Source organism: Cimex lectularius, unplaced genomic scaffold, assembly GCF_000648675.2.
Source record: "Cimex lectularius strain Harlan isolate CLEC.00 unplaced genomic scaffold, Clec_2.1 scaffold3, whole genome shotgun sequence".
In the NCBI taxonomy this organism is placed as follows: domain Eukaryota; kingdom Metazoa; phylum Arthropoda; class Insecta; order Hemiptera; family Cimicidae; genus Cimex; species Cimex lectularius.
In genome coordinates this window covers 1,645,091-1,858,269 of record NW_019392688.1, presented here as the reverse complement: position 1 = coordinate 1,858,269, position 213,179 = coordinate 1,645,091, and the positions used below count along the sequence as shown (strand labels likewise).

General features: G+C 35.8%; 2 protein-coding genes and 1 long non-coding RNA gene across 10 annotated transcripts; 1 reads left to right on the top strand and 2 right to left on the bottom strand.

The window, feature by feature from the left end:
* The first annotated feature begins 1,557 nt into the window (after positions 1 to 1,557).
* On the top strand, positions 1,558 to 5,873 carry LOC106662147 (retinol dehydrogenase 14-like). The gene is made up of 5 exons (XM_014385979.2): positions 1,558 to 1,798; positions 4,806 to 5,168; positions 5,227 to 5,349; positions 5,447 to 5,651; positions 5,712 to 5,873. Exons 1-5 carry the CDS (start codon positions 1,681 to 1,683, stop codon positions 5,827 to 5,829), a joined length of 927 nt encoding a protein of 308 aa, XP_014241465.1. The 5' UTR covers positions 1,558 to 1,680; the 3' UTR covers positions 5,830 to 5,873.
* LOC112126545 lies at positions 4,347 to 9,088 on the bottom strand. The gene is made up of 3 exons (XR_002910035.1): positions 8,641 to 9,088; positions 8,188 to 8,462; positions 4,347 to 4,605 (listed from the first exon to the last, which is right to left on the bottom strand). It is a non-coding gene; the product is annotated as an uncharacterized LOC112126545 (long non-coding RNA).
* A 4,424-nt stretch (positions 9,089 to 13,512) lies between these two features.
* On the bottom strand, positions 13,513 to 203,185 carry LOC106662146 (protein alan shepard). 8 transcript variants are annotated; one of them, XM_014385969.1, is made up of 13 exons: positions 202,811 to 203,185; positions 194,933 to 195,008; positions 183,277 to 183,391; positions 82,502 to 82,714; positions 44,236 to 44,265; positions 33,378 to 33,598; positions 26,944 to 27,002; positions 26,515 to 26,639; positions 23,239 to 23,396; positions 19,808 to 19,967; positions 19,548 to 19,751; positions 18,816 to 18,929; positions 13,513 to 14,590 (listed from the first exon to the last, which is right to left on the bottom strand). In XM_014385969.1, exons 3-13 carry the CDS (start codon positions 183,376 to 183,378, stop codon positions 14,453 to 14,455), a joined length of 1,524 nt encoding a protein of 507 aa, XP_014241455.1. In that variant the 5' UTR covers positions 183,379 to 183,391; positions 194,933 to 195,008; positions 202,811 to 203,185; the 3' UTR covers positions 13,513 to 14,452. The 8 variants fall into 8 exon arrangements, with proteins under 8 accessions (XP_014241455.1, XP_014241458.1, XP_014241460.1 ...); XM_014385972.1 differs by having other exon boundaries at positions 18,816 to 18,914; XM_014385974.1 differs by having other exon boundaries at positions 26,548 to 26,639.
* Positions 203,186 to 213,179: the final 9,994 nt, after the last annotated feature.

Here is a 213,179-nt window from a genome sequence, read left to right as displayed (position 1 = left end):
AAAAAAAAAAGTAAAGTGATTATAATAGTCAACAAGACAAAATAGAAGTTTTAATTATGAAAATGATCATAATAATATAATAGTTTCGGGAATTTACACCCATCATCAGAATCTACATTTTAAAAGACATTAATATAACACTGGATGTTAGTATTCTATAACAAATTAAAAAAAAAAAAAAAAGGGAGTTTTTTATATAAAAAATCACAAATTATAAATATAAACAAAATAATGTCCAAAAAATCCATGTAACATGATAAGACTTATTAAATTTCTTCTCATTTCTTCCCACTTCTTTTATATTTTTATATACAATTACGCATTGTGACATACTACTCGTAATTGTATATAAAAATATAAAAGAAGTGGGAAGAAATGAGAAGAAATTTAATAAGTCTTATCATGTTACATGGATTTTTTGGACATTATTTTTTTTATGATTTGTGATTTTTTATATAAAAAACTTTCCTTTTTTTTAAAATTTGTTATAGAATACTAACATCCGTGTTATATTAATGTCTTTTAAAATGTAGATTCTGATGATGGGTGTAAATTCCCGAAACGTTCAAAAAATTTAATGTAAAAATAAAACAGAAAATAAAAAAATAAAAAACGTGGAGGTTTNTTAACTAAAAACTTCCATGTAGTTTTTTAATTTTCTGTTTAATTTTTTCATTAAATTTTTGTTCGTTTTGGGAATTTGCACACATCACTGGGCATCTACATTTTAAAAGACTTTAATGTAACAATTAAAAAAATCATATGGGAAAGTTTTTTTATTAAAAAAATCACAAATTATAAATATAAAAAAGACAATGATTTTTAAAATATCCATGTAACATAAAAATTATTAACTTAATTGTTTTTTATTTTTATACATAATTATGTGTATTATGATATCCTTCTTACTTCTTTTATATTTTTATGCATAATTATGTGTATTATGACAATTTGAATATGTCAATATTTTTAATTATTGTTGTATATATTATTAATTATAATTTTTATTATAACATGGATTTTTTTTAGACATAATCTTTTTATATTTTATAATTTGTGTTGTTTTTTATAAAAAACTTTGCATGTGATTTTTCTGTTTACTTTTTATACATTAAATTTTTTGAACATTCGAGAATTACACCCATTATCAGCATGAATATAAAAGACATTAATATAGCAAAGGGTATATTATTCTACAAAAAATGTAAAAAAAAAAACAAAAAAAAAAAAAAAACAGGTGGAATATTTTTTATAAAAGAAACCCACAAATTATTATATTTTAATTATTCATTATTACTTATGTACAGCTTAATAGCTCTTTTAGAACTGGGTATATTCATCCGTACAAATAAATGGAATTCCCCGTTTTATTTAAATATTTATTTGGAGGACCATTTGTCGTCCTTATACTATAAATAAAAGCTCGATTTATTTCGACATTTGTCGAAAAACGGTTAATTGATTATTCCCTTAAAGCGGTAAAAGGGAAGGCGCTTTTGGTGGATAATTGCTCATGGGGAACTATCTGGACTTTCACATCCGTCTGGGGGTTTTGTGTTCAAAGACCGTGGATGAGAAGGAGCGGAGTTGTCGGCCGGTTGTCGACCCGAAGAGGTCAACGTCCGACAAGGAGCTCAACACGACACCGATTTTCGCAAAAGTGAAGGAATTCTTTAGAAAATGGGTGCCAGGGGGACGAAATTGGCCAGCAGTGCACGTCTCGATGGGAAGACGGCCGTCGTCACCGGAAGCAGTGCCGGCATCGGCAAAGTCACCGCCAAAGAGCTTTTTCGTCTGGGTAAATTAAACTAAATTTAACTTATTTTTTTATCAATTCGGCCAAAAAGAGCGAAATAAAAATCAACACAAAAATATTAATTAGTTATCTTGTATTTGGGTTATTTTTTCCCCTTCTTGGATTCCCACATAACAGAAGAACCGTTTTTATTATACATTGCTTTACAAAAAAATAATTTAAAAAAAATTAAAAATTTTATTTTACTATTTTAAAAATTACTTAATTTTTAAAATTACGGCCGATTATGAGCCAAAACCGCTTAATTCCCAATTAGATTTAAAATCTCCACAATGTAAATCACTAACAAGTGTATTTAATCCTTTAAAAATTCCTTTATTCACTATTGTGCTGGTGCTGAAAACAAATTAAGGAAATGCCCAAAATCAGCAAGCACGAGGATGGATAAAATCAAATGTACACTGCGAGAGTTTTAGATTTGTCTGAAATGACAGTTGTCGGGCATTCAGTGGTACCAAGAGATTGCAAGGTGTACTCACAGACCAGAATTGGGACCCAATTATGATTTTTTAGATTTCACATTCTGAGCTTTTCCACTGCTTCTGAAACGCTTGCAGAAATGAGCCTACAACTCAGAAGAGACCATCATCAGGATTGCTTATTGTTTGCAAACGTCATCGACATTTGACAGAAACTGTAATTTCAGAAGAGTCCCAATTTTCTCTGCATTCACCAGATAGACATCTTCAAGTTTATTAAAAAATAGAGCCTCTACAGCTAATGCAACATTGCTGGAAGGGGTGGTTCAGTTATGGTGTGGAGTGAAATTTCTTGGGAGACAAAAATGGAATTACACATTTTTAATAGGCTGTCGCTTAATGCAGAAATCTACATGACAACATTTCTTGAGGAATATATGGTGGCATTTGCTCCTGTTGTTAGTGAGCAATTTTTTTAATGCAAGATAAAAGAAGTGTTATGCATTACTTTTGAGATGTCAATATTTACTCTCTAATATTTTCTTTGGTGATTGATCAGCCTTCTCAGTTTAAATATATTTTTTTCTTTCCAAAAAGTAGATTGGGGATGAGGACAGGAAGACAGAAGATAGATAGATATAATATTTCAGGGTATGGTGTTTATTCTTATATTTGTTTCAGCTACTCTAGTTCTTAGCAGTTCTCCAATCCATCTAGATGTGGTTTGGTCTACGTATTTTTTCCCCAGGGAGACTTACATTGATACATGAGATGCATTGTCGAAAGCTCCCTCAATATCGAGGAACGCGCAGATTGCTATTTCCTTTGTTCCCAGTGTTTCTTTTAGGTCACTGGTTAGTTGGTACAGTGCAGTTTCTGTTGATCTTCCTGCTCTGTATGCATGCTGACAGTAATGGAGAGGCTTGTTTACCAGTGCTGTCGTTCTTATATAGTTGTCTATCAGCTTTTCAAGGGTCTTTAATAAAAAGGATGTTAGGCTGATTGGTCTGTAGGATTTGGGGGATGTGGGGTCTCTTTTCCCCGCTTTTGGTATAAACACCAACCTTGCCCTAGGCCATGTCTGTGGTATATAACCTAGTGCTAAACTGCTTCTATATATATATGTAGCAGTGTTGGAGTAATTATATCCATTCCTTTTTGTAACAGGATGAGAAAGATTCCATCCGTTCCTGGTGCTTTGTACGGGCTGAAAGTGTTAATCGCCCAGAGGATTTTCTTCTCTGTGATTATTTCAGCTGCTTTCTTCCAATTCTCTTTCTTGGGATTGTCTGCTCTCACATTTTCTGGGGAGATGTTGTAGGTACTGCCTGGAAAATGTGTACTTAGAAGGAGCATTGCTTTTTGTTGCATGTCTTCTGCAACAATAAAAATAAATCTTCGTTTATCGAAGGTGGGTACTACCAGCTATCTGTTATCCACACATGTACCTGTTCATATACTATAACGATTTCTTTTGAAGTCCTGATGAAGGCGATATATTCTGCCGAAAGCTCGACAAGAAAATAAATGTTGTTTCTGTTTCCTGGCCTCATCCCCAATCTACCTTTTGGAAAGAAAAAAATATATTTACTCTCTAAGAAAGCCAGTCCAAATCCCTGATTTGAACCCTATTGAGTACTTTTGGAATGAGCTCGTACGATGGGTAAAACAAAGAAATAACTCTCTTACAACATTAGCTAAGCTGAGTGTTATTTTATTTGAGATATGGGGTGAAATTTTTCAAGAAGTGGTTAAAGGCTTAATTACGAGTATGCTGAGAAGATTAGAGTGTGTAACAAGAGCTAAAAGATATATGTATAATGTAATAACATATTATGTCGGAAGCCCCAATAAAAAAAACATATTAAAGGTTTTTAAGTTTGTTTTATATGTTCATACGCAAAAGTGATTTTTTATAAAAATTTCTGTCCTTGAAGTATTTTTATTTTCACACTAACCAAATTTTTAATAAATACCTCAATTATAAAAAAATACCAAAATTTCAAAGTGTGCTTCTTTTTGTTGGCAGTGGGTCTCCACAAAACTAATAAATAGTTATTAATCATACAAAACTGATAAATAGTGAGAATCATCAACCAATAATAAATAATAAAATAATTTGAAAAACTGTTTTAAAGTACAAAATAAATATATTTATAAAGGAGTAGATTTAAGTGAATGAACTGTTTGTTTCTGTAACCCAAATATGGTCTTTTCCTCTGAGAGATTCTATCAAATGTAGAAAATCTCTATAATTAATTAAACTTTTTCATTGAAAATTCTAGGAGCTCTGTTATTCTTGCAGTCAATTCTCGGCTAGATGGATTAGCGTTTTACCAGCAGCCACCCAAAAAAAGTGTTTTAGTCATGCTGTAAATAAAAATAATGTTAAATGTCTATTTTAACACTATTACAAAAGAACAAATATCTGAATTTTTTTGTAATTAATTGTAATTTTGGTCGGACGAATCATATTATCTAATATAATTAGTGAAAGGTTTAAATAATTAGGGGATGAGGCAAATAAAATACACTAAATAATTTATACAATAATATGAAACAAATTTTAGGTGCAAGAGTGATTATGGCATGCAGAGATGTGAAGAAAGCCGAAGAGGTTGCAGAAAGCATCAAGACTGAACTGTCGGACGAAAGCAACCTTGGCGAACTGGTCGTCAAGCAGCTGAATCTGGGATCCCTTGCTTCTGTGAAAAACTGCGCCGATGACTTGAAGAATACAGAAACTAGTATAAACCTGCTCATCAACAACGCAGGAGTCATGGCGTGCCCGCTAAGCAAGACCGAAGACAACTTTGAAATGCAATTTGGAGTCAATCATCTCGGCCATTTTGTATTTACAAATATTTTACTTCCCAAGATCATCGCCTCTGCACCGTCGAGGATTATTAACTTATCTTCTTCAGCACATGAATGTAAAGAACAAACATTAACGGAAAAAAAATATCGTGTGTGATCAACTTTTTGTTTTAGATGGCGAATTGGTTTGGGATGATATAAACTTTGAAAGAAGGACTTATCGCCCAATTAAAGCATATGCACAAAGCAAATTGGCAAACGTCCTATTTTCCATTGAACTTGCAAGGCAGTTAAAAGGTTAAACTTTGTTTCATTTTACCTCTATTAAATAAACTATATGAAGCTTTTTCCTACTGTCCTACTTTTACTTGAAGTAATGTTGCTCCTGTTATAGATAAAGGTGTCACTGTATATTCTGTTCATCCGGGGGTTGTAAAAACAGAATTAGGACGCCATTTTGACGATACCTATTTTTGGGGTGCTAGGAAGATCATCAATACGTTGTTTTACCCATTCTACAAGACAGCAGAGGAAGGCGCCATGACGACGTTGTATTGCGCTTTGAAAGAGGATGTCGACAACTCTGGGGCTTATTTCTCGTAATGTCTACAAACTGGAAAACTCAATTTATAGTTTTTAATATAAAATTAATTTTACAGGAACTGCAAGATGACAAAAACTTTTGATGACGAAAAATATGCGAACGATGCGAAAACATTATGGGACAAAAGCGTTGACATGACTAAAAAATTCTTGGATATTTCATATACTAACTAAAATATTATTTATATGTATTATTAAAAATCTCATCTTATTTTTAATGTGTTTTGAACGTTTATTGCACCTCTAGCTCATAAAACTATTACTTTTAACATTTATTAATAACAAATATCAATTTTATTAGTTCTTGCTCACATTTTTCATCGGCTTCTGTAAATGTAATGTAATCGTAAAAAAAATTGAATTTGTCAATCAACTTTGATCTTCATTCTAACAATTATAATATATGTATGAAATTCTCATTACATTAAACTATAACTAAAAAGAAAAGTTTAATTCTACTTAAGCCACATGTTTGATGGGCCAATGTGAAGGAGAGGAAACTTTGAATGGTCAAATTGTGTGCAGGATGTTCAACAGATTTGAAAATGATGAAATGAGTACATGACCGTTAAAAATGGTGCAGTTTTATGTTGGCGTACACTGGTAGTGGGATTATTTTATCCTCCATTATATCTCTTTACATTATTCTTTGAAAAACTAGTTTTTAAAAGGTAGGTAGGCAGGTAGTATGGAGAGGTTTAATTTTGAACGCCCTAAAGGACTCATGTATATACAAATGAAGAAATTTTCGAGTAAAATGACTCAGCATCCCAAGATAGGGTATCACTATAGTTTGTATTAAGTGCCATGGCGTAAATTAAAATTTTATTTTACATCCCCAATCCCTATTCACATTACGCTTTACTAACTTGTCATTTTTACGAAACATAAAAACACAACTGTGAGTACCTCGAATGATTTTTAGAAAAAAGTAAAGTAATTCCAGGAGGGTTAACGTCAACTATCTATTGAGTTGATGATGGGTGTTAGTCAACTCATGCTGAACCAGCGCAGGGTCAATAAGTGACAGCGACGGTACCCATTGAGTCTCATGCATAATCAGACAAACCACATTGCAATATTTTTTCCATAGTATTTTCAATTAAAAGGCTGTGGGGGCTAGGCCAGGTTTAGAATTCAGAATCGTTAGTGTGGCACATAAGAGTTGGACCCATCCCAACTTGCATTTATAGTGGGTGTTGGACGGCAAGTTGGTAAAGTTGGAGTTGACAGAGGGTGTGGGCCTAAACTTGGGGTTGATAATGGGTGTTGGTCTACAAGCCATTAAACTTGAAGTTGATGGTGGTGTTGGTCAGTGAGTATGTAAATTTGGAGTTAATAGTGGGTTGGCCTGCAAGTCGGTAAACTTGGAGATGATGGAGTTGGTCTGTATAAACTTGGGGGGTGATGGTGGGTGCTAGTCTGCGAGTCGGGAAACTCGGAGTTGATGGTGAGTGTTGGTTTGCGCGTCTGTGAATTTGGAGTTGATAGTGGATGTTAGCCTGCAAGTCGGTAAACTTGGAGTTGATAGTCTGCATAAACTTGGGGTTGATAATGGGTCTTGGTCTGCAAGCCATTAAACTTGAAGTTGATAGTGGTGTTGGTCAGTCAGTCTGTAAATTTGGAGATGATAGTCGGTGTTGGACTGCAAGTTGCTAAAGTTGGAGTTGGTAGTGGGACTTGGTCTGCATAAACTTGGGGGTGATGGTGGGTGTTAGTCTGCGAGTCGGGAAACTCAGAGTTGATGGTGAGTGTTGGTTTGCGCGTCAGTGAATTTGGAGTTGATAGTGGTGTTGGTCAGTGAGTTTATAAATTGGAGTTGATAGTGGATATTGGTCTGCATAAACTTGGGGTTGATAGTGGGTGGTGGTTCGCGTGTCAGTAAATTAGGAGTTAATAGTGGGTGTTGGACTGCAAGTTAGTAAAGTTGAAGTTGATGGTGTGTGTTGGTCGGTGAGTCAGTAAATTTGGAGTTTTTTTAATATATATATGAGGGTTAGCAACGATAGAGGTCATATCAACCCTCGGGGTGCTGGTGTTTTTTAAAAAAAAAGCACATTTGTAAGTATGTCGAGTTCAAATGCTGGGCTACTAGATTCAAACCTGGGACTTTTACCTTACAGTGTGATGAGCGCCGTGTCAACGCCGCAAAAAGCAGGGTTTACAAACTTAATTGTGATGATTGCAACATTAAATATATGACAAAATGGCAGAAAATGAAAACAAATTTCTGAATTTAAGTACCATCTTAAAAGAAACAAAACCTAATTTAAATTTAAATTACACAATTTCAACAAAGAGAGGGAACTAGATTGGTTTGAACAATTTGAAATACAAAATGTGAACTTAAACATTAATTAAAATTACAAAATATTATATAAAAATCCTAGTTTTAACATTGCATAAATAATATTTGACATATAAATTAATCACTAATTTAGAAATATTTTTTCTTATTTATTAGGATAATATTATATATAGTTGTTTTGTAATTCATGTTTTTCACTGGTTAAAAATTAAATTAAAACCAACTTCTCATTGGAGCGTCGCATTGGAGGTGGATCACAACACAGGGCAGGTTCACCATTGCAATCCATGTTGAGAGTTGTGTTTGTAACTTTGTAACTCGTTCACCCTGATGCAAAAGCAATCACAGACTTGAAGGATGTGTATGCTCACAGCCCATGCTCATCCCTAACTCAGCCTGCAAGAGAAAATAAAGAATGGAGCACAATTTGCATCCATCAACTCCCGGTGCCCTGGCCCATTCGGTGCTTCCCTTATGGTTCCCTTCCAGCTTTTGTAGACTTTGAAAAAAAACCCTAAATAAATAGTCAATAAAAATAAATACCCTCAGTTGATAATAATTTAAAATGATCATTTGAAAGAAAAAAAAAATTAAATGCTCAAAATCCAGATCGTAAACAACAAATCTGAGAGTAGAACCATATCATTTACCAAAAGTGAATCTACATATTCACCCACCTTCATCATTTCTGTTTGAAGTGTCCCGTCAGCAGTCCTACTGTCATTCTAGTCCTAACATGTACTACATGTAATTAATTGTTCTGCCATTATTTTCTGAGATGGTCTTTTGATGAACCAAGGACTTATTTGTAAACCTTTGCCTGATGGACCTACGTTTCGGCAATTTGGCGTGCTATAAAATGATTCGGAGGCCTTTTCTTTTACAAAAAGCACAGCTTTTATTCTTGACGTTGAGATGTTAAAACCATTTGAAGAAAACTAGGTGGATAATCGATGCTGCAGGTTATCAAATAAAAGAGGTGTGCTTTATCTTTGCTGAAAATGAGAAGATAGTCCGTGTAAAATATGATGTGAAATTTTTTAAAACTTTATTTAGGGTCATGTTTAACAAACATCCTTGCCGATGCCGAAAAACCCTGTCTTTTTGGTCGAGTTTTTAAAATCTTATAAAAAGTGTGTGGTGATTAGTAATCGTTAATCAATGATTATTTGGAAATCGTGAGAAGCGGTTTGGTTTGATGTAAGTTTCAGAAAAACGTTTTCTTTATTGAACCAACATTTCCATCTTTATTGAGATCATCTTCAGGGCCTGGGACTGACAAACATTGTTTAAGTTTAACAAATACATGTAGGATGTGGTAAAAGTGAATTTATACAATGCAAAAAATTCACAATTTTTCCACATCCTACTTGTATTTGTTAAATCTGAAGATGATCTCAATAAAGATTGAAACGGCACGATAAAGAAAATGATTTTCTGAAACCTACATCACACCAGACCGCATCTCACAATTTCCAAATAATCTTATAAAATGTCTTTATTTCATTTGAAAGTTCCTACACTCCAGAAATATTTTAGAAACATTACCCCTGCCTTGTTCAGGTTGGCAAGAATTAACCCTTGACCTACCAGACCTTTACAGAATAAGGTAAAAGTGGTTAATGTAAGGAGAAAAAAACTTTTTTCAAAATTCATTTATTTCATAAAACAATTTAGTCAACACACAAATAGTGCACAGCGCTATTTAAAATAGCACAAACTGCACTTATAAAATTAATACCATTAAAAATAACATTGGAAGGCTTAAAATGATTTTAACCCTAATATAACAAACGAATGAGAATATTTATTTTATTTTTTACAACAGTAGACTTATAACATGATAACAGCATACTTCTTTTCCAGGTGAGAAATACTAACCCCTATGTAATTTTGTTCTGGTACCTTAATTTTCTCATTTTGCTTGAATTCCATGTTTGTTTGAGCTTTAAAAATCACACCAAAGGATTTAAAAAGGAGAGAAAGGTTTGAAAAAATAAACAACTACAAAATAATCATTTTTTTATAATTATAATTAATTATCCAACATTACAGATCACAATAGATCAGTTGTTATTGAACAATAATTACAATGCAAAAATTTTGTAAATTTTGAAACTTTTTTTAAATACATTTCGTCCTTTTTTTTTTTTTGTAAGAAAAAAAAGAAAAGAAAATTAAACAATGAAGGATAATGCCAAAATGTGCAAAAAATCCATTCTGGCATAATGGAAAACGATTCAAATTAATTTAAAAGTTGAAATTTTATTCATACAAAGTAACAACTTAACTTTTTGTTTTCATATATTTTTTGGGAACTTTTTTTGTTTCTTTTTCTTTTTTTCTTTTGGAGGATGTATAAAATTTCTCAGGACCATTCTTTTTTTTTTTCTTTTTTTACACTACAACTAACTTATCTAATCGATTTATAAATTATTTTTCTTTGTTTACAATGCTCCTTTTATTCTTTAAAGTCTAAAGGAGACTTTGAAGAAAAGAAAACTTTCAAAACATGAGAATGTAGAAATTAACAAAACCTCACCCCAGCCCCCCAGTTTTTCTTTAAAAAGTCTCTTAAAAACTATAAGCCGCACAAAATGACGCGAACTTCGGAATTCTTAAAAATTATCACTTTTGTTTTATTTAAACATCTTTTCTCTTCTTTTTTTCTTATTTTAATATTTGCTTTCATATTCTTTTCTTTCTTTCATTTTTATAGTCCACTAGCACACTCTTTAGCTCCGCACAAATCATAGAAACAAAAAAAACAGTCAGCCCTTCAAATGCACTATCCCTTCCTAATCCTCCGATCCTCTGAACGACTTTCTCAATAGAAAGAAATCAACATATATTTTTTTAAAAAATTTATAATATATAAAAAATCAAATCTTTGGGACTCTCTGCCTACATTAAAAAAACTTAAGAGCTAAAATAATAACTAAAGTGAGAAAAATAAATTATTTCCCATTTAAATATACATAGCTCCATTTTATTTCTTAAATACACAAAAAGCTTTCTTTTCTTACCTTCCAAACTTCTTGACCTTTTTTTCAACAATATAATCTCTTATAAATTATACACGAACTTTCGCGTCGAAGGCAATTCTTGTTTTAAACATTTATTGTTACTTTTTACATCTTTATCAAGCTTTTTTTTTTTTTTTGAAGAAAACGCACGATCTGTATAAAAATATCTCAATGTACGACACACAACGTTTAAATTACGAGACAAAAAAATAAATACAAATTAAATTTATTACAGTAATAAACAAATTTTTTTTCTCTCGGGAATTTCTACAAAAGTGTAAAAACTACTTTTTTACGGACAGATTTTGAAAACTAAATTTTTTTTATATTCAAAGCGAATAATAAAAATATCCATTAAAAATGAGGTTTCTCCTTTTTTTCTCTTTTTTTAAAATTTTCAATATTAAGTTATTATTTATTACTCCTAAAAACAAACTTGCCCTCGGTATAAAAATAATCTGATTTCTAACATGTATTTTATATAAATTTAATTTTTTTAAACATCGATTGGTGAACTATTTTTAATTCAGACATTTTCACACGTTTATTTTTATTTTCAATATAAGACTTTTGAAAAGTACAAAAATGTTCAAATTTTAACTTATTATTTTAAATTCTTTTAAGGCGTTTTTATTTTTTAATCTACCTTTATGTATGGTGTTACACTAAGCACGCTTTGGAGGTAGTTTATTTTGTTTTAAAACTGAAAAGATATATATTTTTTTATTAAGTTATTACAAAAACGGCTATAAATTCACGAAAATTTTGGAAATCTCAAAAACCTTCAAAATCACAATGAAACATTATTTAATGTATTACAATAATATTGCACCTGATTCCTATTATATAAAATTACAAAAACAACAGTGAGTAAACAAAAAAAGAATAAATAAATAGATAACAAAAAATTTAAAAAAAAATATCTATAAACTGTGATAAATGGAGACACTGCGCGAATTTTCTGCTAAGGAATGATATTTATCACTTTTAGATATATATATACTCATTTTCTCATAATAAATACAATAAATTATTTTAAAATATAGTACTAAAAAGAAAGGTAACAAAACCGTTTTAAAGAAAATTACGAAATAGATACCATAGTTGGTATAATGCACTATTTAATTTAATGAATGAATTTTTATTTAATTTAAATCAATTTTGGAAAAATATATGTAAAAAAATATATATGTTTATATATAATATAACAGAAGATTTAGATGAAATTCAATGCAATAAATTAATTAAAAAATATAGACAGGTGATGGGTAAGCTTAATGACGTTTTGAGAAAAATGTGTAAATTATTTTGTATATTGTGTACTTTGTTTTCTTCTTATTATCACTTCCAAGCTTGACTTATGTATCTAGGAGAGTAAACTGATGATTCTCAATTTGCAGGGGGGAAAATATCAGCAGTCAATTCAAAAAATAAAATTAAAAATAAAAACGAATTTAAGAAACTAACAAAAGAAAAGAAACCATTTTATATATAGTCGCCTTACTTATATTACACTCCCTTAAATTACATTTGTTGCCAGTTTTCAAAGAGGTGAAAAATAAAAACTTCTAAATGGCTAACTACAGGCAAAAACATCTTCCCAAACATTTTGGCAAAGAGGAAATTTCATTTAAAATTATTTTCCCTTACAATTTAAATTTAATTACTTATACTTTAAACCTTAAATTCATTTCTTAACCTAACTTTTCTTAATTTTTTTTAAAAATTTTATTTTCAATTTTTTTTTTAAATGATTTTTATGTATTAACTTCTAATCTTATAACCTAAACAAAACAAAAAATATACCAAAACAAAGAAAATATAAAATCAAATTAAAGAGAGAGAGAGAGAGAAATAGAGAGAGAGAGAGAGAGATAGAGAAAGAGAGAGATAGAGAAATCAATAAGATGCTTCCACATTTTTTCATTCTTTCAGAATTTGTAAAAGGTTTACAGGAAAAAATGAGGAAGAGACACTTTTCAATTATATATTTTTTTTGTTTTCAAATTTTCATCAATTTATTAAACCCTTCGATTATTTACTTTTTAAGAAAAAGCGAAAGTGGAGATAGAGCGAGAGAGAGAGGGAGAGAGAGAAAATTATTCTTGTTTACATGAAGTTAATTATATGTATATATATAATTATTTATTTTTTATAGTCGTTTTTATTACTTTTTCTCTTTTTTTTTTACAAAATTTAAATAGAACACCTGTCAAAACGACCCCTTTTTGAGCAAACAATAATAAAAATTAACATACAAAAAAACAATGTTTTCGTGTTTTAACTAAGATTTTTTTTATATTTATGGGGGAAACAACAAAAACATTGTTTTTTATCTTCACAAAAACAACTAGATAAAAATAAAATTGCTGATCAATTTTAACGGATAAATTCTCCTTTTTTGTAGGGTTATTCTACTCTACTTCTTTTTTTGGCTTTTTCTTCTATATTTTAAATTTTATTTAAATACTTTTGTCTCGGCACTCAAATCTCCCCATTATATTGAAAAACTATTGATCATAAAAAAATAGTAGAGTCCCCTCCTTATATTTCATGACAAGGACTTTATTTCAGACCTTTAGGAGGTTGTAGAAAGTATCCAAAATAAAGATTTTTTTCTTTTTATCTTAGTTACTATGCATTATTTCTACAATGTTAGTCAATTGTTTTTATATCTTATTCACCTAAGGTCTGCAAGAGAACAAAAGCTACGAATGTACGGAAACAAATGCGGTTTGTTCTTTGTAATAATTTTCAGGAAGCAACAGTTAACTGCACCTATTTTTTTTTCTCAAAACAATAATGAATAACTTTTCCCTTTTGGCACTTAGATTTTCTATTATAATTAAATTTATGAATGTGACAGGGAGAGCTGTTTAGCATGAGGAAAAATTGTAAACAACAAGAAGAAAACACAAGGACGGGAACAAGATAAAGAACACCCAAAATGACAATATTTTAATTATTTATCAAGTAAATTACTAAAAGATTCGTTGGAAGACTTTTTAGCACTAATATTCTGCGATGATTTTTAAAGTCTAAAAAGACTTAAAATAAATTAATAAAATAATTTTTTTAACACTATTTTACTTCCGAATATTTACACATTTTAAGTACTAATGGTTATTATTTAAAATAAAATTATTTTAAAAAAATGTGAAATATTGTCTTTAGAGGTACAGTTTAATTGTTGCTATCTAAAAATATTTTTTGAACAGAGAATAAAACAAAAGTGAAGAAAATTACAAACCGATTATATATATCTTCTATGAATTTTTTTTGAAACTGTCTTTTTCATTTGTCATCTCCGTGATTTGTCAAAATAAATTTCTATGGTTGAGGAGGAATCGGTGAATTAGTAGGTGTCCCCTTCGGTCTCTCTCGCTCAAGTTCATTTAATTTTCGATTTTATCCCTTGGTTTATACGTAGAACGTCCGCTTCAAGCTTCCTTCTGTCGTCTCATTACTTCTGCTGCTGTTGGTAAGCATAAGTGTTGTCCGGAGAAGCGGTGTTCGAGTGTTGCTCTGCCTCCTGGATCGGCAGAGTGTGGATTATAGGAGTTGTAGGTCCATATCCGTAATACGGTGCTGGTGTTATATACTGCAATTGAACAACAGTATAATTTTATAGCTGAATTTAGAAATACTGTATTATATTATTTATTTTTACCGTTATTAATATTGTTACAAATGAAATTAAATTTTAGTGCATGATTTACGTGTGCGTATTTTCTATATGGGCTAAATATAAAAAATACTAAAATAAACTATCCCTCTCAATATATTACACATAGTCAGCATTGATTAAATTTATGTTGGATGTCAATAGATAACCTCAATAGAGCATATTTCATGTCAATAGTAAAATTATTACATTCCACTATATACAACACCAATTACACATGCATGGAATAACTATGCACAATTATGTTAAATTATTTAATTTCTATTAGCATCATAACTACTTAATTTGAATATTAAAAATAATTTTTCATTCAAGAATCAATAATAAATAAGGCAATAATTATCTATTTAAGATGAGATTGTTAATTTTATTTGGACATAATGGAGATTTAACTTGGGATATTTGAGAATGTTATGTTTAACAAATACCACAAAACTAATAAGTAATAATTTTACGTTTTATATCATGTTATGTTACGAAAAAAGGTAGCGCGAGTGTAAGACTATGCTTCAGCCACTGTTGCTCGGTTTCTCAGCTCTCATATTTTTTTTTTTAAAGTCTAAGACGTCTTTCAGACAAGGCAGTTGATTCAACTAGTTAAGCAGATGGGTATCAGGGAGTGTAACCCTTTAATAAATTATTACGAATCACTCAAACCTCACAAGCAGTCAACTCAACTGCCTGCAAGTGCCTCTCACACAGTCACCCCGGCTGGTCGACTCAACATAAAACAAATAACTAGGCATTTGTCTTTCACACCAGCCGTTTATTTGAGTCAACTGTGTTCACCAAAGAAAGCATGGTTTCACTGTGGGACATGAAGTGTAAGGAGTATAGTTACAAAATTAAAATGAATGAATCTTGAAGGGAAGTACGACAGTAGTTGTGAGAAGGCACCTGTTAGCAATAGATCAATGTAAACACTTGCTGCCTTTGACGTTGGTACAGAAATGTTTTGGGGGATATAACGGCTTGAGGGTGAGAATGGTTGAATGTAAACAAGTCTTTTGAGGCAGTTTTTTGCAAACACTAAGAAATCTTTTCAAGATAAAATAAATTCATTAATTCCATTAAATTTTGTGGTCCGATTGGCCAAATAACCCCTTTCAATTAATTAATCATTATGCAAGGTTGAGATAAAAAAAGTCAGTGTCATGAGCTGGATTTGAACCCACGATCTTCGGCTAAATACGCTGCTGCTTTCGAAAAATGGCAAAAAGGAGGGAAAATTCGAAAGGTTGGGTTGAGATGGGAAGTTGGTGTCCAAATGGATTGAAGTCGCGATAGCTCAAGTGGTAGAGCAGCGATGTATTTAGCCGAAGGTCATGGGGTTCGAATCCCGCTCGTGGCACTAACTTTTTCATTTCAACCAAAACTTTACATAAAAAGGTTAATTAATTGAAAGAAGTAATTTGGTCAATAGACTACTAAATATAATGGATATTAACATGGTTCGAATCCTGCTCGTGACACTGACTTTTTTATCTCAACCAATACCTTATGTAAAGATTAATTAATTGAAAAATTCTTTAATGTTCAAAGTGATTAACATTAAACCAAAGATTTGAATTTGGAATTATATAGGCTCAATTCTGCACATGTGCAAAGTTGAACCTATTCTCTTCTCGTACTCCACCAGCTTTTGCTATTTACAGTAAATTTGCTGGCAGATTCGAGAATCACACACCCTGGGTGTTGGCAGTCCGGGGCAGACCTCAGTCTCATCTGTCCAGCCATGGAGGTTGGGTTCTGGGGCGGGGTTGCTAGGTCAATTAAGCAGCCAATTCAGTTCCAAACCCATTCCTACTCATGTTCATTTAAATACAGTCCCTTCTATTTATATGCCGTTCAATTAATTAGCGTGGTGGAGTTCCATCACTCTTTGCACGTATTATACATCTAACCTAATTGAGGGTCGATGGGGTACTCGATATTCTGCCATCGACCCTCTCAAAGGACACATTCATTCTAATAAATACATTCACTCTCAACATAACCTTTACACATATTATACAAATATCCTAATTGAGGTTTGTTGGATTACTCGAAATTCCAACATTGCTCTTCACATTGTGCATTCATGCTAATAAATACATTCACTCTCAACACAAACTAGGTAATTATTAGTATATACAACAACCCCATTTCCTCCAAGAATTGGAACATGTGACCCAAATACTTGCTGCCGTGCTCAAGCACAATTGTCAAATTGGGTGGTATTCCTGCGCACTCTCTGTATGGAGCCAAGGAATTGCACCCTTCAATTAGGTGGACACATCGAGCAAACTTTCCCTGCATGCCAGACACATATTCAGGTTTTGGCCCAAAATCATGGCCTATCCTCAGTACCTAAGTGACTGGGTACCCAGACAACCACCGTTTTGCCGGGACGTTCCAGTTTGTGGTATCTCTCCAACAAAGGTACTGCAAGAGGATAGAAGGAAAAAATGCCATGCTGAGGAGTCAGTGCAGAACCACCATTGTCTCGAATCACCCCAAGCACGTGACAATTGCATACAGTTCTGCCATGTAAATGCTACAAGTGTGGCAGGAGCGACGACGAAGTAGACGCACCCTCACGATACGCAGCCCATGCCATACCTTCATCAGTCTTAGACCAGGCTGTAAAGACAAGCCAGAAACCAGATTACCTAGACCTAAGTTTCAACAACTTGGCTCAGTAAAGGTACGGCGAAGTATACGGTTATACACCTCTCCCTCACCAACGTCAAAGTCAATCTGGATTCAATCTTTCTCAGTTTTCATTCTGCAAAAGCTGTTTGAGTATGCCTCGGAACTTGACACAACTGCAAAGTGCTGTTCCAATTTGTCAGCACCTGATGCCTCGGTAACATTCCCATGATTTGTACTTAGTATCGGGGCCATCGGAATTCTAGGTCAACTAGAGAGAGCCCTGATTCTTCGCCAGACCTCCTCAATCAAAGTACGAAAGTTGATATACTTCGTTAGCAATTCCCTTTTGGCTTGGGAGAGTATGCGCACGTCTCTTGCTGGCTCTTTTAACTTTGTATGTAATCAAATTATCTTCGTCAGGTGCCTTCTGTAGCACCGAAAATCCCATTTTTTCTCTGTGTGTGTTCTGACGCAGTCCAGGTAGACCCATGTATCTGGGGGACCAATAAGCTTGCAGCCTGGTTTATCTCCTTCTCAAAGAGTCAGAGATTTCTGTTGTTGTCTCCTATGAGGGTAGGAAACATGAACGACACGGAGAAAAGTGGCAATTTGCTCACTTCAAGACCCACCTAGCCAGAGGAATACAACAGTACGTCTGCGTCGCAACGGAACTCTTCAGTCTCTTTTATTTGGGTTCTCTTTCTGCAGGTTTGGTCAAGGCCTTTCCTTACTCTGATCTCTTTTATGTTTTTCTGTGACAGCAGTTAAGGGAGGCCTCTAATTCTGTGGGGGAGCTAAAGTCTGTAACCTAGGTGTACCTGCAACAACTCCACCGATGTTGCTGCCACCCTTAAAGGGCCCTACCCGGCAATGGTGGTGGGTGCTTAAACACAGATGTTTGAGAGGATGACTTTATCCCTCTGCTTTAGGGGTGGCTTTTAGTGCCACAAAAACTGCAGCAGGTTTTTCTCCAGTGCTTTATGCACTGGAGTAGGGAAACGGCATGAGCAAAGCTCCCCTACACCAATGATTGCCCTGACCACCCGGAAGGAGAGCCTTTCTACAGTTTTCAAGTGTTGAATCTCTTTTCCTCCACGAGGGCAGGACAAACGCTAGAGCGAACAGTGTGCACTATGGTTGCTACATGCTGATTCTTTTGGGTGAGCTTCCCTCCCACACTTTCAAAACTCCTGCAGTGACTTAAAATGCAGGAAAATATGCCCAAGCCTCTGTCACTTATAGCACTGTAAAGCCTCTGGTATATAAAGGCGGACCTTTAATTTAAAAAAAAAAAACAAAAAAAAACCTAATTTGAAAGAACCAAAAATACTTGAATTTTTGCAAACTACGATGAAATACTTAAATGCATACATTTATAAATAAACGACAAAATAATTAACATTGACAAAAATTAAAAAAAAAAAAAACATTTAAAAATGCATGGATGTGAATGAAATTTTGTCGTTTTTACGGCATATTCCGGTCGAAAGAAAAACAAAAAATCTACCTGAGTTGCTGCTGGGCTGATCTGCAAAGCGTTGACATGGGCTGATAATTGTCGTATGACTGGAGAGTACTGAACACTGGGATCGGCTCCTTGCATCATCTGTACAGTACACATCTGTCGTATACAAACAGCGTCAATCAGTCAAGGCAGTCAACACAAAACACAAACTCAGGCTTTCCCCTCGACTAGTGTCACTCTTGTTTTTGTCTTAGTCATAGTTTACAAACAAAAAAATAATAAAAAGTCACGTGTTCTGTCGTGCAGAATGTTCATGTGAACATGCACAATGGGTCTGTATAATGCGATGAGAAAGAAAGATACCAAAATAAACGGAAAATGACACGGTAACATTAAAATTTAATGAAAAGTGTGATCAATAAACAGGCGGTAATATAAAACTTTTTTCATATTACTGAAAAAGTTAGTTATAATTTTATCATATTTTGATACTTTTGGGAGTGCTAAACACATCGTTAGTAAGAAGGGCTAATAATTTAAAGCATTATTAATAACACAAGTAATTAATTAAATACTTAAAACCTATGATATTAACGTTGTCGTAAAAAAAACCCAAAAACAAATAAGGATAAGTGGAAAAGAAATATTTTACTGATCACACTTAAGCAAATGTGAATTGTAAAAACATTAAGATGTCATAACTTGCAAGAAGAAAGAGTGCTTAGCCTACAATAACAATAAAAATAAGTAAATAAATTAAAAAATGATAATTACCTCTACCTGCGACATATGTGGAGGAGGCTGTGCCTGCATTACTGTGTACTGAGGCAGTACGCTGTGCCAGGGAGCGGCTTGGAGTTGGAAACTCGGGACCTGGGCTTGATAAGCGTTTCCATATTGTGCAGTGAGTGGGAGCATGTGCCCAGCCCCGACGCCGTTCTGTCCAGAAGTGTCATATCCCATCTGGCTTCCTTGGAGCTGCAATTTAAACGGATTAATAATCAATTGACTTTAGGTTTAATTGTATTCTTTACCTCATTGCCGTCTCTCCAGATCCTTCCGTCGGTCCTATACATATTTCGCTTTTTCTGGCCCCCATCAGCAAATTTAACTAGAAGGGGCTCTTTACTACCAGAAAGGGGTTTGCCGTTAAATACTTGAATTATCTGCTCGCATTTCTCTCTTGTCTCCATCCTTAAAGTATAAAATTATTTTGTTAACATTATAAATTTTGAACAAAGGAGAGACTATTGTATCAGGTCATAAAATAAATCCATAGCTTTTTTTAAATTGGTAAATTCAATGAAAATTTCACGTGCATGTACACAATTTTAATAAAAAATACAAGAACAATTTTATTCCACTACTAATCATCATCCATGAAATTTTGGTTATTCCCTACTCTCAGAACTTATCAGGTTTTTGAGCAATGAATTTCTCTGTGCGTTTTCTGCGTCCTCAAGTTAGGTAAATTTTTCCATTAAAAGTTTTACAGAGTCAATAATAATTAACGCATAAAAAGGGCAATGTCAGTCAAATATGTACGGGTAGAACATCCCGGCCCAGTTTCCACAATTTTTGGCACATGTGCAAAGACTCATACGGACAGTGTTATCCTGGTAGATAACAATATACTGATGACTAGATGTTTAGAATTATCTGTTTTATTATTATCTGTTATTAATTTATGTAGTTTTTGGTCAATTACTGAAAATAATTGTTCCAACCGTAAGAGAAACACTAGAATTAACGGTTTGGTTGGGCAGAAAAAGCTCATAATTAGAACCCAGATTTATAAAATAAAAATAAAAAATCCTCAAATATGCCATACACTAAAAAAACCCTTAAATATGCCATATAATTTACATTAAAAAACCCCTTAAATATTTCATATAATTTGAACTAAAAATATTTCATTATTTAAGTCAGACATCACCCAAATAATAATGAACTTTTTTTAAAAAAATGTATATATATATTTGGTGTAGAGCATACCCTATTTGAAAGGAAATAGAAAAGAAAAAGATCGTGAGATGAGGTCTGGTGGGATGTAGGGTTCAGAAAAACATTTTCTTTATCGTGCCAACGTTTCGATCTTTACAATTAATTAAGGTTTTTAGTTGAAATGAAAAAAAGTTAATGGCACGAGCAGGATTCAAACCCACGATCTTCGGCTAGATACGCTGCTGCTCTACCACTTGAGCTATCGTGACCTCGATCCACTCGGACACCAACTTCCTATCTCAACCCCACCTGATGAGCTTCCCTCCTTTTTGCCATTTTTCAAGTTTCGATCTTTATTGAGATCATCTTCAGGGCTCAAAGTGTTTGTTTTGTGCAGAATTGTGTCATTCTTGTGTGTCATGTTGGGGGCCTACAGGGCACAATTACAGAGAAAACAAACACTTTGAGCCCTGAAGATGATCTCAATAAAGATCGAAACTTGAAAAATGGCAAAAAGGTGGGAAAACTCATCAGGTGGGGTTGAGATAGGAAGTTGGTGTCCGAGTGGATCGAGGTCACGATAGCTCAAGTGGTAGAGCAGCGGCGTATCTAGCCGAAGATCATGGGTTTGAATCCCGAATCACTCTCGACACGACACGCAAGAATGGCACAATTACACATAAGACAAACACTTTGAGCCCTGAAGATAATCTCAATAAAGATCGAAACGTTGGCACGATAAAGAAAATGTTTTTCTGAAACCTACATCACACCAGACCGCATCTCACGATTTCTAAATAAATTAAAGTATTATACAACAGAACTAATTAAGCTTAATTAAGTCCATGATCTGAATTAACATTTACAACAAACATTACAACAATCAAAGTTAGTTTCTGTAAAACTACAGCCTATTATAAATATTAATGTTATAAATTCCTACACCACCTCGGATTTCAGTTTTGCGTTGAATAGAAAAATCCAGCCTGCTATTTTAGAAGTTGAAGTTCACACTTTTGGCATTTTTTAGGTTTTCTAGGTTGGGACTATGAATGAGGATTTACACTATTTTTCTGTTTCCAATTTTAATGCAAAGACGGTAGAACAGAAAAATTAGTGCCACGAGCGCGGCTTGAACCCATGACCTTCAGTTTCATGGGTTTGAGTCACACTCGTGACACTAATTTTTCTTCCCAATCGTCTTTGCAATAAAATTGGAAATAATAATTTGATAATAATAAACAGATAACTAATTAAATAACTATTTTCATGTTTCAAATGAGGCCCCTATTTTTCCGCAATCCAACTACTTCAGAAAAGTTAGTTTTTCAGAAAAGGCAAGAACTGCACTCAGAAGAGCTTTCTATATTTGTTCCCTGAAAGTTAGATAAAAATGTCTTTTTACTGTCATGTTCTTAGATACCTAATTTTTTATTATTTCAGTACTCAAATTTTTTTTTAAATTTGCGTTTTTCTTGAAATATGCAAAATACAATTTGAACTATTTTACCATGGAGGTATGATTCGAATAAATATCTGATCCCATGCCCATAAGTGTTAGCAAAATGATATGACAAACACTCTGCATCAAGGTATGTCTTGAAGATAAAAGCCACTTCAGTTGTTACTGCCAATCTTATACAGGAGTCCTTGGCAATTTTAGGACTGAATCAATCTTCAAGGAAATTTGAGATCACCTGTAAAAAATCTACAGACATATTTAAGATTGTTTTTGCCCTGATGATGTCCTTAAAATAGGGCTTGGCAGTAACAACCGAATTGCTTTTTTCTTCAAGACATTGATCCAGAGTGTTCATGAGTGAACAAGTGGTCGATCCTTCTAACACTGAAAAAAGGATATGCAATTGCATACAAATCCACTCATAATAAAGCACTCCCTTCCGATCCCACCAAATGTACAACATTTTTGGGATGAAATCAGGGGAGTTGTTAAATGGGTCAGGGGTTTTCCTATCTGAGCATTATTATAAAAAGCTCACTTTTCATCCCGTTATAAATATTTTTAAAAATGGGTCATTTACATTGCACTTTATGAAGGAATCGCAGATGGAGGTGCAATTCATTAAATTCTTTTCTCAAACACGATGTCTTATATCGTTAATTGTGGGTTATTTGTGTTAAAAGCTTGAATTTGATCGGTTAAGGATGACTAGAGAACTTTGTCTTCCAAATAAAAATTTTTGCTTCTGAACTGAGACAACCACTTACGAATGGTGTTTCCTTTTTAAAAATCATCACTATGCACATTACAAATTTTCCTAGCAGTCTTAGTTGCGATTTTTCTTTTGTTAATGGAAAAAACTAAATAAAAAAATTGCACTATTTTTTCCTCCATTTTAAATTAGCAAAATGACTTGTAAAAATAGAAGATCTCAAACAAAAACTGCTTCAAATGACGAGTTAGAATTGAGTTAGTTAAAAAATGCTAAGGACTTATTTTGCGGTTGTGACTTTGTGAGTGGTAAAGGTAGAATAAAACATCTGAAGAATGTATCCTCACCTGGCAAATCCCACACCTTTACTCATCCCTGATGTGTCTTTGAGTATCCTGGTGGATACCACTTGACCGTACTGCTTCAACAAATTTTCTAAATCTGTCTCTTTGTAATTTGGGGGAAGATTTGCTATATACAGATTTGTCGGGTCCTGCTCTTGTTGCTGAAAAGAAAAAAAGGATTGCTATGAATTAATACTGTCGATAATGATTTATCTAAATCCTTAATGTCTACTTGTACATATATCTAGATTTTGGCCAATTTTCTCTTTAAATATACTTTCTTAAAAAGCGGTTACTTCAAGATGAAATCGTATTTTAAATATTTGCTTAGGTTTAGGGTGTTTTATTTGGTTGAATTTTTAGGCTCATTATGCTTACAGACTGTTCGTAGGATGAAATTAATAAAAGTTCCCAAAATAAAAAATCTCGCAGGTGCACAAAATTATCACAATTTATTTTCATAATCGTCAAATATTTGAAATATAGACACATAACACATATACACAATGAGATGTAGAGAAAAGAAACAAAAATACAGAAAGAAACACAATCTAGAGAAAAAGAGTTGCTGAAACATAACAATTCTGCATTTGTGCACCACGGAGAATGATTTTTCAGTTTAATATACAAATTGTCAATGAAAATTAACTCTTTAAAGAGATTTTTCTATAAATCACACCATTGAGAAACCAAATTAAGCACCCAAGTAGATGATAATTTCATAGAATGTTTTTTTGTTTCAAGTAAATACATCAGAAATAAATTTATTTTGTCAAGGAGGGGGACTATGAAGCACTACAGAACTAACGAAATTTCAAAAATATGTTTAAACTTTCAGATATAAAACATCTCCACAATAATAGAAATCTACTTGATAGATAACAGAGATATTCAACAAAAAAGTATTGTCTACTTCTGGAAAATTGGGGTAACTATAACAGCGAACTCTACTGCGTCTAAACATTTAAAATATAATATAGCTACACAAGTTAGTTCAATTTTTCATTATTTGAATTCTTATTAAAACAGTATCTCATTATGTTAATATTTTAGATTTAATAAAACTGCAATTGACAGTATTAATAATAATATTAATGAAGGTTAGTAATAATAGAAGTGTTAGTGGTTTTTAGATCTCAAAAATTATTCTGTTATTATTCCACCACCAGACACATGCTTCAATGCGTAGAAAGCTAAGATTCTTCCAGGGCTAAGGTTTATCAACATATTACAGCGCAAAAAAAAGCACGGACAGACAACCGAATATAACATTGATTTAAATAAATAAAATGAAAATCAACACAAAATAAAAATATCACCAAGCTATAATTTATTATTATACATATTGATATATAAACACTATTTACAAGAATGACAAAATAAATTGAAAATAAAATTTCTTGTACAAAATTTCTACCAGTTCAACTAAAAATAGAATACAATTAAGACACATTGAACTATGATAAAAAAATTGTCTTTTTTTTTGTACGTAACTGTTAAATACCTTGATTTAATTTGCTTGAAAAAACAATTTAAATGATATAAATTCTGGGCCCTATTTTTAGAAAAATTTCTTTGAAAATTTATAAAATGGTTCATATGAGAATGAAAATAGTAAGAAAAACAAAAATCTCATGAATTCTGTCCAATTAAATATAGAAAAGGAAAAAAATGGTAAAAACCTTTGCCTTCTGGGTGTTCATCAAAACTCTGCTAAATAGACAAAAAAATTTACTTCTATTTATCAACTAAAACCGTGTTTGATTAATTATTAGTGACACATTGATTTTCAATAGTGATATTTCCTCCTGTGGTCTGCGGGGTGACGAAACTGTACTTTGGTTGTTGATCTTTCTCACCTGCCTATCCTCACTGTCTTGGTCTGTCAGATTTCAGCACAATTAAGAGGTGGTTTTTGTTTGATGCCTCATCCTGCTTATATCACATCTGATAAACCAACACGACTATAGGCAAATGAAACTGATCAATGACGATCCAATTATAGATCTGAACTTTGCAGGTTTAAAAATAGTTAAACAGACTTTTTTAAGGCTGTATTAAAACAAAATTTTAAATAAAATTAAAATCTGCTAGTGAGACAACTAGCAAGGATAGGCAGGCCAAAATGATCGTTAATGAACAAATTAAATTAATTTTATAATCTTAAGTTAAAACATAATACAGCATATTCAAATTGAATTTTATTAAAGCACAAAATCAACTTAAAAAAAAAAATTGAAAATTTTTAAAAGGCTGTTTATCTGTTGTAAACCAAAATCAATTATATAAAAAAATGTACAACACTAATTGGGGGGGGGGGGGTTATCAGGGAGGTGAATCATGAACCATTTCATAAAATCCTAAATTAGTGACTGTATTTTTATTTTGTTTGCCTGCGGTCTGTTTTGTTTTCAAAGCCCCAATAGGACACAAACGATTAAAGCGATAACAGGGGAAGGACATAAATGTAAAATGTATAATCGAACTTTTACTCCATCATTAAATATTATAGAACAAAGACAAGTTATGAGACAGAAAGAACATCGGTTTTCCTTTTTTGTTTTTTCATTTTAATTATTTCTACATTATTATTATATTATCTACAACTACTGTTTGTTATGAGAAATTGATTATGTTTAGTGTTAGGCAAATGGCTCACGTGTTGTCTGACTTTTGTGTGCGAGTGCAAGTATGTGTGTGCGTGTGTGTGTTTGCAAGTATATTTACATTAAAGTTTTTTTAAATGATTTACACAAAAAAACAGTATAATTTTGAAATTACTGTTTATAATACAGGTTAGTATGGCAGAAGAGACATTAACAAAAAGCGAATGTCGTTATATTACAGAATGTATTGTAAGAGAATGCATCGTGTGAATATATATTGAGATTTTATTTCAAAAATCAATGAAACACCCCTTCTTCTTGGCCCTCAATACTTTCAGATTTGATTTTTTTTATCGAATTGAAAAAAAATATGACTGATTTTTGAGATTGTTACTACGATTTTGAAATGAATCAAGCAAACGACAAAAATTAGTGTTTTTTAAATTTAGTTTTGGGAAAAAATATGACTGATTTTTAAGATTGCTACTAGGTTTTTGAAATAAATCAACCAATAGGCAAAAATTCAATCAGGTTTTTTTTTTTAATCAGCCATTTGCCTTTCCCCTGTCGCGTTTTTTATGTGCGGTCTGTGTAGAGATGTTCAGTGGGTTATCAGTTTTAATGTGAAGTGTGAAATTTTTGAGAAGAAATTACTGTCATGCAACAAACGTACAGTTGTCGGGCAACGGAGAAGGGTGATACCCACTTTGGCCATCTGCGCTTGTATGCCCTTGGCCTGTAGGGCTTTGACTGCAGCTTCTGCACACTCACCGGATTCAAAATCCACGAATCCGTAACCTAGAACATTACCCTTAGTCGTAACAGAAAAAAAAAGAAAAAAAAGAAGAAAGAACAACTAAATAAAATTAAAATAAAACCACCATAACAAATGGAACATAAGAAAATTGTTTTCAATTGAAACGTTTGCAACAAAAAAAGTACTTAGAAAAATTAAAGAAAATTTAAACTGATATCAGAACAAAAATAAAGGTTTAAGAACATTTTAAGGTATTAATTTCATACACATTATTAATATTTTTATAGATCTACATTACCTATTGACCGATGTTTTTTATTTTTTTTAAATAAATATTTTGTTTACCTTTACATTTGCTCGTATTTTTATCTAAGATGGCTTTGGTGGAAATTATATTTCCAAACCTGAAACAGAAAAAAATACGCCTTATAACTCATAAAATGCATTAAATTTATACACATATCCTTCCTCAAATTTGCTATTTTTGTATTGTAAGAATGGAGCACATAGATATTTCAATAAATATATTTTCTTAAGAAAATTCTCCTATTCAGACAATGTATGGGATTCGATGTATGTTTTTTGTCACTACATAATCTCAGATAGGGCACAATAGTGCAGGTTGGAATGAGATTTTTATTGAAATGAGGAATTTCAGAGGATAAAGATGGGTGGATTTAGTTTCATTACTTTTATCCTCCTTTAACAAGACCAACATTGGATTAGGAACACCTGGATGATAGGATGGTGGGTAAAAAAGAGCATGCAATATTATTATGGAGAACAGGAATGTTGGTTGTTCACATCATGAATAGGAAGGGTCCTAGGATGATGCCCTGGAGAATACCCACTTTAATGGGAAAAGATAAGAAAAGGGACCTACTGGATAAGGACAACATAGATATAAGGATTGGATGATAGGATGGTGTGTCAAAAACGAGCACAAAATATTGTTATGGAGAACAGGAATGTTGGTTGTGTATATCATGAATAGGAAGGGTCCTAGGATGATGCCCTAGAAAATACCCGCTTTAATGGGAAAAGATAAGAAAAGGGACCTACTGGATATAAGGACAACATAGATATAAGGATTGGATGATAGGATGGTGTGCCAAAAAAGAGCATGTAATATTGTTATGGACAACAGGAAAGTTAGTAGTGTATATCATGAATAGGAAGGGCCCTAGGATGATGCCCTGGAGAATACCCGTTTTAATGGAATTTATGAAAAGAATTTAAGTAATAACAAGTATGTGAAAAAAAGGAAGCCCATGAGCTCCACATTACTATGAGGGGGTCATATCTGCTTAAATGCTCGAGCTATATTGAGAATGACACCCAAGCAATACTGTACTTTGCTCAAGAGAGGATGATGTGTTTACATTGCTGGAGTGAAATGAGCGGAAACCAAACTGATGATGAGGTAGGATATTAGCAGCTTCAAGCTATTTATATCAATGCTTACAGGAAGAACTTAGAAAGATATTGACTAGGGCAGGAAGTAGACTGATAGGGCAGTTGTAGGAGTTTGGATGTTAGTAGACTTGTTTGATTGTTTAGGAATCGTTTTGATTATGAAGTATGTATTTCCACTGCATTAGAAGTAAAAAGTTGCAGATGTATGTCAGAAAAATAAAACCTTTTTTACTGTTTCTGCTAAAGAGAGGATGATATAGTGTCCACAATGCTGGAGTGAAATAAGCGGAAACCAAACTTATGGTGAGGTAAGAAATTAGCTGTTTCAGCTATTGATCATCTTATGAGGAAGACGTTTGCAAGGATTTTGCCTATGCGAGAAGGAGACTGACAAATGTTCCCTCGGGTCGTATTGCCCGAGAGTGATGCTGAGGTTCTTTTTTGACCACACCTGCACATGGCCTTATCATTTGTTCTCAAGCTGGGAGGTGATGCACTTCAGCTTGAATGTCGAGTAGGTTTGTTGGGTATTGAAATCATTTTAATTATTAAGTATTTCAACTGTATTAGGAGCACAGCATTGTAGATGTATGTCCAAAAAATAAGACATTTTTTATTGTTTCTGCTATAGATGATATATTGTCCGCTGGAGTGAAATGAGCAGAAACCAAACTTATGGTGAGGTAAGATATTAGCAGTTTCAGCTATTGATCATCTTATGAGGAAGAGGTTTGCAAGGATTTTACCAAATGCAGGAAGGACACAAGACAGTCATAGAAACTTAGAGGTTGGGAAGGTTTACTTCAATACAGATAGATAGATGTATGTCTGTTTGTAGATGTATGTCAGAAAAAGAAGATTTTTTTTGGCCAATTTCTACAATACGTTCTTTGACACTGGGTCATATCCTGAGGCTTTTCAGGAAGGTAAATTTTTAATGATGTTTAAATTCGGAAGGTAATGTAAGCTGAAGGTAATTTTCGTTCTTCAAAAGGGCGGAGTAAATGGCTTGTTCAATGTATAAATTTACCGACTGAAATGAGTTTTGGTTTTATATTTTACAAAACGTTAAGTTTTTACAAGAAAAAAGTTTAATAAATAATTTTTTCAAATTAATTTCATACTCGTACACTTTTTGAGGCAGAAGGAATTTGGCAGTTTATCTCTTTTACATTGTTCCCAAATTCCACGCTCCAGAATCCCAAGCCGATCCAGCCGTTTCGGAGGAAAACACCAACAAAGTTGGAATAGTTGAACACGCCAGGGGTACAGCATTCCAAAATAATCCGAAACACAAATCAAGTGTGAATAAAACAACTTTTTATTCTTATTCGGACGATCAAAATGAAATAAATACACTTTTTTTTTTAATTTAGCCAAACCCATGATAAATTTATTGGGCTTTCTCCCGGCCAAAGTGAAAGACTGATCGTAAAAAGTTTCCGCGTTTAAAATTTGACCAAGGATGGAAAGCAAGCCCAATTAGAAGAAGGTTTATTAACGTTTCTAATATATTAATAAATTTTCTTTATTTTTTACACTTCATTCCTTAACTTTTCTACATCTTTTAGTTTCTTCAGGGTGAAGAGGGCATTAAATGGCAAAAAGGAGGGAAAATTCAAAAGGTGTGGTTGAGCAGCGGCGTATCTAGCCGAAGATCGTGGGTTCGAATCCCGCTCGTGCCATTGACTTTTTTATCTCAACTGAAAACGTTAATTAATTGTAATAAATTCAAAAGGTTTTGCAAAGGCCGCGTGACAAAAATCGGCAACATTTATAAATTCGACTTAAATTTCAAATAGAAAATCATCAACAGAAGCAAAGATGCCCGTGTGAAAGTGTTGACCTTTGACCGAATCTCTCGATTTGAGAGAATCATCCTTAAAACGAAACGTGAATTTCTTGACCTAAGACAACGCTGTGCTGTATCCAGGAAAGGACAAGACAAAATCTCACGTTTCACAACGGAATTCCTTCCAGAAGTGGAAAACCTGGAATTGGACGTTAATAGATTGACACAAGATTGAATCGGATCGGAAATAAATAGTAATGTGAACATGGGATCTTTTAACAAAGGGAAAACAGGCCCGCTGTCAAATTTTCGTCTATACAACAAAGTATGAATTGCAATTTTATCAACAAATGGCTAAAAACTATTTTCAAGGCGCACCGTTTTTCTACAAAGTAATCAAATTTAATGTCTTTATTGCTCACGGCTTTTAGAAAACCAAGAAACGGGTTCTGCGGGACAAATAACGTTTAATATCGATTCAGGGTTCAGGGTTAATTAAATTGGAAATTATTTACATCTTTTTAACGTTCAGCAAGGTTTTAAGTTCATTTAACACACAACAAAGAATAAACGCCATCAACTAAAAACAACAATTTTCTTTAAAGAGGTTTTATGTATATATTCTTTTTTTAACAAGGGTGTTTCAACTACGAGGCTATATGAACCCTCGGGTGCCGATGTTTTTGAGAAAAAAAAAGCCCATTTGTAAGTATGTCGGGTTCGAATGCAGGGCCGCTGGATTCGAACCAGGGACCTTTACCTTACAGTGTTGACACAACGCCTAAACCGTTGCGGCCACCGACGCCCCTATTCGAGCAAATCTTTAGAAATAAATAATTCGAATATTTACTACATCCACGAGGGTTTTAAGGGAAAATTACATTAGAAATATTTGGCAAAACATATTCTAATGTGTTGTTTTTTAGTGACTAGTTGTTCAATGATTTGCTGTAATAAGTGGTCAGGAATGAAGTATTTTTGAAAAATATATTTTTCATTTTTTTTTGCCAACGTTTCGACCTTTATTCGGGTCATCTTCAGGGCGTGGGTGAATTACAAAACATATATTGACTGAGAAAAAAATACAATAAAAATGTAAACATGTACATATCATATGTACATAAACATATTCTAATGCGAAGAAATATCAAGTCTATTCAGTGCAAAAAGTGAAAAAATGACTAAAATACACATCCGAGACGTAAGTTTTCTATAAAATAATCGAAAATTTACAATCTACGGGACAAAATCAACAAGCGATCTCTGGTGCAGTGATCTCTGGAATACAATGTGAACAAGCGGAGCCATTCCTACTTTAGCGTTAAAGGTAAGTTCTCGGATCGTCACAAGGCGTTCTAGAGCGAAAGCCCCTTTTGATCAAGAACGAAAGTTAGAGGTACGAAGGTGATCAGATACTCCGCCCTAGTTCTAACCAGAAACAATGCTAGCCAGCAATGCAGCAATGTTCCTTTGATGACTCGGCGGGGAATTTTCTCCTGGAAAGTTTTTGGGTTTCGGGGGAAGTATGGTTGCAACGTTGAAACATAAAGGAATTTACGGAAAAGCACAGCCAGAAGTGTAGCCTGTGGCTTAGTTTGACTCAACACTGGAAACCTCGCCAGGTCAGGATATTGGAATGATTGACAGATTGACTCTTTGATTCAATAATTAATGTGTTAATAAACGAGCGGATACCAGTTTCGAACTCGTCCCGAGACGACCCTGGCCAAATCCACTACACCACCATATTTATACCTAGTACAGTATGCCGGTTTCCCATCTTCTTCGCGGACGGTTCTAAGACAGGGGAATGTATAGCCTACAGGTACAGTAGAGGGAGTTCCACTTCATGGTCCCAACCTCTGTATTGCAGTGTGTACTCGGCCGAGTTGTTTTATATACATTATATAGATTGTTTTATAACCAAGTTTGGTGATAGATTCTGTTTTAACTGTTTCGTGAGAATGTATTTATAAGCGAGAAAGGGTATGGAGTAGAAGAACGTCGATGGCGGAATATGAAGTACCTCATCGACTATTAATTCATCTAGTTAGTGTACGTTTAGTTGTTTATAAGAGTAAAGAGTGGTGTAGGAATATCGAGTACTCCAACATCCTACTGGACTGAGTATGCAAATAAAAAAGAATTTCCCCTCGAAAAATCTTTGGCACAGTTTTCATGGATAGCCACTAGTGAATACAAACGGAGAGTTAAAAGACCTATACGAGAAACCGAATATTGTGCCTGAAATAAAAGCGAACGTCTGAGGTGAACTGGCCACGCGGAAAGGACGCCACAGGACATGGCTTTAAAGAGAGTTTACTGGGGTAAGCTAGGTGGTAAACGGCTGCGAAGAAGGCCTAGAAAGAGATGGTTGGACGACGACGAGGACGGCCTCAGAAAGATGAAGATTATATGATTAGAGACTGGGCTGAAAAGACCTTGTAGTCGATAGCCGCTGGAGCCTGCTGACTTCGGCCGAGATACGGGTAAGACCAAGGTCTAACCCCCATCAAATCATTGTGCACATTGTTGTGCACTATCGTCCAAGCGGTCCAAAGTAATTTCTGTTTTAAGCCCCCAATGTGATCCCATGTTGTACCAACTGATTTGTCCCTGTGGTGAGCTAGGATTGGACTCCAAATGACCGGCATGAAAAAAAAAACTATCGTGAACAGTCGTTACAATGCTACAGTTTGCTTCCTATCGACTCGCTATTCGCAATCTGTTTCCCACGTTCATAAATCGTATCTTTATCGTTCCATGACTCAGGGCTATATCCCTAACGTCCAAGTTTGACAATTTGGTTAGTTTTAGTCTTTTTTGTCTTTACCTCGTATTTAAAGCTCAACAGAGTTTTAGAGAGAATAGAGACAGTGATAAAAGAGGCGGCGCCAAGGCCTACTGCACCTCGACCTCGAATAGATCTATTGTGCTCCCCTGCTTTTTATAACTCACTGGCCAACTTTCAGGTTGTTAATCAGCCTCTATAACTTTGCCAACAGCTAGGATCTTGCTGCTGTTTTTCTTGCCTCTATAAGAACCTGCACGAACATAGACCTTCACAGAAACATAGAATATGTTCTGCTGTCTCCTCCTCTTCCTGGCACAGCGTTTTTTTGGTCTGTATCCTAACCGGTGCATGTGCGTTATTAAGTAGCAATGTCCTGTCAGGAGTCCAACCAGAATCCTGGTTAGATTGCGGTTGCCTTCCAGTAATTGGTTTGTAAGTCTTGTGGATGGTTCTTCTATGAATCTCTTCGCGTACCTCATACCTGTGGTATGAGGTCCACCAGGTTTTGAACTCATTAAGGATCCATTTTAAGTTGTATCCTATCTTCTGCCAAGATGCTAAGCCATAGAGTCCATGCCCCCTCTTTGACATTTGCCACCGCCAACATGACAACCTTTTCGTTGCCTCTTGAGGGAACAGTTTGCGTTAATTACACTTTACTCCATTTGGTGAATTCGTTTCCGTGCTGAGGGCGTCCCGTCTGACTGACCAAACACAAAGCTTCGGGAGAAGAATGCTGACAAAGATCTTTTAAAAATGAATTCTCGGACAACTTACTGTGAACACATGTTGTACAGTTCCTTGTCCGTGGTCCCGGGCGTGAGACCGTGAATGTAGAGATTAGTCTTTGAGAGCTGCGGCTCACCCGGCTGGCCGCCCATGTTGTTGCTCAGGCTAGTCGACAGCGTTCCGCTCTGCGAACCCGTGTTGGAACTCGAAGAACTGCTCGTGTTCGCTGGCGATGAGGCTGTCGGCACCCGCGGGCTGTTCGAGAATTGCTGCAACAAAAGAAACCAGAAGGAAAACTCAGTGATCGGTTCAAATTCAGTGGGCGAGGGGGACTTGGTTCTTCAGTTAAGCTAAGTTAAAATTAAGCAAAATTATTAGCAATTAACAAGTTAAAACGTGGCACGTGTAAAAACCGAGCCATTTTGGTAGTTTATAACTAATGTAAAAACTGATCCTCCTGAAGATTCAGAATTGGCATTCTTTCACAAAAATTATACGCTTGACCTAGGTAAACGGCAAAAACCACGCATTCATGCTATAATATTACGTTCATCACTGCATACGTTCCAAAGTAACAAAAACCGGGAAAAAAGGCCTATTAAATAATCTTCCCGATCGTTATACACAGCCAAAGGTATGACAACATTCGTGGCCCATCAACCCTCAGCGTTTAGGTCTACAAAACGCCTTTTGGCATATCAGGGGTCGAAAGTAAGGCACAAGAATAACTGTCAAATCGGGTAGCCTAAGCACTCTATACAGAGTCAAAGGTATGACACCATTCTTGGTCTCTCAATCCTCAGTGTTTAGGTCTGCCAAACGCGTTTGGCGAATTAGGGGACAAAAAAGGCTCAATACTAGTTTTAACATCGGGTAGCTTACGAACTCTCTATACTGACGTCATTGTTGGCCCGTCAATCCTCAGAGTTTAGGTCTGTCAAACGCCTTCTGGCATATCAGGGGTCGAAAGTAAGGCACAAGAATAATTGTCACATCGGGTAGCCTAAGCACTCTCTATACAGAGTCAAAGGTATGACTGGTCTCTCAATCCTCAGTGTTTAGGTCTGCCAAACGCGTATTGGCGAATTAGGGGACAAAAAAGGCTCAATATAGTTTTCACATCGGGTAGCTTACGAACTCTCTATACAGAGCCAAACGTATGACGTCATTGTTGGCCCGTCAATCCTCAGAGGTTAGGTCTGTCAAACGCGTTCTGGCATATCAGGGGCCGAAAGTAAGGCACAAGAATAATTGTCACATCGCGTAGCCTAAGCACTCTCTATACAGAGTCAAAGGTATGACACCATTCCTGGTCTGTCAATCCTCAGCCTACGCGCTTTCTGTATGGAACCACGGTATGAACCCGTTAGAGTACGTATTTACTAAAAACAGGTTATTGTTAGCTTCAACTCGGATCGTCCTGGGGTCTGTCTTTTCTCGATGGTTTGTCTGTTAGATATTTTTCGGCAGTTTTCCATCTTTAGTTTATTTAAGTCCAATATGTACAATTTAAATACAGAATTAAGTGTCTTCATGTCAAGGGTCGTTTCTGTTTATCCCGGTCGCCTACCCTCGCGGTTTTTTGGTCTGTCAAACGCGGTTTGCAGATCAGGGCGGCATAGAAGGACTCAAGAATAATCGACACATCTGGTAGCCTACTTGCTCCCAGTACATAACCTAGGTATGACCCGTTAGAGTAAGTTTTTACTAAAAACAAAGATAATTGTGGCTTCAACTCAGATTATCCTTGGGTCCCATCCTCAGTGATTTGTCTATTTCTCTATCGATGGTTAATTTAACTACTGTATTTCAAATTTAGGTGGGAAAGTAGAATGAAATGAGTTTTCTTGTCAAACCTGACGGGTAGATGGAATTTGGACGTTTTTGTACATCTTGGTCCGCCTACTCTCGCTTTTATTTTGCTCTGCCAAATATGTACTGGCATTTCGCGTTCTTCAGTTGTTGGTTTGTCCAATAAAAGATTATTTATTTAATCTGTTAATATTTTTAAATAATTACTTTTCCTTTCCATCTGATAATTGAACAAATTGACCGACGCCTTATCGCTGAAGGGTTTTAACATATTATAAAACCTAAGGAAAAAAGCTTACGTAAAAAAGACGAAAAATGTCTTTTTACCGTTATTAGATTAGAGAAAAAAAGTTTAATTGAGATCACAGTTGTTAACGGGCAGAGTGGCCGGGATGAGTCAAGCCTGTCGGTGGAGTGTCACTTGTCCGATATGCGGGCCCACGCGTTGCATATTCAACGAGTCCTTTTTCGAAAATATACCAACCCGCCTGGGGCCGTTTCGAAGAAAAATAATGTGAAAATTATTCCCTTTTCGAGAGGCTGGCATTTTAAAGCGTGGGAGAATAAAATCCGCCTGTTTTGGGTGGCCTGGACGAAAGATGTACCATGACGTTCATACAGAGGAGTCGGGCGGAATTTCAAATGGTTCCTTCCAAATCATACTTAACCAATCTAAAATATATAGCTAAAATTCGGGGTCGATTTGGCAAAAAACTCAACTGGAAAACCACTATCTTCTTTAAGCCTAGTCCTAACTGTAAATGATTCCGAACGATCTACCCAAGTTGCACGACAGTTCAACTTTGTTTTTAGCTTGTTTTCAAAGTCTGGTCGTGTTCAGTAAAACAGAGACCTCGGATTAGTTTGAGATAAGTGGTTATTATGTGGGGGAGAAGTGAAAAGGTATTTAAGGCCCTAGGAGCCCAACTGAAGTTAAAATGAAGACGTCACAGGAAAGGATCAGTGGAACCCTATCAAATCAGTTTCAAGTGACTTTGACTCAGACAAGGAGACCAATCAATAAATTTCATACTAGAAAAGAATGATAAGAGCAATCTAAACTAGCCCTGCAGAGAATATTTATAATAGGATGACGTACAATGTAGCCATCACAACGCGCGCTTTACGATTCTTTCAGAAGACCTGGAAGAGTTAAAACCAATAAATACCTAATATCTGATGACGGCAGAGAAGTTATAGAAGAAGTGCAAATTAATCGGTTCAAATGATATCAGAGCTAAGAACTCTGGTGGTCATTGGGGTCAAGGCAGCCTTTCTGTTTTGAATAAAGTGCTTAAATAACAAGCATTCCCTTAAGATGAAAAACCAGTTGGTGATGTGCGGGAGCGAACCCTGAAGCTAGGGGATCCGCAATAACAAGTCACCATCACATAAGTCGATGACTGACACAACCGTAGTTGCATAGAATGCAGGATAAGAGCGAATAATATGATTGGGCAGGGAGATCGAAGGGAAACATAAGCAGGCGTTTTTGTAACTTAGGCTAAAGCTTAGCGCCACATAATGCAACTTTAACTACATTACAAAAGGAGTGATGGTAAAAATAAATATTAAAAGATGAATGGTTTGGGAAAATATAACAAAATAATGTGGTGCATCAGGACCTAATAATAACACAAGTATAAATCTTGAAAACACAATAATTGTATTAATTTAGTATTTTACCTCCAAGCATAAGCACCAGAGCTTCAAAATCACTTGGCTAATTACTAATAAAATTCTACAACCTATATGCCACAATTAGTGCCTTCCATTACTACATTTCCGATCCATGACCTTCTCATTTTATTTCTTTCTTTGGCTGTTATTTGAAATAAATTGACAACAAAAACTATTGCAAAAGTGGACAAGGAACAAACAACAAATTTCAATACTGTTCAGTTGGGATTGTCATCAAAAAAATTATAGTAGAAACACATAAAAATGATGCTGAGAAAAGTGGTACTTCCCTACAACTAACACTAGAGGACCACTGACCTCTGGGCTTCCAAGCTCCAAAACTGTTCGGGTATTTACAACCTGTACTAGGCTTGATAATGATGTTCAAAAATTTAAAATGGTGCCGAGAAAATGGTAATTTGCTGCTACAAACACTAGAGAACCAATGACTGGGCTTCGAAGCAATGTCCAATAATGTTCTGGTATTTACCACCTGTACTAGGCTTGGTAATGATGTTCAAAAATTTAAAATTGAGCTGAGAAAATGTAGTTTGCTACTACAAACACTAGAGAACCAATGACCTCTGGGCTTCCAAGCAATGTCCAATAATGTTCTGGTTGATGTTCAAAAGTTTAAAATGGTGCTGAGAAAATGGTAGTTTGCTACTACAAACACTAGAGAACCACTGACCTCTGGGCTTACAAGCAATGTCCAATACAGTTCGGGTATTTACAACCTGTACTAGACTTAATAATGATGTTCAAAAGTTTAAAATAATGCTGAGAAAAGCGGTAGTTTGCTACTACAAACACTAGAGAACCAATGACCTCTGGGCTTCCAAGCAATGTCCAATAATGCTCTGGCTGATGTTCAAAAGTTTAAAATGGTGTCGAGAAAACGGTAGTTTGCTACTACAAACTCTAGAGAACCAATGACCTCTGGGCTTCCAAGCAATGTCCAATACTGTTCGGGTATTTACAACCTGTACTAGACTTAATAATGATGTTCAAAAGTTTAAAACAATGCTGAGAAAAGCGGTATTTTGCTACTACAAACGCTAGAGAACCACTGACCTCTGGCTTCCAAGTAATGTCCAATACTGTTCGGGTATTTACATAGCTGTACCAGGCTTGATAATGATGCTCAAAAGTTTAAAATGGTGCTGAGAAAAGTGGTATTTCGCTACTACCATCAGCAGAGAAACCCTGACCCAGTGACCTCTGGATGCTAAACAAGATCATCAAACATAAAGCGTTGTTTACTGGCTTGTTTAATCTGTAGACGTCACAAGAATTTGCTTTTAAGCTATCACACGTATTTAATGGAAAATACGTTAAATTAGGAATTAAATTATGATTAATGATTAGGTCTTAAGTTGGAAAAGCAGTAAAAAAACTAATTTTTTGATTAACAAATGTCGAATTTAACCTTATTTACAGATTTTAAATTGGATATTAAAACAGAGGGTAGAAATTGGAGTTCAATGAAGTTAAAAAAGGGCGAAGGGCGAGGCGATGAGTGCAACCAGGACTCAGAAAGGGGCGTGGGGGAGATAAGGAAGACGTACCAACCTAGAACGAGGAGTGATGCCGGGTCCGAGGCCGATCGAAGACTGGAGAATTTTTTTCTATGGCAATGCACTTATCAGTGCGTGGGTCGGCGGAATTTTATCAACAGAACGGCATATAGGAAGGGAACTGTCTACCCCTTTTCTTCCTTTAAAGGGGCGTCAATCAGTAAAGAAACGAAAGCCTTCTCAGTCGGAAATTCGTTTATTTACACCCCCGTCGACGACCGTATAACATCTTTTCCGAATTTACGGCCCAGAGTGAAATTTCTGACGAAAAAAAATCTTTGCTGCTACCATTTTTGATAAAATGAGTACATATGCGATATTTCTGTAAATTTTCTAAAAAATAGTCTTCTTAAAAACATTATTAGAGAAATTTGCAGATACAGGCCCAATGATCCTCGTTTAAGCCGTTTTATTTTTAAGCTCCATGTCATGTGAAACTAAAACTTATTACTTAAAACTTTATAGCTTGCCATAGAGCTAGCATAAATTGCCACAAGTTTTAAGAATCTGGATTTACTCGGGTCCACTGGAGAAAAAGTAAGTATTCTTTAACCACGCCATCGAGGATGTAAAATTTGCCAACTTATGCACTTAACTTAAAACTTTACTTTTTTAATAGATAATGTAAAATAAACTACATTTAATGATCTAAGGTTTGGATTTTTCTCTATTGGAATCTTATACATTTGATTACTTAAAACTTTAAACTTTACAGTTAACTACTTTTAAGCTACCAGTTTTAAAATTTACCAAAATTTACCATGATTAAGTTCAAATTATGTCAATAAATCACAAGATTATCATAGAATAACCTTGACATGACTAGTTGGATTGTTTGAAATGAAATTTCGTTTTTATTTTTTTAGACAAGTTTGGCTTTTTTTTGTGCGAGTGATTTTTAATTCTATTCTAATAAATTCAAAACTTGAGACGGTAAATTCAAACCTCTTAAATTTTCATTGACCACCGTAAGGTTCAGAAATTGTTTTCTGCTGCGGTTTCACTTCCTTGCGACAAAATATTAGAAAAAAAGAGCCTCCAGATGAAAAAAATATAAGGGAATCGAACTATTTTAAAAGGTCGAACCCAAAAACCATTCAGGGGAAAAAGGAGCCGCAACAGCTTATGAAGCATCTGGGCGAACGCTGATAAAAATGAGAGGGCGTGAGCCCCTCCGATAAATCGATCACGGATTTCTGTTGACGTCCACAACTGTGGGCAGGCCTGGTTTTAAAATTGCCAGTTTTTCTTTTATTTTTTTATTTTTCAGTCGAAGTTTATGCAAGTAGGCGAAACACTGTACGGAGAAGAAAGGCGCTAGCTTCAATAAATGAGTTCCTTAAAGAAAACCCGTCATCAGCAGTTTAAAGGTTATTTCACCAATTCTAGTCTGTTTTGTTATGGGATGCTGTTTGAAACTAATAATAATAATAATAACATGCCATCAACACTATCAGTTTTGTAGTTGACCTCGTATCCGATCATTTTGGTCTGCTTACCAAATTTTCTATTCTGCTGTATGAAAACAACGAATACGTTTAAATTATAAGCAATTCTGTATTCAAACTCCAGTCGCATTTTTTTCTGGATAAATACGCATAGATACACTTAGGAGATTTCCACGATTTATCCTACCAGAGCCCATGGCACATAGAAGCAACGATAAGACGTGTCTCAACCTCTATTTTCACAAGGGATTCATGATGTAATGAGAAAAAATATTTATGTTGTTAGCCAAAATTGCTCTTATTTTGAGCTTTTTTAAACATAGGCCCTTTCTCAGAAATGTATGGCGTGAAGCGAAGCACGTCCCACCAAGGACAAACGGGTAGAATGGGCTATCACGATAGATTAACAGTCCAGAACAAACTGATGATAATTCATTAAATTATGTAATTGCCAAATAAAGTATTATACTAAGTGATATAGTATTGTGTAATTATTACTACAAAACGAGAGATTAGTTTTTTTTTTATAGCAACAGGTACAAAAAAGAACGTAAGCTGTTTATCATCATCAGAATTATACAAACTATAATACACTAAATTTATGAATCAACAGAACGATTTCATAAAATGGTTTCTACCAATAACCAGCCTAACAGTGTTGCACCAACATACAAACCAATATACAACAGATATCCCAAGTCAATTAGTTACCTAAAAGCCAGTATCTAGTAAAAATACAAAAATAGCACAAGTAAATTATTTACCTATAAACTAACGTCTTGTAAGAGATCATAGATATCAAAAATCAATCAACTATCTTAAGACCAGATATGTACCTTAAGCCTTATTACCTAGTATGATTGAAATCGATACCCGAAAGTCCAATATCTATGAATTTAACAATGCAAAAATATCACGAGTCAATTAACTACCGAAGAGATTAACTAGTGACTGTGCAAAGATATCACAAGTCAATTAACCAATGTATGCCTAAATATCTTGTAACAACACAGAGATATCATCAATCAGGGGTTGCCTGAAAGCCAATAACTTGTGATAGTACAAAGATCTCATAGGTCAACCTACTCGGGGACCAATAAGTTCTGGCAGAAATAATGAGTCAATAATTGATCTTGGTACTTTTATAAGAAATAATTATTATTTACTTGAACACCAATTTCTTATAACAATACCAAGATTAATTACCAAGATACAAGTCAATTAACTACCTTAAGACTTTTTTTTACGAGGGTTTGCAACAGCAGAAGTCATATAAACCCTCAGAGTGCCGGTGTTTTTGAAAAAAAAAGCCCATTTGTAAGTATGTCGGGTACTAATGCAGGACCGCTGGATTCGAACCCGGGACCTTTAACTTATAGTGATGAGCGCCGTGTCAACGTCTAAACCGTTGTGGCCAACGACGCCCCCTATCCTTAAGACCATTATGATTACCAATCTAAAAGTACAAGATATAATATCTTTACGAGCAAAAAGATGTCACAAGTCGATGAGTTCCAGTGTCTTGTGATACTACAAAGGTATCATAAGTCAATTAACGACTCGAAGGCCAATAGCACGTGACAGTGATATCACGATATATACCTGAAAACAAATTTCTTCTAACAATACAAAATGACGTAAGTCAAATAACTGCCTTAAGAACAATATGATTAATTCCTTAAAGACCAAGATCCGACATATCTAACTGTGCAAAGGTGTCAGGATTAAATATGTGCCAATATCTTGTGATAGTAAAATGAAATGACAAGCCAATGATCTACTAGACGGCCAATAACACGTGACATTACTAAAACAAGTCAATTATTTACCTGAATACAAATTTCTTCTAATAGAACAAAGATATCACAATTCAATTAACTAACTGAAAGACAAAGATCTTTAACAGTGCAAATATGTCAGGAGTATATATGTGTCAGTACATGTGATAGTAAAATGAAATCCACAATGCCACAATGATCTACTGGTAGGATAATATCACGTGACATTCTAAATATAAAACAGGTCAATTATATACCTGAACACGAATTTGTTCTAATAGTACAAAGACATTAAAGTCAATTAACTGCCTGAAAGACCAAGATCCACCATCTTTAACAGTTCAAAGATATCACGAGTCAATTAGTTCCAGTATCTTGTGATAGTAAAATAAACTATTGGAAGGCCAATATCACGTGACATTACTAAAATATAACAAGTCAATTATTTACCTGAACACAAATTTGTTCTAATAGTACAAAGACATTAAAGTCAATTAAATGCCTGAAAGACCAAGATCCACCATCTTTAACAGTTCAAAGATATCACGAGTCAATTAGTTCCAGTATCTTGTGATAGTAAAATAAACTATTGGAAGGCTAATATCGTGTGACATTACTAAAATATAACAAGTCAATTATTTACCTGAATACAAATTTCTTCTAATAATATAAAGATATCACAAGTCAATTAACTACCTGAAAGACCAAGGTCTTTAATATGACAAATATGTCAGGAGTAACTGTGCCAGTATTTTCTTATAGTAAAATGAAATCACAATTCAATGAACTACTTGATGGCCAATATCACGTTGCATTCCAAAAATATAACACGTCAATTATTTGCCTGAACACAAATTTGTTCTAATAGTACAAAGATATTACAAGTCAATTAACTGCCTGAAGAACAAAGATCTTTAACAGGACAAATATGTCAGGAGTAAATATGTACCACTATTTTGTGATAGTAAAATGCAATAATAATTCAATGAACTACCAGACGGCCAATATCACATGGCATTTCAAAAATATAACAAGTCAATTATTTACCTGAATACAAATTTCTTCTACTAATGTAAAGATATCACAAGTCAATTAACTACCTGAAAGACCAAGATCTTTAATAGGACAAATATGTCAGGAGTAAATATGTGCGAGTATTTTGTAATAGTAAAATGAGATCACAATTCACTGAACTACTAGACGGCCAATATCACGTGGCATTTCAAAAATATAACACGTCAATTATTTGCCTGAATATAAATTTCTTCTACTAATGTAAAGATATCACAAGTCAATTAACTGCCTGAATGAGCAAGATCCACCATCTTTAACAGTTCAACGATATCACGAGTCAATTAGTTCCAGTATCTTGTGATAGTAAAATTAAATAACAATTCAATAAACTATTGGAAGGCCAATATCACGTGACATTATTAAAATATAACAAGTCAATTATTTACCTGAACACAAATTTCTTTTAATAGAACAAAGATAAAACGAGTCAATTAACTGCCTGAAAGACCCAGAACTAACATCTTTAACAGTGCAAAGATATCACTAGTCAATTAGTCCCAGTATCTTGTGATAGTAAAATGAAATCACAATTCAATAAACTACTGGAAGGCCAATATACCTAAAAAAGGCCAATTATAATATAGGACATTACTAAAATATAAGACAATTATTTACCTGAATACCAATTTCTTCTAACTGCACAAAGATATCACAAGTGAACAATCAAAAGGCCAGTGGTTAGCATGAGAGACTCTCACGCCGCGGTCGTGGGTTCGATTCCCACCGTCGCCTCTGGTCCTTTTTTCCCGATAACCCCCAATTTGAACACACAAGAATTCGTACCATGGCTAATATGCAAGATCATAAGGCAAAAAAAAAAAGAAAAAAAAAGGCCAATAAGCATGTGGCAGTGCAAAGACATTACAAAACAATTAACTGACTTAAGACCAAATATGATTAACTATTCGAAAGCCCAATATATAACCAATCGGTAGTTACCTAACGTCCAATATCTTGTGACAGTACAATGATGTCACAATTCAATTAGCAATGATGCAATGATAGACTTTTTTAAAATAAGAAAATATTTAAAAAAACAGGCAGAAACCGTGAAATTTATCTCATGGTGAAAAAATAAAACGTCTTGCTGGAGTGAGCAATCTTCAAACTTGTTAATTCTTTAGTATTCATGGTATATAATAATATGAATTAAAAAAAGATTTATTTGATCAATTTTTGCACTAAACTATTTAAATTAATAATAAATAACAAAATGTAAATTTATAAGGAAATATAACAATACCAAATGCATTTTTGTCAGTCAAATCATCTCCAAAATAAACTGAGTATTGTAACGCCGAGAGCAGTTCGTCAACTTTGAATTGGTCAAAAAGCCCCAATTTGATAATGGAAGGATTGAGAAAAAACATATTTTAAAAAATTGATTACACTCGTGCCCTTGTGTGTAAACGCTGTCAATAATGACGTCTATTAATAGCCCCTACAGAGAAGGATGTGATAAGCAAATTGTCACTTTTTGTTTCTATCAGCGTGTAGTACAATACAATAATAAATTTAAGTACTTTAAATATCGAACCTTTCCGTTAGCATCCTTCAAGGAATTTACCTGAAACAATAGAAAAAATGAAGATAAGTACAAAGGCACACGAATCAAATATAAGCTGGAAAAATCAAAACGAAATTTCAATTATAACATGTATACACAGTATGTAAATAAATTATAAGTTTAATAAAAAATATCCTATTCCTATCTTAACTATCCATTTTTTAGCTTTTTTTCGGCTTATCCGAGTATTCGACTCTACCATACACCAAATTTTCGTCGACATCATCATTGCCGCACTGCGTCACTAGGGATATCTTTTTTTTTCTTTTTCAAAAAAGGTGTGGCGATTGGGCTCAGTTTGGAATGTGAGACGCGATAATACTTCGGAACGCTTGGAACGTTTTGTTATAAGGAATGTGATTCATTCTAGAGAAAGAGAATGAGAAAACCGTTCCGGTTCGATTCGGATTCGGTTATTTTTAACGGAGTACACATACAAAAAGATAAATTCCTTCCATTTTCCATATTAAAACAAAGCGTTATTTCACCTGTTTATACAATTACATCGATAAGGAGGATTCAAAAGGTATAGATTTTGAGCAAGTCTGTGCAACCAGAACTTCATGCAAGAAGTTGTAATGCGTTAAAATGCTTCAACTCCGTGACTTGCGAGAGAAAACCCATCGCAAAAGGCTTTTAAACGTTTTGGTCTGACGAGTGGCTTTCAGACGTTTTCTCGGATGAAAAACAATTCAATCTGGAGGGACCAGATGGTTGGGCTTAATGCTAGATTAAGGAAAGAAAAACTGATTTACAGCGCTAACAGGAAGGCTCATTTACGAATAGAAGAGCTTTCTTTGAATGGGTTAATAGTCCTCTAAGACTTTTCTTAGCTGAATTTTTGGCAGAACAGGGTTTTCCGGCAAGACAATACCACCAACTAAAAATAAAACGGTCAAATAAGCTTGCGGTGAGACGTAAGGGAGAGTCTTGAATGATGCCAAGAGCTATGATCTCTGTTACATAATAAAATGACATAAATGCATAGATCAAAACTGAGCATCGGCGAGTCGTTTTGCGCTGAATAACGTGCTTAGATTTAGGGATGAGCATCGATAAAAAAACCATCGATGGTCACCATCGATTAAACATCGGAACCTCACCATCGATGGTGGTACGACCACCATGGTCTACACATCGATGGTTTTTTGAGTGTTCATTACTCAAAACACAAATTATTTTCATACGCATACATTATTTTTATGTGCCATTTTAGAAATATAAGCTAATTTTTCAAATTTCGCCATTTTCAAACCTTTATTAGGAACTTAATTAATAAATTATTTTATCTTTTTAATAACATTTATTAGGAATTATTTTTGCCTTTGGTTTCATTTAAATCTGCATATAGATATCTCGGTCCCTTTTAAATAAAAGACGTCTATTGTTAAAGTATTTTGTGCCTGTGAATTTTATTCAAAATACCTCGCTGTTTTTCTTCGATACTTTGGAAAACTTTCAATTAATTAATTTGTATTTGAAGTATTGGTTGAGATAAACAAGTCAGTGTCACAAGTGGGATTCGAACCCACGACCTTCGGCTAAATACGCCGCTGCTCTACCACTTGAGCTATCGTGACTTCGATCCACTCGGACACTAACTTTCCATCTCAACCTCACCTTTTGAATTTTCCCTCCTTTTTGCCAATTCATTTGTCGCCGAGAATCAAATAGATTACACGAAATTTGAAAAATGGCAAAAAGAGGGAAAATTCAAAAGGTGATGAGAAGTTAGTGTCCGAGTGGATCGAAGTCACGATAGCTCAAGTGGTAGAGCAGCGGCGTATTTAGCCGAAGGTCGAGGGTTCGAATCCCGCTTGTGACACTGACTTTTTTTTTATCTCAACCAATACTGCAAATACAGATTAATGAATTGAAAGACATTATTTGGTCAAGCGGACCACGAAAACTAGTGAACTTTGGAAAATTCCAATAAACCACCCAAGCCAATTCCTGTCCTTTGCTCAAACAAAGGTAAAGGTTTAACATGTACTTAACTAAAATCAACCATATTCTTAATTTATTAGAATTAATGTATCCAAATTTTACAAAGAAACACTACCACATCTTGTCCGGAACGCAATTAAAAAACGTAGATTTAAAGCCAATTTATACTCTAAGCGATTTCTGGTTTTCCAAATAATCTGTCGATCTTTGGAAAATAATCGTTCATAGGGAACAGATGTGCCACTAAGGCAACAAATTGAACAACTGAAGGTTCTGATAAGACACTTGCATATCAGAAGAATATTTTCTATTCACAAAAATGAAAATTTGAAAAAACTGAAACATTTTATAAAACATCGACAGCCCACCATCGATGGTCAAAAAACATCGCCACAGTAACATCGATGTTGAACATCGGTCGCCTACCATCGATGCTCATCCCTACTTAGATTCCAAGCATTGCCTCGTGTTTCAAACACAGTGGCGAAGCACAAAATGAAAGTTGGGTGAGATAAGGTCATCACAAAGATCTCCGATACCGGACGATCAACAAGAACATACAGTTCCAATAGCTCGTTGGACGAGACCTATATTGGCCACCATAAAACGAAAGCAACTACCACTCAGCCTCGTGCAGAGAATACAGGCTACAGAAGAAGGTAATGAATGCGAGGGAGATTTAAATGAAGATCGAGACTGAAACGGTTGGATGGCTTGGACCTGAGGCGGATGTGAGAGATACGATGGGGAAAAGGAAGGCGGAAGATAGGAATGACTATCTATTATTAGTCAGGCCTAGGATGAACTAGGGTAGCGCCAGTTGGCAAGATAACGGTCCCCTTTTGTTTAACAAGGCCATGGTTATCTGAATACATGATTTTCGAGTCGATATTAGCAGTTATGTTCTGTTAAAAGTGGCCCTTTTTCTCGCCTGTTTCAGTCCTGACTATCTCAACCAAAATCGAAGGCAGAAGCTGAAACTAGCGAAGTTAGCAAGACCAAAACGTTGGGAAGGAGTAACTACAGGTTCCGGTAGACTGCAGGCATACGTTAGGAATAAGACCTTGGTTCAGATTGCACTCCAGGACAGAGGCATGCGACTAGAAACTTTGGCCGTCCTGACTAATGGCTGGAGGCTTATGTATAATTCTCACGAAAAACAACGATGCTATTGTGTATCTAAATTAGGGAAAAAGCAAGTTAGGACTATGATCGAGAAAGGAACTGGGTTAACAGCATAGTACTTGAAAAATAACAGAAGGTATGGGCCAAGTGAATTTGGCCTAAATCTTAACTTATACCTTTTAGAGCACTGGGACTTTCTTAGTTATGACGGCGACCCGAATCGAAAGTTACCCTGTTAAATATTGACGTATTTTTTATTATACTTTGATATTTTCATTGCACGGATCGGTCGAAAGGGGGCCGAAAAAGCAGCCGACGTCGCCCCTCGGGTTTTCATAAGTGCCCGTCGTTATCTCAATCTAACGCCCTGTCACATGCTTTCCTATTTAGAGAAAGGGGTTGTTTGTCTGTTTATCAAATGAGTTAAACAAGGGCGTCTCCGGGTCCCAGGGCTTGCTTTTACTTCCCAGAACAAGGATAAACCCAAGGGAGAAGATTAAAATAAATGCCTCGACGTTTCTCAAGGTGCGTTTCCCTCCTTGGTGTCAATTGTTTACACGATAACCCACGCTTGTTAAGTCTTAACAACCAATACAAATGGGAAAATTAAAATCCGAGCGACCAAATTTTTAAATCACCGATCGAATATGAAGAGACAGGAATGTCTGACAGAGTAGAACATCGAGGACAAGAGGACCACAATGATAGGATCCATCAACTTACATTAAAGTACGTTTCATAAATGTCCTGTATTGTAAGAAAAAATGAAATCTTAGGCGAAATTGACCTCCTCGTGGGCAAAATTTAATAAATAACGTAGCAACAATCCAATTCCATTGAACAACTTTGTCAAATAATTATTGAAGTGAGCACTATAGACTGATCTAAATTAACTCAAATCTTTTGAGTTGTTCTTGTAAAAAAAGTGGTTATGTTATTTTATTCATATTTGTTTTTACAATTCGCTACTGAAATTAAGAGTTTTTCAATACAAGGTTTGTGCTTACCTTCTCGCAGATGGTTAGTCATGTCAGTTTGTCTTTTCTAATACAATATTTACCATTTTATTTCTAAATAAAGCTTATTTATTTTTTTATTTTTTTACTTTTTTTACGAGGGTTCGCAACAGCAGAGGTCATATAAACCCTCAAGGTGCCGGTGTTTTTGAAAAAAAGCACATTTGTAAGTATGTCGGGTTCGAATGCAGGGCCGCTGGATTCGAACCCAGGACCTTCACCTTACAGTGATGAACGCCGTGTCAACGACTAAACCGTTGCGGCCACCGACGCCCCCCCACTAATAAAGCTTATTATTATTAAAAATAATACAGGGAGTAATTAAAACTTTATAAACCGTACTAAACTTCTAAAATATAGAAGGGCTTTGTGCGGACTCCTTCGAGTAGTCGAAAGACATATTTTTCAACTATTTCGGATTTTTTTGGACAAGGTACACTTATAATCGATTAACGTTCCAGGCCGGATTGATTTAGAGATTAATGACTATCCCCGCCTCGCGGATATGTGGATCGGGGCCGAGGACGTCCGGGGCGGAAGTGCACCTGCAGTCTTTCCAAGGAGGAGGCGACATTCCACTCGAGTTCGGTCACTCACCTTGTTCAACCGCTCCCTCCGAACGTAGAGGGGGCTTTCTCGATAAAAAAACAACTAAAATCCGGGTCAAGGGTGGTTTTAAAATCGCCGTGGAAAAGCACAACGGCAGGCCTACATTCCACACTCTCACACACTAATAATTGTATTTTCATTTAAGAAAATCATCCTTCTCAGGATCGTTAAGACCTCCAGTGACTACTGTAACAAGCCTAGTTTCTCTCTGAAGCTTTCCAGCGGATGAGTATTGCCATTTCAACCTACGCCGTTCACGTTGGGAATTTAAAAAGCTGTTTTGCACCTCCATTACACTAGTTTCTATTAATTTTGAACATTTCACTTTTTTTTCTTCTGTAGAATTTCAAGTTAGTCCGAAATTATACTTGTCTTCATATCTCAACAACCAGTCTGTAGTAAAGCAAAAAGAGTTGCGTGCAATTAAAGAAATTCAAAGCCTGCATCAGTCCTCTTCGATGGATTTATCATTTTTAACGAAATCCTATACGCAATACAATATTTCAACGGTTCGTTAATATAAACGAAAACCGAATTTTATGAGAATGGTCCGAATACCAAATCAAATTTTATGACGATTTTAACCACAATTTTTGATTTTTCATCTCTCAACCTAGCTTGTTTCTTTCTTTTTAATAATTTTTTTTAACCCTTCCATTAGAAATAATTAACGTGTGTAATTAAGCCAAAAACCTACTATTAAAAGTAGTTGGCACACACCGGTCAATAAACCCCGCGCCGAGTTATTGTCTATTTAGCAACAGTTCGATAAAATTGAATTTTTTAGGGAATTCACGATAAGAATATACGTAACGACGCTTGGGTAGAAGCGAAAAAATATCGCTCCGTGAAGAGGACGTGTAGGAATGCCACTCTATACGAGAATTGTGTTTAAGCGAGTTTTTGCCTCTTTTTATTCCATTTACTTTTTGAAGAAATATAGTTTTGGGTTTATTTTGTGTATATTGTGATTAATGTATTTATTAGCGTGAATGTTTCGCACGAGAAAGCTGGTCGAATATAGACAGATAGGAAAGGTGTTCCTATGTTTTTCTCTAAATGCAAAACGTTGCATAAAGATTTATGGGTGTGAGAAGTTAAAAGAGTAGGTGGTTCTCAGGAGATTATTGAATCGTAGAAGAGGGATGATTCACACCCATCTTGATTATGAAGATGACAAAGACAGAAGTAAGCGGGCGTATTTATTTAAGTGTTGTAGCTTTTTTGCTTATTTTGCTTTTCCTAATTTCAGTTCAATTGACTCTATCCTTCTTTTAAGAAGCATTAGGTCATTGGCTGACACTAGTACTATTCTTTCTAACGGGACTTCTCGGTACCCTAGGTGTCCTCATTGAGCATGGTGTTTGTTCTTCTTAATGAATGTGGTCACTAAATATACTCATGTTGTGTAGGTGTCTTTTCAGTTGCCAGTTGTCAGTAAGGGTTCTTTAACTCGTCCTACCATATGCCATACGCGGATGAAACACGGCTAAAGCCAAGGCATGAAGAGAAAAAATGAACCACTTAATTGAAGGTTGTTATTACATGGCTTAAATCAAGGGTAATTAGTAATCTATGAGCAGCGAATCTTATCCTTTTATGTTTTTTGGAAGGAACGCTTCGTCCTCATAGCATAACCTACAAATACATTGTATATACCCATATTGTGTTTCAGATGCTAGTGACAAGCGTGGTTTGTGTTTAACTGAAACTGTGTTTGCCAGTTTTGGTGAGGGTTCTTTAACCCCTCTGATGATATGCCCTACGGGGGTTGACACTCGGACGTTTCAGGGTCAAAGACAAGAAAGGCGTATCACCTAATTAGTAGGAGGTAGAAAGTAGGCGAATCTTACAATCTTTGATTTTTGGGGGAACGCTTCGTCCTCGGTTACGGAAAGAAGCCGTATTTCGGGGAGACGGGAGTTTGTTGAACCCCCGGGAGACCTTCCTTGACCGTGTCGGCGGCCGGACGAAAACCCTCCCGCGACCGTGCAAAAGCCCGCCTATTGGCCCAGGTCGGTCCTCAACACGAACGTCCGCCGAGAACCAATGTCGGTTTAAATGGCTTTACAATTAGAATTTAGACAAAACGAAACATCCACATACTTTTTATTCAAAATAAAACTATACGGAGATAAAAATCTAAAAATCCCGCCGAGTGTTATGTTCTTTATCAAAACTTGGAACATGTCGGCTTTAAAAGCCTTCAGACCATATGATCTTTTCCGCAATTATTGTCTTATTGTAGTTACTAGAAAAACTCAACTGTGAAGGTTCGGGAATGAAAAAATTATAACTTTTATTTTATAATATAGTCAGAGTACTAAAAGATCAAAAATTATTGCTTGCAATTGTATTGGTTACTCCACCCGCCCGTAATGGCCCTTTTGCACTATGGACCAACTATAGGTGGGATGACCTGTAGTGGGCCCATATTGGCAAAGGCTGGAAATGGTGTTAGGGAATATGTCTTTGGGAGAGATCTCTAAACACATCAAAGGGGGCCAACAATCGCGAACAAAATGCGCAGTACATAGGTGTCGTGCCCCCACACTGAGCCAACATTGGTCGGCCGTTGTTTCCAGTCAGGTTTCTGTCAATAACATGTAAATAGCAATTATACACCCTAGCCAAACACAAAACAGCGATTTTCTTGACCATCAGGACACAATAAAAGTAAGCAAGTTACAGACCAGTGAAGCCACGCTGGCCTTATCTTGGGCGCCAAGGGTTGGCACCAACTATTGGCCCAGTGTGGCATGGTGACTAATGCATTAGCCTGTCATAACCCATAGTGTAGAGGGGCTGTAAGATCTTATTGATACGGGATATTTCTTTAAAAGTTAATGTTAAACTGATTTTTACAACAAAATAGCTATTTCAACGCAAATTCCAGGCTCTCAGGCGCAGAGGGATATGTAAACCGGCAACGCGCCGGAGTTCTACACGACTTAAATTCGTAGGCCGAGCCGGATGAACCGTACCGCTGATCGACTTTCAATTTTACTCAATTCAGCAAAATACAATCTTTATCGACAGACCCAGTGCATATAAAAATAAAAAACTTGACAAATTATCCAGGGTATATTGAGAAATACACACATTAGCCTACTTTTTCTGTTTACCGGTTTATTTCTATCCGGAACAGAACTGCAGTAGGCATAATTCTTGTGAAATTGTTTGGAAATATTTTTTTATGTTTTCCCCATACACTGGAATTGCTACTACCAATTTTTTTTTTTTTTGAGTGATAAATTTAAATTTCATGGTCGTTTCCGATTGTTTTTGGCACTTAGCTATCTTTATAGGTTATTTTATGCATACGTAAACGTGTTACAGTAAGTACCAAACTTTTGAAAAATCACACCGCTTTGTACGACGATAAATCTAAACGCGCCTATAAATCTAGCGAGACTGAGCGGACCGGGATGATCAGAAGGGACCAACACGTTTATCATACCCCAGAACCCAAGAAAACCTCACAATAAATCACCCTGGATTATCCAATATTTAAACTTTCTTCCTACTTACGGTTTTGATCTGTTGTCCAATGGCTGAGTACAGATAATCTCATAATTACTGATTTTCAAATTGTTTCTTCGATTCGATCTGACAGCTAAAGAATGGTAGTTCAAAACTGTATAAGACACTCGGTGTCATGTATATTTCAGTATATAAAACACCCAATCACATTTTAAAAGAAAAACAAAACTTATTTTTAACCGCCAAATTTGTTGCAAAAATGTTAGGCAGCTGAATCGGAAATTTAATGTTTTTTGTTACCGTTTTTACGATTTTCTCATTTGTCATTTGTCACAATTGATCAAGCTTATGGTCCAATCCAGATGACAGCACAACAGCTTTTCCTTATAAGTTAGAAATGAACAGAACGTAGTGTTTGAACCTCTGGAATGAGCTTGGGGCTTTTCCCCCCTAATAATCTATTCTTCCACGACGTTCACCTCATCAGCATACCGCTTTGGTGGGGGCCCGTTTCAGGTGACAGTGACCGTCATTTTCGATTCCCCACCACATCATGAGGAACACAGTCAAGTTCAAAAACTTTCTTATGCGTACGAAATTCCTTTACCGGAGAGACGCCTGTTCGAAGCAACATTATTTTACAAACGTTGTGAAATTGTGATAAACAACCGTTATTCAAAGAAATGAAACAAAAAAACAACTTAATGTGCATAGGGTGAACAGGGCAAGATCGAATTAAAAAAACACTCATTGCGAATGTTTTATCCTTGAAATAAGCCGTGAAAGTTGATAAAAATTAATAGCCTACTATAAAAAACAACCTTCAACTATCATCATAAACTGCATTTTTGTCTACGCACTTCCACCGTAGCCCTTCTACATCCATATTCTGGAAATAAGATGTCATCGTTATAAAGACTTCTTCTGTAAAGGGGGATCGACCTAATTTTCGTATGTTTTTGTATACAATTTAGAAAAAAATGAACGTCGGTTAGGCCACATCCGGTGAATATGGAGATTGTGTAAGAACCAGACTTATTAAGTTTTCGACAATCAGCCTTGAAGCAAGTCGTTGAGCGAGGGTCATGAAGATCATCGGCTGTTTTCTGTTTACCAAAGCAAGTCGTTTTTATATGTTTATGCAAAACTATCAACGTTTTACCGGCAGAGAATAATAATAGTATTTTGCAAGCCATAATTCACCAAACTGAAGTCATCACTTGTTTTTTGGGCGTACATGGGTATACACTGACGTTTCTTCCTTAAGTCTCCCTGACCATATCTCTATCGTACAATACTCAATTTTCATCACAACAATGCAAAAAATCTAATTTCTGTTAAGAAGAAAATGGAAAAAGGTTTTAAACCGAGTTAGCAACGAGGCATCGGTTCATTCACACGGCGCCCACGATAGATGCAAAACGCCCTTCACGTGGTAGAAACATTTTGTGGCAAAGTGGATCTAATCATCAACTTTAAGCAAACATCTACCATACCTTTCACAAGATACACTAATGAAACCATCACCTTCTCCAAATAAACGAAGTACCTAGTATCCCATGATGTAAGGCACAGTCGTGCTTACACTGGTTATACACTACAACGATCAGTCATGATGGCCAAAAACACGGCATAAAGAGACAAAACAAACTTCAAAGTTTATGAAGACGCGTGTTTCAACAAAACACTTTTGTACTACAACAACTGTGGAAGCGGCACTTCAACACTGTAAAAAGGTTCGCTTTCGAAAGTGACAACTCCTGAGATACAAAGAAACAAAATGATCTCTAAGGAGAAGGCATCACAAAATTCCAAATAGGAATAAAATGGCCCATCCGTTCCATGGACTCCATTATAACCTGAGACAATGAGAGGACAGTTCAACTTTGACAGACCCTCCCAGGTTGTCATAGTTAAGAAAGACCTTTGGAACAGAGGCAAGTATGGTGAAAGATGAAACAGGGGTAGGTGTAAGTTTAGCTGTTACCTCCAAAGAACTCTGAAAATGCCTTAATTACGTCACCCCTAGGAAAAACGCATCAATGTTAAATTAAGGTTGATTCGGGGACTGTTCCCCAGCAAAAATAAAGCGTTTTCCAACTGCAATCATAACTTGTTTTGAGATGTAAGCTGCTAGGGCTTGGGCATATGCTGAGATTTCTTGTCTTTGGCCAACCCCTGTCCATCCCTCTGGTTGTCGTATAATGCTCAATTTCCATCGCAGTTATCAAAGGCTAATTTCTATTTCTCAACAGAGATAAGAGCATATTTTGCACTTATTGTTGGATAGTAACGTGGTTTATTTATCAGGCACTCACGCTTTTATGTTTACCAAGTTCTTCAAGATGCCTGGGCACAGTAATAGCACATGTTCCATCTTGTGCGACGGATTCGCAAGTATTTTGAAAACGGCAAGAGTAAACCAAATCTTTTAACTTTTCGCTGTACAACAACTTGGAACAAGCTAACACGTATGAACACAGTTGTATGTACAAACCATCTCTCTCTATCTTTGCCTGTCTGTCCGTCTATCCGTCTCTCTGTCTGTCTGTCTGTCTATCTGTCTCTCTCTCTCTCTCTCTCTCTGTCTCTCTCTCTCTCTCTCTCACACACACACACACACACACACACACACACACACACACACACACACAAGCGTACGCGCACGCACACACACACACACACAGGTCTATCCTGATATTTGCTAAATTATGATAGAGTTGTGCGAAGTAATGACTAGACCCGTTAACAGACCTTCTGTTTCCTGCTGATGTTGGCGAAAAGCCGAAAACAGTCTGATAAACCAAAACAACGAGTGTACGTCGAAAAGGTCGGAAATACCGAACTATGCGTTGTTAGCTAAGGTTCAAATCCCGTGGCTGAAATTGTTCAAACCGAAGCTTGACTTTATTTAGCGTATACTCAGAGCAACAAACAAGTTCTTAAAGAAAATGATGCGACATAATTGTTCGAGAAGTGTCACCAATAGATTGTTAAGGTGTAAAAAGCTAATTTCTGGAGGGGAATAAAGATTGATTCGACCTAATATGCTATGCTAGAGTCATCGATTTCTCATTAGTCCAATGTACCAACCGTTTAAAAACTCGTTAATAAGGTGGATATCATCAGCATATTTAGATCTATCGACAGACATAATGCGATAAAAAGTAAAGTCTAGATTTAAGGGGAAAGAGCTTGTCAATGATTTCAGGCTCGGGAGACTGTAAACCTTGCCTCGTTTCCTCTTTCTACCTTCACGTATGCACAAATATAATATTAAGTCCCTATCCGGCCGCTGAGTCGTGAATATTTGAAGTTCGCCCGACCCAAAACGGATCCGTTTCGCTTTCAACAACGAGGATCACAAGCGTCTCTCAAACAAGCGACGTCACGTCGATCCGCCGGCATGAAAATTGCAACGAAAGTCGACGTCTTTTCAGAGGATCAGATGAATTATTTTCGACCACGGCTTTAGCTCACAAACGGTTCGCGTCTCGTCCATGGAAAGGCAAACACCAGACGTTTTCATGTCATACCTTTTAGAAAGCATACCGTATTAATTTTACAACTAGGAAAGCTATTTCGAAACTCCGGAAGATTTTCCTTTCAAAATGGCATATTTTCCAACAATCTGAGTAATGAAAATGTATCAAGCAATTTGCCTGACTTTCCCTTGCTTCCGATTCATTGATCCACTAGATCCGTTCTTTATTCTAGATTAACTACGGCTAACTTCCGCGAATATGAGATGTTTCAGCGGTTTAGACAATAAATCCAAACCAAAGATCTGGTTTGGACCAAAGATGGTTTTAAAAGTCGGGCAAAGATTTAAATTTAAGAATCGTGTGGTCAAGCAGCTTGATAGCGGGTGGTGGGCCTCGAAGAGGAAATGACGTCGGTCGGAAGCAGAACTTCTTTTTCTGCTGGCCATCACCCTTCCGTCTTGAAGGACGTGACGTTTACCAGTCCAGCCCTTTTCTTTCTCCAGTACAAGTGGTCGATCCAAAAACCACATTCGTTCCCGCCCTAAAATGCCACTGTCCGTTTTCTGCCACTCCACTTTACAAGTCATGTGTTTTTTATTTATTTTCTTTACCCTTATCTATATTATATTGGGATTAACCCAGTTATCTGTATTTTCTGGTATATTTTATACTTGAGAACAGTTATAAGTAAAAAAACGAAGCAAAATATGAAATATGTGTTTTCTGCAGAGCACATCTCTAGAATGACTACGTAGGTTTTACGAAAACAGTATTTTTGCGTTTAGTCCAACGTCAACATGCAGTATTTTCCATAGACATGGTGGAAGAAGACCAAACCAATTTCCACGTAGCGCCCCCTGGGAAACGCCTCGATGTTGTCATTCGCTCACGTCCCTCAAGGAACGGGCGGCCGGTAAGCATCGCATAGAGGTAAGCTAAAAAGGCCCATGGCGATCCTAATCCTAGTTTTAAACAGAACTGTCGCGGCATAGGATGAATGGCACTGGTGTTTCGAAAAATGGTGTCTCAAACGGAGCCTTCAAGGAACCTGCCGTCACACTGTTTTACGTTTTCCCCAGTATGCGGGGATCTGTTGGGACGAACATCTCATATCCCTAGCTACTCGAGGGAACTAAACTGCTCAAAAATGAATAGGGTATTGCCAATTTCGTAGTATTTATATTGACCGTCAAGGTCAGGTAGGTGTAGATTCTTGCAACTAGGAAAGGAAAAGCTGCAAGAAATACTCACAGTAAAGAGCCACTGGCAAGGCTACGGAGGCTGATTAACAACCCGAAGCTGGCCAGTGAGTTATAAAAATGGAGGAGCACAATCTGCTTAGGTTGAAGTGCAAGAAGGCCCTGTGGCTGCTTCTTTTACCCCTATCTGTATCCGTACCATCCGGACTTCGGATAATGGAAACAAGACGGGCCCTTATTTATTTGCAATTCCGAGCAGCCTCGTCTGTAGATTGGGAAAACCTTATAAAACCACCTTGTGAGACAGGGTTTGTTGGTAATGTTAGACGGGAAAAGAAATTCTCTCGTATTAACGCATGCACACACAGAATTTCCGAGGCGCGGCGGGACGGGAGTGGTCGCGGAATTCGAGGAACGGTACCGTGCTACGTGATGACTTCGGGCACCGTTAAAAGGCTACCGTTTCCAAAATTTTCGATACGAAACACACACGCACGCACGCGCGAGCGCATACACACACACACACACACACACACACACACACACACACACACACACACACACACACTCTTTCTTTTCTATCTCTCACACTCAGTTTCACTAAAATTCTCACCTCTCGTTCCTATCTCAGTCGCATACTGTTTTTAGTTCCCTCTTTTCTGCGTGGGTAAATAAAACGGTATCAATCAATTTCTCTATCTATCTATATATCACTCAAATTCACACACTCCTTTTTATGGTTATATGTCGCTTTCCTCTCTCATTCGCATATTCCTTTTAGCTCTATTTCTTCTTAACACATTATTATCATATTAACACTGTTTAACAACATGAGGTTGACGAATAAACAATCCTACCTGGTATGAATAATACAACCAATGAATTTTAAAGCTACACGTTTTTAATATAATGTACAGAAATCCATTAAACTCTGTAAATCCCATCGTATAACAAAGCCCTAAAAGAATATCTCTCACGTATGTACTCCATGTACTCCTAATACAATTAATAAGACATGTTGCACTTTATAAAACATATTACATTTCAAGCTTGAAACAAAAACAATTTTCATGCTTTATGATGAATAAAAAGTTAATAAAAAATAATTAATACTAATTACTATCACTATTTTTGTTGTAAGAGTTATTATGGATACTTGCAATTTCAGTTTTATTAATTTTATTTTATTTTTAATTTAATTTTCCTCTTTATAATATGTATATAAGTTTACATGTTTTCCTTTAATTGTAAGTAGTTTATGTTTCTCTGTTTCAATATGTAAAGAATTTTATGTTTGTAATATCGAGTTTAATTTAAATTAATTGGTAACTAAGAAGACATAATTATGTATAGAATTTTTCTTTTGATTTGTACAAATTACTTGCGAAGACGAAGTACACCATAATATAATATTACTTCAATGTATCTCGTTAAATGTAAGAAAGGTCCTTGAGACCTAATTTTGCGAGTATAAATAAAATGATAAGATCAAAATCATAATAACAATTATTTTTTATTTGCATACTCCTTTAATTCTATTTCTTTTTATCACCCCTTTTTTAGTTCTCTCTCTTGCTCTTTTTCTTCTTTATCACCCTTTCTCATTCTCCCACACCCTTTTATAGTTATCTCTCTCTTTCCTTTATCATTCATATACGCCTTTAGTCCTATTTCTTCATAACTCGCTTTTTTCAGTTTTCTGTTTCTTTTTTCCTTCTTTATCACTGTCTCTCTCTCTCATACATACACTCCCTTTTATAGTTATCTCTCCCTTTCTTTTATCATTCACATACTCCTTTAGTTCTATGTCTTGTTAAACCACTTCTTTTAATTCACTCTCTCTCTCTCTCTCTCGCACTCTCATTTCACTCCCCTTTTTTTATCTCTCCCCCTCTCTCAATTTTCTGGCTGTCTGTCTGCCTCTGTCTTTTCCTCTCTTCTCTCTCTCATTCTCATACTCCTTTTAGTTCTTTCTTACACACACTCCTTTTAGTTGTCTTTCTTTCTTTTTTTCCTTTTTTATCACTCTCTCATTCGCACACTCCATTTTATAGTTATCTCTCTCTTTCCTTTATGATTCCCATAATCCTTTTAGTTCTCTCTTTCTTTCACACACTCCTTTTAGTTCTATCCTTTTCTCTTTTTCTTTTTTTATCACTCTCTCATTCGCACACTCCATTTTATAGTTATCTCTCTCTTTCCTTTATAATTCACATACTCCTTTAGTACTACTTCTTCTTAACCCAATTCTTTTAATTCTTTCGCTTTCTTTCTTTCTCTCTCTCTCTCTCTCTCTCTCTCACTCTCTCTCTCATTCTCTCTCTCCCGCACTTTCATTCATATACCCCTTTTTTATCTCTCCCCCTCTCTATTCTCTCTCTCTCTCTCTCTCTCTCTCTCTCTCTCTCTCTCTCTCAATTCCCTACTCCTTTTAGTTCTTTCTTTCACACACACCTCTTAGTTCTCTCTCTTTTTCTCTCATTCACACACTCCTTTTATTTTTCCCTCTCATTCACACACTCCCATTAGTTCACATCCCCTCTCCCTGTTTCTCATTCTCCTTTAATGCGTAAGTTATATAACTGGGAAAGCCCCTTGCAATCAATCCAGGCAAATTCCATGGCCGCCATAAACCTTAATGGTTTTTTTCCGGAGGGTTCGCAACAACAGAGTTCATATCAGCGAAAAAAACTTGAATACAAATTTTTGTTAAAATTAAAAAAATAATTTTTTCCCCCTCTCCCGAATTTGTTCTGGAAAACCACAAAACTGATATCTTTTAAAACTAGTCCACACTGAAACATTTACACATTTTCCCGAGGGTATTTCAACTACGGTGTTATATGAACCCTAGGGGTGCCGGCGATTTTGAAAAAAAATCGTATGTTGGGTTCGAATGCAGGGCCGGTGGATTCGAACCCGAGACCATTACCTTAGAGATAAGCGCCATGTCAACGCCTACCGTGGCGGCCACCGAACCCCAAACATCAATAGTTACGTGTTAATTCGTCAAAAATGAAAAGTTCAATGTCAATATCTACATTTAAATCTTTACAAAAAAAAAAAATTATACAATATCGAGTACTATTTATGAAATGTATAGTCAATTTCTCGGAAAAATAAATTATAAATGAGCGCAAATTTATTGTTTTTAACATTGTTTCTTTCCTAGTACAGATAAAAGCTCCATGCCGGACATTACATCACTTTTATCACAAATGATCCTTCAAAGATCTCTGACAGACTATCGTTATACGCTGATTGTATATCGCAGCTACACATTTTTGTATTATTTACTTAGTTTCTTTTTAAAAATCGGGCTGGTTTTCTTCTCTACCATTAACTTATACCAAATTTACCATAGTGAGATCTAGGACATGTTCCTTTGTCAACCTGGTAGAGTATAAGTCTGAACATACATTTCCAATAAGATTTAATCAATACTAAACTTGTAAACGTTGGTGAAATAAGCGTTTTAGTAGCTAGAACTTCGAAAAAAATTTTTTTTTTTCAAAGTTGAAAAACTTACCATGGTGATTCTAAACTACTATTTCCAAACCTAGAGACCATCAAATTCAGAAAATGTACTCCATTTAATATCCTTTTTAGTGGTTTAATTTCTTTGTTAATTACTTTTTTAAAAGATGAAGAAATTGATGGAGGAAAGTAAAAACCCGTGGCTGACGGATTGATAAGGTGGAAAAAAACTAAGCAATTTTGAACGTATTTATTCAATTTTTTTTTTTTAATTTGCGGAGGGGAGGGCATTTCGAATCAAAATTAAAAAACCGTGGCTGACGGATTGATAAGGTGGAAAATAAAAAAAATAAAAAACTAGGAAATTTTGAACGTATTTATTCAATTTTTTTTTAATTTGCGGAGGGGAGGGCATTTCGAATCAAAATTAAAAAACGGTTAGTAAATTCATTGAAAATTTCTTAAGTTTTTTTTATTTTTTATTATTATTAATCTTTCCACCTTACCAATTTCTTCAACCACTGTTTTTTCCCTTCCTTCATCAATTTCATCGCCTTTGAAATAAATAATTAAAAAAGCAGTTAGACCTTAAAGGATATTAAATGGAGTAGGTTTTCTGAAATTTATTGGTCTCTAGGTTTGGAAATTAGTATGAAATCAACATAATAAGTTTTTCAACTTTGAAAAAAAATGTTTTTTTCAACGTTCTGACTACTAAAACGATTATTTCCCGAACGTTTACAAGTTTAGTATTGACCACATCCTACTGGAAATTTAACGTAGTTTTTAATGGTATGAAAGTTTTACACAAACCTTTTTATCTTTGGGGTCATCATTGTTCATTTGACGCAAGGTCGTGATATCTTAAAAAATCAGAAAAAGTGGAATAACTCCGAAACTGTTGAGATTCGGACTATAGTCAATTAGGAATTTTTGGTTCCATTTTGAAGTTTGTAATACGAGAAGCCGAACACCCTGTATAGTACCAGCTCACGGGGCTCAGAATATTTGACAGATTGAGGAATTCGGTTTATTCGTCTTTTTACCCGCTGTTGTACAAAAGGGAAGAAAAATCCCCCAAAGGGTGGAGAAAGACAAAGGGGGAATTTATGCCGCTGTTTGAGAGTTTGCCAATGGTTAAAACCCCTCGGAGAAACAGCAAGAGCAGAGACAATAAAACTCTTCCAGATTCCTGCACGTCGTCAGGCCAAGGTTTTTCCTTCGTGGGTTTTTCCAACGAGTGAAAAACAAGGAACCTCGTTTCTTTTTTTATATAAAAAAAGTCGAGATATAAAATTTAAATCAAGCCACGAAAGCATTTGAAGTATCATTTCATATTTGGAACGAATTTGAGTATTTAATACTATGTAATTTATACTATTGGGCTATTTATAGTTTTATTATATTAAAAATCGGAATATTGCTCTTATTGACCTCATTGCCTGGACCCTAGACCTAGAATAGGTGATATTGATTCCACAAATGGACTGTAATAGGTTTTAAGTTGTTTTATAAACATATTTTATGTATTGATACTTATATATATATTACGCAGGGCGGGCGACCAGGACCCGAGGGGTTAAAAGCTTGAGTAGGCCCGTACCCCATCCCTAAAAAGTCGGGGACCTGGTCGGCTCACGAGTCCTGCATAAACCTTTTGGACCTATTCACAAACCCCAGGATTGTGGACCATTTTATCCTGGGGAGTGTTTTGGTTATGTCCTCTCCTTCGAAAGTATCAAATCTTTCCCTAGCATACCTATCGCATTCTGCAAGGTAGTGTCGAGCCGTTTCTTCTTTTGTTTCGCAGAAGCGGCAGAAGGGGTCTGGTAGAGTACCCATTATGAAGAGGTGTCTTCTCAAGGGCAATGGCCCGTTAGGATATCTATCAGCCTCCTTATTCCCCTCCTAGAGTTAGAGAGTAATCATTTCGCTTCTTTAGGTTTGATTTCCTTCAGAAACTCCTTCGATTGCCTGCATCCGGGGGATATATTCCATTCCTTAAGGAATTGTTTCATGCCCCAGCAACTTATACTCTCTTTCGCTGTGCTTAAAGAGTGGGGTAATACCGGTTGTGGCCCGACAAACGCAGTATTTGATCCTTCCTTGGCCAGACTGTCCGCCTCCTCGTTGCCATAGTGCCCCTTATGAGCAGGTATCCATATGAGGATTACCCTATTCTCATACCTGGTGATAGTCCTATTAATGAGTTCAACGGTTTCCTCTACCAATCTAGATGTTGATAGTTCTTTTTGTAATGTTTTCAGACTGGCCTGACTGTCGGAAAAAATTTTAATATCTTTTCCCTTAATCTTGTTATCCATAATTGTTCTGCAGCAAACATTGATGGCCCAGACCTCTGCCTGAAAGACCGAGGTGTTATTACCAAGAGAGGAGGAGATGCTGATCCCTAATTTAGGTATGTGTATTCCAGCACCGCTTCCCTTATCCTTAATGAGTGAGCCATCGGTGAAGCAGTCTAGGCTACGATGGTCATCATCAGACCTATAGTTATAGTCACAGGGAGTAACTACCTGAAAGTGCTTTTTCCCTAAAGGTGTTTTCACCTTTTTATCGCTTACACCCAGTAGTTGGTTGTTGACCTTACTCAATAAACGTAGAATTTTCGAGTGTCCTATATTATTTCCCTTATGGTTAGTGCTCCACTAATTAATCTATAGCAGCTGGTTAGTGCTTTAACCTTGACCTCAATGTGAAGAGGTGTAGTGTTTGTTATCACTTCCAAAGCTAGGGTTGGTGTAGTGGGAAATGCTCCCGTCATCATCATACAACCTAGTCTTTGGAATGACCTTAGCTTGTTAATAGCCCCTTTGTTTTCTAGCCCTTTCCACCAAACTAGGGCTGCAAATAGAAATCTTGGTAGTATGATCGCGGTATATATCCATTTGGCCATCCATGGTTTAATACCCCTTGTTCTACCAACGATTCTCCTACACTGCACCATGGATATAGTGCCTTTCCTATGTATATTTTTAATCTGGCCTTTCCAATCAAGTTTCCTATCTAGCGTTATCCCAATGAATTTGATTGAATCCTTTAATTTTAATTCAATACCCTGACATTTTGGGTTTTTAAAATTGCCTATTGATCCTCTCCTGCTGAACATTATCAGTTCCAGTTTAGTATTGATACTTAGTAAATAGACAAGTAATGAAACATAGAAATTAAGAAGGAATAAATCTGCAGAAATGGCAAATACTTTAAATAATACCGGAAAGGCTAAAATTAAGTCTGATTTAAAACATAAGAGAGTATTATGTTAATATTACATATTTCGTTTTAAAATGAAACGTGCAGGAAAATGTTTGACCTTAATAAACAAAAAGTTTAAAAGCAAGTCGAATGGAGCGTGAAGAACGCAAATAAATAGTTTCGAATGTCATGTCTCACATGGCTTATTCATAACCGACTCGGTCAAGACGCACCCGTTCAATTATGAACTAGATTTGTAGGGCACGTTCACTGTCGGAGGAAAAGTAGCTTTACAACCTGCACTGTTGACAGTTTTTACCGGTTCGACAACGAAGACTCGGTTCAACTCGAATAAAAATTATTTATTAAAAGGAACGATTTCGGCTCATTCTATCAACACTATAGACTAGAAGGGAATAAGTGAAATTTTTATTTGCAGTAAAATTTAATGATCCCTGAGGGACGACAGGCTACGTTGCCGACAAGGCCAAAACGTACTAGAAAATAAACGACTATTTGTTCTGGCTTCTTCTTGTTCATTACTTCTCTTAAACTCTTTTTTCTTAAACTTTACTCTCGCTTGGTAGCTCTTTTCTTTTTTACACAAATCTTCCCACCACAGCGTAATGTGAAACTATTGTAGTTAATGATGTATAGTGAACTGGCAAGGTTTTATATATATATATAGGTGGGCAAGGTGGGCGACCAAGATCCGAGGGGTAAATGCATGGGTAGACTCGTACCCCAGCCGTAAAGGTCCGAGACTTGGTCGGCTCACGTGTCCTGCATAAAACTCTTGGAGCTGTTCACAAACCCCACGATTTTGGACCATTTAATCTCGGGGAATGATTGGGTGATGTCCTCTGCTTCAAAAGTTTCAAATCTAGACCTAGCATATCTATCACACTCTGCGAAGTAGTGCCTTCCCGTTTCTTCTTTTATTTCGCAAAAACGGCAAAAGGGATCTGGTAGAATACCCATTACGAAGAGGTGTCTTTACAGTGGGCAGTGGCCCGTCAGAATACCTATCAGCCTCCTAATTCCCTTCCTTGAGTTTAAGAATAACCATTCCGATTCTGCTGGTTTGATTTCCTTAACAAACTCTTTCGATTGCCTGAGTCCGGGGGATAGATTCCAATCCTTCCGTTTCATACCCAGTTTTTATACTGTCTTTCGCTGTGCTCATAGAGTAAGGTAATACCAGAAAACTGGCAAGGTTTCTTAAGCGTTTCTTTTTTGTGTCATCTTAAGTGAAGTTAGGAATTGTTTCGAACCTGTAAGACGGACTCTGTAAGTGACCAGACCAGGCCAACATGAAACTATTGTAGCTAATGCCTGCAACATACTGCGAATCCTCCTTGGAATCGTTTGCCAAACGCAACAATGCTAAACATACCAAAGACCTACTGCCAAAGTAGCAATGGCTGTCTATAGACTTTAGGCCTCTTTCAGATGAGGCAACTAGTTGATTCGACTATTTGAACGGACCGGTGTCAAGGGGTGTAACGTGGTAGCAAAATGTTGGGAATCGCCCCAATCCTTTCACACGCAGTCAACTCGTTCGCGCCCAGGCAGGTGGCCAGCAGGCACAAGTGCCGCGCTCACCGCTTCTAATCCTCCTTGGTTGTCTGAACTGAAAAGACACTGCTCGGCATTCGTCCTTCGCATCAGTCACCTAGTGAGTCAACTGAGTTCACTATGGAAAGCGTTGCAATTGCAAGTTTCAATGTTGAGAAGTTCATTGAAGATATTCGTATTAGTCCCGTGATGTGGGACATGAGGTGTGAGGAGTAGAGCGAGCTTGGATGGATGTAGCACATCAGTATGTGAAATAAAGAGCTCGTTCCCCAATTTTACAACAACGGATGAACCCACACTTTTCTTTAGGTGTCCTCCTTTTTTGCTTCTTTTTTTTGCAGAAGAGCAAACACAAGAAGTGCTCCTGCTTCCTTGGGAAGAGAGGTTGATTCCACAAGTTGCCAGGTGTGAAACCAGCAAAGAAACGTCTTCACACAACAGTAAACTAGTTGAAAGTCAACCGGGCATCTTAGTTGAATCAACCAAACCGCCTCGTCTGAAAGAGGCCTGCAGTGATTGACCTAGGTGGTTAATCAACCCGCCACTGAGCACAGAAATCAAGAAAAAATTGGAAACGTGTGCTAAACAAAATGAAAGGGCAAACCCTAGAATCATTCCCGAAGGAAAGAGTATCATAAAGTCATCACTGCCTAACTAGGAATAGCAAATTGAGATATAACACTATCGTAGTAAACCAGTAACATAAGAAGCACCAGCAAGAAAAACTACCACCCAGATTGTAAAGCTTTTTACTGTAAACCAATTAAAGCTAGTAAAGAGTGTACTATTTTAGTGCAGCTTAATCCTGACTGCTTTTGGTTCACGGGCAGAATATTAAAGAAAAGCTGACTACCTAACTAGAGGCAAGAAAAACAGCCAGACAGTAAAGCATTACAAACCTTTACACAATAACTGCCAACAAGACGGTTAAGCTTTACGAAACTTTGCAGAGTAAACAAATTATTACTTAGCGAACGAATGCATTAATTTATTCCAACCCTGTCTGATTGGGTTACAAGGGCGGAAAAGAATCGATGGAAGTAAAACGCTGATAACCTCACAAAAGATGCACGGGCAAGGAAAACTGTCAACGAGAAAGCGAAGCTTTACAAAGCTTTGCAGAAAAAACCAATTAGTACTTAGTGAAAGAATGCAACAATTTATTCCCACCCTGCCTGACTCGGGTACGAGAAGAGAAAATATCGATTGTAATAAAAAGCAGATAACCTCACAAAGGATGCACGGGCAAGGAAAACTGCCAACTAGACGGTTAAGCTTTACGAAACTTTGCAGAGTAAACCAATTATTACTTAGCGAACGAATGCATTAATTTATTCCAACCTTGCCTGATTCGGGTACAAGAGCAGAAAAGAATCGATTGTAGTAAAAAGCTGATAACCTCACAAAGGATGCCCGGGCAAGGAAAATTGCTTACTAGACGGTGAAGCTTTACGAAACTTTGCTGAATAAACCAATTATTACTTAGTGAAAGAACGCATTAATTTATTCCAACCCTGCCTGACTCGGGTACGAGAGCAAAAAAGAATCGATTGTAGTAAAAAGCTGATAACCTCGAAAATAGATGCGAGCCCCTTTTAAACTAATTACATTAAAGGTGAGAACGTACACACTCATTTTATAGTAGCCAGTACTGTCTGACCGATCGGTACAAGAGCCATTGGCGAAATTTGATTAAAGTCACTACTGACAGTAGAAATGATCTTAGTGTACTAAAAAGTTTGTTTACTTACAATTACAAGTTACACTAGCACGTTTGGGAACCTTGTTGCATTATTTGTCGGAACACTTTGGTATTGTTTATTGGCACCAGTACAAAAAGTTATCTAAGGTGGCTGAAAAAGGAACTTTTGACTGCTGTCAAAAAGCATTCTATTGATTAATAGAAAAAGAGATGGTGTGTTGGAGAAGGTAAGATGGCTCTCTCATCAAACGACAGCCAAAAAGTTTGAAAAACGATAGTTGAAATGGAAAAATACTACGATAAGAAGTTGATTTTTTCAACCAAATATGACAATCACATTTGCCCGTTCATAGTTAATCCTATAAACCCCGTGATATACGTTTTATTGAGAGGTTTCTGCTTAGGCCTTGATAACGATTTTTAAAATTTACTTCTCTCGAATATAATCGTCATTTACGAGATAAAGGTAATCGAAATTGGCCACTTTATGCATCCCATTGAAAGTTGATGGCTTTCTGCCAGGTAAAGAGAATATAAATTGGTTTTGCCTTTATGGATGAATGAATCAAGAAACTGAGAACGACAATTGAGGCATTTTTTAAAAATTTTATTGCTCAGAAATGTCATAAACAGTTTAATGGGAATATTAAACAAAACAATTCATATACGGCAGGTTTTCCGAGTAAAGATTTTAATTACATTTTTAGGAACAAATCGACATTGAAATGGAATTTTGGAGGGAAATTTGTAAATTTTGAAGCAAATTTGAATTTTTCACTTTCCTCTAGTTCGACCTCGCGCTTATCCAGACCCAACGTTGTCCATTTCGGGATTAAACCATAAAGATGTACATTGATTATTGTAATGTGGATAGGCGGGGGGGGGGGGTTCATTGGTGGCTAACCCCAAAGCCTGGAAGGTATCCAATTTTTAAGGCCATAATTCCAACACTTTTCCAAAACTGTGCCAACTCCGCTACCACGACGATCTGTTAAGACCCTTCTCAGAACAAATCACGGTATTTCTTATATTACCCTAGAAATCTATTCGATTTTCGATTGTACATCAACCTATTTTTTCCCGTAGAAACTGACTATACACAAACATCCTAATCCTGTCTCATCCACTCTCTTAGTTTGAATGTTAAACTTGAAAGTGCAACGCCTCGATTAATAAAGAAGGAAGCAGGGCATCAATTGCATTCCGTTTCTCCTTGGAAAGCTTCAATCCCATAAATTCTCATTAGCTTGAAGAAACTAGGCGAAAACGCCTGAAATGAGAACTACATACAAGGTTCGCGTTATAATATAACACGGTAGAACTGGGTGAATTACCGAGTCAAGATCAATATGTAGACTAAGTGCGTCGAGTTCGCAGGCCCTTTAACCAAAGGTTTAATGAAGGTCCAACTTGTAAATTTGTCCATTGACAGACTTTATAATAACTCGATTACAAAGGAGGACATTTTAGACTTTGCCTTATGACTAGAGACGAATAAACATGAAAATATCCGAGAGGCTATTATGCTTAGTCATAATACAGGAACCCAGTGACTCAGTGTGGAAGGCCATATGATGCACGGTATGGCTTCTTTAAAGAACAAGTTGTAAATTAATTTATTGTCCTTGGAGCTCTCGGTCTCACTGGGATCATCGTTTAGGAGCGTTGGTTGCGCGTGAAACTGAACGTTCAGGACGATCAGTTGGAGAAGCTCAGCACGCCCTCGGAATTATTCATATCGACCGTTCAATCTAGTCGTCTTTGGCATAATTGAAATTCGGCCAGGTGCGGGCTTAATGAGGCCCTCTTGTTTTAATAAAAATTGGGTGGGTTGATTATTAAAAAGGTACACCCCATGTTACGAAGACTCGCAGGTTTATTTATTCAGTCTTATGTCAACTATCTAACCTATGCTATCAAGACGTTCTAATACTAGCAAAATATCTAGTATCATAGAGAAGCAGAATTAATCAAAAGGATTTTTGAGACGTCTACTCTAGTTTCCATAGGAAGGAAGAACCTACAATTAGGCCGTTTTATTCCATTTTTATATTTGTTCTATCCTCCTTTCCTATTCCTTCTATTCTTCCTACTGGTCCGCCTTTCCTCGTTGTTTTTGTCTGTCAGCATTGTTTCAGCAATCAACCTTTGACGTTAAAACTGACATCGAGATATTACAGTTCTAGCAGAATATCCAGCGCACTAGTCACATGGACAAGCCGATTTAATCGAAAGGACATTGATCTTTGTGACGTCTATTCTTGCTGCCATAGTCTGGAGGAACCTATAGTTAGGCCGTTTTCTTTCCTACTGGTCCACTAATCCTCGCTATTTTCGTTCTATTAGCCTTGTTTCAGCAATCAACCTTTTTCGTTAAGACTGGCAATGAGATATTCTAGCACTAGCAAACTATCCAGCTAACTAGTACCATGGACAAGACGATTTAATCTAAAGGACATTGATCTTTGTAACATCTATGTTAGTTTCCTCCATAGGCTCGTTGAGGAACCTATAGTTAGGCTGTTTTCTATCCTATTGGTCCGCTTATCCTCGCTATTTTCGGCCGCCAGCTTAGTTCCAGCAATCAACCTTCGACGTTAAAATTGCCTTGAGGATAGTCTGGCACTAGTATACTATCTAGCATAACTAGTATTATGAGAAAGCAAATTTAATCAAAAGGATATTTATCTTTGTGACGTCTATTCTTGTTTCCAAAGGTTGGAGGAACCTCCAGTTAGGCCGTTTTCTTTTCTATTGGTCTGCCTACCCTCGCTATTTTCGATCTGTCAGCCTTGTTTCGGCACTCAACCTTTGACTTTAAAACTGACATCAGGATAGTCTGGCACTAGTAGAATATCCAGCGTAACTACTATTATGGGGAAGCAAATTTAATCAAAAGGATATTGATCTTTGTGACGTCTATTCTTGTTTCCAAAGGTTGGAGGAACCTCCCGGTTAAGCAGTTTTCTTTCCAATTGGTCTGCCTACCCTCGCTATTTTCGTTCTGTCAGCCTTGCTTCAGCAATCAACCTTTGACGTTAAAACAGACAATGAGATATTGTAGCACTAACAGACTATCTAGCGTAGCTACTACCATGGACAAGCCGATTTAATCCAAAGGACATTGATCTTTGTGACGTCTATTCTTATTGCCATAGTCTGGAGGAACCTATAGATAGGCTGTTCTCTATCCTATTGGTCTGCTTATCCTCGCTATTTTCGGTCTGCCAGCTTAGTTACCGCAATCAAAGGTTGACGTTAAAATTGCCTTGAGTATAGTCCGGCAATAGTAGACTATCCAGCGTAACTACTATTATGGGGAAGCAATTTGATCAAAAGGACATTGATCTTTGTAACATCTATGTTAGTTTCCTCCATAGGCTTGAGGAACCTATAGTTAGGCGGTTTTCTATCCTATTGGTCCGCTTATCCTCGCTATTTTCGGTCTGTCAGCCTTGTTTCAGCAATCAACCTTTGACTTTAAAACTGACATCAGGATATTCTCGCACTAGTAGACTATCCAGCGTAACTACTATTATGGCGAAGCAAAGTTGATCAAAAGGACATTGATCTTTATAACATCTATGTTAGTTTCCTCCATAGGCTCGAGGAACTTATAGTTAGGCGGTTTTCTATCCTATTGGTCCGCTTATCCTCGCTATTTTCGGTCTGTCAGCCTTGTTTCAGCAATCAACCTTTGACTTTAAAACTGACATCAGGATAGTCTAGCACTAGCAGGGTATCCAGCGTAACAAATATTATGGGGAAGCAGATTTAATCGAAAGAATATTGAACTTTGTGAAGTCCATTCTAGTTTCTACAGGCCGGGGATAGTTTGATCGTTTTTAATTCCGTGGGTCCACCGATTCTCGATGTTTGCTTTATACTTTTTGAGGGAGATTTTTTATTTTTACACTAACCAAATGTTTTAATAACTGTCTGAATTATAAAAAATATAGGTGATAATATTACTGAAGCAAGTACATAATAAAATATAAAAATTTCAAAGTGCGCCAGTTTTTATGAGGGGCAGTGTAGTATCCCGGGTAAGCCGATTTAAACAAAGGTTGATAAACTTTTTGACGTCTTCTCTGGTTTCCAAATGACGAATGAACTTATAGTTTGGTCTTTTTCTATCATCCTGGTCCGCCTAGTCTCACTATTTTGATTTTCCACCTGTGACGTTATAATTGAAATCAATATATTCCAACAACAACAGGATATCATGGGAAAGACGATATAGTCGAAATTATATTAAGCTTTCTGACGTCTCTTCTAGTTGCTATATGTCGAAGGATAGTTTGATTGTTTTCGAACCTGTGGGTCCGCCGGTTTCGCGGTTTTGGTCAATCAAGCGCGTTTCGCCATTTCGCTATTGATATTTAAACTAACATTCATAAAAACAATTGATACATTGTTAACTCCAACGAAGGTTAAAGTTTCAGAGTAATTCCTGCAGTAGTTTATTAGCTGAAGTGAAAAAGAAAAATATTATCATACATCATTTTAGTTGAATGCGAATTCGTTCTTGTTAATTTTGCTTAGTAGGGCAATTAAACCAACGAGAATATTTTTTTTATGACCTGACCCACATCAGTATAAAACTTTTGAACAGGTTTACGAATTTCTGGCAAAAATCATTTGGTGAAATAACCTGGAAAAGCGTATGCCGTTCGTTTTATTCGACGGGCCTCATCCGGTTTTAATGTTTTAATTGCTAGCTCTCCGGGGTATTAGCCGTCCTGACCCCTTTTCTCCCAACGGAACCGTATCGGCGTTTATTTCGAATCTGGTGAACCAAACAAGAGAGGGGAAAAAAAGAAACCCTTTAGCCTAATTAAAAGCATTAATAGTTCGTCTTAATGAGCCTATTCAATATTTAGTTGCAAGTGATCATTTAGCTTTTTACTATAATTAGTACATCATGAATTTACAGCATACCCTTTGAGAAATCGAGCTGTTCCAAATTCAAAGAGTCTGAGCATTATTAAAACAGCCGTGCATATTTTAAACGTCGTACTCTGATATGAAAAGTATGAATTAATCCCTGGATGAACTAGCGGAATTGTTGGCTTAAGAGGTTTCCGGTCAGAGCTGACGATATTCCGCAATGCAGATTTTCAGCAATTATCGTGTGACTGGTTGAACGATCGTTGAGCAATGTTTTCTCCGTTTTTGGTCTTTACTAACTACTTCTACTTAACCAGTTTCATATTTCTATTGATTTCAAAATTCCAGTCGACTTCTTTATAACGGTATATGATAGCAAAAACTGATAAATTATATAACGTTTACAGTATATTTTAATTTAAGTTACATTTGAAAGTTCGCGTGTAAGTTGAAGGCAAATTGTCTCGTAACAAGTTGTAAGAGTGGCATTAGTTCCAACATAGCAAACTTGCCTCACAAAATCTAAACTTTAACACAATTAGCACAATTCGCTTGAACAACCCTACCTCTGTTTTAAATCCCAATTGGTTACAGCGATTCCAGGAACCAAGAGGGACCCGGTATAACGACGTCTCTCCTAGATTGACTCAGCCAGGGTTTTGAAGTTAATTGGAACCTAAGTCTGGGTTTTATAACTTTTATAAACTATTTCCTCTATTCCTGGGCAAATTACTTTTCAGAATCACCAGGGTGAAACGTCAATCTTCTCAAATTCTTTGTATTAAGTGCGACGTTTGCTTTAAAAGAGAGATTAGAGACAATAATACAAACTTCAAACCGAGATTAATTAATTAAGTCCAAATTAATAAGTCAATAAATGCATTTTTGAATAGAGGTATTGTATAACGCAGTACATCAGATGTAGCAAAATGAGATCTAGATCAAAAAATCAAGAATGTTACGATGTAACTAAGAATCAATTATGACCCTTTGCACTCTAACCATGTTATGATTTTCTTTTAATAATTTTATAAAGTAGAAAAATGTTTACTCTATACATTTCCAACCCGCAGGAAAAATACTTTTCCATTTAAGGAATTTCATTAAAAAATCATGCCACCATGTTCGAAAAATAATTGAGAACACTTTCGGGTTTTTCATCGCTTACAATTATCTATCCGGTGACATTTGACATTTATAGTACATTTTACGCTAGTGGTATGCTGGTATAGTGCATGTCATTGAACAGGTGATAACCCTCTGAGGGATTAATTATTCAGAAATCGTGAGATGCGGTCTGGTGTGATGTAGGTTTCAGAAAAGCATTGTCTTTATCGTCCCAACGTTTCGATCTTTATTGAGATCATCTTCAGGGCCTGGGATTTACAAACATTGTTTACATTTAAAAAATACATTTAGGATGTGGANTTTGTTAAATGTAAACAATGTTTGTAAATCCCAGGCCCTGAAGATGATCTCAATAAAGATCGAAACGTTGGCACGATAAAGAAAATGTTCTTCTGAAACGTACATCACACCAAACCGCATCTCACGATTTCTGAATAATTATTGATTAACGGTCACTAATCACCACACATTCCTCTGAGGGATGATGAACCTATCGTCCTGATCTGCCTGTCTTTGTCATTCAGGACATAACATCTAGGAAAGCCAAATCGATCGGAAACGACTAAACTATAGGTTCCTCCGTCATTTGGGAACTACAATAGAATAAACGCCATAAACATCTATATCCTTCCGATTAAATTGGCTGCCCTATGTACTAATGTTTATGGACTTCTTTGGGCTGTGCTTAGAAATTTTCTTTTTAAATTTTACTTCGGATTCGCTCAGAGAATATTTTTTATAGGGGAGGGGGTAAAATGAAAACTTAGAATCTAATCAATGTAGGCCAATAGTGGTTTGGGATGTCTGGTACATCGAAATATTCCGTTAAACTTATTGGATTAAAAATCGAATAAGGCTATAGTATTGGATTTTTGGTGTTTCGTGTCCATATTTGGACATGAAAACAACAACCATCCCTAACCATCCCCAAGTTAGTTTGGTAGTTTCTGATCATTTTCCACTTATCCTTGATGTTTGGTCTGCTTTGAATGTTTTCGGCTTCTCGCCATGACTAGCGAGGATAGGCAGACCACTGACCATAAAAGACCAAGCTACAGGTTCGTCCTGGCAGATACTAAGAGGGGAATCCACTCTCAATTTAGCAATAAAGTGAATAAATTGAGCACATGCAAATTGATTGTCTGTAAAGTACTTCCGTGCTGGGCAGCGTAACCTCCAACTACCGTTGGATGTCGAGGACGAGGAGTCAGAACCACCGGACAATACTTTTTTCAAATTAATCTCATGTAAACATGCAAAGAGTAAGCCAAGATTTGAACCTAAATCCCAAACGTGACTAATACAGGTTTGACGCTCTAACTCAGCTACCGCGGATGTTTTATTATTTATCTTATAATGTCTGGCACCCAGGTATTATACTTTTTAAACTTAAGCGCTTCCTACCCTCTCCTTTTATTGAAATCCTACCTTACCGATCGCCGTTTTAGAGTAAGGTGTGGCATGAGTTTGCGGAAGTCAAACAGATACAGGCCGGCGTACTGCAAGGGAGTATCCTTGGTCCTATCCTTTATGTCATTTATACTGCTGACCTGATACATCCTGACATTATTACCACCACCTAAGCGGACGACACCGCAATCCTATCCTCTAACTCGAATCCTGTCCAAGCTATCTCCGAAATCTAGGAACCCTTGGACTTATCAAAGATTAGTGTAAACAATGGATGACAAGACTGAACGAAGAAAAATTCACTCAATGTACTTTTACGCTGAAAAAGCAGTCTTGCCCTCCATTGTACATCAAAAACCAATCAAGAGATACCAATTTCCACTCAAGTAAAATACTTGGGACTACATCTCGACAGCAGACTGACGTGGGATCCAACACAAGACTTAAAAAACAACAAGTTAATACAAGGCTTGGACTTCTACGAAGACCTCCAAGATCGATATCGACTTGACAACTAAGACAAAGCTAACACTGTAGAATACTTTACTAAGACCAATATGGACAAACGAAATGGAGCTGTGGGGTACAGCCAAACCATCCAATATCCATTCCAATTGAAAGTCTTTAGTCAAAGCACTTTATTATGTCATTAACCTCACTATCCACAAACCCAACATTCCTTTTGTGGAACGATCCTATCCAGTCCAGATTACAAACCTTCCACACCATCTTTCGAATCATCATAACCATACTGCTCGAGCCCTCTCCACTCATTCCCGCCCTGGCAACCCACCACGACGCCTCAACCGACGGTGGCCTCGAGAACTCCTTGATAACTGATCATACACACTGAGTGCCAGCAAGCATGTGTTCTACCGGTGCAGTACTGGCATTAGTGCTAATGTTGTGCTGTGTGATATATGAATCATGGTTACATATTTGTATAGCGTATGACCATGTACAGGTAGCAAATACATTTATATAAAAAATCTTATTCTACCGAATTTATTCATTTCTTTTATGACACCGTCAATCAGTTTATAGGTCAATGTAATAATAATGGTTAACTGCTTCCTACGTTAAATTCGGCCGACAAGGCCAATCTTTAGTGTCCAAAACGAGACCGAAAACACTGGGATCAAAGATATCTGACAAATCAGGCATCGGTGTTTTCTGCAAACGCCCTGGAATGAAGTCTTCCGCATTCTCTCGTCTCTCCACACACATGAATTATTCAGACGCAGGATTGAATCTTATTAGTCCGCCTGAAGGATTGCCCATTAGTTACCAGTGGTCGTACGCTCGGAACCTGTCCCCACGCCCCTCCGTACGCGACGTCCTTAATCGCAGATGGGAGTTATGGGCAAATTTAAATAAAACGGAGACCGGCCGCATGCCGAAGATAATCTTTTGTGTGTACAGGAAGGAAGTTGCAAGATAATAGGAGTTTTAGTGGCGTGTTATACCGTGAAGTAATGTTTTTCTTTTTGGCCGAAGTTGTTGTCGAACAAACAATAGAACCCGTACTCATAAACTGACAAATATTCATACATTACCTAAAAAGAAAACAACACAACTGACACGATAGATATTTTAATACTTTATAGTCTAATTCAACTTTTTCCAAACCAAATTCTATTTGCTCGAGTCCGAAATTCAACCTTTTCTGAATCAGTAAATTATTTTCATTTTTCTATTTCAAATTTAACCTTACTTACAAAGTGGGGTGATTAGTGACCGTTAGTCTATGATTATTCGGAAATCGTGAGATGCGGTCTGGTGTGACGTAGGTTTCAGAAAAACATTTTCTTTGTCGTCCCAACGTTTCGATCTTTATTGAAATCATCTTCAGGGCCTGGGATTTACATACATACATACATACATACATACATATATATATATATAATGCAGGATGGGCGACCAAGACCCGCGGGGTTAAATGCCTGGATAGACTCCTACCCCAGCCCTAAAGGTCCGGGCTTGGTTGGCTCACGTGTCCTGCATAAACCTCTTGGACCTGTTCACAAACCCCAAGATTTTGGACCATTTAATCTCGGGGAGTGATTTGGTGATGTCCTGTCCTTCAAAGATTTCAAATCTAGACCTAGCATCCTTACCCACTCTGCTAAGTAGTGACTTGCCGTTTCTTCTTTTATTTCGCAAAAACGGCAAAAGCGATCTGGTAGAATACCCATTACGAAGAGTGTCTTCACAGTGGGCAGTGGCCCGTCAGAATACCTATCAGCCTCCTAATTCCCTGCCTTGAGATAGAGAATAGCCATTTCGATTCTGCTGGTTTGATCGCCTTAACAAACTCTTTCGATTGTCTGTGTCCGGGGGATAAATTCCACTCCCTAAGGAATTGTTTCATGCCCCAGTTATTGATACTCTCTTTCGCTGTGCTCATAGAGTGAGGTAATACCAGAAAACTGGCAAGGTTTCTTAAGCATTTTTTTTGTGTCATCGTAAGTGAAGTTAGGATTTGTTTCGAACCTGCGAGACGGTCTGTAAGTGACCAGACCAGTCCAATATGAAACTATTGTAACTAATGCCTGCATCATACTGCGAATATTATCCTTAAGTAATAAGATTGAGTTGCAAATACCGCTATTCATTTCTGAGCAGTTTATTTTTCCTTTAAGAAATTCGTTTTGTTTCAACCTCCTTACATCCCAGACGTTGCTCCACTAGACTGACGGTTTGCAATCAATGCTTATTCATTAAAAAAGGGCAAAGCTCTAAAGATCTCTAGAATATATTTTTCTTTTAGACATTTTTCCGGAGGACCACTCTTAAGATCTCAACCTGGACGAATAAAGCCTCCTCATGAGTCTGATCTGGAATATTAGTGACTCCAGACTGTCGAATAGAAGTCGTTCCAGATGCTGGACTGACGATTTAGCTTTTTCTGGTTGATGTCTTTAGTGCCAAGACTGCCAGTTATAAGTCTGTTATGGCTGTGGCTTTGTTTTCTTTAAATAAAGGATCATTTTACGACTTATTTCTCTCAAACTCAAAGGATTCCTCGTTAATTTACATACGAGGTACTTCTATTCTGCTAGTTTCTTTTAGTATGGACTTTGAAAATCGTTACAACCACCATATGAGGATAATGTTTTTTTAATGGGACCCAAAGGAGGAGAGTTGAACGCTTCGTAACAGATTCGTTGAGAATGCGTTTCTCCGAAAAAGCGACGAAGGACCGCGAACCCTCTGAGGCCACAGTTCAACGTTCCGGTTTGGGTACGGGCCAAGGCTTCTTCCTCTTCCCCTCCCGTCGTTCGGATTTCGGCAAAACAACATTCACCATTTCACCCGCTGAGTAAACAGCCGGACGCCTCTTTCCAGCCGTGAAAAACACAGACCAGGCTATCCTTAAACTAATAGCGGATCGAAAAAAGAAAAAAAAATCCCGCTTCAAATGTTTTAAATCTGTCTCACTACTCGTTAGTATGGAACAAAGATTAAAAAAAAAAATAATAAACATATTAGTTCGATTTTCCACCAATAATTGAAAAAATGTTCGTGAATAAATAATTATTTTCTTACTACCTCATACGCATTCAATGTTGAACCGTATTTCGAGAAAATCTGACGTTTTACTTCTTTTTTTTAAACGTGCCAACCTATAGCGCGCAATTCTTGCGTTGTGAGCCTATCAGTGCTGCGGAGTGATGAACCTGTAGTTTAGTGAATACGGAACAGTCTGCCAAATCTTGGTCTGCTAAACGCACTTCGGTGTTTCTTCAGCTTGAAAGGTTTATGTCGTCTCATCCTCGTCATATCCCTAACCAAGCGCTTAAGACGGCCCGAGGCCGAACCATGACCGACATACCAAAATTATCAGAAATTTCCGACTTTAGCAAAATCAACAGTTTATGTTTTCGATGTAGGATCAACTATAGGATTTACGACAAAAATGAAAAACAGTGGAGCAACGTCTAGGTTATAAGCATGTTGAGATAAGAAGATATTGACTACTTGGTTCAAAATGGTCCTTGAACATATTTCTAAAAAGAATACTGAATACTAGAAGAGAGTTTATACCCTTTGAGCTCAGAGATATACCTAAAATTACCGATCTGAAGGAAGAGAAAAGAAGTTGATAGCCACAGTCATCAAGGGATGTTTAGTTTTTGAGGGTTAGCTATACACTTTGAGCTCAGTTTTGGACACTCTCATCACGACACAGTAATAACACATCTACACAGGAAACAAACACTTTGAGCCCTGAAGATGATCTTAATAAAGATCGAAGCGTTAGAACGATAAAGAAAATGTTATTCTAAACTTACGTCACACCAGATCGCATCTCACGATCTCCAAATAATCATTAATTATCTGTCACTAGATACCACACATTTGAGCTCAAAGTAATACATGAAATTAAACTTTACTTGAAAAAAGCTAAAGAAAAGAATTTGAAAGCCAAGAGTTTTTCGGTTTTTCGGGGTAGGATGATATTCCCTTTCTGCTCAGAGATGTACCTATACCTTATACGTTATTTGAAGGATACACTTGGAGTTGAGTTATACTTAACATGATATTTAACTTGAAAGAAGCTACAGAAAAGAAGATGAAAGTGCTTTTTAATTTTTGAGGGTTTTTAAGGAAGATATTCCCTTTGAACTCAGAGATGTATCGAAAATCATACTTTATTTGAAGAAAGAGAAAGAAAAGAAGTTGAAAGCAAAGTCATCAAGGGCTGTTCGGTTTTTGAGGGTTAGACGTACATTTCGAGCTCAAAGTTACCTTACTTATTTTATGTGTGGTTTTTGGTGACCGTTAGCCAATGATTATTCGGAGATCGTGAGATGCGGTCTGGTGTGGCGTAGGTTTTAGAGAAAAATTTCTTTATCGTGCCAACGTTTCGAGCTTTATTGAGATCATCTTCAGGGCGTTGGATGTGGAAAACAAAATGTATACAATGCAACAAAAACATCCTACATGTATGTGTTAAATTTAAAGAATGTTTGTAAATCCCAGGCACTGAAGATGATCTCAATAAAGATCGAAACGGTGGCACGATAAAGAAATTTTTTTTCTAAAACCTACGTCACACCAGACCGCATCTCACGATCTCCGTATAATTACTTATTTTAGTTGAATGAAGCTAAAGAAAAGAAGTTGAACGCCAAGAGCTATTGTAGTTTTTGAAGGTTTTGAAGGAAAATATACCATTTGAGCGCAGAACTATGCATAAAACGATGCGTTACTTTAATGAAACTAAAGAAAAGAAGTTGAAAGTCAGGGGCTTTTTGGTTTTTGGTAATCATAAAGATAGAAGTACCCACAATCCTCAGAATAATGAATACATATGAAAAATGATGCTTTATTTGAGGGAAGCGCGAACAAAAAGTTGAGACCCATAGTCATCAAGAGCTTTATAGGTTTTGAAGGTTAAAGATACTGGAAATAGCGGAAACTGTATAAAAGCTATTATGTTTAGTGGTCTAATTGTCCAAATTACATCTTTCAATTAATTATTCTTTTTTATGTAAGGTCTTGGTTGAGATGAAAAAGTTAGTGTCACGAGCGGGATTCGAACCCACTGCACAAAAGGCTAAAATAATAAAAGGAACTAGCAAGTTCATTTCAGACTTTGATCAATTTTACTTTATAATTCTTCTTGTAAATATGGATATTATTTCTACCTTCTTTTACGGATTTATTCAAGACGACCATATTATCTTTTTGGTCAGATGTCGATTTCAGGGGGACTTGCCTCCCTACTTTACCCTATGTGATATTAAAATACGACTAATTTGTATTAGTTATTATTCCTGATTAACAAAGATCAAATGGTTGTTGTTAAAATGTCAAAAGGCAGGGTTTGTAAATGATCTGTTTAAAAAATGCCGATTTTTACCTAGTTTGGTGATACTGAATTTTATTCTGACTCTTCTTCTGAGTAAACATCACAAGCTAACAACTATCAGAAAATCAAAGCGTCGAAATAGAACATCGATAAGGATGCATCATGCACCATAATTGAAGTCATCAAACCTCTGGACTTCAACACACTCAAGACAATTCGTTAAATTCACTAGTTTTTCGTGGTCCGCTTGACCAATTAATATCTTTCAATTAATTAAGGTTTTTAGTTGAGATGAAAAATGGCAAAAAGGATGGAAAATTCAAAGGTGGGGTTGAGATGGGAGGTTAGTGTTCGAGTGGATCGAAGTCACGATAGCTCAAGTAGTAGAGTAGCGGCGAATCTAGCTGAAGGTCGTAGGTTCGAATCCCGCTCGTCACACTGACTTTTTATCACAACTAAAAGCCTTAATTAATTGAAACACTCAACACAGTTTGTGTGAATACCGCCTGTTGTTATAATTATTTACACGTATTGTTTGAGTTACGACTTTTACTACAGTCCACAGCATATGAAATGTCCAAGTATTCTACAAAAATCCTATAAATCATAATGAATAAAACTGAAAAGAAGAAAACCTCCCCTTTCAAAGGGGCCACAGAGCCCACAGAGATTCGACAGGGGACATGTTTCATGGAGAAATAAGTGGAGAAAAGTGATCTTTAATTAATAAAAACCGTTTTATTTGGGTGGTTCTGATGGATTTTGTTAATATATTCATGATTTTCAGAAGGTAAAAATACCTCTAAGCGCACTTTCTAAACTTAAAAACACACACTGTTTATGCATAAGGTAAAGGACTCAACACAATAGAGGATACAAAGAATTGCATTATAGAAAAGTAAGACAACATCCGAAAATATATCAAAAAACTTTTAAAATCTTAGTCTAAAAAGAGTTTTGGAGAAGAATAGGGAGGCCAAGCCCTACTGAATGAGGAAAATCCCATACCTAAATAGTGAAGTAGTTGAAAAAGTTGTTTGTTTACAGAATAAAAGCTATTACTACAAAGCTAATTGTATGTTATTTCAAATGCTAGACGACCTAATGAATTCTGCGGATTGGCCCATTTTTGATAATAAAGCTCTGGATTGGATTCTATTTTACCGGAGAAAGTATTCAACAAAATCTGCTTTTAAAAAACCGTGGAAAATCAGTTTTGAAAAATGATTGAAATTTGATCTATTTGTCTATCTTGCGAGGTTTTGCAAGCTGAATTACGTCAGGAACGTCAATAACCTAAGGTGACTTTTCAAGTCTGTCGCCTGGCAATGGCTAAGCAGTTTTCCCCCAGAAAATTGCGTAATTTTAAACCTTTAAATTTTCAATAAATATATGAAGTTTGTTTAAGAGCAATCAAGGTCTCACAGATAAGTCAAATTTTACCTGCAGTCTTAATTGTAATACGGAGAATGCTTAAAGCTTCTAACTCCACCAAGAAAATGACGTGAATTAAGCCCCCGGATCAAGCATTCTAAGCATAGAACGGATAGAACCGAAGCAGCGCGGCCGAAACCCTGAACCCAGGTTGTATTACGCTATCGATCGCTTGCCCAAACCCATCGGTTTAACATTCCGCTTAAATCGACTTACTTAGCAACCCCGAGGTGCTTAGACCGATAGAAATCGACTTCACATTATTACAATGAAATATTACCTATCCGTTGACGGTCTGGGGTTAAAAAGGAAAAATAATTGCAACCTATTCTTAAAGGTAAAACCATTTATTTAATATGGCATTGTTGTGGGTTGTGAAGGAGGTCTTTAAATACTTTGTTTTTTGGTAAATTCACATTGGATTAGACAGGGCGGAAAGGGACATAAAGAAGCATCACAAATTATCTTAAATGAATATCATTAAAGATATGATATTTTCGATTTACAAGCACAAATTGAAGGTGTGAGTACTGATGAAGTCAGCCTTGCAAAGTTCTTTGGCAGGGTTTTATTTGAACTTGGGAAGGAAACAAGAATGTTAAATATTGTAAAAAAGAAGAGGAAAGGAAACTAACTTTGATTTTGATGTTGTGGACAGGTTTCACAAAACCACCGAAGTCCAAGATTCTTTCCTAATGTAAATAATGTCGTGTAGGACTTACCGTATTAGTTGCCGATCCGTATTGCTGGTGTGAATGTGTGTTGAACCTTAGCTGGGTGCCGGTGAAGACCTGGTTGCCCCCGGCCCCGGCTCCGCCCCAGACGGCCGGCCTGTAGCCGCCCCCGCCTCCTTGTCCTGCAGCGATAGCTGCCATCCCGGCCCCCCCGCTCCCGCCCCTACCACCTTTCATTGAGCAACGACCCCCACCGCTACCCTGCAACAAAGAAAATTTCAAAAATTAACCTCATTTTACTATTCGTCGGGCAGAGAAGTTCATAAAAAATGGTTCGTTGGAATTATCCATGGGATGAATTGAGGCAATAAACCTAAAAACGTGGACTTAAGAAAAGATGGAAAGAAATTAACGAACATAACTGGAAAATGGGGTGTAAGGAAAAAAGGAAGGAGAGTATAGCACATAAGCACGGTTTTGTTTTAGCATTGACATTTTTGTGAATAGCACGGCTTAATCGTTTTAAGTTTGTTAAATGAATTTATCAAATAATTTATAACATTTTATTGCCTATTTACCATACATAAGAAACAATGAGATATTCCACAGCGTCATAAAATTTAAAAAAAAAATGAATCGGTTCCTCATTATTTTTAAACAATACATTTGGTAGGATCGGGGATGACCAATGAATGTTCTGAAATAGAGAATATGTACTTAATTATACACAATATTTTCCAAATGATAAATGGAATATCAGAAATATATTGTTGAATAACAGCTGGTCGATCACCTTTACATAATTGATCACAGGGCTTTTCTTCTCTTCATCATTATTCTTTACTGACGGATACCTTAATAATGCCTTTTTTTTACGAGGGTTCGCAACAGCAAAGGTCATATAAACCCTCAGGGTGACGGTGTTTTTGAAAAAAAGCCCATTTGTAAATATATCGGGTTCGAATGCAGGGCTGTGGATCCGAACCCGGGACCTTCACCTTATGGTGATAAGCGCCGTGTCAACGCCTAAACCGTTGCAGCCTCCGACGCCCCCAATAATGCCTTATTACACTTTCATTGATAATTACTCTAAAGATATGAAGTAAGTTTCATCCGTTAATATAAAACAGGCTTTATAATCTTAGCTGTTCAACAAATTTTTAAAGGATAGATTAATTTAGTTTGCATATACAACAGCATTTAAAGGGCGAAGTATAGCCAAGTATAAGCCCCGACTAATCTAGTACGCATACGTTAAAATTATAATTGACAGATTTTAAAAACTCGTTTCCTTTTGACGTAGGAAAACAAATTTCAATTTTTTTCAAGGTGGGCCTGTAGTTTCGGATCATATTGGCCGGCCAATCTTCGATTTTTTTGGTATTTAAAGTGCGTTACGCCCTTTCGGTATATTCAGTGGTCAGCGAGTTTAGGCAGTGATCGGAAACGATCAAACTGGTTGACTTTTTGTTTACAAGATTCAAAAAAGCTGACGAAATATAAGTCACTAATAACAAAATATGAACCACTGAATAAGGCGAAATTAAAATTCTTCTGGGAGATAAAATTAGCGAGAATAGAAGGATCAGAGTGACCAAGTACTGTTTTACAGTTTGTTTGATCGAGACAGCAAAAAATCTGACGAAATACACAGACACTAATAACAAAAATCATGAATCACTGAATAACGCGAAAATAAAATTCTTCTGGAAGATGAAACTAGCAAAAATAGGCGGACCAGAATGATCAAAAATGAACAAGTACTGTTTTACTGCTTGTTTGAACGAGACAGGAAAAAATCTGACGAAATATACTGACACTAATAACAAAAATCATGGATCACGGAATAAGGCGAATTAAAATTCTTCTGGAAGATAAAACTAGCGAGAATAGGCGGACCAGAATGATCAGAAATGAACAAGTACTGTTTTACTGTTTGTTTGAACGAGACTGCAAACAATCTGACGAAATATACTGACACTAATAACAAAAAATATTGGTCACTAAATAAAGCGAAATATCCAAAATCTTCTGGAAGACAAAACGCGAGAATAGGCGGACCAGAATGATTAAAAATGAACAAGTACTGTTTTACTGTTTGTTTGAACGAGACTGCAAAAAATCTGACGAAATATACTGACACTAATAACAAAAAATATGAATCACTAAATAAAACGAAAACAAAAAATATGGATCACTGAACAAGGCGAAATTAAAATTCTTCTGGAAGATAAAACTAGCGAGACTAGGGGGACCAGAATGATCAGAAATGAACAAGTACTGTTTTACTGTTTGTTTGAACGAGACTGCAAAAATCTGACGAAATATACAGACACTAATAACAAAAAATATGGATCACTAAATAAAGAGAAATATTCAAAATCTTCTGGAAGACAAAACGCGAGAATAGGCGGACCAGAATGATCAAAAATGAACAAGTACTGTTAATCTTCTGGAAGATAAATCTAGCGAGAATAGGCGGACTACTGAGAATATAAAAAAAGTTATCAAAAGAGATACTGGATAAGTCATTCGTCTGACTACTAAAAGTACTGTTTTACTGTTGGTTTGAACAAGATTGCAAAAAATCTGACGAAATACAGATATTGGATAAGATGAATTGTAGAAAATCTTCTTGAAGACAAAACTAGCGAGATTCGGCGGACCCGAATGATCGCAAACGACAAAAGTACTGCTTTACTTTTTGTTTTGTTGAGACATATCATTTTGTAAAGATATCCAGAACCCAATGAAATTAAATAAAATCTCTAAGTTTTATGAAGTTTCATATTTGTGACTTTAGGAATGTTCCTACTTCATCAAAAATTAGAGGCTTTTGGATAACTAACCCACATATATTCAACTGACCCATCCAGATAATTGTTCCTTATGAACTCGATGAGCTGTGCTTTGTACATTTAAAAGGCAATATCGCAATGATAAAAAGCGATACTGGATAAGTCCTTCGTGTGACTAATTGAATTACTATAAATGTTAAAAGCGGATTCAATTTATTCTCATTCGTAGCATACTAAACTCAATCGGGCACAACACTGGTGCATTACATTCATCAGCATGAATGTCATGCGGGTAGATTTCTCATTTGGGCCCATAGGGGCGGATACGGACACAGTCTAGTCTACACCTATTTCTTGAATAGACGAATATTAAATTGTCTTATTTCTAGTAAGAAGCGAGATCTGACAAAAAAATATGCTTCCCAGTCGATGAGATTTTCTTAAAATTTACTGCACCTCAGGTCAATTTGGTTATGTTAGTTTTCGCTCTCGTGTAGCTTTGAGAAAGTCGTGGATGATGGATCAGAAAATTCCGAGCAACGTTGAGAAACTCATGGAATCTGTGACAAATCGAGAGGCCGACGCCCTAACCCAGATTTTATATTAACAGAAAATTAATATTAAAACGAAAAGTTAATTAGTATAATTAACCGTTTTATACATTTGACCATTTCCGTCTTGCTTGTTACGAATCGTCCCAGCGTTTTCCCGTTTGTATAAAATAAAGAAATTATTGGTGCGTATTCTAGTTAGGAGGGTAGAAAGTCAGAGTAGCGTGGATGTCCCTAATTAATGCCCATTACCTATCCAGAGAGCGTGTAAGATGCCTCTTCGGGTCAACCAACTTAGAAGTTCCAATGAGAAGACGGCCTACGCGCCCGAGAACGAACAGCGAGAAAAGGCGGACCACAATCCACTGTTCGATAACCGCTTACGACCACGAGTCCGGCCGTCGGCGGGAGTAATCACCAACGTATTTCTCCGATCTAGCGGTATACATTCGACAAACCGTTAACAAAACCTAATTAGTAATGAGGACATTGCGAACAATTAACGGAGCCATAAAGCGGTACGAAAGTACTTTCACGAAGCGGACAAATTTATAGATTGCAATAGCGTGCTTAATCGAGTAGTCGTTGACCCCTATGGTTTATATTTGTATTTCCCTAATAAGGAAGAGGGTCGATAAGAAGACAAGGTAACTAAGGTTTGAAAAAGTACCCACTTGTTGGTACTCGACAATTTCACGGTACGTCAAAACAAAGTACGGATTGCCGATTGGAAAGAAAAGTCGATAACCATGGTTTGACCGAGGGCAACCTGTTTCACCGGTCAAATCAAAGGCAATTTGTATTCATTAGAGTCAAGGTGGTCGGATCTGATTTTTACCCAGGACAACAAGTACATCGCAGCACCATTATTTTGTATGTGTAAAACCTATTTAAAAAATATCAATAAAAATGATACAATCGTCACACCTTTTTAAACAATAAAAATCAAATCCAAGGACTGTTCATCGAGAAAAACAAATCAACCCATTAGACGATAATTAAGAAGGGTAGACAATCGTCTGAATTTTGATGCTTAAAAGAATAATTGGCTTCTTATGAAAATGTTAATAATTCAAGGTTGGCTTTCAATGGAGTAATCTTCACAAAAATCATTATAGCACTTTCATTAGAATATTGATTTCGAATAACAATACTCTTATATACTTTTTTTGGCCTGATAATTTTACAATCAAGTAGGAACATTAATCTGTGGGGCTAGAGAACAGGAGGTTTTCCCCATTCATCATATGGAACGTGATGGATCTATTAAACGTGCTCACCGTAAATTGGACGATTGTGCTTTTGCCTAAGAAACGGCCGGAAGTACGATTTTTTTGCGTTACAGAAGTGAAAACAAGTACCATTCGGAACTTCAAATTCCTCGCGTAGCATGAGGGGAAATGTACACTTTCTGTACTCCAAAGTCGGTCCTGGGGTGGTTAGGGATGGTTAGTTGGTAGTTGGATGGTTAGTTTTTTTTTTTTTTTTTTTTTCAATCCAATGAATATTGGATATCTGTGCTGTGTAGCCCCACTCAGAATGTACAAAAGTAGTAAAAGTAAATCTTTATGCCAAATTAAGCTTTTTTTTCTACAGTCATAACACCCCTTGTAGGGATCGAAATGGAAAACAGCCGGATTATAGGAGAATGCTCGAGCATGGCAGCGAGTTTAAGGAAAAACATTTTAGGTTTTTAAGATATATAAGGATAATGGGTTGTATATAGTGGGGTACTTATTTCATAGGTTAAAGTTTAGATTTAGTTTATGTTAGAATAGGAGTATGCTGGGCGGCGGTGCAGCATATTATTTCAAGGCTCCACCGCTGCTCCGCTAAGTCGGCTCGGGGCGGAATATCGAGTACCCTCCGACCCGGATTCTACACCGAGGATATGCATGTGTGATTGGGTTTGTATATAGGAGTATGTATGTATTTATTGTACGAGTGAGTGTGAGAAGACTAGTTTTAGGGAACTTAAGGGCGCCGAAATGACCAAAGAAGTCGATGACGCCCGACCAAGGTGGGTGACTCCCCCTGATCTATCATTCTATTTTCTATTTCTACAGTCATAACAGGTTTCTGTTGTATAAGTCTTCTGTTGTTCTTGCCGATTACATCGGGACTCTTACGTCAATCTGCCGTTTATGTGTAGTAGACCAAAGTACATAAGTTGTTTTCTCCTTGTTGTTGATGTTAAGTGGAAGAAAAAAGCTCCAAGTGTTGGATGTTGGAGGTGCCTAGGGTAGGGTGTGAGCCAGAAGACAAAATTGCTCTATAGTTTGCGAAAGTAATGATGGTACGTTAACAGTAAAAATGGTAAACAGTGTGGGACTCCCTCCTTGTGGAAAGCCGGGTTGTTTTGGTATTACAAATTGCGAATATTCTTTACCACACCTCACTCGGAAGCTGCGGTCAGTTAAATAGGATTCAAGGTAGTAAGGTTCAGTTTGTAGAGGATCCATGGATGTCACACTTATCGAATGCATCGCCGACCGTGAAAACACTTAGCCAATAATCGTAGCTTTGCTAAAGGATCATGTTTGAATTTAGAATGGGTGTTAAACGTTTCCAAAGGAGTCTTTCGAGGATTTCAGACTCCAATGGAAGGAAGGTATGAAAAACTAACTAAAGGATTGTGTGGTCAATGAGAATCACACGGAATAAAGAACTATGTTAGGTTTTTTCTAGTCATAACTGATTTCTGTCGTATCTTCGTAGTTGTCTTCTGTTATGCTATTGTCTCTTATATCATATGTTGGGATTCCACGTCTGTCTAGATATAGTCCTAAGTACCTAATCTCAGTCGGTGTCAGTAGCACCTTGTTGTTTATGAACTGTGAAGAATTTGGTTTTGTTTTTCTCTTGCTGGGTGCAGTACAATTTGTACACTCTTCTTTCATAACCAGTCGGTGTTCTAAGGAACTTCCAAATGTTGTAGCTAGCTTGGATAGGAATCAACAAAATGATCTTAAATTGTATTAAGTTTTAATCAAGTACACTATTTGTTATGACCGTTTGCGTATTAAATAATTTATTCGAAGCCTGTTCAGGATGAAGATGCTGGTTAATGAATGCGTATATTCCAAATGATAGAAGTAAGTCTTGTACAAAGGTAGTTGGTTTTTCTACAGACGTGACAGATGTCAATACCGAATCCGACCACTACGTTGTACTGCTGAGGCGTTTAGCATGCTCGTTCTTTTCAAACTCTTCAAGCACCATCACACCCGCGCCACGCCGAAACTGCCTAAGCCACATCCGCATCCCTAGCCTTAAATCTTAAGTACGTAAGTTTCAGTTGACAACAGCAACACCTTAATGGTCAAATGTAGGACAGAGTTTTATTCAATGTAAATATGCGGTGTCTGTGTTTTCTTGGATGTTGTAGCTTGAACAAGATTCAAGCTAGGAGGGACAAATTATCGTAAAAATGCTATGACGGTGTTATGGCATGCTAACAACATACTTTTTAATCAAAGGACTTAATGAGTTATGACGAAAATGTCGTTTCCATTGTCGATAACACTAATCTAACATGCCAGTTTCACGTTTGTATATTATTTCTCGGTCGTTGACTTAGTTGCCGACATTAAATTGCGATATTTTTTCATACGGGATAAAATGTTTCAAGCAGCAATTTCAGTTTAGCCTTCAATTATAAGTTAAACATATATAAGCATCATGATACGTTTTTGATTATGATTTAATATCGTTTCGATCAGCCCAGTTCCTTTTTTCTTAATTTCGATTAAAAACATGTAAAAATTTGAAATAAAAGTTTTTAGTAGGTACAGTTTCCAATAATTCACGGACTGTCTTCATGATGACTAAATTGCAAGGTTCCAAACATTTGTCAAATCATGTTGTAGTACATTTCTTAATAAAATGGCAATCATGACTAAAGTTTTTTTTAAAAATAGTTCGCTAGGAATGAAAAAGCCCTCATCAAACTCAACATACCAGGGTAAAGAAAATCGATTGAGCCCCCACCCATTGAAGGTTTCATGCCGATTTTTACGAGTTCTCGAGAACCAGATGCCCTTGGGCATCAACACTCTCTTGGTATTCTTTTTCTCATTCCCGCTGCCATTGAAACGAGCGGGCATGGCCGACATCTCGCCGAGGGGGATTCAGTATGGAAAGAAAAGTACGATGCACTCAATACTAAGTATCGAAATGGCAAAACAAAAACAAAAAAGGGGCTACCTAATAAGCAACGCTGGTGATATTGAAAGTTTAAAACTCTGTATATTGTTCATGTTAGGCCCATGCCCGGTGAGTGTTTCCATTAAATGCGGCGTGATCCTCGAAAGGTCAATCCGTCCATGTCCTCATCAGCTGGAAAAAAATTTCTTGTTTCGTCCTCTTTTGTTGAACTACTCTATTCTACTTCCCAGTGTTTGTACGGAAGATAATCTGAAAGTTGCGTTACTTTTGGGCATTTAACCCTTTTTTGTGATGAGTGCTAAAATCATTAGATCATCCACTGTTGAGGAAGAATCACTTGAACAGATACTGCAATTGCTCTCTCCTTCACTTTCTCCCTCTCTCACACTCTCTCTTTCTCTCTCTCTCCCTCCCCTCCCCATCTCTAGATAGATAAATAGATATGTTTATAATATCGACTACTGTCCACACCATATAATTTATTACTACTACTACTAGATCACTATATTATTTATTAAAAGCAGAAATTTTAAAAATCGAAGAAAGAAGAGCACTAATACTCTAGATGTTCTTAATTTTTTAATTTATTAAAAAGACAAAAAACATCATATCTGATACATAACTTTAAATTGTATAAGTCTATCCATGACAAAAATACTAGATAGATACTAAATTGCCTAAAATTAGAACTGCTATCTACAATGCATCTTTTCTAGTAAAAGCAATCAATAATTATAATGAAAACAAGCTGAACAATTTACTATTTCTACCAAACGTAAAAACGAAATCTAATATATTAAAAGGATCTAATATATGTAATATTAAAAGAGAAATTATTGACAAAATATAATAATAGATAAAAATGTAAATACAATATCCTTTTATATTGTAATAATAGTATAATACATATCTTATGATTCTTCCTTCTTGAAGGTGGGATAATAGGTCATCTCAAAAAACCACAACCAGTTTTTATCCACAACGTTTCGGATTTATTTTAATCTTTCCTCAGGTGAGTTAACGCAATGGTTAAAAAAGTCATTAATATTTTATAACAATTTATTTTAAAAAAGAACCAGTGTGGTACTTATTCAGACTAGAAACAAACGTTTTAATATTTTGAACCTGACTTTTTTAACCATTGCGTTAACTCACCTGAGGAAGGATTAAAATAAATCCGAAACATTGTTTGATAAAAACTGGTTGTGGTTTTTTTGAGATGTCCTATTATCCCACCTTCAAGAAGGAAGAATCATAAGATTAACTGTTGAGGTCAAAATATATGAAAACATCGTTATACTAATGATATACTAAATCGTTGGAATTTTCGAACGTGGGTAGATAAAAATCCGAAATTCTCGTACTCTTGTCATCATGAGGNATAAATTACACACTATTGTGTTAAGATTCTTTAGTACTAAATTAGTTATTTATTAATTATTAACATTATTATATATTAATTATTCTTTTTATATAAGGTCTTGGTTGAGATAAAAAAGTCAGTGATACGAGCGGGATTCGAACTTCATAAGTCGCTGAGAATCGAATCCTGATTAGACATTTGAAAATGGCAAAAAGGGGGAAAATTCGAACGGTTGTAGGTTGAGATGGGGAGTTGGTGTCCCAGTGGTCAAGTCACGATAGCTCAAGTGGTTAGAGCGGAGTATTTAGGCGAAGGCCGTGGGTTCGAATCCCGCTCGTGACACTGACTTTTCATCTCAACCAAGACCTTACATAAAAAGAACAATTAATTGAAAGAAGTAACTTGGTCAATTGACCGCTAAAACATACATGGATTAATATTTAATAAGTAAAAAGAAGTAACACTTCACTAACTGCCCCGTGGCCACTTCATAAATCGCTGAGAATCAAATCTTGATTACACGACATTTGAAAATGGCAAAAAAAAAGGGAAAATTCGAACGGTTGTATATTGTGAAAAAATGAAAATTATAATTACCATAAACTGTTATAATTGGCTGTTAAAGCTGAATAAAATTTAAACTAATAAAATTAAATGTTAACATTAAGTTTCCTACTTCGGTAAGGGAGGACCTTCATGTTAATAAACAATTAATTTATTCGTCTCTCTCTCTTTCTCTCTCTTCTGTGAGTTATTTCTTCCGACTTATTGTTGAAATCGATGTAGAACCTTAGGTCTAGGGTAGAAAATCGTGTCTAAACCGGGTCTCACAATTTTCAGATGTCATCGCATGGGTTCATGGAGAACGGTTTAAGCATTTAATTAGTCGAAATCCCAGACTGGGTATACCGTTTGGCCGTTTGCTTACGCGAGCGAGACCGATTTTAATTGAATTAATTACACTTTTCGGTTTTGCTAAGTGCACCGCGGATTATCAGGACAGTGAACTCGGGCGATGGCTTTCCCTGAGCGAAGAGTGGCGATGGACAGATCCCACTGAAATATCGACGGATTTCAAAACCATAAGTGAACGCTGAATTTCTTTAGCATAACAAATTTCAAGTTAAATTTAATATGCTTATTTAAAAATAATAAGAAAAATGCTATTTAAAAAAAAAAGGTGAGCTGTTAAATGGCAAGGGTGCAAAAATAGCGCGAGAAAACGTTTTTCTAATATCGAGATCCAGTTGAATAGTTCTATATTGCCGGGCTTTCGAAGAATACAGGGCTTGTTAATTTCCGCGAGGAGTTTGCGTTAATGGGCTAGGGTTAAAAGTCATAAAACATCCAGTAACGAGTAGATATAAGGTTCGGCAACCTTTTTTTTTTTACTTCCAACTCCCATTTTTATGGTGGCCGTTCCGGGTTTCTGGTCCATTTTCTATGTTACGATAACAAATGCTGGGGGGTTGGAAGTCGTCCAACGCGTCGGGTGAGTAAACGAGACTTGTCAGCGGCGGAAAACCAGCTTTGAACAAAATAATTTTTTTCAGTTGATTAGCAAAAAAAAAAAAAAATTACCAAGGGGAAAAGGTTCAAAGTTAAAACGGTGAAAAACTGCCTAGGACGTTTTGAACCCTGCTGTTACAGTTTCCTCTCTATCTTTAAAAAGTTTCAAATGACTTTCCACTTCCCCAGATAATTTATATGACAAGGGCATCGATACGTCCATTACAGGAAGTTGTAGGGCTTCCATCCTCCCGGGCCTTCCGCCTGACACTTCTTGCATTTCATGCCGTTATTAAATAAGCCTGGTCACAAATTAAAAGTATTGTACATTATCATAATAAAAGGTGTCGTAATTTACAAAATATATCGGGTCCGATGTCGAAAAGTACTAATAAACTGCTAATTTTCAGGAAATAAAAATTAAACGTGTAAAACATTAATAAAGAATACTAAGGGAAGATTATAAAAACATATTTACCATCAGTGACATATCACAACACATCTTTTACTTTTAGATTTCAGCTAATAGAAATAGCAAATAGAAAGCCAAAAGTGTAAATGCAACCAGAATAGAGAATACAGCCCAAATTTTACTTACTACTACTTACAGGTTTTAGCTAATATGAGTAAGAAATAAAAAAGACAAAAGCGTAAAGACAAAACAAACAAAAATAATACAGCAAACATTTTTAATTTTGGCCTTTACCTACGAGCAAATCAAATAAAAAAATCAAAAGTGTAAAGGCTGTTAGAACAAATAATTCAGCCCAACTTTCTATAGCAAAACCAAAAAAAAAATGTAGTCTTAGAAAAGCAAGTGGTTACTACATTTATGTTTACTTTTTGGTTAATAGTCAAACTAAACAAAAAAAGGCTAAATAGCAAAGGTAATAAGGAAAAAGAATACACCCCAATTTACGTTTAGTTTTTACTTAATAGCAAAACCAAATAGAAAGACAAAAATGTAAAGGCAACCAGAAAAAAGAATACAGCCCAAAGTTTATTTATAGTTTTAGCCCGCTTATGAAATAAAAAACACAAAAGTGTAGAGACTGGTAGAAAAAATAATTCAACCCAACTTTCAATAGCAAAAAAGGCGTGCATTTGAAGGGTTGTCTTAAAAAGAAAGTGGTTACTACATTTATGTTTACTTTTTGGTTAATAGTCAACTAAACAAAAAAGGCTAAAGGGCAAAGGTATTAAGAAAAAAGAATATACCCCAAATTTTACGTTTAGTTTTGGCTTAGTAGCAAAACCAAACCAAAAAAAGGCAAAAGTCTAAAGGTTGTCAGACAGAAGATCTTTAATTGATATACGTGCCTGATAGGAAAACCAAATAAAAAAGACAAAAGAGTAAAGATTGTATGAAAAAAGATAAAAGTGCAAAGGTCATCGGAAAAATACTACAGCACAGTTTTCCTTTTACGATTTAGCCAATAGTTGCAACCAACCAAAAAACCCTGAACTGTAAAAGTTGTCAGAAAAATGATATAACGCAATTTTACGTTTAAAGGTTAGGTAAAAAGAAAACTAAACAAAAATACAAATGTGTAAGGGTTGTCAAAAAAAAAAGTACAACCCAACTTTTGCTTTTTACTTAATAGCGAAATAATTAAATTTAAAAAAAACAAACACGTCTGAAGGTTGTAAGAAGGAAGATCTTTAATGGATATACAGTTTTGATAATACATTTAACTCCACTACTTTTTTAATTTGGGCTTGTTTTCTTTTAATTAATATTTTCTGCAATTTACAGGAATTTGCTTCCAAATGAATCATGGGCATAAATAGAATTACCAACCAAATCGATAACATTAGAGAGGAGTTGACCCTAATCTAATCACCACTCCATTGTTTTTTTTTTTATTACGTTTTTTGTTTTAATTCAAACACGCCAATTAAAAAGAAAAAAAAGGGTTATTGAAAAGGACGAGTGAAGAAATGAAAATTTTTTTTAAAGCCATAAACCGTACCGAAGGCATTGGCTGTATGCAAGAAAATGCTACGGGGGTTTTCCAAACCAAGAAGGAAAATCAATACAAAATTCTTACCCAATATTTAACACGATAAAACACGGGGTTTAAAAATAGACTTGAGATAAAAATAGATACTTTTGGTCAAAGTGCGGTCAAATATTGAATAGTTTCATGATTAATATTGGAATTGGAATGACGTTGTGGATGACGCGTTGATATAACGATATAGGATATATTTTCTTTATAAAAACATGGATTTCGAAGCATAATAAACATGTATTGAGTACATTTTAAACGTTGACCCCCATGGAGTACTGAATATATTTCCTATGTCCGTATATTTTCGCTATTTGGCCATCTTTCACACTTCGACCACTAACGATTTTTTAAGTATCTGACAGCAAGTTAAGAGTGCATAAAACAATTTTTAATACTATTTTGTACAAATTGTTTTTCTTTGTAGGATTCTTCTTATTAGAAACTGGTTTTTGTTTATCTAATTTCATCCTGTTTATTCTACAAATTAAAATTACTAACGAAACTATAACGATAATCACGGTTGATTAGGAATGATAGGTAGCCAAAAAGATGTCACGAGGGCAAGGAAATACAATGTGTAAAATAAAATTATTGTTTTCGACATTAATATAAAGGACTTTGGCACCATACCTGAGCCAACATTCTATAATAGTACCAAGGAAGTGCATTGCCATCCAACAGGCCAGTTGAAAATTGCATTTTTGAAAAACAAATCTTCCTCCATAAATGTCATTCCTTCGAGTAAAACAAACTCAAAATTGAGCAGTGTTATTAGCTAAGTGAATTACAATTTAAATATCGGCCTGTTGTACATTTAATGGCCACCTTGGCCGAAAGTTCGCTTGGCAATCAACCAATAAAAAACAGCTTATTGTTTTGGTTCTTGGCTTGATTTTGTTAACGTAGGTTGGAAAACGGCCAAAGGAAGTATTATTTAAATTATGAAATAGAAACGTGAATTCGGTCTCACCCCGACCGAGCTTTTTTGAACCTAGAATTGCGAAATTCATATTTCAACCCTTTAGTCTGTCAGCCAACGTTGCCAGTTAAGTCCTAACTAAGTTGACATCGATATAAAGTAAATTTTTCACCCCTATTTTTTTCTTTTTTTTTTAATTAAACCATTCTCAAGCTAATGGAATTTTAAATAAGTACAACACAAATGTTGTTTTAATTAATAGCTAAATAAAAAGGCGTGAGTGCAGAGTTGTCTTAGAAAAAGATATAATAAAATTTAAAGAAAAAAAAAAGGCAAACGTGTAAAGGGTTGTCAGAGAGAAAAAAAGAAATCTACTTTTAAGTTTAGCTTTCATTCAAGAGTCAAACCAAACAAAAAGGTGCGCAAAGGGTTTGTTAGAAAAAGATACAATAAAATTTAAAGAAAAAAAGGCAAACGTGTAAAGGGTTGAGAGAGAGAGAGAGAGAGAGAGAGAGAGAGAGAGAGAGAAAAAGAAATCTACTTTTAAGTTTAGCTTTCATTTAAGAGCCAAATTAAACAAAAAAAGGTGTGAGATAAAAGGGTTGGCTTAAAAAAAGATACAATAAAATTTAAAGAAAAAAAGGCAAACGTGTAAAGGGTTGACAGAGAGAAAAAAATAAATCTACTTTTAAGTTTAGTTTCATTTAAGGGCCAAATCAAACAAAAAAAGGTGTGAGATAAAAGGGTTGGCTTAAAAAAAGATACCATAAAATTTAAAGAAAAAAAGGCAAAGTTTAAAGGATAAGGATCAGAAAAAGAATGAAAACTACTTTTAAACTTAGTTTTAGTTAATAGGCAAACCAAAAAAAAGAAAAAAGGCGTGAGTGTAAAGTTTGTCAAAAAAAAAAAAAAATACAGCACAACTTTAAACGACAAAGTCAATTTGTCAAAAGAAAAAACTTTAAAGGATCAGAAAAAGAAAGAAAACTACTTTTAAATTTAGCTTTCATTTAAAAGCCAAACCATACAAAAAAGGCGTGAGAGTAAAGGTTGGGGAAAAAAAGATACATCACAACTTTAAACGACAAAGTCAATTTGTCAAAAGAAAAAAGTTTACAGGATCAGAAAAAGAAAGAAAACTACTTTTAATTTTAGTTTTGAGTTAATAGGCAAACCAAAAAAAGAAAAAAAGGCGTGAGTGTAAAGGTTAAAAAAAATACAGCACAACTGTATACCGGAAATACAAAAGTGAAAAGGATTGTCAGAAATAAAGCAAGAAAACAATTTTTTTTTGTATTTAGGTTTCAGTTAATAGTCAAGCCAAACAAACAATACCAAAAAACAAAGTTCCAATGATGACAGGACAAATATACATTCAATAAAAAAGCCAAAAATATAAAGGCAGTTAGAAAAAAGAATTCAGCCCAACTTTCACATTGTTTTACTCAACAGAAAAACCAAACAAAAAAGTGGTGAGTGTAAAGGGTTGACTTAGAAAAAGGTACAACATAACATTAAACAAAAAAGACAAAACTGTAAAGGGTTTTCTTAGAAAAATATACAAACAATTTTATATAAAAATAGACAAACTTGTAAAGGGTTGTCAGAGAAAAAAGAAAACTGCCAAACCAAACAAAAAATGCTAAAAAGAAAAAGTTGCACTGATGTCAGAACAAAAATAGACAATTTTTATGTTTAGTTAATAAGAAAACAAATAAGAGACAAGTGTGGCTTATATGAAATATCAGAATGTATGTCAATATGGCAGGATTTATTGGTGTAAAACTTTATACCTGTCTTTAATTGGGATATCCTGTCAGAATTCGTTGATTACAATCATTGGTGGAAGGTAAATATTTGTATATTCTATAAATTTGACCCTTTCCTCTATTCATTGCCAAAGCCTTGGTAGTGGCAATGTTTGCTTTAGTTCGTATTAAAACAATTTGAAAAGTTGATCAAAGTTTGAACTACTATTTGCTGATGTGCAAATGTAGAAAAGGAATATACATATCTAACCTGTGCTAAAGCTGAAAAACCGGATCCTGTACAGACTGTAAATGAGCTGAAAATCGTAATTACCTAAATGTTCACAGTTTTTTTGCCGATCGTGGAAAGATGGCCCGTGGGAAGAAAAAGAGGAAAATCTTCGGCAAGGAAGAGTAAATGGAGGCCGGGGTGTTGAGCCGGTATTTTTAGAAACGGACTCCGCGGGAATGCAGGTGGGCCCGTTAGCTGGAATTCCGACGATGCTTCAAAACAAATCGCTTTGGCCGGGACTGTCGGTTTTTCTGCCCAGGGCCCCCTGGAACTGGAAAATTCGGCCCGCTTCTGCCGGGAAAAACAAGCGGTGGCGCATAATTCAATTTTATTGCACGAGCTTGTCGCAGCCCCGGCGGGATAAAATATGAGGAGGGTTCCTTCGTTACTTTTTCATGCGAGCCACTTCACAGTTTCCGCAATGTTATCGTGACCTTATTGATCTTATAAAACAACCGCCTCCTCTGGCAAACTAACTTTTCCCAATCTACTTTTACCCTTGCCAACGCTGTTAGCGAAAGAACGTTTACCTTTGCATACAAGCCGTCAAACCTTTAGCATATACTCTCCATCAATTTGTCCTAGACATGATGAGTATTACGAAACAAATAGGTTTACTGCGTTACTATCTTGTGACCTGCTGTAACCTGCACGATCAAACCACGGGCTTCACCGTCTACCTTTTTGTTTCATAATGGCATGATTGTTAGAAAGTTTATAGCCTACAGTTTCGCTCTTACATTGTCTTACGATTTCTTCCTAGACCAAATCTTTAACCAAGCTACAGATATAAAAATAATCAACTCTGTCCAATACACCGATGACAACGTGACAGAAAGCAAACCTATTCCACCATATTGATGGTCTTCACCATGAATTGGGTAGATGAGAAACAAATTCAGATTTGTTTTGAGGTGGGTAAAGCTTAATGTACCACGTCCGTCAAGTTGGGATATTGTGCTCCATGCATGGATTGAAGCTCACTTTCTAGCTTTTCAGACTCTAAAGCCTTGATCTTCCGATATATTTGGTGGTTTGGCGGATAAAAATGTCTTAAACCAAATGAGGTCATGAACGTGACTGTGAAAGGTTTAAATTCTTCACTTAGACATGTAGATCCACTGAATATTCCGAAACCCAGCGATAACTTTCTACACAATCCCCTGGGTCTATAGGTTAGTCAGATACACTCTTCAATTCTTTTACGACTTACACTTACACAGAAAATTTAACAAAACTATCGATGTAGGAATAAAAATCAATCAATACTGTCAAAATTTTGCGGAGTCAGAACGCAGGCCTAAAGATCCACCATTCCGAATGGTCATCACTCACCATGACATCGAACGCGTTTCCTCTATTGAACACCGCTGGACCTCGAACTTGACATAGTGCGCAGGTTTAAATTTGAGATTTGTTTTGGGTAGCTAAAGAGCCATACGCATCCCGTCCGTACACTGTATTATAGGTGTCCCTGTGGTGTTACTGTGCCTCTCCTCGTATGGATTATAGGTTACTTTCTAGCTTGAAGCTTTTCATCTTCTAAGGTCATAATGGTCCTTCAATTTCGCCAATTATACGGTGCAGAACGCCGACCTAAGGATTCAATATTTGATGGCCTTCAGTCACCTTGACCATGCCACTGAACACTTCTCGGACTGGATAGTTGAGAACCTATTTCTACCTAAACTCTTTAACTTTGTGATGAGGACCTACTGTACACTCTGAAACACCGAGCCGACGAAGGTCATCACAAGAGCTTCTATCAGCCAAAAAACTGCAGGAATACTGGATACCTCCGTTACTCCCTAAGAGAAGATAAGTACCGGATTGAGGTAGGCGTTCTAAATGGGAAAATAAAACTCGAATGGAACATAAGAACATAACATAAGATAAGAATTGGCATCGAAGAAAGGAAGAGCTAAGAATTACCTAGCTGAGGACCGTTTGACAACTGACCGTGATAATTAAGTAAATTAAGCTTCATCTAACTAATTTTAACGACACCCGATAAAGGACAGCAATCCACCATGATGAAGGTAAACTAGACGGGACAAGGAGTAATTAATTGCGAAGCAATGTTGTTAAAAGTTCATCCTTCACGTCATTCGGCTATCTTAAACAATACCATATAAGTCGGTTTAAAAGGCCTGTACTTTGAATTTAAATTGCACTAGATTAATCAAATTAGCATTAAATATGCGCGGTTTAGGGCGATGCGGGTCTCCAATAAAAGAGACCTTCACTTTTCGGTCTTTGAGGTGTCAACAACCGAAGGTCATCTGAAGATGAGGATTAAGTTTCCCTCTTGCTTTTCTCCCTTCCACTGGAAGAATGGATCGAGCCGGCCGGGCATAATAGGGCGTGTGTGCGTGTGTTTGTGTGCGAGAGTACATCAACCCTGGAGGTTGTTATTCACTGGTACCCCCTCCTGGCCGTCCGTCCCACCACCGTAGTGCCAACCGCACAGCTCCCACTGTAATAATGGCCTAATAATCTTACGAGTACGACCGGTCGCCGGTTACAATGGAATAGCTCTGGATAGTCGTCACCTCCCTCCAACTTATTTACATAAGGCCGCGGCCGCTTCCAGCCCCGATCTGATTCACCTCCCTGATTCATCATCCATCGGCTATGCATAACTGGTTCTCCTCTTATCACGCCGCCGAGCCAGTTCAATTAGTCCATTTCCTTCTTTTAAATCTGGCCCCGGGTGATTCAATAACCTCCTTGGCGAAAATGAACTTACCTGTGCTTCCTCACTCGGGCGCACTTTGCCTTTGGGCATGGAGAAAGAGACAAATTCCTTGCAAATCAAATATGTACACAGAATTTATTCGGTTTTTAGTCTATTTTCTTTAGAACAGACAACTTATTGAGAGAGAGCGAGTAAAAAAGAGAGTGTATGAGAGAGAGGAGAAGAAAAATCAGGGAGGAAGATAAATACATGGGATGGCGAGGAGAAATGAGAGATGACAGACATGGAGAGGGAGAGGGGGAAGTGAGAATGAGAGACAGGAATGAAAAATAGAAGAGACACACAGTTTCTAATTTTATGAAATTATATATAACCAATTTTTTCCCTATATTTAAAAGTTGCTTAAATTAAATTTAACATTCCTGAAGTTTAACATTCTTTTCTTAGTTATACATTTCAAAATACATGTTTTTAACATGATGACTGTGATGTTAATGAGGTCCTTAACCTACAGGGAAAATCGGCCTCTTTTCCGTATGATCATCTTCATAACCCGTTGTGAAAATTTTAATAAATTTTGTGTTTTTGTCCCCCTTCGCCAAATGACCGTTGATTACATTTATAATTATTTTACCAATTCCGTACCCGTATTTTACCGGACAATGGAAGGCGAAACTTAAGATAAAAAAAGAAACACATTCAATACATAAGTAAGACATGAGTATTTATGTTTGTAAGTTCAAGAAAAGTTTTAAAAAATTAAGCCCGCGGTAGAAGCACCAAGACGAATCGCTTTTGACGAGACACTGTACGAAAAAACATATTAAATAATTTTTATTTAGAAATCGTGAGATGCGGTCTGGTGTGATGTAGGTTTCAGAAAATCATTTTTTTTACCGTGCCAACGTTTCGATCTTTATTGAGATCATCTTCAGGACTCAATAAAGATCGAAACGTTGGCACGATAAAGAAAATGTTTTTCTGAAACCTACCTGACACCAGAACGCATCTCACGATTTTTAAATAAATATCGATTAACGGTCACTAATCACCACACATATTAAATAATTAATAAAATATTTTTATTTATCAATGATTCAATAATATTTTATAATTTAGATTTACGCCTAAAAATATACAGAACATTACAAATCGTGAATAGATTTTTGTCATATCAGTGATGGGTTGCATGTGATCATTCCTCCAAACGCCATACTTGCACTTTTCAAGAAACTATTTAGGTCACTTCCGGTGTTCGTAATTTTATTTTGCCCACACTAAAATGCCCGAAGAGGATTGAATTTGAAGAAAATTTCGGGGTTTTTTTATTTATAATTTTAGTTAGTCTCACACTTCAGGCAAATCTAAAGACTACATAAGCCATGATAATCTTAGCTCCGCAAGAAATACGAACAAGAATATTAACATTCCTTCCCCTATCTTTCTTATCGAAATAGATATCGTATTTTTTATTGGTACTTAATATTTTGTGTTGAACTTTATCAATAAATGAATGTTTTTAAAGGAACATAACATTATTGAAAAAATAATATGCCATACTTCTGCCTTTCAATTCCTTCCGATCTTTTGAATGTTTTTTCTTTTATTACCCACAAAATCTTAATAATTTAAAAATGTCCGTTTGACAAGAGAGAATCGCCTTTGAATTTCATCAAGATTTCACGATCGGCTGTTTCCATCCATCACTCACACCGCCCAATCTACGTGAGTTCAGTCAATTTATTACAGTGTCATTCGTCCTTTGTTTATTTCTACACGGCCGTAAATCAGTACCGAGTGTATTTTTATTAATACAAAGCTTACTTATGACGAGGGAGTTGGTGATTATAAAAGTCTATGTTCAACATTAGGCTATTGACTCAGCGACGGCCCAAGTTTCCCAAGGCGATGAAAAGATCAACATCCTCGGGTGTTTGTTCTATATTTTGCTGAGCCAGTGACAAGTTTCGCCTTTGTGACTTGACGGTGCTTCGAAACGGCTTTTGAAACCAACTCCGTTCGAAACTATAGTTCCATCCGTTTCCCGGAACTTCGACAAGCCTCTCTCTCCCTTGCGGAAACATTTTTGCCAGGGCGGAAAAGCAGCCGGTGTAAATGGCCATCTCTCCGACTGGTCGGGCGTGAATGGATCTGCAGAAACCGTGGTGAATGAACTTGGGCCGGAGCTTTCTAATCGGCTGACCTCTTTCCGGTAGGGAGCAATCAGACCGTACCTCTTTTCCCATTAGGTCAATACCGGAGAATCCATCCCGACCAAGACGTATCGATGCGCTTGGACTTTTCTAGCACAAATTGCACATTTCTTTATAACCCGCGATTCTGGAAATTAGGACACGGTGATACTGATACCGGTTGCGCAACGTATTTTTGAAGAAAACCGATGATGGGAACATTTTTTGCATTGCGTTTCGACACTTTATTTCATAACCGTACGTTTAATCTAGACCGCAATTAAATCTAATCGACCTAAATTTAAATTGGATACATACCTCCTTTACTGCCATGGAAGAATATTAGAAACACACAAAAAATTTACCAAGAAATTAAAATCCTTCAATTTTGAGTGATACCCCATAAATACAAACTAACCACTAAAGTACACTCTGTTTTTATTCAGAAAACAAATTTCAGCATTGTGGAACATTATATTAGACATTCATACAAACTGAAAGCAAAAACCTATGAACAACTTCTGGAATATCTGTCAATTAATTAAGGTTTTTAGTTGAGATAAAAAAAGTCAATGTCACGAGCGGGATTCGAACCCACGACCTTCGGCTAGATACGCCGCTGCTCTACCACTTGAGCTATCGTGACTTCGATCCACTCGGACACTAACTTCTCCTCTGAACCCCACCTTTTGAATTTTCCCTCCTTTTTGCTTATCTCAACTAAAAACCTTAATTAACTGAAAGATATTAATTGGCCAAGCGTACCACGAAAACTAGTGGACTTCTGGAATATGTTTAGCACATGAAAATCTGGAAAGGTCGTTCAGGTATGTCTACAACTTGTCCACAAAAAAGAGAAACAAGACAGATTAATCAAGAAAGGTTTAAATTGGTGGTGAAAACAAGGAAACTTCCATTTTCTACCAGGAGCAATCAAACACAAAGCCTTTTCGAAAACCTATGACCTATAACCTCCTTCAACACATTAGAACATTCAGCAGATGAAATCTTGAAAGGTCATTCACGTATATGTTTACAAATTGTCCACAAAGGAAAAACGAGATATATTGTCAAAGAAGGGATCAAAATGGGGATGAAAACAGGAAAATTCGTCCGATAACTCACAAAACCTATTACCAATAGGTAGCACATTCAGCAGGATGAAAATCATGAAAGGGCGTTCACATAACACATGTATCATAGTTTTAACATTGTTCAAAACGCACTTTATGATTTGGGAAACTCGGCCTAGTCTTGATTTTGTAAAGTTAACTCTTTAACTTTGTAGTAAGCTGGAAAAATATTTATTGCCAGGTTGTTTACGATCATCCGGTCGGGCTATCTGCATGTTTTCTGACTTGCATTCATCGGTGGTGGTTCAGTGAGACATTACTAACCTTCCGATACGTGTCTGAGACAAAAAACATAACAACCACGATATTATACCTTGGTAGACTAGATACAAAAAGTTACCCTATGCTGTGACAGAGGGTCTATGACCGAAACCATGTTATCCAGGAGTCCGCGAAAAAATTATTTAGGCATAGCTGCTTTGAAAGACCAATGACTTGATTTTTTTCCTAATCTGAATTCAGTGACTAATCCGTCCCGTAAATCGAGCATAAGTACAGAGAAGGAGGAAAAGTGAGTACCTTCTAGAAACATAGCGTTCGATATGGAGTCCTCATCCCCTGTCTCTAATAGACGACAATGGGACCCCGTTCGATCCGGTGCCATGACTTCAAATTCCGCTCGCTATCTCCTGCATTTCTACGGATTCCCCGTAATTGGCCCGTGGCATAGAAAACAGTTGTGGACGTCTGCCACCGTTGCAAATTACATTCGTTACCCGTACTCGGTCTGTGTTAAGCGAGGACAAGCGGACAAACGGCATCTAAGAAATGCCAATCCCATTTTTTCCTGGAAGAAATGCACGTTTCAAACAGACAGTAAATGGTGGTTTTAGAACTGAAATTCTAAAATTGTACCAAATAGTCATTGATACGCGCAATAAAACTCTTTTTGTTCATTTACTACTAGGGAAGTACAAGAAGTACGACAAAAATTAACCATTTTTACTGGTCAATCCCTCCGTTATCTTCTTCTTCTGTCTCGTGAGGACAATAAAAAGACTTATTGAAGATCACGTCGTTTAATCAAATAATAAACGGTTTAAAAATGTAAAGTTGGCACATTCACCACGAGCAACAATTGGCCAAATCCATTGTGTGACAATTGAGCTCCCTTCGGTCAGTGATGTCCAATCGCAATATCACCTTACTAACTTCACTAACTCACTGAGTACAACACGTATTTTCGAACAAAAGGATCAATTTGATATGACACACGTCAAAGGAATCAATGCCGTTTTATTTGCACTCTCCAATATTTCACCATATGGCATTACCCTAATTCTTGTTACTGCCTATTACCGACGCACACAATCATATAATTTTTTCCGTTTTCCGGTCAACGTCAGCCATGAAAGATTTATCAAAATTGAGGATTAGACGCTTTGATTTTGGGATTTCACAAGTAAGGTTAACTCGACAGTGGTCAATAGATGCTAACTACCTAACTGTATTAAGTCCATGCTAGATTTTTTAATATTCACTTTGAACTGCAGCGTATAGATCAACGCTTAATCCTCATGATTAAATGTTTAAACTATAAATGGGACAGCTGGAAAGTGAGATCTATATCGAAATTCGTACTATGGCATCATCCAAGTCCTTTCGACTGTGTACGATGTTATAAGAAAACAATCTAGACTTAAAATGATTTTCCGATTTATCACAAAATTTGTAAAGTTTTAACAAAATTATGTATTAGACGATTTAGTTAAGAATGTGTGTCGAGTCATCTAAAATGGACAATGGCATAGTTCTTAACGAACTCCTTCAACCTCAGCAGTTAAATCAATACAAGATTTTTTAAATATTCATACATTATAAACTGCTCTGTACAGATTAACGTCTAATCCTGATGATTAAAGGTTTTCAATTAAATATGGGACAGTTTTGAAAAGTAGGAGAGAAAGCTAATCGAGTTTCATACATCTGGCATCATCCAACAGACTTTCGACCATGTAAGACTGTTATAAGAAAACTGCGTAACAACATAAAACTATTTTCCAACAAAGTTAGCCTTGATAGTTTTAACGAAACTATCCATTATGTGATAGAATTAAGAAAGCCTATCAAGTTAACTAAGATGGATCTTTCGATAAATCCTGCTAAACTGGAACTGATAATGTTCAGCGGGAGAAGATCAATAGGCAATTTTAAAAACCCAAAATGTCAGGTATTGAATTAAAATTAAAGGATTCAATCAAATTCCTTGGGTTAACGCTAGATAGGAAACTTGATTGGAAAGGCCAGATTAAAAATATACATAGGAAAGGCACTATATCCATGGTGCAGTGTAGGAGAATCGTTAGTAGAACATGGGGTATTAAACTATGGGTGGCCAAATGGATATACACCGCGATTATACTACCAAGATTTCTATTTGCAGCCCTAGTTTGGTGGAAAGGGCTAGAAAACAAAGGGGCTATTAACAAGCTAAGGTCATTCCAAAGACTAGGTTGTATGATGATGACGGGAGCATTTCCCACTACACTTTGGAAGTGATAACTAACACTACACCTCTNTTTGCTGCAGAACACTTATGGATAACAAGATTAAGGGAAAAGATAATAAAATTTTTTCCGACAGTCAGGCCAGTCTGAAAACATTACAAAAAGAACTATCAACATCTAGATTGGTAGAGGAAACCGTTGAACTCATTAATAGGACTATCACCAGGTATGAGAATAGGGTAACCCTCATATGGATACCTGCTCATAAGGGGCACTATGGCAACGAGGAGGCGGACAGTCTGGCCAAGGAAGGATCAAATACTGCGTTTGTCGGGCCACAACCGGTATTACCCCACTCTTTAAGCACAGCGAAAGATAATATAAGTTGCTGGGGCATGAAACAATTCCGTAAAGAATGGAATATGTCCCCCGGATGCAGGCAATCGAAGGAGTTTCTGAAGGAAATCAAACCTAAAGAAGCGAAATGGTTACTCTCTAACTCTAGGAGGGGAATTAGGAGGCTGATAGGTATCCTAACGGGCCATTGCCCCTTGAGAAGACCTCTTCATAATGGGTATCTACCAGACCCTTTCTGCCGCTTCTGCGAAACAAAAGAAGAAACGGCTCGACACTACCTTGCAGAATGCGATAGGTATGGTAGGGAAAGATTTGATACTTTCGAAGGAGAGGACATAACCAAAACACTCCCCAGGATAAAATGGTTCACAATCCTGAGGTTTGTGAACAGATCCAAAAGGTTTATGCAGGGACTCGTGAGCCGACCAGGTCCCGGACCTTTTAGGGATGGGGTACGGGCCTACCCAAGGCTTTTAACCCCTCGGGTCCTAGTCGCCCGCCCTGCGTAATATATAACGAAGATGGACTTGGTCAATATCTGCAACCAATCCTCCACCACAGTAGTTAAATCGATGCAAGATTTGTTTTAATATTCATGTGCACTGTGAACTGCATTGTACATATTAACGCCTAATCCTGATGAGTAAATCTTTTAAATTAGATATGGGACAGCTTTGAATACTAGCAAGTAGAGCTACATCGAGTATGACATCACCCAATTTCGATTCTGTATAACATAAGAAAGCAATCTAGACCTAAAATGATTTTCCGCTTTCCAGCAAAGTTAACCTTGATAAGTTTACCAATATCATTAAACAATAGAACTAAAAATATCTGTCAAGTTAGCTAAAATGGTCAATAATCGCTAATGATCTTCACTAAATCAGTTGGGTCAGTGCTTAGATTTTTTAATATTTCCGTGTACTGTGTTTTCAGTTGGTCTTAGTTTTCCAAAGGGATTTATAAATCGATTTAAACTCATGAACTGCAATGCACAGATTAACGCTTAATCCTGACGATTAAATGTTTTTAATTGCATATGAGACTGTTTTGAAAAGTAGTATGCAAAGTTTTATCGGATTGTGCCCACAAGCCGATAGTCTTAAATTGACGATACCTATGAATAGAAAATATTTCTCGCTAAATTACTTTTTCTGTTGGGCTCCAAATAGAACCAACATCAATGGGAACGGCTTTCTTTTGACCCTTCCGTCCCATACGCCGGGCCGAAGCGGTACTCGTCAAGACATCAATCGGACAAGGAGGAATGCTGCCTCCCCTTCATCCGGGGAACCCGGGGAAGAACCGGTTCCCTCTCTTCCGACGACCTCTGGGTCGTATCCGACGTCGAAGGAACGGGAGTGGGAACGTCCCGTAATTACGCATTTCGAATTTTTCACGGCGAAACACACCAGCCGGAAGGTGCACGTTTCGTTAATGTCCCCTCGCTACAACGGACCCTGGGTTGTCTTCGGAATTCCAAAGCTTAGCAATGCATGCGAAAGATCCAGCAATGCAGTTTGAAAAGCGTGGCCTCTATAGAGTGATAATAAGTCAACTTATTTACTCCGGTGTCGTAATAAAAATATTAGCCTTCCACAACGGTGGGAACAGCAAGAATAGCTGATTTCCATGAGAACCTTACTGGCTGGAATTACGGGAGACGGTAAAAATTGAAATTTTGAACAAACATATGGTAAAGGCACCACTGACACTTGTAACTTAAATTTGTTAAAATAAGCGTTTGAGATCACCTAGGACTTGAGCCATTTCAAAGACTATTCCCGCTAATACGACGTCTCCAACGAGTGATAACATGGCAGGAATGCAAATTTCTCTCAATTCGTATCAAACGCTGAATCCTTACGCTAAGAAGGGGACTAAAAATTTTGCCTATTTTATCTCATCCTACTATGTTTATGAGATTCAATTATTTTTCAAATATTTTGGTACCATTTTATGATGATGTGATTATCATTTTTTTTTCGAGGGTTCGCAACAGCAGAGGTTATATTATTGTTTTTGAAATAAGCCCATTTGTAAGCATGTCGGGTTCAAATACAGGGCCGTTGGATTCGAACCCGGGACCTTTACCTTAAAGTGATGAGATCCATGTCAACGCCTAAACCCTTGCGGCCACCGACGCCCCCGAATATCATTTTAAACCTTTCTTTCGATTAAAACAAAAGCAGTTTGGGGTGTTAATACTGGAACTTCAAAATTATCGGTTCTCCCAGTTATTGACACTGTATTTTATAGGACTTTGGTTTATATGCTTACTGCAGTTACTTTTTTATTTGTAAGAGAATGAACAATTACATTTATTAAGTTTCGTGGTCCGCTTGACCAAATAAATTCTTTTCAATTAACTAAGGTTTTGGTTGAGATATAAAAGTCAGTGTCAAGAGCGGGATTCGAACCCACGACCTTCGGCTAGATACGCCGCTACTCTACCACTTGAGCTATCGTGACCTCGATCCACACGGACACTAACTTCCCATCTCAACCCCACCTTTTGAATTTTCCTTTCTTTTTGCCATTTTTCAAATGTCGTGTAATCTATTCGATTCTCGGCGACAAATGAAATGGCCACGAAGAGCTTTAGTGAAGTATATCATTTTTGCTTATTACATTTATTAAGTTTCGTGGTCCGCTTGACCAAATAAATTATTTTCAATTAATTAAGGTTTTGGTTGAGATGGAAAGTTGTGTCAGAGTGGATCGAAGTCACGATAGATCAAGTGGTAGAGCAGCGACGTATTTAGCCGAAGGACGTGGGTTCGAATCCCGCTCGTGACACTGACTTTTTATCCCAACTAAAACCTTAATTAATTGAAAAGAATGAACAATGTTTTCCAAATTCATGAGGATGAAAACCATGTCAATGAACAGAAGGTATTTACCAAACTGCCAAAGCCTCTAGTGTTTGGGAAAAAGAAAAACCAAAGAATTTTATTTCCTAATTCTTGAAATATTGATTTAAATGTTCTAAAAGTATATCTACCAATTTAAAAATTGCCCAGATAATTTTCTTTCCCATACCTTTGTATTAGCTACGGGTTATAACCGTAATAAATTTACAAGTATTCAGAACCTGAGAGATCATTTCGACCTATTAAATAAAAATATAAATAAATGTATTTTGTTCAAAATAAACTCGTTTGAAGGTTGAATATGGTGTTAATAATTGGTTCTTTTCCTTGTCGATAATTAATTTTTGCATTTCAACAATTGGTGAAAGAACTTGTCATCGATATTAGGCTCTAAAAAAAAATAAAGTATTTTTCCAAAAATACCAAATCTGTAAAATAAGACTTGGACAAGTATGAAAAACATTGAAACATAAGGATAGGTTAATTAATAAAATACTTATTAATTAACATTGTTATTGGGAAAATACTTGAAAAAATTCGTTAAATAAATTGGTGACTTTGCCATATTAAGCGTAAGAATTATTGTTTTAAACAACGGCCAACCTGATCCATCCAGCATATCGTTCGGTTTCCAACAAGGTAAACTATTATAAGGTGGAATATGAAGTTGGACGGCAAAGTTTGTAATTTAAGTTGGCTAGTCTTACATACATATTATTTATAAAAATTTTATCATATTATTACACATAATTTCACCTTCTGGTCGGTGTGCACTCTTAAGACTTTTGAACCAAAACCAGATCCCTGCTGAAAACGGCAAATGTCAAAACCAAGAGTATGTTCAGTGGAGGCATAGTTTGCGTGATGATTTTCTTGTAAATTTGTGCGAACTAAATTCTAACTTCATCGTTTTTGGGTGTGTGCTAAGTAAGAAAATAACGACGAATAATCTGGATCTCAGTTTGTTCTGAATGAAAAAACAAATTTTACTACCAAGCTTACGACCTATTTTAAGGACATCATCATGCCAAAGCAATCTGAAATATGTCTACGAATTATTGTAATTAACTTTTTAATAGATGTTTTCAATTTGTATGAAGACTTGAAGACCTTGTTTCAGTCCTTGACAATATTGGGGCTGAGTCGGTCTTTAAAGAAATTTGAAATCATCTTTAAAAAACTTAATTATTTCAATTTACAGACATATTTAAGAATATTTTGCCCGATGATGACCTTAAAATAAGTCGAAAGCTTGTCAGACTAATTAATTTTTTTCATACAGACTATATCGAAATCCAGATTATTCATGAGTAAAAAAGTAGTACATCTAACACATTAAACAACAACACATGTCCTTAACTATAAATTTTTTAAACAAAAAATCATATATAATTCGTACAGTTATAAGTGATTTGATTGACTAGGATAATTCATAGCGAGGATTTACTTATGGCCACAGCTATAAAAGTAACAATAAATGGCAAAAATGAAGATGTATCACAAGTTAAGTTGACGTAACTTCACTGGACAACTTGACTGATCTATAATGAGAAAAAATGCATTCGAAGTCAACAATCAAAAAGCAAGATTTAAATGAACATAAAAATCCGCAGACACTACATTAAGAAATATGTAGAACGTCGTGTTATTCACTTCCGCTGGATTCTTGCAGACGGTTCGGAGCCAATGAGGAAATAAGCATCCGGGCCTACAGGACGTGGGGAGGGTCGGATCCGACTCCTAGAAAGTCCGGGGTGGGTCGTTCACCCGGCAGCACTTCCAGTCTAGACCGTTGCCAGTGAAAGGCAGGAGCCCTACTTACAGCATCAAGGTCACACTTTTCTGTACTGCATTTCTTCATAATTACCTTTATCACAACAGGGCATCGTACCTGCAAGAAGGATTAGGGGCAATTCAATTTTCACGCCACATCGCAAAATTGATTTATTTCTACAATCCGTACACGACCTGGCGATGGCATTTTGCTCAGGAGAAATCACAATATTCATCAACGTCTATTTTAAATTATGCTTATAGGTGGAACACCAGCAAACTCTCACGTGATCCAGTTCTCTAGTTCTACTAGACTTTTGATATAGCGATCCTTTCTCCTCATCCCTATCCTAATCTTCGACAGAAATCTTCAAAACCGCTTTAGAAGTGCGGTACAAAATATAAAAATAAACCAATGAGTCTAAAAGCAAACATCAACATCCTCGCTACCTGAACTGGCAGATCCATACCTTACTCTGATACTGTACTTGGGACTTTTCATGGACAAGAGACTACAATCCACTTTGACCGAGCTCTGGGGTCCAACCAAGCCCTCAATCCATACCAAACGATATCTTGTTGACATTCAACAGGCTTCCCCAAACAATTCCTAACAATCCATCAAAAGTAAATTGGCGAGGCGATATTTTTATAGTTGAAGTGCAGTGTAGCTCTTAATTTTAGGGGTATCAACATTGGATGATGTTCTCCCTTGGGTTAACAAAACGTGGACATTTCTAGATGATTTGTTACACTGTTTTGAGCTTAGTCAGCTTCTTGAGTCTTAGTGCCATTAATTGGCAATTTTCGATCATTCTAGTCAGCCTGTTCTAGCCGTTTTGGCCTGTCTGTCAGAGGTGTTTCGACTTTTCTTGTTTTTCAATGGCGGATCAGAGTTATAAGCACGGTGTTGCACTAACACAAGCCCACCCGTCTGAAACCGGCGGAATGTTCAAACCCGTCTGACTGTCAGACGTGAATAATCGAAAATGTCTAAACTATATAAAATTTTAAAAAAAATTCTGGCTTAACTTCCCAACCTTCTGTTAGATTGTCTGTTTAGTCTAGTATTTGTCTAAAAAGAAGAAAACAACCATAAAAGCGAAAAGACTTCAACTACATGTCTGTTCCAACAATATTATCAATTGAACTTCGCAATTTAATCGAAAATAAATTCTTGGAAAAATTACTACTTGAATCTTGTCAGAAGTAAAAAGAAGAGAAATTTTGTATTAAAAAATAAAAAAGCCACTTCACCAAATTGCGTACTGCCCTAATATACAATTGGATTATCTTCCGGCCATGTTTCAACCAGCTGTAATTTAATACCGCTTATTTTATATGTATGTGTACGCTAGTGTGTGTATGTCGAAGAGGGCTTTCGCGTAATTAAGCCGAGCATGGAGTATTAAAGGTGTGACGCCAATTAGTTTAACAATATCCGCTCTGTTTTCTCCTCTTTCCTCATTTTTATTATAACGGCTCCTCCTCTTTCCTTTCCGGCCCAGCCTGTGCTCTACCGGCTACAGGGTAAAAGGATGGACAAGGAAAAACAGCGATCCTTACCGATGTGTTACAGGTAATAAGAGATAACGATTGGACGACTGACTGTAAGGAATGGGGACCATGACCTTCCTACTTCTCCTTCTCCTGGCAGCACACTTCCGTTACTTTCCGCATTTGAATTCCATCCCGCGAAATCCCGTACTAAGCTGAGGACGTTTTTCATCCGATTTTTCAACATTCTTGTTACTTCCATAATATTTAACGGTCTATCGACCAACTTACTTCTTAAAATTAAAATCTCTTTATGTAAGGTTTTGGTGAAATTAAAAAGTTAGTGATTCAAGCGGGATTCGAAAAGTTCGATTGAAAAATGGCAAAAAGGAGGGAAAATTCGAAAGGTTGTAGGCTGAGATGGGGAGTTGGTGTCCGAGTGGATCGAAGTCACGATAGCTCAAGAGTTTAGAGCAGCGGCGTATTGAGCCGAAGGTCATGGGTTCGAATCCCGCTCGAGTCGCTCACTTTTTCATTTCAACCAAAACCATTCATAAAAAGATTAATTAATTGAAAGGTTCTTGTTACTCTATAATATTTAAATATACATTTTAGAAATTTGTCCTTTCATAAACGTCCATTGACCAACCGACCTTCGTTGTGTTTGTTCTATTCATCATAAATTATTACTCTACATGCACAAAACGTCATTGTATACAACAGAATAGGAAGGTTTTGACTAAATTCCAAGGGAAAATATTTATCTCTTTATATTTCTTATTTGTTTACGATATATGTAAACATATTTAATGTTATTTTGACGCAATGTGTGAGTTCCTATACGATAATAAAGCATAAGTAGTTACAAACTATAAAGCAATTTCCACGCGATTCGAATGATGCAGCCTTTAATATTTGTTTCTGAATGCCTGGGCCATTTTCAACCACCTGAAGCTGAATGTGTAAGCAATTTAGACTTAGAAATATATAAATTGTCAAAAATTACTAATTACTAACAACCAAACTCAGAAGCTGAATGTATAAGGAATTTATACTTTGAAATAAATAAGTTGTCAAAAATTATTAATTAATAACGACCAAACGCGTTCAAAGACAGTCGAATTGGACAAGTTTTACTTACAATACTTTATACAAAACATGTTTTTCACTGGTTTAATTTTTACTTTTTGAATATAATTGTTTCAAGTTACAAGATTATCTAAAATAAGCAATTTCAATGCCATTATGTTGAGCCAGATTTTAACATTGTTTTTAAATGAAGCCATTTCATATTGAGCCATGTTCTACAACTTGAAGAGAAGTTTATAGAGAAATTAACCTTTAATGTAAAAATAATATCAAGCATTAGTTCTTTGACTACCAGCACTTTCAAATCAAGTTGATTACACTAGTTGTGCTTTAAAAGAAGACTTAATTTTTCACGTGTTAAATTTTTCGGTTTTGAATGAAAACGTCGCAAACTGAGTCATTTTCAACCATTAGAAGCTAAAATTATAAGTAATTTAATCATTGATATAAAATCAATTTCAAAAATTAATATATACTAACGACCAAGCACGTACAAAACGAGTTGATTGGTCCAGTTGTATTTTAAAATAAAAAAGTAAAAAAACTAATTTTTCAACTGTTAAATTTTTTGGCGTTGAATGAAAATGTTGCAAACTGCATTTTAAACTATCAGAAGCTGAATTTATAAGTAATTTAGCCTTTGATATAAAATAAATTCCAAAAATTAGTAAATACTAACGACCAACCACGTTCAAAGCCATTTGATTAAACCAGTTGTACTTTAAAATAAAAAACGTGTTTTTCATTTCTTTAATTCTGTTTTTGAATTAATACATTTCGAACTGAGCCATTTTCAACTACCAGAAGTGAAATGTATAAGGAAAGTGGCCTTTGAGATAAAACGATTTGTCAAAAATTAGTAATTACTAACTACCAAACACTTGTGATAATGTGATTTGATTGGACCAGTTGTACTTTAATACACAAAGCTTGTTTTTCCACTTGTTTAATTTTTAGTTTGTTAATGAAAATGTTCAAAATGATCCATACAGAACTGCCAGAGCTGAATTCAAGCACGTTCAAAGCGATTTGATAAGACCAGATAAATGTTTAAAAAAGCTCTAATTAAAACGATACAAACTGAGCCGTTTTTAACAATCTGAATTTATAAAAAATTTTGAAATAAAACATTTCGAACTGAACTATTTTTCCACACCAGAGGCGGAATGTTCCTGGAAATTAGCCTATGGGATAAAAAAGATTGTCAAACTTTAGTAATTACTAACTACCAAGCACGTTCAAAGCGATTTGATTGACCAGTTGTATTTTTATATAAAAAACGTGTTTTTCACTCTTTAATTTTTGTTTTTGAATTAAAACATTTCGAACTGAACTATTTTCCACACCAGAGGCGTAATGTTCGTGGAAATTAGCCTATGGGATAAAAAAGATTGTCAAACTTTAGTAATTACTAACTACCAAGCACGTTCAATGCGATATGATTGGACCAGTTGCACACAAATCCTGTTTTTAAATTTAGTTCTTTAGTTTTTACATTTCGAATGAAAATGTTTTAAAATGATCCATACACAACTGCCCTTAGCTGAATTTACAATAAAATTAAACTTTCAGATTACAATATCGTCAAAAATAAGTAATACAAACTATCAAGGGCTTTTAAAGTCATGCGATCGGGCCAATTACACAATTTTTTTTAGCTTCTTTTAATTTTAGCTTTTGTTTAAAACTGGGCGAATTACTTCTCCAGACTAAGTTACAAGAAAAATTCATGATTCTTTTCTTTATCGCCCCTAGATATCGCTTTTGTCGTAATCTCGGGGATCGTTAAATTGGAAAAGCAAGTCCCAATTTTGTTATTACAAGTTTGTGAATTTCATACTTCATCAATCATCGTTAAACCTGAAGGCCGCGCCCTCACTTGATCCGTACCATTATTCATCGCCAGCCCCCCCTTGTCCCAGTATTTATTAGACCCATCAGCAATAAATTTCCGAATCTCTTGGAACGTAATGAACAAGCCGTATTGAATTTTGTTATTAGGCTAAAAACGGATGAATCGGTTCGAATAACTGGGTCGAGTTTCATTTTCTAACCAGACCTGCAGGGGAAGAAAAAACCCGAGTCCAAAATAACTTCAAACGATTTTCTTTAAATTTAAGGTCTCCTTTGGAACGAATATATTCAACGAATAAACTAAGCAACTACAACAAGAAAAACCATAATTTGTCTATATGAGTTACTAGTAGAAATACAAGGGCAATCTTGAGAGATTAGATAAATGAAGATCAAAACCACACTTCTTCGAAATTATATAATAGTATGAATCGACTGTGATTAAAGCACAAGCTTCAAGTCGGGAAATTATTGGAAAATGAATTAAGGGGTACGAGGGAAGTTTTGTAACTTCATACTTTAAGTTACTAACCGGTACTTCCTACTTAGCAATAACTGCTTTCATTCCTATTTAAGCCGGAATCCCGCAAGGTAGTGTCCTCTGACCCATCCTTTATATGTTAAATTCAGTTGTTATCCCTACATAGACAGGCAACTCTTTCTTTACCCTTGGTGGAGACGTAGCAATCCTCTCAACCGATCCTATAAATTATTCCCGTAGGATGCAGCAACGTCTTCATTTAATAGACAATTATGCAAATCTAAGAGAATTAAACTAAACAGAAAAAAAAGAATAAATCTTTCCTATTCCTACTGAAAACCATGTGCAACACCTCCAAAAGCGACTAACAATCCATATACGAGATCTAGACCTGATGTGATGTTACAATCAAGACTACATGGCAAATAAGCATATACATCACTAGCAAATGACTAATTCCTAAACGATCCACGTATGCTAAAGAGGTAATGTCTTAGAGATCTCCTGTCTAATAATGATAGTAGCTTAGTGGTAGCTTCTTCACTTTAATTGAATATTTTGTTTTTGTTTCTTTGAATCTTGCTCATCATTAACTAATCATCTCACAAAATTCCTGTGAAAGTGGAGATCCGAAGCGTTCGAACGTACCAACGCTCTTCAGCCAAACAACATATGTATCTTAAAAAATTTCTAAGAAGGACATTTAACGCATTTTGCCATGTTTCAAAATTTGACCATTGTAGGTTCTAACCATTACTTGCAACTTAAAAATTTGTTTATTTACTTTAATTACTATTATGTAACTATGACGTAGTTCGTTATAATGTCTGAAAACTCGCAATGTAGCTCTTATTGACCTCATTACTGCCTTCCTTTCAAATAGAACGTTTTTTTATTCCTTCTCGTTTAGAGAAACATTTAACTTTGTGGTTTTTCGCTTTGACAACAGAACAGGAAGCGCAAGGAGCCGACGCGGCGGTTGAAAAAAGAAATGGAATGCAGCTGCATGAGTTGCACAAGGATACAAAAGCGAGGTCGGGGAACAGGTAGTGACAGTCATAGCGTATAGTGTAATCTATATATGCAGAGACGCGTCCTGCCGGCTCATCGGGAGAGAGGAAGGACGCTCGGTTTGCTTCCAACTGCGACGAGCACCTGGGTTTAATCACGGACAGCCTTGAGCTTCCTACAAACTCAGCTGTACTCCGATTTCCCGGAAGTTTCTTATTTGCACCGTTGATATATAGTAATCTCAGGAGCGTCCGTACGACAAAATATTGCCTAATGTTGTTTTGATTTATGGACACTACGGTGGTCTAAAACGGAATTTTTTATTCAATTACACAATGCAACTCGGTTTGCACAAATTTATTGACCGCGTCCACGCCTTGAACTTAGTTCGATAGAATGCCGTCACTACGTTGGCAATAGATGGCCGCTTCCCGATAAAAGCGGAAGATTAATTCTTCCAGTAGTTTTTATTCCATTATGTGACTATACTTCTTTAAAGGACAAGTTTTAAAACTTACTTGAAACCTTTGAGACAAAAAAATTAATAACCTTCAGGTAAGATTCTGTAGTATTGACTTTAACAAGTAAGAATTAGGCTTTTTCACTATTAGGTTTGCGATTAAGACCTAAAACTGCTGAGGTGTCAGAATAGATTAAAAATATATTTATCTTTTAATATGTCAACCTCAAAATCAAAACATCCACCTTTAAACTAAAAACAACAATGGTTAGGTTTAAAATAATTTTCAAAAAAAAAAAAATTAAAACGGCGATGCAATAACTTTTTTTTCTCGCGGTCTGCAGAGTGATGACCCTGTAACTTGTTTCCGACAATCCTGCTAGTCAGCCGGTCACTGTTTTGGATGGTTAGGGATGACAATTTGAGACAATTTTTTTCCTTTATAGTCTGTAGGGTGATGAGTCTGCAGTCTGTTCACTTCGTATCATCCAGGGCCACCTATCGTTGGTCTCTCGGACTTGTTTGGGCATATTTGATGATGGTGTTTTGTGATTTTCGTTAAGTTGGGTCTGCTTTCTGTCTGCAGTTCAGTCATTCTTGATCATTTTGTCACTGTTCTTGGCTTGTCACACGTTTTAGCTTTTGCTTAACTTAATTGATAATTTTTGTGTGTTATCCGGTTAGCTGGGTCCGTTTTTGTATCTTGTGAGATCTCTGCTTGCAGTTTGAGAGATGATGAGTCTTTTGTTTGGTCATTTCCGGATCATTCTGATCCATCTATCCTTGCTGTTTTGGTCACTCAGACATGTTTCAGTGTTAGTCATCTTCAATGAAGTTGTTTGTGTGATTTTCTTTTAGTTGGGTTTGTTTTCTGTCTGCAGTTTAGTCATTCTTAACATTTTGGCACCTATTCTCAACTTTTTTTTAAAATGGGAGAATACAGTTTATTTAGGAACTTTTTATTTGTTGTGAGATCTCCTATTGAGGTCTGTTGACTGATATTCTGAAGTTTGGTCATTTCCGATCATTCTCATCCACCTATTTTTACAGTTTTGGATTTTCAGATATGTTTTAGTTTTTGGCCATGTTTACCTATAGTGTAGGTGTTTGTATAATTTTTGTTTAGTGGGGCTGTTTTTGTATGTTGTGAGAGTTCTAGGGGGTAATGAGTATGCAGTTTGATCATTCTTGATCATTTTGTCACATATCCTCACTGTTTTTGGCTTGCCACGCGTTTTAGCTTTTGTTAAACTTAAGTGATAATTTTTGGGTGTTTTCCGTTTAGTAGGGTCCGTTTTTGGATGTTGTGAGATCTCTACTTGCTGTCTGAGAGGTGATGAGTCTTTTGTTTGGTCATTTCCAATCATTCTGATCCACCTATCCTTGCTGTTTTGGTCACTCAGACATGTTTCAGTGTTAGTCATCTTCAATGTAGGTGTTTGTGTGATTTTCTTTTAGTTGGGTTTGTTTTCTGTCTGCAGTTTAGTCATTCTTATCATTTTGGCACCTATTCTCAACTTTTTTTTAAATGTGAGAATACGTTTATTTAGGAACTTTTTATTTGTTGTGAGATCTCCCATAGAGGTCTGTTGAGTGATAAATCTGAAGTTTGGTTTCCGATCATTCTCATCCACCTATTTTTACTGTTTTGAATTTTCAGATATGTTTTAGTTTTTGGCCATGTTTAGTGTAGGTGTTTGTATAATTTTTGTTTAGTGGGGCTGTTTTTGTATGTTGTGAGAGTTCTAGGGGGTAATGAGTATGCAGTTTGATCATTCTTGATCATTTTGTCACATATCCTCACCGTTTTTGGCTTGCCACGCGTTTTAGCTTTTGTTAAACTTAAGTGATAATTTTTTTGTGTTTTCCGTTTAGTCGGGTGAAAACACTGCTTTTCTGATCCACCTATCCTTGCTGTTTTGGTCTCTCAGACATGTTTCAGCTGTTGGCATCATCAATGTAGGTGTTTGTGTGATTTTCGTTTAGTTGGGACCGTTTTTAAATCCTTGATGTCTGTGGAGTAATATGTCTGTAGTTTGGTCATTCTTGATCATTCTGTCACCAATTGTCAGTGTTTGATCTGTCAGATGTGTTTCAGCTTTTTATCATCTTTAATGTTGGTTTTTTGTAGGATGGACGTTTTCAAATGTAGTGAGATCTCCCTTTGAGGGCTGATGAATGATGAGTCTGCAGTTTTGTCAAATGAATTATCGGGATTTCGCCATCTCTCATGGTAGATTTACAAACCCCATTTAGTTTAAGTATATCTCGTAGTTTCCTTTTGAAAATCATCGTCCGATATCAATTAAAACCAAGGGGGCGGTGTTATTTGACAGAGATTCTTATGTCATTTACCCCAGTGACACCGGTGAGGCAGAAAATTGTACCAGGGACGAACAAACTGTGAGGGGGCGATTTCAGCCCCGACGCCGGCAATCGATCCGGCTCTCATTAATCTGAGTGGTAGGATAATCCTCGATGTATCTCCTCCGCGCTTGAAACTGTAATGGACGCTGGGCCAGGAAAGCGATTGGCCGCCTAGGCATCCCCGAGGCGCATTGATCGCCCGATAATATGTCATCTTTAATTCAAACAATTGAGCCGAATATCCGATTAGCCTCGGCCATTGTCTCGAGGATCAATCGAGAACGTGATGGCGAAAACTAGCAACACGGCCGGCATCTCAGACGGCAAAATAACGCACTTGATGGGTCAGTATCATTCAATCCCTTGCAGAAATAAAATGAGTTAGGGATTTAAAAATTAATGTAACTGGTTTTCAGAAACCCTCACCACTCTCCACAAAAAGAAAAAAATGGGGAAAAATAGAATACATTAATCATAAATCCCATAGCCAACAAAAGGAATCGCACTGTCACCTAATAATTCTTTGAGCAATGTCTAGAGAAAGCAAGCAAAGTGATAATTGATGATTAAGATTGGGAAGGTTGCCGATATCACAATGGTGGCGATCTATAGAAAACTTTGGAAAGAAACTTTATAATCCACAAGAAAATCATAATTTATAATCAGATCCTTAAACTGATCACTTGTTCGGTTGTGCCAGAAAGATTAACAAAGTTGTGTTTCAAAAATTTTAAAGTATTAAAGGATTACATTTTAAGTATTAAAAAACAAACACATGTACGGATTAAAAATAAAAAAACATTCATCGGGTCCAGAGGATACTGGGCATCTTAACTGACGTCACGCGATATGCCACATAACATAAATCAAGGACATACAAACATCGAAGTGAGCTACAATAACAACGCCCTGTGAGACGACTGAAGTCCTGAAGCCCTACGAACTTTCTTGTTAGATTAACTATACTAATTATAATTAATTATCCAATGATACTTATTTGTACTTCAATAAACTACTAAGGGCACTAGGGTTCTTAGGTTGAAATAAAAACTATGACTAGTTTTGCCTATAAAATAATTAATGTAAATTTAATGGTTAATCATTTGACAAGTTGTCTTAGTCCGGTTTTAATAAATAAATCGATTAACAAAAAATCGTAAGTAAATAAGACATAATACAGTTTAAACTCCAAGAGACAGAAACCGAGAACTGTGTGAAACTGACTCCATTTTTTTTTTTTTTTTTTTTTAATATAGTAAAGTGGCTTTTCCAAACGGACATATGTATAGAATGTATTGGGTTACAGTAATGAACTTTCACGTGATAAGAAGAACCAAATAAGGAGTAAAAATAGAAAGGCAATGGGAAAACAACATTTAGAAAGGCGGATTTGGGACTTGGTCAATGTCCAGCTGCAAAACTCCGCAATATTTTGGTACAATTTATTCCAATGGGTTAATTTAAAAGGGATTATTTGTCATAGCATTGCAAATAAGCAAAAGCATTTGACGAAATGAACCGAATGTATGATAAACATAAATGGAAATAAAAAAAAATATTGAGACGGACTTAGGACTTAGTGTCCAGCAACGAAAGTACGAAATATTTTGGTCCAATTTTTTTTCAATCGCTTAATTTACACGAAATTCATTTGCCTTTAAAAAAAACTGAAACTGTAAAAAATCATAAACCTAGAAGTGAACATAACAAACTGTGCATTTTTGAAATTTTCCGACGTTAAACATTGTGAATTTTCCCAATGGAAATATTCATATAATGAGTTTCGTTACCTAAGGAATGGATTTTCTTTTGAAAAATAATCCTTAAAAATGGGTGTTAAATAAAATGGCAATGAGAAAGCAATATTTAGAAAGACGGACTTGGCACTCGATGTTAAAGTTCAGCCGTGAAAATCCGGAATATTTTGGCCCAATATTTTCCAATGGCTTAATTTATACGAGATTGTTTTATGTTTATAAAAACTGAAACTTGAAATAATCATAAACTTAGAGGTGACCTTAACAACTGAGCATTTTTTTTACTTTATAACATTATGAATTTTTCAATTACAGAAAAAAGATTATTATGGACTTTCTTAGGAAAAAACCTACAAATGGGTAAGAAATAAAAATGGTAATGAGAAAACAACTTCTAGAAAGGGAAACATAGGACTTGATGTAAGTCCAAGTGAGAAATGCGCAGTATCTTGGCTATTTTTTTAACCTTTTAATGAGCGCAAGATTCATTTGCCTTAGTAAAGTTGGAATTGGAAGCCTCGAATGAACTTTAATAAACTCGAGGATTTTCCTTTTTTTTTTTAATTTCCTGTGTTAAACATTGAGAATTTTCCAAATGGAAATAAATGTATACGATGCATTGTATTACATAGAAAAAAGGTCACTGTGGACTTTCTTATGAAAATAAACCTGGGTAATGGGAATAAATAAAACTTGGCAATATCAAAATCACTTCTGGAAAGAAGGACTCAGGACTTGGTGTAAATTCGGCCGCGAAAATCCGTTACATTTTGGTACATTCTTTTCTAATAAATAATAAATAATAAAAATCCATCCATTTTCTTTTGTTAAAATTGGAACTTAAAAAAGGTCTAGTCATAAAACCAAGAAACTGAGGAGTATCCAGTTTTTTCAATTTTCTTCTATTAAACATTGCAAATTTTCCAAATGGAAATATACATACAATGGATGTATTGGTTTATATATAAAAAGACTATGGACCCTTAAAGAAAGCCTAATAATGAGTAATGAAAAAAAAATTAAAAAAAGGACTTAGGACTTATACTCCAACCACGAAAATCCTCAGTATTTTGGTATAGTTGTTTTCTAAATAAATAATTTAAAAACATCTTTGTACAAATTGGAACATAGAAACAGCACAAAACTATAAGTGAACTTTTAAAAACTGGGCATTTTCCGTTTTTGAAATTTTCATATGTCGACTTTCTTGAAATACATATAAAATTTTTTGGTGAAATAAAAAATGAAAAATGCCTCTATAAAGTATTTGTTTTGTCGTTACAGAAAACTGGTCGATTCAAGTATCATGCATAACAGAAAATACATAAATAAATAAAATATTCAAACCGTGAGGTGTTTTTGGATGATTTCATTCTGAACTTACCTGAAACAGAAAAAACAAAATATTTAAAAGGCTGTTAAAACTAATAAAAGCACTGATAATTACATAAGAGCAATTTTCCCGAATTGATCCCCTTTGCAACATAAGGACTTAGAAATGGAATCAGCAGGGAGTAAATATTGAAGAAACACTTGGCACGACAGTCGCCCTGGGCGAATCCTTTCTCGTTCGCCACAAAAGATACTTTATCCTGTACGGATAAGATAAATTTATATCTTTAAGAAAAGATAAGATAGACGTCGACTGGGAAAGATAATATTTTTAAACGGCTTCGGGTTAACTTAGGAACAAACGGACGGAATGTTTCCTGTATTTGAATTGATAAGATAATTTCAGCAGATTGCAGCTCCCGAGTGATGGGATTGCCCGAGTCACAAGACGGCTGACAGTGGACGGAGGAAATAAGGAAGCAAATTTAAAATGAATCTAAGCTTAAATACAATTTCTACATCTCGCAATCGAAATCAAACCTCAACTTAAAAAGATCCATGGAAAGATTTATAAGTTAGTCTTTTCAACTTGAGGTGTGTTCGAGAAATACTGAAGTCAATGACTTTTTATTTGAAAAATACACTTTTGCATATTTTCTATCCCACACTGCATGGGATAATCCCTACTCTTGTCTAGACGCACGTGACACTCGTAAATCGTGAGCAATCCAAGGCCAATTTTTCCTAATTGCTGTATTAAAAACAATAAGTTTCAGCCCTAACGTCAACCGTCTCGGCTAATTTTTCAAAGAACTTGGGGAAAAATTATAGAGGAAAAGTACGCCAGAAATTGTTCTGGCAAAAAGACTTACTGTGCAAATAAATGTGATAATAATAATGAAACTGCATTACCACTCCCTAAGTCTATCTTCGACCTAAGAGTGTAATTTTTTCATACGCGAATACAATCCTTAAAAAACCTTTTAACCGTTGTAAAATAAATAATTAATTAAGGACAAAAGGTAGGTGCTTTTATAGTATTCTTTAAAATAAAAATATCTGGTTATGGTTTTTGTAGTAGACATAGTTCAGATCATTTTGGATAAAAACATGCCATCCTCAGCTTGTTTTTCCCGCGTCACACCATCGATCATATTGATGTTTGTCATTCTAAACTCTCGGAATCATGAATTGTCATCTGACATCGGACAACTGATTATTTTATATCCCGTGATATTTACAGTGTGCAAGGTCAGAGGAGTACGTTGTTGCCAAATTTGCTGGCGATGTGATGTTTATTGTGGCTTGTACATTATTAATAAACATTCAGCACATACGAAAACATGGCTGACTCTCTGTTTCAAAAACGTTCTGCTCAATTTGCCCCAGTCGTGGATTTGCAGTCGGCGATTTTGGTTTCTGAAGGTATCGCGTTGAACGAACATGAAGATTCCGCAAGACAAATGACAAGGAAGATTTTATTAACAAAAATTTGTCAATTTTCTATGTCAAACTGAAGGTTCTAGACTTAAAAGTGGATCAAATTAGAAACGAATGTAATTTCTTCATTAAAAAAATGCCAATGAAGTTAAAAAAAACATAAATTAGGCAAAATTTGATGCGATTTCAGATGATCGGTTGAACCTGGAAACTGAAGCTTTGAAATAATTAATTTTCGCAGGTCTCAAAAACAAAATCAATTATTTGTCGAGTTCAATTAATTAAGGTTTTTAGTTGAGATAAAAGAAAAGTCAGTGTCACGAGCGGGATTCGAACCCACGATCTTCGGCTAGATACGCCGCTACTCTACCACTTGAGCTATCGTGACTCGATCCACTCGGGCACTAAATTCCCATCTCAAACCCCACCTTTTGAATCTTCCCTCCTTTTTCCCATTCTTCATATCTGTCGAGTTTTGTTCATTTTCTACTTCAAATGAAAAGATATTGTTTTGATTGGTATTCTTCGTCAAAATCCGGTGACTATGTCACAAGAAAGGCACAAAGATATTTGAAATTTTAGTTAGAAAGTGATTTTTCAGATCCGGCAGAAATCGAGTCGGCGTGGGAAGAGAAGGGGTCTTTGGTTGGGCTTTTCAAGTCCTCTTACTAAGTCAGAATATACCTATACGATTTGAGATTTACAATGTAGATCTCCCCGTTTCCGAAGGCCTGAAGACCAAAATCGACAAGTCTCGACAAATTTTTTTTCCGAAACTCCAATTTGCGATGATCCTCCCCCAGATCATCCTCCTGTTAACATTTTAAAGTTTCAACGTCCGCAAGTGCAAATCATTGGTCCGAAATTGTAGCTAAAAGAAACTAACATAGAGACAAAGAAGAAAACATACAAAAGAACTTAGTAAACATAAAATCACACTAAGATACAATGTAGATGCCAGAAGGCGAAACGCGTCTGAGACGCCAAAACAACGAGGATAGACAGGCCAGAATAATCGCAAACTATCAAACTACGGGGTCATCAAACCACAGACCACAAGAGGGAATCTCACGGCTTATAAAACTGATCCACTAAACAAAAAAATCGATCAAACCCATCAGTGAAAACAGCGAAAAGCCGAAACGGATCTATAACCAACTGCTTCAACGCATTGCATACCTCTCAACAGGAAATCCCACATTGTATAAAACCTACCCGACTAAAAGTAAATGAATCAAGGACACCAGTAGTACAATATGCCGAGAATATGCAGGCCAGAATAAATGGAAACGATCCAACTGCCGGCTCTTCACATCGGAGACCTGAAGAGGAATGCGATAAAACGGATTCGCCTAAACAAAAATTACAAAAATCCACCAGTGAAAACAGCGAAAAGCTGAGCTCACTTCTGACAAACAGCGAGAATAAAATGAGAAGAATAAACGAAAATGACCAGCCTACTGGTTAATCACAACGCAGACTTCTCAAAAGAAAACCTCACAATGTATAAAACGACTAAACTTCACCAACCCACCAGTGAAAAACAGAATATATACTTTACACTAGCGCATGAAAGTGTCTGCTAAGTAAACAAATTTAGGGCTATGCACCCGAATTGTGCTAATTCTGTTAATGTAGAAAAGTATAGAGTTTCGCGACCTATTTTACACTTGCACTGGCTGGTGTATGCTAATTGGTGCGCTATTGCTCCTGACAAGGCCACAAATCTCCTGAAATTGTGGCCTAATCGAAAACAAATTTACGGTTATTCACGTAAATTGTGCTAATTTTGTTATGTGCTGTAAAATAATATTTTTATGTTATATTTTGCACTAGCACTTGCAGGTGTATGCTAACGGACCTAGTGTTACGGAGAACGTAAAAGCCAAAACGCTCCTGAAATTTTAATTTAAGAGTAAACCAATTTTGGTTTATTTACGCAAATTGTGCTAATTCTATTAATATAGAAAAGTAGAGATTTTTCGTGACCTATTTTACACTTGCACTGGCTGGTGTATGCTAAATGGTGCGCTATTGCTCCTGACAAGGCCAGAAATCCCCTGAAATTGTGGCCTAATCGAAAACAAATTTATGGTTATTCATGTAAATTGTGCTAATTTTGTTATGTGCTGTAAAGTAGAGGGTTTTTGTGTTATATTTTACACTAGCAATTGCAGGTGTATCCTAACTGACCTATTGTTCCTGAGAAGGGAAAGGCCAAAACGCTCCTTAAAATTTAACATGATACAAACAAATAAACAAATTTTGGTTCATTCACGTAAATTGTGCTAATTTTATTAATATAGATTAGTAGAAGTAGAGAGTTTTTGCGACCTATTGTACACTTGCATTGGCAGGTTATGTTAACTGATGGGCTATTACTCCTGACTAGGTCAAAAAACTCATGAAATTGTGGCCTAATCGCAAACAAATTTACGGTTATTCACGTAAATTGTGCGAATTTTGTTATGTGCTGTAAAGTAGAGGGTTTTTGTGTTATATTTTGCACTAGCACTTGCAGGTGTATGCTAACTGACCTATTGTTACGGAGAACGTAAAAGTCAAAACGCTCCTGAAATTTTAATTTAAGAGTAAACCAATTTTGGTTTATTTACGCAAATTGTGCTAATTTTATTAATATAGAAAAAGTAGAGATTTTTCGTGACTTATTTTACACTTGCACTGGCTGGTGTTTGACTGATGCACTATTGCTCCTGACAAGGCCAAAAATATCCTGAAATTGTGGCCTAATCGAAAACAAATTTATGGTTATTCACGTAAATTGAAAAACAGAAAAAAAAACTAAACGCATCTAGGAGACCAAATCAGCGAGAATAGGCGGACCGGAATTTCTGAAAACGACCAAAACCAGGTTGATCACAATGCAGATCTCAAGAGAAAATCTCAGAATATATAACAAGGCCTGATCAAACAAAATTAATCAAACCAACCAGTGAAGACAACGAAAAGCCGATACGCATCTGAGAGATCTCAAAAGGAGACAACCCACAACGTATAAAACTTGTTAAAAAACAAGTTTTGTGCATTTTCTATTTCAAATTGAAAGGTTTCGACTTGATTGGCCTTCTTCGTCAAAATCCGGTGACTGTGCTAAAAAAAAAGGCACATAGGTGTTTGAAATTTAAGTTAGAAAGTGATTTTTCAGATCCGGCAGAAATGAAGGATCGAGTCGGAATGTGGGTAAAGAAGGGGTCTTGGATGATAAGCTTTTAAGCCCGGCCGAGTAGAAAGCGATTTGGAAAAGGATCTGCAGTCGCAAGTAGGTTGGCGGTGCTTGTTTGTGCAAGGTAAACAACACAAACCATGTGACCTTAGATCGATTAATTAGGGAAATTGAACTTTGGAATCAAAAACCTTTTTGGACTTCTAAAACTTACCTGAACTACTCTTAACCGTTAATAAAACCTAATAATATTATTAAATTAAAACTGAAACTAGTCAAAGAATAGTTCTAAACAATATTGTTGATATTAGGTCGAACAGTTGGACGTTATACGACAATTAAACCGCTGGTCAAATGGGCAAAGAGAGGTGGACAGAACTTTTCCTGCTCCTTTCAATAGGCCGGGGGCAAAAACCGCGCCTCGGGATTGCTATTATCCTAGAAGATTCCTAGATGGAAGGGTTAAAGACGGGGTGGAGGGGAAGACGCCGAATTAGACGAGGACTTGGCATCAGATGCAGCATCAGCAGGAGGAGCCGAGGGGTGACTGACCCGCGGTGGGGCGCTGATTTTTGTCGCAGCCTCCTGGAAAAACCTGGAGAATTCCAAGGCGTAGATCTCTGTTTGCGCTTAAATTATACCGCGGCCGCGTAACAATTCAAACACAATGGAGGCCCCTTTTCATCTCGGAAGATAAAACCAATGGATGTTGGGAACTGGTTAATTTTTGAAGTCTTCCTCCTGAGACATTTTGTAAATACTCAGCACACTAGCATAGGTGTTTTTTTTATACACAACAAAACAAATTGAGGCAAATCAACTTTTGGTAAAGAGAAGCAAGAAACAACGATTCATAATTGTTTAAGAGTCTTTCTCGATCATCCTGGTACGTCTATTTTCACCTGCTTGCAAACAAACAGCAACGAAATGCCGAAAACCGCGTTACAGTCCAAAAAACCAGTATGATGCAGACCTAAATGATAGTAAACATCTAAAATACATTTTTTTAAAACCTCGTCCTAAGCGTAACAAGAATAACAAGATTTCTTTCGAAGGCATGCAAGGTAATGAACCCTTAGCTTGGACTTCTATCATTTTGGTCTGCCACAATAAACTAACAAACTAAACAATCTCAAAAAACAAAAAAACTACAATTGCATGAAAAGCCAGCAAGGTAAACGGCATCCCCTAATGTATGACGTCCCGTGATATCCCGGAGATATCCAACCAAGCTATGGCTGGATCAACGAAGGGAAAACATTTCAAACTGATTTTGTACAAAGAGGAACCTGGAGCCCGACCTTGGACGACAATACTAAGGCGCTAATTCGCTTTCCAATAAGATTTAAAAAGGCTCAATTGCTTCCTGGTTAAGCGTGGTGGAGGGCTCTCTGAGCTGGCACAATTGATGCTTTATATCATTGGTGTAGAACTTTCAACACGTTGACGAGGTCTGTCTCAACAAAACAAGAGACAGGGCGATTAATCTTCGACGAAAAGTGGCTTTCTTCAGGCGTCCCCAATGTATTATAACAAAAAATGCACAACGGAGCAAGGCTAGGCGTTTTTAAAGTTTACCGTACGTACATTCAAAACTTCGTAATATATACGATTTGTGCGCATTTACATTTTAGATCTGAGGGTTTACAGGGCCGAAAGGCCAAAATCGATACACCTTCAAGCAAATTTGAGCGGAGAAGGTTATATGTAAAGCATTTAGGCGTCGCCAGTTGAAAAATGGCAAACACCTGGCAATTTTTTTTCTGAAACCCAATTTGTAATGACACTCAACGAGGTAATTTCCTCCTGTTAGCAATTTAAAGTTTCACACGTCTGGAAGATGTAAGACTTAGGGCTGAAAATACAGCTGATTTAGCCTTACTACATAAAGACAATGATAAAGACATAAAACCTTACTAAATACTAAGTCACACTGGCATACCAATGAAGAAGACAAAAGTCGAAATGTATAATCGAGGATAGGTTGAATGACAGCAGAATGATCGGAAATGACCAAAATAAGATTCGTCACCCCACAAACCTAGAGATTTCACAACATATAAAAACGGGCTCGTTTAAACAAAAATCGCCCTAAGCCAATATTAAAGTTAGACAACAGCTGAAATATATTCTGTATAGCAAAACAACGAAGGTAAGTTGACAAGAATGATTTGAAATGACCAAACTAAAAACTCATCACCTCAAAAACCACGAAGAGTGATATAACATATAAGAACGAGCTCGTCTAAAAATCACACAAAGCCAACATTAAAGTTAGACAACAGCTGAAATATATTCTGTACAGCAAAACAACGAAGTTGACCAAAAGGATCGTAAATGACCAAACCAAAAACTCATCACCTCAAAAACCACGAAGAGTGATATAACTTATAAGAACGGGCTCGTCTAAATAAAAATCACACAAAGCCAACCTTAAAGTTAAACAACAGCTGAAATATATTCTATATAGCAAAACAACGAAGATAGGTTGACCAAAATGATCGTAAATGACCAAACTAAAAACTCATCACCCCAAAAATCACGACGAGTGATCTCATCTGAAACATACTCTACATATCTAAACAACGAACATAGGTTGATCGGAATGTTCGGAACTGACCAAACTCATCCCCTCACAGATCACAAGGAGAGACATATAAAAAAAGGAGAATTAAACATAACAAGAAACCAACAATAAAGTCGGATACAAGTCGAAAAATTCTATATACCAAAACAGCGAGGGTAGGTGGACCGGAATGACGGACATGACCAAATACAAGTTCATTAAACCCACAGACCACAAGATGAAGTCAAACGAAATACGGAGCCACTAAACCAAAAAATCAATCAAACCCACCAGTAAAGACAGTGAAAAGCCGAAACCTATCTGAAGGGCCAAAAGCGCGAGAATTTATGGACCATAATAACCTAAAACAAATGAACTACTGGTTGATCACACCGCAGACCTCAAGAGGAAATCCCAGAATGTATAAAACGGGCCCGACCAAACCAAGTCAATTAACCCCACGAGGGAAGAAGGTAAAAGACGAAATTTATCTGAGAGACCAAAACAGCGTATATATGCGGACTAGAACAACCGGAAATGACTAAACTACTGGTACATTATATTACACACCTAGCAAGAGACAATTTTACAATGAAATAACACGGCATAATGATATGAATGAAATGAAAGAAAACCAAACAAACACACCAGTGAAGATCCGAAAAGCTAAAACGCATCTAAAATATCAAAGGAGCGAATATAGGCGGACCAAAATAATCGGAAACGACTGAACCGGTTCATGCCACCTCAGACCTCACTTGGAAATCCCACAATTACCTAAGACCCCTCTTACTTAGTTTTTAAACGGGTTTTCACACAAAAAAGAAAAATGTCATTTGTGTCGATAAGAGTGCTGTGAACCAGGCACCACGTGCATGTTACGTTCAGAGGGGGAGGGTTCAACTTGGAATGTAGATGTTGGAAGGGAGAGGGTCCGGTGATGAACGAGTGAGGAAGTCGCAATCGATTACAATTTGTAAGCCACCGTAGACCATGTTCCATCCCCCGAGATAATATTACTGAAAATAACACGATTCCTCTCCTCGGAAGGCGAACATATCCTGTTGAAACCCGGGTATACTCTCATTTATGTATACTGTAATACGGTAAAAACCTCCATTATTTAGAGTACTAATGGGTACGGTTGTCCACGGTTAATCGAAATTTATTTTTTTCATGTGTTAATTAAAAGGTGAATTGAGAAGACACGTTGTATAACATTAGTTTTATGAAGACACAGCATCTAAGGGGAAAAATTTAGAAGAAATAAATTTTTTTCCTCATAAAATGGTAAAAAATTGTCAAAAGGTTAAATCGAAAACGGACTTTACAGTCAAGTTGTCGATTTGATATTAAAAACCAGTGATACCGATTCGATTCAAAAAATATCCCTAACACCGTACAAGCTTCGAAAGCGGGCGTTTTCGAGATGAGGTGCGTCGTTCTGGAACGGATGTATATGTATTCAATGTAAACAGACCGGTTGGAGCTTTACAGGAACGAGACAAAAGACGGTGTTCTCCGCATCAGAAGTGACATGTCGCTATGTGAAATATATACCTCTGTAGTATACATACACGGAGACCCGGGGCCCGGATAATTGGATTCCCGGATGGATAAAGGTAGTTTTATTGTTGTGTTTTTTAACTGCCTAATATTTCTTTCATTTGCCATATATATTATTTTCTCTTTACTTATACTCCTGTCGACGGATCCACAAGTGGCAACACACCAACAAAAAATTTCTTTTGTATAACTGTAATTCTATTACCCAATAGACCACTATTATTATTTTATTATACACAACTATCTTAAAACTATTTACAGCTGCAACCAGAAAAAGAGATAAGAGGACAGAAGAGCAAATGACGTCCGAGCCGTTAAAAGGTCTAAAGCTTTTCGATGAGGTAGCTATTAGAATAATGACAGATGAGTCACCTCAACCTCGAAGATAAGATTTAAAGGGGTCGACCATTTAAATAGTTTGACGATACCAAATAAAATATTCGAAATACGATACAAGCCCGGAGGTTTATGAGGAATTGGATAACCGAACAGACTGTGGAGTTGACATATCTATGCGGTTACGTGATGTTAGGAGTCACTTTTGTTGGCTGTAATGAAACCAAAGAACATTTTGTTGATGTTACTCTGTATTGTTACAAAATGATTAACCCAAATTAAACATTCGTCCGATGGCATCGAAAATCTAGATCGCACAGGAGAAAAAGAACTATCCGTTACAGTTATCACAGTTGTCCACTTTTTTTTAAAACAAGCTAAGTTAAGAACGTGATTAACAGGTCTCCTTTACCCTGTCCCAAATGCCTTGAAACACTAATGATCATAACTCATACAATGATCCATAAACCGCTTAAGACTAAAAAGGGATCCACGCGTAAGTTTACTTCCGTTTTTTAAAAACATTTGTTAAGTTTTAGGGCTTGTCATGTCTTATCGTTACCATTTCTAACAGAATAAACACACAAATCCCCAGCCTGGCTTTCTTCTACATAAAGTAAGGGATGAGAATCCCGGATTGGTTGAAAATGTCCAGAATTATGCTGTCACTTGATACCAAGAGTTGCCCGCCCAAATTTAAAAAAGACTATATCCAAAATTGATCTATCCGAGAACGACAGCAGACATAATTCTGTCTTAAAGTGGGTGGTAAAGAATCCAAATTATTAGTTTACTCACACAAGTTATAGCACCCACGTACTGATACAGCCAAACGGCCAAAATATTTACAAAAGGTCAACTGAAAAGTACTTAAGACTATAAAAAGAGCAACTTTCCAAGATTACAAGACTTTACAAGATTCCATAATAAAAAAACCCGGTATCGAACTAAGTAACTAAGTAATTAAAATTTCCCTTTCTATAAAACCAAAATCCTGGTTAACGTCACCTGTTGCCATGAGAGATTTGCAGAAACCCCGCATCCTTACCTCACCCAAAAGGTGCACATCGTGCTGAGGAATAGAGACTAGCCTGGCATGAGATTCTATATGGGAAATAGTATATGAATGAGGCAGATGGCTGTCGAAGACCCTGTAGTCTGCCGCCCTTAAAACTCCTCCCAGTCAATAGGTAAGTGTTATAAATGAGCTGTATAAAATACAGACGGTTCGAGAGTCAGGGGCAACAAATACATGAACAAAGAAAGGAGGTAGTTATTGCCGGGATACTGGGGCATGTAAACATAGAAGATAATGAAAATGCGGATCGAGCTGCCAAATGAGCAGCGATAATGCCACATGGCCCGGAGACTCCCGTGAGCCCAGCGGACGTCAAAAACTGTGTGAAGAACCAGAAAGAAATAACTGAACTGATCTGGGCGTGATGGTGATGATGATGAGGATACTAGGAAACGGGGTTTGCACTCTCCAGGCACTGCAGCCTTCTGGATTCGAATTCCTACCCAGTTCCCTAGTTCAGTGCAATCAACTCAATCCTTCACCTCAGAAGTATAACGTCATTGACTGTTACTGCTATAATTTCATTCCCTAGGTTTTTGTTGTTTGATCTGGGCTAACATTAGGCGTGGATATCATCAACAATTCTTATCAAAGCCCAAGAACCTAAGAGTACTACTTCGAATGTAACTACACAATACCTCACTGTTCTTATGTTTTTTTAAATTTTTGGTCTGCCTATCTTAGCTGTTTTGGTCTAAATCAGAACAATATCAGGGAAACCGACCTTTTATTTACCTAACGCATAAATCATGTTAGACCTTTTGATTGTTGTTTCTTTTGGCATTGTGATAGTCGAGGTTTGTGAACTAAATCGTGGTTACGCGAGGTGGACGAATTCCCAAAGCGATTGTGCAGTTCAGTACCCCCGGGCTGATTATAAAACAATGGATCTAGAACCCTCGAAGGACGTTTTCTAATTGTTCTTTTACCGTCGTACTGTAAAATCCAAACCTCCAGACTGGAATATTGGCGACAAATATTCTACTTGAACTTCTCGGTAGAAAGATCGAAGCTGAAAAACACCGGCCATGAGGAAAGTTTCAAGCAGGCCGAACGGCGCTGAAAGCATGCATTATCTAAGAAGCCATTGTGAAATCGCAACGGTATGAGTCATTCCATCAATGTCATTGACACATTTGCGGTTTTTTCTTCAAGAAGTGCAACGAATCAAAATTGGTTTACATTAAAAGGCTGCAAATGGGGCAAATACAAAGTTTAGAAAATTTATTTATATTTTAAAATGTCAAATAAAAGGTTTCTCGAATTGTCGCATTTTCAGTGTTATATTTTAATGTGAGATGGGTAATATTTTGTCTTAAGTTTGGTGTGAAATAAATCAGTTATTACAGATTCATTGAATTAGGAAAAATCAGCCAAATTTATTGAATGGTTGTAATTGAAGCTGGACGTGCGGTGGTTTTATAAAGAATAGAAAAAGAAAGAGGAATGTCTGTTAGGTTTTATAACCTCGTAGACATGTTTGTTTATTTTATTTATTTATTTGAGTTTTGTTTAGGTTTATAAGATTAACACAGTCCACCTCGGTCGGTCAGTGACCATCGATTGTCTCCTGTAGCTGAACTTTCGCACATCAATTAACGCAAATAATGATAATTCATCTATCACATTCTCCTTTCAAAGAGATAGTCTTGAATAAAGATAATTTTTGAAGTAGGGCACTATTTTAATTATGAGATATGGGCGAATGTGTACCAGAAAAAAGGCGATATGTACACAGTTTTCAACAAAAATGACAAATATTTACCTCTATTTTGTCACTAAAACCAAAAATTTCATTTTTTTTTTAATCAAATGTCAAATCTTAAAACTGAATAAAGCTAAAATTATAAGTGACATAAAGTAAAGAAATGGGCTTGCTCCTTTACAGATGCGGAAAATTCTGAATGCGGCCAATGACGTATCTGTCAAGAGAGCGAAACCATTTCAATTATATTCTCTTCCCAGATGAAAACTGCCACGGTCATAAAAACGGGTTCGACAAATATCATAACTATTTTAAACTCTTCAAACACGTTGCTTTTCATTTTTAATGGGTGTGAATCATAGGAAATATATAATGTTTGAATTTTCCTCCTCCCTTTCCCTGGTTCCCACTTATTTGACGGTTTCCTTCAAAATTTACTTACAATGTAAAAGAAGAAGACCTAAGATCCTCCAAATGATTTGATATATTGATTTTATGTATTTATATAAAAATATATACAAAAAATCTCTTTAACTTAATCACTTAACATACCTACGAATAGCAGAGTTTGTATATATATAGGGCGGCTTCGAGGGGACGCCGAGTTGATAGGAAGATGTACGTATATATATATAGGGAAGCTTCGAGGGGTTGATAGGAAGAGGCAAATATATAATTTAATTTCGACGATGCTGACTTCCTTAAACACCTAGACACAACTAGAAATTACCATCGTAGGCTAGTAGTTTCAGTTTCTAGAATATCTGTTCATTAAAACGAAAACTTTTATCATTGAGTCAATAAGTTTTTGGCTAGTACAAATTTAATTGTATTTTTCATTCTGAATTAATCGAACTTCGTCAAACGCAGCAGAGTTGAATTTTCCATCGTTGACCTAATAACCACTGGCAATTCTAGGCCTGTACGATAATTTAAAAAAAAAATCTTAAAGGAAATAACACTGAGGTGTAATAATTTTATAAAGGAAGGAAATCGCACTGAAAGTAGACTCTGAACTTTCCTTTCACATCCTTTCCCAGTCAGAATATAACGTGTGGGAAAGGCAGATTCGTGTATGAAACCATCACCTGATAATCCAATAATTCGGGAACCGACCTGGCGTTTCTTGATATTTAGTATTTACAAACAAACAATGTTGTTTGTTCAGAGCAAATAACCGAAACCAATACTGGTAAAATTCAGTGTAACACGAATTGAAAAAGTGCCGAGGATTTTTCGCAAGGGCGTCACATTAATTTTTGAGATAATTATAAAATTAATTTCTGATTGAAATTGAGAATGTTTTGCATATTCTGGGACAGACCACCAATAATGCCGTATGGACAGTTTCGACTGGTGAAAATTCCGCTGTCAACGCAGAACAGGAGCAAGTCTGAATAGGCTCCTTTGAATTCTCGTTTTTACAAATATTACCCTTTCAAACGGACAATTTCTTAGAGATAAATTTAAATTTTGGCATGATACACCTTCGGTTTTATAGATTCTTAATGGTTAAGAGAGTTTAATGGGTCCAAGAACATTTACTATCAACCGAAGTGTTTTACTTATTTCACATCCAAAAGAAATTAGTTTTTTAAATTTAATTAGAATTTTAAGTATTTTTAATTAATATTTTAATTAGCATTTTTAATTAGTACTTTAAAAAATTAGGTTTTTTAAATTTGAACTGCTGATGTTTGTTTTCGTTTTTGTATTAAATACTTTGAGCAGGGTCAATTCAAGTTTTAAGAAATCAAGTTTTGAAAAATGACAAATGCGTCCAAATAATCAGGCTAAACCATTTACAATATTTATTATACGATATATTGGGCGCGTGAATTTTGTTAAATGACGAAGACATGAGAGAAAATTTTGTCTTTTAATCTTTCAAATTTGACACAAATAAGCTTGTCCAAGGCAAAAAACAGAAAACTAATATACCTACTTCGGATTTTTAAATGTTTACGTTTGTTTCTAATGGAATATTTTTTTACAATTAAAAAGTTTGTTAAAAACTGGCTAAAATCTATAATTCATTATTATTTTCCACAATCAAAAATATTCGTTTTTCGTCAAAATAAGTAGTTATATAGGTTTTTGGGTGTTGACATTGGTACTTTCCGACTCAAAAGTCTTAAAACTTAAAGCGTATTCAAATAATTCGCATATTTTATATGTCCCTGATTAAACTTTGAATAGTTTTTAAATTTAATTTAATTACAAGAGGATACGACAGCTAAGTTATTTCAGCCCCGAGCATCATTCAATACGCATTCACATGAATAAATACATTCACCCCTATGCACACTGAGCTCATTCCGTTATTAATGTTTTAACCAAACTTTAAAAATTCCGATTATTTGTTTGTCCTCTGGCTTATTTGAGAAATTTGCTAACCATAGAAATGCGAGAGAATTTTGACTTTTCTGTTTTTAATTTTGACAGAAATAAACTTTCCAAAGACATGGAAAAACATAAATGATCTCTTTCTCTTAAAGGAAATAAAATCAGAATCAACCAACCATCTACTGATGGTTTACTTCTACAACGTCAGAACTAATCGTTTTTTACCAAAATAAATATGTACTAAAATTGGCCTTTGCAATGTGATTATGCTTTATGCGACATTATTTATGAAATTTGAAAAATGGTGTAGTGTTTTACAATTTTTGTATTTTACTTGTCCAAATTTTTAACGGTGTGGAGAATCAGCAGATTTAAACACTTATCTCAGCTGGTATTTACATAATAATTTTAAGACAATGAAATTTTTAAAAAAATTGTTTTGGGTGTAAGTTTAATCGTCCCTGATCACCGGTCTGCTCGACATTACGAAGACAAAATCTATATAATATTAAAAATAAAAAGAAATTAATAGATAAAAATATGCAGAGCCAATAATTGATTTTTTCTTTAGAAAAATCTAGATTATAAAAAAATATCATGTTCATAATTATTCTATATTTTTATGTAGACACACAAAAATATGAGATACACGTGTGCTATTAAAAATTAGCAAAAGTGCTTTAAGAAGAAATATTGCCTCTTAAAGGAGCTAGTATTAATTTTATAATATTAGCTCAATATTATACTCCAAATTGATTTTTCGCCGATTAAAAAAACCCAATTTCATGTTGAAACTTTCGAAAAATAGCTAATTGACTTTAAAGACTTAGATAACTTCTACAATCAATTAGATTCAAGCTCCTCCATCCACTGAAGTTGAAACAGATGAGCTTAACGCATTTTAAATTTAAAATCTATTTCCCTGTCAGCTCCGATTTTTTAAAGTAATTTAGTAAATGACCACCGGCAGACGAGAAGAAGTTGTCTTTTTAAACTTTTGAATTTAAGACTATTTTTAAATCTACTTCTCGATTCTAGGTTTCCATTGCAAACCGTTCATAATCAATCAAGAATCACTTGAAGCGTTTTATTTCCTTCACTGTCAAAAGTAATCGTTTCTCACCAAAACAAGTCTTAATTTTGACGCTTAATCAAGTCACATCACAAATAGTGATAGATTCAAATAAATTCTCTAAAAAAAGTTGACGACTGGGAATTTTGAGAAATTTGGTACATGACAAGCGAGTTTCGGTTTTTTAAATTTTTACTTTTGATAAGCTTTATCAGAATGAAAAAATGCTTCTTTTCTTAAATAATAATAGCAAAATAAATTGAAAAAATAAAATTTTCAGACAGAAAGTAGGTCACATTCTTTTCATACGGTAAAAACGTGCAGAATCAATCAAGTATGTGGCGTGTAATATTTTATTGCATTTCATAAATTACAGTTACAATTGATCAGGTCAATGTGAAATATAGCTCTTGAAACCGCTGAGCTTAAGACAATTTGACCTCTTTCTTCGTCAATTGTCACTCTTGAGATATATGCTAAATGTCAGAAACACAAGCCGAGAAAGTTTCGTTTATGAACGTTTAATTTTGACAAAATTTTTGAAGTAAAAAAAGGACCACTTAATATATCAAACGGGTCCGGAATCAATCAGCCATCCACTGAAGCCTTTTACCTCTTCCACTGCCAAAAGTAATAGTTTTTTTACAAAAACGAATTCTTATACTGTTCTGGTGTTCGTTCATGTTATAATCTTATTTTTTACTTTTCATTTTAAACATTCGATCAAGGGATATCCGGATAAAGTCTCTGTTTATTTTTCGATAAATTAAATACATTAAAAACACGATTTTCTTTTTTGTTAAAACCCACTTAGTAGTGTTAATAAATGCGATAATGTGTGGTGGTTAGTGACCGTTAATCGATAATTATTCATAAATCGTGAGATGCGATCTTGTGTGATGTAGGTATCAGAAAAATATTTTCTTTATCGTGCCAACGTTTCGATCTTTATTGAGATCATCTTCAGGGCTCAAAGTGCACTCTCAACACGACACGCAAGAATGGCATAATTACACAGAAGACAAACACTTTGAGCCCTGAAGGTGATCTCAATAAAAATCGAAACGTTGGCACGATAAAGAAAATGTTTTTCTGGTACCTACATCACACCAGATCGCATCTCACGATTTCTGAATAATTAAATGCGATAATCCTCACCTATGGATTTGTTGTTTTTAGAATCGTTACTTTTCATATTTAAGACTCGATCAGTGGTAGATTCAAACTGATATTTTAACCGATTTAAAAAAATGTAAACAAATTAAATTCACTAGTTTCGTGGTCTGCATGACCAATTAATATCTTACTATTAATTAAGGTTTTCAGTTGAGATAAAAAAGTCAATGGTACGAGCGGGATTCGAACCCACAATCTTCGGCTTGATACGCCGCTACTCTACCGCTTGAAAAATGTTAAAAAGGAGGGAAAATTCAAAGACAGTCACCGGATTTTGACAAAGAATGAGAGGGAAAATTCAAAAGGTGGGGTTTTTAGATGGGAAGTTAGTGCCCGAGTGGATCGAAGTCACGATAGCGCAAATGGTAGAGCAGCGGCGTATCAAGCCGAAGATCGTGCGTTCGAATCCCGCTCGTGCCATTGATTTTTTTATCTCAACTAAAAACCTTAATTAATTGTAATATAAACAAACTTCAATTTATGTCATGAACTGACGAAAAAGAGCTAATTCTCTTTAAAATCTCTATTAGGTAAAATCAATTTAAACTCTTCTTTTTGGATTGTTTGGTTGTTTGGATTTTTTGTTGTTTTATCAATGTCAAAGATATGCAAAAAAGTTTCATCTTTTGAGGATTTTTATATTAATAAAAATAAACTTCTTCAAGTAAAAAAAAAAAATCTCCTAGTTATAAAAAACGATCATTTTCAATCTATTGGCCTTTGCGTTTACTTCTTTCACTGTCAAAAGTAATCGTTTCTCACAAAACAAGTACATAAATTTGGCTAGGTAATGTTGATGTTTGTATTTTTGTAGTTTTCTTCTTGAATACCGTTGATATTTGATGCTTGATCTGTCATAAGAAGTTACAGATTCAAATAAAATTTCAGCTGTTTTTCGCTGATTAACAACAAAAACTAAACAGTTCCATGAAAAAAATATCTAATCGTCTTTAGATAGGAGAAATCAAGAAAGGTAATTAATAAAGCTAATCTTCCCATTAAAATTAAAACCGATATGCTTAACAAAATTTAAATTGGATTTGGAGTTTTCAAAAATTTATTAAATGGCAGAGATATGCAAAAAAAAGTTATACTTTTAATTTTGAGAAAATAAGCTTTCTTCAGGGTGAAAAATAGTCCACTTCTCTTCCTGCAGCAAACATGCACGGAAATTCATAAATTTGTTTTGGAGGTTTTGATTTAGGTATTTCGGAATTTAAGACTTGAACAGTGCTCAAATAAATTTTCAGTTTAATTGTTACCGTAAAAAAATGGGAAACATGTGGGAAAATTTCGTTTATTTTATCTTATTTAAGATTCATTTGTCTATTTATTAGTCATAATTGGCCTATTAATTATTCGAATCAATTATCTTTTTTATCGAAGGTCTTGATTGAGATGAAAAAGCTAGTGTTACGAACGAGATTCGAACCCACTACCTTCGGCTAAATGCTAGATAAAAAGCATAATTAATTTAAAGAATTAATGCACTCAATTAGGCCATTTTATAAGTCGCCGAGAATCGATTACACGATATTTGAAAATATGGCAAAAAGAAAATTCGAAAGGTTGTAGGTTGAGATGAGGAGTCGGTGTCCGAGTGGACCGAAGTCACGATAGCTCAAGGGTTAGAGCAGCGGTGTATTTAGCCGAAGGTCGTGAGTTCGAATCCCGCTCGTGACACTTGCTTTTTCATCTCAACCAAGACCTTAGAATAAAAAGTTATTATCATTTTTTTATAATAATTAATTTAAATTATTTACGATTCTTCCCAAAATCGATCTCGTTCCTTTTGCATAGCAAACACGTTCCTAATCAATCAAGCTTCCACCGTCAAAAGTAAAACGTTCCTCACCAAAACAAGTTCTCAAATTGTTTTGATGGGATTTGATGTTTGTTTTCCAACACTTCAAATAAGTTATAGCAATGTCAAAAAAAATAGCTAATTCCTTTCATAAACTTACGATTAGTTTAAAATCAATTAGGTTATAGCGATAATAGAACCCAAAACCAATGAACCTAAGACAATTTAAACCTATTCATTGGTAGATTGGATTTTTTCCCATAAATTTATTAAACGTCAAAGAAATGAGAGAAAATATTCTTTTTAAATTCTAATTTTGAAAACCAACGTAAGCTCCTTCCCACAAAATATGCCTCATTCCCGTCGGCTAAAAGACACGTTTAGAATCAATCAACTATCAACTGAAGCTTTTTACACTTTTCAAAAATAATCGTTTTTCTTAGAGGGAAGTTAAGTTCTTAAATCTGGAGTGTTGATTTTGGTATTCTCCGACTTAGGACAGGAAAATTGACAGTTTAAATAAATTATCAGATCTTATTTTCGCCGAATAAAAAATAAATAAATAAAAACACGAGTTTATTCATGACACATAATTATTTATGATTATTTGGACATCGTGAGATGCGGTCTGGTATGACGTAGGTTTTAGAAAAACATTTTCTTTATCGGGCCTGAGATTTATAAACATTTTACAAATACATGTAAGATGTAGGAAAAAATGAATTTATAAATGCTAATGTTTTTTTTATGATCAAATCTGGCAAAAATATTTTATTACTTTCATAAATTTCTGTACGTTGAAATCTCTTAAGTTAAAGCGATAATTTTCACCTATAGGGCTTAAAGAAGATTAGCTTAAAACAATTTAACCTCCGTGGATTGGGATTTTTCAGAATTTTTTTAATGGCCAAGATTTGCAAGAAAATTACTTTTTAATTTTTAATTTGAAGGAGATAAACTTTTTAAGGATGAAAAATATAGTTACTTCTCTTCCATTACAAACACGTTCAGAATCAATCAACTATCCGCTGAAGCGTCTAAACTTCCACTTTCAAAAGAAACAGTTTCTCACCGAAACAAGTTCTCTGATCGGTTTTGCGGTGTTAAAGTTCGTATTCCTATCAGTACTTTTCGTTTTAAATATTCGATCCACAATAGAATCAAATAAATTATCAGAGTTGATTTTTCCCAGATTAAAAAACAAAATTCAGTTCAATTTATGCCAAGAACTTTCGACAAATAGTTGTCTTTATAAGCTTATTTTGTTTATATAAATTAGGTTTTAGCGATAATCCTCAACTATAGAACCTAAAACCGATGAGCCTAAGACAATTTAAACCTGTTATTTTGTGGATTGGATTTTTTCCATAAATTTATTAAATATCAAAGAAATGCGAAAAAATATAATTCTTTTTAAATTCTAATTTTGAAAACAAAAACCACAAAATATAAACGTATGAACTTATGACAATTTCAGTGGATTGGGAATTTTTCATAAACATATTAAATGTCCAAGATATGGATGAAAATTTCATTTTTTTACATTTCAAAAACAAAACAAAAAACAAATCAGCAGGCAACTTAGATGCTTAAAGTTTAAAAATAACAAATTTACTTGCGAAAAAGTTTAAAACAATTTTTACTTCTTAAATTGTTTATTTGGTGATTATGTTTGCATTCTTATTTATGTGGTGATTAGTGACAGTTAGTTGATAATTATTCAGAAATCGTGAGATGCGGTTTGGTGTGATGTAGGTTTCAGAAAAATATTTTCTTTATCGTGCCAACGTTTCGGTCGTTATTGAGATCATCTTCATAGCCTGGGATTTACAAACATAGTTAAAATTTACAACATGTATTTGTTAAATGTAAACAATGTTTGTAAATCCCAGGCCCTGAAGATGATCTCAATAAAGATCGAAACGTTGGCACGATAAAGAAAATGTTTTTCTGAAACCTTCATCACACCAGACCGCATCTCACGATTTCTGAATAATTAAGTCTTATTTGTGCTAATCGTGTAAGACTTTGGACTGTGGATATTCTGCTAAAAACTGGAAAAATGGTATATTTTATAAGTAATCGTTTCTCGCCAAAGTACTAAAATGTGTTTTGGGACGTTAATATTGGTACTAATTAAAAGACTTTCGATGACGTTTAATTCTGAGAAAATAAGCGATTTCAAGATGAAAAAAATAGTCTATTTCTCTCCCTAAAGCAAACACTTTGAGAATCAATCAACAGTCCAGTGACGTTTTCCTCTTCCACTGTCAAAAGTAATCGTTTCTCGCCGAAGTAAGTACTAAAATGGGTTTTGGGACGTTGATATTGGTACTAATTATAAGACTTTCGTCGACTTTTAATTTTAAGAAAATAAGCGATTTCATGATGAAAAAATAGTCTATTTCTCTCCCTAAAGCAAACACTTTCAAAATCAATCGACAACCCACTGACGTTTTCCTCTTCCACTGTCAAAAGTAATCGTTTCTCGCCGAAGTAAGTGGCAACCAAAACTAAAATTGGTTTTGGGTCGTTGATATTGGTACTAATTATAAAACTTTCGTCGACTTTTAATTTTGAGAAAATAAGCGATTTCATAATGAAAAAAATAGTCTATTTTTCTACCTAAAGCAAACACTTTCAGAATCAATCAACAATCCACTGACGTTTTCCTCTTCCACTGTCAAAAGTAATCGTTTCTCACCAAAACAAATTGCGTAATTGGTTTGATGGTGTGGTATTGTGGATATTTAAATGAATTATGCCGTATAATAAAATTAAACACGATTTCTGTTCAAGAACAAAAAAAAATACTATTGTCTTATACAATCTGCAATTAACGATTTTTTTTTTTAAATTAGCCATTGAATTATTTAAACTTGCATCTCTCATGTCAAATGTAATCGTATAAACCGGTTTTGAAGTTTGTGTTCGTTTTTGCACGTTTGACTTAAATGATTCCATCAGGGTTGTTTTTTTGCTATTGATTTAAAGTTCCAATGCGAGAAGAAAAGAAAATGGTCTTCATGAGTATTACGTGCATTAACATTTTTATTTTGTCGATTGCTGGTTTTTATGTTTGGGGGTCATATAAAAAAAAATCTAATTGGCAAATTAAATTCCAGGCTAAATTGATCCTACGATTTGACACGTAAGTCACGTTTGAACATTTCCAATATCTTTTTCCACTAACGAAAGTCAATTAATCACTTGAACGACCATTAACAACCCGAGATGTACTGTGTTAAATTTTCCTTAAAAAAAGACAATTTACGAAAGGGCAGTTGAGTTATTTCTTAGTTTCCTCGACTGGGCAAAGGTTTCCGAGACACACCCTACTCGGCCGTCGGGCAGAATCCACGGAAAAACCACTCCCAACAAAAGAGGGATGACACCAAGATCAATCGCACTGGTCGTTATTTTACTTATTCGCCCACCCCCGCAGGGGGTAAAACGTTTCCGTAATTTTATCGTAAAAACGATATAATCTAAGGAGTTTAAAAAATGGTTGAATTTTTATAAGTCTTTGGGTGTTTTTAAGGTCGATGGTTAGGATTTCACTTGGGCTGTATTTTTTGGAAAATGTATTTCTATGGGGGGAAATTTTCCTCCATACGGATGACTCGTTTGATGTGGGAAAAGTCTTAAAATTGCGTGAAGTGGTTATTTGTGGGGCAGGTTGACATAATTCGGCGAATAATTGTAAATTTTGATAATCCAAGGGTTAGAAAATGTTGAAAATATGTTGAAAGGAGTAAGGACTCACCGCTCGCTGCCTGCAAGGGTCCTCACAAGTGACATCCACTGATCGAAGCTTGTTACGGAGTAATCGGCCGTTGGAAAACTAGAGGAAAATCGCGCATAAACGCAGAACGAGCCGGTTATCGGACGGCCGTCGAGGACGCACGGTTTAAATCACAGTGGCCGGCTCGCACAGTTGTCAGTATATCACAGGATCACAGTCGGGCTGGTGGCCGGTGGCGTGATCGGCTCGCGGAGAACTGAGTTGCCATCGTGCGCCCCACTCCGGCCGGCCACTCCCCGCAGCGGCACCACGGTTCCGCACAGGCCGCCAGGCTCCGCCACGCGCCGGCCCGCACTCAATACCACGCACGCCACCCCCCCGAACCACCCTCGGAGGCCAAATTTGGCCCCATTTCCTCCGGATGACTCTTTGCCCTGATACTACGCACCCTCCTCGGCACATTTCAACCCCCCCCCACACCATGGACCGGGTCTGTGCAGTAGATTTTGACAACAGGCAATTACAATTCTGCACCCTCTGGGGGCAAAACTGATTAAGTCGAATTTTGGCCAAATGATTGCATATTCAAATAAGTCTTTTGGCCTCATAAACTGTTTAAGATTCATTAAGTCGAAACTACTTCATTTTAAACGGAATGTACCTTTTTATACAACTCGAAACATATTGTTAATTCTGCTTTTGTACTTTAAAACCGCAATGCAAAAAAGTTGTCTAGCTTGACTTTCTTAAGTAATAATTGTAAAACCCTTTTTCTACCCACATTGTATACACTTATTCTTCTTCAGAGGTCATATGGAGCAAAACAACTATTTGGGCTGTGCCGAGCTTCCGGTGGTTTATTCCACCATCATCAGGGGGTTTATTAAAAAAACAAATTAACAAAAGTACGGAATATCTTAATATTTAGCTGTTACAGTTACTTGACCTATTAAGATGAGAAGAAATCGAAGAATAAGTGTATACCTGGGTAGAAAAGGACTCTTGCTCTTTACAGTATGCATTTGGCTTTTATTGTGTGTTGAAGTTCCTTCTCTTAAAATTTCATTTGAAGTTATGTCGCGATTTATGTCAGATGTATGTTGCGTGCTGCAAGGTGGGACGTGAAGTAAATACGTATCTCATGTTAAGACTTTTATGAGAATAGCTCATATTTGAACGAAATGGTTCTCTTCAAAAATTCCAGACTTTGGACGTTTCATATGGAACTACAAATATTCCTTTTTATATGTGAAAGTATCAATTATTCTTAATGGAAAGCAAGAAACCGCGGGCTATAATAAAATATAAAATTCTGAGTGTTTTTAAAAAATTTAGGAGTTGTGTTGTTCAAGTGTTACCAACCGATTACGACGGATTATGGGTTATGAGGTCCCATGGTTTGGCCAAATCTTTCTTTACATATAGACGACTTCTTGTTGGGGTATCTGAAAAATCAAGTTATTAACCACATCCCGCCGATTTCAAATTTCCCAGAATACCAAACCAGAAACGATCGCCTCAGTACTTGTTACAAAGCCATGGTGGTTGTTGTATATATACACAACAACAATTATATAAAATAATAATAGGTTAATTACATAGTGAAAAACACGCATGAATGATGGTGAGTTTTAGTGCACTTTATTTCAGTCTTTTAGATTGATAATACCTCCCAGTACAAACGGATGAAGTCTTTGACCTAAACTTCCCTACGAACTTGGAATTGCACTTTAACTTTGGGAAATCTGCAGTTTTGGCTTTTATAAACTGGAGTATGGTGATAGGTGCAGTATTTCTCCCGCTTTTCAGATTCCCCGTTCATAATTTCTTCGTCATCACCAGTGAGGTAATCGCGACGGCCACGCTAAGATCAACAGGGAATTAATGGCTGACATGTCCTTGCTTAATATCCGACGATTATAAATGAACGGTAATAAACAAAACAAACAAAAAATACAAACAGCTTGAATCAATGAAAACCGTTGGGTACATACACCAAATTTTTTGCATTTAATAATAATTTTACAAAAATATGATAAGAAGTGTCTCATTGTGCCAATTAAAAAGTTATTTGATACGAGACATAGTTGTATGATTTTTCTATGATAATGATTTTTATAAATTTGACTAAGTTTTAGAGTTTTTATTTCCCTAATCAAGATCTTTAGAAGATTTCAGTAGATCAGTACAATCGTGATTTTTTTTTTAATATTGTTCACATAAAATCAACAAAATTGTATTTTACGCATTAATAGAGATAGATATATTTGATACGAGACGTAGTTGTATGATTTTTCTATAATAAAGATTTTAATAAATTTGACTAAGTTTCCAAGTTTTTATTTCCCTAAGTTTTCCTAATCCTAACAGATCTTTAGAAGATTCCAGTAGATCAATAAAATCGTGTTGTTTTTTTCTTAATATTGTTCAAATAAAACAAAAAAAAGGAATTATTTACCCCCTAATATAGATAGATCCTTTCAATAAATTTACTCATCCTAGTAAAAAAGCTTTTTTTGAAGAGTAATACCTTCTGAACAAGCCGTACAAAATCAATGAAATGAAAAAATTATGTAAATAATAAATATTTAGAGTGAGGGAGTGGCGAGGCATCACATTTTCGTGTTAGTGTCTTCCTCAGATGCTTGGCAACCCCCCCACACAGAAAAGCTCAAGAGCAAGATGAAGAAGGCACAATGTGGAGCTCCCCGGAGGGTTGCATAAACCTTGTACCACCAAAGGCGTACTCAGTCACTTGTCCCAACAGTAGGTTTAGTTGATTAACTCCTTTGTGGATTTTATACAGTTAATACACCATGTCTTGAAGAAACGCTCTGGATTTCTTTATTTTCATTACTCCAATGATAGATTTGGAAGAAGGGCGAACCTAGACGACAGGTTTGTTCTTTCTTCTAATCCGTTAAAGAAATATATAAAATAAAATAAAATGGAATACATGTTGTTCACGCCGAGATTTTTTTAAATATGTACAACCATAGGTCGCTCGTTCATATCCGGCCCGGAGGACCAAATATTACCGGTGTGAACAAATGCTGATGTAGCTAATGTGAAAGGGCAAAAGTATGTCAGGGTTTTAAAGAATCGATAGTAATTTCTTTCCCTGTTGATTTTTTTAATTACAAAAATGTTGTAAGTATAGTCTAGAACTGGATTCGACAACCATTTTTCTACTAAATTTGTGGGTTTTTTCTGTTTGATTTGGATTTTTAACTTCCTGAATCCGAACTTGAGTATCTCAAATTTACCCATTTAGCCTATGACTGGAATTTTACTTATCTTAACGGTTTAAATGGTTAACTGATTGTTTTTAAACAATATGAATGCAATACATGGCCGTATCATTTTTTTAAAATATATTTGTATACTTTAAAGTTGTAGAAAACATTTGGTGTATACAATTTATAGGTGATTTTAATTTCACGTCTATTAAATACGTGATTATCAATGCTGATTAGACAGGTTTATCAAGGTTATGGCTGAAAGTCTTTGATAATTCGAATTGTAATATGATCAACGGTCCCACATTGAAATTGACTTCTAAGGCCATATTCCCGAATAAAATTTACATGCAATTGCGTCAATGCAAAGAATAACGCCAGGAAAAGCAATCGGACGGCATTTGATTAAATTTGCTCAGGTGATTAGTGTATTCTGCACCCTTTGTAAAGCCGACTACCGGGTTGATTAATCGAAGTCCATTAATATTTTATAAATTAACGCCCCCGGATTGTGTTTCGGCTTTACGAGACTGTTTCAGTAATGAAAACCGACTGTTTCAAGGGGGGTAAAACAATAAATTGTTTCCCAGGGCGATGTCGCTGATGGATCCTCCCTTTGAGAATCCGGATTCCGAGGAGGCGAGGAATCCACATCGCCGATTCTACTTTGTGCCCCTCGGAAGGGCATTTCTTGAATCCGGATAAGTTTCTCTTTTAAGTTCCGTTTCCCTTTGAATTCGCGAGGAGGGCACAGTTTTACAGAAACGCCCTCTTTTCTCATGATAATCTTGTGACCCGTTTAAACTGGTGAACCGTCTCTACAACTGAACTTTCCTTACTTAACAAAATTTACACAAAACAAATTCACCATCTCTCAACAATATTTTCTGGTGATATTTGAAAGACCATGAATAATTCACACACTACTTTTTAAATCTGAGTATTTCCAGTTAAAATTAATTTTCTACTAAAGCTCAACAAATATAAACATATAATATAATAAAACGCTTGTTAACTGAAGCATAAGGTTTTAATAGATTTTCGAGTTCCTGTGGACATCGTACTATGTTCATCGTGTTAAGTTTATTCACATAGAGAATTTGTGATACAACTCGACACTATGTGCTAATTATGTTATGTGTGGTAAAGTAGAGTTTTTGTGATATATTTTGCACTAGCACTTGCAGGTGTATGCTAAGTAAACAAATTTAGAGTTATTCACGCAAAAGTAGAATTTTTGTTATACATTTTACACCAGCACAGGCAGGTGTACGCTAAGTAAACAAATTTAGGGTTATTCACACGAATTGTGCTAATTTTGTTATGTGTGGTAAAGTGAGAGTTTTTGTGATATATTTTACACTAGCACTTGCAGGTGTATGCTAAGTAAACAAATTTACAGTTATTCACGCAAAAGTAGAGTTTTTTGTAATATATTTTCCTAACACTTGCAGACCTGTATGCTAAATAAGCAAATTTATAATTATTCACGCAAAAGTAGAGCGTTTTGTGATACATATTACACCAACACAGGCAGGTGTACGCTAAGTAAACAAAATTAGGGTTATTCACACGATCTGTGCTAATTTTGTTATGTGTGGTAAAGTAGATAGTTTTTGTAATATATTTTACACTAGCACATGCAGCTGTCTGCTAAGAAAAAAATGTCGGTCTATGTTCTCGAATTGTGCTAATTCTGTTAATGTAGAAAAGTATAGGATTTTTGCGGCCTATTTTACACAAGCATGGGCATGTGTATGCTAACTGAGAACGGAAAGGCCAAAACGCTCCTGAAATTTTAACCTAAGAGTAAACAAATTTTGTTTTATTCACGCAAAATTATGCTAATTCTATTAATACACAAAAGTAGAGAGTTTTTGCGACGTTTTACTTGATACATTACTTGCACTGGTAGGTATATGCTAATTAATGGGCTATTACTCCTGACAAGGCCAAAAATATCCTGAAATTGTGGCCTAATCGAAAATAAATTTACGGTTATCCACGTAAATTGAGCTAATTTCGTTATGTGTTGTAAAATAATGTTTTTGTGATTCATTTTACACTAGCATGGGCAGGTTTATGCTGTTGTTAACAATGTTTTGTTCCTGACAACGGAAAAGTCAAAACGTTCCTGAAATTTTAACCTAAGAGTAAACAAATTTTGTTTTATTCACGCAAATTGTGCTAATTATATTAATATAGAAAAGTATAGATTTTTCGTGACCTACTTACACTTGCACTGGTAGGTGTATGCTAATTGATGCGCTATTGCTCCTGACAAGGCCAAAAATCTCCTGAAATTGTGGCCTAATCGAAAACAAATTTATGGTTATTCACGTAAATTAAGCTAATTTTGTTATGTGTGGTAAAGTAGAGATTTTGTGATTCATTTTACACTAGCATGGGCAGGTTAAATTATAACCTAATCGTAATCACATTATGGTTATTCCCGCAAATTGTACTATTAATTAAATGTATTAAAGTAGAGTGTTTTTGTGACGTGATACTCGCACGGTCTGGGGGTCTGCTAATCGTTGTTGTGTTACTACTAGTGTCCGTACGGGTACCGCTTTGGAGTTTAGGCTTAGGTGTACTTACAATGATAAGTGTTTATAAAATAAGAAGAAAGATAATATGTAAAATTGACACTTTTGGTGTCTACTAGTTTTTAAATTTGTGTCAAAAGATAGAAAGTTTATGACTTTCTGTAGTTTTCTTATCGCATTTCGTGAGGCTCCCACTATTTAGGCCAAGTTCACGGTTAATAAACCCCCGGGCTACTAAATTTACAAGATAATGTGGATTAAATCGATAATCCCGTTTGGCATTTTTCTCACTTAATTGTTGTTTTCCCTTTACGGCAGAAGTGGAAACTTCACTGAGCGAGAAGTCGGACCGTCAGAAGCAGTGTATGCTGTGAATGGTAAATGCTATGCTCAACCTGTTTGAACACCAAATTCTCGACGGCAAACTAAGTAAATCCAACAAGCCAAACAAAGAAGCTAAGACCTTTACAACGTTGTCAAATGGGGTCGGGAGTCAGTGAATGAGTCATTTTGTCAAGTTCCGCGACCGATTGTTCTTACTCACCGCCTCTGAAAAATTCCTTGTGGAATTCATCTGAATCACCTATTGGCTCAACTCATTCCATACCATTTCAACGTTTTATCCGTACTTTCTATTGATAATTATTCCCCTTCTTGCCTCAAGGAATCAAACAACAAACAGCAAAAGTGAATTATGGCTCAAAGGATTTGTGAGATGACACCGCCAGTTGTTTTAAAGCCCCGAGGTCGTGTTACTTTCTCAGGAAGCATTTATTTCATGTCGAAAACTAGTTGAGAGTTGGACCCTCTTTTTTACTCGAAACTAATTTGCATGACTCTCACATTATGCAAATAGAAAAGCTGGTGTTTTCATAAAGAAAAACCGTCCAACCGGATAAATCCCTAAACGAGTATAATTAGGGTATAAATAGCTTAGATAATAAACCTAAATACATACATATTTGGACAATTTTGAAAAGCAAGAGTTATTTGAAGCATTTAGTATCCTAAAAATAAAAATGGTGAAGATAAAGAAAAATAACTGCAAGTTACACGTGACTTGCTTTAAATACAGTAAAACATATTCACGCAAGCAAACTTTGGTAAACGTGTTAAGTGTGTTAAAATGAAGAGAGTAACTTACGCGAATGTGCAAGTATTCTAATTCATTAACTACTTTACAAAATCATTATTGACCTTCCTTTACCTGTTAGCACACCTAGCAGATAAAAATCTGGAAAGATGGTTCGTACATTAGCACAATAACACCGGACAGATTTGTATGAATACCTTAACTGTGGTTCCATCTGTGATGTGATGAATGTTTTTTCACGCAAACGGTGCTAATCTTGTTGGGTGAATTAAAGTATAGAGTTTTTGGGACGCGTTAGACGTTAGCATAGTCTGGGGCCATGCTAACAGGTGCTAATCGTGTTTGGAGTATTAAAGTCGAGAGGCTTCTGACGCGAGTGTCAGCTAATTTTTGTGCAAAGGTGCTATTTCATTAACTCTCATAAAACTTTATTAATAACATATCTCACAGACATAACGTTAGTGTGAATACCCTATTTATGGTTAGATCTGAGAAATAATGAACAGTTTTATAAATCCATGCTATAAAAAAAAAAAAAAAAAAAAAAAAAACACCGATTTCTTTGTTATTAACGATAACTGTGCTAACTGTGTAAAAGTAGAGAATTCTTTTGAGCAATCGACACTAACACGGTTTAGTATATGCTAATCGATTTGCTTTCCTGCGTGAGAAAGAAAGTGCGAAAACGGTGATGGAACAGTAGCTTAATCGTTAAAAAAATAGAAGGCATTTCACAAAATTGTGTTAAGTGCAGAGTTTATGGAGACACATTCTACACTAGCACGGTCTAGTGGTATGCTAATAGGTGTGTTATTGTGGGTGAGAAAGGAGAGGTCAAAAAAGTAATGGAACAGAAGCTTAATCATGAAACATTTTCAGGTTATTCTTGCACACTATGGTGAATAGTGTTTAAGTATGTTAAAGTCGAGAGGACTCTGGAGCAAGCGTGCTATTTCGAAGTCTTTTAACCGGTGTGCTACGTCGTTAACTCTGATAAAAACTTATTAATTCTCTTCCTTAACATTTTAGTTTATTTTGAAAATATCAAAAATCGTTCAAGCCTTAGAACATCTAAAAGGATACAACTTTTGCATGACTACCTCAATTATGAATAAATCTGAAAGATAATGAAATAACAGTTTAATCGTAATCCTTTTTAGGCTTGTACAAGAAAATTGTATTAAGTACCGAGTTTATGGAGACACATTCTACACTAACACGGTCTAGTGGTATGCTAACAGGTGCGTTATTGTGGGTGAGAAAGGAGAAGTAAAAAAGGTGATGGAACTGAAGCTTAATCGTGAAACATTTTGAGGTTATTCTTGCACACTATGGTGAATAGTGTTTAAGTATGTTAAAGTCGAGAGGATTCTGGAGCAAGTGTGCTATTTCGAAGTCTTCTAACCGGTGTGCTACTTCGTTGATAAAAACTTATTGATTCTCTTCCTTAAGATTTTAGTTTATTTTGAAAATCTCAAAAATCGTTCAAGCCTTAGAACATCTAACAGGATACAACTTTTCCATGGCTACCTCAATAATGAATAAATCTGAAAGACAATGAAATAACAGTTTAATCGTAATCCTTTTTAGGCTTGTACACGAAAATTATGCTGACACATTCGACACTAGCACGGTCTCGGGTATTCCATCCGGTGTATATTGTCCCTCAGAATGGAAGAGCCAAAAAGCTCATGAATCTGCAGCGTAAACTAAAACAAGTTTAAGGGCATTCAGCCATTTGTGCTAATTGTGTTAAAGTAGAGAGGTTTAGACACTTACTACACTAGCTGATGAGTGCTAATCGGTGTCCAATTGTTCGTGAGAAAGGAAGGATCATACGAAGTTCATACGAATCGGGTTAACGTAGAAAGATTTCTTACACGAGTGTGCTATTTCGAAGTCCGCTAACTGGTGACTAAATATGTTATTTACTCAATTCTTATAAAACCTATAATAACCTTCCTAGCACGTTAGCTCATTTAGGATACGGAAATCTCGAAATTGCGTTAACGTGTTTCTAGCGCGTTTACGTCAAGCTTTTGTCGGCCAAATCGTATTAAATATACGCTCCGTTTTAAAATACCCAGTATTGCGTTGTTGAGTCAACACATTTACAACGCTCCCATGGATGATCTGAGAAGCTATTCTTAAAGATTGATCGGATGACTCACAAGCTTGACTAATTCCTCAAATCTTCCTTTCAATTGAAGTTAAACACCCATGATACTCGGCCACACGTCGGAGGAAGATTGCTATTGAAGTTCGTGTTCCATTAACCGTAAGTTTCTATCTATAGAAGGAAAACATAGATTCGTCTCACCAGAAATCGGTGAATCCACGGAGAATTTCTTTCCATACTGATTCAGGAATCATTTAACTCTCAGCCATTCTAGTAATAAACAACTGAATTGAAAGTACCAATCGGAGAACATAATGACTCCTAAGAATATGAAAAGTGTAAAAAGTTGCGGTTTATAAGTAAATTAAAATTAAATCAAGCTCATAAAGGGAAGAAGAAGAAATTTTAAGCTTTAAAACATCTAAACAGTAACATCCTCCTATACGTTTAATGATTGATTACCCGTAGTTATCTGCTCAATTCGGCAGTATGGCCATCGTCGTATGGTCATCACTTAATCAACATCTGAATCGCAAGTCAAAAAGATGCAAATCTCCCTGAACACATAAATGTATATATAATTATGTTGGTATACATTATTAATATGATATCATGATCATAATTATGTTGGTATATATATATAATTATGTTGGTACGTTCAAAACCTCTCCATGAGATACCATCAGTCCACACCTAATTGCAAACCGCACACAAGACATTGATAAGAACCACCGAGACACTCCGATTTAACTAGATTATTCTAACTGTGCAAATCAAGTTATTTTTTTACTTGTATGTAATAAGTCAATGGCTTGGGGACCGCGGTAGCCGAGTGGTTAGCATGAGAGACTCTCACGCCACGGTCGTGGGTTCGATTCCCATCTGTTATGACCTATTATCATCCGCTAGAGTAAACAATGTGTGAGGAATGCTACAGGGGGCTATCCTTCCTTACAAGTACCATGATTTGTACATGTTTTGTTTTCATCCCAAACATAACCGTTGCACAAATGAAGTTTTTAACAACAATGAATTTTAACAATTGCGAACCGGCTCGCTTAATAATGACTAAACAAATATCCGCACTCCTGATGACTTATTCATATTTCTTGTAAAAATACTTCTTTATTCATAAATTATTATGGCTTCTTCATCACGAGAAACTTGTACAAATTGAAGCGGGCAACAGGTTGTCAGAGCCATTTCAGAGGAATGGCTTCTATGAGATATTTTTAAAATCTGGCGAAACGGGTATTCGAGGATAAAGACATAGCAATGCGCAGTTCTTCGCAGACGATGAAATGATTGTTGTGTACTGATGACGTTGAGTAGATACTCAAAAGGCTGACAGACTGTGAGAGCTTCCAGCAAAGGCATTAGTATTCAGAGGATTAATTTTTAATCGGTTTGTAGTATTCGTAACTGGATAGGCAACGAGAGAACTAGTAAAATAGACATTATGGACAATATAACGAAAGCTTTCAAGCAATTAAATTCGCTTTCATCAAGGGTAACTGAAGCATGCCTACATGATAAAGATAAAAGTAATAGACGAGAGACAACTAGAGAAAAACTAGATAGTAAAAGATTCCGAATAAAACAAGAGAAGCAAAATAAGTATGGTAAAAAAGATAAAACAAATATGCTATTAATCACTCTAGGCTTATTCAAAAACCCGAAAATGTTTCGGAGCTAAAAAAACCTGAAAACCTCTATTCCGAGGGAAAAAATAAAAGGGCGAAACTACAGCCTGTTAACATGTGCGGGCAAAAGTTCCTGGGGAAGCCGGGGGGCTGCAGGACGAGGAAAAAAGGACTCCACCCTCATCCGTGTCCTCCCTTCCCTGGCGATTAAGGAGAGATCGAACGCGTCAAGGGGTGGTACAACCCCCGGCAGACGTAACTCCTTTCGCCCAGCTGATCGGGGGATCCACCCTTTCAAAACGCCCTTTTCATTACTGACACACTCCAGTCGTTTATCGTTTATTACCAGCTGACAAAACTTCCCGAAACAGTTTGAACGCCGATTCAAACACGAGCTTATTTTTAGCTGTGCTTATTTATCTAATTTCGTCGAACCTTTTGACTCAGAATGTATTGATTTGAACGATTGTAATTCCATGGGGATTATGCTGTAACAGTGCCCTTTTTTTCTTTAATTAGAGAACAATAAATCATAATTCATCGCGAAATTTGATTATTTGGCCAGGTTGTAATGGTCGCTTTTCTTCTACGGTTGTTGCCCCAAAAAACTTGCTTCTGCCTAAACAGTATGCCAGGATTTATGTTGGGGTAGTTATACGCTCAATCTAGCAGCATCTGAACCACAAGTCAAAAATGTGCCAAATCCCTCTATTTATCGATATATGTTCCAGGGTACTTTAAACCTCAACTTATGCCCTATATTAAATTGCCAAGAACCGTCAAGACACTTGCTGATACGGAGAAGCAACACGTATGCCAGCAGGTGTTTCTGTTTGCTTGCAGTATTTAAACCGTGTTGATCAATGCCAATCTTTTTCCGGTGGGACAATGTCATCTTCTACGATGTTCTCTGATGGTATGAACTTCCTACAGAAGGATGAAGTTCCTATCAGAGGTGTGATAGCTTATTTTCGTGCGTTGGCAAGCGCTTCTTGGTATACCTCTTAGTATAGTGCTCCGATGGACATCATTGGTTCAGAACATCTTTCATTTTCATGGACTTCAGCTTGAAAGTTATTGAGGACATGGGCTCCTTTGATTCGATTTTTGGGAGAAATATTCACCACCCTGAACCTTCTTCCATAATTATACAAATAGATTCTTGAGAGATTCCCATTGTTTCCTACTCCCACCTAATCATCCTTATGCGATATCCCATTGTCTTGCAAAGGACCCAAAAATCCTGGGCTTTTTACGCAACTTATTTAGTTTCAGGCAATTCAGAATCATCATCAGCTGATGCTCGAGTTCAGTCTTCTAAGGTTGTTTAGCTCTTATAACATAATTATTTCTTTGGTACGTATTCTCGGTTCATGTACATAGATCTTAGATTGAAAGCATATGTGTACATGCCCATGAATTCAGGGTAATTAATTTTGCGACCCTGTACCTTGCTGTGTCAGACATTTAAATTCACAATAAATAAAAATAACTAATAATCACCTAAAAATATCCCAACTATAAATAAACATTCAACAGTATTGGAACCTATCAATCCACTTAACAGCTAACTACTATGGTCATGGACGGCACCTCACATATATAAGCTTCTCGCATTTTTCTTTGTTTCATTTCAACTTTATCTCTATCTCATTCACCATATCTCTTCTTTTAATTTTGTTTCCTACCGACCAAACAAAGGAGTGTCTTGTTGCTCGTCCCTACCATCCCACACGTGGTTTGTTAAAAATACTTCAATATTTATAGACTCACTAACAATAACCATTCACGCTAAGAAAATGATTACCTAATCTACAGTTGGCAGGGCTCACGACTGAGGTCCTGCCCCTACAACTAAATAAAAAGTCGATAGGATAGTCGTAATCCTACCGTCTTCCTTCCATTCGTGCTAATAAATACATTCATACAGTATGTAAAGAAATTCATTCATGCATTAGACTAATTTCCTTTTGACGGGCTTGTGGAGTACTCGATATTCCTCGACATCCACGTCCATTTACTCAAAACATTCACGCTAATAAATACATTCATATTGGAGAAGTCGCCGCATCTCGGTGGTATTACTACAACCTTGATAGCGGTGACCTGTCCCTCACATCACACAACAAATATATAATTACCTAAATTAATTTGGCGGGCCTGTGAGCTACTCGATATTCAGTCACAGCCACACCCAGACATACCTCATCACCCACGCTAATAAATACATTCACACTGCAACATGGAGATATGCCACGTGTGGTTGGTTATATGTATCCTTACTCATTTATCAATTTTAAGTACCTAATAAGATTATCTTTGAAGTCACTGTTATGCTTAAGAACTATTTCCAGATTAAATGGTAGGTCACACCGTTCTTAATAGTTATCGAGATAAAAAAATAATGACTAAGTCCTGAAATGGCTTTGGTTTTTGGCGATATAACAGCTGATTCGTTTTGGCTTGGTCAAACGTCAAATGCTACGTGTCAAACTGAACATAATTTATTAAAAACTCGGCCGTTTTATTTGTTTAACCAAATGAATTGCGGTTTTAATAAAAAAAAAAATTGAAAATTCAAATGTAATCAAACTTGTCCCAATTGTGCGGATTGTATGAAATGATTCACGTCACTGTACACAATAAATAAAATCAATACTCTATTACAAAACGGTGAAATTTGATTTATACAATTTTTTGTTAATATATGTTAATAATTTGATAAATAAATGTGTAGAAAACTACCAGTCGTGAAATTACTCTTCAAATATTAAACCCGTTACCAATTTTCTTTGGCGAAAATCAACTATGATTTATCAGATCAGAAACTATTTTCCTACCAAAGTCAGGAAATTGTATTACAATTTTGATTAAAAGTTGTCTCACCTCGTCCAGCAATTGTCCAAAATAATCCTTAGATATGTCGAAATCCCGTTGCCACATTATTTTTAACAAAACGCAATTAGAGAAGGGCTTGAAGATACAAAGCCAGTTATAAAGGTCTTACTGTGCACTGAGGTGGACTTAGCAACTGCTAAGCGATAAGAAATGACTTCATTTGAAATCAACATCGATTTGAATCAGTTCGATTACAGCTTACACTTTTTTAAATCGATGTTATTATTAATAAGAGCATCCTAAACAGGCAAGCAGTTATAATAATCAATTAAAAATAAAATAGACACGGGAATAATTTTGAGTACATTTTCCAACACGGACTCTACTGACTTTTAATTAGTTTTATTAGATAAATTTTAATTAGGCATTTACAATATTATAAATGATTAAAAAATCAATTTTTTGGAAGAAAACAAATGATCTGTGTTTTATTTATGTATATTTTTTATATATTGCAAATATTATCAAGTCGCATCTTATTATGGAAATTTTTATAATTGGATAATTTAAAAAGTGAAGTTATGAGATTTCTCGTTGGGGTCTGAGGGATGATGAACCTGTAGGTTGTTCGTTTCACAATCTTAAGGCTGAGTTTGTGGTCGCGCCTCGCACTGCTTATATCCCTAACCACCACTGAACCTTGCAAGAAGAAGAAACGAAGACCAAGTACAAACATTTATTTAGGAATATACTTGAGTTTCCTAAAAGTTATTTACAAAATAAATGATGAAATAAAATGTTTGGAAAAAGCAAAATCAACTTGTGCTTTATTTATTTATAGTACTATTTATATATTAAGATATATGATATACTATTTATATACAAATATAAGTCGCATCTTATTCTGAAAATTTTATAGTTGTAATAATTTAAAAAGTAAATTGTTCCTTGGGGTTTGAGGGATGATGATCCTGCAACTTATTCGTTTCGCCATCTTAAGAGTGGGTTTGTGTTCGTGCCTCGCCCTACTTATATCCTTAACCTACCACTGAACATAGCAAGAAGACGAAACGGAACCAAGAATAAACATTTATTTATGAAAATACTTGAGCTTCCTAAAAGATATTTGAAATATTAAAAACATTAAGAAAACAAAACAACTTGTGTTTTATTTAAGTACAACATTTTTTATACATTGCAAATATGAAAAAGTCTGATATTATTCTGAAAATTTTATAGTTGTAATAATTTAAAAAGTAAATNGTTTCGAGTGGAAATGACAAGATCGGAGTTGCTAGAGAGAATTGCCGTATCGTCTGCGAATGTGAATGTGGTGGTTTCGGGATGAGATGGCATGTCAGCTGTGAAAACCTGGTACAGTGTAGGGGCCAGAACGCTACCCTGAGGGACACCAGCATGGATAGGAAAATATGAAGAGAGGGAATGGCCTTCGATGACTTGGAAGAATCGGTCAGTGAGGTAACTGTGCAGTACGAGATAGTAGGTGGATGGAAGGTTGCCCTTGAGCAACAGCAAGCCCGGGTGCCAAACTCGATCAAAAGCTTGGCTTACGTCAAGAAAGGCTCCTGAGCAGTACTGTCCCATCTCAAGGGAGGATGAAATAATGTCTACCACGCGGTGACACTGCTGGACAGTTGACCAGATATGCAAACCAAACACGAATAAACTACAAATTTATAACTGATTTACCTAGACGACAACTAAAAATCTCTTGAATTTCAGGTTTGGGTACGGCCAGAGACTAATGTTCTCATATCTGCATACAAGAATAATTTAATTGTTGATATTAGCAATTTAAATAAAGCATTTTTTGGACCAATTGAATCGCAAAGAAGGTTAAGACATAGGGAATGCTTTTTTTTTATATATTGTGCCTTATGAGTGTCACAAAGTCAATAATAATTTGCAAACGGGTGATTCGGGCCAATTATAACGTTCCTAATATTTTACCATTTTGAATCTATTCTTACCCCTTCCGTAGATAATTCACGGGTTTTTTATGATTGTCCGCCTGTGTTTACTAGGCTTAATTTTTTAACGATAATAACCGACTGAATGGGAACGAATCGACAGGAATTTATCTAACAGCACCGGATATGCTGACTCTCGAGCGGCGTCTCGTACGTCTCTCGAGAAAGAAGAGAAGATCTTTCTTCACGACGACTTATTTGCCCAAATGAATAGAAAGTTTTTGTCGAGGTAACCGTGCCCAGGGAAGGACCAACGGGATTTTAAAAAGCAAAAAATGACAAACTCCTCGGCCCAAGGAATTGAGCCGCATTGTTCGGCTACTTATCTCTCCATTTAGGCGGATTATTTAAAGGTTTTATTTCCTAGACTAGCACGCCCTTAATGCTTGACTGTTAGTGTAATGCGAGAAATCGAAACGGAGAATATCTACAGCGAAGGTGGTTGATTCCAGGTAGTAGATATTCCAGCCAAAGGGTGAAAGTAAGTTTATGTGTTCGCCCATGTCTCCGTATACAAACAATATGAAACGTTCCCTACTTTCAAAGCCAATTTTATTGGAAAATCTGCAAAAAGTACGTTTCATTTTTCATTTGTTACGCTTCTCTTCACCTATGCCAAACAATGATGCCAGCATGTAAAGTTCGGGTCACTCAGAATCATATGCTTGACAATTCAATTAGGTTATCAACTGACATCAAAATAAGAGGCCTAAACCATGAATATTCAGATTTTAAGGAGTATAAAAAAAAACAAAAAACTGTAGATTGAACTAAACGTAACACTCGCTCATTGCGTCTTAAATCTGGAACATTATTAAAGACCCATTTATGTTTTAGTAGTCAATTGACCAAGTTACTTCTTTCAATTAATTCTTCTTTTTATGTAAGGTTTTGGTTGAGATAAAAAAGTCAGTGTCACGAGAGAGATTCGAACCCACGACCTTCGGCTAAATACGCCGCTGCTCTACCACTTAACATATAGTGACTTCGATCCTCTCGGCCACCAACACAACCTTCGAATTTTCCTCTTTTTGCCATTTTCAAATGTCGTGTAATCAGGATTCGTTTCTCAGCGACTTATGAACTGACCACGAGGAGCTATTTAGTGAAGTGATACTCCTTTTATTTATTAAATATTAATCCATTTATGTTTTAACGGTCAACTGACCAAGTTACTTCTTTTAATTAATTATTCTTTTTATATTGGTTTTGGTTGAGATAAAGTGGGTTCGAATCCAGTTCTTGACACTGCCTTTTTTATCTCAACCAAAAACTTACATAAAAAGAATAGTTGTTGTAGACGTTGATACTTCCACTGGGATGTTTTACCTTTATTATTTCACGATTTACACGAAAAATGTCTACTTTCTGCACAATCTTTAGAATTTCAACAATTAACCTATTATTATAATTTATGACAACCACCTAATTGGTATAAGGTAGGTTCCAAGTACCCAGGTTACAACTTATTTGAAACGAATAAAATCAGTTTTCAGTTATGAATTTAACTGTGTACATTTATTTATGGGATATGTGTTATTTAATGGAACGAAAGTATTTATTAGCGCGAATGGAGGGATTATCCATCTCTCCAAGGAATATCGAGTAGTCTGGAGTAATATGAACCAAGACTGGGGTTTGAATGTAATTTATTAGCGCGAAGGGAGGAACCTCTTTCCCAATTACCCCGAGGAATAACGACTGCTATGGGGTAGGGCGAATGCTAACTTTTATCTTGTTTCTGTTTCTAAGCGTGTTTGTTAGTTTGTTATTTTATCTACAATTGACTAGGCCCGGAAGTGCAGAGAGTTTAGTACGACAAAGACGAGAGAGAGTAGGTTACCGTCATATCATATATCATCATAACATGCTAGAGAAACAGGAAAAGAAAAGTAAAGAAAGAGAGGGCTAATAATACCCAATGTACTTTTCCGGCGATTAATTTTTTTTTTATATTATGAATTTGTTCATCGCAGGTTTATAGTTTTATCTTTGGGATGGTGTTGATCGCGGCGATAACTAGCTGATTTAGCTTCAACCTTAATCATCTCTGACTAAAGATACATGATTTAAACCAAAAATCAAAGATGGGATTATTCATTTATATTACTGTACTTTTCGTTAAAACAATTATCCATATCATAAGAGATGTATTTAAAAAAATCTTATCTATAACAAACTGCAAAAGGGGTAAAAGAAGGAAGCAGATTTATAAAGAAAACGTTAATTAACTTACTTTATTGTTAACAAAAAATGTGCAGGTGAGTTAAACGGGACAAAGCATCATCTACAAGAATAAACCGAGGAAGTAATTTAGTAGTTACACGGAACACCTTTTAAGAGGCGAACAGTACAAGGTACGTTATGATTAGTGACACTTCTAAACCTCGATAAAGGGTTTTTTAATGTTTTTGTTAGTCCAGTACAAACTAGAAGTTTACCACTACGACAAAAAGCCAAAAACGGGATTGTAATTAATTATAAGGCATAGTTCTCTGAAGTTCTGCAGCCATGAACCGTCTCTTCTTGTGGTTTGAAACCAAGTCGGCCATATCGATGAGTCGGACACCTTTCTCCATCCATTTGCTGAGTTCTATATTGACGGCTTTCGCCCTTTCCAGGAGGGCCATCTCGAGGGCTTCTAGCTTGTCGAAAGTCTCCAATTCGGCCTCCGTGGCGCACTGTGACCAGTCGAAGAGTTGGCGGAACCTGTCGACGAACGTCTGGACGAGCGTGATGCTCAGCTCTTTCCCGTCGGCGGGTCGCAAGTGGGTGAGAAGCTTGCCGAATTCGAAGTAGGACTTGCAGAGCTTGCTCAAGTTGACGACGTTGGAGTCGGCCATGAGGATGTCCCTGTAGTCGTGGCCGTAGACGAGCGGCAGACCGATGCCGACCCCGTGTTCTGACGCCAGACTGGCCGTCATCCAAAACGGCAGCTCCAAACTGGTGCCCGCCTGCAGCGTCGTGTCCTCGTAACTGGGATCCAAGACGCCCAAGTAAGGCAAGCTCCTTTGGAACGTAACCGGTACCCTCTCCTGGCTCGAGATTATGTCCGGAATGGAGAAATAGTGGTTTCTTGTACTTATATATGCCATCTTCGAAGAAATTACTTTTTATCCTACTTCAAATACCGAGAGAGCCCTCAGATTTTCGCCTCTTAGACCCAATAAGACCCTCAGCAGTGAAACTAAAACACAATGAAGAGAGGGTATAAAATAAAACTTGATAAGAAATAAAATAAAATAATAAATTAAATAAAATGAAATAAAAAGGTAAGAAAAGAAAAGAAAAATCCCTACTGGAAAGGCTTTTACATATTCCCCTTCTTCTTCTTTCGTTCTTCTATTCCTGAAATGAACCACCACTCGCAATACTCAATATTTTTAACTTTTGATAATAATGACGTTCTCGAGACTCAAATGTTAAATTCAAAAATAACAAATAATATAAAATACTTGTAAGAAGAACCGAGTTATATTGCAGGTTATGAAAAGTAAAAATACGGCTTAATTGTCAAATGGAAGGGCATTGTACTCATACAAAATGACAGATATTGCTGCATCAACTGTTAAAAAACCGACCATAAGAACAACCATCCAAATAAAATCAAATACCAATAGTTTTTGTAAGCGTTCTGGGCTTAAAGATTAGATTTTCGTATTTGTTGGCGCCAGCCATCTTATTTTAGAGATATGCTTTGTTTTGGATTAGTGTAATCCCTAATCCAACTCCTACGTTGCTAACAGTCCTAGTCCTAATCTGCTCCTACGATAAAAAGGTTCCTCATGCCTCTCTTTTCTCGTACTTTTCTCTCCCTTATTAATTAAAAAATGTTTAATCACGCGACCTCCACCCGAAATCATCTGAGATTCTGCGGCGAGGTCGGGGGAACCGGGCTCGAGCTCCCTACGCTTCATGCAGCCGTCGTCTAAGGAAGGTGATAAGTCCCTGATAAATCTCTCCTTTATTTTTTATTAACTTTTCATTACCATGTTTTTTCTTTCCACGACATTGGCAGTAACAGTATTTATTCCATCTAGTCTGTCCGCGCTGTTTTTGTGTCAGTAGCTTTCGGCATTTTGCAATCTTCGGGGGTGATATTTATGTGTTCATGAGTTTCTTCGCTTTCCACGTGTTGCGTTTGTACATTTCTAAGTTTCATTTCTCGTCCTTTTTCTGTTTTCTTTTAAAAAAAACCTTTCTAGAATGCTAAGGGTTCGCCGTGATTTTGTGCGATCTTATTTGATGTTTTGTTTATGTCTTTTACTTCCTACCAGTCTGGACAAATCTATTTCCGGTGTTTTGTTCTGTTTCTGTCCTCCTTTTGAATATCAATTTGCTAATTGTTGTGCCGTAGTAGTTTACCTTTTTTTGTGTGGTGTTACTTTTTAAAATATTTCCAACAATTTGAAATAGTGTAAATACTGAATAAATAACCGGTAAATACCAATCGATACGAATAACCTGCAGGGATGACGGTATGATAAGCGGAAGCTGAATCTAGAAGGCATGTGACAAAGCTCAGCTTCCGTCCGGACAAATTAGCGATTAACAATGATAAAAATGGTCCCGCATTTGTATTTAAAAAAATAGAGAAAAAACTTTTTTCCCTTTACGATTTCCGTCGTGGTTAGTGAACCGGCCGAGCCTGTAATCGTGACCCATATAAACCGCTCGATGAGGGTACGAGGGGGCTCTGATACACCGCCCCTATCACACACAGCCTGTAATCCATTCATTTTCAATGACGGAAAATACTACTGGGCTCATCACATGGAGACAGAATAGAACTGGATCAACAAAAATGACTCATGTAACTACAATATACCTACTTGACACAATACATTACAAATCCGGGGGTTCATTACTTACACTGGGCACGAAGCGTATTTTTTCACTCCTGAGGCTCCAGTTTCTTAACGATGATTTATTACACCCAGATTGGTGTAAACAAATGAGAAACCATCAATCAAGACTGCATTTTAGCCGTCAAATTGTTATCGCCTTAATAAGAGAAATCACCTCTATCATTATCGTGTATATATCTATCACTATGTGCTGTGTGTGTGTGTGTGTGTGTGTGTGTGTGTGTGTGTGTGTGTGTGTGTGTGTGTGTGTGTGTGTGTGTGTGTGTGTGTTTATAAAAAAGTGGGGAAAGTTTATACTATTTCAATAAACTAATTCGACATATACAGCAAGCCATCGCACGGCTTCAACCCACTCACATAAACACAAAATGGCAGTTGTCAAACACGATCTACAAAGAATATAAAACAGCACACAACAGCAACAGTACAGGTAAATTAAATTAAAGAATTACAGAAAAATTCCTGCCATACAGGAGATTAACATCCAACTACCCGTTACATCGTGTACGAGGGGTGACACCGCTTTACAACATTTTTTTCATACCATTCTCAATAAAAATACCATGGGCTCGAGATTCGAACGCAGAACCGTGGAAATGAAAGTAGGACTTCCTAACAAACAAAATAAAGAAAACAAAACAATACGATAAATGGACCTCAAACACATAAAGAAAAAACAAGCTTATTTACTACATTAATATAAAGCCGATAGAAAAGACAACAAACACCATATGAAAACATCCGAGGCGAAATATCGATAAGTTGACCCCCTAGACAAAAGGGTTTAATAAAAAACTCGAGCATAAAAGAAATAAAATACGGATAGAAAGATCATTTAGGGACAATGACGGAAAATCAAATTATGCAACTCACCACGAACCTTCAACAATACAGAAAGGTTGAAAATAGCCACACGACGTAGAAAAAGGGCATGGAAACCTTGAAATATGCAAAGACAAGACGTACGAGAAAAAACTCATGACACAATTGAACTACATAAACAATTTACGCCATGATGTAAACATTACAACTGAAGATTGGGAAATGCCGAAAAGAATCTGACCAAATCATTTATAGGCGGACCTATTATCATTTAAGACAATTATTATTGTGGAATAAGTCTGACGTTTTCGATGTTTTCTTGTACAGTCGTTATTCTAAGTATGTTTTAATTAATAACAACATTAAATTCAAAGGAGGGAAAATTTAAAAAGGTGGGGTTGAGATGGGAAGTTAGTGTCTGAGTGGATCGAGGTCACGATAGCTCAAATAGTAGAGCAGCGGCGTATCTAGCCGAAGATCGTGGGTTCGAATCCCGCTCGTAACGGTGACTTTTTTATCTCAACTAAAAACCTTAAATAATTGAAAGTGATTAATAACAACGAACATTTACTCCATTAAAATCAGGACAAAATAAAATTGACAAACACAAAAATCGGAAAAATCTAAACTTATTCCATAAGAATCAATGACGAAATTTTGTGCACGCATTGAAGGGACACGACTGACCAAATATCACACAGAACAACCAGTTAAGATGGCAAAATGTTCGGAAAGCAGACGGCAAATCAGCCAGGTCGTAAAAGACCAAACTACACCTTCATCACCCGTCAGGGCTCGAAAAATCTCACAATTCCGTTTATTAATTACATATTCATTCTTAATAAGTCGATGATCAAGAAATATTGCTTCCTAATGACTAATAATCTCGTATTTAACTTAAGGGCTAACGTAATGAAGTCAAATCGATTATTAAACTTTGCAAACAATTTTTTAAGTAGAACGTTACTGAACCATAATTCACAATCATACATGCGATAATAATATTGTCTTTCATAATAGTAACACGTTTAATCGTAATGGCTGAATCATACCGTGCGTCTCCATGTTGTCGAAGGCCGGCCATGCTTCCGGTCACGAATTAAACATGCACCTATAAATGCAGGATCGTAAAGAAAAATCATGATTATTATGATTTATGAGAGAAGACCGTTACGAAGCTTTTAGCTATATCGGTAAAACACAATATCGGGATTTAAAAATAAGAACCTGGAAAAGTTTCCGGTTGTCAAATTAACTAGTACAAGGCCGTCCAGTCAAATTTCGTTTAATCGACAATTTTTTTTTAAATGGAGGTGAAGTTCAAAGAGAAAAAAATAACATCCTCTGATAAGGATTAACAATCTCAAGAGCGGGTTAAACCAAAACTTTCCCTTTTGCAGTGAGATTCACGACAACGCCGTTTTTTAATTCCGCATTTTTAATTTAATTTCCCTTACAAAATTTAACCCCAATCTCGTTCATTACAGTGCAAATTAATCTAATCGTGCAAAGTTTTTTAAAACCTCTCGAAACTTTAGGTCCTTTGAGATTCTGGAATAAATTACCCCTAACAAATTTTCGTCGATGTTGTTCTACAATTTTTAGCCTTTGCAGCTTTAGGAAAAAAATTATTTCTGAGACTGTCTTGAAAATTCAGAATTAACCTAAAAAGCGGAACAGGTAAATATAACAATATTTTCAATTTATAAGTTCAAGGTTTATTCACTGAACCGCGTTTCATTAGAAAATGGGACGATTCGTACAATTTAAATGAAGAATGAATCACTCAGAATATAGTTGTTATACGTATATTACAACATTGGCACAGCAGCCAGCAACTCACCCGAGGACCCACTTGAGAAACCAGACAACGATGTGATGGATGAAGCGGCTAGGTCTCAACGACAATGTAGGTTAAAAAAAATGGAGGGATTTCGGGATGTAATAATAAACAGTGCTTGAGCAATAGGGTTAGGATGTATCAAAAGGTTGTAAGTGCAATAAACAAAAATTACGTTATTTACAGTTATATACATATAGACACAATATTGTATGCACATTTACCATCCAATGAAAGTGGCCGTAATTGGTCATTATGGCGTGATGTCAAAAGTAGTCCTTAGAGTGACCAAAGTGACAAAATCAGATGGTCGCGAGGCCACCTGCGCTTCAGTCTTCTATGAGGGTTCGAAGGAAGGGTTGAGGGTAGAGCTGGACAGGTTGCGAAATAACGGGTTGTCGTGAGTGGATATTTTGGAGCGAAATTTATTGTAGCGGGCCGAGGCCAGGTTTGATACGTAGGGTATGTTGAGATCGGAGTGGATAGTATGACTGGTGACATAAAATGGAGCATCAACTATTGTGTTAAGGAATTTGGATTGTAGGGATTGAATTTTGTTAAGACCGGAACGCTTGGCTTTCCCTTATAGTTCAAGTCTGTAGGTCATTGGGGCGCTAAGTCCGTAGGTTCAAATTGGGGCATAAGGGAAGTGTATGATTTTTTGTTAATGCCAGTTTAGATCATTTGTCTAGTAGTCACTTCAGCATTTTATATCTAAGGCCTTAGGATTTTATATCTAAGGAAGCAATTATTACGTAGTAATGTGGTTTGCGAATTTGAATGGTTTGGCGGAACCCCACAGTTCCGCTCCGTACGTACAGAGTAGACGAGGTAAACGTTTTTTTCAGCGATCATAAATTTTGATTTTCTCAGTAGTTAAAGTCTATTATCCTGTTAGAGTAGCAAGAACCTAGGTTGAGTAGGCATCTGTATTTCCTAGTTGCTGGGAGCTTGGGTAGGATGTGAGCTAAAAGGCAGAATTGCGGTATAGTCTGCGCCTGGTAAACAGAATAGGACCAGGAATGCTCCTTGTTGAACGCCGACTTGTATGTCTGAGTATTCTTTGCCGAACCTCACTCTGAAGCACGGTCAATTAAATATTCTAGGTAATCATTAATGCTAGACCTACGGATAGCATAGGCGTACCAATCCGGTAGTCGTTGCTTTCTATAATCGGAGAATCGGTGTCAACAACCCTTTAACCATGCTGATTATAAAGCAATCATATTTAAATTTAGGATGGGATTCAACGTTTCACAAGCAGTTTTTCTGGAATGTCAAACATATAAAAAGGAGGCCGTTAGGTCTGTGGGGGAAAAGTGGTTAGGACGTCTGTGGGATTTAGGGTTGAAAGTGACGACGAAATAAATAAACCAATGGTGTTAAGAGACGTATCAATATAGCAAGGGCATTTCTAGGGTTCTATGACGTTCTAGAGAGTAAAGTCTCTGAAAAAGGATTCTATGATATTTATAGGCAATAAGGAGTGGGTACATAGTTGAGCCTTCTGAGGTAGGTTTTTTCTGCAGTCATAACAGATCTCTGTCGTGCAGTCTTTGTAGACGTTCAAGTTATCTTAAGCTCTTGCCTCTTAGGTCTGTATGGGGAACCAACGTCTGCTGTCTAATTATAGTCGTACGTACATAACCTTCAGCTGCTGTCAGTGGCACTTTGTTGTTTATGAACAGGGAAGAAGTCAGTTTTATTTGCTATTTATTTTATTTTTATGTATTGTAGTTTAAAAAAACAACTATATTGAACAATAGTAAAATCATATCCCGGGAATTTTCTTCTGAGGGGATCCTATGGAGTTCTAGAGAACGTCTTAATTTACGCCGAGCCCCTCACACAAATGGTTTTAATAAACTAAATCAAAATGGGTAGAAATGTCAAAAATTTACAACGAAAATAAATAGATTCCACACGGTGCCTTCTATTCTTCATAATATAGAAATGGCTCGTTTAAATACTTGAGCCAGGCCATGACCTAAAACGCTATCGTCTCGAAACGTCCTCGGACAGACTGCTTTTCTCCTGTTAACATCATCTCACGTACTTTCATAAACTTTAATGAAATTGAATTCATTCCGGACTTTTATAACTCCTTTAGGGAGAATATTTTTAAGTTGTTGAAATGGTTCTTGAATAAATTTCCCCCCCAAACTTTCCACAGCTTTTTAGACAGCGACACTGAAGTCAAGACGGTTCTGTAAATTATAAAGAAAAGTGTGGACTGGCCTGAGCGTAAATATATTAGCTAAATTGAATTTTGGGTTACACGGATTAAACCAGGTTAGTTAAATTTGAATGATCAAATGGTTTGTGGATCAGGACGGAGAAGACATACCCCCTCCAATATCGATTCAGCCGCACGTGTACTGTATATCAACGCTTTTGCACGATCTGGTGATATCAAGGAAGCTACAAATCCTTAAATGTGCAAAAGATTGACTGACGCAGGGTGCCGAAATGTTAAATTCTTGTCAGCGTTTCGCCAGCATAGTCACATGAAGGAATATATTTTCTGGAAGGTTTATAGTGTGTCTTACCTTATCTCGATGAGTTTTCAAAAGAAGTATCTTTTTTTCATTCTGGGAAAATTATATAAAATGTGTGGGTGCTATTTGCTAAGAGCTAATTAAATCGGTCAATATCTTAGAAAATCTTTTCGGATGTAAAAAAATCTTGTTTTGAATGGAAACAGTGTATTAGGAACTTGAAAGGCATCGGTGTAGTATGTCGTCAGTCCATGACTATCCCGTGATCGAGATCCTCCAACGCGAATTAAATTGTAACGTGTTTCCATTTTCGATTTTTGTTTCTAGAGTTTCCAAAGTGTTTGAATCACACACTTCGATGTGCATACTAAGAAGGGTATAAAAAGTAAAGTAGACTTAACGTCCAACATTGGGCATGGGTGTCGAAGACGAGGGGTCAGAACCACTTCACAATAATAATTTTTCAAATTTAATCTCAAATAAAATTTTAAATGCTATGCAGGGATTCGAACCCAGCGAGGCAAATAGTTGGGCTTAATTAAGGGTATAATTAGATGATTGTGACGTTTTTGTAGAACATTGGACATAAAACTTTTGGTACTATTAAAATTGTACATTAAAAATAACTTTATATCTTAAATCTTCGATTTGATTTCAGCAGTTATAAAAACTTCAGAGACACCTGGAATTATTCAGGTCCTTCTTCGAGGAAATCAACACAAGATAATCATGCGCCGATGGATCCTATTCTATTTTCTTGGCTCAGTTCATCTTTTTTTTTTTTTTTAACCTATATAACTGCTTCTATGTTGTAACAATATTGCCTGTTTTCACTACTCTTAAAACGCTCAATTTTGTTTCCTTGATCTCATTTTTTATTTCAGCAGTTGTGAAAACCTCTGAGACCCATGGAATATTTCAGGTCCTTCTTGGAGGATCACGAGCTGCTTTCAAGCCATTGTGAGCTTATGGATCCAAATTTCTCTTCAGATTTTATATAAAACTGCTTCTATAGGCAGCAATAGTGCCTTTTTTTCGATTTAAGTCTTAAAACCGCTCAATTTTGTTGCCTCGCATCTACTATGTTTAATTCAGCAGTACTGAAACTTCAGAGACATTTGTTATACTATCAGATTTACTTACTATTGTTTGAAGATTAGCAGCTAGCAACAAATGAACAACAGCTAATTTTTTCTCTGATTTGATATGAAATCTCTCTGGGCAACATAAGTGTCTTTCACAACGACATTAGGATTGCTAATTTTTCATTTTTGTAGTGGAATCCTCTAGGATACCTGGAAATTTTATTCTATCTATCAAGATATCAAGACTAATTGTTCCAATTTTATTTTCTTGGCTCATTTCCCCCTAGTTTAATTTAAAACCAGTTCTCTTGGAAAAATCGGCAATTTATATCACAATAATGTCCTAAAATCGCTGAACTTTGTCACCTCGATCTATCTATAATTTGAGCAGCAGTGAAAACCTCTGAGGCACGTGGATCGTTTCTGATTCTCGTACGAAAATGAATGCAGCTATCATGAAATGCACGTGTTGCAGCCGATTTTATTTTCTTGGTTCATTTCTAATTATTTTTGATATAACACCTCTCTGGGCGTCACTGACTTTTTCACAATAATGTCTTAAATTCAGTTCTGAGTCACCTGGAATTTTTCTGCTCTTCGTTCGAGAATCAACAGCTAATTGTCAGATTACCCAACTATGTTTTCTTGGCTCTATTCACCCAAAGAGAAGAAAAGGGCATAATTTAAATCATTCTATCCGAAACATATAATGAATCTAATATAATCTAAACAGAATCTACTCTGAATTCCAAAAGGTCCGTCTGTATTTCTTTATTGTTTTTGCAAGAATCATAAACATGTATATACATGTCGTACAGGTGCTGCAACGAATTGTGGACACAAAAATCCTGGCAAAATTAATCTAAATATCTCTACTCTTTAGCAAAATCTCCGGTAAATTTGACGATTATTATTCATAAAAATTACATTTGGACCAATTAAGATGTTCATTTAGAAATCGTACTAATTTTTAAATTAAACTTGTGAGAAGTTATAGTTGGAAAATTTTCTTTTATTTATTTTTATTTTTTTATTTACAATCCAAACAAGTCAGGTACCCAAGCATAGGACAGTCAAGCATCTTTGTTAATGACGTATCAAAAAATACACTTTGGAATATCGCATTCATTAATAAAAATAATAAAGTTAAAGTATTAAAATGAAACTTAGTTTTTCTGATTAAAATAGGTAATAATATTTTTGAAAGGGCGTCTTTACTCACCCCTGCATAATATGAATATCTTCCTCAGGCTATGACGTGACGCTCGTGGTTGCGCATAAAGGTAATATGCCCGGCTTTGAGGATTTGTCGATCGTACGCAACAAGAAAGCGTTGGCGGATTAATTATCTTGTCTGCGGCAACACTTTCCGAACCGACTGATAATAAATCATTATGTTATTGAGTAGATTTAACACGTGCACAGGCTTAATGGTGCGTGGGGAAACCTTTGGATCCTTCCACCCTGTACGATACCGTAAGATCGTTAAAAGTATGATGTGCTCAATGGTTTTTGAATGGGTACAAAATGGAAAAGAGTTTATTTTAGTGAAAAAACGACAGAAATCAAAATTGCATTATCTAAGGAGATAGGCAATATTTGCAGTTACTTAAGCTATAGGGGTGGGTGACAGTCGATAGATGAACACTATCGATAGGCCGATACTATCGGTTAAAAATATCGATACTATTTTTCGATAGAAGCTTCCCATTTTCCATAGGTAGATTACCTACCCACCTACCTACCTATTCAATAAAGAATTTCAAGAAATTGAATTTAATTACCTATTACTTGTTACTTTCAGAATTAGGTAATTTTTTTTGCGAGGGTATTTCAACTACGAGGTTATATGAACCCTCGAGGTGCCGAGGTTTTTTTTTTTTTTTTTTTTTAAAGCCCATTTGTAAATATGTCGGGTTCGAATGCAGGGCCGCTGGATTCGAACCCGGGATCTTTACCGTACAGTGATGAGCGCCGTGTCAACGCCTAAAATCTTGCGGCTACCGACGCCCCCGATTAGGTACATTATAAGACTGTAAATATGAAAAACGGATTTATTGGAATTTCAAAGAAGTAGTTAGAGCGAACAAACCAAGAAACAAAAAATTACATATTTTAGAGTCTAAAGACTATGCCGAAATAGTTCAAGTGTGCTCCTTGAGCCACAACTTACATGTATTTGTATAATTTAAACTCTGTTTATAAATCCCAGGCCCTGAAGATGATCTCAACAAAGATCGAAACGTTGGCAGGATCAATAAAATGTTTTTCTAGACCTACATCACACCAGACAGCGTCTCACGATCTCTAAATAATAATTAATTAACGGTCACTAAGTACTACACACTATACAAAATTTTCAAAGAATGTACAAGAAGACCTACCAATTCCTTTCCTCTTGTTCATTTATAAAAAAGAGAGAAGGTAAATAAGAGGAAGAGCTAGAAAGATAACTACCTCAGTAATCCGAGAGCTTCAAATCTTGCGGGAAAATAAAAATGCTATCGATAGCGGCTATCGACAGTCATGACCTAGCTTGATATCGATAGTAAATATCGACTACAGTCCATCCCTATTACGCTAGGACTAACTCAACCGGAACTGCTACTATTTTTGGAGGTTGTATAGGAAATTTTAGTATATCATGGTCACTTGATCAAAATATCTATATGTATTGCCCTAGAACAGTCAACAGTTTTTCAGTCTGCTAGTTCACAACGTAATATAATACAGTGTAACTAGAGAGTTCGGTGCCGTATGAATCATACAGTCCTGGAATAAGTGGAAATACTGACACGAACAACACATTTAGTAACGATAATCCCGTTCGCAATACCGCTCGCCCGTTTCTCCTATCAAGACGATGACGTTCAGAAAGGCCGGGTAATGGATATCAACCCAATACATTCAGGAAAGAGAGTTCAACTCACGCCAGTTGTAATTCACACGCGTCACTTATTTTTTTGCAAGAGAATATAATATCGAAAGAGAATAATATCGAACGAAAACTAATATACGAACACACGCCCTTAGTAAATCTTGGCAACGAAAATAATCCAAACAGTTTCAAAAAAGTATTGCAAATACACCAATCCATTAAAATTAAGAGACATTACAAGGGTTAATACAAAAGCATGAAGCTATTAAGCTAGTAAGCACATGTGCAAGAAGCTAAGCTCCAACCTTATATGTGCCATCTGCTCTTTAGCCACCTAATACTAAACCTACAATCAACAAATTAAGTTAAGCAATTATAGTTTATACGCAATACTCGAGTAAACCATACACATTTTAGTTTTAAATGTCTGTAAAACATTTCTGAGAAATTAAGTATGGATTGTTGACCATGGAATGTACATTCACGCAAACTGTGCTAATTATATTAAGTCGAGAAGTTACGAGACTAATTCGACACTACGTGGTGTTTGTAAAACTATGTTAAACGTATAAACTCTTTTAACTGTAGCTATAGTTTTTTGGACAAAAAAAATTATTTTCTTTTTAGCATTGTTCTCTTATTATTAAACTAACTGGTGTCCTAGGGGATCGAAGTCACAATAGCTCAAGCGGTTAGAGGAGCGGCGTATTGTGAGCGGGGGTTCGAATCCCGCTCGTGACACTGACTTTTTTTATCTCAACCAATACCTTTCATAAATATTAATTAATTGAAAAATATTATTTTTTCACTTTCCGATACATTTATCCAAAACTCTTCATCAAATTGAAACAATTCTTGTTTTCATACTTTAGAAAAATAATTGACAAAACGACGTAGCTATCAATTTAAAAATTAAAAAAATCCAGAAAGGGGGCGTCGGTGGCCGCAAGGTTTAGTCTTTGACACGGCGCTCATCACTGTAAGGTAAAGGTCCCGGGTTCGAATCCAGCGGCCCTGCATTCGAACCAGACGTACTTACAAATGGGCTTTTTTTTTCAAAAACACCGGCACCCTGAGGGTTTATATGACCTCTGCTGTTGCGAACCCTCGTAAAAAAAAAAATCCAGGAGCGGAGAAATAAATACTTTTTTGTATAAAAAAGTGTAACGTTGTGTCACAAATTAATGTAGTTGCCAAAAATTAACGTTTCATTTTTTTAAATCCAAGCTTATAGTATTCGTACTATACTAGGAAAAAGAAAATAAATAAAATATTAGTAGGGACCAGTGAAATAGAATTTGAAGGATAATTTATCACCATAAAATGGCAATCTTTTGACCTCTCTTTGAATGATTAAATCGTCTTAAAATAAATAAATAACATATTACTTCACAGACCAAATAGATTTTGGATGAAATGGTACTAAATAATGGAAACGTTTGAGGCCTCTTTGGACGACTAATGGTCTAGATAATTTACTTTAAAAAAAGCTGGGAAATAAATTCTTTGTATCAAAAAGGTGTAACATTTTGTCACAAATTAACGGTACTACATGAAGGAGTAGTCAAAAAAACCGAATAGACATAATACGTTTCTTAATCAAACTAATGACTGTAATAGTTTTATATTTAACGTTGGAAATACCACCAGGCTAAACGTTAATTTAAAAACAAAAAATCAGCTTGATTGTTAAGCAGAAAATTTTAATGACATCATACAAGTGCAGTTTGGAATAAGACGAAATACTGTAGTATTAAAAGAATATCTATGCCGTATCCAAAAAACATTAACGATTTGATTCATGAAAAAAGAAAAGTTAGGAGACGATAGCAACAATTAAGAGACCCTGATGATAAAACAGTTTTAAACAAAAAATGAAAATTGAAAAATTATAGTTGAAAAAAATAAAGAAGAAACTCTTAGAAATGATATGGGAAACATCACCAGACCCTAAAACCGACTATTCATTATTGAAAGCTTCTCCAAAATTACAGAAACCTATCATCCAAATTCCACCTCATAGAAAAAAAGACGGACGGAAAAGACAAGACAATGCTAACATTTGGAATTCATTTGGAAGGTACGTATAAACCAAATGACATGCGCAAATCGGATCTTAGACAACCCTTCGAGGGAAAAAAACAGAATATGTTATTAAAAATTTTACACCGAAGGAAATAGTCAAATAAAAACCAATCTAAATTCTAGGCAAGCTTCAGGATTCGACCTTCGAACTTTGAAAAAAAAAACTTCCCAATTTTAAAATTGATGAATTTATTTAACGCAGCGATAAGACTTACGTATGTCTGTAAAGTTGCTGAGGTCACCATTTTAGTGAAACCAGATAAACCCCTTCAAGAAGTATCATCCAACCGCCCCATCTGATTCCTTCCAGTTATCTCAAAATTATTCGGAAAAAAAATTCCCACACAGATTTTGCTTAACAGATTTTAGATTTTGCTAAACCCTTCATTGAAAAAGAACAGTTTGGTTTCAGAGATAAGCACTCAATCATAGATCAGATATGTAGAATCACTGTTATAGAGAAAGCTCTAAAAGATAAAAATAAATGTTCAGCTTTATTCGAGACGTATGAAGGCTTTCATGAGGTTTGGCATAAAGGTATAATAATACATAACCTAAAAAATATTACCTGAACAATAAGCTGAACTTTTGACCTCCTAGCTTTCAGAAAGTCTATTCCAAGTTAAACAACAACACTAATACTTTGAGTTGTTTTAAAAAGTCTGGCGTACCACAAGGTAGCATAGCATCCTAAGCCTCGTGCTATACTTGCTGTTACAAGTGACCAACCAATGATGGAAAACATAACCGACGCAGTATTTGCCGATGACACGACTGCCCTCTCAGTCGAAAAATGTACGCATGCATCCGTGGACGGATACTGGACAGGTCATAATAAACGACCGGAAATCCGTACATGTAAATTTCACAAATAGAAAATTAGTAGCAAACCAAAAGTCTTCAATGGTAAAGTTCCAAGGAAGTAATAAATGAAATAATTAAAATATTAGTTGTAATAGACCATATAGAATTTGGAAGAAATGGTACTAAAAAATGGCAAACTTTGGACATCTCTTTAAACGATTAAATGGTTTTGATAATTTACTTAATAAATTATTTTGTTAAAAAAAAGTTTAATATTTTGTCACAAATGAACGGTACTACATGAAGGGATAATCAAAAAACCGAATAGACATCGGTCTTCGGTAAAGTTCCTTCCCACATGCAGTAAAATATTTAGGCATGAATATATGTAAAAAATTAAATTGGAAAGCACCTTCGTAAAGAATAAGAAAGAGCCTGACCCAAATACCGCCAACTTCATTGATTTCTGGGAAGGAATTCCCGGGTATCAATACAATATAAAATGATTTATTGCCCTTTGCCATTTGAGTTAGTTCTGCTGTAAAGTTAGCAGGTGAACTCAACTAGACAAACTGTGACACTAATGAGGAGATTAAACTGTATGTATTAGTAAATTAGCCATTGTAAAATTAATAGTCTCATTTGACCAGTTTTAATAAATAAAGGTATTAATAAAAAAATAACGTTGTAAAAATGAAAAAGAAAACTATAAAAGATTGGTTATAATAGACGACCAAATAGATTTTTGAAAACATGGTACCGAAAATGGCAATCTGTGGGAGTCTCTTTGACCAACTAAATGGCTTTGAAAATTTCCTAAAAACAACATCCAGAAGCGGAAAAATACATTTTTTTTTGTCAAAAAGGTGTAAAATTTTGTCGCAATTTGATGTGTCGCCCAAAATTAACGATTCACTATTTAAACAAAAACCTACCGACAAATTTGTACTACACTAGGAAAAACAGAGCCACAAAAGAATAATAATACACCAAACAAACAGCAAACTTTTGGCCTAAGCTAAATGGCCTTGAAAATTTGCTAAAAAAAAATATCCAAGAGGAAAAACTACATTTTTTAACTACAAAAATATGTAAAAATTTGTCACAAATTAATGTTGTTACTAGGAAAAATAAAACCATAAATGAATGGTTTTAATAGACCAAATGGATTTTAGACCAAAACAATAGATGAAGTTTGATCGTCTTAGATCATACTAAAACATTAGAAACATCGAAATGAAACGCGAGATTAGGCGGACCAGATTGACTGTAGGATTTAACTACAACTTATAGTTAAACCCTTTCATAAAACACAAAGGCAAAGTTATCAAAGTTATCAAGGGTGTATAGAAACCCATGATAGGTTTTTTATACCTTTCTTAATTAACAATTTAAATTAATTTTTGTTTAGTAATTTAAGTTCATTCAACAGTTTTTCTAAGGTTCAGTGTATTTTGAATGGTGTGATATGAAAAGAAAATATTTTGTCAACGGCTTAAGGAAGTTTTGGGGTAAGTTAGAAGTCGAGAAAAGTTGCCGTCGAAAATCAAATGGCCGTCATCGGCCCTTTTCCATTTTTTCTTTAATCCGAAACCGTCAGAATTAATGAGTTTTTGAAATTTTGCCCAGGCGTTGAGGATTCCAAGTGGACGGGGTATAATTAAAAGTGTCTAATGCGTTATTGGGAGGCGAGAGGGAGGTGGAGGTGGAGGAGGTGGTTGAGGAGAGTACGACGGATCCGTTGGAGCGGAGGGTGCGAAAGAGGGAAAGGCGGAGGCCGCAGAGCGAGAAGAGAGGGTGGGAGGGTGAGAGAGGGAGAGTGAGAGAGGCATATGTTCCATTGAGGGAGAGGGATCAATATTTGAGTGCCACGCCCCACCCCACCACGGCACACCACACCCCAAACCCAGCCGCCTCCGCCCAAAATCTCGCCAAAGGCTATTTTCAACTCTTATCACTAACTTCCATTAAAATACGGTGATTTTAATTTATCCAATTTCATTCTCGTCTTACCTTTTTTTTGGTTGACGTAAAAAAAATTTGATTACAAACACCGGGGTAGAAACTGGATCACAACGCGGAAGTTTTGAAAAATGACCTGCAAACCTTTTTGATAAAAATTATTTGAATATCCAGGTTTTGCCTTAAGAGTGCGGAAAAGGCAATCAAAAACCAACACCACCAAGTTTTTCTCTACTTCAGTGTTGAACAAAAACGTATTATCGTGAAGCTCTTCTTCGTACTTGATCATTGCTTATGAAGATAAGAAGATCAATGTACAAAATAAATATACATAAGTATTAAATGTGTAGAAAAAATATTGGCAATAAAGATTAAATAAATATAAAGATTAAATATATTTGTACTTGTGATGATGCAACGTGTGTGTTGGCTGACCGGTCGATCTTTAAGGATGCTTCGCGGTACTTCATCAACCCCGCGTCTCGTTTCGAGCTAAGATCGGTTTAACGGAACATTCGATTTTTTTTTTTTTAATCACTTTTAAGAATATTGAGTAAAAAGTAAAGTAATTCAGAATACTTTTTTCCACATTATTCTCACATAAAATTCCAAACAGTGTGCAGGATTCGAACCGAGGACGGCAGTTAAGTTAATACGAGTCGGATACAGTCAAGGGTATTTATGAGGGTTGACTTTTTTAGGGCCAGTCAATTTAAATCCTCTAGGCTAAAAGAGCATCAGTGTATTTTTTTCACAGTATCTTAAAATCGCTAGATTTGGTTGGTTCGATTTATCATTTTTTAATATGAGCCGTTGTGAAAAGCTTTAAGACAAAGGGAATTTTTATGGTGCTTGTTCTAAGATCATCAGCAATTATCACGAAACCACGGGCTACTGGAAGAACAACTTTTCTTCTTAAAAAGTCCTAAAACAGCCCAATTTTGTCACATCGATCTATCATTTTAAATTTAGCTAATGTGAAAAAGTCTGAAACAACTGGAATTTTTGTCGTGCCTGTTTTAATGGCTATTGTGGTGTTTGTTCACGAAATCTTAGGTTGATGAATCCAACGACTATTATGGTGTTTGTTTTTGGATAAACACCACCTACAAGAATCATAGGCTCATGAATCCAACTTTTTTCTAGGCACATTGCGAGTCTGAGGATTCTAACCAGAACCAACAACGTGGCATATACATATACGAGTCGGACCAATCTAAGAGTATAATTCGTTTGTTGTGACTACTTTAGGGTTGATTCCACTTAAAACTCCTGAGACATCTATTATAGTGGTGCTTGTTCTACATTCAACAGTACCTATAAAGAAATCACGACTTGATCCAAATTTACTTTCTTGGCTCATTTCCCCTTAGATTTGACCTAAAACCGGCTCTCTGGGCAAGGTCAGTAATTTCTGTCACAATAGTGACTTAAAATCGCTACCATTTTCGAAGAACAAAAGGAGATATCAATAAATCTTGACTGATGGATCCAACTTTATTTATCCTTAGAATTTTTTAAAACTAACATTAGTCACTGAATATCTTATTCTCGATCTATCATTTTTAATTTAAGCAATTGAGAGGACACTTCTGAGACACATTCATGGTACCTGTTCTACTGCTTTATATCCGTAGCTTATTTATCCGTAGAATTATTTTTAAAACGAACATTTATGCCTTTTTCACAATAATATCTTAAAATCGGTGACCAATCAAAAAATTACTGGCAAATTTCCTTCTATTAGTGATTCTGCTATGAAGTACTGCAATGTTGAACTCAAATATCCTGTTAACCAATGTTTAGTAAATAATAACTAATGTTTCCGTTCACTTGATCTTCGGTCATAATGATAAGAAGAACTAGTTACGACAAACAAAATACATAGAAGTATCAAATGTGGAGGTGGAAGATTTCCAATAAAAATATTTTAACAAGAATATTTGCGGGATACATCAGACAATTTAATTAAAAATTAATAATTAAACAATTACACAATTAAAACAATATTGGATGTGCTGGAGTACCAGATAGAAACGAAAAAAATTATAAATTATACTCTTAAGAATTCCTTCTGTGGTCTTCTATGACCCAGAGGTGTGTTTGAGTAAGTGCCTCACCCTGTTTATACCCCAGATAGCGAAACTCAAAAACGCGTTCAAGTATTGATTAAAAAGACTTTAGTTTTATTAAAAATTTATATGGTATTTATAACAAAGTTTAAAGTAGCATGTACATGCAATGCTCGTTATAAAAGTTATATTGGTCGTTATTTTTATAAAACTAATTGTTAAAATGTTGGTAAATCTCATCTAATTAAATTGTCTATTCAAATATTGATTATGATGATGATGAGTGGTTTAATCCAACAAACCTGTATTTATTGTTCTGATACAATGATATACAATGGGCTCCAACTGCTGTTAGCTGTTTTCAATAGGAAAATTCAAGGTAATCGTAAAAGCTTATAAATTTTGAATGGACTTTAGCCGACTTCCGGGGTCAACATTATTCATTCTTCCAGTCGTACAGGGTTCAACAGCGGTTTTAGCGGGAAGTAGAGGACAATAGGTTGACAGGAGGGATGAGGCATGTAATCATGACCTGTAATGCTTAGATTCACTACTTTTATATTTGTCGTTTTTCTTGCTAATCTGCCTACCATACTTCGCAATAATTCTCTAAGGAATTTGTAATTTTTTGTGAAATGAGTCTGTCCGACGTCAAGTACGACTAGGTTATCTGCATGTGCTGCCTGATCACTACGTCTATTTTGACACCACCTGGTCGATAAAGAATAATGAGAACAGTATTGAGCTTAAAAGACCTCCTTGCTTGAAGCCCATGGTGGTTTTCAGTGGTTTTGTAAGGCCCTTCTGGCACCAGACAGACGCTGAAGTCTCCATATTTAACCTTTTTAGAATATTGAACATTTTAGTACAAACAAACTAACCCCAAGTGGCCATTCTTCCAAATCTTCCTGAACTGCCTCCTTTGACCTCACAGTCATTGAATGCATCGAAACTGTGGTTCACCTACGTGAATCTATTCTACGATTTCCTCTGCAAACGTTAATGGGAGTTTTGAAGAGAGTTTTAAACGAAAACTACCCTAAACTTTATAGTAAATTATTGTTCCTTATCTGTCTATAAATAGATCGTGTACATTGCTGATAAAACATGGGGTCAATTTAGGCGACTGGTTTGTTGTTTATGTCGATGAGCTCGCGTGATATGTCATGTCATGATTTGGTCATCGTCAATGGTGCAGTTTCATCTTCTTGCCCTAGCGAACCTACTTCATAACAGTACTAACTTTTTCAAGAGCCAGTACAGCGAAAAGGGTTAAATTCCGAAAAAATTTTATTACAAACATACATTTTCATTTAATTAAACACATGTTGGTGTTTAATGAAACTCAAGCTCTACATATGTATATATGGGACAATATAATAAAATTATAGCCTGAATGAACCGTAATATACTAAGTAGAAACGCTAACTTGTTATAGCAAAGGTTTAAGACTAAGAAAAATATTTATAACAACAAATAAATTAGGCGATAATAAATCTTCGTGGATATAAAACAAGAAACGTTCTATACTTAAGAGCCTATAAAGCAATGTCGAAGCCAGTTGTTTTGAAGTTAGGCAATTTGTTGTCAAAGTTATGGCGTTTTTGTTACTGATAAGTCCGAACAGTGCACGGTGAAGAAAAAGCGGAGAAGAGAAATACATTTTTTACAAAAATAAAGTGCTAGCACGCTGAAAACAAGTGTGAGAAATAAACTACAATTAAAACTCGACTCACATTTGTGTAGGGTTGGTTGGGCAGAAGTGGGCGTGGAGGTCGATGAGAAGTCGGATGAGGGGGCCTATAATAAGCTGTGGCAGAATGCTGCATCACAAGCATTCAGTATAAAGATCTGAAACAAAAATAAAAGCACAATCAATATACAAACGGTACGATTGGAAGAATAGACTACTTCTGAAGGAAGAGAATGAAAAATCCTGGAGGAGAGAACTTTTCAGTACCAATCAACCAAAACCCAACTTAGCTAAGTAAGTATGTATTTATTTTTTAATTTCTGATCATTTTGTGGCATATCCTCATTGTGTTCTGTTAGACGCGTTTCGGCATTTTACCCATCTCCACAGGTCTGTTTGTTTTGGTGCCTTGCACTGCTTATATCCCTAACCTGGCGAGAAGCCAAATCGGTTCTAACTTATCAAATCCATTATCTTCAGTGTTTTCAAAACAATTCACATGCTGTTATATGCACATCACATTAATGATAAATCTCTTACATTAGGGACACATCACTGAAGGTGGCAAGAAGATAAAACGCGTCTGATACACCAAAACATCGATTTTATGCAGACCAAATTGATTGGAAACGGCCAACTACCCTTTTTTAACTATTTTAATTTTTGTTTTAAATCAAGGACTAATTTAAATAAATAAAAATGTATAAACCAAACAATTTTATTCTATGAGTAATTAATGGGTTATCTCAACTCGTCGAACGCATGGATTACAGCCATTTAGTTAGGTTTAGTTGGCATTTGTTTAGTTGCACATTTCGTTTGTGTTTGTTTGATTGCAATCTTGAGAAGAGTTGCTTGACAGTTTTAGCATCATTTTTATGTATTGTATATATATACATTTCGGGGAGTTTAAGTTAATTGACTCCTCCAGAGAACATTGGCGATCAAGCACGATGGAAGAACCTTCCAACGGTTTGTTTGCAGTTTGTTGAACCATATGTTAGCATTCGTTTTGTAAAATTGTGGGGTTTTTTGTATTAACAATAGCTTAGCCTGGCTAGCTGTTAAATTATGAGATTTCTCCGTAAGGTCTAGGGGTGATGAACGTTTAATTTGGTAGTTACCTATCATTTTACCTCGCGGAGAAATCTACAATGTAAAATTAGGAAAAGTTCCAATTAAGGGATGGGTTACGTTAGGCAGAGTTAGAGTTAGAGGTAGGGTTAGGGTCAGGGTCCGAGTCAGGTTAAGCAGATTTACGATTAGGATTACTATTAGGGTTAGGGTCAGGATCGGGGTTGGGATTAGAATTAGAGTTAGGGTTCGGATTAGGGTTAGGTTAGGCGATTTAACGGACAGATTAGGTTAGGTCAGAGAGGGTTAGGGCCAGGTTAGGTTAAGTTAGATTAGACGGATAATTAGTGTTAGGCAAGGTTTTAGCAAAGTCCTAAATTACCGGTTACCAACACGCTGCTGTTTTCTGCCATTAAAGATTTCTGCGACCTTTAGCGTCATCGGCTATGGTTAGGGACGGATTAGGTTACATGATTTTTTTTTAAATTAAGTCGAAGTAGACTAATTATCGTTTATTGCATCTGAACTCTCAGTCGTAATTAACATAATAGTATATTTTGTGACAATACTGGGAGGGGGGTATTGTGTGTGCAAAACAACGATGCAAAGTTTGTAGTAAACTAGTTCGAGATTGTGACTGAATTGTTGTAAAATACCGCAAGACGCAAGTATTGATTTATATAACACGATTTAGTAGAATCTACGTCAAAGATAATTTTAATAATCAATATTGTTACAGCATAGAACAATGTGAAAGAAAGAACAGAGGTGCACTTCTGAAGAAAAAATCAGAACGTTATTAATGAGCCTAAAAAGTTTACAAAAGTTATCAAACATAAAATAAAAACTGAGGAAGGAACGTACTTGGTGCACGGTTTCAAAAAGTACAACACGTATATTCAAAAGGTATAATAAGACGAGGAGACTTTCAATCAAAACATAATTTTTCAATGGTGTTTTTCATATTGACAAGAAATAATGTTTAAAATTAACAAGCATTTTTGTAATTGTACAATTAGCCGTGGCTTCGGCCAGTTTCCTGCTTATCATCATGCTGATAACTGACAACGCCGCAATGCAGTTGATAAGCCAGATCGTGAAAACGCTTTTTGTTTTGGAATCAACCGGCATAATTAATTAACATGCTCAAAGGAGCTTCCAAGATAGAAAGAACAATGATAGACAGTCCCGTGGAGTTTGGCAATATATGATTCAAAATAAAATATTTATTAGTTTTTATTATATTAAATTTAGGTGTTGAAAAGGAAGTCGGCTAGCTGTTTTCACAATCAAACTTAGTTTATCCCATATTGCTCTATTCAGGTTGTTCAAAAATCTATTCAAACATCACCTATAATTACAATACTTCCAAATTTTGGAAATGACATTGCGCAAGCGTCACTAGGGCCGGTATGAAACAAATAGGCTAATCGATGCGGATTACAGATTTGACAGCCTGAATAAATCAGTTGGACCTTTTCATCATCTCAAATGCGAACTTAAAACGCCACTCGGGATTTTCCATTTATCGCGATGGGGGCAAATTGGATTTCCTATTCTGACGTTGGGAGAAAAGCAATAAGGAAAAACTTAATTTCCGGATTTAATTGTTTGCGACAATACGTAAACCCCCACTAATCGGAGAAAACAAACGGTTCAGAAAGACCTATTTCGGGCAAAATTCAATCCACCCCAGAGTGAAAACTTTATTGAATAGGGCGAATACAAAGTTGTTTATAATAGAAAATATGCTAACATAAAGGAAATCAATATTAATGATCAATGTGTATAAACGCTAAAGTTTAAATAAATCTGTCGTCTAGAAATGGCATTAATGCAATACAGAATTTTTACTATGCTGAAATTCAAAACAATCCAAACAGTTTTCAAAGAATGGTCAGGGTATATAGCTTCAGTGAGGACTGTGGATGTTCATGCAAATGGTGCTAATCGTGTAAAAAGTGTAGAATTAGAGGCATTTTTGTGGTCTATGTGTGTTATGTTGGGGTTTGTTAACCGGTGTGGCAGTTTGCTATTTCGTTCTCTTTAAGTTAACACTTAGCTTTACTCATCACTTGTTTGTTCGTTGTTTATAACAGATAATGGAATATTAGATATATACAGAATACATCATAGAATAAAGTGTTCACAGAATAATCGGGAAGGAAGAAAGACGTTATATTGCAAAAATAAGTATCAAAAAAGGACGACAAAGAAGGATAAAATTAAAATCAAGCGATTTCCATTAAGACACCTACATGCTAGCAACTGCCAAACAATACAACCCTAGAACCGTTAGAACAGCTTATTTTCCAATCCTTCAGAAATTATGTCATCCGTATGACCTACAAGCTCAAAAAACCAACGGATCATCCGTATTTCCTACTGCCAGAACAACTACACTATCCCTGAAAACCAACACTAGAAGCATCCAACTACAAACCACAACACCCCTCAATGCCATCCCTAACCACCAGCTTCGATACATCATCCACATCGCGCTGTGGGGACCACTCTTCAAGCAGTACTGTCCGAGTATGTGCCGTGGCAACTCCCAAAAATTTGGTACCTGAGCCTGTTGGGAACATGTAAGAAAATACTTCCTTCCTATCATTTCGAAATCCTCCTTATCCGATCGTCACTTTTATGTAGGTTGCTTTATATCTTGCAATTATCCTGATACTACTCTACACTGCTGACTCCATGACATCTAACCTTTTACCAATGACACTACCCTCTAGGTTTCCAAAACTCACTCCAACCTGCTCTACAATCAACTTACCTTCTTGCTTTGAAGATCAAGATTAGTGAATCAAATCGTACCATATAGTGTTCAGCTTAAACAGAAAATACTAACTTTTCCCACAACAAAGCACGCCCGCTACTTATAATTGTACCAAGACAGACTATTTTACGTTAATCCTGGAATCCCTCCAAAAGATGGAACGTAGCCGTTCTAAAGCAAGGTTACAGGATTTTTAGAAAGATACTGTACAACACTGTTAGTACCTGTACGAACTTACGGACGTAAAGTTTATTCCCAATATCGTTACGAAATCTTAAATTCCATGCCAAATTATCACCTCATTCTAACATTATATATTAATAAGGATCTACACCCTCTTTCCGTTCCTGTGAAACCTCTTAGGCGATTCAGGCTACAATGCCTCCGCGTACGGATGGTAAGCTACAGTTCAGTCTTCACTTTGGCAAATCGATAGCGATTTTAATAGCACAATAACGTTTTCAAAATAAAGCAACGGTTGGATACCCTAACTGGAAAGAGGGTTAAACAAAGTGGGCGGAATTCCATATCTTACATAAATGCATATTTCATAACTAGAACCTCGACACTAGCATGATCTGAGATGTTTCGATGTTTTTAGGTCTTTCACATGCATCCCGTACAATCACAATAACACATTTAACACCAACGGTTGCGCGGGGGGGGGGTCAACACGTGCGGAATTCCATGTCTTACATAAAAACCAGGAACCTGTCCACTTGGGAGTAAATCGCGCGAGAACTCTCGATAGCAACTCTCAGACGTATGTCCATTTGAGAGTTCAATTTTGCCGACCCTGCTCTCGAGAGTTTCGATCGATACTCTCCTTCAATTTTCAACTCTGAAGACTCTACAGCCCATTCAGTCGGGATGACGTCGGCACAGAAAATCATAGCTGTATTAATAATTGTACACATTATAGAAAAAAGGAAGAAAATTAATCAAAAGAAGTGTTTGGGTTAAGCAACAAGGCACTTCGGTGCCAGCCTTAAACCCACTCGAGAATTACAGCTGAAGATGCGCATCTGCTCAGAAATTATGAGAACATTACATTTACGTAGGTATTTTATGTATATAATGTTATATCATTATATAATTATAAAATTTACTTATAATTAATTTATAAATTAAAATTAAATAAATTTGTAAGTTACGAACACTCTGGATCAAGGTATAGTCTTGAAGAAGAAAGAAAATTTAGATGCTACTGCCAAGCTTTCTTTCTATTTTAAGGTCATCATCAGGACCTATATTAATTTGACATTATGAAAAACATGTTCGTATAATTGATGTAACAATCAATATAACTATATAGAACTTACAAAACAACCTTTAAATATATCTACAGATTGATGTTTTTACTGGCGATTTCATATTTCTTGAAGACCTATTCAGTCCCAACAATGCCAAGGAATTTAATAGTTTTACAACCTTACCCTGGAGTCCTCCTCTCGTTATCAAAGACCTCTTTTTAAAATTAATAAGACCTTCATAAGTTGAACTAAAAAGCTCATAGAACCTGTTTGAATGTTACACTATTACTATTGTCCATTTTACTATGTAGAACCTCTTTTTTTCTTCTGCTCATTAATTGAGACTCTTTGTTAATTATTTCAACATTCGAAAAGTCAAACTTATGCCTACTTGATATTGAACGTTTTGACAGTCCGGTACCATTTCTGGATATATTGCCACAATCAGACCATTAATTGACCATAAATTCTATTTTTTAGAGTTGTATTAGCAAAATTGATTGTTAAAACAATTGTACAAATGTGTTTTTCATAATGTGAAATTAATATAGGCCCTGATGATGACCTTAAAAAAGGTCGAAAGCTTAGCAGTAGCAACTGAATTTGCTTTCTTCTTTAAGACCACACCTTTTATATAAATTATTAATTACTTTGTTTTAATAATTATTTGCTATTAATTTATTCATATATTAAAATTAATAATTAAATAAATTAATAAAATAGAATTCCTAATTAATTATAATTGTTATTAACCATAATATAATTTGTGTCTTTTAACTTTTCTGTTTTTTTGTTTGTTTTTTTCCCCCCCAATCTGTCTTTATGACTCAATGTTACATCCTATAAAGGTAATAAAGGTATATTCACTTCGTATAACTAAATTAGATTTTCTATTTCGTTTTTCCCCTCGCGAATACTCAGGAGTATATCAGTTCGCATTCTGAGGGCTGCTTGCAGAGAATGGAGGAACAGTGCATCAACTAGAACAGCTATGGAGAGGCTCTCGAAAGTAAAATACTCTCAAGTGGACAGGCACCGAGTTTAAAGCCGGGAACTCACTTACCCGATGCAAAGCTATGCGACGCTACCCGACGCCTTGCCACGTTTTGGTAGGAGGGTGTGCACATCTATCCGACGTCAAGCGCACGCACGTACAATCACACAGCGTGTATCACAAATCAGTAGCAACTCTTCCTGTGTTCTTAATGCATTATTTTGAGCAAAACCATGTTAGTTAAATTTTATGAGCACAACCATGTAATAAATTGTTGGTTAAATATAATTGTTTTAAATATATTCCGGTGTTTTGATAAATTTTCTGCCTAACCATCATAATTAAATAATTTTTATAAAAACTCATAAATTTTTGATCTCGTTTAATTTGGTTTATATTAAAATAAGAATGTTGAAATTAATATAACAACAAAATTACATTTACATAGTTTGGAATAAACTACAAAAAATATGAGTGTCCTGTTCTGACGCTACTCGACAAAAATGGTGTAATTGAATGAGCAAAACGATGAAATAAATTGTTAGTTAAATTTTATGAGCAAAACCGTGTAATAAATTGTTAGTTAAATTCATTACATCAAAAAATGGTATTCCGGTGTTTTGATCAATTTCCTACCAAACCATTAAAATTATTTTATTTTTTAAAATAAAATTTTTTGATCTCGGTTAATTTGGTTTATATTAAAATAAGTTTGTTGTAATTAATATAACTACAATAATACATGTAGTTTGAATAAAAATATGAATATCCGGTTCTTTTGTCTTCAACTGTACTCGATGCTACCCGACAAAAATCTGGACAGTGGGGATCGCAGACCGTAGAGTAGGGCAGATGTGCACGGGGGTTCATTCTATCTTATGGAAAATTGGACTTTGGATTTGCGTCGGGTAGCGTTGCATCGGGTAAGTGTGTTTCCGACATGTTAGGCCCTCCATACTGCCACGCAACCTCGGCTCGATCTAAAGTACCCAACAATCCGATAGGATGCTGAGACCTGAATAAGATCCATGACATTATTAGAGCAGTTTGTATACTTGACAACTACGTTAGAAAAAAGATGGCTCACAATAAACTCCACCAATGTTGGAAACGAAATCCCCATATCACTGGTTCTACCAACCCGAGTGGTTTTACGTAAATACAACTGAAATAACAGGTTGTAATTGTACAATTCAGGATGCTTTTCTACCCCTGTATAAATTTTACGTTCGACGACTCCATGGGATACTAACCCGAAACACGCAACTCCCTCGATTTTTGCAGTGCACTGCAGGTCGCACGAGTCGAATCCAAGTCGAGAACAGATCGAAACGGTGTCGACACGTGAGTGGTTGCCTACCTACTTGCCCAAGGAGAAGACTTGTGACAAACTTGCATCGCAGTTGCATCGAGCGCCGTCGACCCATAGAGGGCCTAAGTCACTTATGATGGAGTTATCACAATGAGGAATCAAAAGGATCAGAAAAGAAAAAGTTGGATGTTTTCGTGTTATTCACGCAAACAGTTCTATTATGTTAATTGTGAAAAAGTCTCATTTTGTATACCAAGTATATTTCAGAACGAATAACATACTAGTAATATTCGTGTGTACTTTAGTAATTAATCCATTTATGTTTAGTGGTCTAATTTACCATATTAATTGTTTAAATTAATTATTCTTTTTATGTAAGGTCTTGAGATGAAAAAGTTAATGTCACGAGCGAGATTCGAACCCACGACCTTCGGCTCAATACGCCACTGCTCTAACCACTTGAGCTATCGTGACCTCTTTTTTTAAGTTAAGGTTAGTATATCCGTACTTTCGATAGTTCAATAGTATATTTAACACAATACTTGATAACTTATTTAATCTAGAGATGTGATATACTGTCGGGTATCTTCAGTTGTCAACACGATTTTCAATAATTTCACTGACGTTTAAGGATTAGTATAAAAGTACTTAAGATTACTCAGCTTCGAGTTTTTATTGGATACACGAATGGGGGAATTTTTCGGCAATTCATCTCTGATGATCCAGTGTCCGAGGGTCGTCCTCGGTCCAAGGAGAAATTCACTTCTCATCACAACTCGCAAAAAAGTTTTTGTTCTGTCCAAAAAAAGGTGCACAGAGCACACTCCTAACGGGGTTTTCTTTCTCTCGTTCGATTCATATGCGACCCATTTTTTGTTTTTGTCGATCCGGCTTGTGCAGGCGATTGGTCGACAAGGCCGGTTTTCTCACAGAACATTTTCCACTGAATCACCCCGAAACAAGTCAGTCAATATACAATCGATTATTCAATAAATCGTTTATGCAAATGAAAACTGCATTTCGACCAAACCATGATGTATAACAGTCTGGGTTTGCATATTTTATAGAATTTGACGTGCACTAACAGCAGAGAGCCCCTATTAGGTTTTTTTCGAATTAAATAATTGTGTTGTAAATTTCGTATGGCAGGAGTGTGTTTGTTTCGAGTTCCTTACGTGAGAAAAATATAATTACTGAAGTTAAATAGATATTTGTAAGGCATGGATCTTCTTTACTCGTTTTTCTCTTGAATTTTTATATTGTCAAGTGTAACAAAATATAAAGCAAATTTGTCAGAAGAGTTTCATGGGGTGAATGGCTTGAAAGATGGTATCGTAGTGGTACCATCATAGACACAGTTACTGGGTCTGCTTTTCTTGATACTACACCCTGGGATACAGTCACTAGGTGGATAACCGGCAGCTTCAGTCGTCTGGGTTCACAAAAAGGGAAGATGGGGTAGATCCTGTATTAATGTACACTGTTAGGGAGAGGTGATAGTTTAGCAAAGAATTTCAGGTATCTGGATGGTTTTACATAGTTTGGCAAGTCTAGGATAAGTATGGACGTTTTGATTCCGCACATAGTATGCGGCATTTGTTAGGAAGGCATTAGATTGAAAGCACTGGATGCTTCAGAGTTCTGGGTTCTTCAATGTCCCTTAAACTTAGGTCCGTAAGTCCATACGGTAATAGTTGTGCGGTATAGTATAATTCTAACCGTAAAGTTAGTTCAGAACGACTGTATGAATGTTTTAATCGAGTGTGTGGGCTCTAGTGTAATCGTTTTGGTACAAAGTGAAGCTATTTAGTAGGGTGTGGTGTTCATTAAGCTTGATGCTCCAAGCGCGAAGTTCAGGGCCAAACAGGTGTTTTCGGAGTAGCCGGGTGGATATGAGAGGATCAGTTTTGGGAGATTAGTATCATCGGGGAATAAAAAGGTTATGGTATCACGGGAAAAGGGGAAGGTCAGTATAAACTAGGACCACGATTTCTTAAAGGAAGACCTCGTGAGTATAACAAATGGAAAATATTGATCAACATTTATCTATAAGAAAGTGACGATCGGATAAATAGGGTTTGATAATGGGGTGAAGGAAATATTTTCTTTCTTTCCACAACAGAACAAATTGTGTGGAGAATCTCCCGACAGAGACCGGGACAAAACTGCTTCAAGTGTGGTAGGGTTGGTGTACACAACGCGATGTGGCAGTGAAGGTTAGGGATATCAGGAGTGGTTTACTGTTGGATAAGGAGTTTCAAATGCACTTTTCCAGGATACGAAGCTGGCTGATGTGGCAGTAAGAATTGTGTGAACTTATAGCTCCTACAGAATTTCCTAAGGATGGGAAAATAAATCATTCAACTCTACCTTAGGCTTGGCAGCTGCTAGAATATCGGTTTAAAAGTGGCTTGATGGAAATCACTTGATTTAAAGTTTTATTGCCTAAGAAATTATGATGATTTGATAGTTGATGCGTAGTGATGAAAAGAAGCTGAACGTCTCTCGGACTTGAGGTTTAGTGATGTGACGGTTGGTGGTTGTATAAAGAGCTTCTAGAGCAATTTAGGCAGTAGAAAATGGCGGTGATCAATTGGTATATGGATGACCTAACGATTTAAGAGTTTTTTTGTTTTTTTATCTACTTTAAATTTCGTGTCAGATTATTTGTATAAAAGTAACTTGATGGAAACCGTTAATTAAATTGAATTTTATCCTGGTTTAACCACCATGCCTTTCTTTCTCAATATCCAATTCACTAGTTTCCGTGGTCCGCTTGACCAATTAATATCATTCAATTAATTAAGGTTTTTAGTTGAGATAATAAGTCAGTGTCACGAGCGGGATTCGATCCCACGACCTTCGGCTTGATACGCCGCTACTCCACCACTTGAGCTATCGTGACTTGGACCCACTCAGGCACTAAGTTCCCATCTCAATCCCACATCGGATATTATATTTCTCAATATCTTTTTAACACTTCCAATAAAAGAGCAATTTCGAATTAAAAACCATTGCCTTCTCAAAACCTCATATATAGCAGATCTTTTATTCAAATATTTAACATTCAGGTCCGAAGGTTGAAATGGAACATATTTACACGGTTCTTAACAAAGGTTTGTCTAAACAAAAGCTCCTTTGTTTGAAGAAAAAAAAATGGATTACACTCGATCTTACACAGCTGTAAATAAAATCCTGCTGTTACTCCTTGTAAGAGCACATTCATCTTAACGCATAAACGTTTAAATATATACAGAAAGGTATATGGAAAGCTTTTACTTAATATTTTTTGAACTTATGCTGTTTAAGGAGGAATTCATTCAATTCGAGCTCAAACAGCTTACCCGATCTCGCTCCTTCAGATTTACCACTTCCTGCTTAAGGATCACCTTCGGTGCAGTTAAACTAGAAAAAAGAAAATGCTATTTGTGTCGTAAACGCGAAAAATAGTAAATAGCCTTTAAGCAGTGCTATTGTAATATAAAAATGGCCTCGAAATTTGCTAATCAATTTCCAACTAGTTCTACCATTTGCAAATTATTACAAGCATTGATTTTCATTTTATTTTCAATGGATTCAATTCAGCGATAACTAAATATTTCTAACTGTAAATCATAGATATCGTTTTCTTATTACCTTTCCTGTATATTTCGTTTAGGTTAAAAATGAAAATCCACGTCTACAATAAGCTTAATTTTTTATAAGTAATGTCCAATGGTACGTTTATATGCAAAAGAATGAGGTACAATGAGGTAAATTCGATATTCTTTCAGTCTTATTACCTAATTTATTGGATTTTTTAACAATGCAAAAACTACTAAAACTTGTATAGTTTTTTAAAACTAACTTTACATTGTTTTACACCAGGAATAAAATATTGAGATAAACATTGTTACTTGTGAGGTAAAACCGTTTGGGTAATACTATAAAAGAAGTAAAATAACTTTCTATCCATCTCAAAACCGATATATTGGAGGTATAGTTATTTCCCCGGGGCGGTCGACGATTGAGATCAACCCATTCCGACTAAAAGCGAGATCTGGGCTAACAGCTTTCAATTTTTCATCTTTATTGTTAACATAAAAAATAAATAATATTTATAAATTGGCCGGTAGATTTGATAAAAGTTTAAATACTATTTGCCAACCTTTTTGTTATTTTTTTCTTCAAAAAACTCTGAATCTATTAACTAAATATATTAAATAAAAGCAAAGAACGCTAACTATATAAAGCATCGTTTATTAAAATTATTTCTGACAAAATAGTTTTAAAAAAACTTACTTATAATAACAACCAGACTAGACGATACAAAACACTTGTGTGTCTGTGTTCCACTGCATTATTTGAAACAATAGCTCTGAAACATAAAACATTTTCTAGTTAACTTGAGATTTTCTTTAAAATAAAAAAATTATTACGATATTGAAAAGCTACTGTGGTGCAGTATTGTATCAAAGAAATGTGCACGTAATATACAAGATGAAGTTAAAAGACTAACTTTTTGTTCTATTCGTGTACGTTATTTCGTCAGTTTTTTTGGAACATTTCGGCCTTCTCTGTTGGCCGTATGTCTCTAAGGTTTCATCCTCTGACTTAAAAGAAACCTTACAAGTCTGACTGAAATCGGATTTGAGGGAAAATATCGAAACGGCCTGATGACAGAATGTATCATGTGTCCCATTTTTTATCCTTTGGACCTCGTACCTTTTGCAAATTGGAAAAATAGATTGGAAAAAGAACATGGATCCCAAGAAAGGCGATACAGTACGTAAATAAATGAGAACTTAGGATGTTCACACGTCCGATATGAGCTAACCCACTTGTCACCCATTGGACCAACCCAACAATTTTCCAACATCAAGTCCATGCAATTCAACTCTGCTGTGCATAGGAGTTAATAAAGAAAAATATAAAAGGTGCACAGATTTACATATTCTCAGACAGCCAGGCAGGCATAAAGGCACTAAATGCATATGCTTTCAACTCCTAACTTGTCTGGGAGTGCCTCAATTGCCTAATGACTCTGGGAAAACAAAACAAGATTACCATAAAGTGGGTTCTTGGACATGAAGAAATAGAAGGAAATGTACAGGCTGGTCAACTTCCAAAAAAGGAGAAGCCTTCTCATCCGTGCGGCCAGAACCATAACTATGTACTCCGGAGTGTGTGTGCTTAAGTTGGAAATGGAAAAATGGCTTGAGGAAGAAAAACTCAAACACTGGACAAAAGCACGAGGTATGAGGAAAGCCGAGGAAAGGAAAGATTTTAAAAAAATCACATTGTCCATTATGGTATGCTATCATCACTTAAGCATGATCATGATCGGCATTGTCAGGGGCTTAATAAAATTTATAAATCTCTCACAAAGGAAAGCGAAGGAACTCTCTCTCTGCAGGCAAGATATGAGAAAAATTATAGGCCTCTATACTTGCCACTGCCCTCTTAACTTTCATCTAAAAAAGATGGACAAAGCAGAGTTAGAAACATGCCGTCTCTGTTAGGAGGAACTAGAGACATCGGCACATGTCCTTTGTGAATGTCAAGCATTAGCCCGTATACGGTACAGCACTTTAGTAAATAGTAAAAAAGGTGCGCAAAGAAACACCAAGAAAAGTGCTTAGTTTTACAGGAAAAATTGCACTTTCCAAAGTACGGCTATAATTTATAGAGGTTCCACAATAGATCTATTTGCAGTCGAGGAAAGGATTTTTATAATTCTAAATCAACCCCCCCCCCACGATCTAAAAAAAAAACCACATTGTCCATTACGGTATGCTATCATCACTTAAGCATCATTATGATCGGCATTGTCAGGGGCTTTATAAAAAGTGAAGCACCCTGAAAATACGTCCAGTTAGTCTAGGTTCCCGTACTCACTAGGGGCGAACATTAAAAACACTATTTTATTACAATCCATGTACGCCCAACTACAAATATTAATGAAACTGGACGAATCACTATTCTAAAACGGTAAAACTTTTATGGTTGCTCAATGCGTACCAATGAACAGTGTTTATTAGTAAAATTCTTTTAAGCAGAGGGATAAGCGCAAGGATTTAAGCTGTGATTGAACATTCCGAATATCCGAGAATAACTTGAAGGTCAGGAATTTCAATATTCGATCAGTTATTAAGAATCTCACAGAAAAACGTCAATTGAGGAATCTAAATTGAGCATCATTAGGTTAAAATAAAATTCTATAAAAAGTTTTATAAGAACAGCTAATAAGTATGGTCGGAAACAAAAGAACCATGGCACATTAGTCCAAACTATTCGAAATAAATAATTGTCATGTTAACATAAATCGAAAACGTTCTGTACGCAAGTAAAGAAGAGAAAAGACGCAAACTAAAGTGGTTTTAAAATGTTTACAACTATAAAACATGCACTTAAACCCACGGAAGATTAGAACAAGTTAAGATTCAATTTGCATTCGCGTTGAAGGTTCTTGTTCACGCCAGAGCCATTGACTGCGGACATGCAACATCTGTGTCATTCAAGACTCCAACAACCGTTCCCATTCAGAACGAGAGTTTCTGAGATCAGAGGCAGTCGTGTTTTACAAAAAAAATGGACTTATTCCGAACGGTAATAATAAATCGTCCAATTTGCCTTAGATTTCTGTTGAAAATTCGAACAGATAATAACACAAATAGTTCAAATTCCAATAGACTCAGAAAGAAGGGAAAACTCAAGGACAGCTTGGGTTGTTATATAATAAAATTTTTCCCCGGAAGAAAAACGTTTTATCTTTGCTTTTAAAAACTCATCGAGATAAGCTAAAACGTGAAGGAAACTGTTCACAAAATCATACATTTCCCTTCAAGAGACTAAGGCTGAGGAAAACTGACTACCATAGACCAAAAATAAATCTTACGCAAAAGCTAGCCAGATATTCTTCGCTGGATCTTCAAGAAGTAAATGAGAATACTTCTTGTCTTCTGATCTTCAGGTCGTTGTTTTGATAGTTCTTCTGAAATCAATTGGTAACCTCATTTAAGCCCGGATTATAAGGTACAAAATGTCAACAGCTTCAAAACACATACACTTCCAGACTTTGGTGTATAAGACTCCGAATTATTCTGTAGATATCTTCCAAAGATTGTTGATGCTAATCATTTTGGATGAAAACCGTGCTGCCCAAAGCCAATTGAGGGAATTCCGGGAAGACAGAACATATTACTTCCCTTCCATCAGATCCTACTTTAGACATACACGTATGAAAAAATACTAATAATTTAAAACATTTGTTTGTTTAGGTAATTGTTAACTTGAGTTTGAGAAGAAGTGGTTATGATGGCATCTCCCTACATTGTTCCGAAGATCACTATCTCAAATCCCAAAGACTGTAAGTCTTGTTCCAATTCAACGACAAACTTGCCCAGTTCACCTTTAAAACACAGGGTTGGGACGTGTGGATTCTCTTGCACAGAGTGGTGTTCAGTGACCAGTTGAAATCTGGTTTCAAAGACCAAGCCGGTAATGTCGGATATTCTGACAGGCCCTACTTAGACGTCCTTAGGCTACAAAATTCAAACAGAATGGCAAGAAAACTCGACTTGTCAACAGCTTGGAAAAAATAGAGTTCGATTACGAAGGGAGTGCTGATTCTGAGTAAGGCACTGCTGGCAGGAAGACATGCAAGCAAGAGATGGAGAAGATTGGAAATGGAGACGTTTATTGGTCCTACCCAAGGTGTGGAAATAATATTTCAACAAAACAATGGACAAAGAAGACATGAGCCTTCGAAAGTGAAGTTGATCCGTCAACACTACACTAAAACAGCAGTCGGTTCTTTTGCCAATTTCAGTTGTTGCCTATCGCCATCCAGGCAGACCAAGATGATCGGGTACTATGAAGGTACGTAAATTGTGATACAAGTTCATCGGTGGTATAAGGTACAAATAATCACACCAACCACTGAAGATGGCAAAGAGATGCACGACTAGATCTGAAAAGTCGGAATTACAGGCTCATCGCCCCGCACACCCCAAGAAGAAGAAAACTTAATACATATTAAAAAAGTTGTGGTTGTTGATGTTCAAACAAGCTCCAGAAAACTTGCCGGTATTTGAAGTATCCCACAGAGAGAGAGTAAACCTACTGGGATTGGAAAGGCTCCCAAGGGTTGTAAGACCAGACCTCGTGAAATACACCCTTAGAAGGCCGACCCATCGGATTTTAGGGCATAAATCTCTTGAAAAACCCTTTCGATTTTCGTTTCATTCAACGAATGGTTACCTGGGATTGTTCAACAGCCCCACAACGTACAGTAATGAGTTTATGCCTGGCCAATCAGCTTTCCTTGATCAAAAGGTCATGTGCGATCGGTGAGACTGCGAAGGAGCAATTCACTTTGAGTCGGTCCCTGACACAGTTCTGACTATTCGGCTCATCTTCCCTCTGATGATGTTAGTCTAAAAAGTACAAGCTTTGGTAAACAAACAAAAAAACGTTGTTTTTCGCCTTATTGATCGAGTGGAAACGAAGTTTACAGTACCCAAGTTACTAAGTCCACTAGTCATAGGTCTGTCAAAAGAATGTCCTCTGGTGAATAATGCTATACGACTCAAGGTACCTATATATCTCACGGTATAATTCCAACTATTATTATTTCAATCAACCTTCTTTTAAATAATAAAAGGCCCAACAATTCAGGCTAAGTAAGAAGCTAAGGAAAAATGGTTTCCAGGCAGCGTTTCCAAAAAGGCAATCCCAAGGGTCCAATTTTAATATTTGAAAAATAAAATCTAAAAAAACAAAAGGATTCATTTCAAAAGTAGTCACAGTTTTAAGAAATGTCGCTATAGACTTTACCAAAAGGAACAAATCGACAAATATTTTCCCTTTTCTGACAAACATATATCAGGGAACGGAATTCGTTCCCCATAAGAAAACACACGCCCTTGTAAGGGAAGGAAGTTGACTTAGTTACCAATGGAGGGCTTGATTGAATTTTAAAAGGCAAGCAACCCTGCCAATTCACAGCAGAATCAGATGATACCTGGGGGTCCACTACAAAATATATTAGGCATTACTCTCATCCTTTTGAAAGAGGACAAGCATTTTAGTGAGTGCGATATGATTTTTACATGTAACATCAACACATAAGCGTACTGTGCCAAAGTTAGCAAAACTAGAAGTTCATAAGTAAAACACCGCTCAATATGATGGCTTCCCCTAAAAGGAATTTGTATATCGACTTAAGCAGATAGGAAAGAGGGCCCTTCTTCCTAGTAACCTTCTATCTTTTATTACACTTCCTAGTAACCTTCTATCTTTTATTACAATCTACTGGCGTAATTAGAATAGAAACTGTTGAACCAAAGCAACCAAAATCAGGGTTTATATAGTAACACAACATTCCCCCCATAACAGATTCGCAAAATGTTCGTTTAATCAAATAGCGGCTCTAGTCCGCTCTTATATTCGCTAAGAGTGTAGTGCTTGCTTCTAGGCACATAGCAGCAAAAGGGCTCAACCATTTTACTCTGTCAACCACAACCATGGGTACGGTAGCAATACCGCAACCACAAGAATGATGATGGCTTCCCCTAAACGAATATTTACCAACTTCGTACATTGTCATAAGCAGACTGGAAATGGGTCACGATAACATTTCTTATGAGTACTCCAGACGCCTCGCTTGCCACCTTCCCATCAAACTTCTCTCTTTTATCACAACCCGCGGTTGAGACAAAGTGTACTTCGCGTCTTAACTACTGTACCAAAGCAACCAAAATCAAGGTTCATCAAGCAAACCAACAATCGATCTCTTAACAGATTCGCAGAATGTCGGCATAGGCAGAGGAGAAAATGCTCCCGACTGCGTTATCTTAAATCAGACGCATGGGGCATGTTCCAGGCACATAGCACCAACTGCTCAATCTTTAACTTGCAAATCAGGGTTCAGCAGCAATACTGCATTTTTTACGAGGGTTCGGAACAGCAGAGGTCCTATCAAACGGCAGGGTGCCGGTGTTTTTGAAAAAAGCCTATTTGTAACTATGTCGGGTTCGAATGCAGGGCCGTTGGATTCGAACTCGGGACCTTTACCTTACAGTGATGAGCACCGTGCCAACGCCTAAACCGTTGCGGCCACCAGTAGGAACTGCTCAATCTTTACCCTGCAAACGACAACCTGGGGTTCGGCAGCAATACAGCAACCACCCTGGATGATATAGCAGAATATCGGCTTAAGCGGAAGAGAAAATGCTCCAGCCCACTTTTCTGTTGATTTAGCGCTTAGAGCGTGTTTCCAGGAACATATTAGCAACTCTCAATTTGTACTCTATAACTACAACTCGAGGTTCAGGAGCAATATGCAACCACCCTGAATGTCTGCTGTCTGAATATCGGCTTAAGCAGTGGAGAACAGCTTCAGCCCACCTCTTACGTTAGCTTAATGCATGTTTCCAAGCACATAGCAGCAACTGCTCAATATTTCCCCTACAAACTACAACCCGTGCAGCAATACTGCAACAACCCTGTATGATGTCAGAATATCGAGTTAAGCAGAAAACAGCCTCAGCTCACCTATTACGTTAGGTTAGACGCATAGGGCATGTTTCCTGGGGTTCCAGTAGCAATACTGTCACTACCCTGAGTTATATGACAATATCGACTTAAGCAGAAGAGAAAATGCTTCAGACCATGTTTTCTGTTAACTTAACTCATAGAGTGTGTTTCCAGCCACATATTAGCAACTAGTCAATCTTTACTCTGTAAACCACGACTCGTGGTTCAGCAGCAATACTGCAATCACCCTGAATGATATGTCTGAATATCGACTTAAGCAGAGAGAACAGACTCAGCCCACCTCTTACGTTAGCTCAGGGCATGTTTCCAAGCACATAGCAGCAACTGCTCAATATTTACCCTATAAACCACAACCCGGAAGTCAGCAGCAATACTGCAACCACCCTGAATGATATGTCAGAATATCGATTTAAGCAGAAGAGAAAATGCTCCAGACCACGTTTTCTGTTAACTTAACTCATAGGGCGTGTTTCCAGGCACATATTAGAAACTAATCAATCTTTACTCTGTAAACCACAACTCGTGGTTCAGCAGCAATACTGCAACCACCCTAAATGTCAGAATATCGAGTTAAGCAGAAAACAGCCTCAGCTCACCTATTACGTTAGCTTAGACGAATAGGGCATGTTTTCTGGGGTTCAGTAGCAATACTGATACTACCCTGAGTTATATGTCAGAATATCGACTTAAGCAGAAAAGAAAAGGCTCCAGGCCTCATCTTCTGTGTGGTACTGCAGCCCGTCAACGTTCGTCGACGCCTTCTTCCCCACAGACTTCTCTCTTTTATCAAAACCCAGTTTGGGTCGCAGACAGGTCAAAGTGTAATTCTCGTCAAAGTCGTCAGCTGATCCCCAGACGGGAAATGCGTCGGGGCGTTTCGCAGACGGGAGAGGCGTTGGCTTTTCGCTTTCGTAGTAGGGGGCGAGGGAGTGGGATGCCCGTCTGAAAATCAATACCCGCTACCCAGTCGAGTCGGAACACGACACCCTCCCAACCCCGCAGATAAAAACCAAGAAACGATTTTATATTTTTAACCCTGAGACCGGGGGCGGCGGCCGACGGCGTGTAAACAAAAGAGAAGCCTCGTTTATTTTTAAACCAGTAATTGGGCGAAATTAAAATATATATATAAAAAAAAACGGTGGCCGGGTTGACAACAGTCTCTGACTGCAGACATTACCTTTTCCTACCTATTTAAACGTGACTTTTCTCAATTTATAATCGGTTTTTTTTTTTTTTCTCGACAGAACATTTTTCTAATTTGACAATATCAAAATTACCTCAATCCCATACAAATTTATAAATCTTACTTTTTTATTAATGTCCCGAGTCACATTTCACTGGCTCTGCAGAAAAGTTGAAAATAAAAATAAACAATTGGCACATTCGTAAACGTCAATTTTTTGATTTGAGGTTAGGTTTGGGCGAACCCGGCTCCGGCCTCTGGCCAGACCGGCGTTTCTATTTTAAAAAAAATATTCAACCGGATTAAAGCGTATAAAACGATTTTTGAACAAATACCCTGCATTTAAACATAAAGTATAGTTCATAAGAAAGAAAAAGCTATTAAAAAATGACATGAAAGGTAAATAGTATAAGAATAAGAATTAAAGTACTGACCTTAGAAACTTGTTTTTCCTTTCGTCTCTAGCGTGGTATCTTTGATGTAATAGAGAAATTTCCAACGAGTCGGTGAATTTTAGACTTAGTAATGGCGAAATGAACAAGTAGGAGGAACTACCAGTGTAACTTCTTAAAAGCTTATAGTATATATTGTAGAAGTGAGCAGATTTGTCGGATATCACTTTGTTTCTTTTTCCCTCGGTGTCCGACCAGTCCAGTGTTATTCCCCGGGTCCGTTATAGAAATAAAGGCACTGTTTATCAGTCTGGGGCCTCTGGGTAGAGACAGAAAGAAATTGGAACAAGAGAGCGAGAGATAAAGCTCCTTCCCCTGGAAAAGCTGCGGAACACTCGGGAATCGGCCAAGGGCAGAGGGACGGCTCGGATGCTACCAACAGAAGCGCCCCTACGAAAAAATCCCCTCAGACCATCAACGGGCCCTTCCACGGGTTGAGAAAGGGCGGCGGCTGCTATCCCGTCAAATGGTCGAATTTACTATCGACCCTTCAATCTTGGCTCATAGGGTCTGAAATCCCTACTTCAATCATCATAGGCTATGTGAAATGTGCATGTTTCATTCCCAAAATTGTTTTTTTTTTTACTAAATCTTTTTATACATAAACATCATTGTTGCCAATAGCTGCCCACATAATCAGCCAGCACTACATTATAATTTTTTTTTTAAGCATCAGGTGATGTCAAAAGAAGTGGTTGAGCTCCTTCAATCTGATGATGAGCTTTAAGCTTGAAATCTGAATACTTGTTAACAACAAATTTGTGAGTAATAATAATAACCATATATTTTACGTAATTAATCCAATTTACATAAGTATTAAACAATACGTAAAGTAAGAAAATAGCATAAAAGAATGTTTCATATATACCACATATGCATTTATCATTTTTTGGGCCAAAGCCCACTTGTGTCCCACCTAGTTGAAGGTGCAATTCCTTGGCTCCGTACAGGGAGGGCACAGGAGTGCTGCCCAATATGAGAATCGTGCTTGAGTAGGTCAGCGATCTGGGTCCCCTGTTCCTATTCTTGGAGGAAACGGGTTTGTTCTATTGTATATAGTAATAATAGTTGTATATACCTATTTTGTGTTGAAAGTGGATGAATTTATTAGTGTGAATGTGTGATGGGGTATGGTGGATGGCGAATATTGAATAACCCATCGACCCTCAATTAGGTTAGTTGTAAAATATGTGTAAAGTCACTACGTTTTGTGGTCTGCTTGACCAATTAATAATAATAATAATAATAATAGAAGTATTTCGGAGTATTTCTTAAGCCTGGACTATGTTACACACTAACCTAAGATAGAAGGTTTGGATGTTAGGGCGTGAAATGACCTTAGCCGTTAAAACGCCCTTAAAAATTAATAATAATAATAATAATAATAGAAGTATTGTAAAACCCGAATAGTTTATTAAATTTGTAAGCAATATTATAATAAAGTGAACATAAATGAATTCAATAAAAAATAAACAATACAGCATGGATTCTCCATCTGCCGATAGGTGGCGAGAACATAATAATAATAGTAATAATGATAATCATAATAATGATAATTAAATGGGTCTCCAGTGTTTCTTTCGAAGAGCACTTTTCAGCTTTCTCAAATTTATTGGAATTTACAATGAGATTTAGGCCTTTTCCCAAATTGTTATACCATTGAATGTTTGCCTGCTAATGTTTGAATGAGAGTTGTGCTTGCAAGATTTTTTTTCCAGAAATTTTTGAGGCTGCCGGAGAGGATAAATGAAATGGAAGAAAATACAAATTGCAGGGTAATAAACTGCAATGCCCAAAATCGCAATTTAAATAAGAAAGATAGCTCCCTCAAAAAAAATTCTAATTAAAAAAAATAAATAAATTTTATACATCAACATTATATAATTAAATGAAATATATAAATAACTAATTTTATACATTGCAAAATAATATAAACCTCTCTGATTATAAATTATTGTAATTGGTTAACAAAAGTCAAAATTTCCCGAAATAACATAGATAACTAAATAAAAACTAAAATAATGAATTAGTTAAATGCCATAAACCCTAGACAAATGGATTAAGTAAACGAAATAAGGATAAACAAGAATAAAAGTAAGAAGGGAAATAAGTTTACACATAAGAATAAAAAATGAATTAAAAAAAAAAATAACGATATTTTGTGATATAGCGTGTCTCTTCTTCTTTTTTGTTGGGCCCAACCCTGATTTCGGAAAACCGAAAACAAGGTCCCAGAGGTTTTTACGATCGGACCTGACTACAATTATTTCATTTATCGATCAGGCACCTTTTATATTTCATTTAAACTAAAGTAAATACGACACCAAATGTTTGTTAAATTTGAATCTTTAATTACAATTTATTTTCACATAAAATGACAATATATTTTATTAATTATTATTTTTAATTTAAAGTATCCTTTTATTCAATAACAAACCTATCTCAAATCTACAAACCTTAATTTTAAAATGGAATTTGATTCTCGTTTTATAGTTCCATAAAGAAAGGTAAAGAAATTATTATTATTATTATTAAAATTTTGACCACCAAATTAGAAAATACAATTAAAATATTAACACAACTTTTAAAATGAAATATTATTTCTTTTATTTTTCTTTATAAAAATATATACCCTTTTAAAACTAAATTACAATTATTATTTTTTTATTAATTATGTGTAAAGGTTGAGCCAAGAGTGAATGAATTTATTGGCGTGAATGTGTGATGTAAGAGGGTTGATTTCAGAATATATACTCTATCTACCCTCAAGTATTAAATATGTATAAGTGAATGTATGTATTAGTGTGAATGTGTGATGTAAGAGGGTCAAAGGCGGAATATTAAATGCCCCATCGACCCTCAATTAGGTTAGTTGTAAAATATGGGTAAAGGTTGAGCCGATAGTGAATGTATTTATTGGCGTGAATGTGTGATGTAAGAGGGTCAAAGGCAGAATATTAAATGCCCCATAGACCCTCAATTAGGTTAATTGTAAAATATGTGTAAAGGTTGAGCCGATAGTGAATGTATTTATTGGCGTGGATGTGTGATGTAAGAGGGTCAATTTCAGAATATCGAGTACTGTATCTACCCTCAATTAGGTTAGTTGTATAACATGTGAAAGGTAGAGTCGAGAGTGAATGTATTTATTAGTGTGAATGTGTGATGTGATAGGGTCTATTGCAGAATATTAAATGCCCCATCAACCCTGAATTAGATTAGTTGTAAAATATGTGTAAAGTCTTCAATTCACTAGTTTCGCTTGACCAATTAATATATTACGATTACCTCAGTGGCTGGATAAGACTGAAGTCTTCCCTCGAACCCGGGGTAGGTGATTCTCGAGACTGCCAGCAGTTTACTGTAAAACAACTCGGCACATGTTTGTATGTATCATGTGCAGATTTGAGCCTAAATAAATCTAAATCCAAAATCCTACATTCATTATTGTTATTTTATATTTTTAAATTGTTTAAAACAATATAACATATTTTAAAATATTGTATAAATAATATTAGAAATAAATTACATAAATAAAGATTAAGTAAGTAAAAATAAGAGAATTTGGTGCATATTTAGATGAATTATATGGATAGATTAGATAAATTATTGAAATTTTTAATTAGAAATAATATTAAGTTAAATATGGAAATATATACATATACATACATTGTTATACAAATAATGAAAAATAATTTAATTTAAAATACATGTAATAATTCAAGATTTAACATGTCTACACACTTGACTGTAGAATGAAAAGAAAGAAGAATAAAAATTGTAAGATTTGGAAAGTTATTGGCTGAGTGCATCATTATGCCAATAGTATTTTTAGTAGCCAATAGTATAGTTAGTAGAATGGTAGGAAATATGAAAAAGTCTATTGTGTCTGGTCAAGTACCTAGATACAGAAAAGTTAATTTGACTAAATAAAAAAAAGAACTGTCAATATATTAGTTAATTATTTTGTAAATCAGAGCAAAGTCTATGTGTCTCTAGGGGAAGTAAATTGTTCTAATTTTCTATAGCTGCTCAAGCTGTGCTCTGCCGACCCTAACCCTAAGAAAAATTAATAATTACAAAAATAAATGTACAATTAATAAATAAAATTAAAAATTAACAACTGACTTCTGAAAATGAAAGGTTTTTATTTTGGAGGAGCAGATTTTGGAGAAGCAGCCCTTGTGTTCTCCACAGACATGTTTTACCTATCAAACAAATGCCAGCCTCTTTTAAGAAAGTTTTAGATGAGACTGTGCAAATTATTAATTATATTAAGTCAAGGCCATTGAGGTCAAGACTTTTAACAACAATATGTGTTGATATGGGAAGCATTCCTCATTCCCTGCTTCACCATACAGATGTGAAGTGGCTGTCTCGTGGGAAAGCATTTTCATGATTACAGGAATTTGAAGACATCTTATTAATGGACAACGATGTCAAAGTCAATTTTCAATGATGAGAAATGGCAATGTATACTGTTGTATTAATCAGATATTTTCATTAAAATGAATGAAATGAGTCTTTCTTTGCATGGGAAGAGTATCACAACTTTTAATGCTAATTACAAAGTTCGCACCTTCAAAAGAAAAATCCAGTTACGGATAGAATATGTTGAGGAGGAAGAGGTGGAGTGTTCTCATATGTTAAATGATTTTTTAAAAGAAAACAAACTGGAGCTTGTGATTGGATTGATTGATGAAACATGTCAACATCTTCAAAGTTTAGAGATGTCCTTTGAATTCTACTTCCCAAACAGCTCAAGATGCAGTTTCGACAAACCAACCAGTCTCTCTCCGAGTAAATATGAATATTTGATAGACATTACTTCAGAATCCACATTGAAATCTCGTTTGAGTCCGATACTTGCCTCTGTGTTTGGCTTCCACTGGAAAGCAAAAATTTCAACTACTTGTGAACCTATGTGAATCCGGATTTTCTATCTAGGCAGCCACCAAAATTAAATACCAAAGCTGTCTAGATGCTGAACCTGACATCCATCTCCAGCTATCAACAATTAAACACAACATATCCAAATTGTGCAGGCTAAAACAACCTCACTTTTCCCATTCATTCATTAATCATTAACGTTCAAATTATTACTTTTGCATTTGGCTCGAGTTTTACTTAATTGATTCCAATCTGTCCAATTTGATTTTTGTGTTCCATATTTTGTAAATAAAGTTAAGTATGTCAATCTAATGTTTGTTTTTAAAGTGATATCCCCTCCATCAACTAATTAAGTATGGACTGACTAATTTATAAAACTTTAATTTGCTACATTACTATAAGTATCTAATTTACATATTTGAATGAGAGGAGACGGCCCTAGATTTTGATCTGTAAAAGGGGTCCACTGGGTAAAAAGTTTGGAAAGCCCTGGTCTATAATCAGTTATAGTGACTCCTATTTTACAGATAAAAATTCTGAGAAATTTAAATTTCACATATTGACGTCTCTAAAAAGATTTTGTATTTAGGGATACGACCATATTTTATAAAAAATGAACCGCAAGATCTTCAAATTTTTCTTTTCCGTATTAACTATATATGCTTTTAACACAAGGAAACTATTTACAATAGCAAATTTTGCCAAAAAAAAAATTTCAAGAATAAAAGTAGATTTGTGCTGTACATGCAATCCCTGATCCTTCTCAGTTTTATGGATTTTACAGACTTTGGAAATCCTTCTTAAATAATACCATCCTTCAAATATATAAACTTAAATGTTTTATCCTAAAACTTCTTTGCACTCTGCTTGCAGTTCTACCATTTTTCTTTCTCTATTTTTTTTTCTTGAACCAAAAACATATTTTATTGATAGGAAAAGCATTAGATAATTTGCACATTTTACACAAAATGCGAAAGTTCAACAATAATAAATTAATAGCTCTTCTTATATAGAAGAGTAACATAGAAATCTTGATTCATAGGGTCTGAAATCCCTACTTCAATCCTCATAGGATATGTGAAATGTACGTGTTTCATTTACCAAAATGATTTATTTAATACAACCTTATAATAGATACATAAAACATCATTTATCTATATGCCAATAGTTGTCCAGAGAGTCAGCCATTAGTTCATTAAAAGAAGATTTAAAAAAAAAACCAAAATGAAAAATCTTCTGTACTCTTGTTGGAGTGATACCGCGAGTCGGAGTGTCTCGGCAAAAGGGTAGTTGTCATCTGGGTACCCGGGCACATAGGTTTGGAGGGTAACGAAAAAGGGAAAGAGGCCAAGGCCGGGACCTCCAAACTTAACTACCACGATCCAGCCCCTTAATACTAAAAACACTATATAAAACATGATTAAAAGAAAATGGCAGTGTCAGCGAGCCGGATCGGCAGAGAAGCTCTTGTGTATCAAGAACATTGTCAATAAGTGGCCCTTGGAGGACTTGGTTTGTAGAAGAAGGGCCAACCTCACCCGATTGAAAATAAGCCATGTGAGGTTAACCCACATACACTTACTTTTGTGCTAATGCCTGCATATGGGTCAGGCAAGCAGAGAAAGATTGTTCAATATGTCCCAGCTAACTGGATGTTACAATTCCTTGGCTCCATATAAAAAACAAGTGGGAATGCCACCCGATATGATAATTGTGCTTGAGCACAGCAATGAATATTTGGGTCCTCTCTTTTAATTCTTGGAGAAAAATAGGTTGTTTTATTATATATAGTACTGATAGTTTTGTATCCCTAGCGTGAATGTGTAGTGTAAGTAAGAATTTAAGGATGAGTGAGGGGGTGAATGGATTTGGGAAGTGATTGGTTGGTGGCTGAAATGACCTAGCTGTTGATAGTTTCTACAACCCGACGACCTCAGTGGCTGGACAGATAAAACTGAGATCTGACCTCAGTCTGCCAGAACCCGGGTCGGATGATTTTCTGGTGGTCTGCGAGAAGTGTATTAGCTTATCACTTGTTTGCTACTCATACCACAAAGTTCATTAAGTGCTTCTACACCTCAAATGCAAAAAAAAAAAAAAAACTCATAGGAACCACGGTCCGATTCTCAACTGTTTCCGAAATATTCGATTTTTTTTTGTAACTACAATTTTTGTCATAAATCTACTCGCAGCTCTTGAACTATTCATTTTAGGAGAAATCCAGAAAAAACATTGAGCTTTAAAGTTCCTTTAATAAGAACCCTTCTAAAACTTTCAATTTAATTTTTGGTAACAAAAACACTAAATCTTTCAATACAAATATAAAATTTGTAAAAAAACTAAATTTACAACCGCATTGGAAAAATTCATGGTAAAGCTTGGCAAATTTCATAAAAACTCATTCATTTAATAACCTTTTTATTGGTATATCCTTTTCATTAATTACATAAAACCAAAATGCAGAAATTTTATGTTAAATGGGAATAAGTGGTGACTAGTGAAAAAGTTAATGTAGTAATTAACCTTTTTGTCCTGGGAACAATTTAATTCCCAACTTTAACATAATAAAAAAAGACAATGAACATAGGGAATAACCATAGCAGAAAAAATTGACAAAATGTTTACACTAAACACAAACAGAAAAAAAAACTACATATATAGAAGTAGTAAAAACCCACTTTAACCTAATAAAAAAGCTTTAAAAAAAATCAATGTAATTTGGTTATTCACAACAATGTGTATTGTTTCATTTTTTTTTTTTTTTTTGAAAATATTTTGTCAAATTTTTCTGCTATGGTTATTCCCTATGTTCATTGTCTTTTTTTTATTAATTAAAGTTGGGAATTAAATTGTTCCCAGGACAAAAAGGTTAATTACTATATTAACTTTATTAGGGTACCTACTAAAAAACAAGTAAACTTTGTTGTAGGAGTAGCAAATCACTGTACAAATCAGTAATCAGAAAAATTTTCATATTTGACTTGAAGATAGTAATAATTCAAATTTGTAACAATATCAGTAATGAGGTGGTACAAAACTAAAGCACACTAAATAGAAATTATTTGAAAATTGTATAAATTAGGAATTTAATTATTATTCAATTTCACTAGGACAACCTTATATTTTCAAGTTTATTACTTTCATGCTTCTATAAATATGAATCCCCTTGAATGAAGGAAATAGTCCTAAGGACAAAAATATTGTTTGAAGTTCTTGCCACCAAATGATTGCTATTTTTCTGACCTCTTATTTATTTTTATAATTTTTCAAACAAAATTTGTCAAGGCTAGGTGAAAACAGTCACTTTATTTTATTTTCAGACTTTTTTTCTATTGTAAACAATTTTTCATTGCTGTTTATTTTGTTCATTTAACTTCCCAACAGAAGTATGTGATCAATAAAATTGCCTTGTTTATTGTTCTGATTAATTGTTGTTATTAAGTCTGGCCACAGGGTAAAAGTCACCCCATGTGCAATGATCACGAAAGACTAACAGCTGAACTAAAGTTTTTACACTGGAAGAATTGTCACAAATGCTAACCAACATCAGAAAATTAGATAAAGATAAAACTATATTAATTAAATTAGATAGAATAAAAACTAGATAAAGAAATTAGTTTAGACAAATAAAAATAAATTAAGAGGAAATATTTCTCGTTACAAAGTAATAAAAAAAATGTAACTTCAAAATGCTAAATAGTTACAAGCCGATATTGGTATCCATGCACCAAATTGAAATAATAAATTTAATAAAAATAATTAATGTAAAATAAATTAAAAAAAATAAAAAAGCAGTGCTTGCAAAGGACTGGAGAGTTAGGAGACAGATATAATTGTTAATAATACTTAGAAAGTAAATTGAAATGCAAAAATAAAGTAATTGATAAATTATTAAGCCAACAGGGGGAGTCATCAGCGCGGCGACATAATTTTTGCACAGGGGGCAGGGCTCCCAATGCTTCAGAGTGAGGTGAAAAATATTTGTGTTTAGAGAAGTTCCCGTTTATGCACACAGGGCTGGTGATGACTAGATGTTTGTCAGCCCATAAATAATAAATATTACTTTTACAACTGAGCCAATTAGAAACTGAATAAATATTCATTAAAAAAGAGTTAAAATTAATGATTTTGATAGTTTTCGTTAGTTAGTAGACCACTGATCTCAAGGAAAACTTTCACATTTGATCATTTTATTTGGAAAGATATCAGAAAATGAAAGGAAAAGGGATGTTGGATAACATTATCATGACAAACATTTGCGTTGAAAATAAAATGTATAAGATAAATATTAATACTAAATAACATGGACTATAAATTTACAATATTTTTCAGGTAATATATTTGATTACATTTCATATAATTAAATAATTAAAAAAATTTAAAGTATTCAAACGATCAACATACAAGTACATCAGATTTACTAACAAAAAAGAAAAAAAAAATTGGTTCTTCTGTAAGAGGCCTTGCGATATTTCTGATGGAACTGTACAGAAGGTCCACACTCATTCATGCTAATTCAGTCATACAGATTAGGTACTTTTCCTACCATATGTACAGCTAAAAATTGTGGATCCACTGGGGTTTTAATATTACACCTCATCCTTTTCACCCTAAAATCACCTAACCTAAAGGTAATCTAGTTTAGTGGGTATGTAGGGTATTCAATAGTCTGCCTCAACCCACGCACACATACTCAACACTCACGCTAATAAATACATTCATTCAAGACACATAGCACTCAATATGCAAAACACTCACAAAAAATATTAACTTTGTTTCGTTGGAATATTGGGTACTTGATATTTCGCCACAACCAACACACATACTCAACACTCGCGCTAATAAATACATTCATTCAAGACACAAAACACTCACAGAGAAATATTAACCTTGTTTGGTTGGCATATTGGGAACTTGATATTTCGCCACAACCACCCACACATACACAACACTCACGCTAATAAATACATTCATTCAAGGCACAAAACACTAACAGAAAAATATTAATCCATCAAAAAGGGTATGTGGAATACTCGGACACCTACTACTCATTTCAACCTACAACCTTTCGAATTTTCGTTCTTTTTGCCGTATTTTCAGATATAGTGTAATCAGGATTCGATTCTCGGCGTCTTATAAAACGCTACGGGGAGCTGTTAGCGAAGTAAGTCGTTTTGTAATTATTAAATTAATCCATATATGTATTTAGTAGTCATAATTGACCGTATTAATTATTTTAATTAATTATACTTTCTAACGCCGAATGTCGTGGGTTCTAATCCCGCTCGTGACTCTGACTTTTGTATCTCAACCAATACCTTACATAAAAAGAATAATTAATTTAAATAATTAATAGGTCAATTATGACTACTAAGTACCTAGCTAAGTAGTACTAAGTAATTTATGGAAAATCCCAATCCATTAAGGAAAGAGGGTAAATTGTTTTAAAATCATGAAGTGG

What these genes read in the sequence shown, in the direction of transcription:
- LOC106662147 (XM_014385979.2), top strand. Translation starts at nt 1,681, where the DNA reads ATGGGTGCCAGGGGGACGAAATTGGCCAGCAGTGCACGTCTCGATGGG. An exon ending in CAAAGAGCTTTTTCGTCTGG is followed by an intron (nt 1,799 to 4,805) that starts GTAAATTAAACT and finishes AACAAATTTTAG; the next exon opens with GTGCAAGAGTGATTATGGCA. An exon ending in ACTTGCAAGGCAGTTAAAAG is followed by an intron (nt 5,350 to 5,446) that starts GTTAAACTTTGT and finishes CTCCTGTTATAG; the next exon opens with ATAAAGGTGTCACTGTATAT.
- LOC106662146 (XM_014385969.1), bottom strand. Translation starts at nt 183,378, where the DNA reads ATGCTTGTGATGCAGCATTCTGCCACAGCTTATTATAGGCCCCCTCAT. An exon ending in TCTGGAGAGACGGCAATGAG is followed by an intron (nt 19,752 to 19,807) that starts GTAAAGAATACA and finishes TTTAAATTGCAG; the next exon opens with CTCCAAGGAAGCCAGATGGG. An exon ending in CACATATGTCGCAGGTAGAG is followed by an intron (nt 18,930 to 19,547) that starts GTAATTATCATT and finishes TGTATACGACAG; the next exon opens with ATGTGTACTGTACAGATGAT.